This window comes from Salvelinus namaycush, chromosome 6 (genome assembly GCF_016432855.1).
Source record: "Salvelinus namaycush isolate Seneca chromosome 6, SaNama_1.0, whole genome shotgun sequence".
In the NCBI taxonomy this organism is placed as follows: domain Eukaryota; kingdom Metazoa; phylum Chordata; class Actinopteri; order Salmoniformes; family Salmonidae; genus Salvelinus; species Salvelinus namaycush.
The window spans coordinates 39,435,472-39,723,829 of record NC_052312.1 but is presented as its reverse complement, the minus strand read 5'-3'; the positions used below and the strand labels follow the sequence as shown (position 1 = coordinate 39,723,829).

The following is a 288,358-nucleotide window of genomic DNA, read 5'->3' as shown; positions in this document are numbered from 1 at the left end:
AAAATCAAAAGAAATTAGCCAAGATCTCAGAAAATAAATTGTAGACCTCCACAAGTCTGGTTCATCAACATAACCTGAAAGGCCGCTCAGCAAGGAAGAAGCCACTGCTCCAAACCACCATAAAAAAGCCAGACTACGGTTTGCAACTGCACATTGGGACAAAGATCGTACTTTTTGGAGAAATGTCCTCTGAAACAAAAATAGACACGTTTGGGCATAATGACCATTGTTATGTTTGGAGGAAAAAGGGGGAAGCTTGCAAGCCGAAGAACACCATCCCAATCGTGAAGCACGGGGGTGGCAGCTTCATGTTGTGGGGGTGCTTTGCTGCAGGAGGGACTGGTACACTTCACAAAATAGATGGCATCATGAAGATGGAAAAGTATGTGGATATTGAAGCAAGATCTCAAGACATCAGTCAGGAAGTTAAAGCTTGGTCGCAAATGGGTCTTCCAAATGGGCAATGATCCCAAGCATACTTCCAAAGTTGTGGCAAAATGGACAACAAAGTCAAGCTATTGGAGTGGCCATCACAAAGCCCTGACCTCAATCCTATAGAAAATGTGTGGGCAGAACTGAAAAAGCGTGTGCAAGCAAGGAGGCCTACAAACCTGACTCAGTTACACCAGCTCTGTCAGGAGGAATGAGCCAAAATTCACCCAATTCATTGTGGGAAGCTTGTGGAAGGCTAGCTGTAACCTTTGACCCAAGTTAAACCATTTTAAAGGCAATGCTACCAAATATTAATTGAGTGTATGGAAACTTCTGACCCACTGGGAATGTGATGAAATAAATAAAAGCTGAATTAAATCATTCTCTCTACTATTATTCTGACATTTCACATTCTTATTATAAAGTGGTGATCCTAACTGACCTAAGACAGGGAATTCTTACTAGGATTAAATGTCAGGAATTATGAAACTGAGTTGAAAAATATTTGGCTAAGGTGTATGTAAACTTCCGACTTCAACTGTACAAGTTTGATCTGAACCCCTAGCCCCTATTCCTTCTGTGTTTACAGATCTGAAGGAGCTGGATATATGTAAGCAATAATGGTGACGGCACCATCTAGTCTTTTCAATGGGCTTTGGAGAGCTTCCGCCATATTGTTAACACCGATCCAGTTTCATGGGATCTGCAAACAATGAGGGACTAGGAGCTGCTTTCAGTCTACTCATAGTATTTCATTCAGTTTTTTATAGAATGTTTTGTAAAATTGAACTTAAACTACCATTTCCCAAGACTCAGTCCTCCCCTTTAATTATGTCCTGGGTATTTTCTCACCTCCAGCTAGTAGCTACAGTATCTGAGCCCTAGTTTTTACAACCATGACCTGTGCCCTTTCACCAATGGTCTTGTCCTTGACTCTCCAGGTAGGAATAGTTGCATTTCCTGTGTGCTAAGTATGTTTTGCCATTGCCAAGCTCATTCCCAAGCTGCCAGGCTTGCATTATATAGAAAGGTTTTGAATCAAACTTGTCATGAAAATTGTCTATGTACCTGAAGGATTTTTGTTTAATTAATCTTGGTAACGCTGTTCTCATTTGTCACAGAATGTATGCAAAAGTTGTCATTCTCCTAACATGGCAAAATGTTATCAAATATATTGCAATATTTCGAGGTATGAATTAATTAAATGTTAAATCATGGAATAGAACTACGTTTGAGAGAGTTGTGAGGATTTCTTGCTCACTAAATGCAAAGTGTTTGTTTGGTCATTGACATTGCCACGTTAAGTAAAGCTCAGCTCATTTGCCGTCCATGTGACAGGGGAATGGTCATCAATAAGCTACGCCACAAACCACCCATAAAGTAGATGAAAAGAAAAGTTATTATATGGAAATGTGGTCCCATTAAAAAATGAGGCTACATCCAATGTATCTTTTAACAATGCTTTCAAAAGTCCTTTCAGCCAACAAAGGAAAAGAGGATCTTTACAAAAACGACATTCATGCTTTTGTGTGTTGTAGTCTGTTTGTACTGTAGGAACAGAACAAACAACTCTTGATTTGATGCTTGAAGCCACAGGGATCCCGGGCGTTGTATCTGATTTTAGATTGTGCTGTCTCGCTAACTAACAGGAAATCCATGTCAACAACGGATCTCTTGGCTGTCATTACCATAACTGTAGGGGAGTTAGAGGAACATGTAGGATGAAACTTCACCTCCATGACAGTTATATCATTGATGAAGGGGCAAGACAAGGCGAGCATTTGTGTACAGCAACTCACAGATTATTTTCTCATGCAATTACATAGTTTACATTAGAGTACAGTATGGCCATAGTGTACTATATGCTCAACTGTGTCGTTTTTGGTTTTGAAATTCTCCCTAAAAAACACATTGCCCGCAAACTGATGTGAAAACAACAATTCATGTCTGGGCTTTCTTCTCCTAAGAAGATAAAGGAACATTTTCCCAGCAATGGCAGGGAGCTACCACCACACGGACTATAGGCCTGGCTTCTGTAATAATGACAACTCAGAGATGTTTAGTATGTGTGCCTATTGGTCAATGACTGGATGCTATGATGAGTTTGTGAGATCTATTAGCATATTTGTATGATATACTACAATCACACACACAAAAAAATATATTTTTTGTTAAATACATACACACATTACAATACATACATGTGTTAAATTGGCATGTTGACAGGTGATTTGTAAGTGTTAATATGTAATAACTAAGTAATACATGTAACTGTTGAAGCCAACTTTTCCCTCAGTCAGTCCAATGTTAAGGTTCTCAACATTAGCAGTGTAGCAGCACATTAGCTTTGTAACCATAAGTAAGTGAACAGAAAATTGAAAACTGACGCGTTGAGTCACTGACACTTCATATGCTTGGAGTAAATGTCCTTATAAAGTAATTGATAGAAAACAGAAATATTAAATTGTGAAGGAGGAAATATTTCCAGAGGAAACGTATGAATGGCCTCCCGAGTGGCGCAGCAGCCTAAGGCCCTGCATCACAGTGCTAGAGGCATCACTACAGACCCAGGTTTGAACCCGGGCTGTATCACAACTGGCCGTGATCGGGAGTCCCATAAGGCGGCACGCAATTGGTCCAGCGTGGTCCGGTTGTGATACAGCCTGGAATCGAACCAGGATCTGTAGTGACGCCTCTAGCACTCAGATGCAGCGCGCCATTCGGGAGTCGTCATTGTAAATAAGAATTTGTTCTTAACTGACTTGCCTAGTTAAATAAAACAATTATTGAATCATTGAAATAGTTGTTGGAAGCCCATTTGACACAATATTCCTGGGAAAACACTGATGTTATGTAATCTAAATATATTAGTGGTGCATTTCTAAGAATTACAAGTGATGTAATTTCCATTCACAGAAACTGAAAATAACTTTGGAGTGCTGTTTCTGCATAAAGCTTACTTGAGTCTAGGTGGATCTGGAGCCCAAACGCATCTGGAGCCCAAATGCCTATAACAGAGAAGGTAGTTATTCCAGAATACCTACGTTTCATTTCAAGGCAATTTAAAATGTTTCATCATTCAAAATATCCAGGGGTGCAACTTTCACTGGGGGAGGGGGACATGCTTTCCCCACATTCTGAAATTGCATTTTTGTCCCCCCCAGGTTTGTCATTGGAATGTGATACAAAACGAGGCAATGGTGTGCTTTAGGACCATGCAGACACCTGCGAGCGGTCGGGTAGGCTGTTTGGAGAGTGTGTCTGACTGGATTTAAAAAAAAGTTGTGTCCCCCCCACTTCTAAAACCAAAGTTGCGCCCATGAAAATAACTACCACTGAATTTCCATTCTATTAAAGCACTAGAAAAGAGTGAATTGACAACACTTCCGAATATCCAGTACATTCCATTTCATAGAACACTCCCCCTGTTACGGCAGATTTCCTCCTCTTCGTCAGAAGAGGAGGTGTAGGGATCGGACCAAAACACAGAGTGGAAAGTGTCCATGTTTTATTCACAATAAACTGAACACTACACGAAACAAAATAACAAAAGATAATCTAACCGAACAACAGTCCCGTGTGGCACGAACACTGACACGAAATACAAAATAAGGGAAAATAAGGTCAGGAACGTGACATAACCCCCCCCTTAAGGTGCGAACTCCGGGCGCACCACCCCTAAAACTCTAGGGGAGGGTCTAGGTGGGCGTCTGTCCGCGGTGGCGGCTCTGGCGCGGGACGTGGACCCCACTTCAAAAATGTTTTTGTCCGCCTCCTTAATCGCCCCGTGGCCTTTTATGAGCGCGATCCTCGCCGCCAACCTTGGCCTGGGAACCCTAGCCTTGGGTCCCGAATGCACGGGGAATTCCGGCAGCGCCGGACAGGCAGGAGACTCCGGCAGCGCTGGAGTGAAGGACGCCTCCAGCAGCTCCAGAGTGAAGAGCGATTTTTGGCATTGCAGGCTCTGGCGGATCCTGGCTGGCTGGCTCTGGCAGCTCCTGGCTGGCTGGCTCTGGCAGATCCTGGCTGACTGGCGGCTCTGGCAGATCCTGGCTGACTGGCGGCTCTGGCAGATCCTGGCTGACTGGCGGCTCTGGCAGATCCTGGCAGCTCTGGCAAATCCTGGCTGACAGGCGGCTCTGGCAAATCCTGGCTGACAGGCGGCTCTGGCAGATCCTGGCTGACAGACGGCTCTGGCAGATCCTGGCTGACAGGCGGCTCTGGCAGATCCTGGCTGACTGGCGGCTCTGGCAGCTCCTGGCTGACTGGCGGCTCTGGCAGATCCTGGCTGACTGGCGGCTCTGGCAGATCCTGGCTGACAGGCGGCTCTGGCAGATCCTGGCTGACAGGCGGCTCTGGCAGATCCTGGCTGACAGGCGGCTCTGGCAGCTCTGGCAGCTCCTGGCTGACTGGCGGCTCTGGCAGCTCCTGGCTGACTGGCGGCTCTGGCAGATCCTGGCTGACTGGCGGCTCTGGCAGATCCTGGCTGACTGGCTCTGGCAGATCCTGGCTGACTGGCTCTGGCAGCTCCTGGCTGACTGGCTCTGGCAGCTCCTGGCTGGCTGACGGCACTGGCAGGTCCTGGCTGGCGGACGGCACTGGCAGGTCCTGGCTGGCGGACGGCACTGGCAGGTCCTGGCTGGCGGACGGCTCTGGCTGCTCCTGGCTGGCGGACGGCTCTGGCTGCTCCTGGCTGGCGGACGGCTCTGGCTGCTCCTGTCTGGCGGACGGCTCTGGCTGCTCCTGTCTGGCGTACGGCTCTGGCGGACGGACAGCTCTGACGGCTCGGGACAGACGGGCAGCTCTGACGGCTCGGGACAGACGGGCGGCTCTGACGGCTCGGGACAGACGGGCGGCTCTGACGGCTCGGGACAGACGGGCATCTCAAACAGCGCTGGGCAGGCAGGCAGTTCAGACAGCGCTGGGTAGGCAGGCAGTTCAGACAGCGCTGGGCAGGCAGGCAGCTCAAGCAGCGCTGGGCAGGCAGGCAGTTCAGGCAGCGCTGGGCAGGCAGGTACACCTGTAGGGAGGAGACGGAGAGACAGCCTGGTGCGGGGGGCTGCCACCGGAGGACTGGTACGTGGAGGTGGCACCGGATATACCGGACCGTGAAGGAGGACACGCGCTCTTGAGCACCGAGCCTGCCCAACCTTACCAGGTTGAATGGTCCCCGTAGCCCTGCCAGTGCGGCGAGGTGTAATAGCCCGCACTGGGCTATGCTGGCGAACCGGGGACACCATTTGTAAGGCTGGTGCCATGTACGCCGGCCCGAGGAGACGCACTGGAGACCAGATGCGTTGGGCCGGCTTCATGACACCCGGCTCGATGCCCAACCTAGCCCTACCAGTGCGGCGAGGTGGAATAGCCCGCACTGGGCTAAGCACGCGTACTGGGGACACCGTGCGCTCCACCGCATAACACGGTGTCTGACCAGTACGACGCCCTCTCACTCCACGGTAAGCACGGGGAGTTGGCTCAGGTCTCCTACCCGGCTTTGCCACACTCCGCGTGTGCCTCCCCCCCCCCCCCCCCCCCCCCCCCAAGAAATTTTTGGGTCTGACTCTCGGGCTCCCAACCGCGTCGCTGCGCTGCCTCCTCATACCAGCGCCTCTCTGCCTTCGCTGCCTCCAACTCTGCCTTGGGACGGCGATATTCCCCTGGCTGAGCCCAGGGTCCTTTGCCGTCCAGGATCTCTTCCCAAGTCCAGGAGTCCTGGGTTTTTGGCCGCTGCTGCTGCTGCTGTTGCTGCCCTTTTCCACTCCACTTGGTCCGTTGGTGGTGGGTGTTTCTGTTACGGCAGATTTCCTCCTCTTCGTCAGAAGAGGAGGTGTAGGGATCGGACCAAAACGCAGAGTGGAAAGTGTCCATGTTTTATTCACAATAAACTGAACACTACACGAAACAAAATAACAAAAGATAATCTAACCGAACAACAGTCCCGTGTGGCACGAACACTGACACGAAATACAAAATAAGGGAAAATAAGGTCAGGAACGTGACACCCCCTTTCTCTATTTTCAGCTAATGCATGTCTTTGGTGTGACCTACCTGAGCTCCTCTTAACAGAACTGGGTTTCTTGATGTCTACGATATGAAAGTTTGCCCTTTACAATGCCCACTGGGCACAGACATCTATTCATTGTCTATTCCACGTTGGTTCAACCTAATTTCATTGAAATGACGTGGAAACAACGTTGATTCAACCAGTGTATGCCCTGTGGGTGGTTTGCTCTCTCCCTCTGTTTTGTTCATACTGGGAAGGTTTTACACTTCTGTGTAACTCTGTCATGTCACACTGTTTAGTGGACTATTCAATCCCAACTTGAGATATGCAAATCTGAAATGACACATTTCCTGTTGATATCAATGAATTATTAGCGCTTGAGTAATGAGTGCATCATATCTCAATGATTCTACCTTCTGTATGTGTACAGTAGGCATATTTTCTCTGTAGCACAAAAAATTAACAGTACTGTTTTGCAGTGGTGTAAAGTTCTACTTTAGTCGTTTTTGGGGGTATCTGTACTTTACTATTTATATTTTTGACTACTTTCACTTTTTACTCCATATATTTTCCCTGAAACCCAAAAGTACTTGTTACATTTTGAATGTTTAGCAGAACAGGAAAATGGTCTAATTCACGCACTTATCAAGAGAACATCCCTGGTCATCCTTCTGCCTCTGGCGGAGTCACTAAACACACATGCTTTGTTTGGAAATTATGTCTGAGTGTTGGAGTGTGCCCCTGGCTCTCTGTAAGTAAATTAAAAAAACATAAGGTACAGTCTGGTTTGCATAATATAAGAAATTTTAAATTATTTATACTTTTACTTTTGATACTTAAGTACTGTATATTTTAGCAATTACATTTACTTTTGATACTTAAGTATATTTAAAACCAAATACTTTTACTCAAGTATTATTGTACTGGGTGACTTTCCCTTTAACTTGAGTAATTTTCTATTAAGCTATCTCAAATCAAATCAAAGTTTATTTGTCACATGCGCTGAATACAACAGGATACAACTGAATACAACATTTCACCTTACAGTGAAATGCTTACTTACAGGCTCTAACCAATAGTGCAAAAAAGGTATTAGGTGAACAATAGGTAGGTAAAGAAATAAAACAACAGTAAAAAAACAGGCTATATACAGTAGCGAGGCTACATACAGACACCGGTTAGTCAGGCTGATTTGAGGTAGTATGTACATGTAGATATGGTTAAATTGACTATGCATATATGATGAACAGAGAGTAGCAGTAGCGTAAAAGAGGGGTTGTCGGGTGGTGGGTGGGACACAATGCAGATAGCCCGGTTAGCCAATGTGCGGGAGCACTGGTTGGTCGGCCAATTGAGGTAGTATGTACATGAATGTATAGTTAGTGACTGTGCAAATATGATAAACAGAGAGTAGCAGCAGTGTAAAAAGAGGGGTTGGGGGGGCACACAATGCAAATAGTCCGGGTAGCCATTTGATTACCTGTTCAGGAGTCTTATGGCTTGGGGGTAAAAACTGTTGAGAAGCCTTTTTGTCCTAGACTTGGCACTCCTGTACTGCTTGCCATGAAGTAGTAGAGAGAACAGTCTATGACTGGGGTGGCTGGGGTCTTTGACAATTTTTAGGGCCTTCCTCCGCCTGGTGTAGATGTCCTGGGTGGCAGGCAGCTTAGCTTAACATTTATTCAAGTATGACAATTGAGTACTTTATCCACCACTGCTGTTTTGACTGGTATTTACCTGGTATTTGATAGGAAATAATGTGGGAACATTGGGTATTTTCTGGTACTTTACACCTCTGGTGGCATGCGTTTTATTCATAGCCTAGTACAGTAGAGAAATGGTGCCCTCATGCTTTAACTGATGGTGCCACACGTTCTGACTGAGAGATGTACCGTTAGGCTTATTCCTTACAACATATAAATGCAACAAGCACACTAAATAGTAGGCTACACACCACAACAACATTAGTGTTTGAGTTACAGCTATTATTGGGTAATAACGAATAGCAATTGGGTAATGGCAATACAATGCCATATGTACTGTACATATATTTGTATACCAACTTTATGAAAATTGAAGAGCATTCTATTTCAAGTCGATTCAGGCCAGAGGGTAACATCAAATACATTTCAGGAGAAGTTATAATTCCTAACTTAAATGGATGAGATGGTAATGGTTTGTCATCCTACCACCTTTCTTCAGGACCAGGGTGAAAGCCCTGTTGGATCACAATTGGTATTTTGAAGTTTACTGTGTACACTTAAACCACATTCTGTGCAGAAAGAGAATGTGTTTAATAAAACATTTTTCATCAGTTTTATTTCAACATCAAAACACTGTTTTATTGATTTGATTCTAAATTACCATTATCATAACACAAGATAGGCAGCGCAGCAGCTTCATTAGAATAGTGTAATGGTTGTGAGTAAACACTGGATGGAGCTAGTAAACTTCATAGACCTACTATCTCACTCTGCACATTGTAGAAATCAGGGACTTGCTACAGTAGATCTCAGTGTTGTATGTGCAGTTCAAGCGCAGGCTGTGACGGTGACATAGTTCCCATACGTCAGTGATCATTTAATGTTGAGTTGGAGAACATGAGCGTTCTTAGAAAATTACTCAGATTGTGTCAACGCAGCAAGTGATTTCCATGGCATTCTGCCTTTTGACATTTCTTAACTGGTTCCCTGTCTCTCTCAGAAGGTTGTTTGCTTGGCAAGACCTAAGGAGCCATTATTTTCTTCAGAAGTAGCTTTCTAATTCTTACCGCCTAAATGTCAAGCATATTTTCCAAGGCCTTGTTTTGTACTCTGTGCCTGTGTAACTGTAACTGGTTGGATGTGTGTACACTACTTTGAATGGGAGCAAGCTTTTATACTCTGTACTGTACAATCAAGAATGACTGACAAGCTTTCTGATCTGCAACTTCACTCACCTGTGACATGCACGCTTCCAGTAAATGGTCCAGACTAGCACAGTTAATCAGGTTAAAAAAGGTTATTTGAGTCAACATTTCAGATTCCAAATATTAATGTAGCCAACTGTAAGCCGGAGACATAAACAAGCATTTACAAGAAGTCAGATGCCTTACCAATTCAGTGCTACATTAGTAACACTATTACAGATTGCTATTTTGGGGCCAAGAGGAGGTTGTACATATTGAGATGCAAGCCAGTTACAGCATCACAAGACAGTCCGTAATTGTGATAATCTCTGTTCATGGTTGCTAATGATTGCCATTACAGAAACCAAATCGTTCACCACGACCAAAGGAAAATAGTCGTTAGTTTCAAATTGTTGATCGTAAACTTTACCACTAAACACCAAATCAGCATACATCCAACATCCTGCTACTTGTAACATGTTCTGAACATTTTTATGATGTAACTTTTTACTCATGTTGTCTGTTGCTATCTTCATGACACAGAAAATACTAAGAAATGAACACGGATCAGATGATAAGAGCTGGACAAAGTTGTGAAAGGAAAAATTTAAGGACGTCCGTAACACAAGTATACTCATACAATGTATTCACATTCTGAGAATTGACACAGATATACGATGAGTCCATTCTGTATACCAACTCTGTGACCTTGTGGTTAGTGTCAGCCCTGAGATTGACATTTTTGTCATTTAGCAGACGCTCTTATCCAGAGCCACTTGCAGGAGCAATTAGGGTTAAGTGCCTTGCTCAAGGGCACATCGACAGATTTTTCACTTAGTCGGCTCTGGGACTTGAATCAGCGGCCTTTCGGTTACTGGCCTAACACTCTTAACCGCTAGGCTACCTGCTGCCCTGGAAGGTAATTAAGGACGGTTGGGAGTTTGATCCCCGGCCGAGTTATACTAAAGACTGTAAAAGTGGGACCTGCTTGGCACTAAGCATTAAGGAGATAGATTGAGGGTAAGGCCCTGCGATAGACTAGCGTCCTTTCCAGGGGTGTACTTCTATATCAAGCTGCCTCACACTACAGAAACAGGAGATAGAGGCAGGAGCCTATTAGCCATTCTGGCTCACACAAGCCAAGCTTCGTGCAAGGCTACTTACTTACAATTCTGTATGGTTCTTTGCGAGGAATAAGATCCACTGTTGTATCAAAGCCAGTCACTATTAAACTATAGGCAAATTCTTAGTATTTGATAGTTCCTTATTTTTATAACATCTCACTCGTGCTGGAACTGGTTTCAAGTACTTGTATGTATTTATGAGTGTGTGCATGCTCACTTCCTGTGGGCCGTGTCAGTTTAGTGTTATTACTGTATGTAGAGGTGTTTGTAACTCCTATGGTTTAAAAGTAGACAAACGGGCAACTTCCTAAATCTTTGTCCACATCAGACATCATGTTTTGATCATGAAGAAAGACTTTGAACCCATTGGGACAGAAAATACCCGTCCTGTATCCTGTATTTACACAGAGGTAAATAATAAGACCTGTTCGTCAGAGGGAAGGAAAGGTGAACCCAGGAGGAGGTCACTGGGTTTGCATTCCAGGTAGAACATACTGCTGGAGTCCTTGAATTAGACTCTGACGTTAAATAGTTTGAGTGAGTGGAACGTTTGTTTGAACGTTCGCCACCGGAGACCGTTTGAAAACTACAATTGAATGTATTGATGATTCTGGCTTTGTTTTTAGATTTTTTATTAAACCCAGGAATGTTGGTGGATTGCTTTTTGAACCAAAGGTGCAGGGGCTTTGGGAATGGCTCCTGTTGTGATCTGCTTGGGGGTCACAGGGTCAAGTCCAAAAATATAATGTTGATGGGAAGCTAATGGACATGGAGGGTACAGGTGGTCGCCCGCCCGTACAATGAGCTGAACACAGATGCAGCTAAAAGCATGTAATCTGCAGTCCCTGACTCCACTCAACCACCACTGAAGCCTCCCAAACTCCAGTGCTGTTTGTTAAATTAGCGCAATTGAATTTATGAAAACAACAGGCGCATGATGCTCATTACACAAAGTCCTGGTTTGTGCAAGCTTGAGGTGCATTCTTGAATTGCTCAGTGACACAGCATAAAAACTCCCAGAACGGAATACCTCTTATCTCACTGAGGAACTCTCTCCAAATCTGCCCACAATATCCAATTAAGTTAGGCAGGGAAATGTTAGATAGCTGTTCATTCAGTTTTGTGAAAGCCATTTAGTGCCAGCACGCTCACACAGCCACTGTAGCCCATGCCAAAGGCCTCTTCTAGGAGTTAAACTTAGCAGTCTTTCCCAAACCTCTTCTCAAGTACCCCTGGCTAATGTAACTGTTTTGATCTATTCCTGATCTAGTTGACCTGATTTAAAGTAACACGCCATTGGTCCGTTCAATCAGGTGTGCTAGTTCATGAAGTAGTGACAATTTTTCTGCTGATCAAGAAGGGTGCATAAAATTCTCCCCTCTACCCTGGTGGTACATTAGAACACACTTGTAACAGTCACATGATTGTGTCAATAGCATTTCTGTGAGACACTCGCATGCCAGTAAGTTGTGTGAAGCCAGTAGGCCTACACATTAATCTCATTTTGGGGATTGTCACTTTCACACTTGTTTTTTGCCCCCTCCCTCCCTTTTTGCCCTCAGAACAGCCTCAATTTGTCAGGGCATGGACTCTACAAGGTGTCGAAAGCATTCCACAGGGATGCTGGCCCATGTTCACTCCAATTCTTCCCAGAGTTGCGTAAAGTGGGCTGGATGTCCTTTGGGTGGTGGACCATTCTTGACACACACGGGAAACTGTTGAGTGTGAAAAACCCAGCAGCGTTGCAGTTGTTGACACAAACCGGTGCGCCTGGAACTTACATTTTGCCCATTCACCCTTGGATACAATCCATGTCTCAATTGTCACAAGGCTTAAAAATCCTTCTTTAACCTGTCTCCTCCCTTTCATCTACACTGATTTGAAGTGGATTTAACAAGTGACATCAATAAGGGATCTTAGCTTGCACCTGGAGGATCCTGGCTGGCTGGCTCTGGAGGATTATGACGATCGTTACAGAACCACCCACCAATCTAGGACCAAGCGGAGTGGAGAAGGGAGGCGACAGCAGTGGGAAAAAACCCAGGACTCCTGGACTTGGGAGGAGATCCTGGACGGCAAAGGACCCTGGGCTCAGCCAGGGGAATATCGCCGTCCTAAGGCGGAGCTGGAGGCAGCGAAGGCAGAGAGGCGCTGGTATGAGGAGGCAGCGCGGCGACGCGGTTGGGAGCCCGAGAGTCAGACCCAAAAATTTCTTGGGGGGGGGGGGGCACACGAGGAGAGTGGCAAAGCCGGGTAGGATACCTGAGCCAACTCCCCGTGCTTACCGTGGAGTGAGAGGGCGTCGTACTGGTCAGACACCGTGTTATGCGGTAAAGCGCACGGTGTCCCCAGTACGCGTGCTTAGCCCAGTGCGGGCTATTCCACCTCGCCGCACTGGTAGGGCTAAGTTGGGCATCGAGCCGGATGTCATGAAGCCGGCCCAACGCATCTGGCCTCCAGTGCGTCTCCTCGGGCCGGCATACATGGCACCAGCCTTACGAATGGTGTCCCCGGTTCGCCAGCATAGCCCAGTGCGGGCTATTCCACCTCGCCGCACTGGCAGGGCTACGGGGACCATTCAACCTGGTAAGGTTGGGCAGGCTCGGTGCTCAAGAGCGCGCGTCCTCCTTCACGGTCCGGTATACCCGGTGCCACCTCCACGTACCAGTCCACCGGTGGCAGCCCCCCGCACCAGGCTGTCTCTCCGGGTTCTCTCTCCAGCTGCTCCCACCTGTCCAGCGCTGTCAGAGCCTTCCTTCTCTCCAGCGCAGCCAGTGTCTGAGCTGTCTGCCTGCCCAGCGCTGTATGAACTGTCTGCCTGCACAGCACCGTCAGAGCTGTCCGTCTGTTATGAGCCGTCCAGCCAGGACCAGCCAGAGCCGTCCAGCCAGGACCAGCCAGAGCCGTCCAGCCAGGACCAGCCAGAGCCGTCCAGCCAGGACCAGCCAGAGCCGTCCAGCCAGGACCAGCCAGAGCCAGCCAGCCAGGAGCTGCCAGAGCCAGCCAGCCAGGAGCTGCCAGAGCCAGCCAGCCAGGAGCTGCCAGAGCCAGCCAGTCAGGAGCTGCCTGAGCCAGCCAGTCAGGAGCTGCTTGAGCCAGCCAGTCAGGAGCTGCCTGAGCCAGCCAGTCAGGAGCTGCCTGAGCCAGCCAGTCAGGATCCGCCTGAGCCAGCCAGCCAGGATCCGCCTGAGCCAGCCAGCCAGGATCCGCCAGAGCCAGCCAGCCAGGATCCGCCAGAGCCAGCCAGCCAGGATCCGCCAGAGCCAGCCAGCCAGGATCCGCCAGAGCCAGCCAGCCAGGATCCGCCAGAGCCAGCCAGCCAGGATCCGCCAGAGCCAGCCAGCCAGGATCCGCCAGAGCCAGCCAGCCAGGATCCGCCCCTCATTCCTGTGTTGCCCCTCAGTCCGGTGTTGCCCCTCAGTCCGGTGCTGCCCCTTAATCTAATGGGGGTTATATGGAGGGTGGTCATTTTGAGGAGGCTACGAAAGCGGGTAGTGACTAATGTGGGGTGGGGACCACGACCAGCGCCAGAGCCGCCACCGTGGACAGACGCCCACCCAGACCCTCCCCTAGACTTTATGCTGGTGCGCCCGGAGTTCGCACCTTAAGGGGGGGGTTATGTCACGTTCCTGACCTATTGTTCCTTTTTCTTTTATTTATTTAGTTGGTCAGGGCGTGAGTTGGGGTGGGTTGTCTATGTGTGTTTTTCTATGTTGGGGTTTTTGTGTTCGGCCTGGTATGATTCTCAATCAGAGGCAGCTGTAGATCGTTTGTCCCTGATTGAGAATCATACTAAGGCAGCCGGGGTTTCACGTGTGTTTTGTGGGTGGTTGTATCGCGTGTCTGTGTATGTCGCACCACACGGGACTGTTTGCGGTTTGTCACGTTTGTTGTTTTTGTATGTTAAGTGTTCAGTCTGTATTCATTAAATAATCATGGACACTAACCATTCTGCATATTGGTCTGATCCTTCTCGCCTCTCCTCCTCGTCCGAGGAGGAGGATTACGACGATCGTTACAGGTACAGTGTGCCTACATGCAGTCATAACAACAGCTATATATGCCTTATCTAATTGGATAATAGGGATTATGATTTTCACTCTAAACATAACTCTGTATTGACAGTTAGGCCTATTCCACCCGAACCGCCATGTTGATAAGGTACAAAGTGTTGTGAATAGTGACATGGTGAAAACTAGTTAAAGGGTCATTTGACAAACAACTATATTTATACGTTTCTATGGTGCCCTTATGTTGTGACAAGATTTGCCACTTCTGCAAAACAGTAAACATACCTGTGGTATTTTCAGAGTACATGACCCCCAACTAGTCATGACCTTCAGAGTACTGACACTTACTGTTGACCCCCCCCCCGTCATGGTTAGACGGTAAACATAAAAGATATACAGTGGCTTGTGAAAGTATTCACCCCCTTTGGCATTTTTCCTATTTTGTTGCCTTACAACCTAAAATTAAAATGGATTTGGGGGGGGTTTGTATCATTTGATTTACACAACATGCCTACCACTTTGAAGATGCAAAATATTTTTTATTGTGAAACAAACAAGAAATGAGACAGAAAAAAATTTAATTGAGCGTGCGTAACTATTCCCCCCCTCCCCAAAGTCAATACTTTGTAGAGCCACCTTTTTCTGCAATTACAGCAGCAAGTCTCTTGGGGTATGTCACTATAAGCTTGGCACATCTAGCCACAGGGAATTTTGCCCATTCTGCAAGGCAAAACTGCTGCTCCAGCTCCTTCATGTTGGATGGGTGTACAGCAATCTTTAAGTCATACCACAGATTCTCAATTGGATTGAGGTCTGGGCTTTGACTAGGCCAATCCAAGACATTTAAATGTTTCCCCTTAAACCACTCGAGTGTTGCTTTAGCAGTATGCTTAGGGTCATTGTCCTGCTGGAAGGTGAACCTCCGTCCCAGTCTCAAATCTCTGGAAGATGGTTTCCCTCAAGAATTTCCCTGTATTTAGTGCCATCCAGCATTCCTTCAATTCTGACCAGTTTCCCAGTCCCTGCCGATGGAAAAACATCCCCACAGCATGATGCTGCCACCACCATGGGGTGGGGATGGTGTTCTCGGGGTGATGAGAGGTGTTGGGTTTGCGCCAGACATGGCGTTTTCCTTGATAGCCAAAAAGCTACATTTGAGTCTCATCTGACCAGGGTTCCTTCTTCCATATGTTTGGGGAGTCTCCCACATGCCTTTTGACAAACACCAAACATGTTTGCTTATTTTTTTCTGGCCACTCTTCCGTAAAGCCCAGCTCTGTGGAGTGTACGTCTTAAAGTGGTCCTATGGACAGATACTCCAATCTCCACTGTGGAGCTTTGCAGCTCCTTCAGGGTTATCTTTGCCTCTCTGATTAATGCCCTCCTTGCCTGGTCTGTGAATTTTGGTGGGCGGCCCTCTCTTGGCAGGTTTGTTGTGGTCCCATATTCTTTCCATTTAAAAAAATTGATTTAATGGTGCTCCGTGGGATGTTCAAGGTTTCGGATATTTTTTTATAACCAACCCTGATCTGTACTTCTCCACAACTTTGTCCCTGACCTGTTTGGAGAGCTCCTTGGTCTTCATAGCCGCTTGCTTGGTGGTGCCGCTTGCTTGGTGGTGCCCCTTGCGTAGTGGTGTTGCAGACTCTGGGGCCTTTCCGAACAGGTGTGTGTGTATATAGATATAGAGATATCTCATTATCTCTCTCTCTCTCTATATATAGATATATATAGATATATATATATATATATATATATATATCTGAGAGAGAGATACTGAGATCATGTGACACTTAGATTGCACACAGGTCGACTTTATTTAACTAATTATGTAACTTCTGAAGGTAATTGGTTGTGCTAGATCTTATTTAGGGGCTTCATAGCAAAGGGGGTGAATACATATGCACGCACCACTTTTCAAATTATTATTTTTTTGAATTTTTTGAAACAAGTATTTTTTTTCATTTCACTTCACCAATTTGGACTATTTTGTGCATGTCCATTACATGTAATCCAAATAAAAATCAATTTAGGTTGTAATGCAAAAAAATAGGAAAAACGCCAGGGGGGTGAATACTTTTGCGAGGCGCTGTATCCTCAATGGACCTAGAAACAGCTAGAGGAGGACAGACGTATGTGACCTAATTCTGCCCCAGAGCCCGCTAACTGTTGAATTTAATATTCTATATACCACAGTACAGACTTGTGATGTTTTAAAGTGTCATCATGGCTCAATGTACGTAGAACAGATAGCATTTTTCCCTCCATGAAAGATAATTATTACCCAGAAATAGAGAAGAGGAAGGATATTGTTGGGGTTCCCTTCATCCTATCTCACGTTAGTGCAAGATATTCTGCTGATTGTCTACCGTCCAAGGTGAATTAGCTGAGGATGACTAGCCCACCCAGAAATAGCCCACCCAGCAGATACTCTTAGCCCATCGTTTTGATGAGAAAAGAAATGTACAAATACTGACCTGTAGCCTCACAGCTGAACTTATAGGGTTAGCTGAAGAGACTATTTGTTTCCTTTTGTCCAGATGCTGACCTAAACTACAACCTGCTCTAGCCCTAGAGGGCATATCAACATACAACATGCATTTATTCAATCCCGTTGCACAAAGAGTAAGACACAAAAATGTTGGCTTTATACCTCTGGTAGGTTTTGTGTTGCTTGATATTAGAAATTAACAAGTTTCGGAACTTCCAGAACCATTAACATTTTAATGACTAGAGTACAAAAACAATGGGCCGTGATGCATACATACTTTTTATGACAACAACCAATCACATGAGGCAACCCAGTTCAAGATGTCAGAGGTCATTCTTGGATAAAACACAACACTTCAAAGACTGAGAGGACATGGCTAAATGGTAACCCAAATGGTGGCTAAATTGTAACCCAAATGGTGGCTAAATGGTAACCCAAATGGTGGCTAAATGGTAACCCAAATGGTGGCTAAATGGTAACCCAAATGGTGGCTAAATGGTAACTCAAATTTGGTGGCTAAATGGTAACTCAAATTTGGTGGCTAAATGGTAACCCAAATGGTGGCTAAATGGTAACACAAATGGTGGCTAAATGGTAACCCTAATGGTGGCTAAATGCTAACCCTAATGGTGGCTAAATGCTAACCCTAATGGTGGCTAAATGCAAACCCCAATGGTGGCTAAATGGTAAATGCCCTAATGGTGGCTAAATGGTAACCCTAAAATTAACACGTTTTGGAACTTCCAGAACCATTAACATTTTAATGACTAGGGTACAAAACCAATGGGCTGTGATGCATACTTTTTATGACAACAACCAATCACATGAGGCAAGTCAGAGGTTATTCTAGGGTCATATGATGTACACAACAGCATGTACACCAGAATAAGCAGAAAGTAATCTGTTAGTCAGTCACCACTGTGTTGATGACAGATGTGACACATAAAACATGGAAGGATAATACACAACACTTCAAAGACTGAGAGGACATGGCTAAATGGTAACCCTAATGGTGGCTAAATGGTAACCCAAATGGTGGCTAAATGGTAACCCTAATGGTGGCTAAATGGTAACTCAAATTTGGTGGCTAAATGGTAACCTTAATGGTAACCCAAATGGTGGCTAAATGCCCTAATGGTGGCTAAATGGTAACCCTAATGGTGGCTAAATGGTAACCCAAATGGTGGCTAAATGCCCTAATGGTGGCTAAATGGTAACCCTAATGGTGGCTAAATGGTAACTCAAATTTGGTGGCTAAATGGTAACCTTCATGGTAACCCAAATGGTGGCTAAATGGTAACTCAAATTTGGTGGCTAAATGGTAACCTTCATGGTAACCCAAATGGTGGCTAAATGGTAACCCTAATGGTGGCTAAATGGTAAGCCTGGTGGTGGCTAAATGCCCTAATGGTGGCTAAATGGTAACCCTAAAATTAACAAGTTTCGGAACTTCCAGAACCATTAACATTTGAATGACTAGAGTACAAAACTAATGGGCTGTGATGCTTACTTTTTATGACAACAACCAATCACATGAGGCAACCCAGTTCAAGAAGTCAGAGGTCATTCTAGGGTCATATGATGTACACAACAGCATGTACACTAGAATAAGCAGAAAGTCATCTATTAGTCAGTCACCACTGTGTTGATGACAGATGCGACACATACAACTTGGAAGGATAATACACAACACTTCAAAGACTGAGAGGACATGGCTAAATGGTAACCCTAATGGTGGCTAAATGTCTTAATGGGGCCTAAATGCCATAATGGGGCCTAAATGGTAACCCTAATGGTGGCTAAATGCCTTAATGGGGCCTAAATGCCCTAATGGGGCCTAAATGGTAATCCTAATGGTGGCTAAATGCTAACCCTAATGGTGGCTAAATGCCCTAATGGTGTCAATTTCCTCCATGCTGGATACAATGCTGTATGAATCAAACACACTTCTGAACGTGTAATGCAGAAACCCATTAGGCAACTTTTGAATTACAGTCAGAGCAACCAACTGTGCAATTCAAGATGGATTGAGTAGATGTCATAAGACTGACAGGAATCATAGTGCAGTGTGTTATTCTTTTTTTTAAACTTATTTTAACTAATTTGTCTTACCGGTAATAATTTTCGGATGGAAATTGACAGTTCTATAATTATTCAGATAAAATGTATAAATAAATACAACGTTCTATGGTTTATGGAGTAGCTCTTTAGTAGTTTTTGGGGTTAAAAAGGTGAATTAATTACTAACTGTTAACAGGAGACTAGAATTTGATAATTGGTCTGAAGTCAAGCCAGAGTCCCCAAAATAAAAATATGGCCATGAAGAGGGACTGAAGTGAGGCACCTATTACTGTATAATTACATTTATGACCAAGACTGTGGAGCCATTACTATACCATTGATCAAAACCTGGTGTGCATGAATGAGCTTGCATGCATGGATGAAGAATACAAATATTACCCAGACATAATGACAAGAAGTACACCCAAATCTGAGTTGAGGAGACAGCAATCAATGTTCTGATCAACAGTCTAATCGTAATTTAGGCAAGTACTTTGCAAAAGACGTTTGCTGAAGTGCGACATGATGTAATGGAAATGATACCTCTCAGATGTGTCGATGTCCGTGTTATTAGGGATGTTTTAACCATTCATAACGATGCCTTGTTTGTCAGTGCCCCTGTTATGCATGTTTGGATCTAAAGGGGCCATCATAAGTAGCAATGCCTGTGAACAAATTGCTCTGCTGAGCCCTGTCTTAAGCACTGATCCCAGAGCTGCGACTGAGTGGCCCCTACCCACCTGAGTAAACAGCTAGGGACAGGGAGCCGTAGGGGGCCTTCTATTTTTCAGTTGGTTGGGGAACTTCCTCTGTGTCTGTCTGTGAGATGAACTGAGTACACAGATGTTCTCTCATGCAAAAATAGACACATTTTCACATTCACTCTTGAGTGCTGTTTGTCCCTCAAACAATTAAAGTCCAGGTCATGTTGAGAGCCAATAAAATACAGTTGTTTATTATTCTACAAGAACAGCTGGTGTCTGCTGTTTGACAAAAATGAAAACGCTTGGTCTTCCTATATTTGACTCAACACATCCATCTGAAGCCTGACGTTACATAATGCATGTTAATTTTGCATCCTGATTATTGACCATACTGAATACAGCCTAATGTATTCTACACATCAGAGTTGTAGTCTTGACTCAAAGTAGAAAAAAATATGACATGACACTCCACCCAGACTTACCAAGTGTTTCATGCCTTAAGACTGAAACTTTTTTTTTATGACTGAACAAATTACGGCAAATCTTACACTAAGACCGAAAGGGTCTTGAGTAAGACTAAAACTGATGACTGACCAGATGACAGCTATGCCATTTCAACACTTTTTTTGATACAAATACCCCTCCCACTTCCACTATGTTCACAGGACGACTTCTTGAGACCTGACCCTCTTAACTTGGAACCTTCTTGAGACTTGACGGTCAAGACGAACTGCTTAACTACAGCAGAGGTATTGGGTTAGCATGCAGTGAGTATTCTATAAAGTTTAGTTTTAGACAAACTTCTACAACCTCAGGCAATCTCAGAGAGATAACTTGTCTGAGCCTGAAGTGTAAGACACTGTGTATTTATGCTCCATAGAAAATAGACTTGATATGGAGGAATACAACAGGGATGTAAATCTGCTTGCATGTGTTGCTGCTGCATCGTGCCTAAGAACAGCCCTTAACCGTGGTATATTGGCCATATACTACACCCCCTCGTGCCTTATTGCTTAATTCTATTCTACTGTATTTAGTCAATGCCACTCCGACATTGCTCGTCCTAATATTTATATATTTCTTAATTAAATTATTTAACTTTTAGATTTGTGTATTGTTGTGAATTGTTAGATACTACTGCACTGTTGGAGCTAGGAACACAAGCATTTCGCTACACCCGCAATAACATCTGCTAAATATGTGTATGTGACCAATCAAATTGTATTTTATTTTTTAAAAGACAGATGGGCACAGTCATGGCTAAAAATAACATCAGAACTTGTATGAACATTAGACCTGTTTCAGTGGAGTGACTCCCATTTGGCTAACAGATCAAAACATGCAGTATTTATTGAATAAACTCTCTTGGTATTTATAGATCAATACCTCCAAGCTACAGACGCACCCATATCTGATCAATAAGGCTATTGTTACGTTTCCAATGGTGAATGAAGGAGTCAGGCGCAGAGAGCAGGGTAGTTTCGAGCAAGTGGATATACTTTAATATTCCAAAATAGAATATAAACGAGACGGCTACGCCACACAACAAAAGGGCGCGTCAACATCCAGTCCACAATTAACAAGGACAAAATCCACACGAATACAAACACCACAAACAGAATAACAAGCCCGCACAAAAGCCAGCGGGCCTACTGCCCTTAAATAGCCTACCCACAAAACTAATCTCAAAACAGGTGCACCCAATCAGCCCAAACTAACAGAAACAAAAAGAAGAGAATCGATGGCAGCTAGTAGGCCGGTGACGACGACCGCCGAGCGCAGCCCGAACAGGAAGAGGCACCATCTTCGGCGGGATTCGTGACAGCTATGTTGAAAACCATTCACCTTTCACAGAGAAAGATCAGGATAAGCTTTTATTTTATTTTACTATAAATTGGTTGCTTTATCCACAAGAGCAAATTAGGGATTTGTTGGTATAAAAAGGTGATATAATCTTTCCATAATACGGATGGTTTACTATTGTTTATCTGGCAAAATGTCTGGCTATAAGTAGATTAAACAATGTAGCAACTAAATGGCATTCTCCAAAAATGCTAGCCAGGAGATTTTGTACGTTGCTAAATAACCAGCTAACAAATGTAAAAACGGGTTGGAGGAAATGATTAACGTCCCAGGGAAGTCAAAAATAAGCTAAAGTGTAAAAAGAGAGAACTATTACTTTGAGGCGTTATTAGAACTCACTAAATCAGACATCTTATAATGGTCCAAATTACCATTCTACTTTTACAGGTTGCACTAATTCTGGGCTGGGTGGTAGCCTATCGGTTAAGAGGTTGGGCCAGTAACTGGGTGGTAGCCTAGCAGTTAAGAGGTTGGGCCAGTAACTGGGTGGTAGCCTAGCGGTTAAGAGGTTGGGCCAGTAACTGGGTGGTAGCCTAGCGGTTAAGAGGTTGGGCCAGTAACTGGGTGGTAGCCTAGCGGTTAAGAGGTTGGGCCAGTAACTTAAATGTTGCTGGTTTCAAATCCCCGAGCTGACTAGGTGAAATATGTGCCCTTGAGCAAGGCACAACCCTAATTGCTCTTGTAAGTCACTCTGAATAAGAACATCTGCTAAATGACTAAAATGTAAAAAATGGTCACATTGCACAGATTGTTGTACCTTTTTATAGACCACACCAGTTTTTATTCCAAATCTTGACGAAGTCCCCCCCCCTCTAAAGTTTTTTGAACACCTGCTAAAATAGTATTTAAATCCAATTCACCATTATTACTACAAGGGAAATTCAATGGAAATTTCCGATACATCATGAGAAACAATTATTGAGAGGTTTTTGGGGGGTGACATAGGTAGTGGGGAGGGTCTCGTTTTGAGTAGGAGAATTGAGTATGGAAAGGTGGCGTGAGCATTATACTATGCAATGCCATGTATGAGGTCACTCTGGAGAGAGGTCACTCACACCAGTCACTCCTGGCTGTACCACCGCACCCACCGAAACCCCTATCTGTGCCCCCTCCCCAAAGCTGAAATAGACTGGCTTCAGATAACTGGATCAGCCATCTCTGCAAGCCGAGTTTCCCACCTCTGTGAAATACCCAACGCCTCAGCCACTCTGACGCAAGAACTTGAGGAGTGTGTACAATGATTGCCCGTGATTTAACCATCGGGTATCTTTACTCAATTCAACATAGAAGTCAGAATTCTGCTATATCATCCTCCCCTTTTAAACAGGCTATTTCTTCTTGTTATATCATACCCACCCCAAATACTGTTTATACTTCCTTTATCATAAAGCAGAACTTGTAAAAACGTGGTGAATTATTGATGTAGCACACTGTTACTGGCAATACATATTTAACTAGTATGTTTATCAGAAATGCTTGGTAACATAGCTAAATATACAAAAGAGAAAATAATTATTTCAAAGGGAATAGAGGCACCCATTCCGTGTCTGCTCTGGCGTCACCTGACTCCTATCCTCAAATTGTTCCCTAGATCAGACCTACATGTCTTAATTGCAAACTTCATTACAGTGTAGGAGTCTTTAATCACTGTCAGCTGGTAGGCACTGGCCCTCCTCCTGTGAGTGCTTTAGTAAGTATCACTCTCTAAACCAAAGCGTGAGACAGCTGATCTCAGATAATGCACGACAGAAGCCAGCCTCTCCATGGACTTCAGGGAAATTGTTTAGAAATAATTTTGACATTAATCATAGCAGATCCAGAATCAGAGTCCTGATAGGGAAACATTAGCGTAACATACTCACCAACTACTGATGTACTGTAGGGTGGCAGGTATCCTAGAGGTAGCCCAGTGGTTAGAGTGTTGGGCCAGTAACTGAAAGGTTGCTGGATCGAATCCCCGAGCTGACAAGGTAAAAATCTGTCGTTCTGACCCTGTACAAGGCAGTTAACCCACTGTTCCCTGGGCGCTGAAGACGTGGATGTCGATTAAGGCAGCCCCCTGCACCTCTCTGGTTCAGAGGGGTTGGGTTAAATGCGGAAGACATATTTCAGTTGAATGCAGTCAGTTATACAACTAACTAGGTAGTCCCTTCCCAGTAAGAGTTTGCAGGTTTTCAGAATGTTCAGCTGTACAGGAAATGTAAAATCTGTAGTGTATTTGAGGTTTAAAAAGGCTTCTGAAGTTCATAATTTCCACTTTGAAAGACTTGATTTTCCCTTACAAAAAAGATCAACCCCTACAAAAATGTCCATTAATTACAGTCCACATAATAATCAACATTTCCTGTTGCTGCAGGATTATTTTCCTGCTGTAGCACATGGCTCAAATTAAGTTCCTACATCTGTACTGTATGTTGACATTTGATGTCTATGTGATATATCAACATGAAGTTTGGGACCAAAACGGCATACCGTACATATGGATTATGTAGTTGTCACTTAGATCAGGGGTTCCCAAACTTTTTCACTCGGGGGGCCCCCCCTTCCAGCATTGGGGAACATTCCGCGCCCTCCTACATCTGTACTGTATGTTGACAATTGATGTCTATGTGATATATCCCCCACGTCTATTTCTATGGGAACAAGCACTGTTCATGACACAAACTATTGACACCCCTCTTATTGGTGTAGAGAATTTTGCAGGTTTAAAGCTTCTTTCCTGCAATTCTACACATTTTGTCATGGGGTAAAAATATATGTTACCGTTTTTAAGCTAGTTTTCTTGCAATTCTATACATTTTGCCATGTCTAATGTGTATTAATGTGATATTTGAGTGAAAAAAAAAGTTGCAACTATATCTACAGCTAAAACAAAGGTTAAATTAAATTAAATACTCTGAGTCGTATACTCAGTCATACAGACAGAATGGATAAAATATGAAATGAATGTCATATAAAACAAGGTCTCTAGAAGCCATGCTTTTCAACCCAGAACACAAAGGATAATGCCAGAATAGCATCTCATCCTCACAAGTAGAAAGCTGAAAATAACTGTCTTCACTGACCTGACTAGTGACATTCAAGTATGTTCTTAATCTGAGCAGCATTTGTTGTTTTTAGAGAGACAGTAGGGTCAGGCAGAGTAATCATGAGACTTTGCTCCCAAATCACAGGGAATGCGTTTTTGCCAGTAATCACATAAACGTGAGGACTTGTCAAAGTCCTGCCATTGATCAATATGGCATGAACCACTTTATAATATATGGCCGTCACAGAAAACGCATAGTCGAAATAGTGCACATAGTGGACTCAACCTTGAACCCTGAACCTCAAGATAATGGTGTGCAAGGTAATAATGTCATATTGACCATGTCAATAGCCAGGCCTTGTTTAATCAGCCCATTATTCAGGGCAAGTCCAGATGAGGACTATTTTGCACTTGAAAACAAAATATATAGTGCAAATGAAAATAATTCTACATACTAATTTGTGATTAGTATGAGTGCCTTGTCACTGAACAGGAAGTTGTTTTTGACTTATCAGGAAACCAAGTATGGTTGAATATGTCCCTTTTGATTGGTTTGTGGAGTTATTGATGAAACATTTTTGTTATGCCAAAGTTTTAAATCCGTTGTTAATTGCAGGAAATGAATTTGTGTCAATATCACCTTCAGTGCATGAATGGTGATTTTTCTCATTTTGGTAATGTATTATATCGTTTTTAGTATGTTTAGCATACTAAAATGTTTGGTTGGTTGCTGACTCATAGCTTTGAGAATGTGAAAGCTGATTTTATGAGCTGCTGAGACAAGGAAAGTATAGGCAGTTGAGCTGGTTATTTTATGTATCCAATTTATACAGCTCACTCAGTTCTTTAATTACATTGGCTCCATTAACGTCCTCGCATCTGACATGCTACTGTATAGAACATTTTCTATTCAACTCACCACCTATAAGGTCACTATATGGGTGTTATTACCTTGTAGCAATAATGTAAAAATACAGACAATTGCATACAGATGTAGGATCTTAATTTGAGCCAGTTTGCTACAGCAGGATAATAATAATTCTGCAGCAACAGGAATTTTGAATTTTGTGGATTGTAATTAATATAAATATTTGTAGGGGTTGCTACATTTTTCGTAAGGGAAAATCAAGTCTGTAATTTCCACTTTGAAATGTCAAACTTCAGAAGCATTTTTAAACCTCAAATACACTCCAAGAAAAGTTATCCCGCAACAGGGTGATCAAATTACGATCCTACATCTGTAGTAGGTTGTTAGGCAATTTATGTAGCTAGAAAATATAAAAAGTTAGCACCATGCCTTTATGAGATCTTTGTGGCTGTATATGTTACACATATATTAAACCATTCATAAGCTGTTGTAAAGTGGAGCGAGTGTATTTATTTAATATTTTTTGTATTTAACCTTTATTTCAACTAGGCAAGTCAGTTAAGAACAAATTATTTTTTACAATTACGGCCAACCAAAATGCAAAAGGCCAACATAATTAAGCTACTTGTCCTATATCAACATTTTACCTGAAATGATGGTGACTGGCTAGATTTGTATTTTTATTTATTTATTTTGGTAACTGGCTAGATGGCAATTGTTTTTAATGCATTATTACGATACCTGGGTTACGAAAATGTAATCTATTGTAATGAAAGAGCAGGGTGCAGGTCTCGAACCCTCGACCTTCTAGCCCGAGGTCCGGCGCGCTATCGACTGTGCCGCAAAAGCATGCTCGTGCGGCAGAGTCGATTTCCGCGTTTATAAACCCAGGGTCGTTACACTATATTAAACTCATTGTCTTCATTTTCAGGATAGCCTGCCCTACAGTGATAAACTGCAAAAAAAACTTTCCCTAATGAGTTATAGGATTACGAAGACAAGACATCTTTAGAAAAACACTGTAGGTTGTTGCATGTTCAATTATTTCATATAAGTAATTACTTTTTTTAATCAGTTATCCAAATGAAATTAATTTGAAAGTGAACGTGTTGAATGAAAATGCATCCACAATTGAAGGTTTTTGGAAACTTTATGCAGCGCGCGCAAACAATGGTAACCGTGCCCACTCCTTCTCGGAGAGCGTCTAGTCAACAAAGATAACACACCAACGTGAAGGCGCTCCAAAATCATTTAGCTCTTCGTATTACCTACGTTTTACATATTTTAGTCGGCCACTGTCACTGTCCATCATACAACATACAACTTCCATGTTCTGCCATTGCCTATCGACGACTGCGAGATTACAACAGCCAATTGGTTGCGTTCAGTCCGAGGGTGTCTTGGTAGTGAAACATGATGCTTGAAGAGTTGCCATCACATGGTGGAAATTTCCACTGTGTCCCTCGGTTGTTAAATGGGAAGGGTCTCCCTTTACTGGTGTTCACTACGCTTACTTGTCCTCCACCTATGAAGTCCCGAACAATTAAAATTTAGGTAGGTAGGTCCCCATTTAAGCTTTTTTCAAATGTTTAGCCTGTATATGTTCTCCCGTAGTTGTGTAGGTATTGCATACTTGTTTGTCAACGTCGGTATTTTGAAACACTGTATCCCATTTTCAATTCGCACGGGAAAGCTAATTGTTAATGTTGACATTATTGACAAAACATCAACAAGATAAATTAACCAAGGCTGAAAATTGCGGTTTAATCTCTCAGGTAATCTGTTTAGCCAATACATGTATCGTTTAAATTAACTATGGGATATTTAAAACACGTTCTTATGTATTAGCCATGATATCTGATCAAATGTCATAATCCCTGGAGTATATTTGCTGTGTTGGGTGTAGCCTGAACGTTAAAGAATAATGCTTTTCGCGCAAATAACATGTCGTGTAGCCTACATGAAGGGCAAATCTTCTATGGTAGACCGTTAATTCTTCGTATAACGCCAGTAAGTGATATTACATGTGTAATTCACTTACTTGCCAAATGAAGTAATTATTTTGATGTGTTTTGGAGAAGAAAGAATGCAGTTTCTTCCAATGTTTGGAACTGCCCCGCGTGTGTATTTCGCATACTACAAAGAAACGTGAAAATTACTATTTTTAACCATTCGATAACCTTCACAACGACACTGTCGGAGTTATAAAGTTTACAAAGGTTTAATAGTTATTTTGAATAATAATTTCTGTAAGTGTGTTTTAATAGTTGTACAATTCTAAATGTAGTGGAAATATCTGAACATGTAGAATTAAATGAGAAATCGAGGTATTTGGGGTGTGGTTTAGCCTACAGACTGATTCCGCCTTCTTTCGTTGATTTGGGAGGCGCGTATTTCAAAAAGATTCCTCAAGGGTTAAGTCATTTTAACCCTTAAGCTTTTTCTTTATCTTTGTCGTTAATGGGGATATACTTTGAGAATATTCCGATTTAATTTCACCTCTCTATTCGCTACTATGTTATTTGAATATGTAAACCTAGATATATTATAAAAGTACATAGGGTTCTCAAATCCATGTGGTTTAAAAACACTCCTCTCTGTACCAGTTTTGACTGAAGGTTGTACATTATCAGCCCAGTGAACCTACCTTAACAGAGGCTCAGGCATGCCATATCTTAAATAGAAATTAAGTAAGTGATTCAGGGAAAGAGTTATATATATTGTTTGGTGAACTCCCACTGACACTGCATGCATTATTAAGATACCTTTGCCACCAGTAACATTTTTTATAGTAGCCATGCAGACTACTGTGATATGGGATTATTTTAAGTAATATTGGTTTTGAGTTGGGCAACCAAATTCAGATGGCCTGACTTCAAGTTTGTCCCTAAATGGTAATGTTTCAAACACATGTAGACAAATTCTGAAGTTTACAAGTGCAGCACACGTGTTGGAGCATAATTTCCCAGTTTAGTTAAATGTTTTTATGGCGTGAAGGTTCAGGAAGTTAGACATGAAGTTAAAACAAAATGTCCAACTTCCAAACGTATCACAGTGATAATACATGTCTGTTATATAGAGCATGCCAAAAGGGGTCATACAGTTCCTGTTGTTTTGAACTTTACAATGCAATTTTAAGTAGGTAATGCAGTTACTAAATTGTTGCTTGGTAAAATCCAACCCACATCTTGGGTTGCTGACTGTGTCCACAGACTATTTTCTAGGTATCCATAAAATAAGGTCCATTTGTAATATGGGTAAACTATATCTCTCTGTGAAGTCTCTTTTGACACCTGTCAAAATAACTATTAATAAAGTTTAAAAGTTTGTTGTTTTTTATTTATTCTCACAAATGGTAACACAAATTATGGAGACAACGATTGGAAATGACTTGCAAATGTGAGAAATGCTTTTCACATTTGATAAAATCTTGATTTCACAGCTAATCTACTGATGTAACCATTTGGTGACAGACAGAAGCCTAGGCTATTACAGAGAACACTGTAGACCTTTGATTATTTACGGTCTAATAGAATTAACCCATTTTCTATGTCAAAGACTTTCATGTCAGCAGTGTGCAGGTGTGTTCAAATGCAGGGGCAGGCCCTGGCACTTTTTTTCTCAGCACACACCTGTCAGTGGGGATATAGAAATGGGCATGCTCTTTTCATTGGTCAGTATGAGGTGTGTGATGCAGGGCTTGAGTGACAGAACAGATGTAGGTCAAAAAGCCCAGAGCTGTTCATGTTCGAGCAATGACGGCTGATGCAATTGGGACTGTGTGGAACAGAGCAAAGCAAAGAGCCCTTAAGCCGGTCGCAAAGTTGGGTTTGAGGTGTGTGGTGCATGGCAGCTACTATTAACACTAATCCACTATTAATCCGCAAAGGATTTCGGGGTGATTTTCTAAATCACTGTCACTATGTCCTATTGAAATCTGAGAAGGGCATACAATGTGAGTGCTGGCTATTTTTACCACTACTGTTGCATAATGCAATGACTAAATAGTTTGAACAATAAGAATATGGAACTTAAATACGCCATGCACAAGCAATGGTAAGAAATATTTCTTAGACTGGCTTTAATTTTTGTGAAATGGCTTTGAACCAGGTCTCTTAATAATTGATCTTATCTCTGAGACTAACCTGCATTGATAAATCCCATTATGTAATACCACATCTTACTGCATAACCAGTTTGCTCATGGCCCCCTCAGACAGGCTGACAGTCAAATCTCTATACCATCTATACATTTTATATGCAGTACATTAAGAGCAGGTAAGGTACATAATTAATGCAGACATAAAGCTGCCTCATATCTCACAGTTCTTACATGACGCAACTGTGTGGCTGATTTAGTGCCCGATGCTATTAGGTAATGCAACCCAAGTCCTGCCACGTGCATTTAGCCAACCTTTTGCAAATCATTCCACAGAACTCATTTGGGAATGTGTTAACTTTGGTAGCATCAAAATCATCAGTGATGTAGTGGAGGGTAAACACAATTCATCCACCTTTTTTTGCCCAACAGTTTATCCATCTTTTGCGGAAAAATGCATTGAAAGAATAGGAAGCTTCACTTTTTCACCACGACTGGCGATCAAAGTTTACCCACCTTTTTTCTTACCACTACATTATTGTGTACAATATAGGCTAGCATTAGGGATGAATTGCATCAAATTCAAAGGCGAAAGGGTTTGGTGATAGTCAACATAGAGGATCGTATGAGATCACAATCTTATGTAAAACTTTGGTTTACTCAGGTAGCACAGTGATAAGACCACTAAATTAAAATTACGTAGCGTCAAAACAGTCATTTGCAATGGTACAAAATGTAAGTCACTCTGGACAATTACATAAATGTCTCTCCCAGCGTTATTCCACCACCTCTGTTTAGTTTGGCATGGTCTCAAAATGGCATAAAGCAGTGAAAGGCAAACAGGTTTGCTGATAGTGCACCCCTTCCCTGGAGGAACCTGGCATTTCTCTAAATGACCATACTGTTCCAGACTAGAGCTGTGCGCTGCCAACCACATGAGTCCGCTCAGGGTTTTAAGAGTTTGCCTGATAGCCGGTCACACACAAACTCGCCAATGGGTTTGAAACAGAGAGACTGTATAATTGATTACTTCCTGTAAATAACTAGCATGGAAGAATTTGCCACTCTAATTTATGCTGGATTGTGAGTTTTCCTTGCAGGTTTTACAGGAAGCAATCGCTCGATGAGTCTCGGTTTCAAATGTCTCAGTTGCCAGCAGTTGCGCAATTATGAGCAAGTGTCTAATGACATGCAGGGCTCCACCTGGCCCCGGGAGCACCCTCCTCCCCTAGCAAATTCAAGGCCACTCAGATGTGGTTCTACGTCAAGCAGTGCAACTTCGTCATCAGCCAACAAAAGCCATGGGCAGATCAATATGGACTGATAAGACCATCGGGACATGGGGGACCTGGGGAGAGTGTTCACAAACAAAGTTAGGACGGACCATGTACAGTACCAGGAAGCAACAACGACTACAGCCTGAACCCCATCAGGCCAACAAAATAGATCTTACTGCGGAGGTCCAGCTCAAACACGCAGGGACCATGCTTCGGGTGATCCTCTTCACCACAAACCTGGTCACACATTGTTGTATTTGATTATACCTTATATGAGGCCCTGCTATTACTATCAGGCTCTTGTGCTGACCTGACCAATACATATCACCACAACCTTCACAAGATCGTTATGAGTATGTACATTCATAATTTTTTGACAAAAATATGTACAGAATGATAAATGCCAGTATTGATGCTAAGGCTTGAGCAAAGAAATATGTACAACAAGGTCACTGAGTCGTACGTATGTACATAGCCGCATGGAGACCATGTGTTTGATGTATTTGATACCATTCCACCTATTCTGCTCCGGCCATTACCATAAGCCCATCCTCTCCAATTAAGGTGCCACCAACCTCCTATGCTTTGTACATGCTTGTGACTGTAACTCATACAGTACCTTTGTTACATTGATGGCTAATATTTTCTTTGATGAATCCCAACTCCAATTCTGAAATACCTAATGGCTCAGACACACAGGTAGGATTGTCAAATGTTTGCCTGCCGACAGTACTTAGCGCCTCTGAACAGAGTGTTGGCAGTTAATCTCTTCTGTGTTCAGACAGCAAAGACCTTGAAGTCGTCAGCCACTCAGCCTTATTAAAATACACCATACCAGAAGGTGGCAGAAGCGTTTTTTGCCAATGCATGTCTGTGTGTGTTGCTTTGTCTAGTCAATGTTAGCTAGCTAGATGCACTAATGTTGCTATTGTTGTAAAAAGCCCTTGTACTAGCCAGATGGCCACAGCTAGATAACTAGGTAGCAAGATGACAAAACATTGTTTTATTTACTCTTCATAATTGCATACAGCCCATATATACAGTTTTAGCTAGCTGGCTAATGTTAGCTAAATGGTTAGCATGATTTGCTAGCTAGGTTTCTGATGTGCTAGCTAGGTAAAGTAAAGATACTGCATTGACTCTCGACAGCTACAGCCAGCTGCTTCATGGAAACAAATCCCTTGTGATTTAATCATAATGTTGATTAATGTTTCTAGCTACAGTGGCTAGGTAGCATGCTTGGTTAGTGATGTGTGTATTGTGCTGCACTTACCACCCCATTTGTTTTATATGAAGTGTGTGGGACTGCCTTGCTCACCTAGCAAGCTAACGTTAGCCAGCTAGCTAGCTAACTAATAAGCTATTGCACATTTATCAAACCTACCAAAGAATCACAAAACTCCTTAGCTAGACGTAAAAGATGTAAACACTTGATCAGATTTTCAATTCTTTATGCAGCTTTATTGTTTTAGGTAGAACAATTCTGATTAAAAGGGTGGATTAGCTCTCTCTTTTTCCTTATTGTCACTCCTTTCGGCTCCACCATGGAGGTTTGTGCTCTTTGATTGGCTCAAAGTCAAGTTGTTGGCCACCGCCGGCCATTGTGTTTCTACAAGTACACAGAAGGTACGTATTTTGTTCTAGCAAGAGAAGGATTGGCCTCCTACTGTGATAAGTACCCAATCGGCAGTCAGATTCTCGTGTGTTTCATGCTTAGCAGATTTCACTGAGAGATTGAACTTGAACAATATTAATACTTTCACATGGGATGCCAAGATCTTTTAGACTAAACCAGATGTTCTCTTGAACAGTTCTCTTGAACAATTCTACAGCACTGTATTGGTTTGATAGATTCAGGTGTAAGTGTTGCATGAAGTGGTAAAAGCATGGCAGTCATGTCACAGCTAGTGTAGAGATGTTAGGTTCTGAGGAATGGCTTATATTTAGCTCTGTTACTATGTGGACTTTGGCCTGATGAGAGTCTCTCAGGCTCTATCAGATCATTTCTCCCACTCCAGTCCAGCTATGCTCTCAGTCAAATCCCACAGATGAATCCAACCCTGTGTTCTCAAGGCTAACCTATGTTCTCAAGGTTAACCTGTGTTCTCAGTGCTAACTTGTGTTCTTTGCGCTAACTTGTGCTTAATGCTAACATGTGTTCTTTAAGATAACTTGTGCTCTCAATGCTAATTTGGTTCTTAAAGCTACCTTTTGTGCTCAAGAGTCACCTGTGTCGTCCAGGCTAACTTGCATGGCTATTTTTATGCTCAACTTATATAATGCTTGTGCGTTGTAGGCTAGTTAGTACTCTACACCCTTAGAAAAAATAGTTATTTGGCTGTCTCCATAGGATAACCCTTTTTGGTTTCAGGTAGAACCCTTCTGAGTTCCATGTAGAACCCTCTGTTGGAAAGGGTTCTACCTGGAACCAAAAATTGTTTTTCAAAGGGTTCTCCTATGTGTACAGCCGAAGAACCAGTTTTAGGTTCTAGATAGCAACTTTTTTCTAATAGTGTAGAAGCGAAACCTCAGCACTGTTGGCTAACGTGGACATCAAGGCTAACAACTGCACTATTTGGCTGTATTCAATCTGTATGGAGATCCTCATGGAAATATTTGCATGTTTTGGAGCTTACCCTCAACCCACATGTTCAGCTCCATAGACGCCAGCTCACATGCTCTGACCTGTGGGAATGCTAGCGAACACACCTACTTGTTAGATTATATTGGCAAAGGCCTAACCAAACACCTTGCAAGTTTCTGGATGGAGAGAGAGCTGAGAATAGAGAATATTACCACTTGGTATTTACTGATACCGGACAGGTGAATAGCAGCAGTGTTATGAAGCAACCTTTGCTATGTCAATAGCTAAATGCTGCATTTGCAAATTTGAGTTCCTGGCGTTCAGAAACCATTCTTGCGAGTTGAATGGGGAGAAGCGACACCTAAATTCAACATTGGGGTTAAAACTGATCAGTGGACGACATTCAAAGCTTTACTAGTTGTACAGATGGATAAAAGGACTCACACAGCCAACAATAGTAACTAGCTAGTGTAGATAAGCAGTGGATCGGACGCATCTCAAAGTAGGCTACACGAGTCCACCCCATCTTGAACCGGGCTCCCATAACACCCAGGCATTTATGGTGGAGCTGAAATTGTGGCAGGGAGCCTCGGAGAGTGGACATGTGGAATGTGTCACGTCTGTGAGAGAGAAAGAGATGTACATGCCACTCATAATTAACTTGCATGTGCAGACAACATCTAAACAGTTGGTTTGTGGGTATCAACTTGACTGACAGGGTGGTTAGAACACTTTTAATAGGTAATGATAATAGTAATTACTGAACATTGTGGGGATATCAATGTAATCCCCGACCGAGTCATACAGTAAAAATGGGAACCGATGTGTCTCTGCTTGGCGCTGCTTCATAGATAGGCCATGCGATAGGATACACTTGACTTTCTCCTAAACTACCCTGAGGTGGTCAGCTGATTACTGTAACCTGAGTCTTTTTTGACATCATGTTGTACCCGGACTATTTGTATTGACCCCTCTTTTTCTTTTTCGCTGCCGCTACTCGCTGCTTATTTTCAATGCATAGTCACTTTACCCCTACCTACATGTGCATATTACCTCAATTACCTTGACTAACCTGTTGCCCCCCACATTGACTCGGTACCGGTACCCCCTGTATGTAGCCTTGTTATGTAGCCTTTTGTTTTTATTGTTTTTTAAACTTTTGTTTATTTAGTAAATATTTTCTTAACTCCTATTTTTCTTAAAACGGCATTGTTGGTTAAGGGCTTGTAAGTAAGCATTTCACGGTAAGGTCTACACTACACCTGTTGTATTCGTAGCTAGGATGTGGAAGGGCTGGTGTATCTCTTGCACTGTATTCATTCCTTATTGACCTTTCAGCATTTGAGGGATTACCAGAAGGAACATTGTGTTATATCCTCGTTGCTTTTGAATGCCAGTGTTACACACCTGATAGTACACAGGCTAATGGCTTCTAATGGTTCACAAGCTCAAAATGTGTTGAGAAACACATTCTAAACTGTTATGATGTAAGGGCCCAGACATTCTTCCAGCAATGTTGATGTTGGACAGAAAGAGATGTTGGTTTGTTTGACGCAACAAAAGCGGGACTTTCCATTTCCGTCCTGGTGATATGTCATCTGGCCAATCATTCACCGCCTACCGGAGATATTTGCAGCAACTCACATGGCGTCTGAGGTACCAACTTATTTTGGTTGCTTTAAAATTCCTGCTTTTTATGATTGGTTAGAGAGCTGTGGAGGCTGCTGGAATGAGGCTAGTTGGACGACTGCGCTGGCAAGAGTCTGGTGACTGGAGTGCTGTCTACAGTTTGTGAGAGTGCATGCGTCTTTCTTGGGATAGGACCCTGTATTCACCTTATTAGAGATGCCTGTAGTATTGCAGTGACATGGTGTTTCAGCTGTTCCAGTTACCTGCTGGTGCCAGTGGACTGGTTTGGTGTTTTTGTTTTGGAAGATAAGAGAGGTCAGGAGGCCCCTTGACCTGTAATTGACAACCCCTGTTTACCAGCTGCTGTTGACCCAACCAGTGGGTCTCCTGCTGCAGAAATAACCCCAGTATATGGCATCTACAGGCCAGATCCTACTCTGTCGACGTCAGAGACTCTTCGTAAAAAGTTAATAAGTTGCAGGGGGAGTATTTGCCTCCAGTCCAGTGGGTTTTTGGGGGACCACAGTTGAAGTACTTCCAGTAATGCAGTTAATGCAAGGATCTGGCTCTTGGTCTTCACAGAGGGAGAGAGAGTTCAAATTACTGTAAAAAACTACCATATAAAGTTCAGCCCATGTAGCTGAAACATCTGATATACAGCAGGAAAACATTGGCTGTTATTTATAGCCCGTTATACACAATGCTAGGTACTGTATAATCCTCCAGGTAGATGCTTGAGATTTTCAGAATAGGACATCTGTTACTGAATGAATATTGATTTGATTGAAGATGGCCTCTAATATACAGAAGAGCCCAATGCAAAGTGTTCCGTAAGTTCCTCAATGCCAATAAGAAATGTTTACTGGAACAATAATTACAGGAAGGTTTAATTTATATCCACATTTGAAAGGAGTGTTTGAAGATGGGAATGTCTTGACATGGGGAAATAGCTGGGGTAAGGAGCGCAATTGGTCAGAGGGCTAAGCTGTTGTTGTTTCCGTCGTCAATCCATGCGATGTCGAGTAAATATGCATCTTCTTGTGTGTGAGTGATGTAATATGACATGACAAATGCCGTGATAAAACAATGTTTGGTTAGAATGTTTCACTGGCTTCTATAATGTTCAGCTTTGCTTCAGCCAATGCAGTAGTTATTGTCTTAATAACGTTGATGTCAAGGCTTTTTGTGTTGTAGTTTAGAATTCGTGTTGTAATGACTAAGCACGTCTCTGCGTTTGAATAGTGGCTGGAGCAGGCTTGTTCCAGTCAGTCACTTCTCCTGTGTGACCTGTGCAGGTCTAGAACCGCACATGATTGGCTCAGAGACATTAGACTGGATATTTTCCATGTCATTTGTCATAGTGGTGATGCATTGCCAATGGTAGCATAGAGTATTTTTGTTTGTGTTTTCGGTCTATTGGTCCTTAGTAGCAGATCATTTTCCGTGAGTGATGGTTGAGGTATAGATGGAGTTGACATATCTTCCAGCTTTGGACCATCTCGCCTGACTCAGTCTTTGAATGGTTGAGATAACTTACTTGCAAAATTGGTTTGTTTTGTCTCTTAACTTGTAACTAATTACAAATACTACATGTGAATATACGACATGCTATTTAGGTTATTCTGTGGAGATTTTAGATCTGTATGTGTGAGTTATGTGACTGTACTGCTCTGCCTCTGCAGATGTGTTGTGTGGACCAGACAATACTCTCTGCTGTAACAAGTGTGGACCAGACAATACTCTCTGCTGTAACGGGTGTGGACCAGACAATACTCTCTGCTGTAACGGGTGTGGACCAGATAATACACTCTGCTGTAACAGGTGTGGACCAGACAATACTCTCTGCTGTAACAGGTGTACAAACACAATACTCGCAATAATATTTATTTTATTTCAGAAAATGTGGAGGTTGGTTGTGGCCTCAAAAGAAGCATTTCATGTGTCTGATTTGAAGTTTCTCTGTGTATAATGTGTGTGTGTGTGTGTGTGTGTGTGTGTGTGTGTGTGTGTGTGTGTGTGTGTGTGTGTGTGTGTGTGTGTGTGTGTGTGTGTGTGTGTGTGTGTGTGTGTGTGAGGGGGGTTACAAAGTTGGACTGTTAAGACCCCATCCTTCAGCGGAGTGAGACCTTGCACTCAGCGGCACACTCAGCTGCGGCCCCTGATTGGCGGACAGTGTCACAGCCTCCCCGGTGAATTCCAGTTGTCTCTGGCAGGCTCTGAACGCTTAACGGTACGCTGAGTCAACCCATGGTAGTAGGGGTAGTGGGAAGGGAGGGGTGTGTGGTTGAGGGCAGGACAGGACAGGGTAGAACAGTGACCGCAGCATGAGGACGGTACCGTTTGCACCCAGGGATGACCACCTGGGGTGTGTGCTTGGCGGGCCATCACAGAACAAACAGCAGTTGCTGCAACAACGCTCACTGTGCAATCTTGGCCGAGCTTTCAGGATGTCTGTGTGCTGTCCCTCTTGTCCCTCTCTCTCTGCCTTTCTCTCTCTTGCTCCTTTTTCATTGACGTGGGGGGGGGGGGGGTGGTTGGCTTCAGGCTCCTGATGTGATTGGCCAGGGTGGGTCCTTCCCCTGCTCTTTAAAAGCCTTCCTCTCACCTGGGTTACAAAAAAGCAGCAGCTCTTGCCTCTCCCGGCTGCTCACTGGCACTGTCCTCATTCTCCCCCCAAACAAAAAAACCAAAAACCTCTCTCTGTCATCTCTGAATGAGTGAGTATGTCTCCTTTTCCACATGATTTATCTGCTTCTCATGTCGGGGATCTTTAGTTACCTTGGTCTAAGATTGTGATTCAAATAGACACTAAATTGAAACTGCTGAGAAAATAAAATCTTGTGGAGAATTTTCCACAGTTTTCTTGAGAAACTGTAGATGCACCTAGCTGAATTAGTTTGTTTTGTGCTTTTGAGATTGTGGGCGGTATTTCACTGGTTGAAGTATTCAGTTGGTTTCCTTTGAGCATTTGTTTGTGGGTTTATTAGATGTTTTGTTGGGTAGAAAACCAAGCCACTGCTGAAGTGGGACTTGCGTAACTTGAGTGGTAGTTTGAGTTAGACAGAGCTAATCTTTGAGCTAATGATGTGTTGTGTACCTCCAGTAAGAATGGGATCCTCTGGTACTCTACTTTTGTTGTGTCAACTTGGAGTTGAGTGTTATGTAAGTTGCACAGACTCCTTTTCTGCTACTTCTGGACAGATAAAACGAATGAAGTTCATGTTTTTCCCATTCAGTTGATTGATGTCACGCTGTTGGCAAATTGGATTAGAAGAATCTCAAGTTTTGATCAGTGTTTGTTGTGTCACAGAACTGACTTTTCTATTAAAAGTGTTGTAGCCTTGTTGTATGCAAGCACACTATATTAGATTTAGGCGTTAGGCATTTTCAAGCAGGTTCTTTATTTGCACAATATACAAGGCTTGGTACCAAATATTGTGTTTGATAATGCAATAAACGATTTGGCATACAGATGCCGTATCTTAATTTGATCATCCTGTTGTTGCAGGAATTTTCCTTAACAGCAGGACATGCAAACTTGTAGTGTATTTGAGGTTTAAAAAGGCTTCTAAAGTTTGTGCTTTTCACTTTAAAATGTCCGACTTAACTTGCCCGAACGAAAAATGTATCAACCCTTACACAAAATGTCCATTAATTATAATCTACGTAATAATTCACATTCCCTGTTGCTGCAGGATTATTTTCCTGTTGTAACAAAATCTGGCTCAAATTAAAATCCTATGTCTCTACTTGCGTGCATTTATCACATTGGTTTTATCAAACCGCAAATGCACACACAGACACATTGACAAACAGACTGTGACAACTTTAAATCACATTCACTCTATTGTTGTTATTGAATATAAAACATGTTTCAAACAATCATATGCAAAAGTACCAGTGGTTTTAACTACAGTGGGTAAAGCATACATTTCAGATGTGCATGAAAGGCAAAGGTTCAAGGATTTTGCTGGGGCTGGGTCTATGGCTATAGGTAGCTTAGTCATAGCATAACACAAGGTATATGCACAGGGAGCAGTGGAGTGCTTAGCTGCATGGGTGGAGGGGTGAAGTCTGGTTGAGCAGGTTCCTTTTTATTTGCTCGAGTATAGCACACTGGGAAGGAGTACAGTTGGGACAATGATTGATTGATTGTATTTGTATGCAATGCACACTTTTGATCAAAGATACAAATATCTACCAATACGAAGATATAGGCCTACCAGTCAATCTGTCTATCTAGAGGAGACGTAACATAGGAATGTACTAGGACACACAGCAGTTCCAGGAACGCAGCTGGTACAGGCACAGCAGGAACTAGAATGCGATCAAACCAGAACTGTGTAGAGTAGACAAGCTAGGCAAAACTAAGTATGTAGAAAAATGCTTCACAAACAGCTAACGATTGGCTTGGCTATACATTTCCATACAGGGGAGGTGACAGCAGTCACAACAAAAGAGGTGTGTGGTAAGATACAGGTTCAGTCTGTCTATGACTTCTCCATAGCATGGAGTTAAAGGGAAACATGGAACCCCTTCACCTGTTTCAGTCCTGAAGGCCATGGATCTCTGTCCTGACTGGGTACAACATGGAGGAGCTACTGTGCATAGACTCACTTACGTAATGGCTTATTGACTGTAAACGTGGCGCGCTTTGACGATCATGTGAGAATGATGGATTTTATACTTGGCCTTTCAATGGCTGGGGCAAGAGTTTAAATAGCCAGAGTTTAAATAGAAAGAGTTTAAATAGAAAGAGTTTAAATAGCATGTGACTGAAATGTATTTTCTAGCACTAAAACTTCCTTTCGAAGAGTTTTTACAGTGCTTGTTTTTTGATGGGCAGCACTGAAATGTTAATTCATGGACTTGGATTGGTGGATGAGGTTATGTTCCATAGCTGTTTGTTTATGGCTTTGTCACAACATTGGACATCCATGTTTGTTACTAGTGTTTTGATGTGTTTCACCGTTGTGTTTTTCCTGGGGTGTTGGTCGGTAGGATGGGAGGGAGCAGGGTGCGACTTTTGGGAACCTGGCTGGACAAGGGCCCTGGCTGCTTGTCTGTTTTTACCCATTCCTGTCAAAGAAGCCTTTGTATGGGAAGAACAGCACTGTGGGTAATTGGCTGTTAAAATCATTTAGCAGAACTCTGTGTGCGCTGCCCAGTGCCTCATCTTGTTGTTACGTAATAGCAGCAATCAAATGTTCAATAGAATGGAAATATGAACACATGCCTCCTGCTGGCCCACTACTTCAGTGCACTCAGTGCGTTCAATTGAATTGGGTTTACCGTGGACAGCAATACAGACAGGCCTTTGTAGCTTGCTCTCCCAGAGGTTAGGAACATTTGGTCGGAAACTTGCCTGCCTCATTAGCCGACCTCTTTGACCTGAATTTAGGATTCAGGTGTGTTTTTGACATAATGTTGAGACTTGCTTTAACCCGCCTGAAGTGAATGTGGTTATAGTATCATAAAGGAAACTGCACAGCAGCAATAGAACATGGACGTGTGTCTGAAAGGGTTACTTAGAGGTTCTTTTAGGGAAAATAATGTGTGCTAATCTCTAAAAATAGATATGTAAAATTGAGGTCACAATTGATTTTACGGTCTGTCAAGCAAAAACAATACTACAATTACTTATCTACGTCGACTACAAAATCCCTTTGAACTTGATACAGTTAGAGGCCGTTTTGTTAACTCTGTGTATAGCAGAGTACAAAAGGTATCCAAAACCAGTCTGCACGGAACGTCAAGATTCCAATGCGTGACAGGAACAGTGATATTGTTTATGAAAGACGCCATGGTTAAAGCACACTGAAGTGCGTGAGCTACCAACATGTATCGAAAGGAGAGATAAAATGATGCTGCGGGTTCAGGGGAATGTGACACAGATGGGTGTGTGTAGAATGACACCTTTTCTTCCCCTTGAAGTGTCCTTTGTCAAGGCCCTAGAGTTCTGGCCAGTCAGATAAGACTCATTGAATGTATCTTCATAACATTAACAGTAACTAGCTCATTGTTGACAGATTACACAGTCAAATTATTAGGGATCTTGTCACTTTATAGAGGACTAGTCAAAGTGTAATTACAAAGAAATGATGGCTAGTTGAGGCCCAGAACTTTTAGTTAACGTTTAGACAGCATTGAATGATTGGTTGTATGTTTGCTGGTTATAAGGGCTTCCCGCCACATCAGCAGCTCTCTGAATATTCTTAGAACGTTTACTATCTCTCCCTTTGCCGTTTTCTACAGGTATTTGCCCTATAGTGTAAGGCTGAGCTGAAGCACGCCAACCTACCGAGTACAACTGCTCTGCTTTGGACCGTGACCCCTTCCCCAGCCCCGCACCACTATAGCCGTAACCATGGACCGCATGGAGCTGAAGAAAGTCTGCATGGAGGCAGACGATGACAGCACAGACAGTTTGGACGACCGCTTCACAGAGCCCATCGACTCTGAGAAGGCCACCATCAACAGGTGTGGTTCAATACTGTATCAATTATTTTAGCTGAGACTTTCTACAGAAAAAGCTGGAAATAAAGCGCATTGCCTTAGTTGTGGCAACAAGAATGTGTTCTTTGCCAAACTGTACAGAAATGGTTCTTTATCATACATTTCTTGTCTCCTACCTATCATTGTCTAATGTACACAATGCTATTCAATACACTGGTTAGGAGAATCTCTCAGCTCATAGCTTCACTGTAAACCGCCAACAGATTAGCTACACTGTAATCTCATTTCTTCCATCACCCCAAAAAATAAAAGAAATAGAAGCTGGAACTAGCCTAACTGACCCTGTAACCACTCATAAAGTCCTAACATGGCTGTCATAAACTAGTAATAAAGAAGTATTTTAAACTAGAGATTGATTCAATGATTGTACATCTGCAGTCACTTCCTGGATGAGGATGGAGACGCAGAGAGCCACAAGTTTCTCACTAATGGGATTATGAAGAAGAAGAAGTACGAGGAGTATCAAGAAGAATACGTAAGAAGACTGATGATGAACTATCGATGACAACACATGCATGTTTGCTCTTGCTCATGGACACTATCTCTTAACAACAACCTTGACCATTTCCTCAAAAGCTGTCTGCTTTTATTCAAACCTTCGTTCCGAGGAACCCTTTCGTAGGAACTGGTAGTTACGTGTGTGTGTGTGTGTGTGTGTGTGTGTGTGTGTGTGTGTGTGTGTGTGTGTGTGTGTGTGTGTGTGTGTGTGTGTGTGTGTGTGTGTGTGTGTGTGTGTGTGTGTGTGTGTGTGTGTGTGTGTGTGTGTGTGTGTGAGAAATGTTCTTGTTTACGATCAGTTGAAGTCATGGTAATCTCTCTGTTACCCTCTCTCTCTAACTTTCTCTCTCTCAGCACCCAGGACATACCTCCTTTGGTATGTCAGTCTTCAACCTGAGTAATGCGATCATGGGCAGCGGCATCCTGGGTCTCTCCTACGCAATGGCCAACACTGGCATTGTACTTTTTGTGTAAGTGTGTGTTAACTTCTGCCATAGAGACAATGTGGAATCAAATCAAATGTATTTATATAGCCCTTCTTACATCAGCTGATATCTCAAAGTGCTGTACAGAAACCCAGCCTAAAACCCCAAACAGCAAGCAATGCAGGTGTAGAAGCACGGTGGCTAGGAAAAACTCCCTAGAAAGGCCAAAACCTAGGAAGAAACCTAGAGAGGAACCAGGCTATGAGGGGTGGCCAGTCCTCTTCTGGCTGTGCCGGGTAGAGATTATAACAGAACATGGCCAATATGTTCAAATGTTCATAAATGACCAGCATGGTCAAATAATAATAATCACAGTAGTTGTCGAGGGTGCAACAAGTCAGCACCTCAGGAGTAAATGTCAGTTGGCTTTTCATAGCCGATCATTAAGAGTATCTCTACCGCTCCTGCTGTCTCTAGAGAGTTGAAAACAGCAGGTCTGGGACAGGTAGCACGTCCGGTGAACAGGTCAGGGTTCCATAGCCGCAGGCAGAACAGTTGAAACTGGAGCAGCAGCACGGCCAGGTGGACTGGGGACAGCATGGAGTCATCATGCCAGGTAGTCCTGAGGCATGGTCCTAGGGCTCAGGTCCTCAGAGAAAGAGAGAATTAGAGAGAGCATACTTAAATTCCTACAGGACACCGGATAAGACAGGAGAAGTACTCCAGATATATGGGGTCAATGTTTGGTTTCTGCAACAGTCAAGTGATTAAACCACCAGCTAATAAAGTAAACGATTCTGTCTGCATCGTATAGTATTACTGATAGGACTGAAATAGCTTCTGAGTCCTTGGTATAGCAAGTGGGGTTTGACAACAGGGTGAGTGGTGGGGTATGTATTTGGGAATAGACAGACACTGACTTTGGCTCGAAGTCGGGGCAACTCTCAATTCAAAAACAACATCTTTAATTCAGTTAGTTTAATACGTTGGAGCCCATTGGAGGCTGGATGATTGGGTTAAAGGCTCCTTGGTGATGAAGGCCCCTTGTGAACTCTTTAAGTGTAAGGATTTAAGGCTGATCATGTTCAGCCGATGCGGGAAACCCATACATCCCCTCCCGGAATACCTCACAAGTTACTTTATTGACTTATATAATAGCTCAGAGTTTAGTCTGGTCTCTAAGCACTGACACGCATTGGTCAACCACTATTTTGTCTGAGCTGGCACATATATTGACATGGCATGATGGTGTCTTTGACATGTGCTTTAGGCATTGGAACATGGTCTTCTCAAATAGGCAGTAAATGAATGCCAGAGAAAGCATCCGGACCCCCACCACCCCCAAGTGAAATACGACTGCAGTTCTAAAGCTAAGTTTACCTCCCTAAATAGGTAATGGGGAAAACAGAGTGAGAGTGACTAGGGGGGGAAACTAGTGAAAGTTATTATGTAGGGTGTTTTGTAACCCAGTTGACATGTGTTGTTTGTTGTGATTTGCGTAACATTTCCGTATGGTATAGCCCAATGCTAATGTCTGACTGGTTTCTATCCCAACATAGAGTCCTTCTCTTGGGTGTGGCCATCTTGTCGTTGTACTCTGTTCACTTGCTGCTAATGACTGCAAAAGAAGGAGGTAGGTGTCATTTTTTAATTAATGGAAATGTCTGTCTTTCATTAGCATCTGTCTGTCTGTCCTCGCCTTTCTGCTTTTTCCCCTTTGTATCTTTGAATATCACTCATCACCATATTGTCGTTGTTCTAACAGGCTCTCTCATCTATGAAAAGTTGGGAGAGCGAGCTTTTGGCTGGCCGGGGAAAATGGCTGCGTTTGGATCGATAACCCTTCAAAATATTGGTGGTAAGTGAACAGCTAATGTTGCATTCATTGTAGTGTTATGATTCTATATTGAAATGTACATTTGTGTTTATTTGCACCCAGCCATGTCCAGCTACCTCTTCATTGTAAAGTATGAGCTGCCAGAAGTGATCCGTGCCTTCATGGGACTGGAGCAGAGCTCTGGGTAAGTGTCTGTCTGTCTGTCATTGGTTAACTATTTCATAAAATCCGTTTATTTGTAGTTAATTTGACACAGGTGGCTCAACACACTACACAGTTTGGTTGGTGTATTGATAGATAGACGGATGGATTGATGCTCTGCGTGTGAGACCTGTTCTCTCTGCGTTGTTTACAGTGAATGGTACATGAACGGAAACTACCTGGTTGTGTTTGTGTCCATCGGTATCATCCTGCCTCTCTGCATACTCAAAAACCTGGGTAAGTGGTGTGTGTGTGGGTGTGTGTGTTGCGGTTGTTTCATATTTAGTCTTTGTATACTTTGTTTACATAATGTGTGTGAGTGTTTTCGTGATGGTACATGGGTTTCTCTCTAATTCTCTCTTGTCTCTAGGCTACCTTGGCTACACCAGCGGATTCTCCCTATCCTGCATGGTGTTTTTCCTGGGAGTGGTAAGTTTAACCTGCCTCCTTTTGCTCCTTTAGTTTAGCATTTTTAGCCCGCTGAATGACTGAACAATGACGGATGATGGTGTTGATATTATATAAAGTACCATCAGATGTGAGTTAAGACAGCTACATTTCACCTTCTGTCAATATGGCAACAACTCCTGCTTTTTATAAACTCTGACATTCTTATATAGTACATTTCGCCTACATTGCTTTTGTATTCTTGCCACACGGCGTCTTGATCATGACTACTTTCTCCTCCTTAAATGTCATCCTGACCTTTTGTAGGGTATTATGCCAGTGCTGGCTTTGCTCTCACAGGCAATGTGGGCGATTTGCATGCCATGGTAGTTCCTAGTAACATTTAGAATATGCCTGGTGTGGAGTTCAGCTGGTTAGTTACCGTACATGAGATTAGAGATGAGTTTATCAATAGCCTTCTTTGATATCTTAAACTCCACTTTGGCCCACTTGCTCTCTAGTGGTGTATCATATTAAACACCGATACAGTCTGTATCATCATTAATGAAATAGAGCTTGCGGCCACACTCCGTTTTACACAGGGTTTATACCATAGTAGCGATCAGAGAGACATCCTATGTAGTTAGTAACCCTGAAAGTACATAGTTTAGCGTTCAGCGTCTGTTTCTTTGAAGACAGAATGAAAGATTACAGGATGGAAGGAACTCATTGCTCTGCAATATAATGGATTGCTGCCTATGTAATATAATGCATTTCTATGTTTGCTAATCATCCCCATCTCACTCCTCTGTCCCCATCTCACCCTTCTGTCCCCTCTTTACCTCTCAGCTGATCTATAAGAAGTACAACCTCCCCTGCCCTATGCCCTTCATGTACCATCATACCAACCACAGTATGAATGGAACAGCCCTGGGGCCCCACGCCCTGCACAACGGCACCGTCCTCATGGACTTCTCCAGAGCTGACATGTCCCCCGCCTCCTACCTGGACGGCCACCACACCTCAGGGGTCCACTTCGAACCACACCCCGACGACGTGGAGGAGATGTGCACGCCCAAGTACTTTGTGTTCAACTCTCAGGTGAGGTGTGGAGCTACTGTATGTGGGTGGGGGGGTGGAGGTATGTGGGTGGGGTGTGAGTGCGTACGTGTGTGTGTGTATATGTGGTGAGTCGGAATGCTTCATGTCATAATTCTGTGTTTTGGAAACAATATCCTCTGATAAACAGTCCCTGAAACGCGATTAATCAATGTTTAGAAGAACCCAATTCTTAACGTATCCGGGCTTGTGTTTCATTCCACGATCTCTTCTCCTGTCATTGCAGACTGCTTACACTGTTCCCATACTGGCCTTCTCCTTTGTGTGCCACCCTGAAATTCTACCCATCTACAGTGAACTCAAAGAGTAAGTGCATCCAAGTGAATTACAAAAGACACGTTTGCATAGACGCTCATAGAAATTGCTGCGGTACATTTTCTCCATATAACTCACATCTCAACTTGCGTTTTCCCCAGTCGCTCCCGTAGAAAGATGCAGAACGTGTCCAACCTGTCCATCCTGGCCATGCTGGTCATGTACATGCTCTCAGCGCTGTTTGGCTACCTCACTTTCTATGGTAAAATATACACACACGCACAATAAGATACATTTGCAGCAATTGTATTACTTTGTTTCTGCTTTTATTGCCGTTATATGTTAATTTTATGAGTGAAATGTTTGAAAAAGAGCCAGTAGTATGTATTAAAATACACTAGTAAGCTACCATAACCATTGCGTGTTTGTTTATCATATCTCTCTCTCACACCCAGTTCAGGCTTTTGTATTGATATGTCTCTGACAGCTTGTATTCCTTCTTTCTCCCAAACACAGAAAACGTGGAGGCAGAGTTGCTCCACACCTTCACCAAGGTGTATAAGTTTGACACCATGCTCCTGCTGGTCCGTCTGGCTGTCCTGACTGCTGTCACCCTGACTGTCCCCATTGTCCTGTTCCCTGTAAGTACAACGAGGCATCTGCTCAAACGCACGCAGACACACACACACACGCACATCCACACTCACACACACAAGCAGAGACTCGCACACGCATGCATGCACACAGACACACAGACACCCACATACACAAAACATATGCACACATTCTCACGCATACAATTTATGCAGACACATTCACACGCCGCTCAACACCTAGGTCATTTTATCCAAATGAGATAAAAATTAATTAATTCTTTTAATACCAAAAACAGGGTCTCTTTCTGTATTGGCTGAGTGAGTGGGTGTGTTGACACGGCTGGTTTTCTTGCTGGACTTGGTAAAGCACATACTGTTCTGCTGTGACGTTAGCTGACTCATTATTGGACTTTCAGCAATCCCGTCAATCCATTTCCCCAGGTCCCAAATGAGAACCAGCCCAGGTTTTCAAAGCTCTGTTTGTCTGTCGTAAGCTTCCTTGCAAGAGCACTCTGTCCCTCCTCCAATCATACTCTCAATCATACTTTAGACACACAAATACAAGCATAAACACAAATTAACACGCACACACATACACAGCTTTGGAACAATTACACCCCTACACTGCTCCCCACATGATGCCAGACATATTCAGTCCCTTCCTTCTGGGGCACACATCAATAGGCTCAGCATGTGAAAGCACGGAAATGTATTACTGTCAGTACTTTATTACTGTAAATGTACTACTGTAAGTCTCTGGATAACAGCGTCTGATAAATGACTAAATGTCAATGTGAAAAAGCAGTGGTACAATAGACGTCTTGTTCATCACAAGCTCTTTAGCCTGGCTGCCAAGGAACACAGTGTAATGTTCACAACTCCCCTGTCTCTCATTTCCCACTCTGCTCTAAGTAGCACATTGTCACCACATGCTGTCCTAGCAAATAAATGCAGTGAAGTCACTTGCTACCGTCCTTATTTTGTTAAAGTGTAAGCTGCAGTTTAGCCTTGGTTTGTACAGTTTAGCCTTGGTTTGCACAGTTTAGCCTTGGCTTCTAGCATCAGTTCAGGTCTGATACTGTGTTTCTGTTCCACTGGTTATTATGTAATCTCCTGTCCATGCGGACTGCCTGCCTGCCTGTCTGCCTGTCTGCCTGTCTGGTGTGTGAGTCACTGAATGAGAGTGTTGGCCTTGCATGGCGTACCTGACCCCCCTATATGGCTGTGGGCTATATTTGTCTTGGCCCTAGCCTGGCACAGGAGCCCATAAAGGGCTGAGTGTCTCAGAGGTGTCATGGACCTCCTTTGTAGCCTACAATGAACCATGCATTAGCACTTAGCAGTGCCCATTAGAATTGATCCTCTCAAAGGACTTAGTTGACCCAAGGAACATTAAGATGGTAATATTAGATTTATGGAGAAAAAAAATTATCCAGTGATCAAAGTGCTATACAGGGGAGCTGCACCACAATTCCACTGTTTACCTACAGTCACTGTAGCTTGCAGGAGATGGGTTCTTGTGATGGGAGAGACAGTTTTAGGCTGGAATGGTTAATGGACTATATGGTGGTGTTACACTGAGCCACCAGCAGAGAGCAGGGGAGAACTGTCAGCCCCATGGCTCTAGTCAGCCCTGCTTAGAAAGAGAGGTGGGGGGAGTATCCGTTTTGACTGTGGGCTATACTGATACTCCCACACTCTTACACGCCCACAGAAACACTATCTCTCTCTCTCTCACACACACACACACACACACACACACACACACACACACACACACACACACACACACACACACACACACACACACACACACACACACACACACACACACACACACACACACACACACACAGAGAAACACACACACTCACCAGCTCTCTCACTGTGGGAGTGAACGCTTCTTTGGTCATGGGAATGTGCGAGTGAATCTCACAGTCCCAGTGGAAGTTTACAGGAGATAAGCCCTGAGCAGACAGTGGAAAAACCCTCACTGTGACCTCCACCTTAGAGGGAGGGAGAGAGAAAGATAGAGGGAGGGAGGGAGGGAGGGAGAGAGAGAGAGACAATGCACTCACTGACTATTGCAGCTGACACCAAAATGCAGTGTCAGAAGGGAGGCTATAGGAACACGCCTAGTGCCCAAATGAATTAAGTTTATTGCGCACTGAGAGTCGAGTAGAGACGAACGGATTGGGTTCAGTCAGTCCCGATGAGCCCTTCCCAGCTACCTAGTTTATGCTTATGGCTAGAAACTAAAGCAAGATTTTGAAACTTGCCTGCCGAAGTTGAAATCATTTTGTTTTTATCTGAGTATATATCTTTTTTTTATGTAACGTTAGACGTTAATGCTATTTTTGGTGAAAACTACAATAAATGTGCTTCAGCTGTCACCATGGTCTGTTATTGGCTACGCTATCTAGCTACCCTTTCCTTACTGTGGCAAGTGGGAGCGAAGGACACTGTTCCCTGTGTTGTTGTGTTGCCTGCTTGCAGCGCAAACTCTCCCCATTGAGCAGTAGATTGTATCCAGATGGTTACTACAAACATTACAAGTTATTTCTTGTCTAGGCTTCTATCCTACTCGGAATAAAATCAAGTTGGATGGAACAAATTGGAGATGGTGACCAATAAGACAAGTTATTTCTCCCTTGCCCATCGACATAATCATCACGTTCTTTAACAGGTTTTAACTAGCGCAATGCTGTTGCCAGGTAGCCAGCATTACCTATCTGTGAGGGGCTTATCAAGACGACTGACTGAACCAAACCCCTTCGTCTCGACATGACTCTCAGCTGCGCCACATACACTTCATGACCAAAAGTTGCCGAACATCTCATTCCAAAATCATGGGCATTAATAATATGTTGGTCCCCCCTTTGCTGCTCTAACAGCCTCCACTCTTCTGGGAAGGCTTTCCACTAGATGTTGGAACATTGCTGCGGGGACTTGCTTCTATTCGGCCACGAGAGCATTAGTGATGTTGGGCGATTAGGCCTGGCTCGCGGTCGGTGTTCCAATTCACCCCAAAGGTGTTTGATGGGGTTGAGGTCAGGGCTGTGTGCAGGCCAGTCAAGTTCTTCCACACCGATCTCAACAAACCATTTCTGTATGAACCTCGCTTTGTGCACGGGGGTATTGTCATGCTGAAACAGGAAAGGGCCTTCCCCAAACTGTTAGCACAAAGTTGGAAGCACAGAATCGTCTAGAATGTCATTGTATGCTGTAGCGTTAAGATTTCCCAGATTCGTCCGTTGGACTGCCAGATGGTGAAGCCTGGTTCATCACTCTAGAGAACGCATTTCCACTGCTCCAAAGTCCAATGGCAGTGAGCTTTACACCACTCCAGCCTACGCTTGACATTGCGCATGGTGATCTTAGGCTTGTGTGCGGCTGCTCGGCCATGGAAACCCATTTCATGAAGCTCCCGACAAACAGTTATTGTGCTGAAGTTGCTTCCTGAGGCAGTTTGGAACTTGGTAGTAAGTGTTGCAACCGAGGACAGACGTTTTTTATGCGCTACATGCTTCAGCACTCTGTGGTCCCATTTTGTGAGCTTGTGTGGCCTACCACTTCTCGGCTGAGCTGTTGTTGCTCTTAGATGTTTCCATTTCACAATAACAGCACTTACAATTGACTGGGGCAGCTCTAGCAGGGCAGAAATTTGATGAACTGACTTGTTGGAAAGGTGGCATCCTATGATGGTGCCATGTTGAAAGTCACTGAGCTCTTCAGTACGGGCCATTCTACTGCCAATGTTTGTCTATGGAGATTGCATGGCAGTGTGCTCGATTTTATACACCTATCAGCAACGGATGTGGCTGAATTAGCTGAATCCACTCATTTGAAGGGGTGTCCACATACTTTTGGTCATGTAGCGTACATCATCCATTAGGGAAAGGGGGATACCTAGTCAGTTGTACAACTGTATGCATTCAACTAAAATGTGTCTAACGCAGTTAACCCAACTCCTCTGAATCAGAGGGCACCAGGCGTGTCTGTGCAGCCTCTCCCATAGCCGAAAGGCTCCTTGAGCAGGCCGTAGTCAAGCACAGAAATGAAGGGATGCGATGTGAACATAAAGCAAGTACAGCATGTCGAATACATGTTTGGACACACTCATGTCGATGTGTCTGCTGCTGTGTGCTCTGTAGCCATTGGCTACTGGTCTGTTACACCTGAAAAACTGTGGGGCATAGCATATGCATGGCATCTTTTCCAAACACGTTAGTCATGGCCTAGATAACCCAGCATCAAACCATTGATTTTCCCCCCCTTGACTGCTGCTCAGGCTTCAACAAAGCATCACGTGCACCTCAGCATTTACAGCGCAGTGAGTTCAGTTCACCGCACAAGCTTGAGGATATAGTTGTGGAGACATAGGAGAGGTGAGATGAAAGTAACCAGTCATGCTGGCATCACGTTGCCAGGTGTCCAGCCCTCTGAATCACGAGACGTGACATGTGAGATCTCCCCGAGAGTCCTTTGCCCTTCATTTGGCAGAGAAGCCTTCAGCACCCAGATTAACGTTTGCTTTGTCTCTCAAGCACTATGTCCTTTATTATAGGCAGGAGGGCTGGGGTTGTGTAGGAGGGGAGTGGGGAGTGGAGGTGAAAGGGTGGGCTCAAACAGTAAAGAACCTAAAGGCAACAGTAAAGATACTTGGTCGCGAACAAGCAGGTTTTAATGAAACAGTGTTTAGATGTGGTAGGCAGACTTGTCTAGTTCCCATGCTCTCTTTGTTTCATGGCTCCTCAATAACAGGAACACAAATATTTAAATTACCTCAAGTCAACTGTTCATTTTGATGTTTAAAAAGTTACTTAAAGTGTTCTTAAGTGTAATGATTCCTGTTTTCATGAGTCATTTAATTGACCTACAACATTGTTTGTGAATGTTGGTGTGTGATGATCTGTTATATTGTGATATTCTATGGCCTCGTCTCAAGGCAGTTGACCTTTTCTTTCTTTCTAAATAAAGCAGTGGGGCCACTTGTCTGAGAAATATAAATGCAGGAAATAGCCTTCTAACTATTAACCTTGGTCTTTTCTGCTGCTTATGGCTCTGTAATAAGATGGGATTCTGTTTGTGTTGCAGTCAGTTATGATGGTTACATTGGACTAGTAGTGATGGTACTCTTGTGATGGGGTTGTTAGGTTGCTGCTGAGTTTTCCACTAGAGGGCAGGTCAGAGAAGACAAATCATGTGGTGCACAAGCACAATGCCCAGTTGGCTGTGACCCAAAAGTAGCCTGCCATGCATGCTGTCTTTTCACAGTGACTTCATGGAAAATAAGCTTATAGTCAATAAGTTCATTATATATCTGCCCTTGTTATTGCTGTGATACACTATTTTCAGGATAATTTGACTGGCTTTACAAAGTGAACCCTGTCACCTGTCTTTGACAGTGGTTGAATAGGCTTGTTGAATGTGGTGGAAAAGGGTTTAAAATGGGTTTTATTTCTGATGGTCAGTCAATTGAGGATTTAAAAAAATCTCAAGTTATAACCTGTTTTATCTTATTCCTGACCTTATGGTGTGCTTGTTCCTCTTAATCTTGGATTTACCTTTTTGTTCTTCCCTTTTTAATGTCTTCCTCCCTATGAAAAAAGCACTGGCAAACCAAGGCGTAGTAATACTATGCCATATATCTAGCTGTATCTGAAAAGGTTGCAGAATCTTTCACTTGGTTGGAGCCCAGTTGGCTCCCTGGTTTTGGGCCATGTTGCTAGCTTTTGGCTGGCCTGGTAGACCCAGGTACCTTAGCAGCGGTGGCGCTTTGCCACATATCTCACCCCAGTGGGAGCTGTCATAGCGGGTGGAGGGAGGGAGATGCAGGCAAATATTGCATGGTGCACTCCAAAGGCCCTGCGCAGGATCTCTGTTGGGCGCTGAATAGTTCAGAGCCTTGGCAGCCAGGTGGGTAGAAATGTCACGCCCAGGCGCCAGGTTTTCACCGGTCCAATTATGCAATGGCTGCTGGGAGAGGGGATTGTTTATTATCAATGGGGGGGAGGAGGTAATTTTGCCTTGCAGAGCTACTGCCACGCCTTAAAATAATTTTGGTGTAAATCTCTGCCACTCCTTCATACATTCTTTCAGCAAGGTGTCAGTGTTGGCCATTTTGGCTCTTGATCCACAACTCAAGAGAGTAGCCATCAACCCTCACCAAACAAGTATTTAGACTGAAACATGAACCAGCCAAGTGTCTCGTCTTTCTGCTGTCTAAATATCTACGTAGGAAAGGTATCATTAGTGAAAAAGCAAATGAGAGGATTTCAAAAAAGAGAAAAAAGGGAAACTGTTAATTGACAAGCGTTGCCTGGGGGCAGAACACGCCTTTCCTGCTGCCTTCAGTCCCGCCTTCTCTGGCCCTCGGCTGATGCAATCCCAGGGTGCCGTTGCAGGAGGTTCTCCCAGAGTTAATTCTCTGCCTTTTGAATGGCGCTTTAAGCCCCGCCTCCTCAACCTTTCGCTCTGTGGCCGGCTGGCCCATAGCAGTTGCTTTTCACCTGATACCCGTGACCTCTCACCCAGTGAAGTCTTTAACTCAATGCCTTGAGCTGTGCAGCTCTCAGCCTTTTAGCTGGTGGCCTCCTTCCCTGCCTCTCTGCCTACTTAGACTCTCAGCTGCTGCAGTTGACACACTTCAGTCAGCAGCCAACTGTGGGAATTGGCCTGTGGGCTTAGACTAGTTTGCCGACATGACTGATGATATAGTTACCTACTCGCCCTTGTGTGTGTGTGTGTGTGTGTGTGTGTGTGTGTGTGTGTGTGTGTGTGTGTGTGTGTGTGTGTGTGTGTGTGTGTGTGTGTGTGTGTAAGAGAAATAAAGACAAAGTGCTGTATTAATCAATACATAAAAAAACACTTTACAAGTGGTATCCTAAGTGTCAACTGATCGTCAGTATGTAGCGGTTGATCAGACGTTATAAATAGGTTTGTGTTGCAGATCCGTTCCTCCATCAATACCATGCTGTTCAGCCAACGGGAGTTCAGCTGGGTGCGTCACATGCTCATCGCCGCCTTCATCCTCCTGTTCAACAACCTGCTGGTCATCTTCGTCCCCAGCATCAGAGACATTTTCGGCTTCATCGGTGAGTCCTCCTCAACCACAGCAGTGGTCCCCAAACCCATTCCTGGAGAGATACGGGGTGTGCAGGCTTTTGTTCCCACCAAGCACTAACACTGATTGATGTCTTGATGTGGAGGTATTTCATTGAGTGAGGTGTGTTAGTGCTGGGCTTGCTCAAACATCTGCACACCCTGAGGCTAGTGCTGTCTAAGTGAGGACATTTGTTTAGACAGAAAAAGCTAGATGACTGATGGTGGTCTTCTTCCTGTTTCCCCTCTGACAGGCTCCTCTGCAGCCACCATGCTCATCTTCATCCTCCCTGCTGCCTTCTATCTACGCCTGGTCAAGTCCGTGCCGATGCGCTCCGTGCAGAAGATCTCGGTAAGTGTGCAGGAAACGATGGTGCACGAACACATACACAAACACTCAACTCAAAATCACATACGGTGACTCACACACAGAACAGCCACTCTGACGCACGCAACATATGACACACACATGCCATAGCCTGACGAAATTAGCACCCATCAACATGCCCATACAGACACACCATAGCTGTTATTAGAACAGACACCCCACCCCACAGCACTTAGACAACAACCCCGATTTACAGAGTTACAGCAGTCCCCCAAAACAGGGTTTCCCAGAGGCCCACTGAGATGCTTGACAAAAAATGATTGCACAGAATGTACAGATATGAACACTTCACACAACCTCCTCTCACAGTGTCGTTATTCTTTTTCCTGATGTCTTTTAGGCGGCCATTTTCCTGGTGGTGGGCATCATCTTCATGTTTAGCAGCCTGTCGCTCATCGTGATGGACTGGATCCACAACCCTCCCGGCTCCGGCGGTGGTCACTAAGAGGACCCCCCTTACCTCCACCCCCTCTCACCTCAAACCCCCTCCCCTGACTGTGCCTTGGGGGTAAGGTCACCGGGCCCACGGGGTGCCCCCACACATCACCTACAGACTGAGTACTTCAGCGTACTGTAAAGGGGCGGTTCGCTTTTCTCAACCCCACCCCTTTCCACAAAGTATTACTGGAGGGGACTACGTTCTACGACTGAAACAGACTCTTAAGTTCGTTATTCTTTTTCTTTCTTGTTGTTGTTGGATGGTTTAGTTCTAAAGAATCCTCGACAACAGGGACTCGCCGAAAGGACACAAAGTAATCAAGGAGGACGGTCAGAAACGGGAGAAAAGACGTCAGACGCTGCGGCTGTTGCTGCGCGCCCTGCCGTAGTTGTCTAGATAGCCCATCAACCCTACTCTGTGATATTACCTGAGCAGAGGAAAAAATATGAGCAGGGACCTCAACCATTAAACGGTCAAGAGAACCCAAAGAGAACGAGAACTGATCTGAGAGCTGCCACTATTGGAGCTGGTTGTGACTGCAGGCGTGGCTTCAGGGCCATGGGCTCTGCACACTTGAAGATTAGAGAGAGAGAGAGAGAGAGAGAGAGAGAGGTGAGACAAGGGTTCAAAAACAAAGAGCACTTTTAGCATATGTTTCAAGTTTTAATGTATTTTTAACACATCCAGACACACACAAGAAACACACACACATACAGCACGCCATCTACACTAATTGGAGCTATTTGGTTACTGTCAAAATCTATTTTTGTACACCTAGGGGGAGTAAGAACAGTCGATGTAACCGTACATATGACCGCTGTAGAATCTTTTTCCGAGCTAGAGCCTGGAAAAAGTTGTTCTGAGTGATATTTGTAAACTAGGTTTGTTAAAGTAGTTTCTATTTTATTTTATACTCTTACAATCAATCACATCACCAAAGTTTGTGCGCACACATATTTCTCAGTGGCCAGTGTGTTGCTCTCAACATCCCTTGACAGCAATCATCAGATCAGACGTTAGCAATCATACACATTGACAGACACATACACCAAGTCAACATTTTCAGCCATGTCCATTCTCCCAATCAACACTTAACGTGATGATCAACACACACTGTCAGCCATTTTGAAACCGCCCAGTAGACTGAGCTTCAAACAAGAGACTACATTCATTCTGTGTCATTGTCGCAGAGATTTGAATGTTGCCAAGTTTCGAATGTACCGGTACTTGGCCAATGTTCTACTGATCTACTGAATGACAGTTTACGTGTTTCTTTCTTTGCCTTCTTGTTCACTCTTGTCCAATATGTCACGCTACAGACCCCTTGGGTCAATTGCAGCGAACATTACCAGGAGATGAGCTTACGTTGTTGGCTTGAGATCATTTTCAACTTGTAACTCCATCTCTTCCTCAACTTCATGTGAAGTGAACTGTGCTATGAAATACAACTAGTGAACGCTAGTTTCAGTGAAGAGGAACAACAACAGAACTCTATGAGAGTTAAAGAGAGTCTACTGGCAGTATACCATACAGGTTATTTAGCTATTTGACTTGGCACAGCGATCCTATAACCCATGAGAATGTTTTTCTTCTATCCCAGTGTGTAAAACGATATCTTGTGACAAAATTCAATTGTGGAAAAAAATATTTTGGGTAAAATAAGCAATGGATTGGACCTCCAGACTGTGCTGTTTCTGAGACACAAGATAAGTTGTTTTATCTGTGTTTGCAGTTCACACCTTAAAGGGGAAATCTGCAGTTGCTACATTTTTGGACTTATAAATGAATGATTTGTACCCATTGATTCTTGAAAAATATAAATTGTGAATGCCTCAAGAGCTTAGTTTAACCGTCGTACCCCATCAGAACCCAAAATATATGATTGGTTTACTCCAATGTTTGTAAACAACATAAATGTAAAACCATCATTTTGATATCATGGATGGTCAGTCCTTGCATCCGTATATCTCATCCTTCAGTTTTTTCCAGATTAGACGGGGACTACACTTTGTTATTGCTTCAACTGCTGATTGCCCCTTTAAGTTCAATATGGGTCATAATGTCAAATGTGGAGAAGATTAGAGAAATGAAATTCATCCACTGTTACTTAGCAGGCTTGTCATTTGGTGATGTTTTTACCAGCGATTTGTTTATGGCAGATTTCTGCTGATAGTAGAGTTAACATACACAGTATGTGTTTATTACTGTAATTGTGACTCTTGTTACTGTAATTTACATAATTTCAACGGACCATAATTTCTTAAAATGCCCTAATTAATTAATTAACACCACGATAAATTAATTTCAAAATATTGTGCCGTTCTGAAAAAACATTTGTCAGTAGGTGGCTACATTAGCAGTTTGCATTCAAAGCATAGAATACCTGTTTTGTAAGGTATTAAAGCAGATACGTGTTCCGAATGGATCCAGACAGAATGGACAACATTTACAGATCCTTTGTGGATCTACATATGCATGAAACAAATTGATATTTCAAATGAAATGGTATAGTATGTGCATGTTTTGGATTACAAACATAGTCTTTTCTGACAACTTGTATATGCTTTGTAAATAATCTTATTATATGGTACTCACTGAATTATGTGAGTGGGGGGTTGTAAGGATTTTTACCAGAAGTCTTTTACAATGTTATTTTAGTATTCAATGTTTTTGATTTTGCTCTATGATGATATTTCTTTTTTTTAATGGAAGCTTGTACATTTGTAGAAAATCTCTATCCCCTTTCATTTCTTTATAGTTACATATCTGGAGTACCTGACCTTGAATTAATGAATGCTTTGTCGGTAATGTTGTCTGATGCCTCAGTCCTACAGTGGCTGCAGGGTCCAAGTAGAATCTCAGTGTTGATGTCTTGCGAGACTTAGGTAGATATTGCCTATGTTGAGCTGAAGTATTTGATTCATGCCATGCGGGTGGGTGCGCTGTCAAAAGATCAATGACGTTCAGATCACATGCTTTTAGTAAGAACCACCCAACAGTCACATTTTAGATGCAGACCGCATCGATAGGGGCTGCTGGGTCTTTGCTGAAATTCCTCCTGAGCCTCAGTTACTGTATGTGAAGATATATTTCATGAAGTATATTGACAAAAACCTTACTATTGTGTGAGAATGCAGAAACCAACCTTTGCCTTAATAATTGCAAACTTCAGTTCATCTAGGGAGCAAACCTTAGGGTCAGGCACGGCACCAGATGTAAGACCTTGGTCATACAGTGATTTTGTCATTCGTTTTTTAACATTCAAAGGGGGCATGTTTTTTCCCCCCAATGAAGGACTAGAGCGGAGAGCACAAATGTTGGCGTCTCAGACACTCAAGAAGGGGGTCGGTTCGGGGCTCTTTCAGCGCTATGCCCTCAATATCACTCAGGTACAACTTTAGACTGTCGTAGCATGACATGCTGTAGTCACGACAGTTGACTTTAATATACGTTAAATTATCAAAGACTCTGGCATGCAAACTACATGTCATGCGTTTGACAACGTAAAGTGGGCTTCATGCCGGAGGGTTTAAGTAATGTGTTACCCCAAAAGCATCTGCCTTATCTGTAACCTGGCCCGAAAGAAGCACTGGGTCAGCACCAGTGTCCTGCCGTTCAGTGTCTGCTTCCTGTGGATCAACTAACATTCAAATTGTATATTTGCCTGAACAAAGGGGATTTTTGTATCAGTGAAGCTATTTCAATATCATGTAACATGAACAATAAAAATGTGAAATAACCTTGGCTGCATCTCTCTGCTGTTGAAATGAGGGAAGAACAAGGAATTGTGCCTAGAGTCCGCCAGATCAGAGGCAGTAGGGATGACCAGGGATGTTTTCTTGATACGTGTGCGAATTGGACCATTTTCTGTCCTGCTAATCATTCAAAATGTAACGAGTTCTTTTGGATTTCAGGGAAAATGTATGGAGTAAAAAGTACATAATTTTCTTTAGGAATGTATAAATAGTAAAGTACAGATACCCCAAAAAACTACTTAAGTAGTGCTTCAAAAGTATTTTACCTTAAGTACTTTACACCACTGAATAAGGGACCTCAGGTGTTTGTGGTATATTGGCCATATACCACATCCCCTCGGGCCTTATTGCTTAAGTAGTACCCTGAATAAACTAACAGTGCAAAATTCTCTTTTGCACTGATTATTATAGTTACTGAAAACACAACTTGACTTTTTAGTAATGTGTCTTATAAATGCCTTGACCAGTTTTAGTATAATAATTTAAGTACCATACCGTAACTCTTTGTAAGTATGTGAAATATTATTGTTATTTTTTCAACATTGACAACGAGGTCTAATTAATTTAAATTTTATTGAACCTCAACTTGTAACATTTTAATTTCATTCCTTCTCTTCTACAGCTGTAGTGTTGATGTTATTTCATCATTATCTCTCAAGCTCTGTGACAAATATGCAATATGTCTAATGGGCGTGTGTACGTGCTTGTGTGTGCGTGTGTGTGCACTTGTTTGGGGTTATATCTGCTCACCAAATCCCCTCTCTCCCTGCCCACGGCTGGTGTTACGTAAGGTGGGGACGACGCCTGTGACCGACTTGATTTGGGAGCAATTTTGCTGGCATAATGACACAGTGCAGTCTGGCCTGTCCAGAAATATACCTCTATCCTGTCTATTTAACATCCAGCCCTGACATCTAGCACCCACTTGTCATGTTCCAGGACTGGTCACACGCTGGTGGGAGCTAGGTGTTGTCCTCTACCCTCCACCTTACCAAAAACATCTAAGATCATGAATCAGCCTTCAAATGATGTGGAGCAGGTTGTGAGTTTCATTTGAATTAAGACACTATTCCAACTGTACTGGCTGTACAGTAGCTCAAGTGCATTCAGTTCATGGTTAATTATGAATGCTATAAATGTTATTTTATTTATGCTATGAAATTTGGGGAAATACCATAAGTAAATTCCAAGAAATTGGGCTATGAAGCTTGTATTGAAATTGGGCTACTACTTTCTTGTATTATTAAATTTGTTGGGTGTGTGTCTGTGTGTCTCAGTGTGAGCACCAGCTCATAGCCTCACTCAGGATGCAGGTCACACTCCTCTGCATGGTTCCCTGTGGATCTGGTTACATAACGCCTCTGCCTCTGGATCATCCCCTGCCTCTACCACCCCCCTCTCTCTTTCTCCCTCTATCTCTTTATCCTCACCCTGTTCCACCAAGGACACATACTCACCTCATTTCCAGTGATGCGCTGACCTTCCTTCTCTGTGTCCTTCTATGACACTGTGATACAGTAATTCATCCAATGAGACGTCTCAGAGATTTCATTTCAAAACAAAAAGGTCTAGGCCAATGCCATTTCTGTTGATATACGGCTCTGGTCTAGAGAATTCCATATTCAGTAAATATGCTGTACCACGATAGTGTGTTTGTTGAAGAGGTAAGTACAGAATCCTTTGTAGTAAGGCTTGTGTAGCACTGTCATAGCAGTGACATAATATGCATTGTATGCAGTCATTAACTCTTATGACAGATGACTTAAAGTGATTCTCCAGAACTTTTGTATAATTTCAGACAGTAGTTTTTAAAGGGGTGCTCATGAGCCAAAACAGGTCTCCTTTTTTTGTGTACTACGTCATCCAGTTATGTATAATATGTTACGTCCTGCAAATTCACATAATGTTACATTCGTACAATATGTTATGAATTTGTTGTGCTTAAGATGCCGGACTGCATCTTTAACACTATGGCAGATGTCAGCTAATTGACTATCTGTAAGTTTACCAACTAGTTTAGCAAAATAACGGTTTGTGTCACAACTGAGTCAAGTTAGTTGCCATGAGCTGACATCAGCTGTCATGACTGCTTAGGGCATCTTATGTCATAGTTTTTCTATTTATTGTATTTTTTTTATTTAACCTTTATTTAACTAGACAAGTCAGTTAATGACAAATTCTTATTTACAATGACGGCCTACCAAAGGCAGGCCTTGCCAAGAAGTGATGAGGTGAAGTGTTGCCGTTGAGGATAAATGCCTCTATGCCTGCTGATTCCATTTCCCATTAACCAACAGCACATACATCAATATCTCCTGGAAAAGAATCAATAGGAATTGATTGTAGCCGGCAAACTGACATATTCCCCGGAAACGGAGCCATGGTGTTTTGGAATTCAAATGCTGTATACAGCTAAGACACATGTTGATGCAGATGCTATTTGAGGTTTTGTACATGTGAGTCACATATAGTGAGCTCCAAAAGTTTTGGGACAGTGACACATTTGTTGTTGTTTTGGCTCTGTACTCCAGCACTTTGGATTTGAAATGATACAATGATGATTGTGGACTACAGGAAAAGGAGGACCGAGCACGCCCTCATTCTCATCAATGGGGCTGTAGTGGAGCAGGTTGAGAGCTTCAAGTTCCTTGGTGTCCACATCACCAACAAACTAACATGGTCCAAGCACACCAAGACAGTCATGAAGAGGGCATGACAAAACCAACTCCCCCTCAGGAGACTGAAAAGATTTGGCATGGGTCCTCAGATCCTCAAAAGGTTATACAGCTGCAACATCGAGAGCATCCTGACTGATTGCATCACTGCCTGGTATGGCAACTGCTTGGCCTCCGACCGCAAGGCACTACAGAGGGTAGTGCGTACAACCCAGTACATAACTGGGGCCAAGGTTCCTGCCATCCAGGACCTCTATACCAGGCGGTGTCAGAGAAAGGCCCTAAAAACGGTCAAAGACTCCAGCCACCCTAGTCATAGACTGTTCTCTCTGCTACAGCACTGCAAGCTGTACTGGAGTGCCAAGTCTAGGTCCAAGAGGCTTCTAAACAGCTTCTACCCCCTAGCCATAAGACTCCTGAACATCTAATCAAATGGCTACCCAGACTATTTGCATTGCAAATTACCTCTATTTGCATTTACATATTACCTCAATTACCTCGACTAACCTCGACTCTGTACCGGTTCCCCCCGTTATTTTACTGCTGCTCTTTATTTATTTATTTGTTTTAGGTATTTTTTCTTAAAACTGCATTGTTGGTTAAGGGCTTGTAAGCAAGCATTTTACTGTAAGGTCTACATCTGTTGTATTTGGCGCATGTGACAAATAACATTTGATTTGATCTACAGGGCTGACTGTCAGCTTTAATTTGAGGGTATTTTCATCCATATCGGGTGAACCCGTTTAGAAACTACAGCACTTTTTGTACCATATTCCCCCCATTTTAGGGGACCAAAAGTATTGGGATAAATGCAGTTATGTGTATATTAAAGTAGTCAAAAGTTTCATATTTGGTCCCATATTCCTAGCACTCAATTATTACGTCACGCTTTTGACTTTACCAACTTGTTGGATATCATACCCTCAAGACAGGCTAACCTCTCCACATTACAATAACAGGGAAGGTTGCATTTTGGGGGGTATGATATTTGTAACGTTCTCATTCATCATTACACACGATTCATTCAATACCTTTGGAGCTCAGTGTAGTTGCGTTGTCTTTTCACCATAGACAATATGACATTAAAACTAGTCATCTCAAACAGTACAGTGCCCATTACAGGACTGGCCTTTTACTTCATATACCAGGTAATTTAGACAGTATCCCCTGTAGTTATATTGCATGGCTGTTATGGTCCCATACAATCCATGTAACTACAAGGTTCCATAATTACTTAGCGTGTGTGTATGTAGACTTAATTGGGCCCCGCCCGGCTACTGACCACACCCATATTCACTTAAATAGTAGTCTTGTTTATTGTTCATCAAAGTTCTTGTGGACTAATTATTTGGATTACTTCATACATTCTCCACTGACTTTGTTGGGTAAAACATTTTGACATTCAACGCTGCTGGATTGAATTGTGCCTATTTTGGGGGATTTCTTCTTTCTAGACATTGGATTTTGGGTGTCGTCCTCATCCACATATCATTATCCCTGCAACGTTGAAGATCTTTGGCTGTTACCAAGGCTCTGTTTATTTAATAGCTACTGCGTATACAGGCAACTCTATACGTTGTGCGCACTCTTAATAACTTAACCTGGATCAGTTTGTTATGTTACACAGTGGTGTGACTGCCATGACTAGGTAAATAAAGGCTTGGCTACCCTGTCCGTTTGTCTTCACATCCTCCACATCTTCCGCCTCTCTTTAACCCCTCCCCTTCTCTATTTAACCCCTCCCTTCCTCACTGTAACCCCTCCCTTTCTCTATTTAATCCCTCCTTCTCTCTTTAACCCCTCCCTTTGTCTTTTTAACCCCTCTCTTTAACTCCTCCTCTCTCTCTTTCTTCCACTCCCACTTTCACCCACTCTGCTCTCCACTACTCTCTCACGCCCTTCATTAATCACTTTATGTGTTACAGTTGCAGTCAAATGTATTGGCACCCTTGCACTTTACAATGATGTGCAATGGAGCAGAATGTTACGTTTTGTCTTTTAGAAAGTGGTTAAATGGCTATTTTTACCCTGCAGGCATCTGAAATGTACCACTGGTGAGATAAGTTACACATAGATGAGAATCACTTACATCCAACCAAATTCATTCAAATTTTTTATAGTCCAGGCCAATTTATGACTCCTTTTTTTTCTTCTTGGCCCTGTGCAGTTGCATATCAAACAAATACATACAGTATGCAAAATACATAAAAATCAACTTGTTTTAAAAGAAATAGTGAATTGTGCAAGGGTGCAAGGGTGCCCATTTATTTAACCACAGCTATTTTTAACCACAGCCATCCCTCCATATCCATCTCATCCAATTTGTCTATCCTCTTTTCCAATGTCCCTCTCCATCCCCCTCTTCCTCCTCTTCACTTTAACTTTAGACATTCTTACCCTATGTGCCTATTTATTTTCTTTACCGCTAAAGTTTCTCTCCCTCTCTCTACCTTCATTTCTGCTCACTCCTTCCCCTCCCTCCCTCAGATCATTATTTTATGAGGATTAACTGTCCTGCACGGTGGGGAGAATTCCAGGAAAACTGTCACCTTTAATAATCCAGTGTCCATGTTTGAGATGACCTGGGTCAGATCGCTTAGTCCTGCCACCCTCGTGTGGCCTGCATTAGGAACATACCCTATGTAAGGGTAACGTCTGGGTCGTATTCACTAGGCGGCAAGTGGAAGAAAACAGACTGAAACAGGGAGGCACTAACCTAAACTTGTCCAATAAAAAACTTTAGTTTTCATTGCAAAACGTATTCCGTTGCGATGCGCTTTGCTACGGTTTGCACTAATGACCCTGATGTACATAATCACAGACTAACTGGAGCAGTTCAGTTTCTCCCACTTCTGTTAACGTTTACACAAAGGTTGAACGTCGGATGTAGGGTTGTGTGACAGCGATTATTTGTTTGAGTTTGGACAACTGTTGTGATGACGGCCTGTCTCTCTAGTTCTGTTAGCGATAACTGCTGAAACGTTTTGATCAGCTATTTTGGAGATATCAGTGATGATCAGTTATTTTAGATATAACGGTTGAAATGTTATCATTAGCTTTTAGAGATATCAGTTATTATGATCAGCTATTTTAGTTACTTATAGCCTATACTGTACATGATAAGCTATTTCCGTATACCCCGTTTTATCTGTTTTGGTGGAGTTCAATGGTTTACTGCTCCTACGTCCTTTACTGGAAGTTGTTGTGTCATACACAAGTGGTGGTCAAGACCCTGTAAATGGCGACACGGTGAGAGAAGCGGCCGCTTGGTGTGAGAGAGCAACCTTTGACCACCACCTCCGCTCAGAATGACCGTGATTCTGACCTCTCAGGAACCCTTCTTACCTGGTCAACATGTGATTGACAAATGGTCCAACCACAGAGACACAGGCCAAGGCGTAATGAGAGCCCATAGGCATTTTCCCATCACTGGGCTAAAAACAACCATGAGAGCACTTCCATGACTATAGGCTACAGATATGTAGAAATGAAGTATTATTTGTGTATGAAAATGTAATGTGATGACTTTGCCTCCAATGTTTACTGTTGACTGTTGCTAAATGAGTCTCACATGCATCAGACTCTGGAGGTCAAGGCAAACAAACCGGCTTGCTTTAAATGTTTCTAAATTTAAGTACAACTAAAATGTAACTGTGAATGAAGCAGGTTTGGGCAATGGCCTTGGAAACTAGGCTAGTTGGCCAATTCAATGCCACAGTCTTGACACATACAGTATTGTATGTAGGCAGCATCTGTCTAAAATGTTAGTATACCAGTTGATGGTCACAGTATGATCCTAATGTACCAGGACAGAATGTATAGCACCAGGACAGAAAGTCTTCATGTGCAGATGATGGCCTTAATATATATACTGATGGACTGGATGTCCTAAGTATTAAAAGGACCTCGAATCCTGAAGTTGATCTCCACTAAGTCCATCACAGGAGCATTCTTCAAGTGGTGCCTGTATGTTGCCCTTTTTGTCACAAACAGGAAATAGATTCATCACGGCATGTTCAGGCTTTGAAAGCCACTGAAAATGATGCAACATGGGTTTAATTGGGGTTTTATTGTGGAATCCCGTTTATTGCTTCCTGTTGATAAGATACACAGCTTTGATCATTTCTGAGTCGCTGGTGTTATAGCCCTGAAAGAACGTGAGCATTCCCCAACGACATTCCAAACACAGTGATAAGCCATCTCATGCAGCAGATTGCTCCCAGCTAAATCATTGGTTCAGTCCAAAGGGCCTGCTGTAGGATTGAAAGAAACCCTTGGCCACAGAATGGTCTTCGAGACACTTTTCAGACCACTATGTACAGTACACTTTGTTGTTATGATGTGGCAGGACAATAGTCTTTGACAGTACATCCTGTGACCATCTCATACCATGGAAATGGATTGTATTTGCATGATCCTGCCAGCTCTTAGGAGAGAAAGAGCACTGTCCCAAAAGGAAGTATCTATTTAGGTAATTCCCATTGTCTGACAGACCAGCGCTGGATAGGAGTGACGCCACCTACCGGAAGACAGTTTACTTTTTTTTTTTACAGTGCATACATTTTTGTACTGGTCCCCCATAAGAATCAAACCCACAGTCCTGGCATTGAATGTGCCATGCTCTACCAACTGAGCCACACGGAACCACAATGGGTCATTCCTAACGGAACCAAGCACGTAGCTTTTCAAGCCAATCGCTCTACTTTTTAGACTTACTTTATCAATAGCTACATTATCTGAGGTAAAAATCAATGATTGGATTGGTATCAGGATGCCGGACATGAGTTGACAAACTTTATCTGAAAAGTGCTCGTTAGCTAACCGTATCTTTCAGGTGTGAACTTCAAAAGCTGTTCACTTGTTATTTGGTGGCACTGTTTGTTTTTTGGGAGGTATGCAACAGCAAATGTTTTCAAAAAGTAAACGCAGAGTCATCCGGAGTTCCGATAAAGTGGCCATTGATATTCTCTCCAGGTGTAAACCTGAGAGCACCGGAGGGAAATGACTGTGCAGGAAATAAATTAGACTAGAGACAATTAGAGGCGTTTACACCGCTAAATAAACTGACATTTTTGGGCACACATTCTCTCTTTCTTTATAGCCATTATGTGTCGATCATAGGTGATCCTCGACCAATAATTAGGTTATTGCATGTTTTTCCTTGACATAATGCTGATAGCTAGTGTGTTTAGACTGATATGTTCATTATGGTTATGCAGGCTGAAGGGGAATGTTAATGCCAATAGGGAGGATTGATAGCATTGTGCTCTGTCACAGGATATGCAATGCTTGGTGCTGCCACATGGATCTTCCAGGGAAGTAGCAGTAAAGCAACTAGATGACAGCGGAACCAGGCCTATCTCTATATAATGCTGTGGACGGAACCATGATGTTATAACATGAGGGTAACCTGTTTGTTGTGTTCCCAGACGCTACCGATTACTGTCCACTGTGCCAACCTCTAAGGAATGGCACTGTCGTGTCTTTGGCTATGCCGGATTAAGTGATATGACATGCTATTCTATAAAATCATTTCTCTGTAATTAATATGACCTGATTAAGCTAATCATGTAAATGTAATTAACTAGAAAGTCGGGGCACCACGAAAGAAGGTTTATAGAGCTGTTATCTTTCGAATAAACTCTTAAAGACCTGGTAATCTTTTATATCAATAGCAGTCAATATTTAATCGTCGCCTTATTCAGTCTCATCTGAAAATTGTAAATTCTTGGTTATCTTCACGAACCCTGGCTAACAAGTTGAATCAGCAATACAAAATTTGGTTTAATTATTTATTTACTAAATACCTAAATAACAACACAGAATTACATCTACACAGAATGGATCATACATTGATTACAAATTATGTCATAAAGGAAAACGTCCCTAGCGGACGGAACAGATATGACAGCTGGTTACACAAAGAAAGGGGGTTGGGTTTTGAATGAAAGAGCGGGAAGACTAAGGAACAAAAAGGTTTTGTGTCTCTATCGGGCCGTAGGCAGCTATGCTATCGTAAATACAGTATCTTATGCATTCTAAATAACCGCCCAATCGGAAAGGAAAATGCAATAAATGTTTACTCTGAGCTGCGCTTCGTTAGATTGGTCGTAGATAGAAGGCCGGGTTGCCCAGCAGGGATCTCTTGTCCTCTGAAGAATCACTTCTGGAGTGAATAAGAGTTCAAAGCTCTTTTTTATTTATTTTTTAAAAATGTTATCCCCTTTTCTCCCCAATTTACATGGTATCCAATCGCTAGTAATTACTATCTTGTCTCATCGCTACAACTCCCGTACGGGCTCGGGAGAGACGAAGGTCGAAAGCCATGCGTCCTCCGAAGCACAACCCAACCAAGCCGCACTGCTTCTTAACACAGCGCGCCTCCAACCCGGAAGCCAGCTGCACCAATGTGTCGGAGGAAACACCGTGCACCTGGCCCCCTTGGTTAGCGCGCACTGCGCCCGGCTCGCCACAGGAGTTGCTGGAGCGCGATGAGACAAGGATATCCCTACTGGCCAAACCCTCCCTAACCCGGACGACGCTAGGCCAATTGTGCGTCGCCCCACAGACCTCCCGGTCGCGGCCGGCTGCGACAGAGCCTGGGCGCGAACCCAGAGACTCTGGTGGCGCAGCTAGCACTGCGATGCAGTGCCCTAGACCACTGCGCCACCCGGGAGGCCAAGTTGCCATACTTTTAAGCTCGTGCTATATTCTGGCTGGTATAGTCGAAATTCATCCTTTCGGCGTGTCGATCGTCACCTTCACATTGAACACGATGCTAATTTTGTTAGGTTATTATCTGAGCCCTTTAAACGTAGGTCCGTCGTCCTCACGTCCTCGGAACAGAAAGTTGGATTTTCATCAACGGGCTTATATCGGGGTGAAGAGAAGGGCGTTTCATAGTTTACAACCAATGTCTGTTCACTTGGGCGGTGCCTCTGAGTGAGCAGAGTTTCTCTATGACAAACCGTTCTCTCATTTAAGAAGCTAAAATTACATTTAATCTTTTCACAAATAGTTTCATATTTAAACATTTAATTGCACAACAATTCCATGTGAATCTGATAACTAGAATGTGTCGACTTTCCAAGATACAGTTTATGTCATCCTGTCATTAGTAGTAATGTCTATGACAACAACTGATCTGAGATCATATTCATTAAGTACCAACACATATTTTACCGAAATATGGTTCCATTTCCCACCTTTTGATGTTACCAGACTCTCTATGTTACAAAGGCTTTACAAGAGTCAACTCTATAAAGTAGAGAGAGAAAGGGGGAAAGGTATTTATGGGGGTCATAAACCTCCCCCAACATGCTAACGTCATGACAGCACCAAAAGGGAAACATTTTAAGATATACTTGACTTTTCATCTTTACCCTCTACTGTCATTTAAGTAACTGAATCCATCTATGAAAGTAGCTAAAGTTTTAGCTTTTTGGGGAGGGAAAACTGCAGGTAGGCAGGGTAGCCTAGTGGTTAGAGCGTTGGGCTAGTAACCGAAAAGTTGCAAGTTCAAATCCACGAGCTGACAAGGTACAAATCTGTCGTTCTGCCCCTGAACAAGGCAGTTAACCCACTGTTCCTAGGCTGTCATTGAAAATAAGAATATGTTCTTAACTGATTTGCCTAGTTAAATAAAGATATAATAATACAATTTTAAAAAAAATACTTGCTAGGTCATGCTTGAACACATTTTTGGAGACAACATTCTGACAATCAATATGTTGTTGTGAGAAAAACGATCCAAATACTTATGATGACAGGTAAGTTTGTGTGTGAACAAGTTCCTATTTTCCTACAGCACATACCAAGAACTTGAGTGAATGTGCGTGCCTATGTAATAATGAGACTGCACAAATAAACTGTTTCTACCTCCTGCACAGCGGTAGAGATCACTGGCAGTGTGTATCAGTATCTCATATGCTCTATCTCAGTGGGTGGGTGAACGGACACCGTAGACTTATATAATCAACGTTGGACAGAAACAGACAGTCAGAGAGCCAGGCGGCCATGGGGCCTGAGGAAGAAGCGACTGAGAGGAGAGAAAGCTCCAGGTTTTCATGGGTCCCTGACCCCTATCAGATTCCACAGCCTCTCCTGACCCTTCCATAACTGTGCCGACGGGCCCCTTGCCACCTGGTAACCCACCTCTACTTTCTCACCCCTCCAGAGGTTCACGCAACTCAAGTCAACCCAGTTCTCTTGGCTCGTCTTGGTTTTTGAAGCACTTGATGGTCGTTGCAATCTTTGGTTCTTCCAGACTATGTTCCGACTTTCATAGTCTTCCTCAAGGCAGAACATGAATAGTCACATATGGTATCCTCCATTTTGAACTAATAGCTACAGTATCACTACCAAGTCTGCAAATGCTGCTGGAATCGATAGGACTCAATAATAATAATTTATGACTGAACAGCATTAGAAGTGCAGTTTTAGAATGAACCCCCAAGTAAAGAAACAATCATGAAATTCCAAACAAAACTCTTATCAAAGTGTGGTCCACTGTAGAAGTTCAAAGATGCTAGCTATGGTAAGCCATGAAAGTGCATAGTCACAGTCCTCTTTTTTTTTTAACTCCTGGGCCCTTTTGTCAATTACATTTCTGCATAGAATTTTACTGTATCGTGCTTATCAGTCTTTCTACAATAAAATGGAAAAAAGAAGTGGATAACGTAGCTTGTATTAGAGTTTACTAGAGTTTAAATATGGCTGAAAGTGGGTTTAGGTCCCATCTGGCATGGAGGCGGGGTGGAGTGTCTGTGTGTGTCAGGAGCTCCTAGTGTGATGGCCTTGTGAGTAAAGTCCACAGAATCTCCTCTTGAAAACCATGAAGGTCAGAAACCAAGGAGAAGAAGAAACAACAAAGATGGGAACATGTCTTATATGGGTCAACCTGAAGACACTAGGAGGTTGAAATGGTCTACACTGGGAGGTTCAAACAGTCTACACTGGGAGGTTGAAACGGTCTACACTGGGAGGTTCAAGCAGTATACACTGGGAGGTTGAAATGGTCTACACTGGGGGGTTCAAGCAGTATACACTGGGAGGTTCAAGCAGTCTACACTGGGGGATTCAATCAGTCTACACTGGGAGGTTTAAACAGTTTACACTGGGAGGTTCAAACAGTTTACACTGGGAGATTCAATCAGTCTACACTGGGAAGTTACAACAGTCTACACTGGGAGGTTCAAACAGTCTACACTGGGAAGTTACAACAGTCTACACTGGGAGGTTCAAACAGTCTACACTGGGAGGTTCAAACAGTCTACACTAGGAGGTTCAAACAGTCTACACTGGGAGGTTCAAACAGTCTACACTGGGAGGTTCAATCAGTCTACACTGGGAGGTTTAAACAGTTTACACTGGGAGGTTCAAACAGTTTACACTGGGAGATTCAATCAGTCTACACTGGGAAGTTACAACAGTCTACACTGGGAGGTTCAAACAGTCTACACTGGGAAGTTACAACAGTCTACACTGGGAGGTTCAAACAGTCTACACTGGGAGGTTCAAACAGTCTACACTAGGAGGTTCAAACAGTCTACACTGGGAGGTTCAAACAGTCTACACTGGGAGGTTCAAACAGTCTACACTGGGAGGTTCAAACAGTCTACACTGGGAGGTTCAAACGTTCTACACTGGGAGGTTCAATCAGTCTACACTGGGAAGTTACAACAGTCTACACTGGGAGGTTCAAACAGTCTACACTGGGAAGTTACAACAGTCTACACTGGGAGGTTCAAACAGTCTACACTGGGAGGTTCAAACAGTCTACACTAGGAGGTTCAAACAGTCTACACTGGGAGGTTCAAACAGTCTACACTGGGAGGTTTAAACAGTCTACACTGGGAGGTTCAAACAGTCTACACTAGGAGGTTCAAACAGTCTACACTGGGAGGTTCAAACAGTCTACACTAGGAGGTTCAAACAGTCTACACTGGGAGGTTCAAACAGTCTACACTGGGAGGTTCAAACAGTCTACACTAGGAGGTTCAAACAGTCTACCCTGGGAGGTTCAAACAGTCTACACTGGGAGGTTCAAACAGTCTACACTGGGAGGTTCAAACAGTCTACACTAGGAGGTTCAAACCTACAATACATTCACACCACTCTGTAAGTAGGTCATTTTGGAATTATGACGGATATACTATCAGCATCATGTCATGAATCTGCCTCCATGTTTTATGTAGGAAGTTGATGATCATATTTTTAGGATGCAATTCACATTACTATGATTATCATTGGCCATTTACATTTCTTCACGTTTCTCAACAATAAAACATTAAATTGTCTTTTTTGTCACAATCCATCACCCACGTCACACAATTACTTTAACATTCATCATTAGAACTGTTGTGCAAACCACAAAGCAACCTTTTAAATGTTTTCTGTTCATATTTTGGAAGCAAAGTGAGCCCTTAAATCAATCATAGACAGGAAATGAATCCGACATGCCAATGTTCAGCTCTAGTAACACACTCACACAACTAACCCATGTCGGCTTGTCAACACGTCTTTTCCAAGAAAAGCTTGTCTGCACTAAAGGATTTTACTGCTCAAATAAGCAATGAGAGAACAGGAAGTGTTGTGGATAGAAATGTGTTCAGAAGTGGTTTGAAACTAACCCCAGACTAATGTGTTGCTGTTTTCTTTCTGTCTGATGTGGTTAAACACTGTCTGACTCTGTTGAAGAAAAGAGCACTAACCATTTGCAATGAGGAACTATTGGTCTATTAGTTGTAGAAATTGTAGTAGTCCGGTCTGCTATTTACGCCACCATTTTAGCCACTGTTTCAGGCAACATTTCAGCCACAATGAAAAATGTGCTTGATTAACATCACAGCACCACATTTCCTTCCCCTTCCCAGAAGACACTTCTTACAGTTCTTCCTGAGAACATGTTTTTTTATCTTCTCCAATGCTGATGCTATGTCAGACAGGAAGCTGTGTCATAATGCCCACCTCATATATGTCCCCATCTCCACAGGAAATGGTCATGGAGATGGTATTTCATAGTACTTCCGGCATGGTGCACTGCGACAATGCCGTTGAGTAAAGAGACCAAAATCATGCAACAACGACTGGAAGACAGAAACTTTGACTGCCGTTGCTGTGGCAGAGGGAAAACAGTGCAGTCATTTGTAAGTAGGCCTAGTCTGCATGTCTGTCTGTCTGTCTGTTATTGAGTCTCATTGTCAGTGGTGTGGTAGTGCTTGGAGAAGTGGGTATACTCTAATTTTGCCCAACATTTTCCTATAGTTGTTTAATGTTTTCACTATCAAAATTACACTTTTTAATAGAAAAACTTCAGAAATGTGAAGTTTGAAGTCTATAACCGGCTACTGATGTCTTTCAATTCTGTGAGCTGCTCCATGCGTCAACAACCAGTTGAGAGCTATGTGCTCTTGCTGCCTGATATTCTGCTAAAACTAGCTATGTGTGCAGTGTGAATGTGAATAGCCTATATTCACATACTTTGCGATTGTGTAGGCTACTTGGTGCATGATTTCGCAATTGTACTACATAATTGATATGGCGTTTACCTTCACTATACTACTTTGATACGCATCAGTGCGGATTAAGAAGTAATATGCAATTCCCACTGAAAAGAAAGTGGGTATACGTCGTATAGCCCCCACTACACCAATGCTCATCGTAAATCTGTCTCTCTGTCTCTCTGTCTCTCTCTCTTACCCCACCTAAGGACATCGTGTCCCAGCGTGGGCTGCGGAGAATGTTGTGACTGACGTGCCCTGATTAGTGTGTGTGTACATGTGTGTGTATACGCTTGTGTGAGTGTATTAATGTGTCTGGCCACCTTTCCCGCTCCTGATCCCCTTAATCCTCTCAGCCACCATGGCTCAAACAGCCCAAACCACCCCCCCCCCCCCCTCGCCCCCTCCCTCCACCCCTCCATCCCATCACATCACACACTGTGCAGAGATGTCAGCGGGTTCACTGCGATGCAGGCGGGCGATCCCATCCCAGGAAATCTTCATGGAAAGTTTCGAAGAGCCTTAGAGGGAGTGGCCTACCCTTACCCAGGCCCCTCGGGGCAGTGATTCCCCCCCCCATTTGCGCTGCTGTTATAAAGAATGCACCTCTAAACCACTTTCCCACCACTAAGAGGATTACCAAGGTAATGCTTCATATCAAAAAGATGCTATGGCCGATCTAGCCGCTGGGAGGCTGAATTTAATTATTATTGTAGAAGATTGATGTCAGACTTTTCAGACTGGACACACTGTCCTGTACTGTGATGAAAACCTAATGTATGTCCACGTGAGGGTCAAGACCATGTTGCAAACCATGCCAGTCCACAAACGTAACTGATACTGTAGTAACCACTGTAAAAGCACTTTAGCCTGCATAAGTATACCTTTTCAAATTACCCTAGTTAAGGTCACATGCTGGGAGAGATAAGATGGGTGGAAGCAAATGACAGCTATTAGCATAGAAATTGGACAGGATGGAAATTAATATTGAATATAGGATGCTTAGCTCTGGAGTCAATAGTCAAAAAGTCTAAATGTGTTCTATAATGTCCATGACCTAATGTACACATAACATTATAAATATACTACACATTGTTTTTAAAACACTGTATTGCTGTTAAGTATCGACAACCAGTTGATGGTCCATTCTGTAAAATATAACTTTTCCACTGCGTCAAATGATTCTGCCTTCATTTTAGCCGTCATCCCCCATGACAGAAAGTAGTGTTGGTGTTGTGAGTCCCCTCATGCTTTGGTTTTCCACTCTTTGTGATGGTGTTGATGTAGGCAATGTCTCCTGTCCGGCACAGACATCATGTCCGATCAGGATCAACTGCTGTGTGTGTGTGTTTCTGTGTGTGTGTGTGTGTGTGTGTGTGTGTGTGTGTGTGTGTGTGTGTGTGTGTGTGTGTGTGTGTGTGTGTGTGTGTGTGTGTGTGTGTGTGTGTGTGTGTGTGTGTGTGTGTGTGTGTGTGTGTGTGTGTGTGGGATACCAAAACAAAACTCACTTCCTCTTTGGCGACATGTTTGTCTTTCAGTCTGATGGCTACTAGCCCTTTGTGTCTCCAATGTGGAATGGCACTCACTAACCTATTTTCTCCCCTCTAAACATGACAAACTTGAAAAACGGTGTTCAAGGTAGTACATCCTAAATGCCCAACATCACCTCATCCCTGAAATGTACATGTTTTGGAAAGCATTGCTTCGGTCACCTGCAAATTAAATCAATGCTATGTCTGTTGTAGAAAAGGAATACAATCCCATAACAATTAATTTGTTTAAAATATGAACATTTTCAATTTCGATTTCAAAGGATAAGTTACGTAACAATTTGAGCTTCTACTTTTAAAAATCCACTTTTCCAGAAACAAGTCTCTCACCGTTGCCGCTTGCTATAGACCACCTTCTGCCCCCAGCTGTGCCCTGGACACCATATGTGAATTGATTGTCCCCCATCTATCTTCAGAGCTTGACCTGTTGTTAGGTGACCTAAACTGGGACATCCTTAACACCCCAACCATCCTACAATCTAAGCTTGATGCCCTCAATCTCACACAAATTATCAATGAACCTACCAAGTATACATTCTGTATACTTCTGACCCTTCTTTGGACACTGTGTTAACTATCCTCCAGACGAGCTTCAATGCCATGCAACTCTCCTTCCGTGGCCTCCAACTGCTCTTAAATGCAAGTAAAACTAAATGCATGCTCTTCAACCGATTGCTGCCCGCACCTGCCCGCCCGTCCAGCATCACTACTCTGGACGGTTCTGACTTAGAATATGTGGACAACTACAAATACCTAGGTGTCTGGTTAGACTGTAAACTCTCCTTCCAGACTCACATTAAGCATCTCCAATCCAAAATTAAATCTAGAATTGGCTTCCTATTTTGCAAAAAAAGCATCCTTCACTTTGCTAGGCAAAGCCCCACCTTATCTCAGCTCACTGGTCACCATAGCAGCACCCACCCGTAGCACGCGCTCCAGCAGGTATATTTCACTGGTCACCCCCAAAGCCAATTCCTCCTTTGGCTGCCTTTCCTTCCAGTTCTCTGCTGCCAATGACTGGAATGAATTGCAAAAATCACTGAAGCTGGAGACCCATATCTCCCTCACTAACTTTAAGCACCAGCTGTCAGAGCAGCTCACAGATCACTGCCCCTGTACATAGCCCATCTGTAAATAGCCCATCCAACTACCTCATCCACATACTGTTATTTATTTTATTTATTTTGCTCCTTTGCACCCCAGTATCTCTACTTCCACACTCATCTTCTGCACATCTATCACTCCTGTGTTTAATTGCTATATTGTAATTATTTCGTCACTATGGCCTATTTATTGCCTTACCTCCCTTATCCTACCTCATTTGCACATACTGTATATAGACTTTTTCTATTGTATTATTGACTGTATGTTTGTTTTTTCCATGTGTAACTCTGTTGTTGTATGTGTCGAACTGCTTTGCTTTTTCTTGGCCAGGTCGCAGTTGTAAATGAGAACTTGTTCTCAACTAGCCTACCTGGTTAAATGAAGGTGAAATAAAGACAAATAAAAAACATAGATTGATTACTAGATATGAACTCAGCATTTACTTTTGAGTCATTTTGTCTCATCTTTCAGCTAACTGTTCAGTAAAGATCTGTTACAATCTGTTTCCCTGGCTTTAATTACTTTTGAGATAGCTCATGGGATGACATCATCAGTTTCCACAGGATTTGTCACTAATGTGGCTGCCATCAACAATTATATTCTTTCACTGCGGTGTCTAGTTGCAGGCTTGAGTCATGGTTCATACTGCCTTCCAAGGAACAGTCTCCTACCATTAGGACCACTGAGAATGCATTTGAATATATCAAACTCAAATCGCAAATGTTTATGAGTAACTTACTTGGCATGTACTGCATGTTGTAAGCTTTAGTTTTAGAAAAGCAATATCATTTCATTTGATATGGCACATGACCTTTTGCTTTGTAAGGCAACTTGAAAACAAAACAAAACTCATATCCATTAAAATAATTATTTACAAACCATTGTGCAACATCATAGATAAGGTCAAGACATAGTTTTACAGAAAAGTTTACTTTCCACTGCAGTGGGTCTTTAAAGAGCAGGAGTGTCTGTGTGGTGTGTGGTCTAAATGGCCAGACCATGAGACTATTGTTGCCATTGTCCTTAAATGGACTCCAAGACTGACTAGGGCAGTGTTTTTTTCAGAGGAACCCCTGGACTAGATAGAACATGACAACAGAAAAATCAAGAGCATGTGACCTCACACTGAAGGGTACATTCCAGTGTCCTCAAAGGCAATAGCGGTCTCATTGGTCAGCTTAATTAAAGGTGCACAATACAGGAATTGCTGCTGGTTGCTAAAATTCTAATAGTTCGCCTAATTTCAGTTTATGTGACAAAACAAGCAAGTATAGCGTAGAGAGTCATTGTACCATCTGTGAAATATATTTTCCATAACCAAAAACATTGCATTTTTAGCTGTTTGAAGCTGGTGTACAAAACCGAAAGTAAAAGACGCAAAAATGGGAAGCATAGGAATAGCAGACATAGAACATATCTGACACCTCTTTTACCTGCTTTCAATGAGAATGGCAAATCTATAATTCACATTTCTATGTGAATTTGGTCAGGTCGCCCTAAAAGTTACATATTGCAGCATTAAGTAGATAAAAAACTGTCTTTGAACCGTTGTGCAGTGTAAAGGAACCTCAGCTGCTCTCAGTTGCTCTACCAACTATGTGGTAGCGTCCTCAGTTACCCCATAAACATGGTGACCCCTGAAAAAGTTCAGTAAATCTCCTGAAACTGCCTCTGGACGCCAACAAGAACAACAAATGCCCTTTACTTGACAGGCAGATTTTATCGTCTTTAATTTACTTTCAAAAGGCATCCAAATTGAAATATCCCCTACTTAGATGAACCTTCTCAGAATCTGAGTTTTGGGAAGGTGGATAAAGGCTTGGAGTAGGAAAATCCTTCATTTAAACTCAGGGAAAATGAAAAGTAAAACAGAGAAGGAGGGGGCTCTCGTGCTAGCGAGCTATGTGCCAAGGTTAGCGATCGGACTTCGAAGCCAGTGAGTGTGTGTACGTGTGTAGAGAGTCGGGAAAGGGGGGGTGCCATGATTGAGTTGGATGCATTGAGAATAACTATTTATCTAGTATCCTTGTGGATAAATGGGTTACATGATAACGAAATGGGCCCTCTGCCAAGACAATGGGGAAATTATCTTTGGCCTGGAAATGGGGGTGACTGGTTCGAGGCTGTTCTACCCCTATTGGCTGCCATGAGGGTAACAAACACATTGCAACAAGTGGCACATAAATTATATGCCATTTTGCTCTGTGCGAATCAGGGGATGGAACCGAAATGATTTCCCAATCGTTTCGTTCTGAACAGAAGCAAAAAAAAAATCTCGTTTCGTTCTACTATTCCGACCAGCAAATTAAAGTTCTGAACCGTTTCGAACCCCAAACAGTTGTGGTTTATATCGTTCCTTTTTTTTTCTTTTTTCAATGTGTTAAATGCAACCGGTTTTTACATGTAGATCATTCAATTACTTCACAATCAGTGCAGATTGAGCAGGCAAGCTAGTTATTTACATAATGTGTGATGGACAGACAAGTGTAGCCTAATTTATGGCGCAAGATGCAACTGAAATGTTGCCGGTGGGTGTCACGCCCTGACCTTAGAGATCCTTTTTATGTCTCTATTTTGGTTGGTCAGGGCGTGAGTTGGGGTGGGCATTCTATGTTTTTGTTCTGTTTTCTATTTCTATGTGTTTGGCCGGGTGTGGTTCTCAATCAGAGGCAGCTGTCTATCGTTGTCTCTGATTGAGAACCATACTTAGGTAGCCTTTTCCCACCTGTGTTTTGTGGGTAGTTGTTTTCTGTTTTGTGTCTGCACCAGACAGAACTGTTTCGCTTTCGTTCTCCTGTTTGTTGTTTTTGTTCGATTTTGTTTTTTTTGTTGATTAAATCATGAACACTTTAAACGCTGCACCTTGGTCCACTCTTCCTTCAGCCCACGAGAACCGTTACAGAACTACCCACCACCAAAGGACCAACCAGCGTGGTGGAATGGACTCCTGGACATGGGAGGAAATCTTGGACGGCAAGGGACCCTGGGCACAGCCGGGAGAGTATCGCCGTCCTAAAGAGGAGCTGGAGGCAGCTAAAGCGGAGCGGCGACGCTACGAGGAGTTGGCTTGAGGAAACGTGCACGAGAGGCAGCCCCAGAATTATTTTTTTGGGGGGGGGGTGGCACACGAGGAGATTGGCGGAGTCAGGTAGGAGACCTGAGCCAACTCCCCGTGCTTACCATGGCGAGAGTCGTACTGGTCAGGCACCGTGTTATGCAGTGACGCGCAAGGTGTCCCCAGTGCGCACTCATAGCCCGGTGCGCTACATCGCAGCTCCTCGCATCGGCCGGGATAGAGTGGGCATCGAGCCAGGAGGGATGGTGCTGGCTCAGCACATCTGGCCTCCAGTGCGTCTCCTCGGCCCGGGTTATCCTGCACCAGCCCTACGCACAGTGTCCCCGGTTCGCCAGCACAGCCCAGTGCGGCCTGTTCCAGCTCCCCGCACTTGCCGGGCTACAGGGGGTATTCAGCCAGGACGAGTTGTGCTAGTTCTGCGCTCGAGACTGCCAGTGCGCCTCCACGGCCCAGTGTATCCGGTGCCTCGGCCAAGGAAGAGGCCTCCTGCATGTCTCCCCAGCCTGGTGAGTCCTGTGCCTGTGATAAGTCCTAACCCTCCTGCATGTCTCCCCAGCCTGGTGAGTCCTGTGCCTTCTCCCAGAGATAAGCCTCCAGTGATGATCCATGGCAAGAAGCCTCGAGTGATGATCCATGGCAAGAAGCCTCCAGTGATGATCCATGGCAAGAAGCCTCCAGTGATGATCCATGGCACGAAGCCTCCAGTGATGATCCATGGCACGAAGCCTCCAGTGATGATCCATGGCACGAAGCCTCCAGTGATGATCCATGGCACGAAGCCTCCAGTGATGATCCAAGGCACGAAGCCTCCAGTGATGATCCATGGCACGAAGCCTCCAGTGAGGATCCATGGCACGAAGCCTCCAGTGAGGAGTCATGGCACGAGGCCTCCAACGAAGGCCGTCAGTCCGGAGCCTCCAGCGACGCCCTTCAGTCCGGAGCCGCCAGAGTCTCCCTCCTGTCCGGAGCCGCCAGAGTCTCCCTCCTGTCCGGAGCCGCCAGAGTCTCCCTCCTGTCCGGAGCCGCCAGAGTCGCCCTCCTGTCCGGGGCCCGCTGCGAGGGTCCTCGCTCCAGAGGATACCGCGGATAGATGCCCACCCAGACCCTCCCCTATAGGTTTAGGTTTTGCGGCCGGAGTCCGCACCTTTGGGGGTGGTACTGTCACGCCCTGACCTTAGAGATCCTTTTTATGTCTCTATTTTGATTGGTCAGGGCGTGAGTTGGGGTGGGCATTCTATGTTTTTGTTCTATATTTTCTATTTCTATGTGTTTGGCTGGGTGTGGTTCTCAATCAGAGGCAGCTGTCTATCGTTGTCTCTGATTGAGAACCATACTTAGGTAGCCTTTTCCCACCTGTGTTTTGTGGGTAGTTGTTTTCTGTTTTGTGTCTGCACCAGACAGGACTGTTTCGTTTCGTTCACTCTCTTTGTTGTTTTTCGTTGTTTCAGTGTTCAGTTTATTTATTAAATTACAATGAACACTTACCACGCTGCGTTTTGGTCTCCTCCCTTAGACGATCGTTACAGTGGGGAGAGAGTGAGAAAGGGTTGAGGAGGAGGCATGAAGCGCGGGCATCTTGTTATGACATGCATTATCTGAATTAGGTTCACAAAATTGTACCTGGGAGGAGCTGCTTTTAAGGAGGAACTTTGAATGTCATTTGATCTAGCTAGCTAGCTAACAAACTTTTGTGTGCAGAGCAGCAGCATAATTAAAAACACATCTTACCTTTTTGTAGTTAATAAATCCTATGTGAAACGTGATGACTACGCCTATAGTATCCTTAACTAGCATTGAAAAGTAAAAACATTCTTCTCTTGCTAATAAAAAATCCCTTTGCCTATCTTCTGAATCAAGCGTGTAACATCAGTAGAGTAGCCTTGGGGAGGGGCAGGTAGCCTGAACATGCACAGGCAAAGATTTTCAGCTTGCAAGCAGACACGAATATGTCCTGAGTTAAATTAAACCAAAAGCATCTCTTACAGTAATATACTATATTTGCACTTCATGCAGATACTTTTAACAGTTGCGGTTTTATTTATACGATATTAATGTGTAATAATTCATATGAATCCATATTATTTAAAAAAGTATTTATACAGTACCAGTCAAAAGTTTTGACACACCTACTAATTCAAGGTTTTTCTTTAGTTTTTGCTATTTTCTACATTGTAGAATAATAATGAAGACATCAAAACTATGAAAGACCACATATGGAATCATGTAGTAACCAAAAAAGGGTTAAACAAATCAAAATATATTTTATATTTGAGATTCTTCAAAGTAGCCACCCTTCCACCTACCATTCTCTAAACCAGCTTCACAAGGTGTCCCTTGTTAAAAGTTAATTTGTGGAATTTCTTTCCTTCATAATGCGTTTGAGCCAATCAGTTGTGTTGTGAAAAGGTAGGGGTTGTACACAGAAGATAGCCCTATTTGGTAAAAGACCAAGTCCATATTATGTCAAGAACAGCTCAAATAAGCAAAGAGAAACGACAGTCCATCATTACTTTAAGACATGACGGTCAGTTAATGTGGAACATTTCAATAACTTTAAAAGATTCTTCAAGTGCAGTCGCGAAAACCATCAAGCGCTATGATGAAACTGGCTCTCATAAGGACCGCCACAGAAAAGGAAGACCCAGAGTAACCTCTGCTGCAGTGTATAAGTTCATTAGAGTTACCAGCCTCAGAAACTGCAGCCCAAATAAATTCTTCACAGAGTTCAAGTAACAGACACATCTCAACATCAACTGTTCAGAGGAGACTGCGTGAATCAGGCCTTCATGGTCGAATTGCTGCAAAGAAACCCCTACTAAATGACACCAATAATAAGAAGAGACTTGCTTGGGCCAAGAAACACAAGCAATGGACATTAGACCGGTGGAAATCTGTCCTTTGGTCTGATGAGTCCAAATTTGAGATTTTTGGTTCCAACCGGCGTATCTTTGTGAGACGCAGAGTAGGTGAACGGATGATCTCCTTATGTCAAATCAAATCAAACTTTATTTGTCACATGCACCAAATACAACAAGTGTAGACTTTACTGTGAAATGCTTACTTACAAGCCCTTAACCAATAGTGCCTGTCAAGAAGAGTTAAAAAAATATTTACCAAGTAGACTAAAATAAAAAGTTATAATAAAAAGTAACACAATAAGAATAACAATAACGAGGCTGTATACAGTGGGCATGTGTGGTTCCCATCATTAAGCATGGAGGAGGAGGTGTGATGGTGTGGGTGTGCTTTGCTGGTGACATTGTCAGTGATTTATTTAGAATTCAAGGCACACATAAACAGCATGGCTACCACAGCATTCTGCAGCAATACGCCATCCCATCTGGTTTGCGCTTTGTGGGACTATCGTTTGTTTTTCAACAGGAAACTTGAACATCAACAGGATGACTTCCAGGCTGTGTAAGGTCTATTTGACCAAGAAGGAGAGTGATGGAGTGCTACATCAGATGACCTGGCCTCCACAATCACCCGACCCCAAACGCAATTGAGATGGTTTGGGATGAGTTGGACCGTAGGGTGAAGGAAAAGCACCCAACAAGTGCTCAGCATATGTGGGAACTCCTTCAAGACTGTTGGAAAAGCATTCCAGGTGAAGCTGGTTGACAGAATGCCAAGCGTGTGCAAAGCTATCATCAAGGCAAAGGGTGGCTACTTTGAAGAATCTAAAATATATTTTGATTTGTTGAACACTTTTTTGGTTACTGTATGATTCCATATGTGTATTTTCATAGTTTTGAAAACTTTTGACTGGTACTGTATATATACATATACAGTGGGGAGAAGAAGTATTTGATACACTGCCGATTTTGCAGGTTTTCCTACTTACAAAGCATGTAGAGGTCTGTAATTTTTATCATAGGTACACTTCAACTGTGAGAGACGGAATCTAAAACAAAAATCTATAAAATCACATTGTATGATTTTTAAGTAAGTAATTTGCATTTTATTGCATGACATAAGTATTTGATCACCTACCAACCAGTAAGAATTCCGGCTCTCACAGACCTGTTAGTTTTTCTTTAAGAAGCCCTCCTGTTCTCCACTCATTACCTGTATTAACTGCACCTGTTTGAACTCGTTACCTGTATAAAAGACACCTGTCCACACACTCAATCAAACAGACTCCAACCTCTCCACAATGGCCAAGACCAGAGAGCTGTGTAAGGACATCAGGGATAAAATTGTAGACCTGCACAAGGCTGGGATGGGCTACAGGACAATAGGCAAGCAGCTTGGTGAGAAGGCAACAACTGTTGGCGCAATTATAAGAAAATGGAAGAAGTTCAAGATGACGGTCAATCACCCTCAGTCTGGGGCTCCATGCAAGATCTCACCTCGTGGGGCATCAATGATCATGAGGAAGGTGAGGGATCAGCCCAGAACTACACGGCAGGACCTAGTCAATGACCTGAAGAGAGCTGGGACCACAATCTCAAAGAAAACCATTAGTAACACACTACGCTGTCATGGTTTAAAATCCTGCAGCGCACGCAAGGTCCCCCTGCTCAAGCCAGCGCATGTCCAGGCCCATCTGAAGTTTGCCAATGACCATCTGGATGATCCAGAGGAGGAATGGGAGAAGGTTATGTGGTCTGATGAGACAAAAATAGAGCTTTTTGGTCTAAACTCCACTCGCCGTGTTTGGAGGAAGAAGAAGGATGAGTACAACCCCAAGAACACCATCCCAACCGTGAAGCATGGAGGTGGAAACATCATTCTTTGGGGATGCTTTTCTGCAAAGGGGACAGGACGACTGCACCGTATTGAGGGGAGGATGGATGGGGCCATGTATCGCGAGATCTTGGCCAACAACCTTCTAAGAGTTTATATATATATATATATATAAGATACTGGATGTTATTATTGCAGTGATATTAGCCTTGCAGAGACAAAGAGGCACAGTCTAAAAGTAGATCTCCTTTGCTATGCCTTTTTGTTGCTTTACTTTCAAGTTAGTCACTTCCTTTCCGAGAAAGTGAACAGGAAATGGTTGATAAATAAAATATCTCTCACCTCTTGCAGCCAATCAGCTGACAGTAGGCTATTGGTTTAGTAGCACACCACTGAACTAGAATGCTCAGCAGCATTTTAAGGATGTAGAAATGCTTTAAGCTACTCATACAGGTATTTGGGACAGTAACAGGGTACACAGGTGATAAACCAAACGATTGTTTATACTACATTGTCCTATAGAAATACATAATTGGATGCATTCCATCCAAATCCATAGACAGACATTGACAACATTTAGGCTTCACACTCTCGTATATTAGTCAAAAGTTATGGTCATTTAAGATAATTTCCACTCCTGAGGTGCCTACCCCACGGCCTGTGTCTGGACGCGTCAGCTTAAATTATGTGTTAATGTAGCATGGGGCCATGGCGAGGCTGGGGAATCGGCCCAAATCCAGGCCCTGCTCCACTTTCCTGATCCGTCTTAGTTTGGCAGGGTCCTCCTAAAGCCCCAAACAATGGCTCCCACAGACCTATACACAAACTAACTCATGTGTGACGGAGAGGGGAATAATGTGTGTTTGTGTGTGTGTGTGTGTGTGTGTGTGTGTGTGTGTGTGTGTGTGTGTGTGTGTGTGTGTGTGTGTGTGTGTGTGTAGTGTGTACATCTGTGTTGCTACATTTTGGTCTATAGGCTGGGAGGCTGTTCATACGTACACAGGGTTAGTATGTTTTACATTGTATACCGTTCTACTATCACATGGAAATGAACCTGGCACGAATAGTGGACATTGTAGACGAGTGGTCCTTTAACAGTAATATCTCCTGAATCAACAACTAACCCTAACCACTGAGGTCAAACTGGTCTCATACCACCAAACAACATTAACTTTGTTCATCTGCAAACTTTTTCTCAGAGATCCTTATTTTCTAACAGTGCCATGGGTTCATTTGTACTTGTGTCACAAGTTCACGAAGCCAAAGTAAAGACCAGAAGGTTCGACATAAAGACTGCTGCTAATATGGTTGCATAATGAATGGAAAAGGAGTCTCTGATACGAAACTGTGTGATTTCACCTCAATGTCAGACACCCCAGCTGAATCAAACTAAAATATGTAGCATACTGAGAAACATTGACCCTGCTACGGACAATAATAAAGTGATAGCCTAATACATGTGTAATAGCCTAACATGTATGGGCTACAATGAAGAAACAGCTGTGTGTGTGTGTGTGTGTGTGTGTGTGTGTGTGTGTGTGTGTGTGTGTGTGTGTGTGTGTGTGTGTGTGTGTGTGTGTGTGTGTGACACAGATAACCATAACAGAGAGACAGAGCCTGTATGTGAAGTAGGGGGTAGCTTAGTGTGCTTAGAAAGAGTGTGTAAACATAACTTTAACAGCATGGGTGAGAGAACCAATGCGTTGCTTAGACTCGCAAAGGAGCAGAGTGTGAACCTAAAGCCGATGTGAGGGAGTCACTTCATGACAAGGGGATTGGGATGACACGGATTCCTGGCGCGCTCACTGAACCGTCGTCACATGATTCGTTTGCGTACGTTAATCTTCTTGATACTGGGAGGTCTTCTTTGAAGCATTGGTCGCATTTTAAATTCTACTGACACACAATCTCGTGCTTTCTCATCAGTTTATCGTCTCGTCAATTTCATGTCCGGGAACCAAGTAAAAACTGTCCAGAAAAGGAGCCATGGCCTAATTATCGGGGTCGTTAAGCCACAGGAATGTAGGCCTAGACTACTATTGGCTATAGTTTAAAGTATAGACTATTGGCTATTTATTGTCTTCTCAGTGCAACACACAACAAAAAACTAACAAGGACACAGTGATCCAAATACATGATCTGAATTAAACTTTTTCCATGAGCAGAAATCAAGATAGTCGAATGCACATTGTGAAGGGCATTCAGAACCACCACCTTTACTGGACCGTGTGTTTGTACACAAACCGCGTCATTCATTCTGGCGTGTGTAAAGTCTATGCCTGTCGCCAAGGCAAAAAGCCACTCCCCTTCCTCCTCGGGCTGATGCAACGCTGGATAGATATAAAGGTGCAGACAAACCCCACCTCGTTTAGAACAACGTAAATTCATGTTGTGTATCACATCGTTGGCAATTTGATTTATATAACATCTTAAAATTGAGCTTTTAAGCTATTCTTATACAATTGTATCCACATTGTAAGTTATTTTCCTATTTCATTGGGACAATTGAATTGTATCTTAAGTACATGTATTGTTACTGAATAAAACTTCAAGGATAAATACTTTCTAGTAGAATATTGGAGACATTCAACGGTGAAGGAATTGTTTCAAATTAAAATTGAAAAGGATCGCTACTTTTTCATAGGGATTTTATTCGTTTTCGCAAAGGTAAGATTCTGTCTGCGCCGCATTTTTTACTGTCTTCCGGGAAATATGCTGGGTTACCGGGTGTAGGCTAATTATCTTGTAATTCTCTAGCTATAAATTGTAATTTACAATTATATAGGCCTAGTAAATTGATGTATTGTTAATAATTAAGTCTATTCTATTGGAAAATAGGTGAAATAATTAACCTATATATTGTGTATTGAAATAGCGGGCCGATGTATTTAATCTCTTGCAGGTTATTTCCCTGGTCAATTGGCCAATATCAATTAGGCGCAAAGATCAGAGTTATTAGGTTATAGATGTGTTATTTCTATATTTTTTATAATATATATGATGCTATACTATAGGCCGAGGCTACACAGCGCAATGGGCCAGACTCACAAGGAAATAAATAAATAGCACTGACGCTGTAGGCTAGTGGGCTATATTATTTACAGAGGAATGCCGGGGCGGTAACCAAGAAAGGAATGTAATGGATTTGATGGTTGAGTCTTTTCCCTTATTTGGGATATTTGTAAATAAAAGACATCAATGTCCAAGAAATGATGCAACCTAAATGAATGCCTGTAAGCTACAGCTGAGGATATCTAAGACAGATATAGGACTACAGCTCTGCGCAAAATGGTGCCATGCCCATAATAGACAAGCACGTGCCTTTGTTTCCATCAGTCAGTCATGGAAGAATTCTTATTAAATGGAGCCCAAAATCGAATTATTTAACAGTCCCATGCATAAAATGTTTTAGATTAGGCTGTGCTCTATCATTTAAAACCCTAAACTAATAACATGATCTCACATTCTGTTTGAATAAACGGGATTTGTTAGTTACATATATCGGCCTATTACAATGTCATTCTTATTTAACACGTTGAAATTGGAGATGAAAAGACTTGCGCAAAGCTTTTGTCATTCATATTGGGTATGTGACGCTGCGCTGATGTGGATAGACGCGGATGCCGGGCGGCTGGTATTTTTCCACTGGCTCCTGGGATGGGTCAACCCCCCTTCTTCTGGTCACATGACTTCAGATTTATGAGATAGCTGCAGCGCAATGAGTATCCTAGTCTCTCCCTTTCCAATATTGATTATTCAACGTTCCTGGTAGAACTCGAGGTTCTATGAAAGAAGAGAGTTGGAATGGCGCAGGCAAGAAGTTCACAAATAAACACAAATTGATTCAAGGTTTTCCGTTTGTTTATTTTATAGCATGAAACAGGCCACTGCAAAGACAGAGATGAGCCGCTTCAACATTTCTCCGGATGAGGATAGCAGTGTCAGTTCCAATAGTCATGAATACAGCTCCTGTCCAACCAAGAAGGTTCCTATTGACAGGTGAGGCACTGCAGCCTGCTGGGTCTGACGATGCTCTGCAGTAGACCTATGCCTGTGTTTCTAACCGCAGAAATGTCATCAACTTGCATATTTTAGTAGAACTTGTATTATGTCTGTTTTAAAGGCTGAATTGGAATGAGATTAGTCCATTAAATAAATGCTTTATGCATGTTTGATTTCCAGTCAATATCCCGATATGGATGCGGAGAGTCAAAACTTCCTTCCAGACTACCACCTGGACAAGAAGAAGTATGAAACGGATTATGTAAGTGCTGTCCTGATAACATCCTGATAACACATAACATACCAATTTGAGGCTTATGGTTTACTGTGCTTTTATTTGAGTTTTTTTCTAACTGGGTATATTTTACTTTATTCTCAACAGCATCCAGGCACCGCCTCTTTTGGGATGTCAGTCTTCAACCTGGGCAATGCTATTATGGGCAGTGGCATCCTTGGTCTCTCCTATGCCATGGCCAACACTGGCATTGCACTCTTTGTGTGAGTACTGTTCTAGTGTTCCTGTATGCCAGTGTCAAACTTGGGTTTCATTGAAATCAATTGCAGATGATTTCTACATCTGCATTGCTTGCTGTTTGGGGTTTTAGGCTGGGTTTCTGTATAAGCACTCAGTGACAGCTGCTGATGTGTGTGTGTAGTGTGTACATCTGTGTTGCTGATTAATGAAGGAAAACTGCACTGCGGGTTCACACTGTGTCATCCAATGGCAATGTCCGTAGCTTGCAAGGTGTGACGAAGAGCTAGTGGTGTCTGTTTTAAAGCAGTTGACACCAATGATATATCCCAGGATTGCTGATGCTATGTATTGGCCAGTGAGAGGCTTTGAAGCCACCGGTCAGCCATATTGGCAGTTCCCAGAAGGAGTAGTCCTCCATAGGAATGAATGGAATTCTATAGTATTTCAATACAATTTTTCAAGGACACAATGACATGTATTTAAGTATTTTGTTGTTGTAGTGGGGACAGTAACAATAGTACTTTCTAAAAATTATACTTTATGGAAAAAACATTGTTAACAATTCTTTTTTTCTGTTTAGCTCACATTTCAATTATGCATTTTGGTGTCAGTAAACTAATAAATGTGGCAAAAACCAATGTACACATTAATACATTCATTTTATAGCTTCCAAAATATTTTTTACAATGGTGGAGGGTGGTGCCAAGATGAAGGCGCAGTGGCTTCAAAACAGCACTCCCTGTCAGTCAACTAATGTATATATAAATAATTGGAATGAAAATACACATCCACAATTGAAATGGGGCTCAGCTTTATGAATCTGAGAAGTAGGTAGTAGGAATTAGGAGTGGCAGGTAACCTAGTGGTTAAGCGGGTTGGGCCAATAACCCAAAGTGTGCTTGTTCGAATCCCTGGGTGAAAAATCTGTCGATGTGCTCTTGAGCAAGACAATTAACCCTAATTGCTTCTGTAAGTCGCTTTGGATAAGAGCGTCCCCTAAATAGCTAAAATGTAAGTCAACATCACATTGAATAGAATGCAATATAGAATATCACTGTATGTTGCTAGTGTGGTAGATAGTTTGTGGAACTCTCTGAGTCTGAATGCACTCCGTCATATCAGAGGCAATACAGCACATTCTAAACTTGGCAGTGTGATATACCACCAGGTAGAGCACAACAAGGTCACACCTCAATATCTACCAATGTGAGGCATAGATACTGTACATACAATCTGAGCACAGCATTTATCCACAGTCTACTAGAAATGTGTCCTTGTTTAAGACAGGGCATTGGATAACCCTGAAGGGAGTTAGGGTAAGCTGGTGAGACAGCCTACAGAGATCAAAGCTTATGCTACCGCAGGGCACGGTAGCTAGTAGCCACGCAGGCCGGTGTTTACGAACAGTGGGCGTACGAGTGTGAGCTCTGGGGTTGGGTGTGTGGCGCACTAGCATCAGGGCCTTTCATGTGTGCCAGTCACTCAACGCCGGGGGGAAGCCGCTTAGCAGCGCTAATCTTTCTGCAAGGGGGCCAGAGATATATAAATGGTAAGGTACGGGAAACGGGCCTCACATGAGATCATTCCAGTAGACTCTTCTTCTTCTCACCATTACACTCATTACACGTCATTTCAAACAACGTTTAACCTAAATCCAATGACATGGTGTCAGTTTTTGTTGATTTCACGTTAGTTGACAAATCAACCAAATGTAAATCAAAACTAGACGTTGAAATGACTTCTGTGCCCAGTGGGTAGCCAGTTTAAAGGGCCACTTGCTCCAACAGCTTATGAATATGAATTATGAATATAATACCTCTGATTATTTGTGTAGCATTGTGAAGTAGGAGAAATTCTGTAAAATATATAAACCATACTGAAAAAACCTTTATTGATTTGGCTTATGCATTTCCGCAACATACCTTCTTCAGGGTATAAAAGCTTTTGTGTATTTTCACAAAGGCCTCTGTTGAAAAAAAATCTTTGTTTGCAAAAGGTTTCCACACCATGGGACTTGCAAACACTTCACTGTTGGGTAGATTCAGTATTTACAGAGTGAAAACAATTACCTTAGGGTCATCTAAGGTATATTTGGTGAGTCAGTGAAGTGCATATGACGTGATAAGATGTAGACTAAACTATTATGGGCAGAAGTGTAAATGGTGACAAGTAAATCTTGGAAGTGTTCTGTTATGATCTCCACCCGGCACAGCCAGAAGAGGACTGACCACCCCTCATAGCCTGGTTCCTATCTAGGTTTCTTCCTAGGTTCTGGCCTTTCTAGGGAGTTTTTTCTAGCCACAGTGCTTCTACACCTGCATTGCTTGCTGTTTGGGGTTTTAGGCTGGGTTTCTGTACAGCACTCTGAGATATCAGCTGATGTAAGAAGGGCTTTATAAATACATTTGATTTGAAGTAGCCGAGTAGACAGAGCTGTGCTCGGATATAGTCGAGTAATCGTCTCTATACCACTGTGTTGTGGTTCTGAAGTTGTGTGTGTGAGTGAAATGATTTGCACAAGGCCTTCATAACGTGAACCTAGCTCATATCGCTTAGAGAATTTTTCTCAGTGGCACAATTGCTACTATTAATACAGTGAGTCAGTGTTAGTTCTACACAGCTTGGCTGCTAGATAGAATATCCTGACCTGGAGCCCATTGTCCAATCACATCCCTGTATCTGGATTGTGCATAGCTGTGTTGCATCAAAACTGTCCCCATGACAAGGTCTTTGCAGATCAGCTCACAGACAGAACCTATTGATCCCTGTGTTTGGGTGCTACAGTACAGTAAAGAAGGTCACTTGTATGTCACTTCCCCAGCGTCAACATGGTCAACATAAGATGTGTCCTTGCGATGGTCAGAACACATTTTCCATGTGAATTTAAGCCCTGCGTTGACCTTTGGTGTGGTTTGTCTTCACGTTCAGATGGAACCATTGGGAGATCAAGTCAAAATAATATGTTTGAATTGGGACTGGTGAAATGCACCAAACGGAAACAAAGCTTGTACTTATCCAATGTGCACTTATCAGTAGTCAACCGTGTTACTCGGTGTCAGTGTGGTTAATGCCAGTCGATAATAGTCCTTACCAGCCTTGCAGGCCTGGTTCCGTACCTTACTCATGATACAATGTTCCTCTTCTCTCCACAGAATTCTCCTGGTGGCTGTGTCCATCTTCTCCCTGTACTCTGTGCACTTGCTTCTAAAGACAGCCAATGAAGGAGGGTCGCTGGTCTATGAACAGCTGGGTTACAAGGCCTTCGGCATGCCCGGTAAACTGGCTGCATCCATCTCCATCACCATGCAGAACATCGGAGGTGAGAACTAAGGGCACTTCAATGGTCTTTCAGAAAGACAGATCAAAGTCGGGGAGACAGTCTCATTGATCCACTAGGAGTTGACTATGTGGAAAAAAGTCCAAAGTCTAAATGTCAGTGATGTCACACATAGAAAAGGAAGAGCAGCCCCTTTCCCATAAACCAAATGGTTCTGTAAATGTTTACAATAAATATTTGCAAGGGTACTACTTTCCAATGGAACAAACATCCCTTCTGCGAACCAATAGGCCTATTCATCCTTGGTTAGTGCTACTAGAACATTCTCAGAGTTGTCTGTTTTGGAACAAAATAAGGCATGTTTTGATGAAAAGTCACTGATTCACAATATGACTTTGACTAACCGTGACTTTGCTTTTACCTTTGCAGCCATGTCCAGCTACCTCTACATTGTGAAGTACGAGCTGCCGATCGTTATCCAAGCCTTCGTGGGAGCTAACAACGGGTAAGCAGCTTTGTCTCTAGATTCTGTGTGTCCGTTGGTGTGTGTGTGTGTCCTTTAGTCTGCTGTTACTTTGGTTTGACAAATGGCCCATGGTTGTTTTTGAGCGGTCGACCCTCGAGGTGAAGTAGTGACTTTGGTGTCATTCAAAATGGCGGCGGGTTGTTTTTGAGTGCTGCGCTGGGAAGATGTGAAGAGGTCTCTTTGTCCCTCTCAGCAGAGAGAGAGAGGAGGGAGGAGGGACAGTGTGTTGTCGGCGGCCGTTCAAAGGGTCCTTTTAGAAGAACCAGTGCCGCACAGAGACAGACCTCTGGATGAGCTCATTCAGACCAACCAACTGGCCCATCAAACATTCATGTAGTGTTGCCAGCATGTAGCTAGACCACCCTAAGAGCAGGCTGCTATTTATGTGTGCATTGCAGACATTCTGCCATGTTTGTATTTTACAACAGTCAAACGAGAAACGAACGCTACAATAGCTTTGATATAGGTCATATTTTTTCACAAAAGCTAGATAAATGTTGGGATATGAATGTGTGTAAGTGTGTGTGGGTGTAACTGTGTGTTATTATATGAAACTGTGTGGTGATGTGTGTACAGTGTATGACATGTTCTTGTCTCTCCTGTGCGTTCCAGAGAGTGGTATGCGAACGGGGACTATCTTGTGATCTTGGTGTCAGTTGTCATCATCCTGCCACTCTCACTTCTCAGGAACCTTGGTAAGACACAATACAGAGTGTGGCACTTTACTTTGTGTGTGTGTGTATGCAGCACTTGTGTAAAATGTTGGGAAAGGGCAGGGGATGGTGACGCACTGTGGCAACGTATGTGTGTAATAGATGCCAGAAGAGTTTGTTTACATTAGATTCCTTTTTGACTGATAAAGTTAATATATTGCCTTAGAAGAGTACATTCTTATTCATTGTAATATAGTTTTAATATGTTTTAACGGATATTACACAGTAGTTAGTATATTTCCTATCTTACATTTCCACAGTATATGAAGTACTCAATCGTTTTTTTCTCTCTCTCTGTTACCTTACTTCAGGTTACCTTGGTTACACAAGTGGTTTCTCCCTGCTTTGCATGGTGTTCTTCCTGATTGTGGTGAGTCAACATCATAAACTACTCCGCTGTTATTATCTTTACAGTTCAGGTTATTGTAGTGAATGGCTCACTTACAGATATGATATCTTCATTTTATCACTCTGTTGTCGAAGATAATGTTCCTGCACAGTAGGACATGCAAATTGTAGTGTATTTAAGGTTTAAAGCGGCTTCTCAAGTTAGTAATTTCCACTTTAATACTGTCAATCTTGATTTATCCTAACTAAAATGTATCAACCACATTTCCATTAATTATAATCCATACAATAATTCGCATTTCCTGTCGCTGCAGGACTATTTTCCTGCAGTGAGAAACTGGTCAAATTAAGATAGAACACCTGAATAACTGTGACACATTGGTTTACAATTCTGACCTGCTCACACTAGCCGGACCATGAGCAAGCATTCTAAAAGTAATGAGTTTTCATCTATAGTAGTTATAATATTGGCAATTAGCAATGTATGTAGCCAATACTCTGTACCTTTTGTATGGGAGTCTAAATGGGCTCGGTTTCTTTTCCAGGTGATCTATAAGAAGTTCCAGATCCCGTGCCCTTACATTCCTAACATGGACGTGATACTGAACGAGACGGTTAGCAAGGTCCTGAACAACACGGTGGGCTTCCTCAACACCACCGCCATCGTCTACAACGAGGACGTCTGCACACCCAAATACTTTGTCTTCAACTCTCAGGTGAGAAATGGACAGATATGTTGAGTGGTAAATCGATAAATAGAAAGAGAACTACTTAATGGATGCCCAAGGGCTATCGTACTTGTACTTATGTTTTTTCTTGTGTGATCTAATGTTTTTTTGTATCTGTGTTCATGTGTCAAATGTCTAATGGTCTTGTCTAACGCTCTCCTTCAGACTGTGTATGCTGTTCCTATCCTGACGTTCGCCTTTGTCTGCCACCCCGCCGTCCTGCCCATGTACGAGGAGCTTAAAGAGTGAGTCTATCGCTTTTTTACCAGCTGCCACGTTGTCAAGGCTTCACACACACACACACACACACACACACACACACACACACACACACACACACACACACACACACACACACACACACACACACACACACACACACACACACACACACACACAGTTTATAGCTGTAGTACTTGTGAAGGAAGACAGAGAAAAGAACAGTGGTTCTGTGTTGTCTAAACCTCCTCTTCTTTCCCAGTCGTTCCCGTAGAAAGATGCAGGGCGTGGCCAACGTGTCTTTCCTGGCCATGTTCATCATGTACCTGCTGGCTGCTCTCTTCGGATATCTGACCTTCAACTGTGAGTCACCCCGCCCCCCTTAGAAACGTATTCATCCTTTTTTTATCAGTCGGATACAAAACTAGTTTGAGCAGGAAACAGTCCGTTTCGGGCTCATACAACCAGTTGTTATGCAAGTACTGTCCCCCATGAGAAAACAAGACACAGAATCAGCTGTCCAATACACCAATGATCCTGTATATTTGTTATGGCAAGGACATCGCAGCAGGTGTCCAGCCATGTTCCAGACTTCCCTAAAAGTATGCCTACGCAATGGCCCTAGTTAGCCAGGACATGACATGAACGAGGGTGTGAAAGTTACGCACAACCTTGAATAATCTTAGCTGTATTCCAATTGATCTCTCAATCTCCGTTTGATTTGGCTGGACATGTAACAGGCAGGTTACAAAGACATTTCTGAACGAACACCAATAATACAGCAAAATGAGTGAATGTTGACCGTAGGGGTTATTATAGAGCATTGCTGACCAGGGTTCGATACCCAGTTGGTCACACATGGGCCCTGTGTCTGGATATCTGAATATCTGAAAGGTGTGGACTCATCAGGCTAAGGGAAATGAATTGAATATGTGGCTTTATAAGTGAGAAGGAAACAAGCATAAATGAAATGACCATATTGGATTGGCTTTACAGTGCATGTGGAGTCCGAACTTCTGCACACCTACTCCAAGGTCTACAAGTCTGACGTGATCCTACTCATCGTTCGTCTGGCCGTGCTGACAGCTGTCACCCTGACTGTCCCTGTGGTGCTGTTTCCCGTAAGCCCCACATCTATCTGTCTGTCTGGCTGGCAGCTTGTCTGTCTGTCCATCCATTCAAAACTTGTGAATGTTGTCAAGTTCGGCATTGCCACCATGTTGACCTTGGTCCCCCGTCTCTGTCTGTCGTAGATCCGCACGTCGGTCAACCAGCTGCTGTGTGCCTCCAAGGAGTTCAGCTGGATCCGCCACACCATCATCACCATGGTTCTGCTGGCCAGCACAAACTGTCTGGTCATCTTCGTCCCCACCATCAGAGACATCTTCGGCTTCATCGGTGAGTGAATGTGTTCAGTTGGTCAGGTGCAGTTCACAGTATCTAGAAATTAAAAGAAAAGAGGTGAACATCCCCACTGAGCCTGTCATCTTCCTCCTCAGGTGCATCTGCGGCAGCCATGTTGATCTTCATCCTGCCCTCGGCCTTCTATATCAAACTGGTCAAGAAGGAGCCCATGAAGTCTGTGCAGAAAATTGGGGTAAGAAAACATCCTGCTCCTTTTTGGTCCATGAATTGATGTGTTTGTGGGTGTTGTGGTCTGTGACTCCTGGCAAGGAGCATCAATCATAGAGTGGAGAAGAAAGCCTAGTTGTGCTAAGCCCGACAGTCTCGTCCTCCCTCTATCCAGGCATCCATCTTCCTGTGCAGTGGTTTCTTCGTCATGATCGGCAGCTTGACCCTCATCACCCTTGACTGGATCAACAACGCCTCACAACCCTCCGACGGACACTAGGATACCTCATCCACCAGGGGGGGCACCACACCATCCGCAGCTCAGCCGCTAAACATCTGACCGCTAAGACTGCTACCCAAGAAGAAGGAGAACATGACCTCACATACAACGTTCGGCTTTGAACTCTAAGCAAGAGACTATACCATTCCAATGAGAATGTACTGAACTTTGTACAGTATGCAGTTAAGCCACACAGGTGGTGATTTTCTTTTTTCCTTTCGTTGTGCTTTCTTTGTTTCGTTTTCCGTTTTGGACGTTTTCTCTCTTTTTTGTAATTCTGGTACAGTTGAAACTTTTGATGGTGCCTCAAACAGGGATCGTGTAGTTGTAGAGTTCCAATACAGCTCATATTCAGGTACTGCGTGTGAGCTCAGCTTTTTGGGCACAGCGACAACTTTTCTCAACCAGGGCCGCACGCAACCGCGGACATCCTGGAATCCCAGAACTCATTAGAGGTGAAGAACATGACAGTAGACTCTACTCGACGTGAATAATTTAGCGTTCAACTTCTTATTTTTTAAAACATTGCCAAAAAAGGTATTTGTAATATGTGTTTATATATTGAAAAGCACTTAATGTTCAGCACACTCGTGAGGAAATTGTCTGTTCACGGACTACTAGACCGCTTATCAGTATTTGTACCAAGGCTGTGTGACCTAGCTAGTGGTGTCGGCTTAACTTGTAAAATGCTTAGTATGAATCAACAAAACCTGCCTTCTCAAAACCCCACACTGGAAGTTGCAAAAGATCTCTTAGGGGAAATCTCTTTTAAAGAAATGTATTACGCATTATAATGTATTGAAGACCTTGTTCAAATCTAATACAGCGATAACACTACTGCTTGTAGATGGGGCATGCTCCCTGTCAAATCCCCCGGATGCTAAGGGGAGGGGGACGTTACACTTTTTTTCTTTAAGGAAGAATATCTTGAATTTGACCACATGCGTGGTTGTAATTAATGTACCTGTTTACCTTGCAAAAATAGTTTGTTTTCTGACTGTTTTGAGACCGCACATAACCAAACGTCACATCAACGTTACATAATGGCTTCCATGCAGAACTGAGGGAAGGCGGAGGAATGTCGTGTGAGCTGCTCAGTGTATCTGTCAAAATGTCAGTGTTTTTCTAACGGTTGGCAGCTTCTCCTTATTAAACATAACCGTAGTTACAAAAAAATAACTAAATGATTGATAAGGATAGTGTAAAGTCGGCTTGTCACCTCGTCACAAAAACGAGGCGGGCGGCTCACTGCTTCCAATGTTAACCTCACACATCATCCAAACTGTTATTGTCCTGCGATTATTTATGGAAGAACATGAAATCAATGTAATTTTATCTATTTTACTATATTTATATATTGTACATATATGTGTATATATCTATGAGTTGAACTACTGTATATATGTTCTGTTTTGTTTAACCTATTGGCATTTCACTAAAACTAGAGCTGTAAAAATTGCTGGTGAATTTGGTCTTTATCAATTTACCCCCCTATGATTAAGTATGGAGTTGTTCACTTTCATTTATTGAACCATAGTGAGAGTTTTCCCTCTTCCATTTGCTGTAATTCTGAAAGACCATGTTTAAAGTGGAACCTACCAAAACATAGTGGCAGTGGTCTTTGTGTAACACACTTTACACTTGTTCTATTTGTGACCCTGATAACCTGTTCTCACATGCTTTATGCACGTATTGGTTAGAGAGTATGTGAGCCATCTCTTGACCTCAGGAGCAAAGAGGGCATCGCCCACCAGTGTTACACTCTTGTTTCAATGAAACACTATGTACATCATGTAATTATTGTCAAAATAAAGTCAAAGATAATCCCACACATTGTTGGTTGTTTATTGTGTCAGTTCTATTTTGCAGACCAGCTGATTGTGGTGTGGTTTTGCAGGGAGCCCACCATATGCCGGGAAAGTGATGGCAACTCCTGAGACAAAGAACTGTAACCCCCCTCAATTTTGATTAATAAACTCCACAAAAACACTAACAATTTCAGGAGAGAATATTACATTGTCTAAATATTGTGGTGGGAAATTATGCATTTTTCAAATGTTGGCATGAATGCGATATATAGTCCAGAATCATAAGTCCACAAGTGTTTGGACAGTGAAATATAACTCCAGCAATTTGAGATCAAATTATGAATATGAGGTTACAGGAGGACACAACCTTATTCTAGACATGATGTTAAAGTAGTGCCGTTTGGATTTGAACAGCCAAAGATGTATAAGACACATCTTTACTCTGCCTTGCTGAAATAAATAAAAGCACAACTCATGCAAATGGCCTCATTACCACATTTCCATCCAACCTATGAAAAAAAAAATCACGACAGCTGTGATGGAAACAGGAAGTTTCGATGCAATTTTATAAATGTTGAGAGATAATTTGTTCATTCGACATGGTGGAATCTTTTTGCGTCTTTAAATTCAATTATGCGAGAAAAGGCAGTGGAAACGACAAATATTGATGTAATAACAATCCTTCACTGAACTCTAAACCTCAACTAAATCTTGTAATGAATAATGTTGAAATTTAGCAAGTTAAGGAGACTAAACTGCTTGGTTTAACCCAGGAGGGTAAACTGTCATGGTCAAAACATATTGATGCAACGGTAGCTAAAATGGGAAGAGGTCTGTCCATATTAAAGCGCTGCTCTGCTTTCTTGACACCACTATCAACAAAACAAGTCCTACAGGCCCTAGTTTGTTCATACCTGGACTACTGTTCAGTCATATGGTCAAGTGCCACAAGAGGGCCATAGGCAAATTACAATTGGCCCAGAACAGAGCAGCACGGCTGGCCCTTAAATGTACACGGAGAGCTAACATTAGTAATATGCATGTCAATCTCTCCTGGCTCAAAATAGAGGAGAGATTGACTTCATCGATGGTATTTGTGAGAAGTATTGACATGTTGAATGCACTGAGCTGTCTGTTTAAATGACCAGCACACAGCTCAGACACCCATGCATACCGCACAAGACATGCTACCAGAGGCATCTTCACAGTCCCCAAGGCAAGAACAGACTATGGGAAACGCACAGTGCTACATAGAGCCATGACTAACTACATGGAACTCTATTCCACATCAAGTAACTCATGCAAGCAGTATAATCTGATTTTACAAATATCTGATTAAACTACACCTTATGGAACAGCGCAGACTGTGAAGAGCCACACACACACAGGCACAAGCAAGCATATACACCCACACGCTAACACAAGTACTCTACACTCATTACGTATTGATTTTGTATTGTAGATGTGTTGTAGTAGTGTGTGTGTGTGTATTAATGTGTGTATATATATATATAAATTCCCTTAATATTGCTGCAGCAGCAAATGGGTATGCATAATAAAATACAAATCAACCTGGAGTCACGCGATGACATGGTGTGTGGTCCTCCCACTATGAAATAAATTATGATGAACTTTACAGGGTGGTGAAAGTGCACGGACCGGTATGAGTTTGACGCTCCTTACCAATAAATATCGAGGGTCTTATTCTGGTGACATGATGAACAATGCTTGACTGCCGTTTGACAAATAAACGTATTCTCGCGTTTATCTATAACAATCTCATCATGTATCTGCAAGCTGTTTAGCGAAAGGGCATGTGCTTATGTAACAGTATTGCTTCCGTCCCTCTCCTCGCTCGAACCAGGGACCCTCTGCACACATCGACAACAGCCACCCTCGAAGCATCGTTACCCTTCACTCCACAAAAGCCGCGGCCCTTGCAGAGCAAGGGGAACAACTACTTCAAGGTCTCAGAGCGAGTGATGTCACCGATTGAAACGCTATTAGCGCGCACTAAATAGCTAGCTAGCTATTTCACATTGGTTACACCAAGACCAGACTAGGCACATTTGCTATTTAACGCAACACTTTTTGTGTAAAAACTACTGGTATAGATGAAAATGGATAGAAACACATTGAACATTACATTTTTATTCGGTACATGAACACTTAAGCAAAAAAAATACATTTTGTGTGCACTATGTCAACACACACTGATTCTTATCAGCAAGGGATCCGTTTAGTGGAAACACCACGGGTGGGAAAATCGCATATTTTATTTATGCATATTTTTAGAATATTCCCATGAAAATCTGTCGCCAATCTATTTGAAGTGATTTTTGTAAATGAAACTAAATCACTGTGACAGTCAAGTGGGGTCATTTACCTTGAAATTGCATAATAACACTACAAAACCAACCACAAGGCCATACGATCAAACCCAATCCCTCCCCAACCGCCCTGTGGGTTGTCCCTGCCAGTGCGTTCCATACACAGTATTTTATTTTGGGAGCCCTAAACCAGATTTGGTTGGGGGGCCTCCCACCTCGCAGCAAAACATTTTAGTGGCCCCCCTCGTGAGGGTGGAGAGAAAAATGTGAATCTACACATTTTGCCATGGGGCGTATATAAAATAATTTCAGTTATCCAGCTGATTTCCTGCAATTCTACCCATTTTTCCATAGGGTGGACAGATATTTTGGCAGTTTTAAAGCAAATTTTCTGCAATTCTACACATTTAGTAATGACTTATGCCATGTTAATAAGATATCTGAGTGAGAATGACTAACAAAATCAATGGGTGCCTCCTGGAGGTAGGTATTCAGCCATGATTACTACAAGTTTAGAAAGCTGGCTAACTACCAATAAAACATGTTTTTTTTGCTGACATGGCTAATTGAGTGACTGTCAGTAGCTGGGTTTCCGTCCAATTGGCAACAGATTTTCATGCAAATCTTCTAAAATCGGCATAAAAACAATATGTGCATTTTCCCACCAGAGATGTTTCCATCAAATTGACTTGTTGTGGATAAAAGGCTGTGCGTGATGACGTAGTGCACATAAAATACCTTTTGTGGTTAAATTCCCATGTACCAAATAAAAAATACAAGTTAATGGGTTTCCATCACATTTTCAACTCTACTGTTTTCTCACAAAAAAAACTGTTTTTGGCAGGTGCGCACCAGGGAAAATCTGATAATGACACAAAATATATGTTTTTGTTTCAATTGTTAATAAATATATGTAAGACAGTTATATTGCAAATTATATTTTTCATATTATCGTAGAACACACTCAGCACCATGAAAACAACTTAGAGCCAGGAGTTATGGTTTAGTGACATATTTTAAATGTCATAATACAAATTAAAGTATTATAGCTGTTTAGGGAATTACTTAAAATATTAACTAAATATTATAAATAATTTACAGGAAATAGCTGTCCCTCAATTTCATGTCACTGGTGTTACCCTTAATAAAAAAACACCACTTTGAAAAAATGACACATTCTTGCCAACTTTTTCCTGGGTCAAAGGTTCATTAGAGGCGGGGCTGTTTTAAGAGCACATGGTGAGTCTGCACTCTCTCTTCATATTAGCAATTTGATGATGCAAAGATTTAAAATAAAGGTTAAATAAAATTAAAATTAAAAAAACCTTCACTGGTGTTATACAGTTTATAGTATGGAGAAAGGAAATATGATTGAAATAATTGATCCAATCATATTATTAAGGGATTTATTTACAATTTAAGAAGTGTAGTTTGAGCTACTGTGGCCCCCATTTTAGATATGCCATCTTGCCAGCAGATTTGTCACCGGTGTTACGTCCCTGGTGTTACTGTTCCTGCTGGTAACACCAGTGACATGACATTAACACCAGTGACAATCAATCACACTGCTAACTTTTTATATCAACATAAGGTTTTATACTGTTTCAATATTGTGATTTGTATGGCTTTCCTTTTGATAGATACAGCAAATTAAAAAGTGATGCTGAAAAGCAAAGACTCTACAGAGAGCGCAGGGATGCTGCCCAGAACGCAGAGCAGCCAACATTTTAAAAACGACTTAAAGCGATTTAAAGGATTTAGAGAGTCAAAAAAGAAAGAGTGAATGATCTCACAGAAAGAGGAACAAGCCTCCTGGGTGGCGCAGTGGTCTAAGAGACTCTGGGTTCGAGCCCAGGCTCTGTCGCAGCCGGCTGCGACCGGGAGGTCCATGGGGCAACGCACAATTGGCCTAGCGTCGTCCGGGTTAGGCCGGTAGGGATATCCTTGTCTCATCGTGCACTAGCGATTCCTGTGGCGGGCCGGGCGCAATGCACGCTGACCAGGTCGCTAGGTGTACGGTGTTTCCTCCAACACATTGGTGTGGCTGGCTTCTGGGTTGGATGCGTGCTGTGTTAGGAAGCACTGCAGCTTGGTTGGGTTGTGTTTCGGAGGACGCATGGCTCTCGACCTTTGTCTCTCCCGAGCCCGTACGGGAGTTGTAGCGATGAGACAAGACAGTAACTACTAACAATTGGATACCACGAAATTGGGGAGAAATAGGGGGTAAAAAAAAGAAAGAGGAACAAGACAGTAGCGAAAGCAATGTCGGGTCAGTCAGAAAAACACAGAGATGTTGAGAGCAGGAGAGAGAGAGCGCTTCTTTTGCAGGGAAAACACGTTTTGGGTGGTGACACCGCAGGAAAAAGACTGAGAAACTTGCCAGTGCAAGACTCCTGAGAACTTGCAGTTTACGATGGATAAAATGCATAAACTTGGTCTTTCACAGTCCAGCAACCTGGAGGAGATTGAATTGTTACAAACTGTGCTATCTGCAAAGGCACATGCCAAGAATGTGAACACTCCACTGCTCCACCGGCTAGACAGCAATCCAACGAAGAGGTGGAGTGGGGGGTTCACTAAAGTGGACAGCTGACCTCGGTCCACCATGTGAAAGACAAAGGATACAATGTCCTTCGATGAGGTAAGGGACTCTGGCACTCAAATACAGTTACATTATGTCAGTGAGGAAGAAGTGGAAAGTAAGGCACAGAAGATTTATGGGGTAACCATAAAAGGAACCATACGAATGCACCAGGTTCTGAGTAATCACGCCTGGCATCCTAAAATACAGAGACATAAGTTGTCTCTGCCAAGCAGCGCAAAGCATGTGCGATTGCCCATGTCATGGACTCCAAGAAATCACTCTCCCAACAGTGCCGGCTAATGGCCATGGTCTTTCACCTTAACATCAAACAGATGTCATCGACCCGGATACCTCAGCTCTACTTTGTCCAGATGTCGTCGAGGCTTACCACACTGGACAGTGGTGCATTGTGAACCACGATGAACCACCATACCCTGGCGTTATACTGGAGGTCAAAGAACATAATGTCAAAGTTAAGTGCATGCACAGGAATGAAGTCAACAAGTTCTTCTGGCCAAATCCAAGAGATGATATCAACCGGTATGGGGATGACCACATTGTGTGTCTGATGCAAAAGCCAATGCCAGTGAACAAAAGATCAGCTCAGATTGGCCACAGTATCTGGAAGTACTTGGAGGAGCACCTGAATGTGTGAAAGTGGCAGATGTGAACTGGCTCCCAGAGAAGAAGGCGTCAGTGGTTAGAAAGCAAGGGAGACTGGCTGGGAGATACTAAAAGATGGATGTGATACAATAACATAACAAAGACAAACATATGGACAAACTTTTCTAAAGACAAACAAATCTCAAGTAAAAGTGAAGTTAGTATGGGAAATAATTAGTACAGGAAAAGTTAGTACAGGAAATAGGCCTGTTCCATGAACATGTTTTACTGCGTACAATATGTTTATATCAGTAGCTTTGGCGAAAACGTATTCTTAGTTTACATTCAATGTTGTGTTTCTATTGTTCTTGTGTTTCTACAGTTCTAATATACATATTTTATGTTTGTACGACAATGTGTTAGGAAATACATTTGAGGCAATAGGCTTCATCTTTTGGTCTTAATCTTTGACCAATAACATTCATTTTATTGTTCATATAAAATCAACACGTTCTAAAATGATTTGGAATAAAAAAAAGATTACTAAATTGATCAAATTTGTATGAAATAATTGTATGTTATGTCATTGGTTTCACATCGTGTCACTGGTGTTACTCCATTTTCATAGAATATGTTTATCTGTATCTACCCAACTGCTGCTGCATGCATTAGTAAGCATTTTAAGGATATGATAATCCAATTTTGATGACTCAACTTCAATTATTTCTGATGTTACAACACAAAACATGTGGTAGAAATATAAAATATCACACAATAGAACTTTCTACATACAGGTTTAAAGTTAATTATTACAAATCTAAATAATGTATTAATATTTGCATTAACCTTTTCTGTCTTTGATTATATATGCAAATTAAAATGTGAAATTACATTCAGGAAAGCCTGAATTGTCATCTAAAATATAGGGAACACCAGTGACAAAAAGGCAGCACTAGCATTTTTTAATGTAATGTATTACAAATATTAAATGTAATTAAACTGGCATGCATGTTGATTTACAATGGTAAAGGGTTAACTATTATCTGACAAAGTTTTGTTAACAAAAAAATGTCTCTTCAAAATCCACCATTTCCGTAGAATCACCCATATAACCTACATGATGAGATTATTATTATTATGATGGACAAAAGAGCGTGATTATTTTTATTTGTCAAACGGAAGCCAAAAATCGATCATGTCACAAGAATAAATCCCTCGATATTTACTGGAAAGGAGCATCAGTCATCCCCTTGTGAAGTTAATCATAATTTATTCAAATCTGTAACCTGATTTCTTTCCCGACGAGCCCTAATGGGAGGACCATACATGTCATCGCGTGACTCCAAGTTTACTTCGATATGGTTATTAAGCATATCAATATTTGAGCATAAAAGCGTTTCCACATAATTAATTTTACCAACACAAAAAGATCCCACCTTGTCCAGTGTATTTTTTGCCGACATTTGGAAAGTTTACCGAAAATGTTTGTTTCCATCAGGCCTGTCATGACATTTTATCCGACATGTACTTTACTCGCATAAAAATGTTGGATGGAAACTTGGTGTGACTGTCATAAGAGAAAAACGGCTGATGCACAACCAAATTTCGAAATTGCACCTGGCGTAATCTACAATTTTTACTAGATTGAGACCCCGACCTAAGCAACCGCTTATGTCGCTTATAACTGGAAAAGGCCCTGATTGCCAATGTTCTGTTGATTGTCATGTTAACTGTTCAAATCTTTTCTATGAAATGGTGGGTTGATTTTTTTTTTTTTAAACGATGATGGTTAATGACAAGCTTGCCCTGCTGGTGAAACTAGTGAAGCACATTTTCAGGTTAACAAGCAGCGCATTCGACTGCTTTTGTGAATCATTGGCAAGTGGGTCTTCATGACCATAACAAAAGATGTCTGTCAGGTGAAATTGTGAAAAATGATGCCCTTTGTGTTAAGAGCAGTGTGAAAAGCACCTGAAATTTCAGTCTGTTTTGGTGGGATAGCGTTTTGACCTGCCTGCCAATAACAGCTACCTTTCAGTTTTCCCCTCCCCACACAAACCTCTTACAGACAGTCCTAGTTAAATTCTTGATTGAGAAATTGCTCTTTGCCAAGAAGCTATTTACGTACATTTTCTTACAATTTTTTATTGAAAACAACCACAGTAAGGTACTTAATTGTTACCCAGAAATGATTTGATAGAGAAAAACAGCTGCATTGGACCTTTAAAAAATAGAAATGTTGATGTTAAAATTGATGGATGGGGTCAATAACTTTTCCATGATTGACCACACACACACACACATAGCCAGACATGAAGCAGCTCATTTATTTCATTGCTCTCTAGTTATTTCGCACAATGTGTACGCAGCACATTTAACAAGTAAGGGACATGGCTGTTTCACCTGATCTGCCAGACCCATACCTTACACTACAAATTCACTGCTGATTGGACAACTGATCTACAACTCTCAACCAATGAAGTCCCTGATACAATTACACTCAAAAAGACATATCCAGTCCACAAGCTTTGAGCTGTGATGACTAAGGCCCAGTTTACACAAGCAGACCAATTCTGATATGTTTTACACTAATTGGTCTTTAGAGAGTCATAAAGGCAATGCACATTTACCTAGGCTTTCTCCAGAATTATCATAATATAATATTTATAAAACAAAAACAAAATGAGAAACAATGACAATATTTTTTAACTAAGAAGTCATTAGGAGGTCCCCGGTGGAGAGAGGGAGAAATTCATTATACCAGCTGGCTCCACGAGAGGGTGCTCTCCTGTACTACCCATAGCTCCATGTCCATCTCACCAGAGAACAGGTGCTAACCTTACTGCTCCAGCTACTCTGGGCATCTATCTCATAGTAGTTCCCAAGCCACAAGATCTACTTGAAATAACGGTCTTCTCACACTACAGTTTCCGATTGGATTATTTCTAAACAAAATATGAAATCTATAGAAAAATCTTCAAGGTAAAGTAAGAGTTATCAAAAGTCGGGCTCCAGTCTGTCAGTCGGGAGGCTGTTACACCTGGTAGAAATTGCACTTAAGCAGATGGGCTGAGACCGTTTCCCCCTCAGCAGATGTCAGGGTTCATTTCTTGCGAGCGTGTTTGTATTTGTCCACGTAGGCCTTCACCAAGTGTGCCACTTTCCCAGAGTTCACCTCTCCACTCTTGCTGTGGCAGACCTGAAATATAAAATGCCCTCAGGAAATCAAAAAATATAAACAGACCGTTTTGATTTCCTAAAAGCTACGTGTACTCCTAAAAGCTAAGTCGTTTTAATACTCCTAAAAGCTAAGTTCAAATACCAATGTCAAAATGTTACTGGAGGTTTTTAACCACTCACTTTTTCAACTGCTTTGCGTACAATCTCTTTGTACTCGTCCTTGGTGATGTCCTTGTTTTGGTAGTAGGGTTTCATGGCTGCTTTCACTTCATTGACGGCTCTCTCATGGATCTGTTGTTTCTAAAGCAGATATCAAGTTAAAACCTGTCTAGGACTGGGGTTCCGCTAGCAGAAAAATGCTTTACAGCGAAAGCTCCACAAACGATTATGTTAGGTCACCACCAAGTCACAGATAAACCCAGCCATTTTTCCGACCAAAGAGAGGAGTCACAAAAAGCACAGAGATAAAATTAATCACTAACCTTTGATGATCTTCATCAGATAACACTCATAGGACTTCATGTTACACAATACATGTATGTTTTGTTCGGTAAAGTTTATATTTATATCCAAAAATCTTATTTTACATTGGCGTGTTAGATTCAGTAGTTCCAAAACATGCAGTGATATTGCAGAGCCACATGAATTCACAGAAATACTCATAATAAATGTTGATGAAAATACAGCTATTATACATGAACTTTAGATACACTTCTCCTTAATGCAACCGCTGTGTCAGATTTTTTAAAAACTTTATGGAAAAAGCATAATCTGAGAACGGCGCTCAGAGCCCAAACCGGCCAAAGAAATATACGCCATGTTGGGTAGTCAACATTATTCATATATAAATATTCACTTACCTTTGATGATCTTCATCAGAATGCACTCCCAGGAATCGCAGTTCCACAATAAATGCTTTTTTTGTTCGATAATGTCCATCATGTATGTCCATTTATGTCCAATAGCTTCTTTTGTTAGGGCGTTTGGTAAACAATCCAAAAGCGTGATCTGGTCCATTCGGACGAAACGTTCAAAAAGTTATATTACAGGTCGAAGAAACTTGTCAAACTAAGTAAAGAATCAATCTTTAGGATGTTTTTATCATAAAAGTTCAATACTGTTCCAACCGGAGAATTCCATTGTCTGTAGAATTGCACTGGAACGAGAGCAACCTCTCAAGTGAAAGCGCGTGACTGAGAACGAGTTGTAGGCAGACTCCTTAGTAAAACAGCTCCCATCCGGCCCCCCTTCACATGAGCAGCCTGAAACCACGTTCTAAAGACGGTTGACATTTGGTGGAAGCCTTAGGAAGTGAAAAATAACCCATATCCCACGGTGTATTCGATAGAGGTGAGTTCAAAAACTACAAACCTCAGATTTCCCACTTCCTGTTTGGATTTTTTCTCAGGTTTTTGCCTGCCATATGAGTTCTGTTATAATCACAGACATCATTCAAACAGTTTTAGAAATGTCAGTGTTTTCTATCCAATACGAATAATAATATGCATATATTAGCATCTGGGACTGAGTAGGAGGCAGTTCACTCTGGGCATGCTATTCATCCAAAAGTGAAAATGCTGCCCCCTATCCCAAACAAGTTAAGAAATCTAGTTCTAATCTAATAAAAGGATAATTAATTATCTGGGTCAGAATGCAAACACAAATCATTCACTAGCAAAGTAGATCCCCACAGTATATACAAAACAGAAAGTATAGGAAGCCACTTGAGAATATTGAGAACAATGCCTGGTGTTGTGGTTGTTATTAGTGGGGGTGACATTACCTTTTCTTTCTTGGAGCTGTCTGGGGGGGCCGCCCTGCTGTGCTGGGTGGTGGAGGATGGCATGGCCATGCTGTGGGCCTGGGCTGTGGTGGCGCCACCTACTTTGGTCATGGTGGGCATGAAGGGGGCTTTGCCATGGCCTGCCATGCTGCTCATCATCTGGGAAAGAGGCATGGAGGTATTCAGGGGGACAATTCATGGGGACAAAGTATGAGAGAAGTGAAAATACTCAAACAGATTGCTTGGGTCCAGAAGATTATATTTTGACAAAGGATGCAAAATACTCCTGTCCTTACCTGTGTTGTGCGGCTATCTGCCTGTATGGCTGTCATGCTGCCCTGCTGCATGGGAGGTGGTGGTGGAGGTGGTGGCGGGAGGCCCTGGGCAGCTGTCACAGGGACCTGCAGAACAGGCACTGAGGAGTGGAGGTCCATGGGGACCTGAGGAGGCATCCCGAAGGGGGGTGGTTGCAGGCTGACAGGTGGGCCTCGCGGGCCCATTGGGTAATGCAGGACGTTCATTTGGGGAGGCATGACGTTCAGGGCAGGTGGAGCTTCTCCACCCGCATTGGGCTGGGCATTGTTCTCACTCTGAGCTGGGTCTGAATAGACAAAAACAAATATCAAGAATAATATTAGATTACCTAATGTACATTCTGGGCTTTTATTAAGTTTTACATTGGTGGCAGAAGTGGGATCCACATCAACTGCGCAACAGGCATCAGCAATACCATTTCGATATGCACAGTGAAACTAGTAACAGTAATGAGTGCATACACTCCATGGCACACAATCTAAGGGTTCTGACCTGCTGTTGACGTCTCCTCCTGCCTGCTCCAGCTGCCAGAGCCTGCACCTCCCCCTCGATCTCTCCTGGAGTAATAGTTCTGCACGTCTGCCGGGAGTGTCCTCCGCACAGCCCAGCTGGAAGCTGATGACCAGCCGGAGCGGTCCATCATCGATTCGCCCATCTCAGGCTCCTTCCTGCGGCCCCCACGGTTCTCGTTGAATCGGCTGTACGCGTCGCTCCCTGAATTGTTTGAGGTCCCTGAGAATGTGTTTCTGGGCTGCCAGCGGTTTTCTGCTTGCTCCCCCTGTTGGTTGGAGGTTCCGTAGGCGCCCCGGCCTCGTCCGGTGCCTCGTCCACGATCTCCGCCCCAGCCTTTATCTTCCCAGCGAGGGCCACTTGTCACCCTGGCCTCTGTGTCAGCACGCGCCTTCTCCATAACCCAGTCAGGATTTTCCCTGCTGGGGGAAACATCTGCAAAGCCGCCGTTTTCAGAGCGGCCCGCGTCTCTGGCCGGCCTCTCTGGGAAATTCCTTCGAGAGGGGTCGCTACCCGGCCCAGCCCTCCATCCATCTCCAGTCCAGCGATCCCTCTTCCGTGGTGACTGTCCCCCTGAGTCCGGGCGCTCCGGGGACGCCCCTCTTCGGTAGGACCTGTTTCTGGACCTGGAACTAGATCTGGAACGACTCTTAGAGCGCTTCCTGTTTTTCCTCTCACGGCTACGGTCCGTCCTGGGGGCGTCCCTCTCAGCGTCCCGTTCCCTGCTGCGGCTGCCCGAGGCCTGGCGCTCCTTGTTGCGCTCCTGAGATCTGGAGCGCGACCTCCTCGACGAGTCCTGCTTCGACTCTCTCTTGGGAGACCAAGTGGTGGCAGCAGAGTGGAAGCGCGACTTGCGCTGCCTGCCATTCTTCATTTCCTCTACCTTTTCCTCTCTGGCCGAGATCTCCCGCTCCTGCCTGCTACCATTCCTCTTGTCTTCCGTGGCCTGGCTTGTGGACTCGTGAGCTGTACTTTCAGTCTCTTTTGGTGGATCAGAGGCCAGGTTGGTGCTGCGCTCACTGCTGGGTGAATCACAGTCCATTGGTATTGCTTCTGTGTCATCCTCAGACAGACCGTCCTCTTTGCTGCCGGTTGCTGATTTTTCATTTGTGACATCCTTTGGATCATGCGGCCTGTCCTCCTCGGACACTTTTGCTTCTGAGGCGCCTTGAACTCTCTGGGACACATTCCCGTCTGGAGAGTCACAACGAGTCGAGCCAGTACAAGATTCAGGCTCTGCAGTGGGGCAGGGAGAGACCTCTGCTTTCTCCTCCTTCACTGAGGCTTCATCATCTAATGTCACTTCTGTTGGATCGTTAGTGGCTTCCACGGCATCAGCATCTTCCTCCCCAAGTTGTCCTGACTGCCCAGACTGGGGGCTCTCCAATGGTCTCTCTGGTGAGTTGGAAGAGGTGGGTGAGTTGCTTTTCTCTGGGTCTTCTATTTGGTCCGGGTGTTTCTCCCCTGCACCTTGGTCCCTGTCGGGGGAGAGCCCAGGGGTATTCAGCTCTACATCTGACGATGGTGACTTCTGGTCCTCTTCCTCACCATCCTCCTCTTCTTCCTTTCCACGTTCCTCTTCCTCAGAAAGATCATCTTCATCTTCGCATGGCTGGTCCTCAGTGTCCTTCAGGGCATCACACGCAGAAGGTTCGGGACGGCCTTCCTCCTCGGTAGGGCTGGAGCTGCGCTGCACAGCCTGTGGGCTCACTGCAGTGTCTGAGAGCTGCTCCCTTTCCTCTACCTCTGTCCTCTGCTGCTCTAATTCCTCCTCCTCCTCCTCTTTGGCTTCCTCTTCCTCACTTCCTGATGGACTACTGAGAATGACTTTGGAGGCCTTTTTTCTCGCTTGGGCTTTCCTCCTGGCGCTGGGCTTTCGCTGAGCTGCCCATTTGCCCTTCCTCTTACCAGCGGCTGCGGTGCTTTTGCCCGCTTTTGTGGGTGGGTTTGTGGAAGTGTCGGAATCTGAAGAGTGGGACTGCGAAGATGCAGGGTCTTGTGTAGGAGCTTGTTCCTCAGCCCTGCTGTGGCGGCCAGAGCGCCTAGTCGTCAGGGCCTCTGTCTGTTTGGAGGGGCCTTTGGAGCCAGATCCACGTGTGCCCTTCTTCTCCTCTCCTTTGGGGCAGGTGACTGCGCAAACTCTTCCCTGAAAGACTTATTATGAGACATAATCATGAATATTAGAAGTATTGTGAGAAATCTAACAATGGTCCAATGTAGCATAAAATTAGGCATAACCTATGGATTAAAGGTTTGGATTTGGTGCCTTCACAAAACTGAACTCCTGATGCCAGGGTACTGCACAACCCACACACTTGATGAAATTATTCAGAAAAAGTAGCTTACTGCCACAATGTAGCTTCATGTAGCCAAGCAGCTTACAGTCACCTTGCGTGACCTCATTCAAACTCAGTGATTCAAGTTAACATTTATTCCGGGTTTTGGGAGGGGGGAAAAAACCTGAGGGGGTTCCTTTGAACAGACTCACTAAATGGTTGATAAGCATTTCAAAGCAGGACTCACCAAAATGTCCCGAGCCGAGAGGTGAAGCAGTAGTAGAGAACGGTGAGAGGGGTCTCAGAGGAAAGGGGCTGCTACTCCACTCAGAGGGATGGAACAACTGCCTGGGAGGGAAATATCAGATCAGAGCTCTACATATTATGCTGACCAATTTCACTCATACTGTCAAAAATGCACTCAAAATCCCTTTCTATTGAAAAACTATCACCTTGCACAGGGTCTTTAACTCACCCTACAACCTCTACCTACAATATATACACACACTCCATCTACATACATTAATTGTGTGCGGACCAACTCACCTCGAGTTGCCACTGGCAGGAACGGGTACAGCAACAGGCAGAAATGGGCAGTCCTGTGTTTTGCGGCTACACTGTTTACAGTCATCCTCAGACGGCTCCTCCTCGGGCACCCAAAGGGGTTCTGCACTGCAGAGTAGACAAAGGACACAATATACACACACAGAAAAAGGACATCTTTCATTGGTTGTCTTAAAGTCAAAAACACAAACTTGAGACAGAAAAAGTTCATCTATTTCAACTTTGTTAGGACAATGATGATTAGAACAGGGTTTCCAACAAATTGTGAAGTACCATAAGAAGTAGTTACTGTGTCTCTGCTCGGTGAGCTGCAAAACAAAATGTTAACGAAGTGGCCTACTCACATGCACTGTGTCATAGTCCCCATTGCTGTGCCTGTCTGGGCCGCAGACCAAGAGCACAGATGTCCTCTCACCTGGAAAAGAGAGAAACCTGTTCAAAAGGAGGCTTGGCTGTTGCAAATACCAGACAAGCGCCCAGTGGGAACAAATGGGCCTATGAGGACATGGGGCCACGTTGATACTACTTATTCTATGCCAGAGTATTATCGAAAACTCTTGGCTGAGCAAATTCAAACATGGGAAAGGCTAGATCTGCTGAACATATTTCTAACCAACAATCTAAAATCAAATGTTATGTCAAATACGGCGAATACAACTGGTGTAGATTTGACAGTGAAATGCTTGCTTACTAGGCCTTCCTAACAATGCAGAGTTTAAAACAAAGTAATACAAAATACACAAAGGAGATATATACAGGGAGTACCAGATAAATGTGCAGATGTACGAGGTATTTGAGGTAGACATGTACATGAAGGCAGGGTAGTGACTAGGCATCAGGATAGATAACAATACGAGTATAATAAAGAACATAGTAGCAGCAGCAAATTAAGTGTGTGAGTAGGCATGTGTATGTACAGTGCATTTGAAAAGTATTCAGACCCCTTGACTTTCTCCACATTTTGTTACAGCCTTATTCTAAAATGGATTAAATCGTTTTTTTCTCTCTCAATCTACACACACACACACACACACCACACACAAATACCCCATAATGACGAAGCAAAAACAGGTTTAGACATTTCTGCAAATGTATTAAAAATAAAACTGAAATATAATATTTACATAAGTATTCAGACCCTCTACTCAGTACTTTTTTGAAGCACCTTTGGCAGCGATTACAGCCTTGAGTCTTCTTGGGTATGAGGCTACAAGCTTGGCACACCTGTATTCTTCTCTGCAGATCCTCTCAAGCTCTGTCAGGTTGGATGGGGAGCGTCGCTGCAAAGATATTTTCAGGTCTCTCCAGAGAAGTTCTATGTGGTTGAAGTCCGGGCACTGCCTGGGCCACTCAAGGACTTTGAGAGACTTGTCCCGAAGCCACTTCTGCGTTATCATGGCTGTGTGCTTAAGGTCGTTGTCCTGTTGGAAGGTGAACCTTTGCCCCAGTCTGAGGTCCTGAGCAGGTTTTCATCAAGGATCTCTCTGTACTTTGTACCGTTCATCTTTCCCTCGATCCTGACTAGTCTCCCAGTCCCTGCCGCTGAAATACATCCCCACAGCATGATACTGCCACCCTCATGCTTCACCGCAGGGATGGTGCCAGGTTTCCTCCAGATGTGACACTTGGCATTCAGGCCAAAGAGTTCAATCTTGATTTCATCAGACAAGAGAATCTTGTTTCTCATGGTCAGTCCTTTAGGAGCCTTTTGGCAAACTCCAAGCGAGCTGTCACGTGCCTATTACTGAGGAGTGGCTTCCGCCTGGCCACTCTACCATAAAGGCCTGATTGGTGGAGTGCTGCAGAGATGGTTGTCCTTCTGGAAGGGTCTCCCATCTCCACAGAGGAACTCGTGGATTCAGAGCTATCTATCTAATAGAACTCAAAGGGTTTTCTTTAATGGAAGCGTCTCTAATGTCAAACATGTAAAGTGTGGTGTACCGCAGGGCAGCTCTCTAAACCCTCTACTCTTTTCTATTTTTACAAATGACCAGCCACTGGCATTAAACAAAGCATGTGTGTCCATGTATGCTGATGATTCAACCATATACGCATCCACAACCACAGCTAATGAAGTCACTGAAACCCTTAACAAAGAGTTGCAGTCTGTTTTGGAATGGATGGCCAGTAATAAACTGGTCCTGAACATCTCTAAAACTAAGAGCATTGTATTTGGTACAAATCATTCCTTAAGTGCTAGACCTCAGCTGAATCTGGTAATGAATGGTGTGGTGGTTGAACAAGTTGGAGACTAAATTACTTGGCGTTACCTTAGATTGTAAACTGTCATCGTCAAAACATATAGATTCAAAGGTTGCAAAGATGGGGAGAGGTCTAGCCGTAATAAATAGAAGCTCTGCTTTTTTGACACCACACTCCAAAAAGCAAGTTCTGCAAGCTCTTGTTTCGTCTAATCTTGATTATTGTCCAGTCGTGTTAACTGGTGCTGCAAGGAAAGACCCAGTTAAGCTACAGCTGGCCCAGAACAGAGCGGCACGTTTTGCTCTTAATTGTAATCAGAGGACTGATATAAATACTATGCATGCCAGTCTCTCTTGGCTAAGAGTTGAGGAGAGACTGACTGCATCACTTCTTTTTATAAGAAACATTAATGTGCTGAAAATCCCACATTGATTGCATAGTCAACTTACACACAGCTCTGACACACACACACTTATCCCACCAGACATGGCACCAGGGGTCTTTTCATAGTCCCCAAATCCAGAACAAATTCAAGAAAACGTACAGTATTATATAGAGCCCTTATTGCATGGAACTTCCTTACATCTCATATTGCTCAAATAAACAGCAAACCTGGTTAGAAAAAAACAGATAAAGCAACACCTCGTGGCACAACGCCTCTCCCCTATTTGACCTAGATAGTTTGTGTTTATCCATTGATTTGTAGGCTACGTGTGCCTTTTTAAAAATGTATGTAGTTCTGTCCTTGAGCTGTTCTTGTCTAATGATGTTCTGTATTGTTTCATGTTTTGTGTGGACCCCAGGAAGAGTAGCTGCTGCTTTTGCAACAGCTAATGAGGATCCTAATAAAATACCAAATAAAGCTCTGCCAGAGTGACCATCGGGTTCTTGGTCACCTCCCTGACCAAGGCCCTTCTCCCCCGATTGCTCAGTTTGGCCAGCTCTAGGAAGAGTCTTCATGGTTCCAAACGTCTTCTATTTAAGAATGATGGAGGCCACTGTGTTCTTGGGAACCTTCAATGCTGCAGAAATGTGTTGGTACCCTTCCTCAGATCTGTGCCTCGACACAATCCTGTCTCAGAGCTCTACGGACAATTCCTTCGACCTCATGGCTTGTTTTTTTTCTCTCCGAAATGCACTATCACCTGTGGGACCTTATCTAGACAGGTGTGTGCCTTTCCAAATCATGTTCAATCAATTGAATTTACCACAGGTGGACTCCAAGCAATGCAAAAATGTCTAAACCTGTTTTTGCAAAAATGTCTAAACCTGTTTTCGCTTTGTCATTATGGGGTATTGTGTGTAGATTAAGGAAAACAATTTATTTAAACAATTTTAGAATAAGGCTGGAATGTAACAAAATGTGGAAAAAGTCAAGGGGTCTAAATACTTTACGAATGTATTTGTGTTTGTGTTGTGTCGATATGCGTGTGTAGTGTGTATGTAGTGTGAATCTAATGCGAATCTAATGCGAATCTAGCATGCTAAAACAAAATGTTGTTTCTTAGTTGCATCGCATGCATTACATATCTTCACAGTTGGACTCTAAACCCATAAAATCTTGCATGAACCGTACATATTATTTATTATGAAATAGATGCCTCTACAAAGGGGTCTGAAATTACTAACCTTCTTCTTGCTCAACACAGAGGGGTCATCATCGCTGCCTGGGGAACACAATTTATCTTGTTACACCTCATGAATAAAATGCCAACAAAGGAAGGAAAGATGATTTATGTGAGGAGAATAAGCACATACATTTCCGAATAAGGCCTTTGGCTTCTGATATCCTCTCCGTCTTCGGTCTCCTCCATCTTCCTCCTTGTTTCCTTAAATATAAATGTGGTTTTTACATTTGTCATAAAAGGTGGCATGCATTGAAACATGTGGCTTTCTCGTGAATTTCTTTAGCAAAATAACTTTACATTAACAGACTTACACTTGGCCAGTTTATTAGGTACACCATCCCGTTCACGAAATTGGTTTGCTGCTACAAACAGTGAGTCACGTGGCCGTGGCTTGCTATATAAAGCAGGCAGACCGGTATCGAGGAATTCAGTTACTGTTCAATTGAACATTAGAATAGGCAAAACGAGTGACCAAAGCAACTTTGAGCATGGTATGATCGTCGGTGCCAGGAGCGCCGGTTCCAGTATCTCAGAAACGGATTGCCTTCTGGGCTTTTCATGCACGACAGTGTCTATGGCAGGGATCATCAACTAGATTCAACCGTGGGCTGATTTTCTTTCTTGAGCGGCTGGTCAGGGGACCGGAAAAAAATGACAAATTTGTAAACTGCAAATTAACTGCAAGAATCCCAAACAGATATTTGATCTGGTCTAGGGTTTACAGAGAATGGTGTGACAAACAAAAAACATCCAGTCAGTGGCAGGTCCTGTGGGCAAAAACAGCTTGTTGATGAGAGGTCGAAGGAGAATGGTAAGAATCGTGCAAACATGCAGGCCACAAACAGGTGAATAACGGCACAGTACAACAGTGGTGTGAAGAACGGCATCTCGGAACCCACAATTCGTGGGGACTATTTTCCTGGCACACATAAGGTCCCTTGATACCAATTGAGCAATGTTTCCATGCCCCAAAGAATTCAGGCTGCTCTGGAGGCAAAGGGGGGTCCGACCCAGTACTAGATGGATGTACGTAATAAACTGGCCACGGAGTATATTTTTAAATAATTGTTAAGGTGGAGAAACAACTAGCAGGTGGGAACAGAAAGAGTTGGCTGCTACTATGCAAGAGATTGTTTGTGGGGAAATTACCTCTGCCCTCGACTTGCAATTAAAACCGGTAAATTAATCTCGTCATTGCTCACTTCTAAAGTGGATACCTACTCAACTAATCAAATGTTCTAGCTGTCTTGATATCCTAGCAATAAACCATATTGATATAGCAATGCTCCAATAAATAATCACCATCTTGGTTAAGGTGAAGACCAAGAAGGCAAAATCACTTTCCTTAAACGTATCCATAATGGAAAGAAAATTGGCTTTATTGATGTGTATGCTGCAAATTCGTTTGATCCTCTGAACAGCCTATTGTTAGAATTAATTGAAATCCAACTAGTTATTGGGACAGACATGAATGCCATTTTGAACATGTGGGACAAATCTAATAAAGACCAACTACAATCCACATGTAACCTAGGCCCTCCAACATACACTCTCTGATTACAACCTCATTGATGCCCAGTGAGCACATACTCCTAAAGCAAAAGAGTAGACTTTCTATCCAGAGTACTCCATTTTCTCTTATCTACACCTTTATTTTCTAAAATGAACAAAATAGAAATTCGACATACTGTGGCTTCGGAAAATATTCAGACCACTTGACTTTTTCCACATTTTGTTACGTTACAGCCTTCAAAAATGTATTAAATGTATTTTTTCCTTTATTAATCTACACACAATACCCCATAATGACAAAGCGAAAACAGTTTAATAATAAAAAATAAAAAAATGTTAGCAGCCCATTTGCTATGACTTGAAATTGAGCTCAGGTGCATCCTGTTTCCATTGATCATCCTTGATGTTTCTACAACTTGATTGGAGTCCACCTGTGGTAAATTCAATTGATTGGACATGATTTGGAAAGGCACACACCTGTCTAGATAAGGTCCCAGAGTTGACAGTCCATCTCAGAGCAAAAACCAAGCCATGAGGTCGAAGGAATTGTCCGTAGAGCAACGAGACAGGATTGTGTCGAGGCACAGATCTGAGGAAGGATACCAAAACATTTCTGCAGCATTGAAGGTCCCCAAAAACTAAATGGGCTCCATCATTCTTAAATGGAAGTTAGGAACCACCAAGACTCTTCCTAGAGCTGGCCGCCCAGCCAAACTGAGTAATTGGGAGAGAAGGGCCTTGGTCAGGGAGGTGACCAAGAACCCGATAGTCACTCTGACAGAGCTTATAGTTCATCTGTGGAGATGGGAGAACCTTCCAAAAGGACAACCATCTCTGCAGCACTCCACCAATCAGGCCTTTATGGTAGTGGTCAAACAGAAGCCACTCCTCGGTAAAAGGTACATGACAGCCCGCTTGGAGCTTGCCAAAAGGCTTCTAAAGACTCTGACCATGAGAAACAAGATTCTCTGGTCTGATGAAACCAAGCTAGAACTCTTTGGCCTGAATGCCAAGCGTCACGTCTGGTGTCAGCATCATGCTGTGGGGATGTTTTTCAGCGGCAGGGACTGGGAGACTAGTCAGGATCGAGGGAAAGCTGAACAGAGCAAAGTACTGAGAGATCCTTGATGACAACCTGCTCCAGAGTGCTCAGGACCTCAGACTGGGGTGAAGGTTCACCTTCCAACAGGACAACGACCCTAAGAACACAGCCAAGACGACGCAGGAGTGGCTTCGGGACAAGTCTCTGAATGTCCTTGAGTGGCCCAGCCAGAGCCCGAACTTGAACTCGATTGAACATCTCTGGAGAGACCTGAAAATAACTGTAGCAACGCTCCCCATCCAACCGGACAGAGCTTGAGGATCTGCAGAGAAGAATGGGACAAACTCCCCAAATACAGGTGTGCCAAGCTTTTATTGTCATACCCAAGAAGACGCGATGCTGTAATTGCTGCCAAATGGGCTTAAACAAAGGTCTGAATACTTATGTAAATGTCATCAGTTTTTATTTTTAATAAATTAGTAAAAATGTCAACCTGTTTTTGCTTTGTCATTATGGGGTATTGTGTGTAGACTAAGGAAAAAAGTTAATCAATTTTAGAATAAGGCTGTAACGTAACAAAATGTGGAGAGAGTCAAGGGGTCTGAACTTTCCAAAGTCTGATCATCACCCTTACTACAAATGTCAGAATTCTATGGAATGCCATCAAAGGTTTTATAAAAATGTATGCAAATGCAGTTGCATCTGAATAAATCACAATGGGAAATTTTAACTGCATTAGAGCGTTTTCAACAAACCCTTTTTTTCCAGACGAGGTAGCTATTACTATTTCCAAAGTCAAGACGCAACTTCATTTATTAACAAGACGAAGCAGAATTTGCCATCCATTGAGTTAGACTCAACCATGACGTCCATGGTAATCGTCCCAGTCATTTACTGGCCAACAAGCTAAGCCGTAATGATCAATTAGCTGATATTGCAACTATTGAATCTGAAACAGGGGAATTACTATCAGAACCCAAACTATGCCAAGATTCTTCTATAAATATCTGTACAGATCAATGTAACAGCAGGTTTGCTATGTAGAGCTGAAAGACTAGGAAAGGCCAATATCGGCTCGGCCGTTCTCTACGATGGAGGACTCCATCTCTACTTATGAAATCTCAAACATTTGGGAATAGAGAAGACCATTGCCAGAAATTAACAGAACGTTCAATCCAACCTCAGATTAACCAGCAGAATATATATTGTCAAAATGAATATTGCCACGGCTGAATTTCTGTAGTTCAATACTTCCCATGTCTCGCCCTTCTGGCTATTGGGATAAAATTCATGGTGTGGTTTCAAAATTAATATGGCAAGGTAAGCGATCCCGGTTAAAATTAACTTAGAGAAATACGTAGGAGGATTAACTGTACCAAACTTTAAAATGTATTTCCAGGCACTAGCATTTCACCCCATCCTAAATTGGTTTAGACATGATTCTTCCACCCCCTGGCTGAGTAGAGAGAGAAATATGTTGTATCCCATTGCCCTGGAAGAGGTAGTCTTCACTGATAAATCCCTTAATGTAAACTATGCTTTGGTCCTATTATACTCAATTGTTTCACAATGCCTTTGCATCCCCCTAATGGTCCAAATATGTAATCACTACCCTTGCCGATATCATGGACAGCAATGGTTTGAGAACATTTCAAGATTTGAAGACATACACATTACCAAGCGACTCTCTTATATTTACAATTTAGGTCATCTATGCCAATGACAGGATTTATAAATGAATTATCTGGGTTCCCAAAAATATTGAATCTCTATAATATATAAACAACTTTTGGAAAGCTCATTATGTACTCGCCATTAAAAAAGTATGGTCCAAAGACCTAAGTGAATCTGAACAACCATTTAACTGGAATAGAATATTGGAAAATATGACCTTGGTGTCCTAACCATTAACTTAATACATTTTAAGTTGGTATTTAACACCAATGAAAAGTTATGATGAAATTGGACCCAACTCCCAACTAGGGTTGTAATGACCGCGTGGTCACGGTAATCTCCTCTTTGGTAGTACCCAAATCGCTAACGACCATTAGGTCGCTAATGGGCTGTATTGTCCCTCTAACCACTGACATCACTGCAAATATCGAAAATCCCATCAAACATCATCATGCTTTTAAACCTCACCATTAGGCTACATTTTTTGGACCTCAATGATGATCAATTTGAAGAAAGAAGTTCTTCAAGTTGAACATGGTCGTTGTTTCAATGTCAAACAACTAAATGGAGAGCGCTTTCTAAGGTGATGATTAATTCAAAGCATTTAAGACGTTGCATGTAGAACACCCATATGAATATTAGAGCCTATGCATAGGCATATGCCTTTGAGCCCAAGCCCGAAAAAAATACCCTGAATTAAACTAATTACTGTGCTGTTATACAATACATTACGCATGGCAGAAAAACTTTTATTTTATAAAAACACAGATTTAAGATGTCTTTGGTACATAATTGGTCTAGACTCCCAACCATTTTTTGGGGAGTAATCAGCTTGGAGTGTAGACTGGTTACCTTATGCTACACTCCAAATCATCCACGAGTCTGGGAGTGAATGTATAAGGCCTAGGCGATGCTGTTGGTTCATTGATTGTGCAGGTGGCTTCCAGATTTAGCCTACAATTATAGTGACTTTGTATTTGATTTTGAATAGCCTAGTAATAGGGTATGTTTACATTTACATTTAAGTCATTTAGCAGACGCTCTTATCCAGAACGACTTACAAATATAAGTTTAATATATTCATAATAAATAGGCTGACATTAACTTTACCGACAGAATAGATCACCATTGTGTGTATCCATCTCCTCCTCTCTCTATCCTTCATTCCTTTCTCAAGCATGCAGAGATAGGGGCTGTCAACAGTTTAAATATGTTTCTTTGTGAAAACATGTTACTATCAATGTTCATGAACATATTTCACTTAGTTTCCCAAATTAAGCACTGGGTAGCTGCAGGAACATGGTTGGAGAGCCCGTGACATACATAGTTTGTGCAGTATATCAACTGTCACGCAGTGAGGATGCATACTCTTCAAAGAGTGGTTAATCCGCAAAGTGAAATAAGTGTTCTTATAAGCCCAGACATTTCTATATCCAATCCCATGTGAAAGCAGGGTTTTGATGGTTGCCACTAAAAAAAGAGGAGGATCCCAGCTGCTACTATATTTATTTCTCAGCTGCTCCGCTATAAAACAGGAATAGCCTACCCGGCATAATTTAAACTGTGGGAACGCGGCCTCCATTCGCTATTCGAGTGCATAAGGATGACATGTACATTTTCCCCTCCCCCTGTTCCTACCCATTTGATAATGGGCCACTCTAAATCAAAACAAATGTGACATATTAGTAAAGACAAATGTAAACTGAAAATAGTCTGATGGGTGAAAATACGATCACTTGATGAGAGAACAGGGTGCGCAGCCTGAGGCAAGGAAGAGTAGCTTTTTATGCAACTTTTTCAAATAGAATAGCCTAGTCGCATCATGCAGTCCACATGTTTTGATTTCTAAGACATTCTAAGGTTTGTATCAGTCACAACTAAATTAGCCAAATAACTACAGATAGAGATATGGGGGAACTGACACCCTACCTGTGTTGCTAGGCAGGATGGGAAGGGAGTGCAGATAGAGATATGGGGGAACTGACACCCAACCTGTGTTGCTAGGCAGGATGGGAAGGGAGTGCAGATAGAGATATGGGGGAACTGACACCCAACCTGTGTTGCTAGGCAGGATGGGAAGGGAGTGCAGATAGAGATATGGGGGAACTGACACCCAACCTGTGTTGCTAGGCAGGATGGGAAGGGGGGCAGATAGAGATATGGGGGAACTGACACCCAACCTGTGTTGCTAGGCAGGATGGGAAGGGGGGGGGGGGGCATGTTAGGCTGGTGAGTGTAGGCCCACCTCTGTTTCTTTACATACCAATTGTGTTACTACAAAATCCTGTGTGTTCAATACAATCATTTCTCTGTATGTATTTCTTAGTTTTGTATCCTTTAGAGTACAGGTACATGTGGTATAAACTAAGTGTGTAAATGAACATGTATATTGTACCTGTAACACCCACCTCCAACAAAAAACTGACAAAACAAATAAGTGGTAAAAAATAAATATAATAATGCACCGCAAAGTGACTGCCATTAAGCTGCACACTGTTTGAATGCTCTCCAAGTTTAAAGACAACGTTTCGACCAAGTGTCTGTCAGGTTAACTGTGCAGCAGGGCAACCCTTTCACTAACGCAAGACCTCTACTCACTTCAACAAACAACCATTGGCTTCCGGGTCTGTGCAGCCACACTTCTCTGGCTCTGATTGGCTGACTCTCTTCTTCACAGGAACCTGAGATTCACATCACAACTGAAGTCAAAGCACGTACATTCTTCCTGCATAATGACTAAAGCTATAATATAGCTTGTGAATGCCATTTATAAATCGTGAAACATAGAAGGTAGAGCCAGTGGAGAAACCCCTGCTTACCGTCACACATCCCAGCACAGCGTCACGTTTGTAGACAACATTGAAAGGCTGCCTGTCCACTGGGCAGGATGGAACTGCCTGCAACTTAAACACAGAAAAAAAAAACATCAGTCCAACACACATCTTAGCCATGTATAGTGTCCTGAGCCTCACCGGGAGTAAGACCATGGCTTATCACAATAGACAACTTGCCAGTTGCAGCACTATCTGTTGCCACAGACGGTGATGTGTCTAGGGGGTAGGACAGTACATGGTGCTTACCTCTGCCCATCTGAGGAGGCAGCTGAGGCAGAATAAATGGCAGCAGCTGTCGGGCATGGCCAGGACACAGCGGCCCAGGGCGCCCAGGCAGATAGGACACCGCTCCGCCTCTTCCGGCTCCGGGTCGCCCTCTGGGGTCTGTCCGTCTGACAACCAGAGAGAGGTGGCACAACAGCTTGTCATTCAAGAACAAACTTGAGGGTAGAGACTTTGAAATTAATTCATCACACCAAAGCCCACTGAAATATATTTTTCATGATGACTGTCTGGCAGTTACTTACCATTTCCCGATTCACCCGTCATCTTTGGCACAGTGTTGCTTTGTCCCTAATGACCAGATGACCCCTGGAAATAAAAATGAATGAGAGATTCTTGTTAACAACCCAGTCACAGTGCCATCACTTAATTACATTGAACTTGAGATCTGTGTGTGTAACCAATTTGTTAAGCAAGTTTTCCATCGACTTTAATGCATTATTTACACAATGGACAATTTCATCCTTAAGAGTCTATTGACATACCTGTTTGTCAATTTAAGTAACAATTGTGCAACAAGTAACAATTATGCATCGCAAAAAATATATATACATTTCATGAGCCTTCTTATATCTCCTAGATATAGGACAGACACTTCAAAACATTATTTCTTATGATTTCTTTTTGGACTGTCTTTTATGAATGCGTTTCTATGGGCTATAGTATTAAAGGCCAAATTCAATATTTTATCAAATAATTGACAAGTTACCCATCTTCTTCAGATTCTCATCAGATCATCCAAAAAACCTGCCAAGATACCTAGCTAAGTCTAGCCAATCCTATTTAGATGTATGCAATACTTTTTAGCTAAAATACAATAACGTTACGCTAGCTAAAATATTTTTGGGTTTAATATAGAATTGACTGGAGATGTTATTGAGATCAAGTGATAAAATTAAACTGTCTTCAATTTTAACTTAATTTTCCTGCATTTTGGAGTAGAATGTCCTTTTATCACTAAGCGTTTTATTAGGTCCCACTGCTTTAGTAAGAACTTCTCACTTGTAAGTAATTGTAAAATACAGTTCTGGAGGTTGTATTTTTTTTTGATAGATTCTCAAATGTATCTACCCCCTTGTCTGAACATCTGATGATACCCGGTCAGCCCATAATTTAAATGTATCATCAATCATCCTTGGCTTAAAGTCTCCGTCCATTACAATTTCTCGCAGGTAGATAAGATCTGTTTGGATGCCTTTTTATTTTGGTGATCTTTGTCCAGATCTTTATAGTGTTATTTATACAGGTATTTTCTATCTTCCTAGTGTGTGCATTGATTGTCTTCATAAATATAGTTGCACTTACAGTTTTTCCATTTGGTGGATTCCATTTAGCTGTTGATGCCGGGTTTATCCAAACAAAAATGTATTTTAGTTGGTCAGCTATATAATAATTCATTAGGTTTGGTAATGCTAGTCCCCCTGCTTATTTACATTGTTTGATTGTTTTAAGTTGGACACGGACTGTTCATCCTCCCATATGAATTTACTCAGGAGTTTATCCCACTGTTTAAAAGTGTTAGGAGTAATAGTTTTTGATAGATTCAGGAATAAAAATCTTGGGAGGACATTCATTTTAATAGTTTAAATTCTTCCTGTTATTGTTAAAAGGCACTAATGTCCATATTTGTAGGTAGGTCCTGTTTAAACTGGTTTCACAGTGTTCCAAAGTCAGGTCTTGGGGTATAGTAATCAATAGGTATTGCAGTTTATTTTGATCCCATTTAAGTTTAAACTTAGTTTTGATGTCTTGGGATATTGGTTGACCTACAGTAATTGGTTCTGATTTCCCTGTATTTAGTCTGTATCCAGATACAACACTATGGTTTTATTTCATCCATAGTGGCGGGAACTCTAGAGAATATTGTACCATTGACCATTATTCTGACATTGTGTTTTGTGCATCATTTGCAGAAAGTTTTACAAAAGTATTATTATTTGCTTCTGCATCTAGAGTTAGCATAAGCTATTTATGTTTTTTCTTGAGAGCGTGTTCCATTACATTATTAATGTTTTTACTTAACTAGGCAAGTCAGTTAAGAACAAATTCTTATTTACAATGATGGCCTACCCCGGACGACGCTGGGCCAATTGTGTGCCGCCCTATGGGACTCCAAATCACGTCCGGATGTGATACAGCCTGGATTTGAACCAGGGACTGTAGTGACGCCACTTGCACTGAGATGCAGTGCCTTAGACCGCTGCGCCACTCAAATGAAACATTTGCCTAACACTAATTTCTCAGAAGTCTGCTGGACACAAAACCCATTACATTACTGAATCTATTTGCAATAATTTTTGTAAGCAATTTTTGGTCGCCGTTCAGCAACAATATTGGTCGATACGATGCACATTCTGCTGGATCTTTACCTTCTTTATGAAGAACAGTAATAATAGGGGAGTTACAGGTTGGTACGTACTCTATTTTTGAAGAAGAAGCATACGATATTATCAGGCATCGAAGCACTGCTTTGGCCCCCACCCATTCCATTATGGGAGACCTCTCCATCATCATTAATCTCCAGATATTGTTACAGTGTTGCCCTGATTCCATTCTTAAATTCAATGTCATGAAAAGTGAATTATTTCATCTCCAGACTGTCAAGCCTTTCTTTTGTCATATATTTAGTTTCATACTTAGCATGATCCGATATTTCAATTGGTCTAGTGTGGAGGTTAATGACTTTGGCTAGGTCTGTTTTAAACATGAAGAAATAGTCTAATCTCGAGTATATTTGTTACGTGCTTTAAAATAGGGTGTAGAGTTCTACAAACATCTATCAGACCCACCACCAAGTCTGCCCTTCTTAGTGTCACTGCAGCCTTCTCTGCCTTGTGTTTATGTTGACAATCTAACATGGGATTCATGATAAGGTTGAGGTATCCTCCCATTACTGTTGTCCCTTTTGGCTCCATGATAAGTAGGTTAAGCATTTTGGATATAAATTCGGGTCCTTGTTCGTTTGGGTTATATACACTTAATGTTATTTCCGTGTCCTCAAACCTTCCATTTACTAGTATGTATCTTCAGTCTGTCTACAATGGTTCTTTGTGTGAAAAGGGATATTGTTTTTGGTCATTAATGCTACTACCCCTCTTCTTGCTGACCAGTAGGAAGAGGAAAACACCTGTGCTTATGCCAGTTGTTCTAATTTTCTATGTTCTTCTTTAGATGCGTTTCTTGGAGAAAGATGATATCACCTCTATCCCTCTTCAATTTTAACAATATTTTTGAAAATTTTTAATGGGGCTATTAACGCCATTTACGTTAAACAAATTATTTAGAAATCTTCCTAACGGGTGTCATTCTCTTTGTTTCTTGTAGTACCCATAATACACTGGTCCCCTCTCATTTTCCCATTATGCTGTATTTATTGTTCCATTGCCTGTATTATAAAAAATACAAAATGACACTGTCTTTATGAATTGTTTTGTTCATACTGAACTTCAAGACATACCCAGGCCCAAATCAAAGGCTATTCAAAATTATAAATTAAAATGGCCTCCAATTGTGCTACCACTTCCCTTGGGTAGCATGGGTCATAGGACCCATAAATTGGGACCCTTCCCTTGAAAAGAGCTCACTTACAGCACAAAAATATATTCTATAGATCCTTTAATTAGATAAATAGCGAATACACAAGGTAAATGCACATATACATAATTATCAAATAACAAAAAAGGAGAATATTATAGCGGTTACCAATTGGGAAGACGAGCTGTAAATAGTAATAACACAATAAGACTGGGAGGACATATCTAGAAACATGTCCAAGACAACCAACTCTCTACTCGAGGGAATACTCATGAAAAATATTGACCGAATTTTCCAAAACTCCAATAACACAATCAAATTACAACCATGACATCACACCAAGTTGCTGGCATAACTTTGGAAGAATAGTGCTAACCAGACCCACATACTATATTCCTGCCCAGTCATGAATAATTTCTGTCTGCAAACATCAAAGCAGTGACTCACTCCTGCAAGTTCATGCTCTACAACATCGGTAGAGTACGACCCTGTCACACACAGGAAGCGGCGCAGGTCCTAATCCATGTACTTGTCACCTCCCGTCTGGACTACTGCAAGTCGGTGTTGGTCGAACTCCACGCTTGTGCCATCAAACCCCTGCAACTTATCCAGAATGGCGCAGCCTGCCTGGTGTTAAACCTTCCCAAGTTCTCCCATGTCACCCCGTTCCTCTGCACGCTCCACTGGCTTCCAGTCGAAGCTCGCATCCACTACAAGATCACTTGACTGAGGAAAAATATACTTACTATAACAGATGTGGTTGTCCCACCTATCTATCTTAAGATGAGTGTACCAACTGTAAGCCGCTCTGGATAAGAACGTCTACTAAATGACTAAAATGTAAATAAACGATAATCCTATGGGGGTGAAGGCGGCCCAGTACATCACTGGTGCTTTCACTCATCGAAACAGTGCCTGAGGTGGGCACGCAGCATCAAGGACCCCACACACGCGTTGTTCTCTCCCTTACCGTTGGTAGACAATATCGGAGCATGAGGTCTGATACCAACAGGCTCAGATACAGTTTCTATCTACAAGCATCAGACTGCTGTGATTCTCCACACCTTATCACAACTGCTGACACCAGACTCTTACTATATTTCTCAATTTATACACTTGCCCCTATCCCCAATACACAGGTAAACATTGTACCTTCCTGTATTATACTTAGCCTAAAATTTTTATTCTATTCTACTGCCATTTACTTTATGTTCGTATTCTTGTTGCATTGTCGAGAAGGAACCTGCAAGTGAGCATTTCGTTGGACAATGTATACCATGCCTATCCCGCACATAAGACAAAACGTATAACTGTATCAGCATAAGCACAGCAACTGTGAACAAATGGTCTTGTCTTTGCCAGCATGTGTCTGGCGAGTAACTACTTGAATGAAAGGCTGATTTGGCCAAGGATTTCTCTCGGTCTCCACGTCCAATAAAAGAAACAAGCATACTTGAATAGTGGATTGCTAGCTAAGCGGGCTCCCGACCAGCAGATGAAGCAGGAGACGTCAGAGCTCTGGAGATCTCCCGAGTGGCGCAGCGGTCTAAGGCACTGCATCTCAGTGCTAGAGGCGTCACTACAGACCCTGGTTCAATTCCATCACAACTGGCCATGATTGGGAGTACCATAGGGCGACGCACAATTGGCCCAGCGTTGTCCGGGTTAGGCCGTCCATTGTAAATAAGAATTTGTTCCAACTGACTAGCCAAGTTAAATAAAGGTTAAATAAAATAAACTTGAAAAAACAAAAATAAACACTTTCACAAAGTGTACATAGCCAGTTGATAAGTTAATGTCTGCTTGGTGAGTGGAGCAACGGGAAAGTTTGTACAGCTGAATGCATTCAACTGAAATGTGCCTTCCGCATTTAACCTCTGAATCAGGAAGCAAAACACTGTCCAGTGAAAGCCAGAGCAAACGGGTTTACCACAGTGGTAAGAGCCCAACAAAAGGTCTTGCTTAACCAGTGTGTTAGCTCTGGCTAAAATACAGGCAGGCCTGGACACAGTCGCAGATATTTAAATTAAATGGGTTATACAGGTCACTGAGGCCAACACTCTACCATGTGAGCTGCTAAAATAACTAACGTTAGCCATGTTCTCTATCATCCAATGCCATCTTGGATTATTTAATTTACCAGTTAGTCAGCCAATTACTAACGTAAACTAGCTAGTTTCCAACTATCTAGTAAATTTGTCGAGTTGTGGTCTTGTATTTTATGTCCAGCTAGCTAACCAAATACCTCGCAGCTAACTGTCAAGTAAGTTGACATTTAATTTAGTAAACATTATGAAATGCCCTGCGTTCGCTGACGTTAACAGCTAACGTTAACAATTTAAACTTTGTGGCCCATGTGTGATGTAACACGACCCTTCAACTTATTCTAGTAGTAGTGTGTACTAGTGCCCCTCAAACTTCAACTAACTTCTGTTTAACTGGTTAACTAGCTACTTGTTATTTCTACTAGTTTGATAACTAAGTTAACGTTAGCTGGCTAGTTTGCAATTCAGATAACGTTAACAAGATTGTCATGATCAGGCGCTAGTCAGCTAACTTAACTACTTTTGGTTGATATAGGCTAGTCAGCTGTTAGGTAGCAGGCTAGTAACAACGTAATTGTATTTAGCTAAGTAACAAGAAACAAAACAAGTATGTTCATAGCTAGCTAGTTAATTATTCAACTTCATTGGCTAAGGAGACTGGCCTGGCCTACAGTACAGACGCTATATTAGCTAGGTAGCTGTTACCGTGGCTAACTAGCAGCTAACGATACTTTTGCTTGCCAACGGCTGCAGACTTGCTAAATTGGTTAGCTAGCTACGTGTTTGTTGACTTACCCGAAGCTAAATCAATAGCTAGAAAACTGGCGTGGTTGTTTATTTTTTGCTGTCTCACTTATTTCCGTGTATTGGTTAGACTCCAAAGCTAGAAGATAACCTGAATATAGCCGAATAGATTGCACTGCTAACTCGTTATACATCTAAGAACGTCTCGGCCACATGTCTCGATGTCTGAGACCTGTGAAGTTTAAACCGCACCGCACAGTGTCGCTGCAATACACTTTACACTAGGTTAAAAAAATCCTTCAACTGTTTCCGGTCCCAGATATAACCGGAACACTGTTTAGTTGCCAATGATATGAAAATATTTCCTTGCTTTTTAATTGAACTGAATGTATATGCAATAAAATGACAAGAAACAATTATACCAGTAACTGGCATGGGGGCTAAAAGGTTGTAATTTCATAAACAGTAGCAGGAGACTGACAATTTTAGTGACAGGCCATCAACAGAACATTCAAGTAAAAGGTAAGCTACACTCAGAGCCATATATACCCAATTAAGCTAGTTTGGGTGGACAAACCTTTAGATTGAAAATCATTCTGATCCACTTTCCACTGGGAGAGATGATCTAGGAAAGAAACTTTCTAAAACAGCTCAACTTTCTGTTGTAATTTGATCAATAGAATACACATTTAGGGAAAAATATTTTTCATTAAAATGTGTGTATTTAAAAAGTGGATGATCACAGCCATGTAACATTGTGGAACAGAGGCACCCATTGCCTCCTCACACCACAAAACAAGAGCCCCAAAAAGACAAATTGTTCAGTCTTTTATTTAAAAACTATAAACAGTCACCAAAGTAAATAAAGCCAATCTAACAGACTGTTATGTCTATGTATAATAGCACATCCTACTGACACTGCAGAAATGAGGATGGGTGGGCTGCCCCGCTCGGACGCTAACAGGCAGTCATTAATGTTACACAACACACCATAGAGAGGATAGTCTGAGGACGTGAGCCGGAATGTGGCATGGTATTAAGAATGAAAAAATAGTACAATAAAACGCCACACTATATTAACATAGAAAAAAAGTAGTGAAGAAAATATACCTGCACATAAAGCAAAGAACACAGGAGAAAACCTGTATAAAACTCCATGTATTTAAACCAATTTACAAATACAAAAAAAAAAAAATGTACGCGCACTGTGCTCGTACAATGACAAACGTTTACAGTGGATACATGTTGGGGGTGAGGGGTGAGAGAATACCTTCAATATTATTTTCTTCTACAAAATGACATGAGATATATTATTCCATACTCTTTCAGCCAGCAAAATGAGTTCTACAAGGTATTATAATACAAAAAAAGTCAGTTCCACAAAAAAAACTGGTTTTCCCCCCTTAACTTTACAGCATCAGTACCTTTGCAGAAGTATTTACAGGTTTTAAGTACATTCATCCACTGCTGAGTATAGAATCACATTAGATACAAGTAACCAGGGATCATTAAAAAAAAAGAAACTTAGATTCTACCAAAGTAATGCTTCTATTACTCCACAGAGCAAGTTCCCCAGTGGCTGTATCGGCATGAGAGGATTTTCTTTATATATATATATTCACAAATATTTACAAGATTCTTTTCATTAATTGTAATGGTATTCATTTCAATAATAAATAAGTGAAAATATATTGACTCAAGTAAGAAAACCACGCTACCAAGTTGTAAAGAAAAACAATCGAGCCAGTCTCCTGCAGCTGTGTCTCCCTCCCCCATCTCTAGCCACTCTCCTCCCTCCGCAAAGCAAAACTCCTCAACGTACTGCCGCTCCTACTCAAATAAGTTCTCTGCAAACAGTCCCAGGATTACAAAAATGTGCTCGTATTTAGGGTTTCATTAGTGGAGTCCCTCAGGGCAGCAGTCTAAAGAGCTCCCCCTCTTGGGCGGCTGGTGGAAGACCCTGTGGCAGTTTGTTTTGTGAAGGAGATGGGGGGGATTTGAGCACAGTGGGGTGAGGGAGGGGAGTCCGAAGGGCATGGTCTGGTGTTGCCCACCTGTGTGCCCTATTGTCATGACACCCCTGAAGGATGGTTCTCCTATTTTTGGGGGTGGGGTTGCCCTTGTGAACTCAAGCTTGGAGAGAGCGAGTCAGTTCATAAAGGCATTTGGCGAGCGTTGTGGAGACCTCCATGTTACTGAGTGCCAGCACAGAGAGGTGACTCTCATGCCTCTTCACCAACCTGAGAAGACAAGACAGGAAGCTGTCATTACATACTCTCCATCAAACAGTAAATAAACATAGGTTTAATTGATTATGATTCATCACGCCGATCAAACACAGCACGAGGATTCCTCAGAAGACCCTTCTGTAGTTGTGAATGTATACAAAAAAAAAGTTCTTACTTTCGACCGCAGTCTGAATACTTGGCGATGTTCTTTAGCGTTAAGGCAGCAGTTAGTCGTATGTGTTTGGTCATTGGTCCCTCTTTTTCATCCTAAGGAAAAGGATTGTGAAATTCATCAGTTACAAGATACATTGACAACAAAAGATTTCCAAGTGGGAATATATGATAAATATGGAGTAGTCAAGGACTGCAATGATTAACATCTTAAAACTTATTTCCACGTATACAATCATACAATTCTGTCAAATGTCAGCCAGACACCTTCATTGTAAACAAACAGCTAAGCTCAGCCATACTCACAGTGAAGTCCCTGAACACCAGGTTCCGAGAGCCTCTGCGTAGTGCCATAAGGGCTGCGCTCGGATGATTGACAATAGCTTTCTGTGCTCGCGGTGCTGGAGTGCTGCTTGCCACTGGCTGAGGCCTGTGGAACAATGCAAAAGAGTCTGCCACACATAGCGCATTCTAGCATCACCAGAATGGACATTAGCACTAGCATGCTAAGCTAACCAGAGGGTACATACTTGGAAGTTTTCTGATTGGAGTCCTGCGTCTGTGTCGTTTCCTGCTCCAGTTTTAGTGCGGCCAATAGGGCATCTCGAGAACAATGCTTATCCTACAGGAAGAAAATAGGATAATTGTCAGTAAAAAGCCACAAACATGGACTGATAGATTGAGAAGGTGTAGTCTTACCTGTAAATGGGTTATGAAGGACAGTCTCTGTCGGGGGAAAGGTTCACATCCCTCCCAGAGGCACTGGCCTGGGTACAGCTCCTTGCCACCATGCTGCGTGGCTGCATGGTAGAACACCCTAGACGGCGTCTCAAACCACCTGGAAGAACAACACGGATAACAATGGGACAGTCAATTAACAGACCACTTAGACTCAATTCTGATATTATTTCCACTAATTGGTCTTTTGATCAAACAGCTCTGAAAAAGATCTGATGTGATTGATCAAAAGACCATTTAGTGGAAAAAATACCAGAATTGAGCTGCCTGTCTAAACGCAGTTTTAGTTAGCCATGATATGAACACACCTTTCCCGACACAGGACTTCTTTAAGTAGGTCAAGTCAATATGGACAGAGATTGACTCACCGTTTACAGGACTGCCACAGACACTTGAAGTTCTGTCCCGCTTTCCTGGTCTGTTCTGGGGGTGCCACCATGGCTTGTGGCCCAGAAAGGGGGGTGTTGGGGCTGGAGCTGCCAGCCTGCACAGGCTGAGCCACTGTTGGCGGAAGCTGTGTAAAACCAGGCAAAGCTTTATCAGACCAAATAAACAAGTGATATTTTGTGTTGTATGATTGTTTTACTATTTCCCAAATAAAACAAACAAGTCCAAAACATTTTTTTTGTATTTCTTTTACCTTTTTAAACAAGATAAATTAAGCTAATTTTGAAGAAATACATTTAGATTTTAGCCTAGCTACCCTCTGCTTACAATAAATATGGTACAATAAATATGAATATCCTACAATTTGCTTATTAGTTATTCAGAAATTAATTAAACAAAAATATGAACAAAGAGTTTGAATAAATTATTCAAGGTCCTAGAACCTGAAGACTTTCATCATTAATCTTGTTTCATGCAAGTAATTTGCTTGTAAAATGAACAACTAAGCCTTGAATTGCTATACGATGACATGAAAGATCACACACACCTGCCAATCCAATAAGTGCAATATAAAACAAGTCAGTCTGTATAAATCATTAAATGGCCTCTAACCCTACTCATCACAATGCAGTTGATTTTCCCAAATAACAGCAACAGAAAAGCCTTGTAGTTGCATGTGATGGATAGCACTCTCCCACCTACAACTACACATTTAAGGACTTGACCGATTGTCCTTTGGATAAGTAGGTCAGATTTTTTACTTGTCCAAAAGCTCAAGCCCCCCCAGATCCACTTTCCAAAATAAAATGCATGACTACCTTTTTTACCATAGAGAATCAGACAAATGTAGGCTATACTCTGCCAATAGGCTTCTTTGCATATTCAAGCCAGTCTCAAATTACAACACTGCCCCTTTAAGCCTCTCCTGGAGATTGGTTGGCCACCCTTGGTAGCCTATAAAATATGGCAACATTACAATTACAACCAAACACTTCTCCTTTATAAAATAATTCCCCCCAGGGCTCGAAATTAAGGACTTCCCGTCATCCCTGGAACGACAAAAAATATGTCTACGGTTCATAACAGACTTGGGGACGACAGATCCCGAATTCATACAACCACCGCACATTAACTCTTTAAAAAGCAATGAGGCTGATGCGTCAGATCAAACTATTTAGCATAAAATGTTGATAATGTTTTATTTCTTCATGTTATAAACTCAATGCGCACATGGCTGTAGGCTATGCGCAAATGTTCCAAAATACAAATTAGCAGGAAAACATTGTTCTCCAAAGCACACCGCATGCGCGAGCAGTTTCATGTGACAGAGATGAAAATATGTTAGAAATACAGGGGAGATCTAAAGATACATCAACTTTAATCTTGATGGTTGTACAGTCGTCTCAAATAAAACTGAAGGACCTCGGCGTTACTCTGGACCCTGATCTCTTTTGACGAACATATCAAGACCGTTTCAAGGACAGCTCTTTTCCATCTACGTAACATTGCAAAAATCAAAAACTTTGTCCAAAAATGATGCAGAAATTAATCCATGCTTTTGTCACTTCTAGGTTAGACTACTGCAATGCTCTACTTTCCGGCTACCCGGATAAAGCACTAAAGAAAACTTCAGTTAGTGCTAAACACAGCTGCTAGAATCTTGACTAGAACCAAAACATTTGATCATATTACTCCAATGCTAGCCTCTCTACACTGGCTTCCTGTTAAGGCAAGGACTGATTTAAAGGTTTTACTGCTAACCTACAAAGCATTACATGGGCTTGCTCCTACCCATCTTTCCGATTTGGTCCTGCCGTACATACCTACACTACGGTCACAAGACGCAGGCCTCCTTACTGTCCCTAGAATTTCTAAGCAAACAGCTGGAGGCAGGGCTTTCTCCTATAGAGCTCAATTTTTATGGAATGGTCTGCCTACCCATGTGAGAGAGACAGACTCGGTCTCAAACTTTAAGTCTTTATTGAAGACTCATCTCATTAGTAGGTCCTATGATTGCGTGTGAAGGTAACCGGAAAGGCACTGGAGCAACGAACCACGCTTGCTGTCGCTGCCTGGCCGGTTCCCCTCTCTGCACTGGGATTCTCTGCCTCTAACCCTATTACAGGGGCTGAGTCACTGGCTTACTGGTGCTCTTCAATGCCGTCCCTAGGAAGGGTGCGTCACTTGAGTGGGTTGAGTCAATGACGTGATCTTCCTGTCTGGGTTGGCGCCCCCATTAGGTTGTGCCGTGGCGGAGATCTTTGTGGGCCATACTCGGTCTTGTCTCAGGATGGTAAGTTGGTGGATGAAGATATCCCTCTAGTGGTGTGGGGGCTGTGCTTTGGCAAAGTGGGTGGGGTTATATCCATCCTGTTTGGCCCTGTCCGGGGGTATCGTCGGATGGGGCCACAGTGTCTCCCGACCCCTCCTGTCTCAAACTATTGCAGCATAAATACTGGAGGCTGTGTGTCGGGGGGCTAGGGTCAGTCTGTTATATCTGGAGTATTTCTCCTGTGTGAATTTAAGTGTATATTTTCTCTCTCTATCTATCTCTCCACCTGAGCCCTAGGACCATGCCTCAGGACTACCTGGCCTGATGACTCCTTGCTGTCCCCAGTCCACCTGGCCGTGCTGCTGCTTCAGTTTCAACTGTTCTGCCTGCGTCTATGGAACCCTGACCTGTTCACCGGACGTGTTACCTGTCCCAGACCTGCTGTTTTCAACTCTCTAGAGACAGCAGGAGCGGTAGAGATACTCTTAATGATCGGCTATGAAAAGCTAACTGACATTTACTCCTGAGGTGCTGACTTGCTGCACCCTCTACAACCACTGATTATTATTATTTGACCATGCTGGTCATCTATGAACATTTGAACATCTTGGCCATGTTCTGTTATAATCTCCACCCGGCACAGCCAGAAGAGGACTGGCCACCCCTCATAGCCTGGTTCCTCTCTAGGTTCTGGCCCTTCCAGGGAGTTTTTCCTAGCCACCGTGCTTCTACACCTGCATTGCTTGCCATTTGGGGTTTAGGCTGGGGTTCTGTACAGCACTTTGTGACATCAGCTGATGTAAGAAGGGCTTTATAAACAATTTTGATTTGATCAACTAGCATGGGTTACTAATATGACTAGGATTATGCTTGGATACTTTGAAACAAGGTAAGAAATGCATCATAAAATGACAAAACACCCAGGTTTCAAGGTCAACTCCACCAACCTCATGTTCATTATCTCCAGCACAAAACCAGTGTCAACATATGTGAAAACACTGCATTTATACGTTTGTAGGGAAAAAACCTAAAGTAAAAAAGTTCTACTAGATTACATTAACAGTTATTTTCAAACACAGATTCAGTGATGTGGAGAGCAAGAAAATACCTCCCTTTGGCTAAAAACGCATTGCAGGTTGACATACATTTTTTAAAACTTTTAATCTTACCCTGTGATGTCACAGAGAAGCATTTATTTAGGACTTTTCTTCTCATCTTTGTAACCACAGATTGTAGAAACGTGTTGTTTTCACACATGTATACACTGGAAATAATGAATGAGGTCAAAAAGTGGTGGAATTGCCCTTTAAATAGCTTCAAAATGCAGACGCCTCCACTCAGATTCAAGGTGGGTGATGTGCGGTGCGCAACAGACCGGTCTTGTGACCATTTGATCTGAACGAACCGTGCCTTGAGTATGTCGAATCAAGCCTTTAGACGTTAATGACCCTTCATTATATTTGTCAAACATGACTGGTGTTCAGCCTGTATTTATGTAATTAAAAGTCTCATTAAAGTTTGGCTACATTTTCTGGTGCCTCCCTCATGTCAGCATCGGTTTGGACGTGAGGCTGTAGCCAACATGCATATCATCTATACTTTGACATGTAGGCTTTTTTATTAATGTACATAAAAAATAGATTTGAATATTATTCCAATGTTGACCTCTGATCCAATTCTGATCTGAGTAATTGTTTGATGTGAAAAAAAGTGTTTTATTACTCGTCTGAACTTCAATCTACATTCTTCTTGTCCAAGCATTGTTTTTATTTGTCCCAGACAAGAGAACAAGCGTTAATGTCGAGCCCTGCATTTTATGTTTGTGAAGAAAAACGGAGTCACATGTTTTACCAGCAGGGAAAGAATGTCAATGATCCAATAAAGTATTCAAGATAAGTCAGCAATCTAATGAGCTTGCTAGCCAACTAGTTGACACGGCTTGCAAAACTGGGACAAGAAACAAATTGTTGAGCTATGTGAAACTCACCGTAGAGCTGGTTGCCTGTATGGTCGAGCAGTTCCTCTGCTGCGTGGCATTCCCCATTGCTACTTTGGCTACTGTGCTTGGGTCGGCTCCAGCAGGAACGGCCACCATGGTGGCACTGCAGCCCGCCTTGTTGGGGTCGCTGATGGTGATGATCCTCACTCCCACCTTACAGGGAATCCCAGACGCCCCCTTGTCCTCCTCTGCCGGCCTCTTGAGTGCACGGCTCTCGCCACTCAAACCATTGGCCGGCAGGGTCCCTGGCCCCGTGGAGCCCTGGGAGTTTACAGTGACAGTGGGAAACAGCTGCTGCCTGAAAGCAGGCAAAGTGTAGTTAGGCCCCGTCCCCATAGGTCCGTTAGGGAAGGGGCCTGTTGCCTGAGGCCCATTGGCAAGGCGCTCTGCCTGCTCAGCTTTGGCAGTATCCTGCTGGGGGACAGAGGGCTCCTGGGGAGCCCCATGCAGTTTCTGAGGAGGACCCACCTCCCCGTTCCCCAAGTGTTTGGAAGCGATGTGATTTGGAATGTTTTTGCTTAAGTGGGCACCGGTGGAGGCGTCCCCTCTCTCAAAGTCACAGACCCCATTGACAAGAGCCTTTTTGGGGTCGACGTGTCCCTCCTGTGGGTTAGCCGGGCCAGAGGGCTGTTTCCCGTTGGTGGGGCAGCTCTCGCTGGCCGGTCCATTGACACAGGCCCCCTGGCTGTTCCCTGAGTGGTATGGAGGTAGACTGGAGTCCATGCACTTCCTCCCATTAAGCAGCTTGGCCCCTGGAGCATCAGCCCCTGCCAGGTCTCCGTTGCTGGTTTTGGTGCCAGCCCCATCGGCTAGAGAGGAGTTCTCCATCACCTCGATCTTGCGTTCGTGGATGTGCAGACCCGTGGCGTCCTTGGCCTCCTCCTCCTTCTGGCAGATTATCTTGTCCCCCCTGAAGGGCGGTGGTGGCCCGTGGAGGGTGTTGCCTGTCTGGACCGCTGGCAGGCCTGGTGCAGCGGCTCCTTGGCTGATCTGGGCGGCGGCTGCAGAGGCTGAAGTGGTGAAGCCTGTATTGGGCACCACAGTGAAGGTGACCTGGCCACCAGGAGCCTGACCCTGGATGATGGTGGCGGGGCTGCTGGTGGAGATGAGCTGCACCGTCTGGAGAGGCCCCCCTGGGGACTGAAGCTGGCTGGGGACCAGCTGTACATTGAGCTGCTGGGGCTGAGGCTGGCCCTGTGAGGCCACCTGGTAGAGCACCTGTGGGCTGGGGGAACGCTGCGTGCTACTAGGGGGAGGCACCTGGGGCGCGGGCAGGATGAGTTTGCCGCCCGGCGTGGAGGGCCGCTTTGGAAGCAGTAACTGTTTGATCAGGCTGGACTCTGTGGAGGTAGGCTGGGGGGACGGCTGCTGCTGAGGCAGGGGCTGGGCCTGAATCTGAAACTGCTGCTGGGGGTGAAACTGCTGCTGGGGGTTCAATTGCTGTGGTTGCCGTTTGACCGACAGCATCTGACTGACAGAAGCAGAGCCCTGCATTGGGATCTGGGTGTTGGAAGGAGAGGGCAGGCCCTGGGGCAGAGGAGCGATAATTGGAGGGCAGGGTGGGGGGTTGGAAGGAGTGGGAGGCTGTCCTGCCAGTTGGATGGCCTGGCCACCAGACATGGTGGAGGGGTTGGCCAGAACGATCTGATGGATAGCCGGGGCATAGGCCTGGTTCTGCTGGGGGTTGGGGCTGACAATGACCACGCTGGACTGCTGCTTCTGGTTATGAGTGGATGTGGGCGGTCCGCTGGCCTGCGAGGGTGCAGGCTTGGGGGCGATGTTCTGGAAAGTGACGCGGGAACCCTGGGCGTTGGACACGCCGGCGATGGTGAACACCTGGCCCCCGCCCACCTGGAAGTTTTGCAGCGAGGAGCAGGGGGCAGACACGGCGGCGTAGTGCGGGGGGGCAGAGAACACAGCCGTCTCCTGCTGGGGGCCCTGGGAGAGGGCCTGGGGTACTGAGGAGGAGGGATTGTGCGGCAGGGGCGGCCGCTGGGCGATGGGCACCCCCTGAACCCGCGCCGTGAAGATGTGGCCCTGCTGTACCTGTTGGAACAGTGTGACGGGGGTCCCGGTAGGCGCCATGACCTGTTGATGGTGGAGCTGTTGGGCCATGTTGGGGCTGTGGTTCTGGACCACCTGGCCAGAGGTGGGGATGGAGCTCTGGACCATGGCCGTCTTGAGGATATCCCCTGACTTGGCCTGCTGAGCTGAGTGGGGGTGCTGATGTGGTGAGGCCTGGGGGTGAAGGGGGAGCCGAGGAACAGTCTGAGCCGATTGGGGGAGGGGTACACCATCCTGCATGGTGGAGGCCACCTGTGGCGCTGCCGGGTTAGCAGTAAGGCTGGGGACTGGAGGCCGGGCAAACCCAGGATGCCCAGGGACAAAGTGTAAACACAGAGAGAGATACAATAAAGAACACATTAGAATCATTGACTGAGGTCCAATTCGCACAACTGCAAAGTATGTCTCACCATACTCCAAGACAACATGTATAGCAACTATGTCTGACGTTTGTTGTGATAACAATCAAGGTAGGTGGAAACTTGAATTTTAATGCCACTAACTACAAAAATGTAGTAAGTTGTACAGTGAGTTTACCTGACGGGGATGCCTGTGGGTCGACAGGGACGTCGTGCCTGGGCCCTGGTGTGGGGCTAGCCTGCTGCTGGTAGTACAGCTGGATGGGCAGTGGGATGGCCCTCCGTTTGACCCCCACCACATGTATGTGTGCCTGCGCATTGGGCTTGGTGTCCTCCAGCCGCTTCACTGTGTGGTTTGGGAAGATGGTCCTACAAAATGAGAGAGAGACACGGTGTGAGTGTAGTCGACACTAAAACCTTGTCAATCATGTTTCTCAAAGTCATTGAATTTGGACCACTGTATTGTAACTTGTCCATGAGGTGATTTCTTGGTTGAAAACATAACATGAATACAAGGCTTCCAGGACCACAATTGGGAGAGAGAAAAAAAGGGGAAAAAGCTGTAAAAACTTCTAGTTGTGTGTTCTCTAAATGATGACAGTTTTCAATGAAATCGATTGATTTAATATGGGATTATGCCAACCAACCGTAGACATTTGAGGAAGCCTTGGGAGGCCAAGATGCCAGCGCGTCCCATCTTGCTGCAGGTGGTGAGGTACTCCGAGTACATCTCTGAGCGCGACACTGAACTCTCGCCGCTCACCTCGAAGTGGGCGTTCAGCCTGGTGGAGACAAAGGGAACTCAGGATGTATCTATAGCTACTCAGGGGTCAATTTTGACCAGCAAGCTGACTGCTTGACCTGAGAACCACTGTTCAACTTACAGAGAAACTGAGGAGCTAAGAGGTGTCACAGAGAGAGCATGACTATGAGAGGGTGTGTGTGTGTGTGTGTGTGTGTGTGTGTGTGAGAGAGAGGGACTCACCACTGCACTGTAAACTTCTCCCCATCTAGCTCAACAATACCAGGAGGGGGAGGAGTGGACTGGACAGGGACTCTTGCTGCTAAAGTGAGAGATGACATAATTAGTGAGTCTAATTTGATCAACTTACAAAAGTTTTTGAATAAACCCATTCTCTATGCTGAAAACACTTTTGTTCTGATGTGAGACTGAACTGTCAAATCTGCAGAACAGTGCTCCTGTTGTACATGGTGTGTTTAGTGTGCTGTTCCTCATTTTGCCCACTAGGGAGCAGCGACAGTACTGTACAAGCAGACTGCTGTGTTTAACCTAGCTTGAATTATTCCTAGCACCTCATGCCAACGTCAACTTTAGCTGATTGATTGCATACAACAGGGGTTTACACCATTTTGCCTGATCGTCTCTAACGTACACGACAAGAAGCAAGGCTACATAGAGCTGAGCCTATAATCGCAGGCCATTGTCTCAGTTCCTTTATACCATATGCCTAATTATTGCCCTCACACGGCTTCTTCTGAATTCTTATTTTATGTACAACATGAATATAACCTGGCTTAGTTTAATTCCAATGTGCATCTGAAGATCAGGGGACAGGGTTTAAGTGTTAAGATGCTCACCTGGGATAGGTGCGCCCTGCAGCGGAGCAGGCAGCTGTTCTACAAGCTGCGGCCGCACCTCGGCCACCTGGCTCTGCCCAGCAGCCTGGTGCTCCATCAGCCTCACAGCCGTCAGAGCATCCGGACCAAAAGTGTGCAGGTCCACTGACACCAGCCGCACCAGCAGATCTGCCCAGGGAGACAGAAATATACAGTTTAATAACATGTGTCTAAATTGTTGCATGACAGTTATTTTGGATTTCCCAATTCTGAAAAGCATTGAATTTCCAACTCCTCCAAGAGACGACGAATATCTTCTGCGGAACGAGTTTGATTGTCAATTAATGCAGCTTGGTTGCTGTGCCATGCTAAGAGACTATACTTAATAAAACAATACCCAAACACTCGATTAGCCAAGATGTTAATGCTATACTTACACTTTATCTCAGTTAGATGGTTCTCCAGCCCCTCCATTCTGTCTTGGTTGTTTATACTACTACATGTATCCTCAATCCTGACTAGTGTCTAGGTTACTGGTACCCTGGTTAGGGCTAGGTTGTTGGTATCTCACCTATGCTCCTGTCTACGGAGGCGATCTTGCTGCAGGGGATCTCCCCCAGCTGGGCCAGCAGGTAGAGGACCTCCAGGGAGGACATGAGGAGCATGAGGTCAGGCAGCGACAGCAGGCCGATCACCTCCCGGTACGACTCCTGGTCCACGTACTCACAGATCAGCACGCTGTTGTCCTCCGCCTTGCTCAGATTACCCAGGATCTCCATGGCTGAGGGGAGGAGGAGGAGGAACAAATGGTCAGGCTCTGGGAAAATCTACACTTTGACCTTTATCACAATTCATGCTTACTGTTGTTACGTAAAGACATGAAGTCGCTTTCACATTAAAAAGGACCGTGATACAAAAATATATCTGACATTTGTAATAAAAAGACCCAGACACTGACAAAGATAAAGTACGGGCTCTGACACTCACCCCTCATCTTCAGGAACCTGTCCCTTGACATCAAGCATTTGGTGATGGTGTGAAACATTAGGTGGGTTGTTCGAAAGTCAACAGGATCTAACTGAAGCTATTGGGAGAGAAAACAGACATTAACTCAGAATCATCAATAACACAAATGCTCTGGACCAGCTACAGCCATGTCTAACATTATACTGAATAGTACTAATTAATGTAATGAAATAGCTCAATACTGCACAAAATATTAACTTTCAGAACATAAATATAGCAGTAAAAACGCCTCACCTCTGCGGCCACGTTGCCGAGTGTATCCAACCCCAGCTGCCGTAGGGAGATGAAGTGGCAGTGGGCGCACAGTAAGAGGAACCGCAGACAGGTGCGGTTAGCAGCAAGCAGTTTGACGTTGGCCTCCTCGAAGGAGAGGTTGCGGAGGATGACCCCCACCTGCAGGACCCGCTGACCCTCGATGTCGCCGATGCCTAGGTTGCGTGGAGGATGGAAGAGGGCGCCCCAGCGCTCGTCCCCCGACATAGTGTCTGTCACTGGAAGAAGAGCAGAGAGAATAGTGAATGTCTGATCCACCAAGGACATCATGTCAGAGCAATGGCCTTAAGTATTTTTTGTAAGAGAAATCTTCAAATACTTTATTACACAAAAAGTTCACAAAACAATGTCGAAATATTTATTTGACGTAGTATTTATCCCATTGTTGTAAAATTAATATTTTATTGGTCTGTCAGCATAAACTGTTTACCTTGTGTCAGGCTGGTCTTGTCCCAGATGAGGTCCCTGACTTCAGAATCCTCTACCACATCCTTCCAGAACTGTAGAATCATATTCACAGATTATTGTTGGAATACTGACTGCTGAAAAGATGCATAGGCTATAAAAAACAAGAGCAGTTAAGGCTGATGTACTCCTGCGAAGCCAGACATCACACCGTATTTCACTAAGATCCCTGAACGGCTGGAGGCGAGGTAACAATTTTTTTTCTCCCTCTGACCAAAAGCCTTGTAAATTACAAACCTATAGTATACATATATAGTGAGTCTTTCAGTCAAATCTACCTTCATGAAGTCCCGGGAGGTTTGCTCCTTCCAGTCCATCCCAAATACAAAGGAGAAGCTGCCTAGTGCTGCAAATTCACAAGAGTACCGTTAGAGAGAACATTCCAACCCTTACATTCTGAGACAGAAGGTACTTTCACACCTGAGGGATCAAAAAAAAAAAAAAAAAAAAAAGGTTCTGCCATGGCAGTGCCTTGAAAAGGAATGCAGTGTTCACATTTTGTTGCGCTAAAGCCTGGATTTTTGCATTTTGCTTCAGACTCTAAATGAACAAGTTTACCAAGGAGGTAATAACTCATCTAGTGTCCATACAGGCAAATGAAAGGGAATAAACAACTTTCTCCCCATTTCCACTTTGCCCAAAAAGGGAAACTGAGCACAGTAGTGCGAGTGTCTCAACAGTTCCCTCACCAAGTTCCCACGGTAAACAAAGATTACAAAAAACACCCATACATCTCTAATTACTGTTCTGAAAAAATAGATTTGGATACTAATGAAGAATATTTAAAGGTGTTGAAGACGTACAGTCATCGAAGACACCTGCATGTGCCAGCAGCAGCGTGATGAGTTTGGGGTCTTTCTCCAGCTGCATGGCATGCTTGCTCTCGTTGGAGAGGAGAGTGCAAACATTGATTGCGAAGTCCACTTCATTGGGCAAGCCCGACAGGAGAGAGAGCACCAGTTTGTTATAGTCGCATGGGGGCGTGAACTCCATGGACAGTCCATAGCTTTGGCGGAGATAGTCTGGGGACAAAAAACAACCACAAATCCAGTTGTAATTTCAAAGTGAATGTAAAGAAAGCCTGATGAAAACATACAAAAATATTACAATGTTGTGCTATAAAGACCTTGAGAAATTATGATTTATGAGTTTATTTAGACTGTTTAAAAAAATGATTGCAACTGCATGCACTGGGACACCTGCCTGATAATGAATATGCATTCAAAAATAGGAAACAGTGATTTAAGTCACATGCAGGGGTGGAGTTAACAAGTGCAACTTCCTGAAGCCTCAGTCTCTTGGCATAACTTTGCTGGGATGGCAATGATTGTATGGCATATTTCAGTTATTTGAAATTGATTACAGTGCAATCAACGGGATATAAATAGCCAACTCCTCACAGCCGCCAGCTCTGCATCTGTTTCACACGTGTGTGTGTGTGTGTAGCTGTCAGGACTCCTGAACTAGAGCTACTTCACACACAGCGGGTATGGTGGTAATGCACCATCACACAGCACCATGGTAACACACTGTTGCAAATTGCCTGCATGCCTGGGGACATGACAACCTCAGTTCAGATTCCCCCATCAGTAAGAGTGTCTCTCAGGCCTGGGCAAGATTGGACAAAAATTATAATACAAAGTCAAGATTATTCAAACAATTATCTCAACAGCCATATGAGGGAGGAAATGAGCTTCTGGTGGCAGGGCTATGGTTTAAAGGCCCATATGTTTGTGCATAAACAAAAGGAGTATAAATGTAGCAGACCTAATACAGTAAGGAAGTATATTGCGTCTCAGTTCTGAAACACACCATTCAACAGCTCAAAGACAAATCCTAGTACAACTCGTCAGTCTTGGTATATTAGCTACTTTCATCATACATTTTAAGATCTTGTTGTCTTGCTAACATCCTCCTCTGTTGAGGTTTCTTTACCCCCCAAAAAATGGAGCAAGAAATGCTCAGCACCCACTTGGCCATTTCAAGCAACTGTATAACCGTATTACCATAAGCTCTCACTTTAAGGAGCAGGCTTTACCGTAGGAGCAGGCATTACCGTAGGAGCAGGCTTTACCGTAGGAGCAGGCTAGCAGCACCATTATGACTAACTAAATTGCAACATTTGGAGAAGAGCTTCCAAATTCTATCTTGATGAATCTATGATTATGTTATGAGGTGCAATAAACTATCTGAAAGGACCAAGCAAACAAGCCTGCAGTATATGCACATTCAGATGACTAACAAATGTGTGCTGTGAGTAGAGAGACTTAGTTGAGAGGAAGTTCAGTGCTGAAGGTAGCCATAATGTTGACTCCATTTGAGTCGTAAAGTTGACTCAAATTCAGAGTTGGCAGTGCTCTTCAACAGCCCCATCACTTGATACTTGAAGAAATGTACTTGAAGAAATATCCACCTTGATAAACTTGCACCAAGGTTGTCCTCTGACCTAAGACTACTTTTATTTATTTCACAGCATCCCAAAATCCACCAAAGGGTGGTCGCGATACCTCACAGTATGGATACAGTAGAGTATCGCAATATCATTTTTGCCGTTTTACATCGTTACTGTCACTATAATTGTTAAAGGTAACCTTGTTTATTAACGTTAGCTAACGCTAGTCAGGTGTACCTGCCCCACAACTCAGGTATTTATCATCCTACAGCTTTTTCTCCATCTTATTTCCCCCCCAAAAAAAGTTGAGCCAACAACATGAGCACTTTAACCTCCACAACTAATTTTCTCATGGCTTTCTCTTGTCTCTCTGCTGCAGACATACAGTATAGTGAGCATCGAATCGCGATACATAAACAATCGCAATACATATCATATCGGCACCTAAGTATTGGGGCGGCAGGTAGCCTAGTGGTTAGAGCGTTGGGCAAGTAACCGAAAGGTCGCTAGATCGAATCCCTGAGCTGACAAGGTAAAAATCTGTCGTTCTGCCCCTGAACAAGGTAGTTAACCCACGGTTCCTAGGCCGTCATTGTAAATAAGAATTTGTTCTTAACTGACTTAAATAATAGGTAAAAAAAAAAAGATTGTGATATCGTATTGTGAGGTCCAATACGATATTATCACAGTACTTAGGTGCCGATTTGATATGTATTGCGATTCTCAAGATTCTATGTGTATTGCGATCAGATACTGCGATTTGATGTTCCAAATATATTGCTCACCCTATGTCTGCTGCAGAGGGACAACAGAGAGCCATGAGAAAACTAGTTTTGATCAGTCAAGGAAATAAAATAGCTGAAAAGAAGATGAGAACAAGCCATCAAGGAAAAATACTGGAGTTCTGGGGCAGGTACAGCCAACTACCGCAAAATTAAAACTGCAATGTTGTCAAAACGATAAATCAAAAATAATATCCCAATATTTAACTATCTATTTTTTCCCCCCATCACTAGCAATTACCCAGCCCTACCTCACAGATGTGTCCAATAAAATCACTCTTCTCAAAGTGTAAATAAGAAACTTTGTTTTTAATCATACTTGCATTTGTTTGTTTCCTGGAATGTCACTGTTCTGAAATACCACTGTCCTTTTAAGAACTAGCTCGAAAGCAAGTATTTTTTTTAAATTTCCCCTTTATTTAACCAGGTAGGCTAGTTGAGAACAAGTTCTCATTTACAACTGCGACCTGGCCAAGATAAAGCAAAGCAGTACGACACAAACACAGAGTTACACATGGGATAAACAAACGTACAGTCAATAACACAATAGAAAATCTATATACAGCGTGTGCAAATGTAGTAAGATTAGAGAGGTAAGGCAATAAATAGGCCATAGAGGCAAAATAATTTAGCATTAACACTGGAATGATAGATGTGCAGATGATGTGCAAGTAGAGATACTGGTGTGCAAAGGAGCAAAAAAATAAATAACAATATGGGGATGAGGTAGTTGGGTGGGCTATTTACAGATGGGCTGTGTACAGGTGCAATGATCAGTAAGCTGCTCAGATAGCTGATGTTTAAAGTTAGAGAGGGAGATATAAGACTCCAGCTTCAGTGATTTTTGCAATTCGTTCCAGTCATTGGCAGCAGAGAACTGGAAGGAAAGGCGGCCAAAGTAAGTGTTGGCTTTGGGGATGACCAGTGAAATATACCTGCTGGAGCGCGTGCTACCGTTGGGTGTTGCTATGGTGACCAGTGAGCTGAGATAAGGCGCGACTTTACCAAGCAAAGACTTATAGATGACCTGGAGTCAGTGGGTTTGGCGACGAATATGAAGCGAGGGCCAGCCAACGAGAGCATACAAGTCGCAATGGTGGGTAGTATATGGGGCTTTGGTGACAAAACGGAAGGCACTGTGATAGCAAACTGGATGAAGTCTGAGTAGAGTGTTGGGGGCTATTTTGTAAATGACATCGCCGAAGTCAAGGATCGGTAGGATAGTCAGTTTTACGAGGGTATGTTTAGCAGCATAAGTGAAGGAGGCTGTGTTGCGAAATAGGAAGACGATTCTAGATTTAATTTTGGATTGGAGATGCTTAATGTGAGTCTGGAAGGAGAGTTTACAGTCTAACCAGACACCTAGGTATTTGTAGTTGTCCATATTCTAAGTCAGAACTGTCCAGAGTAGTGATGCTAGTCGGGCGGGTGCGGGCAGCGATCGGTTGAAGAGAATGCATTAAGTTTTCCTTGCATTTAATAGTAGTTGGAGGCCACGGAAGGAATGTTGTATGGCATTGAAGCTCGTCTGGAGGTTTGTTAACACAATGTCCAAAGAAGGGCCGGAGGTATACAGAATGTATACAGAATATGGGGCCATCCCTTCAAGAATCTTTATTCTATTTCAAGTCGTAGCCCAACCAAGAAGATTTGGGCCGAACTTATGTAGGTAATTATTGCTTTGTGGTTGTTTGAAGACACTTTGTAAAAGAGGGAAAGCTTTACCTGATACAGTGTGTTGCTGGTAGTTGTAGGAGCAGGGGATTGCACCAATTGGAAGAGATGGTTTCGGGTTCCCAGGCTGCACCTCGTCATCATCCTCGCCGAAGTGATGGACTTTTTCATACTTTTCTAAATATCTGTAGACAAAAGAGAACTTAACGCTCAAAGGGTGACTGATCCAAGACCCCACCTATTCCCAAAATCTAATCTAAAATGGCCTCTATAGCAAATAATCCTGTTTCACCCGATCCTCAAATCTGCCTAACTAGGATAAGTCCTGCATCCTTAGACTGTGGCTAAACCACCAACTGTTGTGCCTCCAAATCCCTGATAACAAAACTGGACACCCTGGCACATTCCCACCATATAATTTGCCAATGGAGTTCTTTATGACAGCCACTCTGAGGAATTTGGTTAATGCTTGCAATCACACAAGTAAACTGGTAGGCTACACTCTGGCATATAAAGACTCACAAGCCTACTTCTGTGAACTCCTACCATTTTCAAAGTCCTCCTACAGACAACACTAATGTTGTCAGGCTATCTATGCCCACATCCTATTTCAACCCCAGCAACAAAGCAATTCCACTACTCAGCCGCTGCCGACTGGAACAAACTACAAACGAGGCTCACAACACAACCAATGTCTCTCGTCTACTTCTATCGACAGAGTGAATATGAAAGACTACACGACAAAGCATGAAATGAAAAATACTGCCAGAGGGGGATACAATCCAATCCAAGTTTGACATAGAGACCATCGGTTATGATTAAATAATTATGTTTACGCCTAGCTGACTCAAATCAAAAGACATGTGTTACACCATCTGCATGACAGTGCAAGTGTTTAAGCAGAGTACAAGTGATGAATCCTTTGTGCCCTATTGCTTAGGGCAAACTAGTTTATCAAGAGTTACAACCAATACCAGTCTTCCTTAATATGTTAATATTCAGCTCGGATGTGACACAGGTGAGGATGATATCTTATCACCAGCACAGACAGAATATTCTAGACACTGGGGTGATGTCTTCATTCAAATGACCACCCGCTCAGGTGGGGAGAGGTGCAGAAAAGTAGAGGGAATTTTAATGAAACAAAAAGACGGATAGCTTTCTGTCGAAAGCCAAAAAAAAAAGTCTACAAAAAAAACCTGCAAAACCTTACTTGAGTTAATGTCTAACAAGTGTTGCAGCCGTCTCTCACATGTTTAGGTAGGGTGGGACCAACACATATACACATTGAATATTTGTTTACACAGACACATGCTGCAGTGGTGGCAGCAGGAAATACCTCACCAGTGGTAGCGTGGAAAGCCCTGGCTAAGCGCGGAGTGTGTGTGCTGCCATGAGTCAGAGTGAGAGCCCCATTCTGAACGGAGTCCCAGTACTGCTGCTGGTTCGCTGCGGCCAAGGTAATCCCCCGTCCACGGCGTGTGACACACTGGACTATAAATACACCAACTCTCCGTTTGGAGAGGAGGGGCCCCGGCTCTGCACAGCATCATCACACGCTTGTCTGGGCACGGGCAGAAGGGGAGGCTGCATGGTGGGGGGTTCTGTTGCAGCTGCTCATGTCTGCACTTCCCTTTTCATACATGGCTGGCAAAAAGCTCCCATTCTTCTGACAAGACAACAGCCAGTGTGCCACAGAAAAGCATCACAGAATTAAGAGGCCTTCTCATTTTATCAGTGTCTAATCAAGTTGACATATAAAAATCGTGTCATCGCAGGTGTCATACCATCAGCAGTTAAAGAACAAGCAATTAAGGTGGAACAGGGCTCTTACCTGTAATTTTTGTCCCCAGAAAAAGAAAATCTTAACAAGATGACCCTTTTTCAATTAACCTGAACGGCACACAAAAATGTAGGCAACTGAAGCCATAGATCTACCACTGCAAATGGTGACTGTTTGTAAACTGATGTAATTTAAGGTCGTCCGGATCATACAAGAGCTGATAGGACATAAGAGCAACCCTCTCAATAAAGGCTGCCTCAGTGAGTGTGAGTGAGTGAGTGAGTGAGTGAGTGAGTGAGTGAGTGAGTGAGTGAGTGAGTGAGTGAGTGAGTGAGTGAGTGAGTGAGTGAGTGAGTGAGTGAGTGAGTGAGTGAGTGAGTGAGAGAGAGAGAGAAAATTGGGTGCCCCCTGTTGGACAAGCACACAATCACATTGAGTAAACTGGCATTACTACTGTTCTATAAATAGGTGAATATATATTACTATACCTTGACAATCAAATGCATGCAGATTCATTTGAGCAGACAGAGACAACTTCTTAAACATGGGGGCATACAACAGGGACCAATGAGCAACACTAGAAATCCAGATTATATAGCCTAAAGCTACATCAATCCATAGGCTGGTTTTATTGCTGATAAAATAATAAATGGAAGCACTATATACAGACTACTACTGAGAGTGGGGGTGGGTGAAATCCAAGTACTCGGTTGAGGACAAGAAACTAGACTGGGGGAGACCATGGTAAACTACACTGAGAAGAAAGCTAACAACTACAATCAAGGTGGGAATCACAAAGGTAAAATAATGCCATTAGACAAAAAAGGAAACACTGAGCTCAAGACCATGCTTAACATAACGAGAATGGTGGGTAAGTTTAATTTGTCAGCCCCCTAAATACATTTTCCGCTGGTGTAGTTTACTTGATGCAAAGTTATAGTCTGTCTCACTTTCAAACATTTCTTTGTGTGATCTGCAGAGAGCTTACCACAGTCAAAGACAATTGTGACTGCATGCCCAATCCTAGACCAGTAGTAGTAGTAGTAGTAGTAGTAGTAGTAGTAGTAGTAGTAGTAGTAGTAGTAGTGTTGCCTACCTCAGCTAGCTTTCGCTAGTCCCAACATCTCCAATCCCCACCTCTATGTACTGTTTTATCTGTGATTCAAAACCTCTCCAAGCTATTGTTGCTGACAAGGTTTTACAATTTCAAAAAAGTCAAGAGAAAGGCATGACAAGCAGATAACTACTGACAAAATAAGGGGGCATGCTGAGGGAGAGCAAGCTGTGGCCTCACGCAGTGGCAGAAAACCAGAACAAAACCCAAGCAAATGGCGCTTCACCTGTAATCAAATTGCAAACAAACAGACTTTCTATAGTTTTCTTTGTCCAACACACAAAGTTAGGTCCTACTTGTCAGTTAAGTCTTGTAATGTATGCCAGGCATTAGAAAAAGGATTTGGAGTAGGGAGAGCAGCTGTTTCTTAGACAGTGGTTCCCAGGTGTACCTTCTTTATAGAGTGAACAACTTCTGCTGCCCATCATTCGCAGCAGTTTGTCCTATCGACCTAAGTGGGGAACTATGGAGTGATTCAACTTTAGTGGATTGTTATTGTTAGGCCTACATCTGATGATAGAAAACACCTAATCCAGATATTTATATTAGGGGGCGGTACGATACCAGCATCGCAATACTCAGTATTGTGGCAAGGAAACAGAACAGGAAGAGGATTTAACTTATTTAGGAAAACAGCCCAAAAGTTGGAAACAAACATCCTTATGTCATCCAGATTCTCGTTTATACTTAACAAATATAAAAACGCAACATGCAACAATTTCACTGTTACAGTTCATATGAGGAAATCAGTCAATTGAAATAAATTCATTAGGCCCTAATCTATGAATTTCACATGACTGGGAATACAGATGTTCGTCACATACACCTTTTAAAAAAAGTAGGGATTGAAGGTCGGAAAACCAGTCAGTACCTGGTGTGACCACCATTTGCCTCATGCAGTGTGACATCCCCTTTGCATAGAGTTGATCAGACTGCTGATTGTGGCCTGTGGAATGTTGTCCCACTCCTCTTCAATGGCTGTGCGAAGTTGCTGGATATTGGCGGGAACTGAAACACGCTGTCATAAACGTCGATCCAGAGCATCCCAAACATGCTCAATGGGTGGTGACATGTCTGGTGAGTATGCAGACCATGGAAGAACTGGAACATTTTCAGCTTCCAGGAATTGTGTACAGATTCTTGAAACATGGGGCTGTGTATTATCATGCTAAAACATGGTGATGGCAGCGGATGAATGTCACGACAAATGGGCCTCAGGATCTCGTCATGATCTCTCTATGCATTCAAATTGTCATCGATAGAATGCAATTGCATTCATTGTGCATAACTTATGCCTGCCCGTACCATAACCCCACCATGAGGTACTCTGTTCACAACGTTGACATCAGCAAACTGCTCACCTACGATGCCATACACGTAGTCTGAGGCCAGTTGGACACACTGCCCAAATCTCTAAAACGACTTTGGAGGCAGCTTATGGTAGAGAAATTTCAACAGCTCTGGTGGACATTCCTGCAGTCAGCATGCCAAATGCACACTCCCTCATAACTTGAGACATCTGTGGCATTGTGTTGTGTGACAAAACTGCACATTTTAGAGTGGCCTTTTACTGTCCCGAGCACAAGGTGCACCTGTGTAATGATTATGCTGTTTAAATAGCTTCTTAATATGCCACACCCATCAGCTGGATGGATTATCGTGGCAAAGGAGAAATGCTCACGAACAGGGATTTAACCAAATTTGTGCACAAAATGAGAGAGACGCTTTTTGTGCCTACGGAACATTTCTGGGATCTTTTATTTCAACTCATGAAACATGGAACCAACACTTTACATGTTGCGTTTATTTTTGTTCACTGTGTTTTCCAAGCTATAAAATTCACATACAGCAAGTTTTTTAAAGGACCAAAGAGATGTCTGCTTCGTGTTTCCATTTTTGCCATGCAAAAAATATCACGATAGTTGTATCGTCACAGCCCTAATTTATGACACTGGTTTAGAAATCAAACTGACTTTTCATAAAAATTAACATGGTATAAACAGCTTGGGTTACACCAGGAAACTGTTGACCTTGTCAAAAAATAACATGCGTTTTCTGTAGCTCGCTGATACATGAGTTTTGCTACATAATTTTAGCACCCTCTATTTAGCATCAGAGAAAGACATACCCTGCTGTCCCCTGATATCTGTAACACTAGATCTATAAACGCTGTGGGCATGTTTCACCTTTGTTCAGGTGCCAAGGCTAATCTCACTAGCAAACGCTGTGTGAATGAGACAACTTGATTGTCTCTGACTTCACTTTTGCAAGAAAACAGCAAGGTAGTTCTAATCCAGCTCTTATTTTGGCATGGGCATCACAGTGCTAACAACATCATGTAGGGTACAGTCTATTCACAAGCTGCATCTCAGTCTTAAGAGACATCCTCTCCTGAACTAAGGTTTTGCTCAGGTTCCCAGGTTGCAGGATTACTTACTATTTTCAGTGCCTTGCCCTTGGCAATGTTCAATTTAAGTAGTGGTACAAGAAGACCAACAAGCAAACAAAGGACTCCCTACTTCCAATACATTTGACTATTCAGTGTTTGCCCTTAAGACCACGTTGTTATTGAGATACCCCTCCCAGCTAAACCAAAGGGCTCTTTGGTTCCAATAAGTTTCACTGTTACATGCTTGCTTGCCCTATAAGAGAGACCTGGCATTGGGCTACATCTCCCACTTAAACCAGTTTGAGTTGACGGTAGAAGGCGGTCTTAACCTGGCCAATTCAAATTTTGTTTGGTAAAGACACAGGAGTATGTTAAAATAAACCTATATATATATATAGGTTTATTTTAACATACTCCTGTATATATATAAGCTGTGAAAAAAACCTTCCAAGGAAAAGAAGTTTGACCATTCTGGTCTACAACTACCATGTGATCCCAGTGGGGTGTGTCATGGTGTAAAACACAGGAGAAGTTTAAGGGAGTGAGGTCAAATGCAGGCTTGAAATGGGTTAGAATATATGAAGCAAAATAAGCAATGCTTATTGGCAGCTCCCAACAGCTCCGTCCAACCTGCTGTCAGTTAGGCTATTTACAGCTCTGTGTTTCAGTCAAATATTGTTTTACAGGGCTCTACTCTGACATTTTTGTATTTATTATTTACAAGGAGCACATGTGCACCTAAGTTGGAAAATGTAGCCAGGTGCAAACAAAGAAATTTAGGAGTGCAACAAAAAATATTTGAAGAAATAATGCTAGAATCCTTCGTTCTTCTCGGCACACTGGTGCTCCTAAATAAAATATCACAATACTTGTATCGTCACAACATATTTGCTGTCACGATACACATATGCGAGTAAAATAGTCACATTGTAGAGCCCTGCGTTAGGCTATATCATAAGTTAGCCTATGACTCTTCAAATGACAATTTGAAAGGGGAAAAAGTCTCACTGGTTGCAGGCTTTTGTTCCCAGCCAAGCAGCAACACACCTGTTTCTTGGTTGAAGACCATTTAGGCCTTGTTCATTGGTAGAATCAGGTGTTGCAGCTGGGCTAGAACAGCCTGCACCCAACTTCACAGGGTGAAATTGCCTGCCCAATATCAAATCAGGAAGTTAATGTTCAAATACTTGAATTCAATAAACTCTTATAGGGTATCAAGTGTTTCTATTGTTCATCTGATGCCAAGAATGAAATCCTTCGCTAAAAATGCTGGAGTAACCAGCACCATTTGGAAACACTTCATTACAATGCTTGGCCTATCATTGGCTCTGCATGTTGGGGCTATATAAAATCCCATGATGACTTAAGAGAGGAAGGCAATAACATCTTCAGGCCTATGCCGAGTTGTTCAAATTCATAAGCCATATCTGTAGGCAGGTATGACACTTAGGTAGAGTCTGTGTGAACCTTGTTTAGAATTTGACATGCCTACATGATTGGATACTTGCAGACTATGTTGACCTACTGCTCTTTCAACCATTCCCAAACTGTGAAGGTGATTAATGCAACAGGATTATTAAAGATATGCTGCTTCAACTAACTGGCAAAGCAGGGTTATATAAGCAGCCTCCAGGTTAGACTGGTGAATGTGATCCTTCCTCTTAAAAGGATCTTGGCCGTGGCAATGATGGCAATATTTTGGAGGGAAAAGGAGACTTGAGCAGAGAAGCAGCTCCACACTGTCCACAGGCTTGCTGCTGGTGAAACATCTACACCGAGGTCAAAAGGTGTTTAGGGTAACGTGCTGTTGATTGCATAGTTATGGCAACGGCTAGCCTATTCAATGACAAATGACCAGCCAGCATTCAGTAACACACCAATCACGGACCATTTAAAAAGCATTCCCAGTTCATGTCCCTTACTAATAGTTTAAATCTACAAAGAGAAGATGTATGGCAGTAGTAAGACATGGCATATAAAAAAAGATATATATATATAAAATAGTGATCTGCATTAACCCACTAAAATGTACTAAATGTTATGTCAAAACATACTGTTATGAGGCATAAACATTGCGGCCAGTGTAAGGTCCAGTATAGTGTTTTGTTTTCTGTGTTCAACATCTTTAAAAACTGTCAGCGATGCTGGATTGTTGCATGGTCCTTTCCTGCTTCCAGCCTCTCACAATTTGTAAACATTTGCCACATGCTGTCTGAGTGTAGTAGCTAATGCAAGACCATGCCACTTACCGAAGGTAGTACTGTTTTAAAACAAATGCTGCGTTTGAACAACTCCTTGGGAAATTAAAATCTTCACCCAGCTCAGACCACTGATTTTTGTCAGAAACCTGTAAAGTAAATGAGGATGTTATTATACATTTTTCAATTAAGCAATATCAGGATGCATAAAATATGAATAAAACAGTCAAACAATCTGATTAGCATCTAATAAGATGTTAATGTTAGCTACTTTTATTAGCTAGAACTGTGTATTTAATTCCATGTTTGCAAGCTATTTAGTTATCACCGCAAGCAACAACTCACAGCTAGCCACAGCTTGAACTGGATGGCTTACTTACTAGCTAGTGTTAGCAATCTGGCTAACATTACTTTTCTGGCAAGCCAAGCGTGCAGGCTAAATGTGGTAGCTACCAAAGCCCGAGACAATGATGACCCGCTTCAGCACAATGCTAGTAACAACGATGGAATGATGGCGAGCAGTCTTTATTTGAGTAATTGTTTTCACGTTTACAGTTTTCAATAAATAGGCCTGTGTGCGGCCTACATTGTCTTAAGCCATAGAGCCAAAGATGGCTAATGCGAATAACTAGCTTCCCCCAAATTATCGTAAAAAAATCTAGTTGCACAAAATGTTACCTATCCCCCGCGGCGAATAGTTCTTCCTAGCCAGTGCTCTGTGCCGATAATCGATGTTAAACGTGCCCGCTAATTTTGAGTTGCTCTAACTGCACTCAGACTCCGAGCAGTGCAGCTACCGTACGGACTTTCAATTCAAACCATACACAACACAAGCCACCACATTGCATAGATGGCAAACTAGCACAAGGCCGACCGCAATCCTCTCTCTCCTACAGCCGTTTTAGTATGAAATAGCTCTTCATGGTGCCGAAAGAGAGTTCTCTAGCGGTTCACTGAAGACTTCACTGAAAACCGAGAGTGCGAAAATGCACTTTTAGTTGCACTCACCTTAGCAAATCCACCCAACGAAATGACTCTGATATAGAGAGCATTAAGATCCAGCTCTTTCCCACCCACGACAGGAATCTTCTTGAACGGCGATCTGAAGGAAAAAATCATTAAATACATGGAGAATAGTATTACTAATAGTTTGTAATCATCCATAGTCATATGTACATGATGTTTAAAGGTGTATTTAAACGCCCCATTCTCACCCTCTGCTTCGGTGAAATTGCCGCAGCTCGTCCAGGAAAGCCAGTCCTTTCCTTCGCTGATCTAGTAAATTTTTCCCCGTCGAATTTGCCATTGTTTTTGCATGTAAAAACGGTTAAAACCCCACTCACTCGCTTCCTAAGACACCAAGGATCCCATACTCCGCCGGCGCTCAGTCATTCGCGAAGCTGAGTGTTTAAAAAAGTTAAAGAAATAGCTAATAGCAAGAAGAGCGCCAGCTCGCTAATAAAGACTGATGCACAGCTACACACAGAAAACAAGCCGATTCAGTAAGTTGTAATAAACACTTAGCCAGAATAACGACCGATTTCAACGGCAAACTAAAACTGCCATTGTAAAATATGCTAAATTAAGTTTTGGTATCAAATGTGTTCGTTTGGAGTGGTTTGACAGTGTGTTACGGACGCGGCTCCAAGCAATCGCACACACTGTAGAGCGGCAGCGGGATCCAGTTCCAGACAAAAAGATCTGAGGCCTCGAGCTCGTACTGCCACGCAGCGCCCTCTACTAGAAACAACGGTATTGCACTGTCCAAAGCGGTTTATTGGAACAATAGACAGTGTTGTCTTTTTTAGAGATCATCTGAAATTTACAAGACCCGTTCAAACAGAACAGAATTACTACTGTTCGTGGGGGAGGGGAGCCCTACTTTATTCTCAAAATTGGTTATATGTTGATCAATATTAGATGCAACTGACATGCAATTAATTTCCTAGTAGTGTAATGGTTTCATATAAATGGTAAAGTTTGGTGAAATTACTGCTTTCTCTGAATATTCTTAACTATTAGACTAATCATTACAGTTAATAAAGTCACCATAGTAAATTCAGTTTTGCTCATTTCATCCACAAAATGAGTGGTTCCTGATATTAGTTATCTCAATGCCAAAAACAGTATCCCATTACACCACATTGCTTTGACACCACAAGCTGTGACAGTTCATAATTAAGTTGGCTTGGCCCAGGGCGGTACTCTAAACTGTATAATAATGTATCATTACTGTACTGTTTGTTCACAAATACTTTCTCTTGGTTATATTGTGATAACGAAATCACCTGGTCGTTTCAATAGCCGCAACTCTCCTTAATACCAAATCTAGCTACAATTTCAAAGTGATAATGCCATATTGTGTCATAGGAGATAGCTAGTAATGTAACTTTATTCCAGTATCTGCAGCCCTTGCCTCAGAGCAACCGGCTTCCAGGTTATCACCGGTGTTGGAACCAATAGCCTAGCACTCAGAAATTACTTTTGTCTCCTGGGATGAATGGAAATTGCTCATGATCCCTTTTCTGTAACTGCCAGACGGATATCTACTTGACGAGGTTACTACATTCAACCATTACACGTACCCCTGTGCTCAGAGAAATTTCTGTCACAAAATGGCGGAGACAAACGTTAATAGACCCCATTTTGTGGAGTAGAAAGTCTATGGGTGCAGCTAACTTTACCCAATGGATATCAACGATTCAGCGAAATAAATGGCAACAATACTGAGATTAGCGGCTAGTCAACATTGAGGCATTCGATTTCGGATTTACTAGTTGACGGTGGCTGCTAGCTAGTCAGCCACATTTAGCCAGCAGCTAACGTTAGCCACATAGCTAGCCCGTTTTAGATCCAGGACAGTTTATGAATGGGATTGGAATTAATCAAATATTCCGTGTTTCCTTCCATGAGCAGAAGGGTTTTATTTGCTGGCATGGTGGCAACGTAGCTAGCTATTATTGGATAGGTACCGTTACAACTAGCCATCTTGCTAGAGGCATATTGGTTTTGAACAGCTAACGTTAGCTACGTCAACGTTCCTGAAAACTCAACTAATAATCGCTAACCATGAGGGATTATTTAAATAGTCTACCCATTACTTTATTTCAACTGCCCAGCTAACGTTAACTAGCTAATTTATCTAACAACCATATCGACTTTACTCATCGGAAACTAGTTAACGTTATCTAGCTGGCTAAGTTGTCTATCTTCTAATTTAGCTAACGTTGGCAGAAGCTGGGATGTGCGTATTTGTAGTAACTGGCTAACTATAATTTCACAATGAATATAAACAACTTTAGCTAAGAATTTCACGTGTTGACACAGACAATTGCTAGTTACAACATGGACGTTTCCTCTCATAGGCTGGCTAGCTACAGATAAACTGAAAGACAAAGTTTCGCGCGGTTAGCTAGCAGCACGCGCTCTGTTGAAATGGAACACGAAGCCCTGGACTCGGATACAATTTGTAGTAAAATCTAGCTACTTGGAAGGCCTGCTAAAAATGTATAATGGTGGCTGCATTGTAAGCAATTCACATAACTGATGGATCAGTATTGGAATTTACTTTTGGATACTGAATCAATCTAAAATACAGGCAGAAAAGATTATTCACAGCAAATGTCCATTGTGTCAGCTTGGGGGGCTCAGATCAGCATAATGTCATAAAAAAAATTCTAGAAAGATTGAACATGTCCACATTTTCTCTCCTGTAAGGCCATGTGAACATTTATTGTAAAGTCTGTTGGCTCCCAATCATTGTTATAAAAAAATGTGTGGAAAGAAGCAGCCTTATAGTCAAGCAACACAGACAAGGCACAGTAAGACCTTCCTGTTGGCACCACCCATTTCAATACAGTACATTTTTATTTAACCTTTATTTACAGTAAATGTTATATTATTTAATTATTTCTCAGTTACTTCCTTATAGCGCATTACTTTTGTAATGCAATGTTCTATGACATGTAGGCACGCATTGTAGCATGTAACATGTAATAATGTCAAATAAAATGCATATATCCAGGCAAACAACTGCCTGTTATCCTAGGCATGAACGTTTTAAACAATCATGTTCTTTTTGTTGAACAGGATACTGCTTAAAAAGAGATTTCAGATGCCAATTTAATTTTATAAGAAAATACAGACAGTGATACAGTCAGCAATACCTGGTTATTTTATAAAATAAATACAATTCTCCTCAAAATCCCAGACATTACCAACATTTCTAATGTGATTCTGTACTGTATGAGCACTACTCTGTAGCTTTGTATTGGTTTCAATAAATACATTCAGGTGCAATATTTTGCCTGACGTTAAAAAGCTGATCGGCCATCACTGGTTTGAGACATGAAGCTGAAAGCAGTGTCCATCCAGTGATGAACTGCAGGCATGCATGGTCAGTTGTGATGTCACATTTTGGTCTTCATTAGGTCTGACAGACCTTTTATAGCATATGGCGTAAATGGGGCCATGGTCCACGCTGCCTCTGCACACCTAGACAAAAGATCTCAGCAGGGTTCTAATTGCATGTAACGTCCTTGTCTTCCAGGTCCTTGACATTTCCTGGATCTCAACTGGAATACATTTTATTACTGCTGGTAAACCCATAACGTGGAAAATAGCTCCCCCTTGTGGAGATTTTACTTGCAAGCGATTCCTTGAATATTTTGTAATATGTTGTGTTTCATGTCCAAACATATGAGACGTTCTATGTCCTATGTAAGAAACGTTACTAATAAAGATCAAACCAATACATTATCAGGGAACAAATAATTAGCAAAAATGTATTGATTTGTTTTAGACATACCAGCTAAATATACAGTTATAAAGGCCATCTGTCACATGGTGTATTTTTCATGGAAAATCTGTAATATATGCAAAAATGTATATAATACACACTATATTTCATCCCCCCAAAAAATCCATATCCCTGGACACTTCAGCGGGTGACTATCCAGGAAAATTAAGAAAAAGGTGCACTCTGTTTCTGCATAGATCAGAAATGTATTAACGAGACATACATTTTCAAGTCCTTCATCACCTGATCCCCTTTTTGTTCAAGCTGGGCTGAAGCGTGTTTGGGTGTACTTTCCTGACACTATATTTAATGTTATGTATAGAATTACATTTTGACATATTTTATGGGATATTAAAGGTATCTTCTTATTTCTCGTGTTTTTTCTTCTAGTATTACATTGTTATCGATTTTTGCATTTTGGGGTTTTGAGTTTGCAAGAAAGGTTTTTCACTGTACTTGTGAATGTGACATTAAAACTTTAAACTATTCAGAAAAAAAGTTGTGTGTTTTGCATAAGGGTGAATGATGCTTCTTTTGTATGGGTGTTTGTGGAGACATTGCCCAACCTGATTAGATGGCTGTGTCATTGTACAGACATTACACCATCTAGAATCATTGTGTCTGCACTGTGTGAGAGTGCTCATTGCCCATCCAGCCACACTGGCTCAATTCCCTGTCCAAATTAGGTCTCCCTCAAACCAGATGTCTGCTGAGCCTGATTCAAGTCCCAGTAGTTCCAGTGGTCTCTCACACACACACACAATTGGTGGGCCCAATTTCAATATTTTTTATTTAGCCTATCTTTAACCAAGAGCGCACATTTTCTTTTGGTTGACTTAAAAAACAACATTTAAAAGCTAATACTGCAAGAAGTAGAGAATATGTCATTTGTTTATTGAGTTCACTCAATTTAAATTTCCCCCAGAAAACAGTCTTTAGCCTGTAGTAATGACTAACAGCCTTGGAGGGGTAGTATATATCTGTTTTTGATCCAGAGACAGAGAGGGGGAACTTTGGCCTCTTTCTTTCTCTCAATTCAATGAGCTTTATTGGCATGGGAAACATATGTTTACATTGCCAAAGCAAGTGAAATACACTGCTCAAAAAAATAAAGGGAACACTTAAACAACACAATGTAACTCCAAGTCAATCACACTTCTGTGAAATCAAACTGTCCACTTAGGAAGCAACACTGATTGACAATAAATTTCACATGCTGTTGTGCAAATGGAATAGACAACAGGTGGAAATTATAGGCAATTAGCAAGACACCCCCAATAAAGGAGTGGTTCTGCAGGTGGTGACCACAGACCACCTCTCAGTTCCTATGCTTCCTGGCTGATGTTTTGGTCACTTTTGAATGCTGGCGGTGCTTTCACTCTAGTAGTAGCATGAGACGGAGTCTACAACCCACACAAGTGGCTCAGGTAGTGCAGCTCATCCAGGATGGCACATCAATGCGAGCTGTGGCAAGAAGGTTTGCTGTGTCTGTCAGCGTAGTGTCCAGAGCATAGAGGCGCTACCAGGAGACAGGCCAGTACATCAGGAGACGTGGAGGGGGCCGTAGGAGGGCAACAACCCAGCAGCAGGACCGCTACCTCCGCCTTTGTGCAAGGAGGAGCACTGCCAGAGCCCTGCAAAATGACCTCCAGCAGGCCACAAATGTGCATGTGTCTGCTCAAACGGTCAGAAACAGACTCCATGAGGGTGGTATGAGGGCCCGACGTCCACAGGTTGGGGTTGTGCTTACAGCCCAACACCGTGCAGGACGTTTGGCATTTGCCAGAGAACACCAAGATTGGCAAATTCGCCACTGGCGCCCTGTGCTCTTCACAGATGAAAGCAGGTTCACACTGAGCACATGTGACAGACGTGACAGAGTCTGGAGACGCCGTGGAGAACGTTCTGCTGCCTGCAACATCCTCCAGCATGACCGGTTTGGCGGTGGGTCAGTCATGGTGTGGGGTGGCATTTCTTTGGGGGGCCGCACAGCCCTCAATGTGCTCGCCAGAGGTAGCCTGACTGCAATTAGGTACCGAGATGAGATCCTCAGACCCCTTGTGAGACCATATGCTGGTGCGGTTGGCCCTGGGTTCCTCCTAATGCAAGACAATGCTAGACCTCATGCGGCTGGAGTGTGTCAGCAGTTCCTGCAAGAGGAAGGCATTGATGCTATGGACTGGCCCGCCCGTTCCCCAGACCTGAATCCAATTGAGCACATCTGGGACATCATGTCTCGCTCCATCCACCAAAGCCACGTTGCACCACAGACTGTCCAGGAGTTGGCGAATGCTTTAGTCCAGGTCTGGGAGGAGATCCCTCAGGAGACCATCCGCCACCTCATCAGGAGCATGCCCAGGCGTTGTAGGGAGGTCATACAGGCACGTGGAGGCCACACACACCACTGAGCCTCATTTTGACTTGTTTTAAGGACATTACATCAAAGTTGGATCAACCTGTAGTGTGGGTTTCCACTTTAATTTTGAGTGTGACTCCAACTCCAGACCTCCATGGGTTGATAAATTTGATTTCCATTGATAATTTTTGTGTGATTTTGTTGTCAGCACATTCAACTATGTAAAGAAAAAAGTATTTAATAAGAATATTTCATTCATTCAGATCTAGGATGTGTTATTTTAGTGTTCCCTTAATTTTTTTGAGCAGTGTAGATAATAAACAAAAGTTAAATAAACAATAGAAAATGAACAGTAAACATTACACTCACAAAAGTTCCAAAGGAATAGAGACATTTCAAGTGAGGTGTGTGTCTGTGTCTGTGTCTCTCTCTCTCAATTAAGGGAAAGGGGGGATACCTAGTCAGTTGTACAAAGGCCTTCAACTGAAATGTTCTTCCGCATTTAACCCCTCTGAATCAGAGATGTGGGGGGGCTGCCTTAATCGACATCCACGGCGCCCAGGAACAGGAGTCTTGTTCAGGGGCAGAACGACAGATTTTTACCTTGTCAGCTCGGGAATTCGACCCGACAACCTTTCGGTTACTGGCCCAACGCTCTAACCACTATGTGTGTAATTTACAGTATTCCAGATCTGTGACAACTTGGCACTGACAAGACTTGAAGATGTGTGCAACAAGAGGTCTGCAACAACAATAATTATAATAAATATTCCAGAAGTCGTCCATAAATGTCCAAAGTTAGCCTATGATGGAAAAGTAATTGAGAGCTGAAAATATCGTAAACAAATATGACAAAATAACATAAATGGGTTTTGATTTGTTTGTCACGATATATTCACGAACCACAATTTATTTGTCTATATCAATATTGATTGCGTATTCGTGAGTTTAGCCAAACTCCACCTGGAGCGTCATTTGGGTCTGCCTACTTGCTTTTCCAGCAGGAGCTTCACCACGCCCCTTTTCCTTGAAGAGCTTCGGCTGTGCTCTGGTTGGCTGTTTCGAACAGTGCATGCATGTTTGGAGAGAGGGTTAACTGACAACTAATGACAGAGAACTCAACCTTTTGGGAAATTTCAAAGAAAACTATACGAGAGACGGAACAGGTAATGTATATACTGCTGGTGAGTTAACGCTAGACAATTGTTTCCGTGGCGTGAACGAATCTGTCCTTTCCTCTCTCAGCCCACGCGAGGAAGCAACAAGTGCCCCGTGGCTGATCACTCTCTCGAGTGGAAGACTATTTCATGTAGTTTCTAAGTTCGTAAACCCTATTCTAGTCTACACAATAGACTAGATTTTGTCTCATGGTTTTAATGAAAGGCGTGTAATTTGGTAGCCTGCTTAGAAGACTGAACTTGTTTTACATTTAATGTACAATTAGGCGTACACCTCTGAAAAAACCGTGGTAAAGGGTTTTAAAACACACATTTCGAAATGAGCTAAGAAGTCTCAAACTCCAAATGTGTCGACGTGTCCATGAACCTGCATAATGAGCATCATCATGTCACACAGGTTATAGACGCCCTACTAATGACTGCGTGTTTGAACATGTTGCCATGGATACAAACTGCAAGGAACAGAAATGTTTGGCCTTGGACAACCATCCACCTTGCCAGAAGATACCGACACTGCCTTTTACCCTTGTGTACACTGAGCTGCACTGAGGTCGGAACACAATCATGTTTACATTAATTAAGTATGGTGGTCAAACATTCATCCTGCTGCACAGACCCTATGGATGCTCTAGTCTAGAGTGCCTGGTTAAATTGCATTTACGGGCATTTTTAAACTCCATGGTTAAAGTAGTATGATCATATATTAGTGTTGAATTACTTTGACGTTGAATTATGTTATTTTACTAAAATTTACCCATGGTGGACATAATGTGTTACAACATAAGACAACAAAAAAATTCACCACACGAATTACAGGAAATACCCATCCTTTTTACCTCAGATTGGTGATGTTAGTATTAAAGTTTATAGTAATCCGTTTATGATAACTAATAACTGCGCACACAGTTTATAGGGCTCCAGAGTGGCGCGGCGATCTAAGGCACTGCATCTCAGTGCTAGAGGCATCACAACAGACCTTGGTTCGATTCCATCACAACTGGCTGTGATTGGAGTCCCTTAGGGCGGTGCACAATTGGCACAGCGTCGACCGGGTTAGGGTTTGACCGGGGTAGGCCGTCATTCTAAATAAGAATTTGTTATTAACTGACTTGCCTAGTTAATTTAAATAAATCAAGAAGTCACTAAATCTATTCCTTAAAACAGATCATTATCTTTCGTTTAGTACCGGTGTTTGTCATAAGCGCCAGTCCGTAGGAGGATTTAGAACGTAGCTGTCATTTTCAGGCTATGGTGGCTAGAAAATAAATTGCGCGCTCCTCCCATAAATCTCTGGCCTCAAAGGTCAAGTCATGAAGTTAGTGAACTTCAGGTCGGAGCTCTGTAAAGATGTCTGAGTTTCCGAGTTGGATGACCGTTCAAAAACGATTTCCCCCGCTGGGATCAAAATTCCCAGTTGTCTTGAACGCTCAAAAGTCTGAGTTTTCCGAGTTCCCAGTTGTTTCAAAGACGGCATTAGTCTCAGCTGAGGTGTCCGCTTCTCACAGTCCCTGCTCTCTCCTTCCTCCAGTGAGACTGATCAGAGAGGGGACAGGCTTCCCCTGATGGCAAAACTCGACTCGCACCGCATCTGCCTCAGGCACAAATTGTTCCTGTGACCAGAGAAAGTTAAATACTCGATATTCAAATGGACACAACGAGCTACTACTAATAATAAAAATGCAGGGCTATCGATACACTTGGCTACTCATTTATTGCAGCTGCAGTGCGAGTGGAGGTAGAGTGCGTTTTATGTTTTGTAATAGTGTTGAAGAAAACTCATATAAACAGCATGTCTTTGCTGTATTCTTTGACAGTCTCTCTCTGGTCATGGGTTTAAAAGTGATGAAGTCTCACGTAGGCTAGTATCAAACTTTTTTTGTGCCCGGTGTCATGGAAGCTGTACTAGCCACAGTGAATTGATCTATCGGATTGGTCCGCACATTATGCGCATTCGATGTAGTCACAGATCTCCTGGTCTGCCGGGTAGGCAGAGTTAGTCTTTTCAGACAAATGAAATGGTTCAAAATAGAAAAACCTACCCTGTGCACCTACCGCCAACAGTGCAACACGGAGAAGAAGAAAAAGCATCGCAAGCCATTATGCCTTTAACGTTAGCTTTTCTATAGAAATGTTTGGTGATCGACTAGGAATGCCTTAAAGATCACAATCGACTAGCTTGTGACAACTGTTTTTATTAATATAAATGGTACTTTTGACATAATTCAACTTTATCAGGTAAAAACTACTTAATAAGCCCAAAACCATGCTATGATTTATTGATTTTGATGATATTAGTGAAATCATGAAAATATGTTTGTCCTGGCTACATTCAAGACCCTGAAGAAGGCACAGTGATGCCGAAACATTGGTGGTTTACCCAATATATTACTGGGGGAGCTTGTATATAGTGTGTGTGACTCTCTCTTATACATTTTTATGTCCCGGCTACATTGACACAGTTGAGCCGGCGTGAAATATGGGTTGGAAAACGTACCTCAATGCAGGAATGGGATATGCCACTGTACTCCAAATTTGACCTTTATCCACACTGCTCCATCGATAAGAATAAAATACTACTTGTGTTCCCAGAAAACTTCCCATTTCGTCCTCATGCTAGCTACCAGTAGCCACTGCAGCCATTATGGAATGGCACATGATGTTGAACAACAAAGGATCTGATTAGCTGACACTGCCATTTAAAAATGGCTGCTGTGGCTAATGGTAGCTAGCATGAGGATAAAAAGGGAAGTTTTCAGCTGTATTTCTATCTGCTCGATGTATCCTCGTGTTCGTCAGCATGTGTTCGTCAGTATTTTTCAATGGAAAAAATGTGCATGAAAACGAGTCGTCTCTCCTTGAATGACAAAAAAATACTTTATTGAAGAGTCCCTACTGTTAACTTCTTGTGGATAGGGGGCAGCATTTTCACGTTTGGATGAAAAGCGTGCCCAGAGTAAACTGCCTCCTACTCAATCCCAGATGCTAATATATGCATATTATTATAAGTATTGGATAGAAAACACTGAAGTTTCTAAAACTGTTTGAATCATGTCTGTGACTATAACAGAACTTATTTGGCAGGCAAAACCCCGACGACAAACCATTCAGAATTTTTTTTGGGGGGGGTCACTCTCTTTTCAATGTGTTTTCATTGGGAATCCAGATTTCTAAGGGACCTTCCTGCAGTTCCTATCGCTACCATTAGATGTTAACAGTCTTTAGACATTTTTTGAGGTTTTTCCTTTCAGAAATGAAGAACTAGCCATGTTCAGAATGAGGCTCCAGTGACTTGTACTGTTTGTTAGATACGCGTGACCAGAAAGCATGCTACCCATTGTTTTCCTCCTGTATTGAACACAGATCATCCCGTCTTCAATTTTATCGATTATTTACGTTAAAAAATACCTAAAGTTGTATTACAAAAGTAGTTTGAAAAGTTTGGACAAAGCTTACAGGTAACTTTTGAGATATTTTTTAGTCATGTTGCGCAAGTTGGAACCGGTGTTTTTCTGGGTCAAACGCGCCAAATAAATGGACATTTTGGATCCATATCGACGGAATGAATCGAACAAAAGGACCATTTGTGATGTTTATGGGACATATTGGAGTGCCAACAGAAGAAGCTTGTCAGAGGTAAGGCATGAATTATGTCTTTATTTCTGCGTTTTGTGTCGCGCCGGGAGGGTTGAAATATGATGGTCTGTGTTTGTTTGCTTGGTTGCTATCCTCAGATAATAGCATTGTTTGCTTTCGCCGTAAAGCATTTTTGAAATCTAACATGTTGGCTGGATTCACAACAAGTGTAGCTTTAATTTGATATATTGAATGTGTGATTTCATGAAAGTAACATATTTATAGTAATTTATTTGAATTTGGCGCTCTGCATTTTCACTGTATTTTGGCCAGGTGGTACCCTACCATCCCATATATCCCAGAGAGGTTAACAAATCACTGATGAAGGGACGTAGACTTCGGCTCAGAACTTTGGCTTGCCTCCAGAAAAAATGTGGGCCCGAACTGCTGAAAAAACACTTGGGGGAAAAATTCCACAAAATGTCCTTATAATATATGCACAAACTCTACTGAACTGTTTCGGCTGGGAAGCATGTGGACGCCTTTAGGAAGTAGAGATGCTGTTGTGGCCTCTTGAGAAGGGTGGTGATGGTGTTGTTGGTCCATGACAAGTGCTCAGTGATGTGGGAGGGACATAACTCGTGACTCTCTACTGCAGTCCTGTTGATGTGGATCGAGGCATGTTCCCCCCTTTGTGTCCTGAAGTCCACAATCGACTCCTTTGTTTTGCTGACATTGAGGGAGTTGTTGTTATCATGACGCCACAATGCTAGTTCACTTACCTCCTCCCTATTGGCTAACTCGTTGTTGGTTATCAGGCCTATAACCGTGGTGTCGTCAGCAAACTTGATGGCGTTGGTGTTGTGCAACCATGCAGTTGTGGGTGAAGAGGGAGTACAGCAGAGGACTGAGGACACACCCCTGGGGGGCCTCTGTGTTAAGAGTCAGGGTGGAGGTGTTGCCAATCCTCACAGCCTGTGTTCTACCCGGTAGGAAGTCCAGGATCCAGTTGCAGAGGGTGGTGTCCAGACCCAAGGCTTCGAGCCCTGGGTCGGTATCTTCTGGCAACCATCCACCATTTCTCTGGAAAGGAGATGCCCTTGATTTTATGGCTTACCTTTAGGCTACATAATGTTAGGCTGTACCAGAAAATACATGTTTCTGGCTATGTAGCCTACCGTTACAACTTGAGATGGATAGAACATGTTTGACTACAGACTGATTTTATTTATTATTATTATTTTTATTTATTTATTTTTTAAATTTTATCCCCTTTTCTCCCCAATTTTTGTGGTATCCAATCGCTAGTAATTACTATCTTGTCTCATCGCTACAACTCCCGTACGGGCTCGGGAGAGACGAAGGACAACCCAACCAAGCCGCACTGCTTCTTAACACAGCGCGCCTCCAACCCGGAAGCCAGACGCACCAATGTGTCGGAGGAAACACCGTGCACCTGGCCCCCTTGGTTAGCGCGCACTGCGCCCGGCCCGCCACAGGAGTCGCTGGAGCGCGATGAGACAAGGATATCCCTACCGGCCAAACCCTCCCTAACCCGGACGACGCTAGCCCAATTGTGCGTCGCCCCATGGACCTCCCGGTCGCGGCCGGCTGCGACAGAGCCTGGGCGCGAACCCAGAGACTCTGGTGGCGCAGCTAGCACTGCGATGCAGTGCCCTAGACCACTGCGCCACCCGGGAGGCCCGACTACAGACTGATTTTATGTCCATTTAAATCTTCTGTTCCTGGTTTCCTGCTAGAGGAATACCGTAATAGCAAGGTTGTGCAGGTGCTTCCCTTCGCTTAAGTGTGTGCTGCTACCCCAGAGGAAGACCATTTCACCAGCAGCAAAGGGATCCAAAATACTATACTTGTTTTAGAAACTCAAGTAGACCTGCTTATTGTTTCTTTAACATACCAATTTCTGTATCTGAATTGAGCTGTAATGTGAAAACAAATCTTTTTCATAGTTATTTCTCATATGTAGGCCTACCACACAAAGATTGTTATTTTTTTTACCTTTGTGCTGCTTTTGTCAGACAACTGTATTTGCCATCTTGTGGTAGCTTTTGTGCAGAAATAATACAAATTAGGCATAGGGTCATACTTGAGATCTGGACTGGATCCAGATGCATGCATGCGTGAGGAGTGCGCCCCCAAAACAGCCCTGATTCTGCCCCTCTACCCCCTAATCACCATCTGGCTGATCTCTGGCATTATGCCTCACATTTTGGGGAAGTGGTGTCTCCAGAAGGAGGCCAAAAAAATATGAACAGCTTAATGGGTTAAACCCCCACGTGAGCCCATATGTGCTGCTATCTCCCCTGGACGCAATGGAGATCATGAAGACCTCTTGGTTTTCCCCTCATTTATTTAGGGTACTGCTGACTAATGACCAGACTGGGACCAGTGGGAGAGGGGCAGAGGAATAGTTACAGGAGAGGGAGACGTGACTGAGAATAAATAAAATCTAATTTTATTGGTCACATACACATTTTGCAGATGCTATTGCAGGTGCAGCAAAATGCTGATGTTTCTAGCTCCAACGGTGCAATAATACCTAACAATACACACGTCAATTAACTTCTTATGGCTGGGGGCAGTATTGAGTAGCTTGGATGAATAAGGTGCCCAGAGTAAGCTGCCTGCTACTCAGTCCCAGAAGCTAAGATACACATATTATTAGTAGATTTGGATAGTAAACACTCTGAAGTTTCTAAAACTGTTTGAATGATGTCTGTGAGTATAACAGAACTCATATGGCAGGCAAAAACATGATTAAAAAATCCAACCAGGAAGTTGTAAATCTGAGATTGGTCGATTTTCAACTCAGCTCCTATTGAAGATACAGTGGGATATTGGTCATGTTGCACTTCCTAAGGCTTCCACTAGATGGCAACAGTCTTTAGAGCCTTGTCTGATGCTTCTACTGTGAAGTGGGGCCGAATGAGAGGGGATTGAGTAAGGTCTACCATGAGCTGAACATGCGCTGACCATGCACGTTCATGTGAGAGCGAGCTCTGTTCCATCGCACTTCTGAAGACAAAGGAATTCTCCGGTTGGAACATTGTTGAAGAATTATGTTAACATCCTAAAGATTGATTCAATACTTAGTTTGTCATGTTTTTACGGACTGTAATATAACTTTTTTAACTTTTCGTCCGTACTTTCCGCTGGACTTGCCCGCGTGTCGTGAGTTTGGAAAGTGTACTGAACGCTAGAACAACAAGGAGGAATTTGGACATAAATTATGGACATTATCGTACAAAACAAACATTTATTGTGGAACTGGGATTCCTGGGAGTGCATTCTGATGAAGATCATCAAAGGTAAGTTAATGTTTAATGTTATTTCTGACTTCTGTTGACTGCACAATATGGCGGATATATTTTTGTCTTGATTGGGCTCTGAGCGCCGACCTCAGATTATTGCATGGTTTGCTTTTTCCGTAAAGCTTTTTTGAAATCTGACACAGCGGTTGCATTAAGGAGAAGTGCATCTAAAATTCCATGCATAACACTTGTATTTTCATCAATCAATCAATCAATCAATCAATCAATTTTATTTTATATAGCCCTTCGTACATCAGCTAATATCTCGAAGTGCTGTACAGAAACCCAGCCTAAAACCCCAAACAGCTAGTAATGCAGGTGTAGAAGCACGGTGGCTAGGAAAAACTCCCTAGAAAGGCCAAAACCTAGGAAGAAACCTAGAGAGGAACCAGGCTATGAGGGGTGGCCAGTCCTCTTCTGGCTGTGCCGGGTGGAGATTATAACAGAACTATGCCAAGATGTTCAAAAATGTTCATAAGTGACAAGCATGGTCAAATAATAATCAGGAATAATTTTCAGTTGGCTTTTCATAGCTGATCATTAAGAGTTGAAAAACAACAGGTCTGGGACAGGTGGCGGTTCCATAACCGCAGGCAGAACAGCTGAAACTGGAATAGCAGCAAGGCCAGGCGGACTGGGGACAGCAAGGAGTCACCACGGGCGGCAGTCCCGACGCATGGTCCTAGGGCCCAGGTCCTCCGAGAGAAAGAAAGAGAGAAGGAGAAAATTAGAGAGAGCCAAGATTTTCAAAATGTTCATAAATGACAAGCATGGTCAAATAATAATCAGGAATAAATCTGTTGGCTTTTCATAGCCGATCATTAAGAGTTGAAAACAGCAGGTCTGGGACAGGTAGGGGTTCCATAACCGCAGGCAGAACAGTTGAAACTGGAATAGCAGCAAGGCCAGGCGGACTGGGGACAGCAAGGAGTCACCACGGCCGGTAGTCCTGACGTATGGTCCTAGGGCTCAGGTTCTCAGAGAGAAAGAGAGAACGAGAGAATTAGAGAGAGCATACTTAAATTCACACAGGACACTGGATAAGACAGGAGAAGTACTCCAGGTATAACCAACTGACCCTAGCCCCCCGACACATAAACTACTGCAGCATAAATACTGGAGGCTGAGACAGGAGCGGTCAGGAGACACTGTGGCCCCATCCGAAGAAACCCCCGGACAGGGCCAAACAGGAAGGATATAACCCCACCCACTTTGCCAAAGCACAGCCCCCGCACCACTAGAGGGATATCCTCAACCACCAACTTACAATCCTGAGACAAGGCCGAGTATAGCCCACAAAGGTCTCCACCACAGCACAAACCAAGGGGGGGCGCCAACCCAGACAGGAAGATCACGTCAGTAACTCAACCCACTCAAGTGACGCACCCCTCCTAGGGACGGCATGAAAGAGCACCAGCAAGCCAGTGACTCAGCCCCTGTAACAGGGTTAGAGGCAGAGAATCCCAGTGGAGAGAGGGGAACCGGCCTGGCAGAGACAGCAAGGGCGGTTCGTTGCTCCAGAGCCTTTCCGTTCACCTTCACACTCCTGGGCCAGACTACACTCAATCATATGACCTACTGAAGAGATAAGTCTTCAGTAAAGACTTAAAGGTTGAGACCGAGTCTGCGTCTCTCACATGGGTAGGCAGACTGTTCCATAAAAATGGAGATCTATAGGAGAAAGCCCTGCCTCCCGCTGTTTGCTTAGAAATTCTAGGGACAATTAGGAGGCCTGCGTCTTGTGACCGTAGCGTACGTATTGGTATGTACGGCAGGACCAACTCGGAAAGATAGGTAGGAGCAAGCCCATGTAACGCTTTATAGGTTAACAGTAAAACCTTGAAATCAGCCCTTGCCTTAACAGGAAGCCAGTGTAGGGAAGCTAGCACTGGAGTAATATGATCAAATTTCTTGGTTCTAGTCAGGATTCTAGCAGCCGTATTTAGCACTAACTGAAGTTTATTTAGTGCTTTATCCGGGTAGCCGGAAAGTAGAGCATTGCAGTAGTCTAACCTAGAAGTAACAAATGCATGGATTAATTTTTCTGCATCATTTTTGGACAGAAAATTTCTGATTTTTGCAATGTTACGTAGATGGAAAAAAGCTGTCCTTGAAACAGTCTTGATATGTTCGTCAAAAGAGAGATCAGGGTCAAGAGTAACGCCGAGGTCCTTCACAGTTTTATTTGAGACGACTTTACAACCATCAAGATGAATTGTCAGATTTAACAGAAGATCTCTTTGTTTCTTGGGACCTAGAACAAGCATCTCTGTTTTGTCCGAGTTTAAAAGTAGAACGTTTTCAGCCATCCACTTCCTTATGTCTGAAACACAGGCTTCTAGCGAGGGCAATTTTGGGGCTTCACCATGTTTCATTGAAATGTACAGCTGTGTGTCATCCGCATAGCAGTGAAAGTTAACATTATGTTTTCGAATAACATCCCCAAGAGGTAAAATATATAGTGAAAACAATAGTGGTCCTAAAACGGAACCTTGAGGAACACCGAAATGTACAGTTGATTTGTCAGAGGACAGACCATTCACAGAGACAAACTGATATCTTTCCGACAGGTAAGATCTAAACCAGGCCAGAACTTGTCCGTGTAGACCAATTTGGGTTTCCAGTCTCTCCAAAAGAATGTGGTGATCGATGGTGTCAAAGGCAGCACTAAGGTCTAGTAGCACGAGGACAGATGCAGAGCCTCGGTCTGACGCCATTAAAAGGTCATTTACCACCTTCACAAGTGCAGTCTCAGTGCTATGATGGGGTCTAAAACCAGACTGAAGCATTTCGTATACATTGTTTGTCTTCAGAAAGGCAGTGAGTTGCTGTGCAACAGCTTTTTCAAAAAATTTTGAGAGGAATGGAAGATTCGATATAGGCCGATAGTTTTTTATATTTTCCGGGTCAAGGTTTGGCTTTTTCAAGAGAGGCTTTATCACTGCCACTTTTAGTGAGTTTGGTACACATCCGGTGGATAGAGAGCTGTTTATTATGTTCAACATAGGAGGGCCAAGCACAGGAAGCAGCTCCTTCAGCAGTTTAGTAGGAATAGGATCCAGTATGCAGCTTGAAGGTTTAGAGGCCATGATTATTTTCATCATTGTGTCAAGAGATATAGTACTAAAACACTTAAGTGTCTCTCCCGATCCCAGGCCCTCGCAGAGCTGTGCAGATCCAGGACAGCTAAGCCCTGGAGGAATACGCAGATTCAAAGAGGAGTCCGTAATTTGCTTTCTAATGGTCATGATCTTTTCCTCAAAGAAGTTCATGAATTTATTACTGCTGAAGTGAAAGCCATCCTCTCTTGGGGAATGCTGCTTTTTAGTTAGCTTTGCAACAGTATCAAAAAGAAATTTTGGATTGTTCTTATTTTCCTCGATTAAGTTGGAAAAGTAGGATGATCGAGCAGCAGTGAGGGCTCTTCGGTACTGCACGGTACTGTCTTTCCAAGCTAGTCGGAAGACTTCCAGTTTGGTGTGGCGCCATTTCCGTTCCAATTTCCTGGAAGCTTGCTTCAAAGCTCGGGTATTTTCTGTATACCAGGGAGCTAGTTTCTTATGACAAATGTTTTTCGTTTTTAGGGGTGCAACTGCATCTAGGGTATTGCGCAAGGTTAAATTGAGTTCCTCAGTTAAGTGGTTAACTGATTTTTGTCCTCTGACGTCCTTGGGTAGGCAGAAGGAGTCTGGAAGGGCATCAAGGAATTTTTGTGTTGTCTGAGAATTTATAGCACGACTTTTGATGCTCCTTGGTTGGGGTCTGAGCAGATTATTTGTTGCGATTGCAAACGTAATAAAATGGTGGTCCGATAGTCCAGGATTATGTGGAAAAACATTAAGATCTACAACATTTATTCCATGGGACAAAACTAGGTCCAGAGTATGACTGTGGCAGTGAGTAGGTCCAGAGACATGTTGGACAAAACCCACTGAGTCGATGATGGCTCCGAAAGACTTTTGGAGTGGGTCTGTGGACTTCTCCATGTGAATATTAAAATCACCAAAAATTAGAATATGATCTGCTATGACTACAAGGTCTGATAGGAATTCAGGAAACTCAGAGAGGAACGCTGTATATGGCCCAGGAGGCCTGTAAACAGTAGCTATAAAAAGTGATTGAGTAGGCTGCATAGATTTCATGACTAGAAGCTCAAAAGACGAAAACGCCATTTTTTTTTTTTGTAAATTGAAATTTGCTATCGTAAATGTTAGCAACACCTCCGCCTTTGCGGGATGCACGGGGGATATGGTCACTAGTGTAACCAGGAGGTGAGGCCTCATTTAACACAGTAAATTCATCAGGCTTAAGCCATGTTTCAGTCAGGCCAATCACATCAAGATTATGATCAGTGATTAGTTCATTGACTATGACTGCCTTTGAAGTGAGGGATCTAACATTAAGTAACCCTATTTTGAGATGTGAGGTATCACGATCTCTTTCAATAATGGCAGGAATGGAGGAGGTCTTTATCCTAATAAGATTGCTAAGGCGAACACCGCCATGTTTAGTTTTGCCCAACCTAGGTCGAGGCACAGACACAGTCTCAATGGGTATGGCTGAGCTGACTACACTGACTGTGCTATTGGCAGACTCCACTAAGCTGGCAGGTTGGCTAACAGCCTGCTGCCTGGCCTGCACCCTATTTCATTGTGGGGCTAGAGGAGTTAGAGCCCTATCTATGTTGGTAGATAAGATGAGAGCACCCCTCCAGCTAGGATGGAGTCCGTCACTCCTCAGCAGGTCAGGCTTGGTCCTGTTTGTGGGTGAGTCCCAGAAAGAGGGCCAATTATCTACAAATTCTATCTTTTGGGAGGGGCAGAAAACAGTTTTCAACCAGCGATTGAGTGCTGAGACTCTGCTGTAGAGCTCGTCACTCCCCCTAACTGGGAGGGGGCCAGAGACAATTACTCGATGCCGACACATCTTTCTAGCTGATTTACACGCTGAAGCTATGTTGCACTTGGTGACCTCTGACTGTTTCATCCTAACATCGTTGGTGCCGACGTGGATAACAATATCTCTATACTCTCTACACTCGCCAGATTTAGCTTTAGCCAGCACCATCTTTAGATTAGCCTTAACGTCGGTAGCCCTGCCCCCTGGTAAACAGTGTATGATCGCTGGGTGATTCGTTTTAAGTCTAATACTGTGGGTAATGGAGTCGCCAATGACTAGGGTTTTCAATTTGTCAGAGCTAATGGTGGGAGCCTTCGGCGTCTCAGACCCCGTAACGGGAGGAGTAGAGACAAGAGAAGACTCAGACTCCGACTCGCTACATAATGGGGAAAACCGGTTGAAAGTTTCTGTCGGCTGAATGAGCGACACCGGTTGAGCATTCCAACAGCATTTCCCTCCAGAAGCCATGAGAAAGTTGTCCGGCTGCGGGGACTGTGCGGGGGGATTTATACTAACGTTACTATCTGTACTTACTGGTGGCACAGACGCTGTTTCTTCCTTTCCTACACTGAAATTACCCTTGCCTAACGATTGCGTCTGAAGCTGGGCTTGTAGCACAGCTATTCTCGCCGTAAGGCGATCGTTCTCCTGTATATTATGAGTACAGCGACTGCAATTAGAAGACATCATGTTAATGTTACTACTTAGCTTCGGCTGTTGAAGGTGTTGACGAACCATGTCCAGATAAAGCGTCCGGAGTGAAAAAGTTGAATGAGGGAAAAAAGTTGCGATGGAAAAACTAAAAATATAAACGGTAATTAAAAACAAAAACAAAACAAAAAACGTAAAGTTGTCAGCTAGCAAAGTAAAGTAAAGTTGGCAGCAAAACGCACAGCAACAAAACGCACAGCAACACTTTATAATGAGTATTTCTGTAAATTGATGTGGCTCTCTGCAAAATCACCGGATGTTTTGAAACTACTGAACGTAACGCGCCAATGTAAACTCAGATAAATATGAACTTTACCGAACAAAACCATACATGTATTGTGTAACATGAAGTCCTATGAGTGTCATCTGATGAATATCATCAAAGGTTAGTGATTCATTTTATCTATATTTCTGCTTTTTGTGAATCCTCTCTTTGGCTGGAAAAATGGCTGTGTTATTCTGTGAATAGGCACTCACCTAACATAATCGTTTGGTTTGCTTTCGTCGTAAAAGCCTTTTTGAAATCGGACACTGTGGCTGGATTTACAATAAGTGTATCTGTAAAATACATGTATGTTTGAGGAATTTTAATTATGGGATTTCTGTTGTTTTGAATTTGGTGCCCTGCAGTTTCACTGGCTGTTGAAGAGGTGGGACGCTACCGTCCCACGTACCCTAGAGAGGTTAAAGTGACCAGTGTTCAATAACTATGTACCTCGGGCAGCTGGCTAGTAAGTGACTAAGGTTCAAGGCAGGGTACTGGGCAGAGGCCAGCTAGTGATGGCTATTTAAAAATCTGATGGCCTGGAGTTAGAAGCTTTTTCATTCTCTCGGTCCCAGCTTTGATGCACCAGAACTTTCCGTCTTGTAGATGGTAGCGTGTTGAACAGGCCGTGACTCTGGTGGCTGAGGTCCTTGATGATTTTTTTGGCCTCCACGTGACACCGGGTGCTGTAGATGTCCTGGAGGGCAGGCAGTGTACCCCCAGTGATGCATACATTCATGATCATTTTATTTTTTCATTACCAGGATAGGTTGGTTGGTGGGTTAACTCTGGAGTGTTGCCCTAGGGCAGTCATTTAAGCTCACTTTGTTCAGCAGCAGTTCTTAGTCTCCCCAGCACAAATGTTTCTCTGTTGGCTTAAATGTCTTCTCTTTTGGCCAGGTTTCAGCTGGGCTGTGGCCTGTCTGGCTAACAGCGAACGTCTCCATTGTCTCACTCTCTACCTGCCGAACCCTCATTGCTAATGACCTCATTCAATATTACATTTCTCAGTTCTTCTGATATAAAAACAGACATGATTTGAGTGTCGTATTTTCCTGGAGTCTTCTATTACAAGAGTTGACTTACTTCTAAAGATAGGTAGGGCCTTACTGAAATTACCTCGCTGACCTGAATCAATGAACATCGATTCATTGACAGAGTGAGAGGACTTTATCTTTTAGGCGTCCTGTGAATATATCCAGTTTAATTCTAGAGGTCTTTGGACTCCTCTACGACAGTTGATGATGAGTCCAGTTTCAAAACAATGAACAGGATGAGAGGAGGATGCTGAAAGGGTGTTTGAAGGTCTTTGTTAATGACAGCAGGTCATTAGTTAATGACAACAGGGTCTATGGTAGCTTTTGTTTTTACTGAGGGCTGAGCTTTTTTCATGTTAAGGTGAAAGGTTTACCGAGTCCCCCTCCCCTCTATCCCTGGGATTATCATACAGGCAAGTAACCCTCCTTACCTGACCATCTGTGAGGGTCTTCTTCAGGGCCTCGGACGTCTTGCAGCTTATCTGACCACTTTGATAAAGCCGGTTACAAATTAGTCTACACGTTTTAGGCCCATGTTTGGTCTTGCATTGTGTTCCAATTTCCTTTTAGGATTTTCTTTTTTGAGTTTTAGCACAATGGAGAACACAAGTCGTACAATTTGAAAGGTACAACTAGTCTTGTATACCATAAGATAACAAAAAAAGTATGTATGTTCCTGTCATAAGAGCATTTCAGCATACCCTAATACACACAGAACATTTCCTCAACACCCTCTTTAAGTCAAAGCCCTTTTTTTATTCTGTTGACATCATCCAGTCAGTTTCAGATGATGTCATTAACGGCCTTGTCCTTACAACTGACCCATTTTTTAATACAGCAGCTTCTGCAGTTGTTGCCATCACTGCAATGTTCAGATCACAACCCTCTCCTCGATAATCAAAGAAGCTCTTCCTGATGGTGACTTTGTCAGTATGGCCATGGAGCCCTATTCATTCTGGGAAATGTATTTAAAGCAAATGTCAACATTTATGAAACTGTCAGGTTAGATCAGTGCTCTTGGCGGTCTTCAGGACATTCTTAGCTACTTCAGTTGGGATATTGTTTTCTGAAGGGATGATGTCATCTGCGTTGACTTGCAATTCAGTGGCCTAGCTAGCCTATGTTAATCCGCGAGCGAACTCCCCCGATGAATGGGCAAGCTGCCAGTCCTGCCTGCCGCAGCTTAACGGGCACAATCACCCTATAGGAGACCTAACTCGATGCCGGCTCCCTTTGACAACTTTAATTTGGTTGCCTCAATTTCAGACTTTAATAAATCCACTCATTTTTACTCCCTATCAGAAGTGTCGACTGTCTCAAATATTAATTTTTTTGACAAGACAAACTTCCCAGCAGCCTCTAAGTGCATGCTGTGGTAATAGATTAATCAAACCAGGAGGAAGTGGTATTGGCAGGTGTCTCCTCAGTTCACACCTAAAAGCCGATGAGGGGCTTTCCTGGCGACCCGTCATCTTCAGGACAACTCTTCTTGAAGGACATGGGTTTGAGCCTAAATGATGTACGCTACACTTAGGCCTAATCCTGCCTGAATGCACCTACTCCCATAATGAATACAAGGTCCATTTCTGATGGAGAGGCACCGAATGAAACCTTCAACTGACAGGCCAATTAAGTTGAGACACAAAGGGCTCAGCAGGAGAAGTTAAATGAATGAGAAGTTGGTAGTCTCTGGGGAGAGTGGAGCAGACCCCGTTTGGCAGGAGAGCAGGGTTAAAATAAAAAGCTTATGGCCCCATGTGCTGGCTTACAGCCCCTTTACACTCTTATGTTAGACTCGTGCAGCTGCTCCATGCTATTGGTAAATACGCGAATCACCCCCCCCCAACTCACTAATTCGCACACACTTTACAATCCACTGTGAATGCACATCAAACACATGATGTACACCGACTGCAGCTCCGTCCATGTGCCACGTGCTATCTGTAGTATTGTGATCGGTGAGGGTGTATCGTCCATGTCTGGAATAGCCCCTGATCCTCTTAAATGATTACTGATCCCTCATCCATCTGTGTATGTTTATCTTCAGGACTACAGAGAGGCTTGGCTAATGTCCCTCTACTTCATTAAACCTTCCCATTTACTCCCTCAAAGGGAGACCCACCATTTCAATTCATTTAAAGAGCTATCTTGGTAGGAATCCGATTTTTGTTTTGTAATTTTACATCCTGGTTCTATCAGAAGCAAAACACATGAATCAACATCAAATAAAATGTTATTTCACATGCGTCGTCGACGAACAGTGAAATGCTTACTGGTCCTTTTCCAACAATGCGGAGCAAAGAACATAAAGAAATCTAATTTACCCAACAATGTGTCAATGTATAATAATGTACCAAACAAGGTTTACATTGTGAAGCAAAAACTAGCTCAAATGCATATTCGTTCAAACGTGCATTTTTTCTGGACCCGAAGGTCATTGTTGGAAGACCAGTTTTGATTGAACAGGGCTGCCAAGAGCGAACAGGCATTGTTCAAGTGTTTCAGCAACCACTAGAGAATGTGCGAGGCTGCGGCCCTTGTCAAGTGGCGAGCCTTGCCCTTTACTCAGACACTCGCACATTCACTTCAGCCAACCCAGCAGCATAAAACACATTCTGTTTTTGAATGCCTCTTTTCATTTCTCGCTCCCTCCCTCGCATTGACTTTTGGTGGTGGTGTGGACGCGCATGCTGCCCTTTTGGTCCCCACCGGGAGGCATTCTCTCAGCTCGCGCATTGGGGCCCCAGATGCAGCACATTCTAGAGACGAGTGCTCCCTTTGTCCTCTGCTGTTAGCCCCATACGCCTCCCTACTCAAATTGAAAGTCACCCCATTCTTTCTTTCTCCCCCTCTTTGTTTGTCTACTGTCCAGTAGTTTAGGCCTACTGATCTCCTCCAGGAGCAAGTCTTGCCAGGGTTCTAACTATGGCAGTGCTTGTCACCTTTTAGCAAATCAGGACTTGTGCACTGGCCTAGGCACCCGTATAAGCATTAGACAATGCTAACTTTGGGACAGTCACAATGTGTAATTTGAACCCTGGCCCTTGCCCTTTTCTCTTCCGTCTTCCCCACACCAAACTTTCCCCTTGCTATCATGTTTTTTTGGGTGGGGGTTGGGGAAGGAGGATGAGATGAGATGAGGAAGTGGCTGGTTCCCCTGCCCCCTAGCCCTCCATTTCCACTAGCTTCTCGCAGGGAGCTCCCAGGGCAGGCTGCAGAGTTGGGATGATGAACGTGTGGGGTGGCTGGAGGGGGGTGTGGTGTGTAACAATGGGTGCTTTGTGAGAGGAGGACTGGCCGTGGCAGGAGTGGGGGGCCTCCGCAGAGCCACTTCATTAGTCAAGGCTCTCCCTCCTCCCTCCATTCTCTCCTCCCTCTGTCATTCTCTCGCTCGCTGTCGACATTACACACTCTGAAGTCTGGAACCAGCCAGTAGGAGCCTGCATGGTTTGTGCTGCGCTTTCTGCTTTCCGGTCAGAAGCAGGGTGGAGACGGGTTTTTCCGACTTTCTGGGGGTTCTACGCAGCTCTTTTCGTACATGACTACTGTCTTCCTCCTGTCCTAAGGTAATTCTGCTTGTCTGCACTGCTGTCATCTTGTCCTCTGCCGAGAGCAACGCATCACAGATGAGACATGGATTGATTTCTCTCACGCTGTGTCAGAGTAACTGAATGCATAAAAAAATGTGTGCACGTAAAGAGCTTTCTTTGAAATGACAACAGCGTATTAAGTAGCTGAAATGTGGATCTATGATTAGGGTTGCAAAATTCTGGGAACTTTCAATAAATTCCCTGGTTTTCCAGATATCCTGGTGGAGGATTCTGGATTTTCTGCTTCTTCCCTCCTGACTTGGCTAATCCTCCATCTGAGATTTCGGGGAAAACCAGGGAATTTATTGAAAGTTCCCGGGAATTTTACAACCCTATCTATGACATTGAAATGCGGTCATAGCGCTAGGGTCTTAGTTTGTGCTGCCTGCTCCTCGGGTCTATGGTGACATTTGTTTGAGTACTGGAGCTCAGCCCAGTAGAGAAGTTAAAATTCTCAGTCTCTATCCTATAGAACAGACTGGGAAGGGGATTTGGGTGGATTGCTGAGGGAGAAAGGGAGCAATTTTGGGGTGTGTATGTGTTGGGGGGGTAAGAGCTGTGTTTTCTTGTTGACTAAACTGTCAGTGTCAGAGGCTAGTATAGCTCATTATTGTCTCTCGCTCTCCCTCTCTCTCGTTCTCACACACACACATCCTTTGGGCCAAGGGGATGGTTCTGGGTAATCCCCTACATCCTGGGAGGAAGAGGGAGAGCTTTACATTTTTTAAACATTCTGAATTATATATAGTTTTGTGTATATGTGTGTGTGTATATATACAGTTGAAGTCAAAGTTTACAGACACCTTAGCCAAATACATTTCAACTCAGTTCTTTACAATTCCTGACATTTAATCCGAGTAAAAATTCCCTGTCTTAGGTCAGTTAGGATCACCACTTTATTTTAAGAATGTGAAATGTCAGAATAATAGTAGAGAATTATTTATTTCAGCTTTTATTTCTTTCATCACATTCCCAGTGGGTCAGAAGATTACATACACTCAATTAGTATTTGGTAGCATTGCCTTTAAATTGTTAAACTTTGGTCAAACGTTTCGGGTAGCCTTCCACAAGCTTCCCACAATAAGTTGGGTTAATTCTGGCCCATTCCTCCTGACAAAGCTGGTGTAACTGAGTCAGGTTTGTAGGCTTCCTTTCTCTCACACACTTTTTCAGTTTTGCCCAGAAATTCTCTATAGGATTGAGGTCAGGGCTTTGATGGCCACTCCAATACCTTGAGAGATATATATATATATATATGTGTGCTTAGTCATAAAAAAAACATGTAAATCTTTGAGTCATAATCTCTTAAGGTAAAGCACAGTGCTTTACAGCTAATCTAGATAGTTTCATTCGTTTGTCACTAACCTATGTCATTTACTTGGCACATGGTCCTTGACTCATGTCCTTTTCAATCAAATCAAACTTTATTTGTCACATGGGCCGAAGACAACAAGTGTAGACCTTAACGTGAAATGCTTACTTACAAGCCCTTAAAACAGCGCAGTTCAAAAAGAGTTAAGAAAATATATAATAATATTTAATAAACTAAAGTAAAAAGTAACACAATATCAAGGCTATATATAGGGAGTACCGAGTCAGTGTGCAGGGGTACAGGTTAGTTGATGTAATTTGTACATGTAGGTGGGGGTGAAGTGACTCTGCATAGATAATAAACAGCAAGCAGCAGCAGTGTACAAAACAAATTGAGGGGGGGTAAATGTAAATAGTCCGGTGGCCATTTGATTAATTGTTCAGCAGTTTTATGGCTTGGGGGTAGAAGCTGTTAAGGCTGGAAGGTGTAATAGATAACATGGACTGATGCTGAATCAATATTGTCCCATCCCATTCTGGAACTTTCCAGACTACATGCTAAACAACCCTTTAGCTGAATGTGTTTGAAAAGTGTTCTTACCTAGACGAGAGGGAAGCTCTACTATTAAGTGAGCTAAGTTACAATGACAAAATATACAGAGATGGTTGCTACTGCCAGATGTTTCTCAGCCCTGTGGACTGTATCATCCTCACCATGTGTCATCTGCAGATGTTTCAGATGTTCTGGTAGTGTTGTTTTTGTTAGCACGTGGTGGATAGGACATGATGATGCGTGAGCCACATGTATCGAATGTGAATGCCTGAATGTGTTGCCATAATTGGTATATAATCACAAAGCAAGATCAAGAAGCCAGCAAACTCGACTCTATTTCCTATAAGAATGGTGATTTGATACCCTCAGTGCTGTGGCCCATGTTCCAATGCTGTTTTCTAGATATTTTATACTTAATAGCCTCATGTCTGTTTCAGGATGAAAAGGTGAATCTCCTCTGATTGCAGCGATGGCAGTGCAGGCTGGCATACAGGTAAGAAAATGACTTATTATCATGCACATACAAGGATTTTTGGATTGTTTGTTTTTTGTTCAGAAGGGGGTAACTCCTTTTTCCTCAAAGGCCCAGTCCAAAGACCTCTTCTCATACCGTGGCCCCTATCCCTGCTGTGTTTACATATCTAAAGGATAGGAGTAGCAGTCAGGTGTAAGCAAAATGGCTTGGATACAATGGCAAAGCAAAATCGTGATTTCTTTTTTTTCTTTTTCTTTTTCTGTCAGTTTAGGACCCCCTCACAAGTCATTCAAAATCTCTAACGCTTTCCTGGTTTAGCTAGTCTATTCAGGAGGCGGACTGACACCAATCCAATTGCTTTACTGTTTTTACTGGTCTCATCTCCAGCAACATAATCTGTTTGCTCTCAAGGCCGTCTGATATCTGAGGAGGCCAATAAGACCCTGTGGGAGGGCCGTAACTACATATGAGGACACAGAGGTCTGGATCTCGTACATTTTTTGTTGAATAAAACAAATTAAATAAACTATTTGGTTTATTTTGGGGGGGGCACACAGTCAAGGATCTCAACTTTCTGTTGAGTTAGGATAGTGGAATACACTAAGTGCAATTATGTTACTCACTGATAGTCAGTAAAACATGTTTTGATTGGTAAATTAGTTAATTTAGCCAGCTATCTAAACTTGTAGTAATCATGGCTGAATTACCGACAGGGCACGTGCCCAGGGGCCCTGACCTCCAGGGGGCCCCTATGTATTTTGTTAGTCACTCTCACTCAGATATTATATTAACATGGCGTAAGTTATGGCAAAATGTGTACAATTGCAGAAAATGGTCTGTAAAACTAAAATAGAAGTTCTGTAAATCAAACTCATTTGTCTACTTTTTGTTAATAAAATACTTTTGCTGCAAAAATCCCTCCTGTAACGTATTCAATTATAGTTTTTAATCACGGTGCTGGGTTAATGTTTAGCAGCTAATTGTATAGCTAATAAATAGGCTATGTGTTTGTAGATGACTGAAGGGAATGTGATTATGGCTAGGGTTATTTTTGCTGTTTTTCATATAGCATTTGGGATTTTTTAAATGGTATAGAAATGCAGTAAATGAGCTTCATCTTTCCCCCCTGTCCAAACCTCACTAAAACTCAGACCTTGGTTACGGCCCTGCCTGTGGGGGTTTCTACTCTAGGTCAAAGGTCAACGAGAACCATGGGAAGATTTCACAACTAGGAGGAGCATAAAGGACTAGCAGGTGTAACTCTGGCCCTGTTTGAATCCTTCCTTCCTCTCGTCCTTGACGTTATCACTGATCTGATGTAGGGCTGGGAATTGCCAGGGACCTCACGATACAATATTATCATGATACGTCGGTGCCGATACAATATGTATTACGATTCGATACTATGATTTTATTATGCTTTGATGTTCCAAACATATTGCTCACCCTATGTCTGCTGCAGAGAGACAAGAGAGAGACATGAGAAAATAAGTGTTGATCAGTCAGGGAAATAAAAGTGCTGAAAACATGTTGGCTCACTATTTTAAAAAGAAGATGGAGAACAAGATATAGGATGAAAAATACTGGAGTTTTGGCGCAGGTACAGCGCAAATAAATATTATCGCGATATGTAACTGTAAACATCTTTTTCCCCCATCACTAATCTGATGTGACATTATTAGTGAAAGCAATATAGTGGATACTTAGTTTTTTTGCACTCAAATCATGTGATTCCGTTAAGGAAGGGTGAACGGATGCATTTGAGAAGTATTCAAACTCATTGGCTTGGTGTCTGTCTTGTGATCACACCAACATGCAATCAAGAGGCCTAGTATGTGTACATCTATGCGATCCACATCATCCTGAATGGCTATTTGGTGGCTTCATTAAGAACGCATTAGGAATGTAGATTTGCTGTTTTTAAATCCCTTTCCTAACTATGTTCCATTAAGAGGGAGCTTTAAAGTCCAATGTTTAAAACTCTTACAATCTCCCTCTGTTATGTGCCAGATTTACCAGGATTAGGCGGTATTTGTTTCCACAGTTAGTCTACTTGCCTGTACACAGGCTACCCCTACACCCTTATTCTGAAAACTAAACATATACTTGGGAGGAGTCTAAAGTTTTCACCGTACCCAAAACCATTTAGCAATTTTATTTGGACACAAAGGGGGTAGGTATTCTACTGCACAAGTACTACCATAAAGGATCAGTTGAATTGATGTCTAACTATAATAAGCCTACGGTGAGGGCTACTAAAGCTTTTATTTCTGTGAAACCTGCATCCAGTCAGGTGACGCTGGAGAGGTCACCACGGGTAATCCCCAATGGTATGGTGGTAATCTCCACATGTTTATGTAACTCAAACACTCCCCTCCTCGTCGCCTTTTCTCTAATTAGCTATATTTGGTGCGAGTAAGACGGAAAACAACATATGTTGTGGACTTGCCTTGCCCAGAGCACCAGCCAGGCACCTTATCCTTAGAACAGTTATGTAAGGGAGAGGGGGTTGGGGAGGAGGAGTTGTGAGAATTTCTTCTAATTTCTGTGTTTTAATTAAATGCAACTTTTTTTGAGAACCAGACAGAATTTTAAATACTTTCTACTGAGCAGGGCCATTTACACTCAATCTCTTTCTATCTCACACCTACTTTCTCTTGTTCTCTTTCTCTCTCATACCCTCTTTCTCTCTCATATTTTCTTTCTCTCTCATACTCTCTTGTCAGTCTGGGATGCTTTCTGTGACATCTGATATCTCCAGCAGTGATAACTTGACTCACCCCCGTTCTCTACCCCCACTGAAGTTTGAGAGTCACTCAAATGGGGTCGTGGAAAAACTCCCAAAGAACAAACGAGACCCAGGGAAAGTCTCAATCATGATATACCAGTGAGGGTGTGGGAGAGAGGCAGCAATAGCGGATATACTGTCAGCTGTGTGTATGATTGGAGGTTGATCTGATGTGACTGTAGGATACAAGGCTTGTTCCAGCCTCCAGGCATTCTCCTCCCCTCAGCTGATTTCCTTTCCCTCACTGCGAGTGGAATATCACCACAGACATCTAGTAGGCCGTCTCAGAGGACTTGGTTGTCTCGACAATATCCTATTTCTATTCTTCCATTTTAGAGTCATACAAAACGCTGCTCATTCTCCAAGGCAACCTTTCCTCCGTCTATTTGCACTTCAATCTTATTAGTGTAGCTGGATATTTTTTTTTTTTTTTTGTCCAAATGTCGAAATTGTATACTGATATGAAAATTGATATCCTTCAATCATGTTATTCTTGCCCTGACAAAAGCACAGTCTGTGTGCCAGGGGCTGAGTTCTAGTAGCCTGTGTGAGTGAAGGATTTTGGATTTCTCCCCCTGGTCTATCCCACTGCCAACAGTGTCTAAACCCACTTCCAGTGATCCGTGCAGCTCCTTTAGTCTACGAGCATTTGGATACAATCACTACAGTGCTGAAATCCATTCTGAAAATGACACATTTCCTTTGCCAGGCTGACACCACTTGTAATATAATGGAAGGGTTGAATGACAGATGAATGTAAGCGATATGCTAGGAAGATTTAATTGTCAGCCCCAAAACCTTTTTCTGCCCTCTTCCCATAGTAACGACACCAGCTGGTGGTAGTTTGTCACTCAATGTGTTTTTTCTATCTTTTTTCTCCTCCCCCCGCAGATGTGGTTCGGGGAGAAGTTTGACACGCCTCTGCAGAGTCCACGCAGCCCTTTGACGCTGCGCCATGGGCCGGGCTTGGCCGATGTCTTCCAGTATGACCAGTGGCTGGCCGTGCGCCACGAAGCCACACTGGTACCCATGCAGGAGGACCTGGCCATCTGGCTCACCGGGATGCTGGGTAAGACCAGGCGGGTCATGGGGGAAAATAATTCAAAAAGTGTGTCGTTGTCTTGTTCCTGTGGCATTATTTGTACTCTGAACCTGGCAATGGAAGTTTGTTGGATGTGCAGCCTAGAATTCTTCCTTTTTTGTTAATAATTTGGCCTTAAATGTCTCGCCCTGTCACTCACCCCTCACTCCCAACAATACACACTAACACACTCATGCTAATATTTTCCTTTGTCTCTGATACACAGGAGAGGAGGTGAGAGCGGAGAGCTTCATGGAGGAGCTGAACAACGGGGTGAAGCTGTGTCGGCTAATCGGAGCTCTGCAGAGCAGGATCTCTCAGAGCGGGGCCTCGGATATGGGCAAGGTGAGCTGTGATTAGAGGAATGGCAGGGGGAACAGGATATTAAGGAAAAGTAGGGGAGTGGTAAGGATAGGGTAGTTTGAGATGGCGGTCTGTTTCCCATCTGAAAAGAGTTGGTGCGTTTGGTTCTGAAATTATTTGTTTTTCTGTCCATTTGAAAATATTACCTAACCAAGAATGGTCATATGTCAACTGTGATGCAATGCATGTGTGGTTAATTTGTTGTACTATTTGAATGCCTTTCCCTGCAGTTGTTTCCCATGAAGAAGGTGGCATGTAAGTGCAATGCCTCTCCAGGGTCCTTTTTCGCCCGCGACAACACTGCCAACTTCCTGGGCTGGTGTCGCCACATAGGCGTGGAAGAGACATACCTGTTTGAATCGGAGGGCCTAGGTACGTGTTTTAGTTGGTGGGGAGGCTGTACTGACCAGTAAGCACAGCAAGTAGGAGCTAATCACAAACGGCCATCGCTCCAGACAGTTTTGAAGTGTATATTTGGGTTATTTTTTCTCGGCAGCCTCTAGTTAGCTTAGCATTCTAGCACGAATGTCCACAGGTATCAATCAAACCAAAACCCATTCCGTCTTGTGTAATCAGTAGAGCAGAACCATGGTTGTACAGTTGAGGTAGGGTCCAACTCCATTCCATCCCACCACTCTTGTAACATTACTACATTATCCTTGGAGTTAATTACCTAGGAGTTGATTAATACATTACTATGTTGCCCTTGGTGTTGTTTGATACATTACGACATTACCCTTGGAGTTGATTAATGGCTTCTTAGCTTAATCGGTTCAAAGGAACATGGGCTGAGTTGTAAGCCTTTAATGACTGAACGGAGCAGATGCCTCCGCTGCAGCCATTGTCTGGCTTTTGTTTAAGCCATCCTCCTTAATGACATAATAGGATCCACCATAGAGAGCAATTAACAAAGGTTCTTTATGTGAACACCTCATTAAAAGTAATGGGTTTGTGACACTGCTGCGATACTATACAACCATGTTGTCTCTCTACAGTATGTATTTTCTCTGTCTCGCAGTTCTGCACAAGGATCCCAGGCAGGTGTGTCTGTGTCTGCTAGAGATCGGCCGCATCGTCTCCAAGTAAGTTTCCCTTGGTTGATTGATGTACAGTACCAGTCAAAAGGACATGCCTACAGTGATTCCATGTGTTATTTCATAGTTTTGATGTCTTCACTATTATTCTACAATGTAGAAAATAAAGAAAAACCCTTGAATGTGTAGGTGTGTCCAAACTTTTGACTGGCACTGTATGTGCTGTAGGTGTTGCACTGTGACAAATGTAAGATAAGATCATTCTAGAACATGACCACCACATTTTGTTTTGACCTTTCACTGATCCTGTAGTTATGCAATGTGGTATGTTGCAGCTGTGTTGAGGTAGAAAGATGGACAATGCAGCAAAAATGCAAATGTGTGGCATATTTTTTCCTTTCCTAACAGTCCCTTTAGAGCACTGAACTGATCTGTTTTTCTCCATAGGTATGGGGTGGAGCCTCCGGTACTGGTGAAACTGGAGAAGGAGATTGAGCTGGAGGAGACCCTGCTGAAGACTACAGAGCCTGCTCCTGCAGTCAAAACCTTCACTGTGTGCTGCCAGCATGGGGGCCTCTACCAGCCTGGGGTAAGTCACTCCAAGAGTTAAAACTGCTATTGTCAAATTTGTACTGACTAAATAGGGACTCGGCTCCACTTTAGTCTCATCTCTTGTTGTTCTATTAAAATAGTTAGTTGGTGACCCAGTTCATCAGATCCAAAATGGCGGCAGCAGTGGCTCTAGTTGCCTCGCTGCTCAGGGCTGTATGAGTCATTATGGTCTTTGTGATGCTCCATCCATCCGGGGTCATGTGACTCTGTAGCCTGTGGCACCAATGCAGCGCAGTCAGAACATCAACGAACATCAGAACGCTTCCTGTGTCCACAGCCTAAGCTGCATGACTCTTAGCCTTTGATTAGTGTGTTTGCCAAAGCGGTCCTCTTCAACTACAGTATTGAGGCTGCTACTGAATGCTGTTCTATAGCCTTTCAAGTCTTTGCAACTTAAAATTGTTTCATTTGAGTTCATCGGTTCATTGGGTTTTCCTGTTAGCAACTCCGCTTTATCCTTAGGCGATGGATAATGAAACAGGGTTTCTCAATGTTTTAGAGAATTTCTTTCTCATGTTCTTACTTACTTATCCAGGACTCTATAGGCCCATGTTAATTCTCCATCTCTGTGTTACAGGAGCAACATCTGACGGACGAGCCTCCGTGTAACTGCTCCCAGAGAGTATCTATTGAATACCTGTCAGAGGGCCGTTACAGACTGGGAGACAAGACCCTCTTCATCCGGGTGAGCAGCACACACTGTGTAGTGACACACTGAACACTCCCAACCAAGCATTGAACACCAGTGTTGGGGTCAATTCAACTGCTAAGTGAGCATTAGACCTGTAGCTAGTGACACACCCTTTCTGTCCTCTGCCAAGAGACCAGGAAACATCTCTCCACCGTAACCTCATTCATTACCTGGCCACTAATCCAAAGGTTCAGTCTTGGTACCTGGCACACGTTTGGCTGTGTCAGCACCGTATAAATTAAATTACTACACATGACATAATTCTATGGTCAGTACTTGTCTGGTCCTTTATACCTTCACATACTATAGACTGGATAGTCCTGTAGACTTGAGACCAACCTGCTATATAGACTAGGTAGACTTGAGACCAACCCTATTATATAGACTAGATAGTCATGTAGACTAGAGACCAACCTGCTATATAGACTAGGTAGTCCTGTAGACTTGAGACCAACCCTACTATATAGACTAGATAGTCCTGTAGACTTGGGACCAACCTGCTATATAGACTAGGTAGTCCTGTAGACTTGAGACCAACCTGCTATATAGACTAGGTAGTCCTGTAGACTTGAGACCAACCCTACTATATAGACTAGGTAGTCATGTAGACTAGAGACCAACCTGCTATATAGACTAGGTAGTCCTGTAGACTTGAGACCAACCCTATTATATAGACTAGATAGTCCTGTAGACTTGGGACCAACCCTACTATATAGACTAGGTAGTCATGTAGACTTGAGACCAACCTGCTATATAGACTAGGTAGACTTGAGACCAACCCTATTATATAGACTAGATAGTCATGTAGACTAGAGACCAACCTGCTATATAGACTAGATAGTTCTGTAGACTTGAGACCAACCTGCTATATAGACTAGGTAGTCCTGTAGACTTGAGACCAACCCTACTATATAGACTAGAGAGTCCTGTAGACTTGAGACCCAACCCTATTATATAGACTAGATAGTTCTGTAGACTTGAGACCAACCTGCTATATAGACTAGGTAGTCCTGTAGACTTGAGACCAACCTACTAGATAGTCCTGTAGACTTGAGACCAACCCTATTATATAGACTAGGTAGTCCTGTAGACTTGAGACCAACCTGCTATATAGACTAGGTAGTCATGTAGACTTGAGACCAACCCTACTATATAGACTAGATAGTCCTGTAGACTTGAGACCAACCTACTAGATAGTCCTGTAGACTTGAGACCAACCCTATTATATAGACTAGGTAGTCCTGTAGACTTGAGACCAACCCTACTAGATAGTCCTGTAGACTTGAGACCAACCCTATTATATAGACTAGGTAGTCCTGTAGACTTGAGACCAACCCTACTATATAGACTAGAGAGTCCTGTAGACTTGAGACCAACCCTACTATATAGACTAGGTAGTCCTGTAGACTTGAGACCAACCCTACTATATAGACTAGATGGTCCTGTAGACTTGAGACCAACCCTACTAGATAGTCCTGTAGACTTGAGACAAAGACATTTTGGGAAAGTAAGCTTAGTACCGATGTTGGGTATTTAAGGCTGCTAAAATGGTGATACAACTGGAAAGTAAAAAGCCGTGCCAAGTGTAAAACGCAGCGGTGTAGGATAAAGGAAGGAGGAAAGGTCTGTCTGTTGCTCACGGTTCTACACAGCAGCAGATCACACCCTAAGCTCATTAGGGAAGCAGAGTGGATCTTGTTAGTACTGGACCTACAGGAGGGATTACATCATTATTGGCCAAGGTACAGCGTTAACACTTCCCTCAAACAGCAGCTGAAAAATAGATGGTAGCTGTAGATAGTAGTTGGCAGCACTGTAGATATTAGTTGGTGGTAGTAGGAGTGAATAGTGAGCGGTTAGTTGTGGTGGTAGTAGGAGTGAGAAGTGAGTGGTTAGGAGTGAGTGGTTAGGAGTGAGTAGTTAGGAGTGAGTGGTAAGTAGTAGGAGTGAGTGGTAAGTAGTAGGAGTGAGTGGTAAGTAGTAGGAGTGAGTGGTAAGTAGTAGGAGTGAGTGGTAAGTAGTAGGAGTGAGTGGTAAGTAGTAGGAGTGAGTGGTAAGTAGTAGGAGTGAGTGGTAAGTAGTAGGAGTGAGTGGTAAGTAGTAGGAGTGAGTGGTAAGTAGTAGGAGTGAGTGGTAAGTAGTAGGAGTGAGTGGTAAGTAGTAGGAGTGAGTGGTAAGTAGTAGTAGTAGTAGGAGTGAGTGGTAAGTAGTAGTAGTAGTAGTAGGAGTGAGTGGTAAGTAGTAGGAGTGAGTGGTAAGTAGTAGGAGTGAGTGTAGATGCTGGTCTCAAGAAATAGTTAAGTAAAAAATAACCATGTTAACCCTTTAAAGAGACCAACTGCAATGTCTCACATGTGTCCCTGTCACTCTCTCTCTCACTGTGATAGATGCTGCATGGGAAGCATGTGATGGTGCGTGTGGGGGGTGGCTGGGACACCCTAAGGGGTTTCCTGCTCAAGTATGACCCCGGCCGGGTGCTCCAGTTCACCACTCTGGAGCAGAAGATCCTGGCATACCAGAAGGGTCCACCGGGCCACGGCGGCCACGGCTCTGCAGCAGCAGCCCCTCCACCTGACATGGACCCTCTCGCTGCAGTCAACCTCATCCCCTCGTCTTCTTCCTCGTCTTCCTCTGGTTCGGCCTCCAAAGCCACCTGCACCCCCGTCTCGACCCCTACTCTGCCCAGGAAAGCAGCCGCAGCACCCAAAAAGATCCTGCAGATGCCCCTTCCCTCCCCCAAGAAGCCCACCCAGAAGCCCTTGCCAATCCCCAAGAAGGTGGCTGCTGTGTTGCCCACCCTGTCTTCGCAGCAGGGCCCAAGCCCTTCCATTCACAGTGGCAAGAGCCAGCAGACGGCGCCTCTGCTCCATTCCTCTTTTTCCTCAGCCGTGGCTCCTTCTGCCCCCAAGCTGAAGCTCAGACCGTCCCCTCGTGGCGCCCTCTCCCAGCCTCGTAGCCCTGTGTGCCCCGAGCCCTCCCGTAAATGTCCTAAACCCTCCTCCACTCCATCCACCCACACCTCCATCACAGTGCCTCGCCCCGCCACAGCCCCATCAAGGGTCCCCTTCCAGAAAGAGGGCCGACCCCCAACCGGCGCCACTCAACGCCGCCTGTCTCAGAGACGGCCCGCCTCCCCGGCCTCGCGCCTTCGTCTGGATGCTGCCAGACGGGTCCGTCCAACCCCCCGTGTGACTGTGCCAACACCCAGGCCGGCAACAGCCCAACCCGCCAGGACACTAACCCCTACCTCCAGGACTGCCACAACAGCCCTGCCCAAATCCACCATCTCACTCCCCAAGAGCAAAGACACCACAGCCAAAAGCCAGGCCCAAACCAGGGCCATCCCCAAAGTGGTTGTGCCTCTATGTGGCGGCACCCCTGGGCCGTTACCAGGGGCCCCTAGTGGCTCTACTGCTGTTGGCAAGACCAACCAGAGAACGGTACCAACTGCCCAGAGGGCAGTACGGAGGCAAGCGCCCTCTACCATCACCCCCTCTCTCAAACCGCAGCCCACCAAAACGGCCCCCCAAAATACCAGCCCCAACATCAAAGCCCTCCCTTCCCAAAAGAGCACTGCTCTCACAAAGAAGACCCAACTCAAGAACAAAAGCGAGGACCCTTATTTTGAAATGAACGGTAGAAGGCATCAGAAGACGTGAGACGTAGTTGGGGGACGTAGTAACGTGACGGGGAGGGACTGTACTGTCCTACTGAACATTAGTGCTTCCATCACGGTATTTGTCTGAATAAGTCCCCAACCAGGATTCTGGGGAACACCAATGTCCACACAAATATATACCCAACCGGTTACAGATGCAGCAACTGTCAAGACACACGCCAGTGTGGAACTTTCAAAACGCCATTTGCACCGCTACCATCTTTACATTTGTTTCTCAGTTGGTACGATTTTCTTTGTTACTTACCTTGTCATTTTATTGTCCTGTTGTCGAAAGCTCATGCTTCAATAGCATTTGACAATAAGTATGTTTTTATACTGTCTTTGAATGGGTTGAGAAGTGAGTGATACTGATTTTATCTGAGGTCAGCTCAATTCAGTCTTAAGCCTAACACAGAAACACTCAATGGAAGCATTGTAAACCAACATCCCATCACCAGCCTTTTGTTTCTTATCCTTTTTCCATCATTTTGAGTGTTTTTGAAAGCTTTCTAATGTCTATTCGTATGTCTTGAGGTTCCCTAGAGGGCTCTACCTTTGTCCATCTGATCTGATACATATTTTTCTCTGCATATAAAAGTTATACTTTTTAAACATTGGCATTTTCTTTTCAGAAAGGGTCATTTCTGTGCAGAGCTAACTAAGGCAGCACACTTTGAAAATGTTAATTATTCATTACAAAGCAGGTTATTGTAACTAAATGTTTGACAGGAAGTATAACTGGACTGAATGTTTGTGCTCGGTGTGGATAAGCTTTTCATTGATGGAGGTTTGATTGAATATAGACGTTTGTTTTTCTTTGTCACAGACTGGATGATGATGGGGTGTTTTCCATTTTAGAGGTCAAATTAAGCACTGTTGTAATGTTTCTCGTGTGCCTTTAGAAATGACTGTTGCTGAGTGGCGTTAGAATGTACTAGAAACTAGGGTTTTAATATTTTTTACAAATGAGAATTGCACAAAGTACAAGTTTTTTTTATTTTTTATTACATGGTCAAATCTCAAATGAGTTACTACTGATAATATGCCTGTTACACATCCTTTGAACACGTCGAGGCGATGGCAACTAAAGGACAAGCAAAGCCATTAATCATTTTCCAGAGGGGGAAGTTATCGTGAGGTAGATTTTAATTTTGTTTTGTCATCTGAGTCTTTTCATTGATCATATTTTTACTTTTCTATGTGGTCTTCATGTCTAAGTTACTTTGTCTGTTTTCTTGGTCAGCACTTTATGAAAACCTCTTGGTGTGTTTGTCACTTTGAATGTTGATTCTGTTGATTTGTGTTGTCTGATCTACCTTTGTTACATTGTCCAATAAAAGGCCAAACGTTGGCAGACTTCCAGCAAAACATGTCTGTGCTTCATAATTGACAGTAACATTTGAAGTCAGTGGAAATGGTATTGATATTGACTTCCAGGAACTAAGCATACTCATACCCTTTTCACACTTGTGCTAACCCCAACCGTACGGAGCTGGCTTTCACATGGTCCTTTCCAGCACAGTTTTAGCAACTACAATGGATGTGTAACCAGGCTGGCACAGTAGAGCTTGGCTTGGCCTAGAATAATCCTAGGGTTTGGCTCAGTAGTGTGAAAAAAGGTATGCGTAGATGTACAGATATGTGCAGTATAAAGTACTAGAAGGTCTTTGAAAGTTGAGATCTGTGCCGTCAGAGTAGAGCCATATACTTAGTTCAATAGGGATTCATATACTTTCCACAATAGTCCTTGGTTACCACTTCATTTACTTGATCAGCTCAGTGATGACTGCTTTGAGGAACATTTTTACTTAATGTGATGGTTGGTTGTCTCAGCTGGGGACCTTAAAGCAGCAATCAGCAGTTGAAACGATAACAAATCGTCCTCCCCGTTTTGGTAAAAAGCTGACTACTGGGGCTGGAGAAATGTAACCAGTGAAATTCATAGAGCTATGGTTGCAAGGAGTGACCTTCCATAATATACAAAGGCTAGTTTTAACCATGTTTTGAGGCTATATGGTGTTTATACTTTGTTTACAAAGTAAAACAAGCTTGTATTTTGGATTCTGATGGGGTATGACAGTTGAACTAAGCTCATGAGGCATTTACACTGAGTGTACAAAACATTAGAAACGCCTTCCTGATATTGAGTTTCACCCCACTTTTCCCTCAGAACAGCCTCAATTCGTCGGGTCATGGATTCGACAAGGTGTCAAGTGTTCCACAGGGATGTTGACTCCAATGCTTCCCACAGTTGTGTGAAGTTGGCTGGATGTCCTTTGGATGGTGAACCATTCTTGATACACAGGAAACTCATGAACATGAAAAACCCAGCAGCGTTGCAGTAGACACTCAAACCGGTGCGCCTGGCACCTACTACCATACCCCGTTCAAAGGCACTTAAATATTTTGTCTTGCCCTTTCACCCTCTGAATGGCAAACATACAGAATCCATGTCTCAATTATCTCAAGGGTTAAACATCCTTAAAGTGTTGTCAATAAGGGATCATCGATTTCACCTGGTCAGTCTGTCATGGAAAGAGCAGGTCTACCAAATCCATTAATTTTAATATGTTGATTACTTCTCCTTGCCATTATCATTCACCTGATAAGACAAGATGTGTTGCTAATGTAACGGATGTGAAATGGCTAGCTAGTTAGCGGGTACGCGCTACTAGCGTTTCAATCAGTTACGTCACTTGCTCTGAAACCTAGAAGTAGTGTTGCACCTTGCTCTGCAAGGGCCGCGGCTTTTGTGGAGCGATGGGTAACGACGCTTCGTGGGTGTCAGTTGTTGATGTGTGCAGAGGGTCCCTGGTTCGCGCCCGTGTCGGGGCGAGGGGACGGTTTAAAGTTATACTGTTACATTGATGCTGTTGACCCGGATCACTGGTTGCTGCGGAAAAGGAGGAGGTTGAAAGGGGGGTGAGTGTAACGGATGTGAAATGGCTAGCTAGTTAGCGGGTACGCGCTACTAGCGTTTCAATCAGTTACGTCACTTGCTCTGAAACCTAGAAGTAGTGTTGCACCTTGCTCTGCAAGGGCCGTGGCCTTTGTGGAGCGATGGGTAACGATGCTTCGTGGGCGACCGTTGTTGATGTGTGCAGAGGGTCCCTGGTTCGCGCCCGTGTCGGGGCGAGGGGACGGTTTAAAGTTATACTGGTGGGGTGGGGTGGGGTGGGGTCGCTGGGCATGAAAAGGTTAAAGATCCCTGCTCTAGATGTCTCTGTGTACAATGTGTTATGTCACTATATTTATTCCCAGTAATTATATCTAATAAAACTTGTTTTTAAATATAATTTGTTGAGGGAGACTGTTGCGTTACAGCCTGAATTTAAAATTGATTAAATATAGATATTTTGTAACTGGCCTACAAACAATACCCCATGATGTCAAAGTGGAATTATGTTTTAACTGAAGACCTGAAATGTCTTGAGTCAATAAGTATTCAACCTCTTTGTTATGGCAAGCTTAAATAGGTTCAGGAGTAAAAATGTGCTTAAAAAGTCACAATAAGTTGCATGGACTCTGTGTACAATAATAGTGTTTAACATGATATTTGAATGACTACCTCATCTCTGTACTCCATGGCTGTGATAGGAGAAAACTGAGGATGGATCAACAATATTATAGTTACTCCACAATTTTTATTTTATTTATTTAACCTTTATTTAACTAGGCAAGTCAGATAAGAACAAACTCTTACTTACAATGACGGCCTACCAAAGGCTTCCTGCGGGGACGGGGGCCTGGGATTAAAATAAATAAATAAATACAACATAAATCTAGGACAAAATACACATCACAACAAGAGAGACAACACAACACTACATAAAGAGAGACCTAAGACAACAACATAGCAAGGCAGCAACACATGACAACACAGCATGGTAGCAAAACAACATAACAACAACATTGTAGCAACACAACATGGTAGCAGCACAAAACATGGTACAAACATTATTGGGCACAGTCAACAGCACAAAGGTCAAGAAGGTAGAGACAACAGTACATCACACAAAGCAGCCACAACTGTCAGTAAGAGTGTCCATGATTGAGTCTTTGAATGAAGAGATTGAGATAAAACTGTCCAGTTTGTGTGTTTGTTGCAGCTCGTTCCAGTCGCTAGCTGCAGCGAACTGAAAAGAGGAGCGAACCAGGGATGTGTGTGCTTTGGGGACCATTAACAGAATGTGACTGGCAGAATGGGTGTTGTATGTGGAGGATGAGGGCTGCAGTAGATATCTCAGCTAGGGGGGAGTAAGGCCTAAGAGGGTTTAATAAATAAGCATCAACCAGTGGATCTTGCAATGGGTATACAGAGATGACCAGTTTACAGAGGAGTATAGAGTGCAGTGATGTGTACTATAAGGAGCATTGGCGGCAAATCTGATGGCCGAATGGTAAAGAACGTCTTGCCGCTCGAGAGCACCGTTACCTGCCGATCTATAAATTATGTCTCCGTAATCTAACATGGGTAGGATGGTCATCTGAATCAGGGTTAGTTTGGCAGCTGGGGTGAAAGAGGAGCGATTATTATAGAGGAAACCAAGTCTAGATTTAACTTTAGCCTGCAGCTTTGATATGTGCTGAGAGAAGGACAGTGCACCGCCTAGCCATACTCCCAAGTACTTGTATGAGGTGTAATACACCATGACAGCGCAATACACAAGGGGTGGAACAGTGGCAAAGGTACCCACAGGACAAACAGAATAATATTAGTCTGATGAGAGATTAAATAGCATTAATACAACAAAAATAATTCTAAACACTTGTTAGACTTGTTCTTGGTCCTGGAGCCCTTCAATCCAAATGACGGTTAAGATCTTAAGTTGCAGTTTCTTTTCATTTTTTCAAGCTCGAAACGCTCAGAGGTAGTAATAACACCTGTGGGAAGAGGGGCATTCTTCTTACCAAACCACATGACCTTTGTTTTGGAGGTGTTCAGAACAGGGTTAATGGTAGAGAAAGCTTGTTGGACACTAAGAAAGCTTTGTTGTAGAGCGTTTAACACAAAATCCAGGGAGGGGCCAGCTGAGTATAAGACTGTATCATCTGGATATAAATGAATGAGAGAGCTTCCTACTGCCTGAGCTATGTTGTTGATGTAAATTGAGAAGAGCGTGGGGCCTAGGATTGAGCCTTGGGGTATTCCCTTGGTGACAGGCAGTGGCTGAGACAGCAGATTTTCTGACTTTATACACTGCACTCTTTGAGAGAGGTAGTTAGCAAACCAGGCCAAAGACCACTTAAAGACACCAATACTCCTTAGCCGGCCCACAAGAATGAAATGGTCTACCGTATCAAAAGCTTTGGCCAAGTCAATAAAAATAGAAGCACAATATTGCTTAGAATCAAGGGCAATGGTGACATCATTGAAAACCTTTAAGGTTGCAGTGACACATCCATAACCTGAGCGGAAACCAGAGAATACCCAAGAGAATACTATAGACATCAAGAAAGCCAGTTAATTGGTTATTGACAAGTTTTTCCAACACTTTTGATAAACAGGGCAAAATAGAAATAGGCCTATAACATTTAGGATCAGCTTGATCTCCCCCTTTAAATAAAGGACGAACTGTGGCTGCCTTCCAAGCAATGGGAACCTCCCCAGAAAGGAGAGACAGGTTAAAAAGGTTGGAGATAGGCTTGGCAATGATAGAACTGAGATAAAGATAAAACCCTAAAGAAGAAAGGGTCTAAACCATCTGACCCAGATGGTTTTTTGGGGTCAAGTTTAAGGAGCTCCTTTAGCACCTCAGACTCAGTGACTGCCTGCAGGGAGAAACTTTGTAGTGGGGCAGAGGAAAAAGAGGGAGAAGCATCGGGGATAGTCGCATTAGAAGGGGTGGGAGATGAGGAAATGTTGGACAGGCAAAGAGGCATGACTGAGTCAAATAGGAATCATGACTTAATGAAGTGGTGATTAAAGAGCTCAGCCATGTGCTTCTTGTCAGTAACAACCACATCATCAACATTAAGAGACATGGGCAGCTGTGAGGAGGAGGGTTTATTCTCCAGGTCTTTAACCGTTTTCCAGAACTTTTTGGGGTTAGACCCAGAGAGAGAGAACTGCTCCTTAAAGTAACTAACTTTGGCCTTCCGGATAGCCTGAGTGCACTTATTTCTCATTTGCCTGAATGAGAAATAAGTCAGCTTGAGTATGCATGTGCCGAGTCTTTCGCCAAATGCAATTCTTGAGGTGGAGTAACTCTACAAGATCACGGTCGAACCAGGGGCTGATCCTGTTTTTAATTCTAATTTTCTTTATGGGGGCGTGTTTGTTAACAATACCACTGAAAATATCAAAAAAGAAGGTCCAAGCGTCTTTGGCAGAGGGGAGATCAAGCTGATTCTATACCATTTTACAGAGGCCAGTTCATGAAGGAAGGCTTGCTCATGAAAGTTTTTTAGCAAGCGTCTATGACAAATCAGCACAGGTCGTTTCACTGAGCAGCCATTACGAACACAGGCTATAAAACAGTGATCACTAAGGTCATTACCGAAAACACGAGACTGATACCTATCAGGATTATTTGTGAGGATAACATTGAGGAGAGTAGCCTTTTCTGGGTGTTTGGAGTCATACCTTGTGGGATTGGTGAAAATCTGAGAAAGATTTAGGGAGTCCCATTGCTTTAGGACTTGGTCAGGTGGATTAAGCATGTCCCAGTTTAGGTCACCTAGCAAGACAAATTCAGACTTAGTGTAAGGGGCCAGGAGAGAGCTTAGGGCAGGTAGGGTACAGGCCGGTGCTGATGGAGGACGATAGCACCCAGCAACAGTCAACAAAGAGCTAAACTTAGCAAAATAAGAAACGCCCCTTTTTCAGGACCCTGTCTTTCAAAGATAATTTGTAAAAATCCAAATAACTTCACAGATCCTCATTGTAAAGGGTTTAAACACTGTTTCCAATGCCTGTTCAATGAACCATAAACAATTAATGAACATGCACCTGTGGAATGGTCGCTAAGACACTAACAGCTTACAGACGGTAGACAAATAAGGTCACAGTTATGACAACTTAGGACACTAAAGAGGCCTTTCTACTGACTCTGAAAAACACCAAAAGAAAGATTCCCAGGGTCCCTGCTCATCTGCGTGAACGTGCCTTTGGCATGCTGCAAGGAGGCATGAGGACTGCAGATGTGGCCGGGGCAATAAATTGCAATGTCTGTACTGTCTGTACTAAGACAACGCTACAGGGAGACAGGATGGACAGCTGATCGTCCTTGCAGTGGCAGACCACATGTAACAACACCTGCACAGGATCGGTACATCCGAACATCACACCTGCGGGACAGGTACAGGATGGCAACAACTGCCAAAGTTACACCAGGAACGCACAATCCCTCCAGCAGTGCTCAGACTGTCCGCAATAAGCTGAGAGAGGCTGGACTGAGGGCTTGCAGGCCTGTTGTAAGGCAGGTCCTCACCAGACATCACCGGTAACAACATCGCCTATGGGCACAAACCCACCGTCGCTGGACCAGACAGGACTGGCAAAAATTGCTCTTCACTGACAAGTCGCGTTTTTGTCTCACCAGGGGTGATGGTCGGATTCACGTTTATCGTCAAAGGAATGAGCGTTACACCGAGGCCTGTACTCTGGATCGATTTGGACGTGGAGGGTCGTTCATGGTCTGGGGCGGTGTGTCACAGCATCATCGGACTGAGTTTGTTGTCATTGCAGGCAATCTCAACGCTGTGCGTTACAGGGAAGACATCCTCCTCCCTCATGTGGTACCCTTCCTGCAGGCTCATCCTGACATGACCCTCTAGCATGACAATGCCACCAGCCATACTGCTCGTTCTGTGCGTGATTTCCTGCAAGACAGGAATGTCAATGTTCTGCCATGGCCAGCGAAGAGCCCGGATCTCAATCACATTGAGCACGTCTGGGACCTGTTGGATCGGAGGGTGAGGGTTAGCGCCATTCCCCCCAGAAATGTCCGGGAACTTGCAGGTGCCTCGGTGGAAGAGTGGGGTAAAATCTCACAGCAAGATCTGGCAAATCAGGTGCAGTCCATAAGGAGGAGAAGCACTGCAGTACTTAATGCAGCTGGTGGCCACAGCAGATACTGACTGTTACTTCTGATTTTGACCCCCCCTTTGTTCAGGGACACATTATTCAATTTCTGTTAGTCACATGTCTGTGGAACCTGTTCAGTTTATGTCTAAGTTGTTGAATCCTGTTATGTTCATACAAATATTTACACAGTATGTTGAAAATAAATGCAGTTGACAGTGAGAGGACGTTTCTTTTTTTGCTGAGTTTATTTGAAAGTTTAGTGCTTAAAACCAGCAAATCAAATTGTTTGGGGACAGACTTGATGGAGACAACCGAGCACTGAAGGTGATCCTTGGTAAAGAGTGCCACTCCCCCACCTTTTGAAGATCTGTCTTGCCGAAAAAGGTTAGAACCAGAAAGGTTAACACCAATATTCAAAACACTCTTTCTTAACCACGTCTCAGTGATGACCAACACATCTGGATTGGAGCTGTGAACTCACACTTTCAACTGATCCATTTTAGGTAATAAGCTTTTAGTGTTAACGTGCAGAAAACCCAGGCTTTTACGAGAGCAGAAATCAGTGAAGCAGATATCAGAGCACAAGTCAGAATTGGGCTAGCAACTATAGATGGGCCAGGGTGTACATACGCATTTCCAGATATCATCAACAGTAATGCAATCAAGGCACGGCAGAGGACAGGGAGAGATCTGCAGTGCTGATTTATGACATCTGAATGTGCATCAGATGGCAACAAGATCATATTGTACAGCAATTTCATCAGGTAACATGAATACAAAGCCGGCGAGAGGTGGTTAGAATAGGATGGGAGGCCAAAAGTCTGTGTAACCAGCAGAGAGTCAGAGTCCCGAGTGTGGGAACAAACATAGTCTGTCCCACGGTTGGGTAAAGAAAGTTTGTAGTCAACAAAGTATGCAGGAGTCATGAGGCAAATAGCAAAATGCACAAGAAAAAAAGTAATATTTAAAGACTTGGGGCTAGCCATTGTAAGTTCAAGTCAGTCGCCCCAACAGTGCGTGTGTGCTGGAGGCGAGCGAAAGCTCGGGAGAGACGGGTGAGTGTGATGGAGGTACCTGTACCAGACAGGGGGAGACAGGCCAGGGCAGACGGTGAACAGATCGCCAGGTGGAATCCAAGCAGCAGTGCAGCAGGCAATGGGAGTAGGTGTAACAGTAGGTGTCACACCCACTTGGAAGAAGCTTTCTTGTAGAAAATGCCAGTGAATGGTCTTTGGACAGCAAGACGGGGCTTCAGAGGACGCTTCAAGGACTCCTGACACTTGTTGGGCCCAAAGGCCTTTTACTTCACACCTTAGTGCTAATTGAATTTGTATCTAGCTCAGTTCCAGGTTGGAATGGTGTCCTCAAGTCTCTGCTGTTTGTTGGCTAGAGCATCCTCCCAATACTAAATGACAGAGTGAAAAGAAGGAAACCTGTACAAAATAAAAATATTCAATATCCCTTTGAGCATGGTGAAGTTATAAATTACACTTTGGATGGTGTATCAACACACCCAGTCACGACAAAGTTACAGGCCTTCCTTACTCACTTGTCAGAGAGGAAGGAAACCACTCAGGGATTTTACCATGAGGCCAATGGTGACTTTAAAACAGTTACAGTTTAATGGCTGTGATAGGAAAACTCTGAGGATGGATCAACAACATTGTAGTTACTCCACAATACTAACTTAAATTACAATGAAAAGAAGGTAGCCTGTACAGAATAAAAATATTCCAAAACATGCATCCTCTTTGCAGTAAGGCACTAAAGTAATACTGCAAGAAATGTGGCAAAGCAATTACATTTTTGTCCTGAATACAAAGTGTTACACATTACTGAGTACCACTATTCATATTTTCAAGCATAATGGTGGCTGCATCACGTTATGGGTTCGCTTGGAATCCTTACGGATAGGGGAGTTTTCAGGATTAAAAACTAATGGAGCTAAGCACAAGCAAAATCCTAGAGGAAAACCTGGTTCAGTCTGCTTTCCACGAGAGACTGGGAGATGAATGCACCTTTCAGCAGGACAATCACCTAGAACACAAGGCCCAATCTAAACTGGAGTTGCTTTCCACGAAGACGGGGAATGTTCCTGAGTGGCTGAGATACAGTTTTGAGTTAAATCTACTTGAAAATCTATGGCTTGACCGGAAAATGTTTGTCTAGCAATGATCAACAACCAATTTGACAGAGCTTGAAGAATTTTGAAAATAATAGTGGGCAAATGTTTCACAATCCAGTTGCGGAAAGCTCTTAGAGACTTACCCAGAAATACTTATAGGTGTAATCGCTGCCAAACATGCTTCTACAAGGGGGGACTCAGAGGTGTAAATACTTATCTATCTGAATCTATCTGAATTTAATTTTCAACAAATTTGCTACAATTTCTGAAAACATGTTTTCCAGTTATGGGGTATTGTGTGTAGATGGGTGAGAAAAATGATATATTTAATCCATTTTGAATTCAGGATTTAACACAACAACGTGGAATAAGTGAAGGGTTATGAACACTTTCTGAAGGCACTGTATGTGATGGAAAGAGCAGGTGTTCCTAATGTTTTGAACGCTCAGTGTATAAATTATATTCTTCAAGAATCAATAGGTACATATCATTAATAGTCCAAAAATTGATGTAGCAATTACATATTTTCTATGGCTGTAGAAGATGACCCCTTTAAGATGAGTGCACTAACTGTAAATCGCAAATGAGATTGTCTGCTAAACTAATCAAATGTTATGTAAATGTAATACCCAGTGCCATTTCTTAAAAGGGAAGAGATTCAATCCATCCACATTTGCTATGGTATGCATGTCCTAATGAATATTACCGTGATAACCATATAATACTCTTGCAAACTTCCATAGCGTAAAACAACAGACTGTCTGAATCAACCCAACTGAAACAAATTTACAGGGCAATCAATGCCAAAATGCCTGTGCCCCAACTCCAGCTTTTACACTCCCAATTGTAAGGTTCTATATGCGTTACACTCAGGCCTCCTGGTGGCTTGAATTGGAGGTGAAACAGGACAAAAATTGTGACAGAAAAATGTAAAACACAAATTCATATTTATCATACTCCAAAAATTCAAACATATTGTACAAAATATTATTTTACATAAATAATATTACTTATTTTCCCCATAAACTGTAGCTGGGTCACATTTGACCCAAATATTCTCATGGGTCATTTTCCACTAAATTTCCTCTTGGCTCACTGAAGTTAGGATATGTACTTACAGTGCCTTCAGAAAGTATTCATACCCCTTGACTTATTCCACATTTTATTGTTTTACAGCCTGAATAAAAAAAATGATTGCCTTGAAAACATGTTTGTAGAATTTTTTTTCACATTTATTGAAAATGAAATGCCAAAATATGTAATTTACACAAGTATTCACACCCCTGAGTCAATACTTTGTAGAAGCACCTTTGGCAGCGATTACAACTGTGAGTCTTTCTGGGTAAGTCTCTTAGAGCTTTCCACACCTGAATTGTGCAACATTTACCCATTATTCTTTAAAAAATTCTTCAAGCTCTGTCAAATTGGTTGTTGATCATTGCTAGATATTGAAACAAACATTTTCAGGTCTTGCCATAGATTTTCAAGTAGATTTAAGTCAAAACTGTAACTCGGCCACTCAGTATCAGTCAGTCTTCTTGGTAAGCAATTCCAGTGTAGATTTGGCCTTGTGTTTTATGTTATTGTCCCTCTGAAAGGTGAATTCATCTCCCAGTGTCTCATGGAAAGTAGACTGAACCAGGTTTTCTTCTAGGGTTTTGCCTGTGCTTAGCGCCATTCCGTTTCTTTTTTATCCTGAAAAACTCCCCAGTCCTTAACAATTACAAACATACCCATAACAAGATGCAGCCACCACTATGCTTGACAATATGAAGAGCGGTACTCAGTAATGTTTTGTATTGGATTTTCTCCAAACATAACACTTTCTATTCAGGACAAAAAATGTAATTGCTTTGCCACGTTTTTTTTTGCAGTATTACTTTAGTGCCTTGTTGCAAACAGGGTACATGTTTTGGAATATTTTTATTCTGTACAGGCTTCCTTCTTTTCACTGTCATTTAGGTTAGTATTGTGGAGTAACTACAATGTTGTTGATCCATCCTCAGAGTTCTCCTATCACAGCCATTAAACTGTAACTGTTTTAAAGTCATCATTGGCCTCATGGAAAAATTCCTGAGCAGTTTCCTTCCTCTCCGGCAACTGAGTTAGGAAGGCCTGTATCTTTGTAGTGACTGGGTGTATTGATAAACCATTCAAAGTGTAATTTTTAACTTCACCATGCTCAAAGGGATATTTAATGTCTGCTTTTTATTTTTACCCATCTACCAATAGGTGCCCTTCTTTGCGAGGCATTGGAAAACCTCCCTGGTCTTTATGGTTGAATCTGTGTTTGAAATTCACTGCACGATTGAGTGACCTTACACATATTTGGATGTGTTGGGTTCAGGGATGAGGTAGTCATTTAAAAATCATGTTAAACACTATTATTGCACACAGAATGAGTCCATGCAACTTATTATGTAACTTGTTAAGCAAATTTTTACTCCTGAACTTATTTAGGCTTGCCATAAAAAAGGGGTTAAATACTTATTGACTCAAGACATTTCAGCTTTTCATTTGTAATTAATTTGTTAAAAAAAAAATATACACTCCCGTTCAAAAGTTTGGGGTCAATTAGAAATGTCCTTGTTTTTGAAAGATAATTTAAAAAATTGTCCATTAAAATAACATCAAATTGATCAGAAATACAGTGTTGACATTGTTAATGTTGTAAATGACTATTATAGCTGGAAACGGCAGATTTTTTATGGAATATCTACATAGGCGTACAGAGGCCCGTTATCAGCAACCATCACTCCTGTGTTCCAATGGCACGTTGTGTTAGCTAATCCAAGTTTATCATTTTAAAAGGCTAATTGATCATTAGAAAACCCTTTTGCAATTATGTTAGCACAGCTGAAAACAGTTGAGCTGATTAAAGAAGCAATAAAACTGGCTTTCTTTAGACTAGTTGGGTATCTTGAGCATCAGCATTTGTGGGTTCGATTACAGGCTCAAAATGTCCAGAAACAAAGAACTTTCTTCTGAAACTCATCAGTCTATTCTTGTTCTGAGAAATGAAGGCTATTCCATGTGAGAAATTGCCAAGAAACTGAAGATCTCGTACATCGCTGTGTACTACTCCCTTCACAGAACAGCTTTAACTGGCTCTAACCAGAATAGAAAGAGGAGTGGGAGGCCCCGGTGCACAACTGAGCAAGAGGACAAGTACATTAGAATGTCTAGTTTGAGAAACAGAAGCCTCACAAGTCCTCAACTGCCAGCTTCATTAAATAGTACCCGCAAAACACCAGTCTAAACGTCAACAGTGAAGAGAAGACTCTGGGATGCTGGCCTTCTAGACAGAGTTGCAAAGAAAAAGCCATATCTCAGACTGGCGAGGGGAAGATTGGGAAAAAATGTTATGGACAGATGAATCTAAGTTTGAGGTGTTCGGATCACAAAGAAGAACATTCTTGAGACGCAGAAAAAATGAAAAGATGCTGGAGGAGTGCTTAATGCCATCTGTCAAGCATGGTGGAGGCAATGCGATGGTCTGGGGGTGCTTTGGTGGTGGTAAAGTGGGAGGTTTGTACAGGGTAAAAGGGATCTTGAAGAAGGAAGGCTATCACTCCATTTTGCAACGCCATGCCATACCCTGTGGACGGCGCTTAATTGGAGCCAATTTCCTCCTACAACAGGACAATGACCCAAAGCACAGCTCCAAACTATGCAAGAACTATTTAGGGAAGAAGCAGTCAGCTGGTGTTCTGTCTATAATGGAGTGGCCAGCACAGTCACCGGATCTCAACCCAATTGAACTGTTGTGGGAGCAGCTTGACCGTATGGTACATAAGAAGTGGCCATCAAGCCAATCCGACTTGTGGGAGGTTCTTCAGGAAGCATCTGGTGAAATCTCTTCAGATTACCTCAACAAATTGACAACAAGAATAGCAAATGTCTGCAAGGCTGTAATTGCTGCAAATTAAGGATTCTTTGACGAAAGCAAAGTTTGAAGGACACAATTATTATTTAAATAAAAAATTATTATTTATAACCTTGTCAGTGTCTTGACTATATTTCCTATTCATTTTGCAACTTATTTCATGTATGTTTTCATGGAAAACAAGGACATTTCTAAGTGACCCCAAACTTTTGAATGGTAGTGTATGTATATATATATATATCATTCCACTTTGAAAATATGGGGTATTGTGTGTAGGCCAGAGACAAAAAAAAATCTCGATTTATTACATTTTAAATTCAGGCTGCAATACAACCAAATGTGGAAAAGTCAAGGTGTGTGAATACTTTCCGAGGGCACTGTATCTGTTTCATAATTATTATTATGTTTTTTTTTTATCAGCTATTGTGCATTTTACCGAAATTTCCCCAAAATTCTCATTACCGTAACAGTCCAAAAAAGTAATAAACCAATACCATTCTAATATTTTGTTCACATTTCTCGCCAAATAAAAAAGCCTGAGTTAAACATAACACTGAAAATAAATGTAATTATAAAAAAGCTATACAATTATATCAGACTTTTTCCCAGTTTGAGTGTTTTAGCCGTTTTTGTAATGAGAAGGTCAATTGCGGTAAAGTGGGTGATTGAGAATAAGAACTTCATTCTGAAGGCATTTAAATGAATACATTTACTTAACCTCTACAACTCTAAATGGTAAATAAAGCTAAATATGATAGTTTAATGTAAATGTCAACGTGTATTACATTTTATGATTTATGGACAAACTACAGCAACATATTTTGTGTTTTATTCAAATAAGTTTGGTTTTTCTAAAGTAAAATTGTATACAATTCTGGACACGAGAATTTAGTCTGGATGCATTTCGATAATGAGAATTTGGTATGAAAATTTACAAAATTCTGTAGAAAGTTAAAAACGGATTTAAAATATACACGTTTGCCAAAAACGATACATCTTAGTCCTTAGAATGATAGTTGATTTATCAGATGCATCATGGTTTTGTAACTCAATTTGCTACAGATATGTCTAAAACTGGTTTCATGGTAATCACCCAGTTGCTGTTTTGTTCGGTGATTGGGCAAATGTAAACCCAGCACGAGGTTACAATCTATGCGCTCTGGAACGCCCGCTAGGACTAGGGACTGGGACCTGCCCAGTTTGTTTTGACGTCTCCTGGAGAAAGGAAGTGGCTTGCAGCAGTTGACATTCGTAGTACGTTTGAGCGACCGGACATGGTTGGAGTTGTTCCGCGGAAGCAACAACAGCAATGAAAACGAATTTTTAGCCACACTATGTTGCACTGGCCTGTAGCCTTTATTGAATATCTCAGCAACTGTGTTGCAAGTGAATGTAGCAGACTAGGAAGTACAAACGTGGGCCTGAAGAAAATGCCGTCCTCCTGGCTAATGTACATATTTTTATATGTCTTGGTCTGTGATGGAGTTGTAGCACAAGTGGAAAGTAAGTCGTGCTTTTAATATTTTAAAATACAATTGGCAAGAGATTAATTTGTATAACTTTCAGATTACATCAAGGTTGCTGGCTGAAAGCCAATCATACTCTAGCTAACGTCTTATTGTTTTATATGAAGAAGATATATACGCCTTCTTTGAATCAGAGATATCAACTCCACTAACTTAATGAATTGTTAACCATTCCTATGTTTGGAGATGTTACCTATTGTTGTAGTTAGTCTTCACATTGAGGCTGGAGAAATATGAACCACTCTCAAATTCATAGATGGAACTGTGGATGCACGGGCTGATAGTCCATAACATGGACTAACGTTAACTAGTTGTATTTTGAAATGGCATTTTGTTTACAAAGACTCAAATATCAACAAAAACAAACAATGGAATTAAACATCCTTATTGTTTGGGTTATGATGAAGTGAAGACAGTTGTACTAGTTGCTGGGAAAGTGGAAGCAAAACACTTCAATATGTCTTCAACAGTGAAATAGTTATGTGGAATTAGTCTGGGATTTCAAAAAAGGCTATTATTGTTCATGGTAAAAATATATATGTTTTATCTTTCACTCAATTTCATTGAGTGAACTAAACATAGGATAAAATGCTGATTGTATAGACCCACTCTTGCCATGCCAGTATGCACAGCATTCAAAAATAGATATTTCTCTCATGGAATCTAATTCCTTTACTACTACATATAATTGAAATGTAGGGCTAATTACACTGCAAGTGAAATGGTCGCTAGTGAGGCGTCTTTGGATTGGCCCTAGTGAACAGGTTGGATGCCATTGACATATTTAATGCTTGAGAAAGCAGCAGGCATTAGGAATTGGCTGCTTACGTTTTTTTGTTAAACGAATGTTAAACGAATGGAAAAGAACCCATCATGGCAGTCATGCTTCTTTTTCAGTCTAACCTTTAAATCGGTCACGATGAGAATACAGTATACCCATGTGCAAATTACCCTTGTACCCTGACAAACCATCACATGTGTTGGAAGATTCAACAGAGAGAGAGAGAGAGAGAAAAGAGACCGGTGAGAAAGACAGGTGACAGTTCAGGAGGTATGGACAGACAGAGAGACCAGAAAAGTAGACATAAGGCTGTACAAAGGATGGGGAGAGTATAAAGTGAAAAAGCATGTGTAATACACAATCAGTGAGAACAACCAGTACTCTATTTGTTGTCACAATAGTTACAATACAATAATCTGGCCTGCCTTGTTTTTGGTATATGTTGTGGATTAAAGGTGTCATTCTCAGATGTACTTACGTTAAGGTCACATCCTGGATGATGTTGTCACAACCACAGGGGTAACCACATAGTCACGGGACCCTGTGCGAGATTTATCAGTGGGCCGTCAACGAAAATCAGAACAGCAGAACTGGAAAGACATTCACACTTACGGGTGGCCAACTCATAAAACATTTTAGAAAAAAGCTCAGTGCTGTTATCCTTGCAAGGGGAGGTATTGAGTGGTATTGAAAATAGCGGTGTCAATATTTTTTACCACTACCTTTTTGAGAAAAAAGTGTTACTAGTTAAACAGAATCTCTTTCTCTGAGCGATTGTATTAGTTTAAAACAATATAATTTCCAAATTTGTTGAGCATAGAATATACTGTAGCTCAGTATTTGACTTTTTGATTTTATACAGTCATTTTGGCTCATCTTTAACGGTGTGAATAATTTAGGAACCACTGTATATAATTGAACCTAGTAACAGGTTGTGGATAGCCTGGGAGGATAATGCTGTAACATGCATTTCCTCTCTCAGATCGGGTGGTTTTCCTGTTCAACACCTTTCAGAACGTGAATGTGAATGAGAACGAGACAGTTCAGGCAGTGGTCTCCAGAATCCCCCCTGAAGTGGCCTTTATCACCCTCCAGTTCCACACACAGCACAGCAATGCTACGCTGTCCTACACCAGGGTAAGACACTGGCTCACGCACAAACACACATGCTCACAGTAAAATAGATTTATGTAATAGTCTAATTCAGGTCAATGTTCATTCATTCAATATGACCTATTACCCTATCAAACATGTACAAACAAACACACACACACACGATTGGCACTGATTGGTCCACTGACTTGTGGAGGGAAGTCAGATGATGTGGAACCAGACGTGTTGCTCATCATGGGAGGAAGATGGGGCATGAGGCAAGGGTAAGATGGCCAATCCTGGCCTTGGTCCCAGATATCCTAAGGATTGGGTGAAGAAACAATCGCCAATCACCCTATCACACACACAACATTTCTAGTGACCCACTTGCGGCAGAGTCTTGTGAGATTTTCAGACACTCTGAGTAGAGCTGTGGTCATGTGTTAGGCTGGTCACAAGCTCTTTGGTGCTGACGGAAAACTTTGTGAACGCCTTTCCCTCTTTCTACTGAAAACGCTTTGAACTAACTCAAAGTAGTCGTAACTCAAAGTAGTTGTAACACAAGTAACTCAAAGTAGTCGTAAGTCAAAGTAGTCGTAAGTCAAAGTAGTCGTAACTCATGGTGGGAATAGGCTAAAGCAGTAAACTGTAGTGAAGTCAACAATGAAAACTGTCCCCAACTATTAAGGGGCAAATGTACCAAACACAGCATAGACAGTTAATGAGTATCGTCTGGAAGTGAATATCACTACAAGTTATTCTTTCTCCACTGTCTGTCAAAACCATCTGGCAGGTATAGCCTACAGCTAGGTGAGAAGAGGTGGTCAGTTGGGCGTCTGTGCATATTTCAGTAGTACTTTACATTACAGCACTGAATAAAGCAGTAATAACATGGTGGTAGTATGGTAACTACTACGTTAGAGTTACTCACAATGGAGACATTATTTGCCAGGATACATAGAAAATTGAGAGCAACTGAAACTTTCAGGCAAATCAGTGCATTGAAATCAACTTAAGATTGACTTAGAGCTTTAGAACACGGGTCTTCGTGGGATTTCAGGCTTTGGTTTGGCGACTGAGTTGGATGGATTAGGGCTGTGTTGTTGACTGACTATTTGAGTGATTTTCTGGTTGTCTGGTTGACTACTTTGGGCAGATGCCAGGGCTGGGCCTCTCTCTAACAGCGGTGGACTCAGGCCTTCTCTCACCCCTGATCCCCGGTCAGACCAAGCTCTCCTGGTTCCTGCTGGCCCCTGATGGGGACTCTGTGGCTGGCACTGGGGTCATCCTCCCCTACACCAGCTCTGGTATGTATGCCCTTCCATCATCCATCTCCGCTTCCCAAAATAATCCACCAATTCCTCTCAATTTTAGGTGGCCTCCCACTATCTGTCAAGGGGCTACAGTATGTTGCCTTACATCACTGTTAGCATTCCAGGATATTTTACCTCTCACTACTCACCCTCAATCCACCATTGTTTTAACCACTCCATATACCATGTCAAAACAATAGCAAGAGTATCTAGTAGATGTGGAGCCTGTTTCAAACAAACCCCAAAACAAAGAATGTTAGGTAGATTATTGAACAAAACAAATAGTCAACTGAGAACAAATTTCAAAGCTGTTTTGTCTTCCACCAAAATGATTGTATCTGTGTAGAGTAATCTGCACTCTACAACTTCTCCACAGTCACCAGTAGGCCATCTGCATAGACCAATGGTACAAACTCTCAACAGTCTGCTACTGCTACTACTGCACTGTCAATGGACTTCAAGAAAAAACAGTGACTTGATTGGCTGGTTTTAATGACGTGTTTTCTCTCTCTCTGCAGACCCAGTCCCTGGAGCTTGTAATCTGGAGTTTGACCTGGACATTGACCCAAATGTCTATCTCCACTACAACATTTTTGAGACTACTATCCGCTTTGCACCTGCAAATATTGGATATTCAAGGTAACAACACACTAGAGGGTTTATGTGTGAGCATCTTGGATTTAATCACTTCTGTCTCACTGCAAACAAATGTGAGGCAGGGCACTGCATATGTTTTTGTTTATACGTTTTAAAGTTAACCCTGGTGAAAAGTCAACAATTAGCCAAATAAATTGTCCTGTGACTGAAAGACAATGCATTCTTATGAGGGCATTATGTGTTGTCCTACATTTGTGTGGCTTTCGTTGTGGTGGAAGCAGAGTAAGAAATGTTTTAATGCCAGGGCTCTGGCTAGGAATGTGCTTTAGTAGAGAAAATAGATTTACCCACAAGTGGAGAGGTACAGTGATTGCAACCCAACCGCTTCAGCATTTTGGGAGAGGGAAATCATTGATATTTTCTTATGTAAATAAAGAAAATACTTTGTTGCTATTAATCAGGCTATGGTGTGATAATGATCATAAGAGTTGGCAAGACAGCCCAAACAGATCTGGTTGACCAGGATATGGGAAGTGCTGGCTTTTAGTATTTCCACATACAGTACCTACTCACTCGCATTACACGGACCGCAGAGTGGAAACACACACAAAATTCTGTCAGGGCCAAGCAGACTGCAGAGCGGAAAACACACTTCCTGTTGTGCATCAAGCAGCTATAATTTAACATTGGCCTGTGGTCTGTAGACTGAACTGTATCTAAATTTACCAGGAACAAAAATAAACAGATTTTGAAAAGCAGTGACTCAAAAAGCAAAAGACCAAAGAGGTCTAGGAAGGTCTGGGGTAGTCTGTGGCGAAACAAAAAAAGAGTCACAAAGATTTGGAATGAGACAAAAGTGATGGGGACACTTATTTTGCGTAGTCTCTAAATTGTATTTAAAAAAAGAAAGAGACTCCGGCCCTTTCTGTTGCAGTTTCATATTGCTGTGTTATTATTATTTGTGATGGCTTTTCTGAACCATCTTATTTCATTGTGAAAAATATGTTGAATTTTTTTAAATAAAAAAAATCTACAACATTTCTGTTTAAAGCTAGAATCCTTAATAGGCGAAAGTGCCATGTCCGTTTAGGATATTACAACAACAAAGAAGTTACTGTAAACAACCACTGTTTTTCTCCTTTGACATCACTGTACACGCGATAGAACAGCCAAATATGCAGTTTTTTTTACCCCGCTGCCGGACTCTTCTCTGCTCTGTTTTCATCAACAAAACAATAACAAAGGCACTGGGGGGCAAACAGTGGTGCTGTTTCCCCAAATGTGTATTCGTACTTTAAAGAAAACTTTCAGAATCCATTGTGAACTGACCTCTGTTTTCACCTCCTCAGGGGCTCCAATCCGCCCGCCTGTGACACTGAAGTAGGTGAAAACACTCGATGGCGCCTGAGGTATGACATCTACCAGTACTTCCTGCCTGAGAGCGACCTTTCAGAGCAGAGCCTCATCACCAGCATCCAGAGTGTGGCCAATGTGCAGACCATGAGAGAGCATGGGAAAAGGGTGAGTTGATAGATAAGTGTGAATGTAGTGCAAAATGGACATGTATAAAAATACAGATTAGGATTGTAGACTGTAAACTTGCTGGTTGTGGTGTAATGGTATGGTGAGCTTTTCTCATTTTTTTTCTCCCTGTAGCTCATGACACTATCATCCAATGATAAGACAGAGGTAGTGTTTAGCTCCATCCCGGGCCAGGGTGTCATCTACTCTGTCATAGTCGGAGACCCAGTGCTTAACACCTCTTCGTCGTATATCCCTGTCCACACCTATGCCTGCAGCTTCTCCTCCACCCTGGATGGCTGTGACACTCTGGGTAAGTGGGACAGCCAGCACTGGGTCAAAAGGGTCTTTTTGCAGGGAAACGTCAGTCAATATATGTCTATAATGGAGACATTTCCAAAGATATCTGAGTATTCCTGTCTGAATTCCCGGGGCCTTATTCAATGAGACTTGTTGTTGAGTGGAAGAAGAGCATAATGTCATTCTACACAGAAGACGTTTACTGTACTGCAATTGTTCTGGCTGAGACCTTGAGGGCTATTTCCGTGGAAATCTTATGGAATGCACCTTGAAGGACAGCATGCATTTAAGACCAGGGAAGATCAACCCCAGTCCCCTGGGAATATGTTGTCAGCTGATTTCAGCCTCTATTTTGATTGGCAACTGACTTATGAACCAATATGTCAACTCTTGTCAACAGTAACACACTGTATTTGAGCAATAAGACATTTCAGAGCAGGAGAAAAAAGACAAACAGTTGACACAGTGTCTCTTGTTTGACCAACAACAAGTTAGACCAACTATGGTGAAAGACAGAATGACTAAAGGCTGATGTACTTTCTTTTCTTCTAGGGAAGATATCCACAAGGATCTTCTTCACCATCGCTGGTTTAGCTGGCCTCTTCGTGTGCTTCTGTGGGCACCGCTTTTTCAAATGTGGTGAGTAGGGGGGAAACAAGTGTTGACATACCAAGTTTTCCACTACATCATGGGAAGTCCAGGGCTTTTCCTCCCTGTAGAACACCAGTAATAAATAGCCGCTCCCAACTAGCTGTATCCCAGTTATTTATGGTTTGTGAAAGTCCAACTCTCATTTAAAGTTCATGCCAGCCAGCTAATGAAAATATGGGCTGGAGGTTAAAGGTCTTTTTGTAAACTGTTGCTCCCACATAATGGGCAAAAATAATGTGAAAGAAAAATAATAAATAGACTATTCGCTGGTCATGTTTTTAGTCCAGTAGCAGTTTTAATCAGTCGTAGATGTCATGCTAGAAAATGTGTGTTTACTGTGTTGCTCTCCCGTATGAAACTTTCCTCCCTTGTTCCCCTCTCTATCTTCCTCTCTCTTAGAGCTATTCTGTATGGGCTTTGGCTTTGCAGCGTTTCTTTTTTTTGTCCTGATCACAAGAACTACAAAACTGGACTATGACAGTAAGTTCAAGTGATTTCAAATGAACATAAGATTGTTGACCTTGTCAGCCAGGTTGATAAGGATATTAAATATGTTTTTTTTTTCTATAGTAAACATTGGCTTCAATTTATTTGGTCATATGCTTGTTCAGTTATCTCTGTACTCCCTCTGTAGTTTTTAATGCGTCATGCTTGTTCAGTTATCTCTGTACTCCCTCTGTAGTTTTTAATGCGTCTCCAAAGCATACAGTATTTTGGAATGAAATTAGCCATACAAATTGGCTTTGCGGCCAGACAAATTGCATTAATCGTCACAGGTCTTTCAGAAATGCGAATTAGATAGTCATGCCATATCGATATGATTTTCCCCCAAAATTATCCTATTTTAATTTGGAAGCTCAAGTCGGTGCCCCCTGAAAGCATAGAGTTTTTCTGTGATTCAATCAGGTCAGCTCAGTTGAAAGAAACTCCTGTTGGTCTCCTTAACTGGGAAATGCAATCAGATTAGCCAGTGCTAAATCAGTACAGTTGTTACAGTGATATTTAATTTAAAAAAATGTATGTAACCTTTGTTTAACTAGGCAAGTAAGTTAAGAAACTTATACAAACTTATTTACAATGACGGCCTAGTTCAGGGGCAGAACGACAGACCTTGTCAGCTCGGGGATTCGATCTAGCAACCTTTCGGATACTGGCCCAACACTCTAACCACTAGGCTACCTGCCGCCCCACATGCCATCTAAAAGGCAGAGCAAAACATGTCACGTATGCATTTTATGCTTATGTTAGAGTTTGTGTATTTTGATTTGGAGAAACCTAGAATGGCTTGCATGGGTGTTTGTGCTCCCCATATGCAAGGTGATGTCAGTGTTGGCTTGTATATGTGTTAGTCATAGAGGATGGCGGTGAGCGTATGAATTCAGAATTACACACTCGAACCCTAATGTGATTTGGTCAGTGGTGGAGCTGATGGATGGGTGGCAGAATTCATCCAGGATGCAATGGGAAACTTCCCCAGTGCACAACACACAGTTCAGTGTGAAACAACACATTTCTGCATAGAACAAACATCTCACTGTAAAAGCACGTTCCAGTAATTAAGTTGGCGCACGGGTTCCATCATGCTGAAGAGCACATGGTTTAGTGTAAAGACAATTAAAGAATGTTAATCTATCTGTAGAGCAGTTGAGTTTAGAATTGATGGAGAAATTCCTGGACTTGCTTTCATTTATTTGGGGTCAGTCTGAGTTGGACCTCTTGCCAGAAGCTCAGGTTCTCATTCTTCTATAGCTCTATGAAAAATAAAGATATTTTTCCAACTCCCTCTCCGTCTGACCCTGACAGAAGTGTCTGTGTTTCCTCCCTGCAGTCCGTCTGACCCTGACAGAAGTGTCTGTGTTTCCTCCCTGCAGTCCGCCTGACCCTGACAGAAGTGTCTGTGTTTCCTCCCTGCAGTCCGTCTGACCCTGACAGAAGTGTCTGTGTTTCCTCCCTGCAGTCCGTCTGACCCTGACAGAAGTGTCTGTGTTTCCTCCCTGCAGTCCGCCTGACCCTGACAGAAGTGTCTGTGTTTCCTCCCTGCAGTCCGTCTGACCCTGACAGAAGTGTCTGTGTTTCCTCCCTGCAGTCCGCCTGACCCTGACAGAAGTGTCTGTGTTTCCTCCCTGCAGTCCGTCTGACCCTGACAGAAGTGTCTGTGTTTCCTCCCTGCAGTCCGCCTGACCCTGACAGCAGTGTCTGTGTTTCCTCCCTGCAGTCCGCCTGACCCTGACAGAAGTGTCTGTGTTTCCTCCCTGCAGTCCGCCTGACCCTGACAGCAGTGTCTGTGTTTCCTCCCTGCAGTCCGCCTGACCCTGACAGCAGTGTCTGTGTTTCCTCCCTGCAGTCCGTCTGACCCTGACAGAAGTGTCTATGTTTCCTCCCTGCAGTCCGCCTGACCCTGACAGCAGTGATTGGCGTAGTGGGGGGAGTTATCCTGGTGATGAGCTGGTGGCGCTTCGGCTCAGTTATGTCCTGTGTCGTCGTCGTCGGTCTCATGTTGGGGTTCCTCATCTCCTCCATTGTCTTCTTCACGCCTGTCGGTAAAAGAACCAAAAAACACCTATGTCAGATTATTATTTATTTGATTGACTAGTTCAAGCAGGATAATGTTCAATCAGATTAATGTTGTATGACACAGAAAATATTGTAACAACGTTGTAAAACAAATTCTCATCACTTCCACAGGTGACATACAGGTGTTCCGTTCGAATGTGGTGTTCTGGGTGACGTTCAGCTGCATCGTGGTGGGGGTACCACTCTTCTTTGTCCGCTGGCCAAGAGAGGTAGGCCCTGATCCCTGCCCTTCTGCACTTTCTTTACAGTGGTTGTCCAATACAACGCCATAGTCCCCTCCCACTTTAAACTCAAGAAGGGCTTAGAACTTTCAAAGATTTGTGAGGACAAATATGGAAATGGAGCCTCTGGGTAAAATTGCTGTGTGGGTGTTGTCTGTCTGCAGGGTAACATCACTACGTGTGGTGTAGCTGGAGCCTATGCTGTGGTGCTGGCTGTGAATGCTTACATCTATACCAGCCTCTCCTACATCACCCTTAACATCCTCAAACGCTTCCTCAACGACAACTTCAGCAAGGCCTTTACTGATGTGCCTTTCCAGGACATTGGTGAGTAAAATCACTTCAGAGTTTTCTTTTATTTAACCTGCAGGCAGGCCATATGTTGTGCACCTGATTTTGACCTTTCAACCTAACATATTTTTGTCCTCTTGGTCTTCCAGATTTCATCATGATCACAGTGTGGGTGGTTCTGGGTGTGTCTGGTATCGTGCTACAGCTCTACCGGGAACGCACACGGCCCTTCTTCCCCCCCAGCCCTTACCTCATGTGGCTGCAAGAGCGGGAGCGCCGCAAGACCAACGTTCTGGACCCAAGCCACCACACGTCCTCACTCCCTTCCCGTCTCCTCGCCCGTGCCCGACAGCTGACTGGCAGGAGAGAGACCGCTGGCGAGTGCACACCCCTCCTCCTTTAAACCCACCCACTCAACTTAGACCCATTTTACCCAGCAAGGTAGACTGATTCACCCCACTCGGAGGTTGCTATGGGGCATGGGCTCTCTATCTACAGGGGAAGCACCATTGCGTTTGGAGTCTTTCTATGCCAGATTATGGATGTTTTCATTCCTTTGATGATGGTAACAGTCCATTAAAGTAGTGTTTATATGCCTGGGGAGGAACTTTGCCACAGAGTGCACACAGAGAATTTTCAAAGCATTATTTTCGAGCATGATTTGTTTAACTTCCTCAGTCTTGTGGTATTTGGCTGCATGTTTTTAGACGGTACTGAGGAAGTTGTTACCGCTGCAACTTAATATTGTGCCAAAATAGTTGGGCACTATCTTCCCTAGTACATCACAGTGCCTTTAAACAACAAGGGTTACAGCATACCGGTATGGGCAACATATGTGTTTTAATACCACTAAAAAGCACAAGAAAACATTTGGAACAGTAAGATGCAGACACATCATGCAGACACTCTTTTTGAGATGGCTTTGACAGCAACATTTGGTTGGTAGGTATTAATTTTAGTGTAAAAGTAAGTATACTTTGTTTATCTTAATACCACTCAATGAAATTGGAGGGCATATGTCCCCCGAGTTTTAATGAGTATGACACCACTGTCAGGGAGTTCTGGGTATGCCCATTTTGGCTCCAATGGCTTAATTGTTTTTAATGTTTTGTCAACATTTTCATACGCAAACTGTCACTTTTACACCATGTTTTGTAAAACTGTGTATTTAGAGGCCACTATTTTTTTCTTTTCTTTTTACAAATATGAACAATTACATTTTTAAGAAATATGAGATGTTTATATTAAAATATGCATGTGTTTTGGGGACCCTTTTTGCGAAACGTAGTTGTTGAATCGAACACTTAGTGGTATGGGTGGGAACTTGCAGCCTAAAATGTATCCTTTTGATTTCATGAACATGTTTGATAGCACTCTAAAATCATAAACCACAAGTGGTAGGTGTAGGTGGATCCTGAGCACTGATGTTTATAGGAAATGGTGATATAGCTAAGCAATTCAGGAGTGTTTTTTACAGTAGCAGGAAGAGCAAACTACAAGTGCCACAGCCTCTATTGCTCTGTCAGGTGGCCTAACGCTTCATTAAAGTGGGCCTGCTGTTTATGTTCTCTATTGCCAGCTTTCGTTTGGTAAAGCATTTTCAGTGTTTCCCCTATGACTTTTTTTAGCAGTGGTGCAAGGGTAGCTGGGTGGGTGCATTGCTAGTATTGTAAGCACAATGTCCTGCCAGCTGTTCCCATAGACCTCCAATCATTGAGCCAATGACTATCCCTTTAAAAGCGCGTCTCAGCAATTTATTACAGCGGTGGCAACAATTTAGCAGAGGTGGGCCACCGCTGCTAAATGAACCTAGGGGAAACACTGATTTTAAGGCAGTCCAATATGTGTTTTGTGGGACTTTTTCTGTATGTTCTTTCTCTCTCATTACCCACCCAGTATGTGATTTGGTATGAAAAGCTGGCTTATTGAGGCATTAATGATGTGTACAGGAGTTTGCCTTCAGTCACATGACATGGTTTATTAATGCATTCCATGACCAATGTCAGTTTTTCCTCCAAATGTTCAGTAATATTGAAACTTAAGTGGATAATTTAAGAGGTTATTTTCCCTCTTGTGCAAAACAACAAGGTATCATCAGATGCAGTGTAATATCCCACCAGTGATTTTGTAAATCCTCGCCATTTGCACACGACAGGATGTTGAATTAAAATTTGACAGGGAATTTATTGATATTTTATGATTAGCAGAATCACCTGACAGGATTCAGATTAGGATTACAATGTCAAGGATGGGAAAGACTGAAATGCAGGTAGAACTGGCCATTTCTACTTTTCTCAGAGTTTCCAAACCAAAACACACAGGGGTGTGAGGACGCCGACATTGTAAAGTTATAGCCATACTGTTGAAATTCCTCACTAGGAAATGCTTCTATGCACTAAGATTACTGATGAAGCTTTCTTAAAGGTCAAGGTTACCTTTCAGTATTTTTCACTACAGCTCTTAGGTACTTACCTTGTCATGTGCCATGTCTTGTTTTAAAATGGGCTGTTTGTCTATAGTGTTTTTGTTGTGTGAGAAATTTGATAAATTGTTTTTCCTAAAAATCACTTGTTCGTTTCTCTGCTCCTCTTGTCCCAAAGTTTGTCATCAGTTAAGTTGTGATGTATCATGGTGCAACCATTAGGTCCAATTTACAGTCTACATACAGTAAGTTGTGCATTCCAAAGAGTCCTGTTCACGCATACGGTATTTCCACCACTGGGTTTCAGCTGGAGAGCACTAGCCAAACTTTAACATGTTTCTTTCAAGTGTTTTATTGTCATTCAAGAGCAGCACATTCACTCATTCACACTTTAAAACCCCACAGGCTCATCAGATAGCACAATGCGTGCCAAGACTAAAAATGCATGACAGACTAAACTGTTGGATTTTCCCATTTGTCTCAGAGGCTTCCTACTGTATACCTCCATTGTAGCGTGACAGGTGGGAGGCAGTATGACCTGGGGCATCGTTCGTTGTCGAGTTCCCTCTGTGTGGCTGTAGGTGATTGGGGGGTATGGTCTGTACAAGGTGGGGGCGCATATATACACACACACACACTCCAAGCTAGTGCTGGTGTGGGCCTAACTCTTCCGGAGGCTGATGTCGGCGCTGGTCAACAGGGAAGACAGGGATGTGCTATCTGAGGCCTCCTCTCTTGTCAGAAGTAGGAAGGCCTCTCGACTGATCCCTAGCAGCTCACGAAGACCACTGTTCTCCAGCTGCCCAAAAAAAACATGCATACATTTTTAACAGTATGTTTGAAATAGTAGTACTGTTAGTACTCAGTCAATGCTTTTAGTAAACAGTGAGAATAGAGACAACCTGTGTGACTCACCTCTAGTTGCTTGATCCTCTCCTCGTCTTCACACAACCTCCCCTCGTCCACTTCGATGGCCTTCCTCATCACCGTAGCCATCTCGTTGATCTTGTCTATGTGCGCTTGCATTTCCTGCAGAGTCATAGAATATAAACAATATAAATATTTGCTTTGAACTTCCTCGATACAAGAAGAAAGGGTAGCTCCTGAGTGTGATGTGACACTAGAAGAGGGTGGGTCACTCACAGTGGTGTGCTGCTCCTTTAATTGGTTGACGATGGCTGGGTTGTCCTTCTTACTGGCCATGAGGAGTCTGAAGACCTGCTCCCTGTATTTTGTCATGATGAGCTCTATGGCCGACTGGTGTTCCTCCAGGGAGGTTCTCAACTCTGCAGGGAGAGAAGACATAGATACACACATTTCTATGGATTTATCCAGACAGGGTACTTTTTCAACTGGTAATATACCTGTTATGAAACCAATAAATAGAGTAGCTTCATTTGTTTTTCAGCTTATCACACTCACTGCTCTACCTTTGTTTTCCTGCTGTAGGTCACGGATCTGCCGGTTTTCCTGCTGGATGCCCATGACGAGGCTGGAACGGGGCCGATGCCGGGCTACCTTGTTCAGCGATTCAATCTCCTCCTGATACTGCAAACAGATACACAGAACTCCAGTCAACTCAACAAAGGTCAGTTAAAGGCAAGTGTGTACCCTTTTCAACACCAATCAAAAGAGCTGCACCACCAGTGACATTGGCATTACCTGTTTCATGGCCTCCACCCTCTTGTTAAGGGACGTTGTCTGTTCGATAAGTACCTCCGCTGCATTGTCATGGTTGCGAAGTCTTTCCACCAGCGACTTGGCGTCTGACAATACATTTTCTAATGAACACGTCATCTCTGTTTGAAAAAGTACACTGGAAGGAAAATAAGGTTAAGATGCTGCTCCAAAGCCTCACCAAACATGAATACATCATTCAATTTCTCCCCCTTCTCCCTAGAATGTGCACTTGCTCACTGCCCCTCAAGGATTTGAAAGCATTAGATTGGTATAAGTATGTGCTAAACTTGAGGGAGATCCAACCATATTTATCAAATCAGTCCTAATGTAACTTAGAGGAAGACTTAAGATCTTAGGCAAAGTTGCATCTTGGCATCCAAGGCTACATCTTGGCATCCATTACATAAATACTTGGCATATGAGCTTGTCAAAATGCATGGACTAAAATCCTGACAGAGTCACCATATCCAAACAATACTAAAACATCATGATTTGACCTGGACACTCATTCATGTACCTTTACTGCCTAAGTAGCTCGCTAACTCGTATAATTTCCCGGTCAGCAGGGACGTATTCATTACGTAAACCGTTTACCCTTTAAGAAGCAAACAGAGAAAAACAAGAGTTTCTACTGGACAATATAAGGAAGGTCCAGCCCCGTTTGCTTCCGTTTAGGAAACGTTTCACAATAGAATCGGCGTAATGAATACGCCCCTGGTATACAGCTAACCTTCAGAGTTTCTGACTCTTTTTCCAGTGACTGACCAGTGGACACCAAAAGGATGTTTGCAAAGTATTCGAACAGGGTACTTTAGCTAGCTGATAATTACGACAGCCTACCGACTGTCGTAATCGGAATGATGTTGTTAGGCAGTTGTCAGTCAGATACTAGCTAGCGAATCAACAAGGTTAGCTAGCTACAGTAGCTAGGTTAAATGCTACGGAAATCAGGTGAATCGGTCACTGAAAATACAAGCAAACAAAAGCTGCAAGAGTCTCATGTTGGTATTGTATTTTCTGAAAAGTTGCTATACTTCGCTGTCAGAAGAAAAGTGAAAATACACATAAAACGAACCAATACTCGTAGATTTACCTTAGCGAGAAACTCCTTAGCCAAGCGGTACACTTCCTGTTGTTACTGCTGCAGTCTGGGAAATGTATGGGCACGTTCCGGATTCTTTAGATTACAAGCGCTGCGGTCAAACTGAATAGCCTCCCCTCCTTCTATATTCCAGTTAGGATAGCTAGGTCTATCAGACACTTTCCCCCAATCAGTTACTGATTACATTACTTAACATCTCTGATGCGCCTTTTCCAGTTTTGTTTTCTTTCTTTGATTTTCTTTCACTGTGTGCGTTGTGTACTCCAACCTGTGGGTGGCAACAACACGCTAAGAAACGTTTAGTCTGCCCGGAAATCCAAGGAGTAGGAGAAACAACAAAGATGGCGGACAGGCTAACGCAACTTCAAGATGCAGTCAATTCGGTATGATAAATTTTTTCATTTAGCTATTAGTACACCCCACAATTTTTTTCATGCTCAGCAAATTGTCATGGCACGTTTAGATTGACGTTTAGATTGACTGACTTAGTATTTGGAAGCGGACTAGGCTGAATAATGACAGCTAGCTAGTTGGCTAAGTTCTCTTTATCGGTTCTCGGTTGCAAGGTTTCCAGAGTTAACTAACTTTAGCTACCTAACAAACAATCACGTTGTTTAATGTCTTATATTTGTGTTAAGTCAATATGCTCTCATGACAATATTTTTCTGACGTGTTTTTGATGTCTTTCAGCTTGCTGATCAGTTTTGCAATGCAATCGGGGTGCTGCAGCAGTGTGCGCCGCCAGCTTCGTTCAACAACATACAGACAGCAATCAACAAGGACCAGCCATCGAACCCCACTGAGGGTAAGGACATGTCAGATATTAGATCGAAGTGGAATACCATTGGGGGCTGTTTGCCTTTGGGCCGGGCAACCTGAGTTCAAGACTTACACCCATCGTTTGCTACAAAGCAAATGTTATTTGCGCCGAATACAACAGGTGTAGATCTTACAGTGAAATGCTTACATACAAGCCCTTAACCAACAATGCACTGGTGTCAGAAGTGGGTTGTACTCCACAGAAATAGAATCCTTGACTCTATTTCTATGATGTACTCTCATGTGATGCTGTTGGAGGCTAGGATGGACATAGGAAGGCACTTGAAAGAAAGTTGGAATGCTTCCAGTTCTGAGGGGTTTGTATAAGAAACCTAGCAAATGTAAGTCTTTTACGACTTTCCCCAAGTTGGAGTAGTGGACAGTGGGTTTGCCTTCGGACAGGGTGACCCAAGTTCAAGACATACCCTTGCCATTCGCTTACATTGTTAGCCACCAGCAATGTGAAAGTCATTTTTGACATCTTGCTGATACTAATGTAATCTTATGTTGCATAAATATAATACAATTTGACGGAAATAACGACTTTGACCGGACAGCGCTATTTGCATATGAAAAGTTTACGGATTACACCTTTAATTTGAAATGGGGTTGTTATTTCTTTCCCTAGAGTATGCCCAACTATTTGCTGCACTGATTGCCCGGACAGCTAAGGATGTGGACGTGCTGATTGACTCACTGCCTAGTGAGGAGTCCACGGCAGCTCTACAGGTATGGAGGTTGAATTTATTCCTGTGATTCAACAGGAGTGGAAAACCTCCAACTAGAGTGCCATTCCCATCTTGAAAATTATTATAGTACATTCTTTCAAGTGAAAGCGATAGTTCACTTCTAATTCTGTATTGCTATACTCTTACTCTGGAAATAGTATATGGAGCCAGGGGAGGACTGGCTGGAATCTGTAACTACTTTGGTTGCAATCCAAGTCAGACTTGTAAGTGGCTATCCTTATTGGTTACCATAGCCCTGTCCCGGACATACAAACAAATAGCTTTGGTAAATCACTTTGTAGGAAGTGTAGATGGAAATATTTACTCTCCACTCTCACTTTGGCACACATTACTTCAATGAGTTCATGCTCAAATAACTACAGTTTCTATACATTTTGTATGGAGATTTTATTGACTTTCTTCGCTCCCTCTTTTTCCCCTCGCCCCCTCTCATCTTTCTTGTCTTACTCCCTGCCCCTCTCCCTAGGCGGCCAGTCTGCGGCAGTTGGAGGAGGAGAATCATGATGCAGCGGCACGTCTCGAAGAGGTGGTATACCGAGGGGACTTGCTACTGGAGAAGATCCAAAGCGCCCTGGCTGATATTGCTCAGTCACAACTTCGTACTCGCAGTGGAGGACCCAGCCAGACCACACCGCCTGAATCATGACCCCCACACATGGGGCAAAGACATTCTCACATCACTTTCTCACATAAATACACCAGAGGGCGCAAATGTGTACAGAAAATCAAATAAAGAGCCCACTGGGTGGACCTGAACAGCTGACCTCTCAAGGATGTGAATCTATGGAAAATACTTCTCGCAATATGTGAGTGGAACATTGGGAAGTTGGTGCTTGGGGAATTCAGTGAGGCAAGCCATGAACCCACATGTTCCTTTACACAAGGACCTTGAGTTCTGCCAGCAAGGAACTGTTTACTCTGTCCTTTTCTTAGCACACTCTATTTTGGATTAAAAAACACTGCTCGGGTGTCAACATCTGCTGTCATTTTCTTAACCCTGGTTATTTTGAGGATGCTAGTTAAGGGTCTGCTGACTGCTGTTGGTAGCCATTTTTGTACATACTGAAAGCAGCTGGTAAAAGGAACAACAATCCTAAATTGATAGAAGCCCATTTTACATGCTGCATGCCAACAAATAATAGCCCTTTACAAGCAAGCCCTGTTGTTTTAGAAAGCCAGGTTTTGTATTATTTTATACCAATTTTTTTATCAACAGTTTATTTCAAGGCATAAATGGCATTTTAAAAGTAAGTCGACTGTTTGCATTTCATCTGGAATGTTAGTGCTTTTTTAATGTTTTGTATTTTGATATGCAACAGACAAACCTTGGCCCCACAGAAAGATGGCTTTCAGAATGCCCTTGAATTGAAAGTGTTTTTTAAGTCTTATATACTAAGGGGATTCGATTGAGCAGCCCGGGTTGAACCGGCTATATCTCCTAACGTGACTGGGCGAAGTCTTGAGTGAAGTGCACCCTGCTCAAATCGAACGGTAATCTGCACAGCTCGTGATATTGTCAACATTGTGCATCATTGAGAAACATTATGTATCATAAAATATGTTTGAATTCAACTAGTTTTCATTGGGATGGCAGATGAAGCCTTTTAATCAAAAGCAATCCATTTTGCATGTGAAAAGACAATCCTACTCATTACTACACATGCTTAACCTACATCCCTTTTGTTTTCAGCAGCCCAGTTCCAAAACGAATGCATCAAAGCTAACCCGATTCACCCGGGACATTGATAAAACTCCCTCACTAGCTGGGAAACCGGCCTTCAACGTTTAATTGAAGTGAGAAGTGTTCCAGAGGCTGACTACATTGCAGTCCTATCATCGTTAAACCATTCCCAGTAATGTACTGTATTTTCAATTACTACAATGTAGGCGGCCTGGAACGCAACCATGCTCAGGGTAAACCGGTGGACCGACCTGAAAAAAAGGCATATTACTTTCCTCTGATTGGTAGATAGCTAGGTTACGTCCCCCAATATTTCCACGACCGATTGCTTAAAATAAGCATTTATTTCATTTTATCTTCTATTGGCTAATCTCGGTGTCATTTCTGTAGCATGTACTTGCGTGGAGTAAGCGTTATGTTTTTAGTGCATCCATTCTGGGACTAATTGGCTATTTTACTATTTACAGGGAGGGTTGAGGTCGAAGATGGATGAATGGAGATGCAACGCTTACCAAACCCTTGTAGTTAGTCTTGTTAAATATCAAAAATAGTTGTCATTGACTCAAGTCTTTTATTTTCTCCATACACAGTCAGTGTTTGCAGTGTGTGTATCTAGTTAACGTTAGATAGCTAGTAACGTTACATAACGTCGAGTCTTTCCCCTCATTCCCTAGCCAAATTTACGGACCTAAATTCTGTCATATTGGAGCAGGGCTGGGCAGCTAGCCTAGCCATCAATTGAATCTGGAGCAGGATACAGAGGTGGGTAAAAGCTATTATTAAATCCAAGTCTGGATAGTTTTTACATTATGGTCAACGTCGATCAGCAACTGTCAAGACATAGACAGCCTACACCTAGCCTAGATGTCAAATTGCAATGACAGCATTCAATACAGTTATCTTCTCGTTGGCAGACTTGTTTCGTTGCATGCATACCTGTGGTTTTGTCATGTTTACGTCTGTTACGCAATCCAATGCACAAATCATGGCAATGACGTGTTCATCATCACCTGCTCGTACAGTCCTTATTATTAACACTGGCGCCACATAAGCAGCGTCCTCATCATTGGGCATCTTATAGGCCTTGAGTAATTGGAATTGAGTGAAATTAACATGTCCTTACATTCCAATGTTGCGTCTACGTCCAATCGTTTTCTATTTTGGATCTATCTATGTATCAAATTCAATAGTTAAACATTCTCAAATAACAATGGGACCTCTGAAGCACTGGTTTCAAATCAAACATCACAATTCACCATCTTTGGTAAGGCCATCAGAAATATCCCTATTTCAATCATCAGATACAGAATGTCTGAAATCCACAAAACAAAGGACATTACTACTAGTACTAACTACTAGCTTAAATCTCAGGAAAATACAATATGTCGTTGTTGCTAAATTGATATACCTAATAGTATAATTAAAGATGGCCTTTGCATAGGTAAAGCAGAAGAAATTTCAAGGGTGAAGTTTTAGGCAACCGGAGTAGGAGCCTGGTGCACAACTCATGAAAACAGGCATTGGACACTGTTGTGATTCATTGGACTGGTACATGAGCTCAACCCTATGGACCAGTCCCCCAAGACACTCTTCCTCACTGCCTATTGAGATGTTTCTGAGGGTATGGAGCTTGGTGTTGTTCTTGGCTGTGTGTATGTGTCCCAGACAGTCCCCCTCCCTCTGGCATCATGACTGGGTCTTTTCATGCTGAAGGGGAGTTGCTTCCTGTCTGGTGCTGACTCACAGGGTGGAGACCACTTGGTTTCTTGATTGCATGTTTAACGTTCCTTTTTTTGCACTGCACACAATGGCCCCTCTCTCTCTCTCTGCACCTGTCTTTCAAGAAAGAGTGAACTTGCATCAAATCAACGTTTTTTGGTTACGTACACAGTTTAGCAGATGTTATAGCAGGTGCAGCAAAATGCTTATGTTACTAGCACCTAAAAATGCAGTTAGATGTCAAGCAAGAACATAAATAATACAAGATTTTAACAAGCAATAAAGAAATATCCGAATGGATCCAATTAACCTAACAACCCAAATAGCACTGTAACAGTAATCCAAATGAACAACCCAAATAGCACTAACAGTCATCCAAATGCAATCTATACGCATCTACACCGGAGGAATTTACATAAGATATACTAAGAATAGGTACAGCAGTAACATTAGATGTTTTAGTGTGGGCATAACTGGTCTGTATTATGCAAAGACAAGTTAAAACAGGCTCCTCACTGCTAGTAATAGACAGTAGCGATACAATGTCTCTCAGATATTACTCAACTGGAACTAAAAACTATTGGATGTACAGTAGGCTTATGTTGAATATCAGTACATGTGTATTGGGCCTCAGTCACTCAGCGTTGTCATTGTTTCCCTTTGCTCTACAGGATAGTATGGCCATGACGGGAGGGACTGCAGCTGCCCTTCCCATGAGCAACCACACCCGGGAGAGGGTGACCGTGGCCAAGCTGACACTGGAGAACTTCTACAGCACTCTGCTGACACAACACGAGGAGCGAGAGACCAGGTACGTGTCTCCTATAGGCCACCCATTCTCCTATAGGCCACCCATGCATGTGACATCCAGGTGTTCCGAATATTTGCATTTGGCAACGCAAGCTTGTTTGGGCTACATTTTAAGAGGACCCAAATAGTGGGTTGTTATGTTGAGAGAATGAGAGAGACTTTGTTCTTTATAAAATTACTTGGGTTTATTCCAACCTGACCGTCCTCACGTTTGTGAGCTAGCATCACAATCACAACTGTTTAGCCAAAGTACTGTGGCTCCTGTAGGACATCTCTACTATGGTGGGTGAAACCGTAACACACAACAATAACTCTCAGGGTAGGCTATATAGCGTCCATAACATTTGGAGTAGAAATTGCACTTTAATCATTAACAATCATCACAGTTTTATGTCTGAAAAATGTTGATAGATGATCATGAAAGACAACGCCACCACGGCCTAGACTGGGGAAGACTGTTTCAGAATAACTAGACTGGGGAAGACTGTTTCAGAATAACTAGACTGGGGAAGACTTTCAGAATAACTAGACTGGGGAAGACTGTTTCAGAATAACTAGACTGGGGAAGACTGTTTCAGAATAACTAGACTGGGGAAGACTGTTTCAGAATAACTAGACTGGGGAAGACTGTTTCAGAATAACTAGACTGGGGAAGACTGTTTCAGAATAACTAGACTGGGGAAGACTGTTTCAGACTAACTAGACTGGGGTAGACTGTTTTCAGACTAACTAGACTGGGGTAGACTGTTTTCAGACTAACTAGACTGGGGTAGACTGTTTTCAGACTAACTAGACTGGGGTAGACTGTTTTCAGACTAACTAGACTGGGGTAGACTGTTTTCAGACTAACTAGACTGGGGTAGACTGTTTTCAGACTAACTAGACTGGGGTAGACTGTTTTCAGACTAACTAGACTGGGGTAGACTGTTTTCAGACTAACTAGACTGGGGTAGACTGTTTTCAGACTAACTAGACTGGGGTAGACTGTTTTCAGACTAACTAGACTGGGGTAGACTGTTTTCAGACTAACTAGACTGGGGTAGACTGTTTTCAGACTAACTAGACTGGGGTAGGCTGTTTTCAGACTAACTAGACTGGGGTAGGCTGTTTTCAGACTAACTAGACTGGGGTAGACTGTTTTCAGACTAACTAGACTGGGGTAGACTGTTTCAGAATAACTAGACTGGGGTAGACTGTTCAGAGTAACAAGACTGGGGTAGACTGTTTCAGAATACCTGCATGTTCCCCTCTGTTTTTCCAGGCAGAAGAAGCTGGAGAAAGTCATGGATGAGGAAGGCTTGATAGATGAAGAGGTAAACCTCCACTCGTGTGGAACGATGGCTTTAATTCCAATAATGGATTGGAATCAATGTTGTGGGTAGCACTTTCTTTGCATGTTTGTCACATCTACTATTTTAGAGGAAACCAAATGGAACTGATTATTGGTGTCTCTGTGCCCGTGTTTCTCAACAGAAGGTCATGCGACGTTCCCAACACGCCAGGAAGGAGACAGAGTTCCTGCGGCTGAAGAGGACCCGGCTGGGCCTGGACGACTTTGAGTCACTAAAGGTCATTGGTCGAGGCGCCTTTGGAGAGGTAGGTTATTATATCTCTCTCTTCAGTTTATTTTCTTTATATGGACCTTTGAGTGTATGCTGGTATTGATTGTCGATTAATATGGTCTTTACTGAAGCTTTCAAAAAAGTTTGCAATGCATGGTTTGGTCTGACCACTCATTTTATAAAGCAGTTAGCAACTAATTGCACTTAAGCCTCTCAAATGTGGCATACTCATGTGTGACTCCTACGTTTGTTCTCAGGTCCGCTTGGTGCAGAAAAAAGACACCGGGCACATATATGCCATGAAGATCTTGAGGAAAGCTGACATGTTGGAGAAGGAGCAGGTGGCTCATATTCGGGCAGAGAGGGACATCTTGGTAGAGGCGGACGGGGCCTGGGTGGTCAAGATGTTCTACAGTTTCCAGGATAAGAGGAACCTCTACCTCATCATGGAGTTTCTACCTGGAGGTGGTTTCTCTTGCTGGACACAGTCTGACTCCACAAATTACATCAAACCATTTTTTATTAGATATAATTATTAGGAAGAAATATAGTGACATTACACATTGTACATAGAGACATCTAGAGCAGGGTTCTTTAACCTTTCCCATCATGTTAGTGATAAAAACAATTTTCACATCTTGTCGGGTGAATGATAATGTCAAGAAGAAGCAATCAATGAATAGATTTGGTAGATAGTTTTTCATTATTTTAGCCTACCCACATGATAATTGAAAGAGGGAAGTGTAAACTTTAACATAGCCAAAAATGAATGTCCAAGTTAAGAAGGTTTTACCAGCAGCTCCACTGAGTGTAGTTAACAACAATGAGTATAATTTGGTCTGACGAATCCCGGTTCTTGTTGCGTCATGCTGATGGCAACGTCTGGTTTTGGCATAAGCAGCATGAGTCCATGGACCCATCCGGCCTGGTGTCTACGGTACAGGCTGGTAGTAATGTGTGGGGAATGTTTTCCTGACACACGTTAGGTCCCTTGATACCAATTGTGCAACGTCTGAATGCCACACCTTGTACTATCCATGCCCTGACGAATTCAGGCTGTTCTGGAGACAAAAGGGGTTCTACCCGGTACTGGATGGGTGTAGCTAATAAACTGGCCAATGAGTGTATACTGTTATTATATACTTTAATTTAATTGGTCATCTGTTACACACATGTAAAAAAACGGGGTTAGTGGCATAGTGTCATTAATATCAATTCAATGTGCAGGTGACATGATGACCCTGCTGATGAAAAAGGACACCCTGTCTGAAGAGGCTACCCAGTTCTACATAGCTGAGACAGTCCTGGCCATCGACTCCATCCACCAGCTGGGTTTCATCCACAGAGACATCAAACCTGATAACCTGCTGCTAGACTCCAGGGTGAGACACGGGCCTGGTCCAGGCCTACCCCTGTACACAAACAGACACATGCTCAGAGACACGCACACAGAGAAGCATTCACTTAGATGGCCAATTAAAGTATATAATAACCGTTCGTATTGAAGGTGTGATCGGAGAGTCTTTTTCTTCTCCAGGGCCATGTAAAGCTGTCTGATTTTGGTCTGTGTACGGGACTGAAGAAGGCCCACCGTACAGAGTTCTACAGGAACCTCACACACAACCCTCCCAGTGACTTCTGTGAGTCACTCTTTACAACCTGTGAATCATTCACTTTTATTTTCATTCAGACAAAATATAATTTGTTTGTTCAGTCGTTTTTATGGGAGAACACTGCCATGTCTTTGAACTTGCAATATTCCACAGCCTTCCAAAACATGAACTCAAAGAGAAAAGCAGAGACGTGGAAGAAGAACCGGAGGCAACTGGTAAGAGTTTGTGCATGTGAGAGACTATATATTTTACCGCCCATTATATCTTTGGTACCTCCCTTCACAATGGTCCTTTGAGTAGTATCCCTCTCAGGGATCTCATCAGTGTTTTTGTTAAGGATCCTCTGAGCACCATGGACTGTGAAACAAGCACACCCAATACTGTAGCCTTTGGGTTGTATTTACTTACTAGTGTCTCCCCATCTGTTTGTTTAACCAACAGGCCTACTCCACAGTGGGAACACCAGACTACATTGCCCCAGAGGTGTTCCTCCAGACGGGATACAACAAGCTCTGTGACTGGTGGTCTCTGGGGGTCATCATGTATGAGATGCTGATAGGTATGTCTATGTAACCGAGTCAATTACAACATGCCCAAGTATGTTTCATTATGAACTCAAAGATAGGACATTTTTTCAGAAAGTTAGCTGGCTAACTAATTTCTCCTACTTTGTAACATACTGACATTCTCCCCTGGTGTCTCTCAGGGTACCCCCCGTTCTGTTCTGAAACACCCCAGGAGACGTATAGGAAGGTGATGAACTGGAAGGAGACCTTGGTCTTCCCCCCTGAGGTGCCCATCTCAGAGCGGGCCAAGGACTTGATTCTCAGGTTTGTGGTCATATGAAACCTTATAGGATAGCCGCTTGTGTGTATGTATCAACGTGTATTGTCCTCTTAGGAAAAAAGTATTGTAACACTTTACTGGTAAAAATGTTACATTTTTTATTTCACCTTTATTTAACCAGGTAGGCCAGTTGAGAACAAGTTCTCATTTACAACTGCAACCTGGCCAAGATGAAGCAAAGCAGTGCGACAAAAACAACACAGAGTTACACATGGGATAAACAAACGCACAGTCAACAACACAATAGAAAAATCTATGTAAAGTGTGCACAAATGTAGTAAGATTAGGGAGGTAAGGCAATAAATAGGCTATAGAGGCAAAATAATTACAATTTACCATTAACACTGGAATGATAGATGTGCAGATGATGATGATGTGCAAGTAGAGATACTGGGGTGCAAAAGAGCAATAAAAACAAAAACAATATGGGGATGAGGTAGTTGGGTGGGCTATTTACAGATGGGCTGTGTACCTGTGCAGTGATCCGTAAGCTGCTCTGACAGCTAACGCTTATAGTTAGTGTTTTAATACTTGTTATAAAGATGTGTGAGCCTTTTATAATGTCTTATATTTTAGGCCTATAGCTTCACATTTGCTAGATTGGGTGAACTCAAAATAGCTGTTACTCATGATCATTATGAGATGTTAATGACGAAGACATAAGGACATAAGGTGGTCATACATGTTAATAACATGTCTTATAATGCATTATAACTGGATCGTAAGTCACATCTGCAGGCTGAGTTACCAAAATTATCACATCCACAAAAACACGCCGTATCAAACTGCAGTAAAGTAGACATTTTATTTCAGCGCAATGGATTTCCTCTTGTGAAACAAAGGCTTTGGTGCTCCAACAACATGAACCCATTTCAGGTACTGTAATGACGCTGAGAACCGTGTTGGTGCTGTGAGTGTTGAGGAGATGAAGAGTCACGCCTTCTTTGAGCCTGTGGACTGGGAACACATCAGGTATGTGTTTGTTCTTCAGTACATACGTGTGTGTGTCTAATCATGTATGATGGCAATATCTTAAAGGAGGTATAAGATGCAATCACAGCCCAAACAAAAGCCAAGTCACTTAGCTTTAATTTGGTTGTCTTTGGTGCGTTTCAGCAAAATGCATTAGGAAAAAGGTTTTAAATAGACCAACGGCTCACATTTGCCTTCCTTCCATAGGGAAAGACCAGCCGCCATCTCCATTGAGATCAAGAGCATCGATGACACATCGAACTTTGATGAGTTCCCAGAATCGGACATCCTTCAGCCAGGTAATAATAATCACTTTGTCTCTATTACTACTTTGAGCTGCATTTCATGTATGAAAAGTGTTTCACAATAAGCATGAAATGAATGATAAAATGTAAAAACTATTAAAGCAGAAGAAACAATGTGCTGCAGTGCAGGTTTGCTTTGGTGTACAGGAATATTTGAGTCATCATCTCCAATTTAGATTAAATAGGACCCATAGTCCTGTTGTTATTCACACATTCCTACAGTTCTGAGATCTAGATTAATTTCCTATTCAGTTTTGCCCTCTAGTGGCAAGGAGGAGACAATAACACTGGTATTAACCTTAATACACTGTTGTATATAATTTACAATCTTGTTGTTTCAGTTTCCAACGTGACGGAGCCAGACAAATCCAAGGACTGGGTGTTCCTGAACTACACCTACAAGAGGTTTGAGGGGCTGACTCAGCGAGGCACCATCCCCACATACATGAAGGCCTGAGATGAGGAGGCCATGAGGGAAATGGGAGACAATGTAGACACCGGGTTGGGCGGTAAACCCCTGCTGTGCTGAAAGCACAGGATCAAGAATGATGAGGAGGAGGTTCTTGGCTTCATGCTTCACCGGGGTTTTCCTGCTTGGCCACATCCATTGGGGCACCAACGGCAAGGGATATAAATAATACATGTATGTATTTTGTCTTAGGCCTTGCTTGGGCTGTTAAAGGGGAAGTTTGTGTTTTACAACTTGATGTTAGATGGTTCCTCAACCTGAAAAAAACTGATCTTCCCCTTTGAAGTGACTACTACTAGGTGACTAAATCAACGGGTGCGTTCTTCTGCCCAGGCGTTGCTGAAGTGTGCCAGATCTTACAACACTTGGATAGGTATTTTACCTATTGGCTAACCACATGTTATAGCAATCTGGTGTCCGAAGGCATAGTCGATGACGAGGTACGCAACCATTGGTTGATGCAACGTCTGAGCAGGGGAACGCGACCATCATATCTGCATGTTTACACACTGATTTGCAGGGTCTAAAACGCTGGAGAAGGACTGCCCCACACACAGGGTATTCGTTTGGGGTTATCCTAGTGACCTCATGTATGACTGCAGAAAAATGCATGTAGTTAATGTTAAGTAAACGTTGTTTGCTGAACTTGTAGGTATAAAAAGTTCTAACGTTTCAAGTCTTTTATGGTTGCCATGTTAGCCAAAAAGTTTCATGCTAGTTACAATGCAAATAGTAATCCTTCCGTCATGGAACGTTCGCTGCTAACATGGAATATGGTGAGCCATCCGTACATGTATCTATGGCTCTGGGATTAATCCATTGTGGTGTCTATTCAATGCCTTGATAATCTGGAATTTAATAGCTCTAAATTATTTAATGTAATGTAGAAGCAGATTTGTTTTTGCAAGTTAGAGGACAAGTCATGGATGTCAATGAAAATTCAATGCTACTAATACTTAAAGGTTGCAATATGATGTAGATGCAGAAAGTAAACAGTATATTGGATCAATTTCCGCAACAACTAAGAGCGTTGAAGCGTGATACTCAACTTCTCTGCTTTTTTTTGGTCGCGCGGCTACCACGCTGTATATGGTATGAAGCGAACCCGTGCAGATGCTGTGTGTGACTGCGGGAGAGCAACATTGCGTCATTTTGCTGAGTCTAACTTTACATTAGTTACATTTCTGTTCAAATTTATTGACAAAGATATCAGATGGCACCTTTTTTTTTTTTTTTTAAAGAACATTGGAAATCATGTTTGATCTCCACTTCACATCGCTCCCCAAAATGCATCCATTTAAGTTAGGAACTACATTTTCAATTACATGTACTTTTTTTATAGTAAACATTTACTCAACTTTAGTGACCACCCACTGTGGGTGATGTCATAAAAATAGATATTCAAACGTAAGGGTCAAACATTTCAGCGATTCCGATTTAGTTGTGCACCTCAGCACAACTTGCATATCCAATAATCTAAACTTGTGTAATGTTGCCCTGGCTACAGTTCCTTGCAAAAGTATTCATCCCCTTAGTGTTTTTCCTATTTTGTTGCATTACAACCTGTAATTTAAATTGATTTTTATTTGGATTTCATGTAATGGACATACACAAAATAGTCCAAATTGGTAAAGTGAAATGAAAAAAATAACTTGTTTAAAAAAACGTCAAAGTGGTGCGTGCATATGTATTCACCCCCTTTGCAATGAAGCCCCTGAATAAGATCTGGTGCAACCAATTACCTTCAGAAATCACATAATTAGTTAGATTGCAAACATGTGGACTTTAAGTGTCACATGATCTGTCACATGATGTCAGTATATAGACACCTGTTCGGAAAGGCCACAGTCTGCAACACCACTAAGCAAGCGGCGCAATGAAGACCAAGGAGCGCTCCAAACAGGTCAGGGACAAAGTTGTGGAGAAGTATAGATCAGGGTTGGGTTATTTAAGAAAAATCTGAAACTTTGAACATCCCACGGAGCTCAATTATTAAAAAATGGAAAGAAAATGGCACCACAACAAACCTGCCAAGAGAGGGCTGCCCACCAAAACTCACGGACCAGGCAAGGAGGGCATTAATCAGAGAGGCAACAGAGACCAAAGACAACATTGAAGGAGCTGCAAAGCTCCACAAAGGAGATTGGAGTATCTGTCCATAGGACCACTTTAAGCCGTACACCCCACAGAACTGGGCTTTATGGAAGTGGCCAGAAAAAAAACATTGCTTAAAGAAAAGAATAAGCGAACACATTTGGTGTTCGCCAAAAGGCATGTGGGAGACTCCCCAAACATATGGAAGAAGGTACTCTGGTCAGATGAGACTAAAATGTAGCTTTTTGGCCATCAAGGAAAAATACCTCCCATCACCCCAAGGACACCATCCCCACAGTGAAGCATGGTGGTGGCAGCATCATGCTGTGGGGATGTTTTTCATCGGCAGGGACTGGGAAACTGGTCAGAATTGAAGGAATGATGGATGGCGCTAAATACAGGGAAATTCTTGAGGGAAACCTGCTTCAGTCTTCCAGAGATTTGAGACTGGGACGGAGGTTCACCTTCCAGCAGGACAATGACCCTAAGCATGCTGCTAAAGCAACACTTGAGTGGTTTAAGGGGAAACATTTTAAATGTCTTGGAATGGCCTAGTCAAAGCCCAGACCTCAATCCAATAGAGAATCTGTGGTATGACTTAAAGATTGCTGTACACCCATCCAACTTGAAGGAGCTGTAGCAGTTTTGCCTTGAAGAATGGGCAAAAATCCCAGTGGCTAGATGTGCCAAGCTTATAGAGACACCCCAAGGGACTTGCAGCTGTAATTGCTGCAAAAGGTGGCTCTACAAAGTATTGGCTTTGGGGGGGTGAATAGGTATGCACGCTCAAGTTTTGTTTTTTTGTCTTATTTCTTGTTTGTTTCACACACAAATATTTTGCATCTTCAAAGTGTTAGGCATGTTGTGTAAATCAAATTTATACAAACTCCAGGTTGTAAGGCAACAAAATGGGGTAAATACTTTCCCAAGACACTTGTCGTGTCTTTGACTATGCCAGATTAATTGCTATGACATGCTATTCTATAAAATAATTTCTCCGTAATAAATATTACCTGATTGAACTAATCATGTAAATATTAATTAACTAGAGAGGGACACCACGAAAGAATATTTATAGAGCTGTTATCTTCCGAATAAACTCTTAAAGATTTAGTAAGATTTTACATCCATAACAGTCACATTAATCGTAATTTTATTCAGTCTCATCTGAAAGTTGTAAGTCCTTGATTATCTGCAAGAATCCTGGCTAACAAGTTGAATCAGCAATACAAAATTGGGTTCAATTATTTATTTACTAAATACCTAACTAATCACACAGAATCACACATATACAATTAAATCATAACTTGATCACAAATTACGTCATACAGAAAAACGTCCCTAGCGGGCGGAATAGATATGACAGCTTGTTACACAAAGGGAAGGGGCTGAGTCCTAGTGAAAGAGCGGGAGACTGGAACATAGGCGAGCTGTGCTATCGTAAATACAGTATCTTATGCATTCTAAATTACCGCCCATTCGAACAGGAAAATGCAATAAATATTTACTCTGAGCTGCGCTTCAGTAGGTTGGTGGTAGATGGACCGTGTCGCCAACCCGAGTCCTCTGTCCTTTGAAGAATGTCTCTGGTAGTCACGGGATACGTTGGGGGAACGTTGTGTGTAGTACTCGGACTGTCCTTCCTAACCTGCGTTTAGCTGTTGCTAACTCAACGGCTAGGAAATATCACTTCTGTAGTGAATACGAGTTCAAAGTTCATACCATTCACAATCAAAGTCCATGCTGATGTTGGCTTAGTTCTGTAGTTATTATCTGAACCATTCTGACACCGGACCGTCATCCTAGTGTACCCGGAACAGAAAGTTATATTCTTGTCAATGGCTTTTATAGTGGAGGGAGAGGGGTGTGTCTGAAAAGTTTATAACCCATGCCTCTTCACAGGGGCGGGCCACTGTGAGCAGAGGAACACTTATGAAAGTCCAGATCTCTCATTTGGAAGCTAAAATTACATTTCACCTCTTCACAAATAATGTCATATTCAAACATTTGAATTAAACAACAATTCCATGTGAATCCGATACCTCTGACGTTTAGACTTTCCACAGTAGAGTTTATGTCATTCTATCATTGATGAGAATGTGTCAGAGGGCAACCGAACTGACATAATATACCTTAAGTACCACCGCATATGTTCAGTTGGTCGGATTACCAGAATATAGTTCATTTCCCCCCACTTCTGATGTTACCCAGAATCTCTATGTTAACCCATGGGTTTCCTTATGTCACATCAGTTATAGTAGGGAGAGAGAAAAAGGGGGAAAGAGGTATTTATGACTGTCATAAACCTACCCACAGGCCAACGTCATGACACACTGTATCTGGCACAGGTCAAAGTTCAAATGCTATGTGATCTGGAGCAGGTGTAAATTCAATGTATTAAATTATTTATTTTGACCCTGAACAAATTGATAAATCTCCAAATGTTTGCAGAAGTTAACACCCAAATACACCACAAATTAGGATGCATCATGTGTTAATGAGCAATTAAAGTGTTGATAACTAAAACGAAATACCTCAAATATAACAATGCTAGAAGATACCCGTAGACTTCCAGTCATTGCGCTAACGCTAGTTAGCATTAACTTGCGAAACTACCTCTAACTTCCTTCATACTGGACACAGACATAAAAAGGGTATCCAGGACTTCATCTGACTCTGGGTAAGTAGATAAAGGGCCTCATTGCCAAAATCCCGAAGTATCCCTTTAACTTGTAAATGATTCAAGAATGGAAATAAAAACTAATTGTTTACATAGAGAAGAGTTAAGGTAACTTTTTCATAAAAAGTAGTTTAACTCAAATTCATTATTTGATGCATTTGTTCATTCTTAACTTGATTTGTCTTTCACCGGAACATGTTACAAATATATTAAAGGGATAGGTCACCCAAATTACAAAATTGCACATTGGTTACCTTACCCTTAAGCAGTTTAAGCTTTGGTTTTAATTTCCTGGCACTGTTACCAAATGTTAATGTTTTAGCATTTGTGGCACAAATAACTGTAATTTGGGTGAACTATCCCTTTTTATTTAACTATGCAAGTCCAGTTAAGAACAAATTCTTATTTACAATGACGGCCTATCGGGGAACAGTTGGTTAACTGCCTTGTTCAGGGGCAGAAAGACAGATTTGTACCTTGTCAGCTCGGGGATTCGATCCAGCAATATTTCGGTTACTGGCCCAACGCTCTAACCACTAGGCTACCTGCCGCAAGATTATTATAATTTTTTTGTGAAAAGGCACCCAAGCATCGATCATCATGTCACCAGAATAAAACCCTCAGTGTCTATTGGAAAGGAGCATCAAGCTCATCACTGTTCACTTTCACTACGGGTGGAATTCATCCTAATTTATTTCATCTGTCAGCCCAGCCTCACATTCAATTCGCGCATATATGTACAAAATGTATTTCAGCAGATTTCGTGCGTTTTTGTGCATTTTTGGGGTGGTTCAATTCGTTTGAAAATACACGAATTTCTGTGCTACTTAATTCGTGCGAAAATACACGAATTTCTGTGCTACTTAATTCGTGCGAAAAGACACGAATTGAACCAGTAGGCGACACACAAGCCGTTGCAACAACCATAGACGCGATCGCCTGTATTTATTTATTTTACGTTATGAATATATAGATATTTTGTCTTTTTTTAACCATTTAACCATAAGAGGTTATATATATATTGTCTTTATTTAATCCCTATTAAAACATTGTGGTTTTATGCCTATATGTACTGTTTTCGATTTTTTCTGAACAGACTTTTCAGGATAGAATGAATGTAAGCAATGCATGATGGTTAATGGTGTTTTATTCGGTTGTAGTTCCATGTATTTCTTAAAAAATAAACGTGTAAACCATTTTTATTGAACAGAATGTAACTGAAAATACAATGGCAGCCTTGCCATTGTCCATCAATAACAAAACATTTTTTTTTCGTATAACATTTGGGGAAACGTATGCAGTCATTGTAGTCTTACATTTTGTTGGCCAACCAAAATTACCAAAACGTTAACCCGTAATAAGGCTAGGGTGGCTGAGTGTAAATACATGGCTCTGAGTGTAAGCACCTTTTCACTAGAAACGTTCTTGTGTTCAAATTACCGTCAGTGCGAAATAGCTAGAAAGCTTTCATATTTCCACTTGGCTGCATCTACGGTTACGATAACGATAAATCAAGTGCAATACCTGCGTCGACCTGTGTCGAGCAGCAAAACACCGGAAAGCTTCTAGCCTACCGGAAAGTTACAAGAAGAACAAGAATAGTTACCTCATCCGGTCATGTGACACTCTGGATGCCCCCTAAAAGCAATTTCAACCGTTTTGAAAAATGACGCCTGGTAACCCCAAAAAAATACCAGGTGCATGAAAAGTTTGGACTTAGAATATTTTTTGAAAACCTCCATAAATCACTCAGGCCAGCACCCATTGATTTTGGGCGGTAGTATAGCGCTCCCAGAGCGGGTATGGAAGTCTGGATCCCCCCTAAAAGCATTTAAGGCTCTGTGTGTCTTTAAGCACCATACTTTTTCACTCCATCCTTGGTGTGTGTGTGTGTGTGTGTGTGAGAGAGAGCTTTTCTTTGACATCTGTTTAGCGAAATTACTGATTTACAGTTCATGAGGGTTGACCGATTCACACATTTAAAGTTTTGGAAAGATCTGACTTTTTTAAACCTTCGAAACAGCACCTATGACCCAATTTTAAGGCACTTCCGGTTGGCACAGGAAGCTATAAGTAAAGACATATCCTGATCGGGGTATGCTTTTACAGAATCCTGAGTTTTAAGTCTATACGTTAAGAACTGACTGATTTACACAGGGTTGAATGCACTATATATCACAAACTGCTGGTTGGGTATGGCAAAACACTTTTAGGGTGATTTTATCACTTCCGGTTGCTCCAGGAAGCTTAGAATCAACACAGGTAGACCTCATAGTGGCTTGATGGATTGTCATTGAAGACAGGTTCATAAGACATTCATAACCCACATAGGCTTCAGGTTGAATTTAGGGGTGCAGGCAATGTGTTCCTATGGGGTGAGATGTCATTGTAAACTGTTTGATGTAAACACCTTCTTTTAACTGTTAAGGGTTAATGCCACACGGTCAATGTTAGGCTTGCACAGAGACCTTAGGAATGTTCCTGAGGTCAAATTGTGCTTCTAAACCTTAACAGTTCTCTCTCTGTCTCCCAAAAGCAAAAGACTTGAAATGTAGGTCAAGGGTCATCTTCTTGTCACTGTCGCTGCGCTCAGACCGAGCAAGCTACGGTCAAGCGGGGCATCTCGTTGAACTCGGCACGGCTATGGTGATGTCATTTTTAGTGGTGATTTCAGAATGCTATTTTGGTGGTTTTTCACTGTTGAAACATATTGCAAATGCACAAAAGTCAACTAGCAAGTCAGTGTCCATCAGCTAATTAGATATTTTCAGACACCAAACTGATACCATCTGACTCAACTCACTTTTTCCAACTCGTTTAGAAGCCAACTATCACATATTTCAGAGCAGGCCCAAAATTCACAGCGCCTTCCATTTAAACCATAATAAAACAAATAATACGTAGTTATGTTCTAGCTGCGGGTCCAGTTTTCACATTATGTTTAGCCCTATGTGAGGCGACCTCGAATCCCAAGTTTCGGCTCGATAGGTCATTCGGTGCCCGAGCAAAACCTTAATTGGTGCTGAAATTCCACTTTTTTCCATGCCTTGCTACGAGGTCCTTGAATGAGCTATCGGACAGAAATGTCGGGGTCCGTCTCTATGGGCCGAGCCGGTTTCAATGCACCTAGTCTTGCAACTCTGGGACTTTTCTAAATGTCACCATTTTGTAATGCTCAAAATGAATTGAAGTCAATGCAAATGCACCGAGGCTTTTTATCGGTCCGAGAACCTTCTAGAGCCACATAACTCACCGTGCTTAATCGACCTGAGCTCTAGAACAGGTTTGTAAAGTTTCAGAACTCTAGGTCTGACGGTTCTTTAAAAGTTCAAACAAAAGTAACTATTGCAGGCACTGTCTGCCTCTAAGCCCCTCAGTGTGTCACTCCATCCTTTCTGTGTGGGTGTGTAAATTTTTCCTTGAAATCTGATGGGATGAATGACTGATTTACAGTTCATGAGGGTTGCCTATTCACATATATTAAGTTTTGGAAAGATTTGACTTTTTTAACCCTTCGAAACAGCCCTTTTGACACCAATTATGGCACTTCCGGTTGGCACAGGAAGCTGAAAGTAAACACATATCCTCATTGGAGTGGGCTTTTACAGAATCCTGAGTTTTAAGTCTATACGTTAAGAACTCACTGATTTACATAGGGTTGAATGCACTATTTCTCTCAAAATGCAGGTTGGGTATGGCAAACACTTTTAGGGTGATTTAACCACTTCCGGTTGCTCCAGGAAGCTTAGAATCGACACAGGTAGACCTCATAGTGGCCTGATGGATTGTCATCGAAGACAGGTTCATAAGGCATTATTAACCCACATAGGCTTCAGGTTGAATTTAGGGGAGCAGGCAATGTATTCCTATGGGGAGACATGTCATTGTAAACTGTTTGATGTAAACACCTTCTTTTAACTATTAAGGGTTAATGCCACACGGTCAATGTTAGGCTTGCACAGATCGGGAGGACCTTAGGAACGTTCCTGAGGTCAAATTGTGCTTCTAACCTTAACGGTTCTCTCTCTGTCTCCCAAAAGCAAAAAACTATGAAATTGAGGTCAAAGGGTCATTTGGGTCCTTCTTCTTGTCCCTGTCGCTGCACTCAGACCGAGCTAGCTACGGTCAAGCGGGGCATCTCGTTGAACTCGGCACGGCCTGGAGATAATGGCAATGCCATTGCAGGCTTTGTGTGTCTTTAAGCACCGTACTTTTTCACTCCATCCTTTTATCCCCTTTTCTTCGTGGTATCCAATCGCTAGTAATTACTATCTTGTCTCATCGCTACAACTCCTGTATGGGCTCAGGAGAGACGAAGGTCGAAAGCCACGCGTCCTCCGAAGCACAACCCAACCAAGCCGCACTGCTTCTTAACACAGCGCGCCTCCAACCCGGAAGCCAGCCGCACCAATGTGTCGGAGGAAACACCGTGCACATGGCCCCCTTGGCTAGCGCGCACTGCCCCCGGCCCGCCACAGGAGTCGCTGGAGCGCGATGAGACAAGGATATCCCTACCGGCCAAACCCTCCCTAACCCGGACGACGCTAGGCCAACGGACCTCCCGGTCGCGGCCGGCTGCGGCAGAGCCTGGGCGCGAACCCAGAGACTCTGGTGGCGCAGCTAGCACTGCGATGCAGTGGCAGAGCTTCGAGACCCACTTAAAAAATGTTCGTCTGAACACACTGCAACTGGATCTGTAACTTTTTTTTTTTTTTAACTCCTTTTTGTGAACATGACCAATTTGTCAATGTACGATTTCTCTTAAATTACGATAGATAAATGGCTGGTTCTTTTTTTCCTGACACCGTATGCTTATGTACTTTGACGTGAAGCGGTCAAATTAGCACCCTACTTTACGTTTTTGACCTTTAATCCCAGAAAAATGGCCATAACTCAAAAAGCGTTGAGGCCTCGACGCCATCTTGTTCGGGGCCAACTGTCCATTACGTCTTCGAAATATTTTCCGTTTAGGAGAAAAGGCCACATGCATTTGCAATGTGCTTGTGCATTTGCAATATTATTTATTTTCCCTCTGGTGGGAATTTCCTAGACTGCGGAAAAATGACCAAAATGTGTTATTTTTATAAAACGGAAACCGAACGTCCGAGAGATTTAGTTTGATGACTTCCTGAAAGATCTCTCCCCCGCGCACGGCCCGACGCCGTCCGCGAATTTTAGAAACGTTGCAGGACGTCTAGTAAGGGACCTTACATTTGCAATGTGGCGTTTCTCACTAACCATATGGCGAGTGCTAAAATGTTCCCTTAAGGTATGGAAAGGCCTTGGAAAGGCCATAAGTGTAAGCCAACATAATTCATTATTTTACATTAACATGTAATACATGCATTATGAAGAAAATTGTGTAATTTAGGCTCCACGAAATATGAAATGGGTTATGAAGAAAATCGTGTATGGTTGCCTACATGACAAAAAGGCGTTCTGATTACAAGTGCACCAGTATCCAAAGTATTAAGCGAAATCAAGCACAGAAAACAGCATTGGCATTAATAAAACAATATTTCCCACGAATTAAGTCGCAGGTAAATGTGCGTCTTTTCTCAAAAATTCTGTTCAGCAAGTCTAAAACAGTACATATAGGCATACAACGACACATTTTAAAACATGGTTAAACAAAGACAACATTTCTGTATATTCATGACGTTGAATTAGCCATTAAGAAGAACAAAAATGAAATACAAATTATCGCGTCTACATGGTTGTTGCAACGGCTTGTGTGTCACCTACTGGTTAAATTTGTGTCTTTTCGCACGAATTAAGTAGCACAGAAATTCGTGTATTTTCAAACGAATTGAACCACCCCAAAAATGCACAAAAACGCACGAAATCTGCTGAAATACATTTTGTACATATATGCGCGAATTGAATGTGAGACTGTGTTGCAGCCGTAGCGTATAAACTGCATGTTTTTCCGAGTCGTGGTGGGAGGACCACACAATATCATCGCGTGACTCCAAATTTACTTCGAATGATGTTTATTATAGCAATACGTGCCCATAAAGGAGTTTCCACCGCCATTTATAGCATAATTCATTTTATCTGCACAAAGATCGCCTATTGTCTACAGTGTTTTGTTGACATGTGTCGTCACATTTTTTTATTCAACATGTACTTTACTCGCGTAAAAAGGTTGGATGGAAACCTGGTTAGTAACATATTATTTCCCACCCCAAAAAATCCTGTGAGGTATGTGCAAGTGTTTTAATGAACCCTGTTTTCTATTCCTGGGAAAGGAGATTGCAAGAGGATTTCCTTGGATGGAAGACTTGATTTCCATCAGAGTAAATCATTAGTTGTAATATCTTTCACAGCAAACAGCAGTATATTCCATAGGTACAATCTCATAATATAGGCTACTCTGAATTATGGTCTTGAAGACAGTTGGACTAAGCGATTGTAGTGGATATTGTATAACTGCAATATATACTTGCAATAGATTGCTTGTTTGTTACATTTATAATCACTGTTTTTATTAAATAGTTAGGGAGCCACATAGAGGATATGACTGAACTGGAAGCCTAACGTGATGTATATATTTCACTAGGGGATAAATGGTAATGACTGAGTGTACCTCGCCAAAACCAAATGAACTTGATCTAATGACCTCTGTCAAAGAAGGTCTTACACAGGCAGGCCAATTCTGATATTTTTCCCACTAATTAGTCTTTTGACCACACACATTAGATATTTTCACATTATATATTTATCAGAGATGATCTGATTGGTTAAAAAAAATACATGTGTGAAAAAATTATCAGAATTGGTCTGCCTGTGTAAACGCAGCCTTATTTTTATAGATGTGTTTTATTCAATAAGTTCTAATCTTAGCATTAATCGGCCATTGTTTTGCATGCCCATTAACTGTTGCCTCAGGACAATGATCCAGTGTTACTGAATGGTAAAGGAAATAACTGTCAGTGAACACTGACCAAGGATGTCTAAGTGTTTTATGTTGTTTATTTGTAATAGGTATAGTAAGGATGGATGGGGTAATTGATATATTCACTGTAGAACTATATATGTACAAAACTTTTTGAATATTTGAGTTCACTCACACTCAAAATAAACGATTCCAAAACTACAAAGCCCAGAATGATTTAGAACTTTGAGAACCAGGCTCCTATTGGTACGAAATGGATCCAAATGGATAAGTCACTACATCGGTTGACTATCTTACTGTGTTAGGTACAAGGAACAATGAGCATGCAGTCAGATTTCTGCTGCTGAAAGTATCCCAGTAGGGTGCGCCATTGACTTGCGCTAAAAACAATATCAGTTGAGCACAGACAATTCAATAAAAAAACAGTCAACTTGTTTCTGAATGAAGTAGAAGGTAGTTTTCATTTGTCATGTGCTTGTGAAACATGTTACGTATGTACAGTTGAAGTCAGAAGTTTACATACACCTTAGCCAAATACATTTAAACTCAGTTTTTCACAATTCCTGACAATTAATCCTAGTAAAAAATCCCTGTTTTAGGTCAGTATCACCACTTTATTTAAGAATGTGAAATGTCAGAATAATAGTTGAGAGTGATTTATTTCAGCTTTTTTTTTTTTTCATCATATACCCAGTGGGTCAGAAGTTAACATACACTCAATTAGTATTTGGTAGCATTGCCTTTAAATTGTTTAACTTGGGTCGAAGGTTTTGGGTAGCTTTCCACAATAAATTTTGGCCCATTCCTCCTGACAGAGCTGGTGTAACTGAGTCAGGTTTGTAGGCATCCTTGCTCGCACACGCTTTTTCAGTTCTGCCCACGAATTTTCTATAGGATTGAGGTCAGGGCTTTGTGATGGCCACTCCAATACCTTGACTTTGTTGTCGTTAAGCCATTTTGCAACAACATTTTTTTTCTGAGGTCTTGGCTGATTTCTTTTGATTTTTCCATGATGTCAAGCAAAGAGGCACTGAGTTTGAAGGTAGGCCTTGAAATACATCCACAGGTACACCTCCAATTGACTCGAATTATGTCAATTAGCCTATCAGAAGCTTCTAAAGCCACGACATCAGTTTCTGGTATTTTACAAGCTGTTTAAAGGCTCAGTCAACTTGGTGTATGTGAACTTCTGACCCACTGGAATTGTGATACAGTGAAATAATCTGTCTGTAAACAATTGTTGGAAAAATGACTTGTGTCATGCACAACCGACTTGCCAAAACTATAGTCTGTTAACAAGAAATTTGTTCAGTGGTTGAGAAACAAGTTTTAATAACTCCAACATAAGTGTATGTAAACTTCCAACTTCAACTGTATGTATGTATGTATACTGAACAAAAATATAAACACAACATTTCAAGTGTTGGTCCCATTTTTCATAGGCTGAAATAAAAGATCCCAAAAATGTTCCAAATGCATAAATCGTATTTCTCTCAAATTTTGTGCACAAATTTGTTTACATCCCTGTTAGTGAGCATTTCTACTTTGCCAAGATAATCCATCCACCTGTTGTGGCATATCAAGAAGCTGATAAAACAGCATGATCATTACACAGGTGCACCTTGTGCTGGGGACAAGAAAATGCTACTAAAATGTGCAGTTTTGTCTCACAAAACAATGCCAGAGATGTCTTAAGTGTTGAGGGAGTGTGCAATTGGCATGTTGACTGCAGGAATGTCCACCAGAGCTGTTGCCAGAGAATTCAATGTCAATTTATTTTCTTTTTCACCTCCCCATTAAATCGAGTTAAGGAGGAAATCGACCTCAGCAGCCTTAATGGAGAATAGAAGGCTGCATATATTCCCTTTGGACAGTAAAATGAAATTACTCTATATCGCATCTGCCGGTCTTTTGGCTACACTACTACTGAATTATTAGCGCTTATAATGCTTTTAAATGTTCACAAATAACAAAATGCATGTATTAATGCTATATACATTATTAATTACGCTTATTATAAAGTATTACCAATATATTTCTCTCCCCAAAAAATATTTCGGGAATATATACAGTAGCCTATATATCCTATTGATGGTAGCCTTTGTTAATTTCCAAACATTCATGTAGGAAGTTCGCATGTACTTTTAGAGACGGGGCGGATCTTAGCCACTGATGACTTTTTATTCAAATGACGGATGTTGTGACATCGCATGTTTAACTACAATGCTATGGCTACACAATAATAAATGTCTCACGGTTGTAGCCTAGGATTTCCCCGTCATTGGATTTACCTATTGTCACTCAGAGACATAGGCCTATTATATTCGTCACTCAGAGACATAGGCCTATTATATTCGCCAATGCAAGACGTTTTGCCAAAACACAGCCTATTTTACAGATATGACAATATTTTGTAGGCTAGATAGTAGCGTAAATACATGTAGGCAAACTTGTGGTTCAATGTATTTATTCGCAGTGTCTTGACAATTTAAGATATCACAGTGACCAATGGTCATGCGTAAAAGGCAACTCGTTATAAATGTCCTCAATCCATGACGCTCAAGACTAACCTATACAATTTCCCTTTTTCCCCCACATTTATATAACGTTGTGTGCGGGGTTGTAAAGTGTTCTCGGACGCACGTTTACTTTCGTTGTAGACGGGTGTATTCAATTCCGCCGATTCTGTTGCAAACCGTTTCTTAAACGGAACGAACGTGGAGTGACTTGCCTCAATTTGTCCCAAACGGAATGCAACTGTTTGGACTAATGATTACACCCCGGGCTTCAGACGGGTTAACAAGACAGCTGCTACACGTGACGGTTATATGGTTGTATAACGCAACAATATTTAGGTCAACGCGATTCTTGTTTGGCACGTGCACACTTACATAAAGTCTCGTGCAGAGGTCTCGAATAACACTGAGGTGAGAGACAAAAAACATGTTCGAAAGAGGGGGAAAAATACCACTCGAACGAGTTGACTTATATATATATATATGGTAATTTGTCAGGTTGGACACGGATATTTACAGAGAAAGCAGTACTCACTCACAACACGAAACCATTAAATTATAGGGAGCCTGTGTCGTAGCCTATATAGACAATCACTTTTCCCTCAAATACATGCAACATTACACTTTGTAGCCTATCATTTTAGAGGATAAAATGAACGAATCTTTGTGTTTCATGAATGTTTGTCCTACTTGCTCTGGGCTAGACTATAGCATACGAAACGATTGTGTGTGTGTGTGTGAATGCAATGGACAGAGTGTCCCCTTCACGGGTGGTTGAGTGAATGAATGCGAATGTAGTGGTGATATATGAGACAGATTGACCTCTTCCGCGTTTTCCTGGAGTTGTGTCCTCATTACCCAGGAGGCTACTTTACCCTTGCACGTGTAGGTCTACGTTTTTATGTCTACCCCCTCCCCGCCTTAGTACAGAGAGAGGAGGAAAAAATAAAGTACGTTTACAATCCCCCGCCTCTTCTACAGTAGGCTACTTCTACTACATTTAGGCTACACTACCACTTCCTCATGTTCTGCGGCGCCGGGCTGCTGCTGACCGGCTCCAGCCATGTCCAAAGAGAATTTAGCCGGCGGCGGCAATGACGGGACCGCAGACAAACGAACAGGTACTGGTAGACCTACTTGTACCGCGTTCAAGACAACTTGGAACTCGGAAACTCGTAAGCTGAGCTCCGGGTTTCACGTTTGAAAATGATCAGAATCAACCAATAGGAACCTCTACGCAAAAACCGTACGCAAATTTTCACTTGGAGGTTCTGATCTTTCCGAGTTGTATTGAAAGCACCACGTGTGAGTTCTCTAGGCTATGAGGTGATAATAGTTGATTGTAGTCGATGCTATGCGCCGGGTGGGATTTGAGGGAAGCTGTTTCTTTCGCTTTGAAAACAATTCTGGTTCTTCCCCAAAATGTAGGTCAGTAGATCAGTGGAGCAAACGCACACTCGAGGAAGTCCTGGGACGCGCTCGTGGAAATTTAATAATTTTGGCCATATTTGTGGCATTCTACCATGTAATTTCGCAGGTAGGATTTGGCGTGATTTTATAACAATATGTGCATGGTGGAATTGTATTTATGGTAAACCTGGTGTAAAACTATGCAGCTGCCTTTTCATTGGCGGTCAATAGATCTTCTGTTCATCCCTTTGGTATTTTTGCCTAGACTAATAGTCTATGTCGGTTAGCCTGTTAATCAAATAAAATGGCACCAATCACGTAATTTATGCGTGGATAATGCTTGCACCATGTCCTGTTCAGTCGCACGTATTGCCTAAACTGTGTTTTATATATGTGTTTGGGTAGCCTAAAGTCATAGCCTAGCTTACAGGTTTTCATAGTTGTAGAATTTCAATGTATCGCGGCAAGTTTGTACTTTTGGTGACGAGAATTTCCGATGTCTAAAGCGTTCTGATGCATTGCCACATGTTCTCCATGACCCCATTGTGATTTTGGCGATGCATGGTAAAATGTTAAAGAATATTTCCAAGAAGTGGGTTATGAAACAGTTTCCAAATTCTTAAGGTGGGTGGGTGGATTTATTGGAACGCAGCCCAAAACAATTATTGTTCCTTCCCGAACGTGCTAAGCTAGGCTAATATGCTGCATTCATGCTTAATAACACAATTTCCCATTCTGTAATTTGACCATAACATCCAATAACGTACGTGTTATGAATGTAGTTGAATATGGTCACTCAGGACGCTCCTTTGAAAATAATACCTATTTGCAGCATAAAACATTAGTAAAAAATGTGTAGGCCTGCCTGACACATTTTAATTGGGCCTATATGCTACATCAAATAGGCTAGCTGCGCTTTGGCCAATATGACTGTAGTAACTTGTTTAGGCTATGTAGGCCTGTGTTCAGTTATTTTGTAAAACACCAGAGCCTATAACTTGATAACTTTTCAACACAAGCTGCACGTGCCAAATATGAGGCAAACATTTTGACATTGGTTGACAATTCTTAATGGTGTTGTAGGCTTAACACTCAATTGCTATAACAATATTTATTTGTTCCTGACGTAATAATTATTGCACTTAAAGTAGTACCAGACCTAAAGGTGTTCTAGGATGACAAACGTTACACAGGAATGGATAAATAAGAAATAATGTGTTACATAGCCCTCTCAGTTAGGCAACCAATTGTTAGAACCATATTGCCAACAGTCAACTGTACTTCACCTGAATAGCATTGATTCCCCCATTACAAGATGTATTCCCTCTGTTTTGTATATTGAATAAACAAAATGTATTCTACTGTCAGCCCTCTTTCTTAATATTGTACCTCATCTCATGTATGCATGTGTCCAACATGGTATTGCCATTTTGCCTGGCCCCTAGTATTATTCAAAACCAGTGCAGAGGTTGGTGTGGGGATGGGGGCGATTCCTGTGGGAGTGAAAGGGGAATGGCTCTCCTCAGGTGAGCTAGTCAGATTGGCCAGTGTGACCGGTGTAGTTGCCTTTCTTTTGTTGGCTTAAAAGACGGCCAAAGGATTGGATCTATTTTCAGATAATAAAAACAAGCATCCTTAAATTAAGTGAAGTGTAAAGCTCAGATTCCTCTGAAAGAAAATGTGCAAACACAAGGAGGTATGATTAGCCATGAATGATTAACCCATAATTCATTCTAGGCTTTTACAGGTAAGATTGATGAAGAAGTTTGTGCAGGACAACTTCACTGGAACTTCCCTTTTTCCATGAGGGGGTGGGGTTATGATGGGGAGATGAGAATAAAGTGCATAATGTAAACCTGGACACTAATAACTAGCCTATCGGGTCTCTACAATATTCTACAAGTATAATATAGAATTTGAATGGAGAAAGGTGTGTGTAACGCAAACAAGGGTACTTATACTAATTACTAGCTTATCAGGTAATAAACTACATGCTTTTCCCCAGTGAATATAATAGGGAATCTGAACTCGGATACTGACCAATAATGCCATAACGTCATACTGCCTTAACTAGATACTGCTTTAACTAGATGCTGCCATAACATCATACTGCCATAACCTTATACTGCCATAACATCATACTGCTGTGCTGTCTAATCAACTTTTAGACATGAATGTTCTAGTTGTACCATAGACCCTATCGACACACTGGGGTTCTTGTGTGAGAGCGACAGGTGAGTAGTGAGGGATAGGGGAGGTTGATTATGAGGCACCAGCACCAGTAGAACCAGCCACAGGAAGCTCATCTGATGAGGGAGAGTCCTTTTGAGGGTCCATTTATATGGCTGTGACTGCCAAGGTCTTCATCATTATCATCATCTGCTGAAGACTTGGACCAATGGAGTAGTGCGATCCTCGCCACATTTATCCAGCCATGAGAGAGCATCATCCATGGAAGGTTCAGCAGCTGCATTATCGAGCTCCAGTGCACAGCCTTCTCACTCCGTCACACAGCCCTTACTTGCCATACAGTCATCTCTTAGGAAGCCAGGACCAGAAGTGTAATTTAGTGTCTCATTCAAGGTGATTCAATTGACCTGGTTTCTGTACCACCCACTCATGTCCTGCACAACCAGGGAACTTGTTGATGTCTGGTTCTCAGTTGTCAGTGAGTTCGCGTTTCCCTCTGCATCTCCTATTAGCGTCAAGAACTGGATCAACATTTAAGAAGAGTACTGTCAATTTTTTCTTTCAGAGAACAGGAATTAGTTTCTGCTTGTATCCCAAGACACACACACCCTAAGGGGTCGGAAGCACTCTGAACATTTAAGGGTTATTAACTGCTTTGCTCAAAGTCACAACAGCAGGAGATGACATGGAGAGAGGCTGGCCTAGCCAGGAAATTACTGCTGCTTATTTTCCAGGGGTTGCTCCGGTCCCCTGATGAACTTTGATCCAAACTGGGTCAACGAAACGGATGTGTAGCACAACCATTTCCCCACATAACTACCTAATTGTATTTGATATGACATTGTCTTCCCCTTAAGTTAGTTACTGCAAAATAGGGGTCTTCACTCTTCCCTTTACAATTGTGTTGGATTTTATGAAATGTATGATGTTCTAATTTATATCCATTTTCAGTGAATAAATGTTTATGTACATTCTAAATGTACCTCAACCCTGAGCTGCTCACTGTCTTAGTCAAACATCCAAAATCCACAATGTTTCTACTTGATTGGGCAACAAACTTTGTCAGATTTGCCTTAACTATTTTCATGAAAATGAAAAAATAAATAAATGGAGATTAACCCTACACGATGATACAACTACAGAATTAGCTAAATGATTAAAATTACCGTAGTTCCACTACCATCTCTCTACCTGTGGAATATTTCCAGTTGTTTTTGCTTTTATGCTACTATAGTTTCTCATGCTTGGTGAGATGCCTGCAGGGAAGGAAGGGAGGGCAGGGCTGGAATATTGTTCTGCATTCCACCTCTGTCAGAAATGACCCCAAAATTCCTAGACATAGCCAAGGTTAGTTCATTCATTATTTGTAAACATTTGTTTGCATTAGAATCCCAAAAGATCTTCCCCCTTTTAAACAATATTTCATATAAAATATCACCGCTTATAGTATAATGGGGAGTTGTGCAGGAAGTATGTCAATGTTACAGCATTTATATAAGCAGTGAAGTAAGGCGATAGCAGAAACCATCACGTGCCACATGCTGGGGGTAAACTGGGATAAAGCCAGTGGTTAGACGCCCTCTTATGGTGACTTTTACTATCTACATGGAAACTCATCACGTGCTGCGTGACAGCTGGGAGAAACTGTCAGTGCCAGAGGTTGGTGTCTAGTAGGCTGATTCATTCACCTCACCTGCCAGGTTTATGGTTTTCAAGATGACTAGTTACAAGCTGGACGGTCATTTCCAGTTAGCTGAACTTAAACTAATTTACACTGAGGAACATTTGTCAACGGCCTTACAATTGAGAGTTTATTTACAGTCCTCTCAAGTGGATGTTAGTTAGTGCATACACACTTATCATGTGACTGATCACCACAATAACATTTATATTTATAAGATGGTTTAAAATATATATATTTTTTGAAACTTTTTACACAATATTAAGTTACACTCCCAGGCAGCTTGTAATGATACAAAGTTCCAACCATGTGTATGGGATGCTTGAGGTCAACATCCATTGAGTTGGTATTTGTGCCATAGAAAGCAAGTAAGCATTCATTATTTTATTTTCTCAGTCCTCAGTTGAGGGTTTCAGTTGAGGATCGGGATATGTGAATGTTCTTCATGGAGGTTTTCAACATCGGCAAATATAAAAATCAGGGGAATTAAACAAAACACCAACCCATTTTGTCTCAAGGCCTCCATAAGGGTGTCAGTGCTACAATAATGCATCGATTTGACCGTGGGTGAATTACAAATGATGAGAAATCAAAACTAATGTGTCCGTTTTGTATGGTTCTTGTGCCTGTGGTTTAGGATCCTTGCAGTTAGGAGAAACCAATAGCCTTCCTGTTTCTCGGCCTGATGTCATAACACACCACCCGGCAGGAGCCATGCCTAATGTCATAACCCCCCACCTGGCAGGAGCCATGCCAATCCAAGAGCTGTCTAGGAAACGGAAGGGGGATCTAGACAACAGGTAAGAGCAAAGAGACCTCACCTTTCATAAAGTAGCATAAAAATAACAACATTCTTATTTTTGTATCTTACCTGGTGGACTTATATTTTATGTTCTCCATGTCTTGCAGGGAAGATGGTGATGCTGAAATAGAGGAGGAACAGAGCAGGTATTTGAAGATTCTTTAGTAATTAATTTTATTTCAGCACTAATCTTGGCAAGATCTTTCAGGGCCAGGCCAAGTGTTGAAATGAATCATTTTAAATAATCATAACTATTTCCCATTCCAATTCAGATCGGAAGACGATGATCAACAGGTGAAAATAAAATGCTTCAGGTAAGAGCCTGGGCATACATATTCATTTGGTATATTGAAAGGGAGTTAAAGGCCCAATGCAGCCGTTAAAAAAAATCTCAATATCAAATCACTTCTGGGTAACAATTAAGTACCTTACTGTGATTGTTTTCAATCAAAATGGTCAAAAAGAAACAAAAATAGCTTCTTAGCAAGAGCAGTTTCTCAAGCAAGAATTTTGCTAGGACTGTCTGGGAGTGGTCTGAGCGGGGAGGGGAAAACTGAAAAGCTGTTTGGAACTCTCTTATTGGTCTCTTAACTAATTTATCGCCTGGTGATTGTCACGTTCCTGACCTATTGTTCCTTTTTCTTTTATTTATTTAGTTGGTCAGGGCGTGAGTTGGGGTGGGTTGTCTTTGTGTGTTTTTGTATTGTCTAGGGTGTTGTATGGTTTAGGGGGTTAAGTAGAGTAGATGGGTTAGTGTTCAGTGTAGGTGTCTAGGAAAGTCTATGGTTGCCTGAATTGGTTCTCAATCAGAGACAGCTGGTTATTGTTGTCTCTGATTGGGAGCCATATTTAAGGCAGCCATAGGCTTTAGCTGTTTGTGGGTAATTGTCTATGTGTAGTGTTTGTGTCAGCACTATTTGTCTGTATAGCTTCACGGTCGTCAGTTTGTTATTTTGTTAGTTTCTTGTTTTTTCTCTCTTCTAAAATAAAAGAAGATGTATTTTGCACACGCTGCGCCTTGGTCCTCTATCTCACCCAAAGACGATCGTGACAGAATTACCCACCAATCTAGGACCAAGCGGCGTGTCAAGCGGCAACAGGACCCACCTACACAGGATTCATGGACATGGGAGGAGATACTGGATGGTAAGGGACCTTGGGCACAACCGGGAGAATATCGCCTCCCTCGTGAAGAGCTGGAGGCAGCTAAAGCCGAGAGGAGGCGATATGAGGAGGCAGCACGGAAGCAAGGCTGGAAGCCCGTGAGTACAACCCAAACATTTCTTGGGGGGGGCCTTAAAGGGAGTGTGGCGAAGTCAGGTAGGAGACCTGCGCCTACTCCCTGTACTTACCGTGGAGAGCGAGTACGGGCAGACACCGTGTTACGCAGTAGAGCGCATGGTGTCTCCTGTACGCGTGCATAGCCCGGTTCGGTACATTCCAGCTCCACGTATCGGCCGGGCTAGATTGAGCGTTGAGCCGGATGTCATGAAGCCGGCCCAACGCATCTGGCCACCAGTGCGTCTCCTCGGGCCGGCTTACATGGCACCAGCCTTACGCATGGTGTCCCCGGTTCGCCTACATAGCCCGGTGCGGGTTATTCCACCTCCCAGCACTGGTCGGGCGACGGGGAGCATACAACCAGGTAAGGTTGGACAGGCTCAGTGCTCAAGGGAGCCAGTACGCCTGCACGGTCCGGTATTTCCGGCGCCACCTCCCCGCTCCAGCCCAGTACCACCAGTGCCTACACCACGCACCAGGCTTCCTGTGCGTCTTCAGAGCCCTGTGCCTCCTCCACGCACTAGCTCTATGGTGCGTGTCTCCAGTCCTTTACCACCAGTGCCTACACCACGCACCAAGCCTCCTGTGTGTCCCCAGAGTCCTGTGCGTCCTGTTGCTGCTCCCCGCACTAGCCCTGAGATGCGTGTCCTCAGCCCGGTACCACCAGTTCCGGCACCACGCACTAGGCCTAATGTGCGTCCCCAGGGTCCAGCATGCCCTGTTCCTTCTCCCCGCACTAGCCCTGAGATGCGTGTCCTCAGCCCGGTACCTCCAGTTCCGGCACCACGCACCAGGCCTACAGTGCGTCTCAGCCGGCCAGAGTCTGCCGTCTGCCCAACGGCGCCTGAACTGCCCGTCTGCCCAACGGCGCCTGAACTGCCCGTCTGCCCAACGGCGCCTGAACTGCCCGTCTGCCCAACGGCGCCTGAACTGCCCGTCTGCCCAACGGCGCCTGAACTGCCCGTCTGCCCAACGGCGCCTGAACTGCCCGTCTGCCCAACGGCGCCTGAACTGCCCGTCTGCCCAACGCCGTCTGAACTGTCCGTCTGCCAAGCGCCGCATGAACTGCCCGTCTGTACTGAGTATTCAAAGCCGCCCGTCTGTACTGAGCCTGCAAAGCCGCCCGTCTGCCATGAGCCTTCAGAGCCGTCCGCCAGACAGGAGCCGCTAGAGCCTTCCGCCAGACAGGAGCCGCTAGAGCCTTCCGCCAGACAGGAGCCGCTAGAGCCTTCCGCCAGACAGGATCAGCCAGAGCCTTCCGCCAGACAGGATCAGCCAGAGCCTTCCGCCAGACAGGATCAACCAGAGCCTTCCGCCAGACAGGATCAGCCAGAGCCTTCCGCCAGACAGGATCAGCCAGAGCCTTCCGCCAGACAGGATCAGCCAGAGCCTTCCGCCAGACAGGATCAGCCAGAGCCTTCCGCCAGACAGGATCAGCCAGAGCCTTCCGCCAGACAGGATCAGCCAGAGCCTTCCGCCAGACAGGATCAGCCAGAGCCTTCCGCCAGCCATGAGCAGCCAGATCCGTCAGCCAGCCATGAGCAGCCAGATCCGTCAGCCAGCCATGAGCAGCCAGATCCGTCAGCCAGCCATGAGCAGCCAGATCCGTCAGCCAGCCATGAGCAGCCAGATCCGTCAGCCAGCCATGAGCAGCCAGATCCGTCAGCCAGCCATGAGCAGCCAGATCCGTCAGCCAGCCATGAGCAGCCAGATCCGTCAGCCAGCCATGAGCCGTCCAGCCAGGATCCGCCAGAGCCGTCCAGCCAGGATCCGCCAGAGCCGTCCAGCCAGGATCCGCCAGAGCCATCCAGCCAGGATCCGCCAGAGCCGTCCAGCCAGGATCCGCCAGAGCCGTCCAGCCAGGATCCGCCAGAGCCGTCCAGCCAGGATCCGCCAGAGCCGTCCAGCCAGGATCCGCCAGAGCCGTCCAGTCATGATCCGCCAGAGCCGTCCAGTCAGGATCCGCCAGAGCCAGCCAGCCAGGATCCGCCCCTCAGTCCGGTGCTGCCCCTTAGTCCGGTGCTGCCCCTTAGTCCGGTGCTGCCCCTTAGTCCGGTGCTGCCCCTTAGTCCGGTGCTGCCCCTTAATCCAGTGGGGTTAATGTGGAGGGTGGCCATTTGGAGGAGGCTACGAAAGCGGGTAGTGACTATGGTGGGGTGGGGACCACGACCAGTGCCAGAGCCGCCACCGTGGACAGACGCCCACCCAGACCCTCCCCTAGACTTTATGCTGGTGCGCCCGGAGTTCGCACCTTAAGGGGGGGGTTATGTCACGTTCCTGACCTATTGTTCCTTTTTCTTTTATTTATTTAGTTGGTCAGGGCGTGAGTTGGGGTGGGTTGTCTTTGTGTGTTTTTGTATTGTCTAGGGTGTTGTATGGTTTAGGGGGTTAAGTAGAGTAGATGGGTTAGTGTTCAGTGTAGGTGTCTAGGAAAGTCTATGGTTGCCTGAATTGGTTCTCAATCAGAGACAGCTGGTTATTGTTGTCTCTGATTGGGAGCCATATTTAAGGCAGCCATAGGCTTTAGCTGTTTGTGGGTAATTGTCTATGTGTAGTGTTTGTGTCAGCACTATTTGTCTGTATAGCTTCACGGTCGTCAGTTTGTTATTTTGTTAGTTTCTTGTTTTTTCTCTCTTCTAAAATAAAAGAAGATGTATTTTGCACACGCTGCGCCTTGGTCCTCTATCTCACCCAAAGACGATCGTGACAGTGATGTCACCAGGCAGGCCAAAACTCCATCCCACCAAAACTGGCTGAAATTTCAGGCGGTCATTTCAAACAGCTCTTACACTAAAAGGACATTATCATCATTTTCACAATTTCACAGTATTATTCCAACATCATGTTGTGAAAATATATATAAAACACAGGAAAATCACATTTTTGACTGCACTGGCTTTAAAAAACAGGAGGATACTTTAATATTATATATAATCTAATACTACAGTTGAAGCTGGTGGTATGATGCGAATGACCACATCAATGTAACGCCAATAATAACAATAACACTTTCATGTGTTGTTGTTTTTATAAATGATATCATGCTGACTTGATAGCAACCCATCAGACACCTGTATACTTAAGTGTGTGAGATGTGTGAGAGAGACAAATAAGTGTATTTGTGCCCTCACTCAAAGGGAGCCACACAGCCAAATTGAAAAGCGGCGGAGGGACAAAATGAACACCCTTATCGACGAGCTGTCAGCCATGATCCCCTCCTGTAACCCCATGGCCAGAAAGCTTGACAAACTCACTGTGCTGCGAATGGCTGTGCAGCACCTCAAAGCCCTGAAAGGTAGGCCTCATCATCCCTAAACTGTCCTTACAACACAGTACCACACCAGGCAATCTGTGCAGCACCACACATCTCTTTAAGTTAGGTCTCATGAAGCTATACTAATGCAGTTAGATCCTAGGACACATGATGGCGGCAAAATACACAGCTGTGCACAAATAGCTATTGTTCATTGCTGATAATATACAGTACCAGTCAAATGTTTGGACACACCTACTCATTCAAGGATTTTTCAATATTTGTACTATTTCTACTCCATTATAAAGTAATAGTGAAGACATCAAAACTATGAAAAAACACACATGGAATCATGTAGTAACCAAACAAGTGTTAAACAAATCAAAATATATTTTATATTTGAGATTCTTCAAAGTAGCCACCCTTTGCCTTGGTGACAGCTTTGCACACTCTTGGCATTCTCTCAACCAGCTTCATGAGGTAGTCACCTGGAATGCATTTCAATTAACAGGTGTGCCTTGTTAAAAGTTAATTTGTGGAATTTCTTTCCTTCTTAATGCGTTTGAGCCAATCAGTTGTGTTGTGACAAGGTAGGGGTGGTATACAGAAGATAGCCTTATTTGGTAAAATACCAAGTCCATATTATGTCAAGAACAGCACAAATAAGCAAAGAGAAAGGACAGTCCATCATTACTTTAAGACATGACGGTCAGTCAATGCAGAAAATGTCAAGAACTTCAAGTGCAGTCGCGAAAACCATCAAGCGCTATGATGAAACTGGCTCTCATGAGGACCGCCACAGGAAAGGAAGACCCAGAGTTTCCTCTGCTGCAGAGGATAAGTTCATTAGAGTTAACTGCACCTCAGATTGCATCCAAAATAAATGCTTCACAGAGTTCAAGTAACAGACACATCAACATCAACTGTTCAGAGGAGCCTTCATGGTCGAATTGCTGCAAAGAAACCACTATTAAAGGACACCAATAAGAAGAAGAGACTTGCTTGGGCCAATAAACACGAGCAATGGACATTAGACTGGTGGAAGTCTGTCCTTTGGTCTGATGAGTCCAAATTTGAGATTCTTGGATTTTAACCGCCGTGTCTTTGTGAGACGCAGAGTAGGTGAAAGGATGATCTCCGCATGTGTGGTTCCCACCGTGAAGCATGGAGGAGGAGGTGTGGAGGTGTGTTGCTGGTGACACTGTCAGTGATTTATCTAGAATCCAAGGCACACTTATTCAGCATGGCTACCACAGCATTCTGCAGCGATACGCCATCCCGTCTGATTTGCGCACAGTGGTACTATCATTTGTTTTTCAACAGGACAATGACCAAAAACACACCTCCAGGCTGTGTAAGGGCTATTTGACCTGGCCTCCACAATCCCCCGACATCAACCCAATTGAAATGGCTTGGGATGAGTTGGACCTCAGAGGGAAGGAAAAGCAGCCAACAAGTGCTCAGGTTATGTGGGAACTCCTTCAAGACTGTTGGAAAAGCATTCCAGGTGAAGCTGGTTGAGAGAATACCAAGCGTGTGCAAGGCTGTCATTTAGGCAAAGGGTGGCTACTTTGAAGAATATATTTTGATTTGTTTAACACTTTTTTTGGTTACTACATGATTCCATATGTGTTATTTCATAATTTTGATGTCTTCACTATTATTCTACAATGTAGAAAATAGTAAAAGTAAAGAAAAACCTTTGAAGGAGTATGTGTGTCCAAACTTTTGACTGGTGTTGTATAAAGATTTAATATTCATATGTATTTTTAACTCAAGTTATGATAGAAATGTTGAGCTCCTAAGTGACAGGTACAACACAGACTAACAGCTCAGTGCTGTGTTCGTCTCCTCAGCAGGTGCTAGCAGTTCCTTTACTGACGTTAACTACAAACGCAAGCCTTCGTTTCTGCCTCAGGATGATCTCAAGCACCTGGTGCTCACGGTAGGCCGCCCTTCAATCTGTCTCAATCTCTTTCTCCAATCAACCAAAATCAATCCCATTTGGTATTCTGGCAGCAGTCACAACAGTGGGGTAGGATTATGTGGTGTGTCGATTTATAGTTTTTGTGTGTTGGGTCTACTAGGCTCCAAAAATAGCTGAGAATTTGGGAAATATTTGGGATATGGGAAATATAATATTAACCAATAATTAAGTGGTCTAGGGTTATTCCTTTATGATTACAATAATGAGGTCAAATCTATTTTCAAAGTGCCGAATTTTATCCAAAGTTATGAGAGCGTGGTGGACATGTTTCTCTAATCAGACTTTAAGTCTACACTTTATTTTATGGACAGTACCACAGGTATACCCTCTGGGTTTGCTACAGTATTTTTCCATTCAGTCGCTAACTAACTTTACTCTGGGAAATCCCTAATTAGAAAAGGATGTGTCAACTGCTCAGTTCAATGTAGAATTAAATATAGAAGTAGCCAGTTCTTTCCCCTCGCTTGGAGTGTTCTGTTGTATAACCTTTGCCAGCTCTGATCTCCCACAAGTGTGCATGTTTGTCACACAGAGTCTGCCATTTTAGAGTAAACAGAGAGAGTGGATACACACTGATGGTTTCAAAATACTGTAGCAGTGTCAGTGTTTTCATGGATCCAGATTGAAATATATTGGGGTCGTGCCGTGTCTCATTTCCCCAGGCTGCAGATGGGTTCCTGTTCGTGGTGAGTTGTGACAGGGGGAAGATCCTCTTTACCTCAGAATCCGTCTCCAAGTTCCTCAACTACAGTCGGGTCAGTGAACTGGTTATACTTAAGCAATACAGCCTGAGGGGGTGTGGTATACGGTCTGATATACCACGGCTTTCAGACAATCAGCAATCAGGGCTCGAACCACCCAGTTTATAATATACAATAAGCAGGTCTGGCAGTCTTAATTTACTACTTAATTCTAAATTGAGCTAATTATTGAGGTGGATTCCAACAATGTCCCTATCACTCAATCCCATCTATTATCCACTTAAATACTCTCAATGACAACTTTAGGAAGTGGTCATTACTTAACAGTGCTATCCCATTCATTTAGTTCCATGGTTTGGTTTCCTTTTGCCATTTGTAACAGGCACCCCATGCCCCTACCACTCCCATTGATTTTTAGCTAGCGGTGGCTAAAGTTAGCAGACGTTTGTAGTGGCTGTCTAAAGAAGACTGAACCATGTATTCTCCTGGCCCATTGACTACTTACAGGGTGAGGAACTATCTAACATTAAATTGTAAAATACTGAAATTCTCTTTTAGTACCTTGTAATTTCTGTACCATATTAAAGTTATACCTGAATCTGTTTCATGCTTTATATTGTGGAGGTGATGCTTGAAGTGGAGACCGGATGTTTAACCAGAAAGTTTAGGTGGTTCTGAAGTGGGGATCTGAATCAGTTGTTTCCCCTAGTTCAGAACTATAGTTGGCTAGCTAGCTAGCTCACACAAAATTTGGTTCCGGGTTCTGAAATTAATAGTTTGGTTCTGATAATTAAAGTGCTGTTTTTGTTTACAGTTGGAACTAATTGGACAGAGTCTTTTTGATTATGTCCACCCGAAGGACATTAGTAAAGTGAAAGAGCAGCTGTCAGCCTCAGGATTATACCCTCGCGAACGGCTCATAGATGCCAAAAGTAAGTCTGCAAAGACTTTATTTAAATGTATCTGTTTCTGGGATTTTCATATCTATTTCTCTCTGTGTTTTGATTTGTTTGTGTCTTGTTGAGATGCAGTTAAAGCTATGTCACCACTATAACGGTATTACTTTAAAGAAAGTTGCAGCTTTTATCTCAGTTCTATTAGCACAGGGGAAAGAGCAGAGAGCCTGGGTTCTGTTTGTTGTTGCTTTACTGGTTTCCACTTTGCCCTCATTCTCTTTTGAGGTCACAGATTCGTACTTTTTATATTCTGTCTTCAATGTGTTTTTTTATATTGCAAATATAATAAGATGTTGTTGGATCATAGGCTCTCCTGGTTCTTTAGCAGGGTTACAGGTGCAGGACCTTCCTGTGGGAGCAGTTCAACTGTGTACAGGGGCACGGCGCTCCTTCTTCTGCCGCATGAAGCACAGCAGAACAGTTATGAAGACAGAAGACAAAACCATCCAGCCCAGCAGCTCCAAGAAAAAGGGTGAGAGATCCATGCAGAACGAACTTTCACTAAATACATCGTAAGAGCAGAGAGAAACGTGGTGGTCATCAACCCAGAAGCACAATTTATTTTTCTTGATACCATCTCACTAAGGTTAGCCCTGATAGGGCCATGATTGGAATTGCATGTGGGGGTTAATTGTAAACATGTGTTTTATGTACACTATCTCCCCCTGTAGAGTCTCAACGATACTGCACTGTCCATTGCACTGGTTACATGCGGAGTTGGCCTTCCACCCAGCTGGATGCTGAGAGCGACGATAACGAGTTCTCCCATCTGTCCTGCCTGGTCGCTGTGTGCCGCGTTCACCCTAACAATGCCTGTCAGCCCTCACTAGAGGTCAAGGTCAAACCCACCCAGTTTGTCACTCGCTTTGCAATTGACGGCAAGTTCACCTTCGTGGACCAACAGTAAGTTGTGCCTCTTACCCCCTCCACAAACCTTTTTGCGATTTTCGCTCATTATTAAATATTCTTGGCAAGTGTTGGCATAATTTTGAACCAATACTGTTCATAAGGGGGAATTGTGGGCATATCCTTCACCTGATGAAAAACACTGGGAGGAAAATAAAACTGAATCTATACCCTGTGAAAGTACCGCCCCTTTCGTTTTACTTCTGGATCAAGTCCGTTAATCTTTTGAACAGGCTTCACGATTATATAATCAAATTCGTAATATATATATAAAATTATATTTGTTTTTACTGAGTTTTTGCATTTAAGACCATTGCGCTACGTTTTTGCCCATTGAAGACCATTCAAAAAGCCTACAAAAGTTAAACAACTACAAGGCTGTGGGGCAGACACTTCCTGGTAACTTTCATAGCGTATTGTTCTCAGTTTTTTGTTCATATTCGATCTCTTTCAGCTGAGTTGAGTATGTTTTGATACATACTGTAATGTTAGCCAAGGCTACGGTAAGTTAAATTGGCCTTGGCTAACATTACAGTTATACCCTGGGTAACCCAACCTGTGCTTGTATTAACAGCGAAAGAAAGAAACAAATAAAGAGAAAAGCAATGACGTTGGTTAAGGCAGGCCTGGCAGGCAGTCATCTTGGATAGGGTTTGCCATGGCACCCCCTACCCATACCACAGTGGCTGTAAGTGTAATGGGGTTACCCCAAGTTTTCCGGCAACTGGTCTGAATGCATTCCAAGGGAGACAATATACCCCTTGAAGAGATGACTGTACTGATTATTTCAAGAGATGGCAACAGTACAATACTAGTACTATTGGTTTGAAATACAGATTATAAATTGAAAAATGTTTACTTGGAACATTGTGTTGGAAATATTATTTTGCATGTCAAGATAAGACCTTTTTACTTATCGGTTGTCAAATAGTTAGCTCCAACAGGAGCCCTTTAACGTATGTGAATTTGTTATTGTGACCCAGGCTGTCCTAGATGAAGGACAAAGGAAACCGCACACTGCTCTTGATAGTATCACTGATATTTAATAAGCTTACGTATCGGCCTCACGGCCTTCGTCAGAGCTTTTGTGAATTTTTTTAAACTACTAGTTGGTACCAAACCAGACTGGTGAGATGTTTCATCACTCTGAACTGGCACACAGCCCTGGACTCACTGTGTCTTTGATGGTAATGTGAGGATCCTCCTCATTGGTGCTGAACACTGTGAGGCCAGCAAGGCTGTCACCAAGATTGGCAAAGTGTATAAATAAGACGTATTAAACACGTCTGTAAAACCACAATGAGGACATAGCAAGTTTTCGAGGTTTTTCATATGATGTACCCAATGACTAATGAAAACTTGCTATGTCCTCATTGTGGTTTTACAGACGTGTTTAATACGTCTTATTTATACACTTTTGTAATATTTATGAAATGCATATTGATATATTTGGTAGCACTTATTTGTTTTTCCTTTGCCTCCAACCCCCTTCGATGTGTGGAACAGATGTGGGTGAGGCTAGGTCTACATAAGGGTGCAAATTTAAAAAAATTCACAAAAGCTCTGACGAAGGCCGTGAGGCCGATACGTAAGCTTATTAAATATCAGTGATACTATCAAGAGCAGTGTGCGGTTTCCTTTTTCCTTCATCTTGTTCAACTGTTGCCATGCACCTGCAAATAAGATTGCTCAGATGTGCGAGTGCCTTTTGAATTTTGACCTAGGCTGTCCTAAAATGTAACACTGGTGGTGAGATCTTCTGACCAACAGCAGAGTGTGCATTGAACGCGTCAGTCCAATTTGATTTATGTTTACAGTATAATTCATATTATCTGTAAGTAGTTTTCTTTTTGTTGCTTTTGAGTGAGATTCTTTCTACTTTGGCATTTCATCCCAATTCTGGGAACAAGAACCCAGCTCACTTTACCGGGGTCAAATGTTTGACAACCATTCCATTTACTCTTTTCCATAGAAACAGAAAGGCTGCATCATGTATATTGATGATTATAGTTAGTATTTATTGTGCCATTCTGAAATGATGTACATAGTTAGAGCTGGTAAGTGGACAGAAGATATTAAACCTGGGACTGTAGTAGGTTTAGAGAGAATAACAGCCTCCTTGTCTCTGTCCTTCAGAGCCACTACTGTTCTGGGCTACTTGCCACAGGAACTACTGGGGACATCTTGTTATGAGTACTTCCACCAGGACGACCTGCAACACCTCGCAGAGACACACAGGAAAGGTAATGGAGAATAGTTTGGTTGTCTATCGTATCTACGTACAGGTGAGAATCATATGTTCTCCAGATGTGCACGGTGCTCAAACAGATATGAAATATATTTCGGTTGCACTTTATTTTGGGTTGCAGAAGATTACCAGGTTCTTACCTTCGTCGCATGGTAAAATGGTGATTACACCATAATAACCTGTGCATTACTTGTTTTTTATTGGGGGGGGATTCATGAATAAAACAAGCACATTGCAGTGATAGAAGTGGCATTTTGTGTCTCAACAGTTCTCCGCAGTAAAGAGAAGATTGAGACCAGCTGCTACAAGTTCAAAACAAAACATGGCTCCTTCATCAAGCTTCAAAGTCAGTGGTTTAGTTTTATAAACCCGTGGACCAAAGAAATTGAGTTTATTGTGTCAACAAACCGAGTTTTGTAAGTGCCTTTTCACATTAGGTCTAGATTGTGAGTTGAACAATCCATAATGATATTCAGTAAAATACATTTATTTAATAATCTGCTTCGAATCAAGACACAAGTTCAGTCAAAATTGTCCCATTTTGGATCCAAAATGTAGCTGTTTTTCGAGAGTCCTCAGCGTTGTACTAATGACATCATACAAGGGATGTACAATCATTTGTCATCTGTACCCTCTCCACACACAGGGGACCCGGTCACACAGAAGCTGAACAGCCGAGCAGCTCCAAGCTGTTGGACGGTAAGGAAAGGAATATTTGTCCTGGTCATTCTGGATGTTGTTTGGGTGTGTGGACCGACCTCCGCTCACTGTCCTGACCCCTCCCTCTGTTACAGAAGAGAGCAAACGTACTATCCTTATCCCTGGCATCTCCAGTGGCATGGCCACTATGATCTACGCTGGCAGCATAGGGACCCAGATAGCAAACGAGCTCTTGGACTCCAACAGGTGTGTTGCGTGTATTATGGCATTGTTTTACAGAGCTTTCTTTGACCACCAGGAGGAAGCTGGTACTTGTACAGTCGGCTTACATCGTTTTTTGTTTTATTGGCACATGACCTTGAATATTTTGTTACATTAGTCCTGCTTTCTTTCACCGCCAAAATGTCTCTGTTGCATAGACGATGTCTCTGTGTCTGTGCAGGGTCAATTGTTCTCCATCCAGTGGAACCTCCAGTCCCTTCTGTCCACCTCAGGACAGGTCTCCAATGGTCTCCTCTCATGCCAACGTGAGTCACCTTACCTACCTCACCTCTCATCCTGCAGTGTCTTTAGGGCCATAGGCAGTAGTTGCATGTTGACTATATTTTTTAAAACTATTTTCATTACGGCATAAAGGGAGAGAGTATGGTGTTTTTTACATGCAGGTCGCAACCATAACCACTTGAGTTCTCCCTATGAACACATGCCTTGCATAGATTTAAAACTTTTCAACTGATTGTAATATTTTGATGTGTATATTACACCTCTTAATAGTTGCGCTTGAAGAGTTTTGTAAATGGAACTTTGTATCAAAAAATCTATAGAGCAAAGATGTTCTGTATTATTATGTACCCACTTGTCCTCTTCCAGATGCCAAATGAGGAGGTGACTGACTCAGATACAGTGAGCAAGCCTAGATTACAGTCTGTTTCAAAGGGGGCCACATACGCTGGCAGCAACACACATATGGACACAGGTAGTTACCATTCAAAGTCCTATACAAAGTAATCTTAGAAGCAATGCATTTACATGATCTTTCGTTTACCTAGGCTGTTATCAATCAGACGGTTTTAAGTGTATGTTTGGGTTACTTAGTTATACTTAGAGTTATCCTTGGTTAGCATATGACTAACATAACTTTGTGTATTGGTCGATTTTGATGACAGCCCGTTCTCCCCCAGGAGAGAGCTCCCAGATGGACCTGGACAGCATGGTGGGACCAGGCCTCGGTATCCTGAGCAATGATGAGGCTGCCATGGCCGTCATCATGAGCCTGCTGGAGACTGATGCCAACCTGGGGGACGCAGTAGACTTTGACAACATGCACTGGTCTCACTAGTAGAGATTCAAATGCCACGAATTCAGGAAAATAATTTAGATTCCAATTCAAGAATTGAAAAATGATATTTATTCTTATCTACATTACTTGATTTATTTATTTAAGCATTTTCAAAGAGGATTTCATTCAATTCATGAATTGGGATTTCAATTCATGAATTGGGATTTCAATTCATGACCAGAATTGAAATGGAATTGACCCCCAACTCCATCAGTCATAAACTCTGTAGTTTATGGTTAGACGAACTACATCCAGGGACTATTTTCATGTGCTCCGCTACCAAGGAAACAGATGTATGTGCTTCTGAGGGACTTCTACAGCTCTCTGTTTAAGTTTCAGCAAGACAAATCAGACCTGCGCTAAAACCAGCAAACTCTTTGGTGGCTTACACAGCTGGTTCAATTGGTGGGGATTTTTTTGATCAATGTTTCAATGTAACTGAATGTGTACTAAAACCACCCGAGTTTGCCTATATCTGGGGTGTCACGGATCAATAGCAGTTCGGGTACTCTTGGGGTTCCCGCCGGTGTGAAAGTGATCAACTCAAATTCCAAGGTAGTGGACGGAGGCATAGGTTAATCAATTGCAAAGTATATTAACACTGATCACTTGTGTGAATAACTTGAAATGAAAACATTACAAACGTGTCTTCACTCAAATTGTCATTGTCTGTTATTACAAAGTGAAATTGTATATTGTTCTGTCTTTTTGCTCTTGCATTGTAGGCTTCTGTGTAGGTGTCTATTGTAAAGACAGCAGCATTCCTTTTTCTGAAGTCACTCAAGAGGTAGAGCTGCTTCTCTTGAAGTGATTTCATTTACACTGAAACAGAACACCCTGAAGATGCACCTGCAGGGATGTAATGGAGGCTAAACGCACAGAAACACCTTTTAGTTTGTGAAAAGCATTTACACATTTATTTCCGCAGCGTTGGCGTTGTTAGCAATAGCGTGTGCGTTGCCTATCCTAGAGGAACACAATGGAAATAAGCTCTCAGGCTTTATTATGTTTTGTCCTCAATGGTTTTAAATATCTGTTCTTCAACTTTTGAATGATAAAATAAAATACTCACTGCCCGTCATTACAAACAGCGTTCAGCGCTTACCCACTTTAATCCTTTACCACTACATCCCTGTGCATCTGCCTTATACAAACACATCCTAGTTGGTTTGAAATGTGGAGGTGTGAAACTAATCCAGACAAGGAAAATAATGCTTGCAAACAACCTTTTGATCCTCGCTTCAGCAAACTATTGTGAAAGCCTCTTTAGTCCCAGAACCAATCTCAATACGGTGTCTGCTTTTGCTCTGAACAGAGCATTACTTTCTCTCTGTGTGAAGTTTGCACACCTTCCAAATACTAATAAGTACTTGAAAATAAGTGAAGTCTGTGTTGCTGGAATTCAATCTAAATGCACTGTACATTTTGTTCTGCAATTTTGGTTGCAGAACAAAATGAGGGACAAAAGGGAGAAATATCAGTGAATCCGTAATGACTTGAATTGTAATGCCTGTGTGCACTCCTGCAGTGTTGATTATTATGACTCTTTTTGGGTGAGGGAAGATCATGGCTTCATGTGCAAAGAATCAAGTAATCTGGCACAGAAAAGCAAATTAATTAACTGCATGTCAAACTAACTTTGATATTCTTTGGCTCTGACCAATGCATCCATGCAATGCAAATAAACATTAAAAACAAATCTGAACCCATTAACAAAGTTTAATATGAAACTTATGTTTTTATCTTGAAAGTTTGCAAACGTCATTTATAGGCATGACTTAAATATAGAAAATCTGGACACTGCATTTCAACTCAGATGGAATATAAAAAAATATGTATGTGAATGGAATAGTTATCACGTGTAATTGTCCCTAGGAGTACTATGGTCCTTACACTACCCTCTTCCTTTAGAAAGTGGGTCCCTCTGCTTCACTCTCACAAGTCCCTTGTGCCCGTACTGATGGGAAATCATTTTTATGACCTCTCAGCAGCGCTATCCCACTTCTGACACCCAATGTAGTTAATTCAGGGGGTACCGACCAAGATTCGATCCCGGTCCCTGTGACTGTCAGTTCAACACCTTAGCCAATACTGCATGTCATCCATAGACATTCATATTTGTTGACTTAACAGAGAATTTAAAAAGAATTGTCTAAGTTGGCAGAGCATGGCGTTTGCAACACCAGGATTGTGGGTTTGATTCCCGGGGCCACCCATACCTAAAATATATGCAAGCAAGACTAAGACGCTTTGGATAAAAGCGTCTGCTAAATGGCATATATTATATTACTATAGACCAGTCAGGGGTCAGAGGTGTGATGCAGGTATTTCCTTATTATCTAAATCAAAGGGCAAAGTCCATTGACCATTTAGAGTGGCATTTTTGCATTATTCTTTGGCTTAAGTTACGGTAAGCCATATTCCATTTCCTTGTTGTAATAACACAGCATTCCTCTTAGTGTCATAGTCTCTGAGCACACTTGAGGCTGTATCTCGCTACAAGAGGTAAGCATTCACACTTCTTCCTGTTTTTAGGATCCTATTGAATCAGATGTGGTTGCTGACTTACTTTGTTTTCTCTGTATAGAATCAAGATGTCTACGGTACAGTACCTAATATCTGACAATGGATAAGAGTCCAGTCTTTAAGTACAGGCAATGCCCTCTCTAAAGATGAGCTTTACATAGCCAAAGCTAACACCTGTACACAGATCTCATACAGTTGTAGGTAACTAATAGCCAGCATATATTTTGGCAGTTCAATGATCTAATACTACAGTCAAATTGAATAATATAATTTTTGTTTCAAACCTTAAATGTGTAATTTCTCCAACCCACTAATTCAAACGGTATAATATAAATAGTTTTCCATTTTATTATAATATTATTTTTTTTCTCTAATCTTGAAAAATTGGTATGGTTGGTATGAAAAACAAGTGGATGCTACCACTACAGTGACGGGGGAGCTCAACCTAGCCTATCTACACTGTAGTGCAATCTTGCCTGTCCAAAGTGCACTTAAGCTCTTAAGGTTAATTGGAGAACTCTTGCCCAATAAATAACCTTTGAGTTAAGTGGGGGGTTCTTGATGTGGCATCCACAATTCTTCAGAATTCTTAAACATACTTACTTGAAATGTTTGGAAGCTAATTACCTATGGTTTTAATTTTTCAGTTGAACATTTATAGTGTTGATTCAGGAGTTAAATTAACACTAAAGAGTTAAATGAACACCCAGAGTAAAATATCCCCCGTGTTGGTGTTAATAACCAGACTTGAACCAAAACCAGGCAAATCATTATATTTCCCAGCATGCTCTATTGCAGGTAGACTTTTTATTTTCCAATATCTATGTTTTTAGATGTAATTGATTGATTAATTAATCTTATGCTACCCCAATTATAAATAACACTTTTTTCTTAGCTAATCCAATCTGTTACTTGGACTTGTTGCAACCATTAATGGTTGTTCCAGTTTAGAAGTGTTAGGTAGTCTCATAACTTAGTCTTCCCAACCCTGGCATTCATTCTGAATATAGGTTAGGGGTGAATAAAAATGTAAAATGTTGGATATACCTGGCTGGATTCCAATAGGAATTACACATCACTTTGAAAGCCAGCATAATGTGACTTGCAGGCCTGATGTGATCAGTGATTAGGCCACTGTACTCGGGTTAAATGAGGCCTTCAAAATAATAGTATTTTAATGATTATTATTTGTATTTGTTTTGGAAAGTTTTTATTTATAAACTTCCTTAAAAACAGCTGTCATGACGTTGCCCTCTTTGGGTACAGCGAGCACCATCCCCCTCTCTGTCTCCTACACTCAGGCTGCTGCGACCTCAGGTCGTAAATTCCTGGAGGAGATTATCTCCTCATGGCCACAGTATAGAGAGAGAGTGAGTTTTCAGAGAGAACAAAGGAATTTCTTCCACCTCACAGAACTTGAGGTCCGAACAACATTTATGTTCTGGAGAAGGTATAAAAGATCGGTGAAGAATCCAGCTACAAACTGGTCTGTTTGGTACAATTTTGTGAAACTCATGAGAGACAATACGGCCACATTACCATAAAGCTGTTTATACAATAGCCTCAGAGATGAGGCTTACATCTAATTGTTGTATAAGATGATTGAGTGTGGATGATACTGTTTGTGAAATTGTGTAATGAGATTTTGGACTGTTTAATGAAGGAAACTCCAATTCCCTTTGGAGTTTAACTAAATCAGAGGACCGCCCATGAGCACAGTTATGGTCGGGCATCCTGGGACAGACCCTTTTCTGCTCTTCCGAATAAAACCCCCACCCGGGTTTTCTATCACCAGACCGAGCTTCCCTCAATTACGAGATGGCTAAAGGTTGCAGACCAGCTGACCTCGATAACGAGAGGGCCAAGGTTTGAGAGGAGACCATAAACTAAGGTTTGAGTAGATGGCTGAATCTTTTAACCATACCACGTGGTTAAACTCTTAGACTATCGATACCGACAGAATAAGAACAAGTCTTTGATATTAATTACTAGTCTGCAGCTAGGAATTCGGTATCATTGAACGCGAAGACCGACAACCGCCGAAACATCTATCCTATAACGACATGAATAAATGTCACTCTGAACTATACATTCTAACCACGACAGAGAGAGAGAGAGAGAGGACGGACAGACTCCAACAGAAACAAACTTTTTAACAGAGATCCCGACGACACACTGAGCGTAAATATATATATTGATTGCAATTATTCCCGAATGAGTGAGCGTTCATGTGCAAAGGATTAGCATTTCAATTGTTATAATTATCAACTTTGTAGTGTCTCATCTCAGTTGACCCCCACTTCCCTTTTTGTCCACCAAGCCGCGATACCGGTTTATCCCACTAGGGAAACGCCGTTATCATTTCCTTGTAACTATCTACTGTTTGTTTATGCATTTCTGGAAATTACTTAGTTAGTAAATAAATATTTTAAGACAATTAATGTATGGATGACTCATAGTGAAGACTGGGTTCGTGCAGATAACCAACAACTTACGACGTTTGGAATGAGACTAACATGAGGTAAATAATAATTCATTAATTCGAAGACTAAGTGATCAGATATTAAAATATCTGAAAGTTATATTAGGAAAATTATAACTTTATAATCTGAATATTTTCCTTGGTGCCCCGACTTCCTAGTTAATTACAGTTACATGATTAATCAGTTTAATCACGTAATAATAATTACAGAGAGTTATTTGATAAATAGTCTTCAGTTTTAATGATGCCAAAGACACGACACAGCTCATATATTTATACATAACTTTTACACATAAAAAATATATAAAGGCACAAAAAACAGCATTTGAATATTACATTTATATTTGTTAAAAAGTACAAGTTGTTTATTTAAAACAATAAAACAACCATCAATAAAAGTACATTTTCTTGTAAAAGCCATTTAAAATGTGCACAAATTATTTAACAAAGGTAAAATATTTTTAAGACATGGAAAAAAAGCTGTCTTCAGTCCTTTGTAAAGCAACAAGGTGAGTCCTTATCAAACTCGCCTCCTCCTGCTCTTCCGAATCAATTACCGTCCTGTTCTTCAGGGCCCAGAGCAGATCCCTCCCCTAGGCGCATCACCCTTGGCGCCGTGGCCGCCTGGACCTTGGGTGTTGTGGGGGACCTTTCGCCTGGGGTCGAGGCCCCCTTTCTTCTGTACCACCCCAGGGCTTCCGTGGCTTCCATGGCCACTGCCTGGGGGTGGTCTACCAGCAGGTTGCGGGAGGACCACAGTGCATCCTTCAGACACCTGAGGGTGGGCCAGAGCTTGGTGAAGGCCTTCGGTGGAATATGCCTTTGGCCCACCCCATATAGCACGAGCTGGGGCGTTAGGTCCTCCCCTGCTGGCAGACACGGGGAGATCAAGAGGCCTGCTTCCTTCCACAGGTCCCTGGCGGCTCTGCACTCCCAGAGCAAGTGCCTCACCGACTCATCTTGGCCGCAACCTGGTCGGGGGCACGCGGATGTCCTCGCCATGCCCCGGGAGTGCATAACGGCCCTGACCGGGAGGATCTCGTGGGTGTCCATCCAGGACAGGGCCCGTTGCCGACTCAGCAGAGCAGGATGGGCCACGTTGCACCAAACCGTTGTGGGCTCGCCGATAGCAAGCCCGCGCACTGGACACACTGGTTCCCACTCCTGCACAAGAGAGAGAAGAGAGCTGTGTTTAGTTAAACCCGCGATTTCCTGTTTTTCCAGTTTCAAATGTTTTTAAAACTTTTGGAGCTGGACATAGTGTGTGGGGAGCAGGAAAGAGACTGGGGCTTGCATGTCAACTGGGATAAGCCCTAGTCCTGAGGTAAAATCCCAGCCAGAACCGTGCGAGGGCCTGGGTCTTGTTGTTGACCGGGGAGATGGCAAGAGGGAGATGTAATGTTGTGTATCAGCTGCCCAGGAACAAGTAGACGTCAGGCAAGCCTTTCCCCCCCTTGGACCTGGGCCTCTTAACCACCTCCCTCCTCAGCCTCTCCCACTTGCTTCCCCACAGGAAGTAAAATAGCATCCGCTCCAGAGCTAAAAGAGTTGTATGTGGAGGGATCTAAACAGAACTGATTAATAAAATATCATATTCACTTAGGATCTCACTTGGTGAAGGTCACAGGACTGAACAGGAATGAATGTAACAACCATGTCTCTGTCACTAGCAAATAGTCATAAGTGGTACGGGTAACTCTAAAATTCACTTGGAAGGCACACTGGGAAATATGCAAATAAGGCTCAACACCCCACAGCGTTAAAACAACACCCAATTGCATGTATCAATGCAGTTCGGTAAAGAACCATCAAATGTTTTTTGTAGAACCTTACATTGATTTGTGTACGGTTCTTCAAAGAACCATCCCATTTAAGGTTTTGACATCGCTCTGAATAACATTCCAACTGGAACCTTTATTTTTAAGAGTGTAGATGAATAAGCTACCCTAACCTGTAAAAGTAGGCTACAGTAGGAATGTGAAAGTAAATCAGACTATAGCCTATCAGCATTATAGGCCTATGCAATGGCTGCAGGAGGAGTGAAGCATGTTGTTGTTCTTCTTCTTGTCTCTATACACAGTAGGTCTATACGTGTTTATCCTACGATGGAGGATGTGGACCAAAAGTCCTTGGGACTTGCTGAGATTTACCAACAGAGTTTACAATTTTTCAAAATCATGGAAGGTTCAGCAAATGTGCCTAACTTTGGTAATGATCTAAATAATATATTTTTTTTTACATGAGGTAATGCAATACACAGATTTACAGAATCATTATTATTGTGAAATACTGCATAAGCCTTTATGTTGACCTTATTGGCAACTCACATACCTATTAAAAGTTTAGAATGTCATGCTTTGTTTATTTAACTGTATTGCTGCATTTTGGTTTAACGTGGTCTTCAAATAAATGACAAGTTTACTTTGCAACCTAACGTGAAATTAAATGTGAAATCTTACATTTTCCACAGAAAATAAATACATTTGTCATGACTTCATTTTTGGACGCTGCTCTCAACAAGGTACAGTAACTGCTTGCTTAACAGTATTGCTAACTTTCTCACAAGTCCTTACCGGTTAGTGATCTCAAATCCTCTGTCTTGCAAACACAAGTGACGGCCCTCTTGACAACAATTTAGCATGTTGCGCAACCAAAAAGTTAGGCATTCAATGGAGTGAGGTTTTCAATCCAACTTAGTTACAATAGCACTGGTGTATTATCTTTACAGTATTGTGAATAACACAATGTTCTAATTCCCCAGACTTAACAGCAAGATCTATTGAACTGATATTGATTTCTATTTAAGCCAAGTGCATGGGTGTTCATTCTACTATGCCATACCAATGGGAGGTGGAGAATGGACGTGGCTGGTCATGTATCCCAGACAATGAGGGCGTTGAAAGGGACTACTGTGACCCAGCAAAGACACAGAGGTATGTATGTCCACAACGTGTTGTTAGGATGCTGTGAGACAATGGGGATGTGTAAAAATGAAATAAAAGCATTGAAGATGTTCCTTTGTCCTACAGTTGCAGGATACCACCGGTTAACTTTATCACCATGACTCGTGGACACCGCAAAGTTCGCCGCCTTGCTACGGTTTCCTCCCTGGACCAGCCAGATGCTGTCTTTTTACCAAGTGGACCTGGTACTGGGAGGAAAACCATGGTGGCTGGACTCCATATTTGTCACCAGTATGTAGTGATGATACCTAATTTCTCCCTCTAATATGGCACAAAGAAAATAAGAAAGTGTCTATAGTGTGTGTGTGTGTGTGTGTGTGTGTGTGTGTGTGTGTGTGTGTGTGTGTGTGTGTGTGTGTGTGTGCGCGTGCGCGTGCGTGCGTGCGTGCGTGCGTGCGTGCGTGCGTGCGTGCGTGCGTGCGTGCGTGCGTGCGTGCGTGCGTGCGTGCGTGCCTCCTAAGACTGTGGAGGACCTAGAGAGGATGTACATGGATCCCTCCCGTGGCTCACTGATTGAGTTTACTGCTGGAAGATTCACCTATGAAGTCAATTTGGAAGGTAGGCAGGTATCAGATGTGATTCAGTATAGTGTAGGTACAGTACAGTTAAAATACTGGTCATAAAAACAGGTTTACAGAACACTAAAAATTGAACAATGAAACATGTTGTCCCATCTGAAACTCACAGGATAGTCAAAGTTGATAGGGAGTACCTTGTATGTTGTGTCTGTAGGTTACTCATCCATTTTTGTATACCCATTTTAGTCTCTGAACTGAGAAATATATATTTTTAGTCATGATCCAGATAAATACAAGCTCACACACCCAACGACTGGTAAGAAGACGACCGATGTTCAAATCATCCATAGATGTTCAGAGAACTACTGGGTAAGAGTGAAATTCAGCTGACTCAATTGATTATAGATTTTCTAGGGGAAGGATACAACATTATGTAATTAGATTTTGGTTCACTGAGTATGATATTGGGTCTCTGGATTTGTATTATCTTTGTGGTATGATGAGGACCATATGTTTGTTGATGACACTCGGAATGCCCTCATTTCTTTCTTAAGCACATCTAATACCACCACTTCTTCTGTGCCACCTTTTTGGGACCAGTCTCGGTTGCCTGGGATTGGCTTTGAGGTAATACAAAACACTGAGCATTGTGTCAATACTCACTGACTGGGAGTCTGACGTTACATTGAAAGAACATTGAATATGAATGAGCTTATGAGGACTTTGTCTTACTGTAAATCTGTCTTCACAGAGAGTTATGTTGCCAAACTCAGCAAAGGAATACAAAGACATCAAGGCCATTTTTGATAAAACAACAGTGGGGTTCAACATACGCACCATCGAGAGAGTGCAAAACCCTATCCTATGGAAGTTCTACGTGCTGTAGGTTTCTAAAAGACAGTTCTATTAAAAACAAATGTATTTCGTTTTTTCTTTAGTTGGGGTTTAATTGACCCAAGTATATTCCTTTTTAGGCAAAGAGATCAGATGGAATCCTCAGGGACAAGCATCAATGAGAAGCAGCTTTTCCATGGAACTGACTCCAAACATGTTGACAGCATTTGCAGAAACAACTTTGACTGGAGGCTATGTGGAACAAATGGAACTTCTTTTGGAAAAGGTTGGATGCCAGTATAGTAGTATACTTTGTGTATGCAATGTTTCAGTGAATCCAAATGAATAACTGTTGTGTTGGCAAAAACAAAGGCTGTCATGCCTGTGAACATCATAGCCTATTAGGGTATCCCCAATGGATAAACAATATAATTTAAAAAGTTTTGCTCAAATGGCCAATTACATATTCTTACATAGAAATATGTCGCAACTGGTTTAATAAGGCTTGCAATTGCCTTCCCTTACTGTCAGTAAGAACAAAGGCACTTTATAGCTAAGATTTACAAAATGAAAGCATCTAAACACTGAGCTAAACATGGTCAATAAATCTTATTTTCAGGAAGTTACTTTGCCAGGGATGCTAAGTACTCACACAGCTACACCAGCCAGTCAGGAGCAAGGTCCATGTTTGTTTGTCGTGTGCTGGTGGGAGACTACACTGTGGGAAACTCCAGCTATGTGAAACCACCTCCTAAAGAAACCGGAGGATCCATCTTCTATGACAGCTGTGTGGATAACAACCAAGACCCCAAAGTGTTTGTAGTTTTTGAAAAGTATCAGGTTTACCCCGAATACCTCATAGAGTACAGTGATACTGCTTCTCCACCAAACCCTGCTACTCAGCCAAATCGCATTGTTCAACCAAACCCTACTCACCAGCCAAATCCCGTTGTCCAACCAAACCCTACTCACCAGCCAAATCCCGTTGTCCAACCAAACCCTACTCACCAGCCAAATCCCGTTGTCCAACCAAACCCTACTCCCCAGCAAAATCCCATTGTCCAACCAAACAGTACTCCCCAGCAAAATCGCAACGGCTCAGATTCAGATGACCCTGTGTTTAATGTATGTTGTTTGTGTTTAGTCTGGACTTTATGTTGCCCATGTGGCATCTACTTTTATTTTTGTCACGATGATGATTGACCAGGCCTTGGTGTATACAGGTACCCTCTAGCAAGGCACTTAAGCCAAATTGCTCCAGGGATGCTGATATGGCTGACCCTGGCTCTGGTCCCATCTCTCTGAGGTTCAGGGTTTCTGTTAGCTGATAAATGGCAGCTTTTGGCCGTAAAAAATGTAAAAGCTGGAAAATAAAATTGTTGCTGGACAAATTGACCCGGAGAAAAAACAACGGTAGGCAGGCTATCAGCGGGTCACCCACCACTTTACAATGTGAGCTGGAGGCAGTATGCATTTTGAAAACATACATAATTGTTTCAAACCTGAATGTTTTACTCCATATTATGAGCCGGTCTAAGGCACTGCATCTCAGTGCAAGAGGCGTCACTACAGTCCCTGGTTCGAATCCAGGCTGTATTACATCCGGATGTGATTGGGAGTCCCATAGGGTGGCGCACAATTGGCCCAGCGTCATCCGGGTTTGCCCCGGGTAGGCTGTCATTGTAAATAAGAATTTGTTCTTAATTAACTGACTGGCCTAGTTAAATAAAGGTTAAATAGAAATAAATGTCTTACTTTGCTTGAAAAACCTGACCATAGAAAGGTGGAAGCAATTATTTTATAAAGACTTCATAGGCATTATGTGAGTCTCAAGTTTGGGGAAGCATAGGCATACAATTTATCCTACAATTTCTACCAATCTGGGTGTCAGTTATGATTTTCATATGTGCATTTTCGTGGAACAGTTTAATTTCAATAATAGTGTTTTAATTTCTAAATATCATTGTCAAGTGGTTAATGATGAAATTCTTAATTAAATTGATACAATATACAAGTTAAAATTCAACTAATGCTAGAGTACCAGCCTCTGCCATATTATGGACACATTGATACACCGTGATCATTGGCGGCCAGATAGCCTAAATGAGCGCATAATACTCAGAGATGGCCAATGCAACCGTTGGCCTATAATTTCTAGTGATGGGCATTCCGGCTCTTTTCAGTGAGCCGGCTCTTTTGACTCCCAAACGGCTCTTCAAAAAAAAATAAGTTTTGTATTTTTTCAAGTCTAACAATTTGCGACAGTTTGACTATGATTGGTGTTAAAACAATTCTAATTAAATTATTAAATGAAATCATACTCTACCTTAACCACAATGTATTTAAAAATGCATTGGTTTGTTATGAAAAAGAATGCTATTAAACCTTTGCATTTAAAGTATAACTTTTGAATGTATATAAACAAAGTGCATATAAATCTGACCATTCAAAACGAATACAATCTGAACCGCATAATATAATATTGCACCATATCAAAGAAAGAATAAATAACAATGTGCAAAACTGCAGCATCCCACTTAAAACATTAAACTTGTCCCTCTTTTCTCTCTCTTCTTTATTGCCATGTTATAACCAGCAGCACACAGCAATATTTTGCTTTTATGAGAGATTTGCATTCAGAAATGCAAGCTGCCCCACTTGAGGGGCTGATGTGGTTTCTTCTCTCAATAATTATTTGTCCCATTTTCGAGAAGACCCTCTCAGAGGGAACGGATGTGGCCACTATGCAGAGTCTCCCTGTCATGACTTTAGTAAGCCGTGGGTAGACAGAGGCCTTGTTCTTCCACCAGCTCAGAGGATCTGCAGATCTTTAGAGGGGCTCCTCCAAATAGGATCGGACCTCCATTATGGATACATCTCCACATGAGGATGTGCTGGCTCCACCACTATCACTAGCAGGCCCGCTTTCTCGAATCTCCGCTACATTTAGCTTCACAGTTGGGTGCATAGTTCGTATATGCCGGTGTAGGTTGTGCGTAGAACCGGCTTTATGTGAGATTTTGTTTTGGCAAATTCTACACTGTGCTCTGACATTGTCTACATTATTAAAATGCATCCAAATGCTACTGTGCTTCAGACTTATTTTCCAGCTGTTGTTTTCACAGCTGTCCTTCCTCTCTCTCCTCCGCTGCTAAGTGTGTGACTGTGAGTGAGTTGGCTCGACCCTCCCTCAAGCATCTTTGTTTCATTGGTTGTCACTGCGTGTCTGATTGACAGGAACAACAGGTGAGGCTGTTAGTCTGAGCAGACAGTCAGAACGAACGTTTGCGCTTGAGCATTTAGGCCTATATTATTATTTAATTTTTTTCGTTCTTTGAATTAGTTCATTCTATTCATTTAAATCTTTTGATTATTCATATCTTAATTTTTAAAATATTTTTCTTCTTATATGCGAGCTGGCTCCCAACGTTCACCTACAAGAGCCGGCTCTTAGAGCCGACTTGTTCGCGAACGACCCATCACTAGTGTAAAGCCATAACGCATACGTTTTTCCAGAAGCAGGCTATGATCGATTATGTCAAAAGCCGCGCTGAAGTCTAACAAAACAGCTCCCACAATCTCTTTATCAATTTTTGTCAGCCTATCACCAGTAATTTGTGTAAGTGCCGTGCTTGTTGAATTCCCTTCCCTATAAGCATGCTGAGTCTGTTTTTCAATTTGTTTACAGTAAAACGGCATTGTATCTAGTCAAACACAATTTTCCCCCATACGTTTACTAAGGGTTGGTAACAGGCTGATTGGTCAGCTATTTGAGCCAGTAAAGGGGGCTTTACTATTCTTGTGTAGCAGAATGACTTTTGCTTTCCTACAGGCCTGAGGGCACACAGGTTTAGATTGAAGATGTGGCAATATCGCCCGATATTATCCTCAGTCATTTTCCATCCAAGTTGTCAGACCCCGGTGGCTTGTCATTGTTGATAGACAATACTTTTTTCACCTCATCCACACTTACTTTATGGAATTCAAAATTACAATGCTTGTCTTTCATAATTTTATCAGTTATACTTGGATGTTGTGATGGAAATGTTTATGTTTGTGCTTTTCAAATAACCAATTTCTGTGTTCTCTTTGTGCTTTTCTATAAACCAATTTCTGTGTTCTGTTTGTGCTTTTCTATAAACCAATTTCTGTGTTCATGCAAGTGGCTGACTGAAGGAATCCTCACTATCAGTATCTGCAATTTGGCAGTACGCCCAGAACCTTGTTTAGAAAACGAGAACGAAAGATGTCTCAGTTTCAAAGTCTCAGCTTAGAGAGAAGAAGCCTCGTGAGGTATTGGTCTGTTACATGCATGACCCATTATTGGTCATCACATGAATGAAGCAAACGTTAATGATGAATGATGAATAAGCTAAATCATGCAAATATAACTTGTCTGTATATAAGGGAACTAACGGGACTGCCCCGTTAGAGCTCAACTTCAGAACGGTACTTTATGCATCTAAGTTTGACAGTGACTTCGCCAGTACGCTGACAATAAACAATGTTTGATTTAAGATTGACTTCAAGTGTCCCTGTGTAAGAAATTCCACAACAATGTGTTTCGCTTCCCCACCCGCCATTTTTAAAAAGATCCGACGGGGCTCATTGCCTGCTTGAATTATGCAGAAACGGGCAGCGTTTAGGTCATGTAATTGATAATGTTGGAAAGGGGGGAAATTGTGCTTTACAATGGTATTGACATTACAGTTGATCTAGAAGTATTACGTTTTTGGGGCGCTAAAATAAGGGCAATTGTACGGACCAAGGCGATGTACGAGTTTACGTTAGTATTATTCATCAAACCTGAAATAGTTATACGTCAAAACATATTCAGCCAGCTCTAGAATAAAGTTTGTTGGTGGGTATTTGTTAGTATCTCGGTCTCTCAAATAGTGAGCTAGGCCTGCCAGCCCACCCGTGTGGGGAATGCTGGTATATAGAATGTCGAGTCTTCTGTTAATCCCGTTATTGGTGAGATCTTATTTATGAAGTCTATAGTCTTTCACATATGATGGCAATGCTTACACATGAGATTTAATAAAATAGTCTACAAAGTTTGATAGGACTGGTCTGCCTGAATAATTGCCTTGTGTTTTAGGTTTGTGTAATTTAGGCAAAATGTACAGGCATGGAGGTATGGCACATTTGCAGCAAAGGTATTCATATTCAGGCTTTGAGATAAGGTTGTTTAATATGGCTTGCTCCACTTGTGTGGGAACAACACTCAGTTTTCTATAGAAAGGTTAATTACTGAGTTGTCTCAGAATCTCTTATTTGTATTTTTCATAGAACGACCACTAAAACGACCACTAAAACGACCACAGGTTTGATAACCAAAGATGAGTCTTTCATTAGTTCATTAAGTTCCTGTTTTTCTGTCCTGGTGAGGTTCTTCTGAATATGGTTTGTTTTTCTCGTATATACTGACATGGCTTCTTGTTCGACTAACCTACAATAGGTATTAATCGGGGAGTTGTTAACCATAGGACAGAATTTGTTTTTTGACTTAAAATGGGTAACAGTTCTTTGTTGGATTTCTAGGCCAGAAACAGTGTTTAAGTTGAATCTTTTTTTTTTTACAGTCCTGCTACAGCTACGTGTCCACGGTCTGTGTTCCTGGTCCCTCCTTTGACTGCTTGCCTCTCCTACATCGTTTATTTTCTTTCGTGGAGTCTTGTACTGCTTTTCAGTCTGTGTGCGATGGTAGCTGGAGTCGCTGTCTGTAGGGAATTCGCTCTCAGTGGATGCCTCTATGTCTGCGTTTCCGTGTCCCCCCGCTGCTGCGTATCTGTGTCCTCCGGTCAGTGGTGCGTTGGTGCGTTGCTACGTCGGCCTCTCGGTGCTCTTGTCCTTGGACCTTCCATTGCGTAGACCTGGTTGAGCTGGTGGTCCTCTGTGTCTCGCTGATATTTATTGAGCTTTGTTCCTTGTAGGAAGTCGCTGTATTTTCCAATGGACTGGTTGATTGAGACGTCTACGGCTGTGAAGTCTGGGCCTAGAATCTCCTTCGTTATAACCTCTTGTTCACTGATCTTCAACCTCTTTTACTTCCTTCGACACATGTTCAACGATTAGTAGTTTTAAATCTAAATAACATTTGTTGAGGATTATATTTTTAAAAGATACCACTGTATTCCTATTGTTCTCATTCAAACCATGTTAATGTATGCAAAGTTCAAAATTTAAAAGGCATGCATACATCTACATCTACATCTACGCCTACTGGAGAACTTTTATTTATATTGCTTTAAAAAATTTAAAAATCTTATTAACGCTTTGTTCTAGCTAGCTATTTGTGTAGGTTGCTATCAAGTAAACACAAAGATATTGCATCTTTGCTGCAGGCGCATGGCAACAGTTGAACAAGACGAGAAAAAAAAGAAGAAACCCGCACACTGCTCTTGCCAGTATCACCGCCCTTTATTAAGCTTTACATATCGGCATTCAAGGCCTTCTTCAGAGCTTTATAAACTTGCACCCCTATGTAAACAAAATATCATTTGGGATGTATGGTCTTTCCATTTTATTTCAGCAAGCCATGACAACAACCATCTCAGATTAAACACAAATAAAATAAGCATTCCTGCAACATTATTTTGTTGAATTATTTTATAGTCTTCCAAGTATGAATCCCATTTCTACCAGTATTCCTGGCCTCTCTTTCTTTGTCAAGGCCAAAGGTCATAGTTCAACTCCTAGCGACAATTAAACTTGATAACTAGGCAATTGCATTCACATACAGATTTTTTTTTTTAAATATTCAGATTCAGAGTTGAAATGTAGTTTTCAGAAGTTTAATATGAAAGTAATTTCTTGTAAATTACATTTACAAACATTCAAGATAAAAACATCAGCTTCATATTCAACTTTATTGATGGATAGAGATTCGTTTTTTCATCTTCCTCATAAAACATACAACATGAAATTACCGTAGGCCCTAAAGGTACTAAAGGAGGAGAGGTAAATGTTGGTGGCATGGGAGGAGACTAATACTTTATATTTTACACATAAAAATAAACTATACTATGAAACAAAGATAAATGATATAAAGAATGATAGTAAGACGCTTTGGAGCGCCTTAAATGACATTTTGGGGAAAAAGGCAAACAGCTCCATCATTCAGTGAATCATTCATCAAAAAACCCACTGATATTGCCAATTACTTTAATGATTTTGTCATAGGCAAGATTAGCAAATTTATGCATGACATGCCAGCAACAAACGCTAATACTACTAATGCGTGATGGTGAGAAGGAGAGATGTTGTGTGGGAAAATTGCTTTTTTTCACTCGATCTGTCCAACTTATCACCTTATCGCCTCTAAAATGTAAATAAAACACTATAAAGAGTTTATATAATGTGTCATTACATACCTATTTGAAGGTTTGTGTCGAATTTGAATCGGGTTTTTAGGGCGGTGCTAAAGTGATCTTAGAAGTAAACAGCGGCTTTGAGAATTATAAAATGACTAGGTATCCCCCCCTTACTCCCGTCACTGTCCATTTCTTGTTTTTAAACGATGAGAGAAGTGCTACACCTGGTGGAGAGAGATTGTAAGATGGAAATAGTTGCTTTATGCGTGCTGTACGTTACGACATGACACGTCACGATGTAACGAAGGGTCCGTTTTTTCAACTTTTCTCCAATACTATAGAGCCATTACCATGTTGATCAACGCTTGAATAGAAACCTAGTTCACACCCCCGATTTTGAAGTCAACACAGTCGCTACAGTCCCATTCGTTTGCTTTGTAGCCTCGCACATTTGTACGGAATGAGGTGAGTTTACGTTACCTCCAAACGAATGGAACATCGATGGGGTCCACATTCGCTCCTATCTATGCTAACCTTTATGTGGGTAATTTTGAGCATAAAAACAACCAACCTAAAGCTATTAATGCACCTAGCAAGCTAACGTAGCACTCCTGTCAGGTAGCTAGCTACAGTTAAAACATTAAAAGGAGAGCCGCACACTAGGAGCTCAAATGCAATAATTTAATAACCTAATATCCAACGTATCGACAGACATGCTGTCTTCATCAGGGTATACCGTTACCCATAGCTGGCTAGCTAGTTTTATAGTTATGTAATTTATTCCAATACATTTCAGAATTCCCAAAAATATGTACAGTGGGGAGAACAAGTATTTGATACACTGCCGATTTTGCAGGTTTTCCTACTTACAAAGCATGTAGAGGTCTGTAATTTTTATCATAGGTACACTTAAACTGTCAGAGACAGAATCTAAAACAAAAATCCAGAAAATCACATTGATTTTTAAGTAATTAATTTGCATTTTATTGCATGACATAAGTATTTGATACATCAGAAAAGCAGAACTTAATTTTTGGTACAGAAACCTTTGTTTGCAATTACAGAGATCATACGTTTCCTGTAGTTCTTGACCAGGTTTGCACACACTGCAGCAGGGATTTTGGCCCACTCCTCCATACAGACCTTCTCCAGATCCTTCAGGTTTCGGGGCTGTTGCTGGGCAATACGGACTTTCAGCTCCCTCCAAAGATTTTCTATTGGGTTCAAGTCTGGAGACTGGCTAGGCCACTCCAGGACCTTGAGATACTTCTTACGGAGCCACTCCTTAGTTGCCCTGGCTGTGTGTTTCGTGTCGACCCAGCCACGACCCATCTTCAATGCTCTTACTGAGAGAAGGAGGTTGTTGGCCAAGATCTCGCGATACATGGCCCCATCCATCCTCCCCTCAATATGGTGCAGTCGTCCTGTCCCCTTTGCAGAAAAGCATCCCTAAAGAATGATGTTTCCACCTCCATGCTTCACGGCTGGGATGGTGTTCTTGGGGTTGTACTCATCCTTCTTCTTCCTCCAAACACGGCGAGTGGAGTTTAGACCAAAAAGCTCTATTTTTGTCTCATCAGACCACATGACCTTCTCCCATTCCTCCTCTGGATCATCCAGATGGTCATTGGCAAACTTCAGACGGGCCTGGACATGCGCTGGCTTGAGCAGGGGGACCTTGCGTGCGCTGCAGGATTTTAATCCATGACGGCGTAGTGTGTTACTAATGGTTTTCTTTGAGACTGTGGTCCCAGCTCTCTTCAGGTCATTGACCAGGTCCTGCCGTGTAGTTCTGGGATGATCCCTCACCTTCCTCGTGATCATTGATGCCCCACGAGGTGAGATCTTGCATGGAGCCCCAGACCGAGGGTGATTGACCGTCATCTTGAACTTCTTCCATTTTCTAATAATTGCGCCAACAGTTGTTGCCTTCTCACCAAGCTGCTTGCCTATTGTCCTGTAGCCCATCCCAGCCTTGTGCAGGTCTACAATTTTATCCCTGATGTCCTTACACAGCTCTCTGGTCTTGGCCATTGTGGAGAGGTTGGAGAAGTTTGATTGAGTCTGTGGACAGGTGTCTTTTATACAGGTAACGAGTTCAAACAGGTGCAGTTAATACAGGTAATGAGTGGAGAACAGGAGGGCTTCTTAAAGAAAAACTAACAGGTCTGTGAGAGCCGGAATTCTTACTGGTTGGTAGGTGATCAAATACTTATGTCATGCAATAAAATGCAAATGAATTACTTAAAAATCATACAATGTGATTTTCTGGATTTTTGTTTTAGATTCCTTCTCTCACAGTTGAAGTGTACCTATGATAAAAATTACAGACCTCTCCATGCTTTGTAAGTAGGAAAACCTGCAAAATCGGCAGTGTATCAAATACTTGTTCTCCCCACTGTATATGAAGCTAGCTACTTTTTATAGGCTCCTCACAATTAGACTAAGACAATTTGAGCATCATTCCTATTTGCCAACGCTAAAATCAATTTAATCTATATATATATTTGTTTAGCAAGCTATTGTCAAGCTCACAAATGGCGGAAATGCAGCCATGTTGATTAAGTTGGACACTTCACGGCCATCGGACTTTGACACGTGACTACAGTTTTTACTGAATTGTGGGTCATATTAACCCCACAAGTGATCAAAGTTCTTCACTTGCTCCCTCTAGCTAAATCGAGGGTAGAGGGGGCAACGTTTGTGAATTAGACCTCCACTTAAGATGGCAATCAAACTGCATCCGGTTTTGATGAGGATTCTCCTGAGGGAAAGTGGCTAGCGCGAGAGCTGAGGGGGTAAAAATTACGTGTTTGGACTGCAGCCTATGTCAAGACCAAAATAAAAATAAAATCTTACCAAAAGAAAAGGATTGGTGATGCAAAAAGTTTTATAGTTTATAAAGTCTAAATATAATCAACCTGATCTATTGACAAGCTGCACATTTTAACACTGGTTCTTTTTTAAATGGTTCAAGAACATTGGCAAATCCAAATTTGACCTTTGAAGTCTATGGAAAAAGTACAAAAAGGCATCAACAATCTAAGTTGAGTCAGTCTGTACATGTCAATGTTGGTTTGGTGTTTGCATCTTTAAGGATTCAAGAGCAGTGGCTAATCCAAATACCTCACATTTAAGCCTTTGGAGCGTTTATGCAAATTTTAAATGGTTATAGTTAAAAAAGTGAAAACGGTATCAAAAAGCTGTACACAAGCACACTATTCCAGACCGGTCTGCACGTTTTAAAGTTTGAATGGTATTTCTATGTTAAACGGTTGAAAACTAGTAGCGACCAGAATTTTCCCCATTCAATCCAATGGCCATTGAAACATTGGAATTCATGCAAATATGGTTGTAGTGTGGAAAGTATAAGTAGTTTCCAAAAGTTGTTTTCAAGCAAAATTAAAACAGTCAGCATGCACATTTTAAAGTTGTTTTGATGTTGGTAGCTTTTACGGTTTTGGCACTACAGATGGCAGAGGAAGGCAAATAGGATTTT

General features: G+C 42.6%; 11 protein-coding genes across 20 annotated transcripts; 8 read left to right on the top strand and 3 right to left on the bottom strand.

Annotated features, from left to right (window-relative positions):
- Positions 1 to 27,007: 27,007 nt before the first annotated feature.
- On the top strand, positions 27,008 to 58,569 carry LOC120049990 (sodium-coupled neutral amino acid transporter 4-like). Of its 2 annotated transcripts, none has more exons than XM_038996554.1 (16): positions 27,008 to 27,026; positions 41,316 to 41,540; positions 41,955 to 42,051; positions 42,429 to 42,544; positions 44,059 to 44,132; positions 44,265 to 44,357; positions 44,439 to 44,520; positions 44,692 to 44,774; positions 44,908 to 44,966; positions 45,774 to 46,025; positions 46,270 to 46,349; positions 46,460 to 46,560; positions 46,815 to 46,939; positions 53,847 to 53,991; positions 54,253 to 54,350; positions 54,727 to 58,569. In XM_038996554.1, exons 2-16 carry the CDS (start codon positions 41,428 to 41,430, stop codon positions 54,829 to 54,831), a joined length of 1,623 nt encoding a protein of 540 aa, XP_038852482.1. In that variant the 5' UTR covers positions 27,008 to 27,026; positions 41,316 to 41,427; the 3' UTR covers positions 54,832 to 58,569. The 2 variants fall into 2 exon arrangements, with proteins under 2 accessions (XP_038852482.1, XP_038852481.1); XM_038996553.1 differs by lacking the exon at positions 27,008 to 27,026 and adding an exon at positions 37,647 to 37,777.
- A 26,977-nt stretch (positions 58,570 to 85,546) lies between these two features.
- LOC120049989 (sodium-coupled neutral amino acid transporter 2-like) lies at positions 85,547 to 97,144 on the top strand. Its single transcript, XM_038996551.1, has 15 exons — positions 85,547 to 85,842; positions 87,049 to 87,174; positions 87,358 to 87,439; positions 87,560 to 87,675; positions 90,805 to 90,971; positions 91,359 to 91,434; positions 92,068 to 92,150; positions 92,480 to 92,538; positions 93,062 to 93,232; positions 93,410 to 93,489; positions 93,726 to 93,826; positions 94,460 to 94,584; positions 94,717 to 94,861; positions 94,963 to 95,060; positions 95,211 to 97,144. Exons 2-15 carry the CDS (start codon positions 87,050 to 87,052, stop codon positions 95,313 to 95,315), a joined length of 1,533 nt encoding a protein of 510 aa, XP_038852479.1. The 5' UTR covers positions 85,547 to 85,842; position 87,049; the 3' UTR covers positions 95,316 to 97,144.
- Positions 97,145 to 104,945: 7,801 nt separating this feature from the next.
- On the bottom strand, positions 104,946 to 129,025 carry LOC120049988 (protein SCAF11-like). 2 transcript variants are annotated; one of them, XM_038996549.1, is made up of 15 exons: positions 128,817 to 129,025; positions 122,688 to 122,751; positions 122,407 to 122,552; positions 122,146 to 122,229; positions 121,925 to 122,007; positions 115,229 to 115,299; positions 115,100 to 115,137; positions 111,613 to 111,683; positions 111,251 to 111,376; positions 110,952 to 111,052; positions 108,411 to 110,582; positions 107,900 to 108,204; positions 107,604 to 107,762; positions 106,001 to 106,120; positions 104,946 to 105,839 (listed from the first exon to the last, which is right to left on the bottom strand). In XM_038996549.1, the coding sequence occupies exons 2-15, from the start codon at positions 122,707 to 122,709 to the stop codon at positions 105,744 to 105,746; spliced, it is 3,594 nt and encodes a 1,197-aa protein (XP_038852477.1). In that variant the 5' UTR covers positions 122,710 to 122,751; positions 128,817 to 129,025; the 3' UTR covers positions 104,946 to 105,743. The 2 variants fall into 2 exon arrangements, with proteins under 2 accessions (XP_038852477.1, XP_038852478.1); XM_038996550.1 differs by having other exon boundaries at positions 106,001 to 106,111.
- A 555-nt stretch (positions 129,026 to 129,580) lies between these two features.
- On the bottom strand, positions 129,581 to 156,358 carry LOC120049987 (AT-rich interactive domain-containing protein 2-like). Of its 2 annotated transcripts, none has more exons than XM_038996547.1 (21): positions 155,872 to 156,358; positions 155,666 to 155,759; positions 154,709 to 154,806; positions 147,225 to 147,358; positions 143,129 to 143,347; positions 142,604 to 142,671; positions 142,291 to 142,360; positions 141,822 to 142,078; positions 141,549 to 141,645; positions 141,133 to 141,342; positions 140,583 to 140,750; positions 139,969 to 140,047; positions 139,631 to 139,765; positions 139,162 to 139,352; positions 136,549 to 138,911; positions 132,271 to 132,416; positions 131,864 to 132,002; positions 131,695 to 131,786; positions 131,471 to 131,594; positions 131,169 to 131,260; positions 129,581 to 131,005 (listed from the first exon to the last, which is right to left on the bottom strand). In XM_038996547.1, exons 1-21 carry the CDS (start codon positions 155,961 to 155,963, stop codon positions 130,894 to 130,896), a joined length of 4,980 nt encoding a protein of 1,659 aa, XP_038852475.1. In that variant the 5' UTR covers positions 155,964 to 156,358; the 3' UTR covers positions 129,581 to 130,893. The 2 variants fall into 2 exon arrangements, with proteins under 2 accessions (XP_038852475.1, XP_038852476.1); XM_038996548.1 differs by having other exon boundaries at positions 139,969 to 140,044.
- Positions 156,359 to 162,896: 6,538 nt separating this feature from the next.
- LOC120049986 (GAS2-like protein 3) lies at positions 162,897 to 194,329 on the top strand. Of its 2 annotated transcripts, none has more exons than XM_038996546.1 (9): positions 162,897 to 162,977; positions 182,698 to 182,753; positions 186,415 to 186,592; positions 186,831 to 186,949; positions 187,198 to 187,339; positions 187,986 to 188,049; positions 188,449 to 188,590; positions 189,191 to 189,298; positions 191,692 to 194,329. In XM_038996546.1, the coding sequence occupies exons 2-9, from the start codon at positions 182,730 to 182,732 to the stop codon at positions 192,961 to 192,963; spliced, it is 2,049 nt and encodes a 682-aa protein (XP_038852474.1). In that variant the 5' UTR covers positions 162,897 to 162,977; positions 182,698 to 182,729; the 3' UTR covers positions 192,964 to 194,329. The 2 variants fall into 2 exon arrangements, with proteins under 2 accessions (XP_038852474.1, XP_038852473.1); XM_038996545.1 differs by lacking the exon at positions 162,897 to 162,977 and adding an exon at positions 180,153 to 180,372.
- Positions 194,330 to 208,240: 13,911 nt separating this feature from the next.
- On the top strand, positions 208,241 to 220,436 carry LOC120049982 (transmembrane 7 superfamily member 3-like). Of its 2 annotated transcripts, XM_038996538.1 has the most exons (12): positions 208,241 to 208,505; positions 210,292 to 210,446; positions 211,558 to 211,708; positions 212,233 to 212,353; positions 213,661 to 213,832; positions 213,968 to 214,145; positions 214,685 to 214,771; positions 215,183 to 215,263; positions 217,171 to 217,323; positions 217,469 to 217,566; positions 217,743 to 217,905; positions 218,019 to 220,436. In XM_038996538.1, the coding sequence occupies exons 1-12, from the start codon at positions 208,337 to 208,339 to the stop codon at positions 218,270 to 218,272; spliced, it is 1,782 nt and encodes a 593-aa protein (XP_038852466.1). In that variant the 5' UTR covers positions 208,241 to 208,336; the 3' UTR covers positions 218,273 to 220,436. The 2 variants fall into 2 exon arrangements, with proteins under 2 accessions (XP_038852466.1, XP_038852467.1); XM_038996539.1 differs by lacking the exon at positions 215,183 to 215,263.
- Positions 219,817 to 223,282, bottom strand: LOC120049984 (FGFR1 oncogene partner 2 homolog). Of its 3 annotated transcripts, XM_038996542.1 has the most exons (6): positions 223,065 to 223,199; positions 221,954 to 222,107; positions 221,722 to 221,839; positions 221,435 to 221,577; positions 221,207 to 221,320; positions 219,824 to 221,090 (listed from the first exon to the last, which is right to left on the bottom strand). In XM_038996542.1, exons 2-6 carry the CDS (start codon positions 222,086 to 222,088, stop codon positions 220,953 to 220,955), a joined length of 648 nt encoding a protein of 215 aa, XP_038852470.1. In that variant the 5' UTR covers positions 222,089 to 222,107; positions 223,065 to 223,199; the 3' UTR covers positions 219,824 to 220,952. The 3 variants fall into 3 exon arrangements, with proteins under 3 accessions (XP_038852469.1, XP_038852468.1, XP_038852470.1); XM_038996541.1 differs by having other exon boundaries at positions 219,817 to 221,090; positions 221,207 to 221,577; positions 222,737 to 223,282; XM_038996540.1 differs by having other exon boundaries at positions 219,818 to 221,090; positions 221,207 to 221,577; positions 223,065 to 223,278.
- On the top strand, positions 222,679 to 225,892 carry LOC120049985 (mediator of RNA polymerase II transcription subunit 21-like). Its single transcript, XM_038996544.1, has 4 exons — positions 222,679 to 223,456; positions 223,764 to 223,878; positions 224,521 to 224,621; positions 225,108 to 225,892. The coding sequence occupies exons 1-4, from the start codon at positions 223,415 to 223,417 to the stop codon at positions 225,285 to 225,287; spliced, it is 438 nt and encodes a 145-aa protein (XP_038852472.1). The 5' UTR covers positions 222,679 to 223,414; the 3' UTR covers positions 225,288 to 225,892.
- A 1,078-nt stretch (positions 225,893 to 226,970) lies between these two features.
- LOC120049388 (serine/threonine-protein kinase 38-like) lies at positions 226,971 to 234,759 on the top strand. The gene is made up of 13 exons (XM_038995658.1): positions 226,971 to 227,084; positions 228,713 to 228,852; positions 230,113 to 230,164; positions 230,325 to 230,447; positions 230,671 to 230,878; positions 231,641 to 231,795; positions 231,951 to 232,053; positions 232,180 to 232,241; positions 232,468 to 232,585; positions 232,733 to 232,856; positions 233,749 to 233,844; positions 234,052 to 234,143; positions 234,491 to 234,759. The coding sequence occupies exons 2-13, from the start codon at positions 228,719 to 228,721 to the stop codon at positions 234,604 to 234,606; spliced, it is 1,383 nt and encodes a 460-aa protein (XP_038851586.1). The 5' UTR covers positions 226,971 to 227,084; positions 228,713 to 228,718; the 3' UTR covers positions 234,607 to 234,759.
- Positions 234,760 to 249,665: 14,906 nt separating this feature from the next.
- On the top strand, positions 249,666 to 269,891 carry LOC120049981 (aryl hydrocarbon receptor nuclear translocator-like protein 2). Of its 3 annotated transcripts, none has more exons than XM_038996536.1 (17): positions 249,666 to 249,927; positions 254,725 to 254,887; positions 254,997 to 255,035; positions 255,162 to 255,203; positions 259,308 to 259,465; positions 261,283 to 261,368; positions 262,073 to 262,165; positions 262,926 to 263,043; positions 263,393 to 263,539; positions 263,739 to 263,970; positions 266,110 to 266,216; positions 266,490 to 266,637; positions 266,868 to 266,920; positions 267,016 to 267,127; positions 267,324 to 267,408; positions 267,752 to 267,857; positions 268,048 to 269,891. In XM_038996536.1, the coding sequence occupies exons 1-17, from the start codon at positions 249,870 to 249,872 to the stop codon at positions 268,218 to 268,220; spliced, it is 1,920 nt and encodes a 639-aa protein (XP_038852464.1). In that variant the 5' UTR covers positions 249,666 to 249,869; the 3' UTR covers positions 268,221 to 269,891. The 3 variants fall into 3 exon arrangements, with proteins under 3 accessions (XP_038852464.1, XP_038852463.1, XP_038852465.1); XM_038996535.1 differs by having other exon boundaries at positions 249,667 to 249,927; positions 261,280 to 261,368; XM_038996537.1 differs by having other exon boundaries at positions 249,668 to 249,927; positions 261,280 to 261,368; positions 268,063 to 269,891.
- Positions 269,892 to 276,601: 6,710 nt separating this feature from the next.
- On the top strand, positions 276,602 to 279,130 carry LOC120049387 (protein mono-ADP-ribosyltransferase PARP12-like). The gene is made up of 6 exons (XM_038995657.1): positions 276,602 to 276,749; positions 276,985 to 277,078; positions 277,264 to 277,336; positions 277,461 to 277,591; positions 277,684 to 277,829; positions 278,163 to 279,130. The coding sequence occupies exons 1-6, from the start codon at positions 276,674 to 276,676 to the stop codon at positions 278,744 to 278,746; spliced, it is 1,104 nt and encodes a 367-aa protein (XP_038851585.1). The 5' UTR covers positions 276,602 to 276,673; the 3' UTR covers positions 278,747 to 279,130.
- Positions 279,131 to 288,358: the final 9,228 nt, after the last annotated feature.

What these genes read in the sequence shown, in the direction of transcription:
- LOC120049990 (XM_038996554.1), top strand. Translation starts at nt 41,428, where the DNA reads ATGGACCGCATGGAGCTGAAGAAAGTCTGCATGGAGGCAGACGATGAC. An exon ending in TGGTGTTTTTCCTGGGAGTG is followed by an intron (nt 44,967 to 45,773) that starts GTAAGTTTAACC and finishes TTTACCTCTCAG; the next exon opens with CTGATCTATAAGAAGTACAA. An exon ending in GCTCCGTGCAGAAGATCTCG is followed by an intron (nt 54,351 to 54,726) that starts GTAAGTGTGCAG and finishes GATGTCTTTTAG; the next exon opens with GCGGCCATTTTCCTGGTGGT.
- LOC120049989 (XM_038996551.1), top strand. Translation starts at nt 87,050, where the DNA reads ATGAAACAGGCCACTGCAAAGACAGAGATGAGCCGCTTCAACATTTCT. An exon ending in AAGAAGGTTCCTATTGACAG is followed by an intron (nt 87,175 to 87,357) that starts GTGAGGCACTGC and finishes TTTGATTTCCAG; the next exon opens with TCAATATCCCGATATGGATG. An exon ending in TCCCTGTGGTGCTGTTTCCC is followed by an intron (nt 94,585 to 94,716) that starts GTAAGCCCCACA and finishes TGTCTGTCGTAG; the next exon opens with ATCCGCACGTCGGTCAACCA.
- LOC120049988 (XM_038996549.1), bottom strand. Translation starts at nt 122,709, where the DNA reads ATGACGGGTGAATCGGGAAATG. An exon ending in CTGTGCTGGGATGTGTGACG is followed by an intron (nt 122,008 to 122,145) that starts GTAAGCAGGGGT and finishes TGTGAATCTCAG; the next exon opens with GTTCCTGTGAAGAAGAGAGT. An exon ending in CTGTGTTGAGCAAGAAGAAG is followed by an intron (nt 111,684 to 115,099) that starts GTTAGTAATTTC and finishes TCTCTTTTCCAG; the next exon opens with GTGAGAGGACATCTGTGCTC.
- LOC120049987 (XM_038996547.1), bottom strand. Translation starts at nt 155,963, where the DNA reads ATGGCAAATTCGACGGGGAAAAATTTACTAGATCAGCGAAGGAAAGGA. An exon ending in CAAGACCAGCCTGACACAAG is followed by an intron (nt 142,079 to 142,290) that starts GTAAACAGTTTA and finishes CTCTTCTTCCAG; the next exon opens with TGACAGACACTATGTCGGGG. An exon ending in GCAGGGCGCACCTATCCCAG is followed by an intron (nt 140,048 to 140,582) that starts GTGAGCATCTTA and finishes CTCTCACTTTAG; the next exon opens with CAGCAAGAGTCCCTGTCCAG.
- LOC120049986 (XM_038996546.1), top strand. Translation starts at nt 182,730, where the DNA reads ATGGCAGTGCAGGCTGGCATACAG. An exon ending in GTTTGAATCGGAGGGCCTAG is followed by an intron (nt 187,340 to 187,985) that starts GTACGTGTTTTA and finishes TCTGTCTCGCAG; the next exon opens with TTCTGCACAAGGATCCCAGG. An exon ending in GGGGCCTCTACCAGCCTGGG is followed by an intron (nt 188,591 to 189,190) that starts GTAAGTCACTCC and finishes TCTGTGTTACAG; the next exon opens with GAGCAACATCTGACGGACGA.
- LOC120049982 (XM_038996538.1), top strand. Translation starts at nt 208,337, where the DNA reads ATGTTGCACTGGCCTGTAGCCTTTATTGAATATCTCAGCAACTGTGTT. An exon ending in AGTTGTAGCACAAGTGGAAA is followed by an intron (nt 208,506 to 210,291) that starts GTAAGTCGTGCT and finishes TTCCTCTCTCAG; the next exon opens with ATCGGGTGGTTTTCCTGTTC. An exon ending in GCAAATATTGGATATTCAAG is followed by an intron (nt 212,354 to 213,660) that starts GTAACAACACAC and finishes TCACCTCCTCAG; the next exon opens with GGGCTCCAATCCGCCCGCCT.
- LOC120049984 (XM_038996541.1), bottom strand. Translation starts at nt 222,088, where the DNA reads ATGACGTGTTCATTAGAAAATGTATTGTCAGACGCCAAGTCGCTGGTG. An exon ending in CCTACAGCAGGAAAACAAAG is followed by an intron (nt 221,578 to 221,721) that starts GTAGAGCAGTGA and finishes CTCTCCCTGCAG; the next exon opens with AGTTGAGAACCTCCCTGGAG. An exon ending in AGAGGATCAAGCAACTAGAG is followed by an intron (nt 221,091 to 221,206) that starts GTGAGTCACACA and finishes TTTTTTGGGCAG; the next exon opens with CTGGAGAACAGTGGTCTTCG.
- LOC120049985 (XM_038996544.1), top strand. Translation starts at nt 223,415, where the DNA reads ATGGCGGACAGGCTAACGCAACTTCAAGATGCAGTCAATTCG. An exon ending in TTCAAGATGCAGTCAATTCG is followed by an intron (nt 223,457 to 223,763) that starts GTATGATAAATT and finishes GATGTCTTTCAG; the next exon opens with CTTGCTGATCAGTTTTGCAA. An exon ending in GCCATCGAACCCCACTGAGG is followed by an intron (nt 223,879 to 224,520) that starts GTAAGGACATGT and finishes TTCTTTCCCTAG; the next exon opens with AGTATGCCCAACTATTTGCT.
- LOC120049388 (XM_038995658.1), top strand. Translation starts at nt 228,719, where the DNA reads ATGGCCATGACGGGAGGGACTGCAGCTGCCCTTCCCATGAGCAACCAC. An exon ending in CAACCCTCCCAGTGACTTCT is followed by an intron (nt 232,054 to 232,179) that starts GTGAGTCACTCT and finishes AATATTCCACAG; the next exon opens with CCTTCCAAAACATGAACTCA. An exon ending in GCCAAGGACTTGATTCTCAG is followed by an intron (nt 232,857 to 233,748) that starts GTTTGTGGTCAT and finishes AACCCATTTCAG; the next exon opens with GTACTGTAATGACGCTGAGA.
- LOC120049981 (XM_038996535.1), top strand. Translation starts at nt 249,870, where the DNA reads ATGTCCAAAGAGAATTTAGCCGGCGGCGGCAATGACGGGACCGCAGAC. An exon ending in GTGAAAATAAAATGCTTCAG is followed by an intron (nt 255,204 to 259,307) that starts GTAAGAGCCTGG and finishes CCTCACTCAAAG; the next exon opens with GGAGCCACACAGCCAAATTG. An exon ending in TGGTCTCCTCTCATGCCAAC is followed by an intron (nt 267,409 to 267,751) that starts GTGAGTCACCTT and finishes GTCCTCTTCCAG; the next exon opens with ATGCCAAATGAGGAGGTGAC.
- LOC120049387 (XM_038995657.1), top strand. Translation starts at nt 276,674, where the DNA reads ATGTACATGGATCCCTCCCGTGGCTCACTGATTGAGTTTACTGCTGGA. An exon ending in TGCCTGGGATTGGCTTTGAG is followed by an intron (nt 277,337 to 277,460) that starts GTAATACAAAAC and finishes CTGTCTTCACAG; the next exon opens with AGAGTTATGTTGCCAAACTC. An exon ending in CTATGGAAGTTCTACGTGCT is followed by an intron (nt 277,592 to 277,683) that starts GTAGGTTTCTAA and finishes ATTCCTTTTTAG; the next exon opens with GCAAAGAGATCAGATGGAAT.